Raw genomic sequence first — 230,000 nt, forward strand, 5'->3', positions numbered from 1 at the left:
CATTGCATATTCTTGCTTCCTTTGTCAAAGATTAATTGACCATATAATTGTAAGTTTGCTTCTGGGCTTCCTATTCTGTTCCATTGATCTATGTGTCTGTTTTTGTGCCAGTACCATACTGTTTTGATTACTACAGCTATGTAATATAACTTGAATTGTGGAATTGTGACATCTCCAGTTTTGTTTTTCTTTTTCAAGATTGCTTTGGTTATTCAGGGTCTTTTGTGGTTCATACAAATTTTATGATGGTTTGTTCTAGTTCTGTGAAAAATGCTATTGGAATTTTGATAGGGATTGTATTAAATCTGTAGATTGCTTTGGGTAGTACTCATAGATCTGCTTTCTGTTACAAAAAATTAGTTTGCATTTTCTAGAATGTTATATAAATGGAATCATGTGGTAAGTACTCTTTTCTAACTGGCTTCTTTCATTCATCATAATTATTTTGATTCATCCATGTTGTTATGTATATCAATAATTCATTTTTATTGCTGAATAGTATTCCATTATATGGATATGCCACAATTTATCTGCTCACCATTGATGAACATTTGATTTGTTCCAATTTTCGGCTATTAAAAATAAAGCTTCTGTGTGTGTACGTACATGTCTTTGTATGGATACATACTTCCATTTCTCTTGGGGTAAATACCTGGAAGTGGATGGCTGGTTCATATGGTAAGTGTGTGTTTAAGTTTTTAAAAAATTATTTTCCACAGTGGTTGTACCATTTTACATTCCCACCAGCAATGTATGAGGTTTCCATTTTCTTCACATTTTTGCTAATACTTGCTATAGTAAGTGTTTTTAATTTTAGACAGTTTAATAGGTGTATAGTGGCATCTCTGTGGCTTTTATTTGCATTTCCTTTATAATTAATGATGTCAGATATCTTTTCATATGCTTATTTGTCTTTCGGCTATATTATTATTGAATTTTGAGAGTTCTTTATATATTCTGGAAACAAGTCCTCTATCAACTATGTAATTTACTAAGTATTTTCTCCCATTTTGTAGCTCGTATTTTCATTCTCTTAAGAGTGTCTTTTGCAAGATAGAAATTCTTAATTTTGATGGTGTCCAATTTATCCATTTTTTTTTTGTAGGCTATCCTTATGGTGTCATATCTTAAGAAATCTTGCCCAACACAAGGTCTCCTGTGTTTTCTTTGAGACATTTATAGTTTTAGGTTTTATATTTGGATCTTTGAACCAATTTGAGTTCATTTCTGCATATGGTTTGGATCGATGTTTGCTTTTTTGCATATGGATATCCAGTTGTTCCAGCACCATTTGTTGGAAAGACTATCCTTTCTCCACTCAACTGCCTTGGAACCTGAAAATAAGTTGTTCATATCTCTTTCCTTCTGGACTTTCTATTCTGTTTCTTTGATCTGTTTGTCTAAATTTATACTAATATCACAAAGTCTTGAAAGTGTAGCTTCATAAGTCTTGTAATCTGGTAGTGTTAGTCCTCCAATTTTGTCTTCTTTTTCAAAGCTGTTTGGCTATTCTAGGAGCTTTACATTTCCATATGAATTTTAGCATTAGCTTGCCAATTTCTACAGACAAGTCTGGTGGGATTTTTATCTGTAAATCAATTTGGGGAGAATTGACATCTTAACAATATTGAATCTTCTGATCCATGAACACTTTATGTCTCTTCATTTATTTAGGTGTTCTTTAATTTTTCCCAGGAATATTTTATAGTTTTCAGTGTGTAAGCCTTTTACATCTCTTCAGACTTTTCTAAGTATTTTACACTTTTGATGCTATTATAAGTAATATTTTTTTAAAATTTCAATTTCTAATTGTTTATTGCTAGGTATTAGAGATAAATTAATTTTTTGTATATTGATCTTTTTCCTGCAAACTTGATAAACTCATTTATTAGTTCTAGTAACCTTTTTATAGATTCCATCAGGTTTTCTGCATAGATAATCATTTTATCTGCAAATAAAGATAGTTTGGCTTCTTCCTTTCCATTTTGAATACCTTTTATTTCTTTTTCTTGCTGTATTGCACTGACTGGAACCTTCAGTGCACTATCAAATAAAAGTAATGAGAGAAGACTTCCTTTCCTTTGTCCTGATCTTGGAGAGAAAGCATTTGTCTTTCACTATTAAATATGATGTTCGGGTTTTTTATGTAGAAGTCTCTTATCAAGATGAAGTTTCCTTCCATCCCAGTTTGCCAAGGGCTTCTTTTTTTTTTTAATTTGTAATCAGGAATGGATGTTAGATTTGTCAGATACTTTTTCTCCATCTATTACAATGATTGTGTAATTTTTTTAGTTTATTAGCTTGGGTAAATTACATTGATTTTCAAATATTAAACCAATCTTGCAATCCTGAGATAAACCCCACTTCATAATGTAGCTAGCATCTTTTTATATATTGTTGGATTTGATATAGTAAAATTTTGTTTAGAATTCTGCATCTGTGCTCATGAGAGATACTGGTCTGTTGTTTTCTTTTCTTGTAATGTCTTTGTCTAGTTTTGATAAAGCAAAAGTTGGCCTTAAAAATGAGTTGGGAAGTTTTCCCTTCTCTTCAATTCTCTGGTAGAGTTTGTGTAGAATTGGCATTATTTCTTCCTTAAATGTTTGGTAGAATTCACCAGTGAAGCATGTGGGTTTGAAGCTTTCTATGTGGGAAGGTTGTAAACTACACACTCTATTTCTTTAATAGTGCTATTTAAGTTACATATTTATTTTTGAGTAGTTTATGTCTTTAAGGACTCTGTCCATTTCATTTTGAATTGATTGACATGAATTAGTTTATAATATTCCCTTATTATCCTTTTAATATGTGTAGAATTTGTATTGATGTCACCCCTCTCGTTTCTGTTATTGATAATTTGTGTCTTCTCTTGTCTTTTCTTGATCAATATGGCTAGAGGTATATCAATTTTATTTACCTTCTCTAAAAACTGTCTTTTCATTTCACTGACCTCTCTGTTTTTCTGTTTTCCATTTTATTTCTGCCTTGATCTTTATTATGCTATTTCTTCTCCTTACTCAGTGATTAATTTTCTTTTTCTAGTTTCTTAAAAGTGGACGCCGGGGAAGCTGAACACTATGTTAGCAACATCCCACATGTTGACATGTTTTCAATTTCAGTCAGTAAAAAAAATAGTTCTTAATTTCCCTTTTGCTTTATTTTACCCACAGGGTTACTTAGAAATGTATTGTTTAGTTTCCAAATATTTGGGGATTTTTCAAATCTTTTAATTTCTAATTGAATTCCATTGTGGTCACAGAACATCTGTTGAATAACTGAAATCCTCTTAAATGTATTGAGTCTTGTTTTATATCCATGTATTCTGGTAATAGATGAGAATATGGTCTATTTTGGTAAATATTATGTGTCTACTTGAAAAAAACGTGTATTCTGATTTTGGGTGGAGTGATCTATAAATATCAATTAGATCAAGTAGGTTGATAGTGTTCAAGTCTGCTATATCTTTACTGATTTTTTATATTTTTTTTCTGTCAATTATTGAGAGAGGGGTATTGAAATCTCCAACTACAATTGTGTATGTATTTGTTTCTCTTTGCCATTCTCCTTAATATATTTTGAAGTTCTTTTATCAGATGCATAAATATTTAGGTTATGTCTTTTTTATTAGTTGACATTTCTATCATGATGGAATAACCTCCTTTATCCTTGGTAATATTCTTTGCTGAAATTGACTTTGTCTTATAGTAATATAACCACTCAAGGTCTATTTTGATTAGTGTTAGCATAGCATAATTTTTTCCATATTTTTCACCTACTTGTATCTTTCTGTTGAAGATCATTCTTGTAGACAGCATGTAGTTTTGGCTTGTGCTTTTTTATCTGGTGTGACAACTCTATCTTTTAATTAGGGTGATTATACCATTTATATTTAATGTAATTATTTATATGATTACATTTAAAGCTACTGTCTAATATTTTCTATGTGTCCCATCTGTTCTTTGTTTCGTTTTTTTTCTTCTTTTTCTTCCTGCTTTTGGATTGACTGAGTACATTTTATTATTTTATTTGTTGACTAGTTACAACTCAGGTTTTGTTATTTTAGTAGTTGCTTAATGGTTTGTAGTGTTCATCTTTAACTTATCACAGTCTATCTTCAAATTATATTATATGATTTCGTGATTGGTATAAGAACCTTACAATACATAGTATACTTCCATTTTTCCCCTCCTGGCCTTTGTGCTATTGTTTTCATACATTTTACTTTTTTTTTTTTTAAATAAAGATTTCATTTATTTATTTGATAGAGAGAGACAGCCAGAGAGGGAACACAAGCAGGGGGAGTGGGAGAGGGAGAAGCAGGCTTCCCGCTGAGCAGGGAGCCCGATGCGGGGCTTGATCCCAGGTCCCTGGGATCATGACCTGAGCCGAAGGCAGACGCTTAACGACTGAGCCACCCAGGCGCCCCTACTTTTACTTATAAACATCACACCATATTATGTTTTTTGTTTAACCAATAAGTTAACTCTCTTATTGAAGTATAGTTGATGTAATATTAAATTAGTTTCAGATGTACAACATAGTGATTCAACAATTATATACATTTTGAAATGCTCACCACAATAAGTGTATTACAGTATTATTGACTGTATTCCCTACATTATACTTTTCATCCGGTGACTGATTTATTTTATAACTGGAAGTTTGTACCTCTTAATCCTTTTCACCTATTTTGACCATATCCCCACCCTCTCTGCTTTAGCAACCACCAGTTTGTTCTCCATATTTATGAGTGTGTTTCTCTCTTTTTTGTTGTTGTTGTTCGTCATTTGTCTTTCTTTAAAGATTCTATGTATAAGTGAAATCACATTGTATTTGGATATTTAAATAGTAAGAAAAATCTTATATATTTACCATGATCCCAGGACCCTGGGATCATGACCTGAGCCGAAGGCAGACGCTTAACGACTGAGCCACCTAGGCGCCCCCATTGTCTATGTTTCTTGTGCTTAGAGTTTATTGACCTTCTCAGATTTGTGGGTTTATTGGGTTTGCCTGTTTGGAAAATTTTAGGCTATTATTTTTTCAAAATTTCTTATGTAGTTACCAGTTCTACTGTTCCTCATTCTTTTATGTGGATCCACATTTCCATCTGGTATCATTTTCCTTCCGCTTAAAAATATTTCCTTTAGCATTTCTACGGTGTAAGTCTACTAGTGATGAATTCTTTCAGCTTTTGCATGTCTCAGATAGTCTTTGTTTTGCTTTTGTTTTTGAAAGATCTGAATATAGAATATTAGCTTGATAGTTGTTGGGTCCCCTCTCCTCTTCACTGCTTTAAAGACTGAGTTCCATTATTACCAACAAGAAATATGTTGTCATTATTATCTTTGTTTCTCTATATGTTGTGTGTGTTTTTTTTTCCTTTGGCTGCTTTTAAGATGTTCTCTTTATTGATGGTTTTGAGCAGTTTGATTATGATGTGCCTTCATGTAGTTTTGTCCATGTTTCTTTTTTTTTTTTTTTAAGATTTTTATTTATTTATTTGACAGAGAGAGACACAGCGAGAGAGGGAACACAAGCAGGGGGAGTGGGAAAGGGAGAAGCAGGCTTCCCGCCAAACAGGGAGCCCGATGCGGGGCTCGATCCCAGGACCCTGGGATCATGACCTGAGCCGAAGGCAGACGCTTAACGACTGAGCCACCTAGGCGCCCCCATTGTCTATGTTTCTTGTGCTTAGAGTTTATTGACCTTCTCAGATTTGTGGGTTTATTGGGTTTGCCTGTTTGGAAAATTTTAGGCTATTATTTTTTCAAAATTTCTTATATTTCCTCTCCTTCATTCACTCTAAGTACACATGTATGAGGCCACTTGAAGTTGTTGTACAACTCACTGAGTTAAGTAGAGGCATGGGTTTTTTAGTCTGGGTTTTTTTAACATATGAAATACAGTTATAACTTTTTTTAAAAGATTTATTTATTTGAGAGAGAGAGAGCATGAGCGGGTGGGGCAGAGGGAGAGGGAGAGAGGATCTCAAGCAGACTCCACGCTGAGCTAGGAGCCCAGTGTGGGGCTTGATCTCATGACCCTGAGATCATGACCTGAGCTGAAACCAAGAGTCAGATGTTTAAATGATTGCGCCACCCAGGCACCCCAGTTACAACAACTTTTTAAATGTCCTTGTCTGCTAATTGTAATATCTGTGTAGATTATGGGTCAGTTTTGATTGATTGCTTTCTATCTTCAGTATGGGTCATATTTCAGACTTATTCAGACTCTTCTTAGAAATCTACCCTCTTCCTGTGTGCTCTCAACCCAAAGTGAGACTTTTGGGTTGGAAGGAGATACTTCTGAACTAAACTACAGATCAGTGTCACCCAGTTCTCATCTTTATCTTATTCTAGGCATACCATACCCCCTACCATCCTTACCTTTCTGTTGGACACCTCTGTCCTTGTATTTATTTACAATATTCAAGAGCAGCAATTGGCCAACTGGTCCCTGCCCAAACATCCAGGCCATATGCCTCAAGAATTCCTTTTTGCACAGCCCTGTGATGCCCTTGGCATGCCTACTCAAGTAACTCCTTTAGCACTAATTTAATTCTCTGTGTTTCCATTTATAGGATTTTACCTAGCCATATGGCCTGTTGTCTCTGCCAATTCAAAAATAATATTGAGGTTGTCTGCAAGACAGTCAAGCTGCATTGTGACAGTGAATGTCTGACAAATGCCACACATTGTGGTGAGTCTGAATTGCCTCATGATAAATTTTTTAATTTTTATTTTATTTTTTTTATTTTTAATCAACAATGATAAAATTTTTAACTGATATCATTGCATTATTTTTATTCATTCAGAGTCAAATCCCTAAATCTCTCTTTTATAAAAAAAGATTTATTTATTTATTTGAGAGAGAGAGAGCACGTGAGTCGAGGGAGGGGCAGAGGGAGAGAATCTCAAGCAGACTCCCCACTGAGTGTGGAGCCCAACGCGGGGCTCGATCCCATGACCTTGAGATCATGACTTGAGCCAAAACCAAGAGTTGTATGCTTGAGCCACCCAAACACTCCTCAAATCTCTAAATTTCTAAAAACTATTCCTTTGTTAAAAGTCAGATTCTCATTAAATTAAATTAATTACCCCCAAATGAAAACTTGTTCATATAGTGCATCAGAGTTTGTAAACTGATTTTTTAAAATATTTTATTTATTTATTTAATTGACAGAGAGAGAGAGAGAGAGACAGCGTGAGGGGGAACACAGGGGGAGTGGGAGAAGGAGAAGCAGGCTTCCAGCTGAGCAGGGAGCCTGATGTGGGGCTTGATCCCAGGACCCCAGGATCATGACCTGAGCCGAAGGCAGTCGCTTAACCAACCGAGCCACCCAGACGCCCCTGTAAACTGATTTTATATGCATTAGATCTCAGGTGCCCTTTGTCTTATAGGACAGGTAAAGGTACATTTTTGTTTATTTTGTTTATTTTTACAAGTAATATATTATAAGAGTAAAAGTAATGCTGATTTATCAAAAAGTTTTATTCAGAGGCTGAGACTTTCTGTTCCCTAACCAGAAGCTGCTACCTTCTAATGGATAGAGAGGGCTCTTCTATTCTTGGATTGTCCAACTCTGAACTCGTTCTGAATCTTAAGCTTTTCTGTCCAAAAACACTCAGGTGCTTTTAAGTATTTTTCTGTATACTATGTTTTATTGGCACTAAATTGATGACTTCCAAAATGTGCTTTTGCACTTGGATAGATGGAATACGGGTCCTTATCAATGATCTAGGGTACATCAGAAATAATACTTTGCTACTTCTATAAGTACAGTGTTGCTTATTTTTCAAAACAATTTTTTACCAGTTATATTACTCCCTTCTACCTTAGAGGTGGACAGGAGAGGCATGTTGAATCTCCTTTTACAGGTGAGGAAAACTGTGATCAGAGGTGTTAAGTGCTGTAGCCTAGCACTCAAGTGTCTCATTTTGCACTCTCTGCAAGCCTGTTGCTCCTCCTTTCTCGTGACCTCCTCTGACCCTCACCACCACCACTAAAGATACTTCCAATTCTTCTGGAAAAGAAACCCAGCAGCACAATGCTGTGCAGTCTACACAAGCTGTACACTTGACCTTCAGGTAGTTGGAAGCTCTGGACAGTTCCCTAAATAAAGCTGGAAATACTAGAAATGAAAGTGACGTAGGCATCTGGCAAAAGATTCTTTATCCCTTGTGCATTTTAAAACCTCAAGTATCATTCCATTGATTTATTGAACATTCCACATTGACATATCTCTCACACCTGGGACATCTCTTAACCTAGACCCCAGATCCCTGCCCAAATTTAAGCAAAGAGCCAGGGTGGACATAGTGGGTTTTTTTCTGTTTAGAGCTTATTTTATGTGAGCTGCAATATATGGGAGCAGGGACCAAGCAAAGGAATGGGTGGGTGGGTAGAGAGGGCATGTCCAGATGAGGACCTGCTAACAGTGGGTGTTGTCATGGGCATCTGTGATGGCAGCAAGAACACAAGCATGCTGAAGAGTGGAAGGAGGAAGCATCTGAAGCAGGACAGGGTGGGGTATATGAATGCCAGGAGTCACATTAGATCTGCACACAGTTTAGCTGAGTGTCTTCCAGCCTTGACTTTTTTTGAGTACTGCACAATCGAGCCTTGGGGACCCATGGAATAATCCCAAATACAGTTATTCACACTATGGAAGGTTCTGAGTAAATAGCTGCTTTTTCAAAAAATACCCTTTTCTCCTTTTGTTGTTGCCAATCATAGATTCAAGTTTGAGTTTGTCTCCTCTCTAAATGGTACTCAAATATTTGTTGATTCTTAATTTATTTGGGATGTATGACTGTGGACTGACAAAAAGCTGTACTATCAGTCTTTCATTATCAAAACTAGTCTCTTTTTTGTTGACAGATGAAGAAGTATCTATAAGGAATGCAGAAGGATCATTCATGAAGGTATTGAAATCCCGGAAGAAGAGCACCAGTACTGAGCTGATAATTGAGCCAGAGAAGCCATCCTCAGACAAAAATCGCTTCAGTTTAGCCTTTATGAATGAGCAGCTAGACTTTAATGATGAAAGTGATGTTATTAGTGCGCTGAATTACATATTGCCTTATTTCTCAGAGGGAAATCTGGAAGATGTAGAATCAACGTTATTACCATTCATTAAACTTCTGTTTTCAAATGTGCAAGACGGAGACAAGCCCATGGGTCCCTTGACAAACAACACAGGGAACCCTTTTCTTAAACCTGGACCCAACAATTCAACTTACAAAAATAAACTGAGGAAACTCCATTTTCTAGAAAATTTGTTAGATGCAGAAATTCAAGAAAAATTGATGAGGTGAAAAAGAAAGAAAAAACTGCCATGCTTATACATTCCAGCCTTTTCGGTCCCAAATTCAAACGCCAAATCTTTCCAAAGAAATTGGAAACTGCCCAAGCACAGGAAAAGAGCCTCACCAAGGCTGAGAGTGTAGGGAAGAAGTTTCTGAGAGTAAAGAAGGTTGTCACGGGCCCAAAGGGCCTACGGAAAAGGTACCTCAAAAAAATGCGCCATCAGAGAAACCGGGGGAAACAGAATGCCCAGCCATTTGTGGAGAATATGGCCAAAGAAAGAAGGCTCAGCAGACCTTCCCCAAGGGAGCTGGAGCAGCTTCACATGGCGCAGAGGCCCAGGAAATTAGTGGGAGACTCCTTCAGTAGAGCCTTCATTCATAAAGGAGCACAATTCTTTCCTGAAACAATACATCTTGGGCAGGCCTTCTGCCTCCACTGCTCCAAAATCCCTACCTGAGGTGAAAAACAAATCAAAAGACTTAACCGACACCATTTTTGTTTTAGAGGATGCAAATGCTAGAGTTAGGAATATGAAGGCTTCTAAACCAGTCTCACATTCCAGAAAAAAGTACCTTTTTCATATAACTCGCTCGCGTGTGGTCCACACAGCACCCAAGGCCAAGCTGAGTCGAAAATCCAGAAAGGAAAGTCCTATCAGTAATAGGCTGATGCTTGCAAAGAGGCCTCCGTTCTCCGCCATCAGGAGCCTCATAAATTCCCCTTCACGGGAGGCTTTTTCATCTTCAGGAGAACTGAGTTCTCAGGAAAATCCTTTTCCAGAATTATTTACTCTTTCAGAACCTTTTAGAGAAAACACTACTGTAGAAAACACTACTGCACAGAATGTTTTTGAGAAACCTATCTCTACAAGAAACATGACTGTGCCAGAACAAACCCTCCCTGCATTCAGGAACCATAAGGTATTTCCAGTGATTATTCTGTGGGCACCACAGACAACTTTATGCCAACTGTTAAACAAACCAATGAACCACGATGGATAAACCACAGCGTGGGCACTGAATTGCCCCCGAAGCCCACAGGCTTCACTGTGTCGAAGCTCTCAGCCCCAGGTGACCTATTTGAAATTCAGCTAGGTGACCTATTTGAAATTCAGCTAAACCAGCAGCTACGGTCCCTCATCCCGAACAACGACGTGAGAAGGCTCATTTCTCACGTTATCCGGACTTTGAAAATGGACTGCTCTGAGACCCACGTGCAACTGGCCTGTGCCAAGCTCATCTTCAGAACAAGCCTCCTGATGAAGCTTCTCAGTGAGCAGCAAGAAGTAAAGGTGTCCAAGGCAGAGTGGGATACGGACCAGTGGAAGACTGAGAACTACATCAATGAGAGCACAGAAGTCCAGAGTGAACAGAAAGGGCAGGAGTCCAGCGAGGTGAGGAAAACTCCTAAAACATGGGATCTGGACTTTGAGTCAGTTGAGGACATGCCATGAAAGCACCCAAGCACATAGGCCGGGGGGCTCCTAGTCTGGGTCGGCCAGCAGAGCACCCCGAGGAGGCTGGTCTTTGCTGCTTCGGGCCCTCTTGCTCCTGAGCTCAGGGGGCTCTGAACTCAACCTATGATTCCTTCCAACTTATTTAAGGTTTTCCAGTGTTACACATAAATCTGCGGATGTGGAACTTACTGTAACTCCAGAGCCGGCTAAGGAGGTTGAATCTTCTACAGCCCAGCAGGAGGCTCCACCTCAGCCTCTTGAGCATACTGAGGAAGCAGAACCTTCTCCAACCCAGCAAGAGACCTCAGCTAAGCCTCCAGAGGCGGTTGAGCCTTCAAGTGAGCAGCAACCAGCTCAGCCTTCTGAGTCTCCTGAGGGGTTTGAACCTTTTCTAACTCAACAGGAGACCCCAGCTCAGCCTTCAGAGCCTCCTAAGGAAGCTAAGCCTCCAAGCGTACAAGAACCACCAGCTCTGCTTTCTGAGCCTAGTGAGGAATTTGAACTTTCTCTGACTCAGCAGGAGATCCCAGCTCAGCCCCCAGAGAATCCTGAAGAGGCAGAACATTCTCCAGCTCAGCAGGAGCCCCCAGCTCCGCTTCCAGAGCCTTTTGGAGAAGCTGAACCTTCCTCAACCCAGGAGGAGACCTCAGCTCAGCCTGCAGAGCTCCCTAATGAGGCAGAATCTTCAACCCAGCAGGAGACCCCAGCTCAGTCTCCGGCAGAGATAGAATCTTCAGCAACCCTGCAAGAACAACCAGCTCAGCCTCCAGAGCTGCCTTCTGGGGAGGTGGAACCTTCTCCAACCCAGCAGGAGCACCCAGCTCAACCTCTAGGGCATCATGAGGTGACCGTTTCGCCTCCAGGTCACCATCATGTTCAACATTTAAACCTGCCCAATGTCAGTGTTAAACCTGCAGATGTGCAATACTATAACACCAGAACCCATTACAGAAGTGGGTGAACATTTGCCAGTTCAGCAGGAGGCTGCAGCTCAGCCCTCTGTGCCCCTTAATGTGGAACCATTTGCAACCCAGCATGAAGCCCCAACTCTGCCTCCACAGTCCCCTGAGGAAGCTGAACCTTTGCCAGTTCAACAGGAGACTCCGACTGAATCCCCAGAATCTACCACACAGGAGAAACCTCCAACACAGCAGGAAACCTCAGTTCAGCATCCCGAGTATCCTGGAGAAGTTAAACCTCCCACAACCCAACAGGAGGCCCTGGCTCAGCAATCACAGGGCCCCGAAGGTGAACCATCTTCAACCCAGGAGGAGGCCCTGGCCAAACCTCCAGAGACCCAGGAAGACGGTGAACATCTTCCAGCCCAGCAGGAGGCCCCAGCTCAGCTTCCACAGACCCCTGTAGAAGCTGAACCTTCCTCAATACAGGAGGAGAGCCAGGGTCATCATCCACAGACTCCTGAGAAAGTTAAACCTTCAACCCAGCAGGAGGCCCCAGTCCAGCATCCACAAGCCCCTGAGGAAGGAAAACCATCTCCATCCCAGGAGGAGGCTCCAGCTCAATTTCCACACACCCCTGAGAAGGGTGAATCTTCAACCCAGGAGGAGAGCCAGGGTGAGGATCCACAGACATCTGAGCAGGTTGCACCTTCTCCAACCCAACAAGAAGCCCCAGCTCAGCACCTACAGACCTCTGAGGGGATCAAACCTACAACCCAGGAGGAGTCCCCAGCTCAGCACCCTCAGGTCCCAGAGGAGGGTGAGCCTTTTCCAACCCAACCAGAGACCCCAACTCAGTATCCAGAGTCTCTTGAGGGGATTGAGCCTTCTCCAGCCCAGTCAGAGGCCACAGTTCAGCATCCAAATCCCCTTGGGGAGGTTAAACCTGCAAGCCATCAGGAGGCCCCAAGTCAGCAACTACAGACCTCTGAGGAAGTTAACCCTTCTGCCACCCAGCAGGAAGCCACAGCTCAGCATCCAGAGCCTTCTGGTGAGGTTGAACCTTCTCCAACCCAACAGGAGGAGGTCCCAGCTTCCTCTCCAGAGCATCATATGGTAACAGTTTCTCCTCTAGGTCAGAGTCAAACTCAGCTTCTGCTGTTGCCCAGTGTCACTGTTAAACCTGTGGATCTGGCACTTACCATAACTCCAGAGTCCACTAATGAGGTTGAAACTTTTCTACCCCAACAAGAGGCCTCAGCTCAGTCTGCAGTGTTCCCTGAGCGGTTGGAACCTTCTCCAATGCAGCAGGAGGTCCCAGGTCAGCATCCAGCACCCCCTGAAAATTTTGAACCTTTTCCAGTCCAGCAGGGAGTCCCAATTCAGCCTGAAGATCTTCCTGAGGAAATTGAGCTTCCTCCAAGCCAGCAGTGGAGCCCAGCTCTGTCTCAAGTGCCTGTTGTGGGTGTAGAACCTTCTCTAGTCCAGCATGCGGTCCCAGCTCAACATCCAAAGCCCAATGAGGGGATCGGGCCTTCTCCAGTTCAGTATGAGCACCCAGCTCAGCCTCCAGAGTCCTCTACAGATATTGTATCTCAGGCTCCAGTACATCATGAGGTGACATTCTCACCTCTAGGTCCCGGTCAAGCTCAGCATCCAATGTTGCCCAGTATCACAGTTAAACCTGTAGATCTGGAGGCTTCCATAACTGCAGTGCCAACTAAAGTTGAACATTCTCCAGTGCAACAGAAGGTCCCTGCTCAGGCTCCAGTTCCCCCTGAGCAGATTGAATTTTCTCCAATCCAGTTCAAGCCTCTTTCCCAGTCTCCAAAGATCCCCAAAGATGAATCTCTTCCAGGCCAACAGGAGCTCATAGCTCAGACTCCAGACCCTCCTAATGAGGTAGAACCTGCTTCAAGCCAACAGGAGGTCCTAGCTGAGCCATCAGAGCCCCCTAAGGAGATTGAACCATCTGCAAATGAACATGCAGTCTCAGCTCATCCTCCAAAGCCGACTGAGGAGGTCAAGCCTCCAACTCAGTAGGAGGCTCCAGCTCAGTCTCCTGCCCCCAGCAGGCCCCAGCTATATCTCCTGAGCCCCCTAAGGAGGTGGAATCTTCTCCCACACAGCCAGAGGCCCCAGCTCAGCCTTCAGAGCCCCCTCAGAAGGTAGAACCATCTCCAGCCCAGCAGGAAACCCCAGCTCAGCCTCTAGAACTCCCTGACGAAGTAGAACCTTTTCCAGTCTCTCAAGAGACTCATTCTCAGCTTCCACAGTCTCCTGAGAAGGTAGAATCCTCTCCAGTCCTGCAAGAAGCCCCATCTCTACCTCTAGAGCCCCTTAAGGAGGTAGAACCTTCTCCAACCCAGCAGGAGGCTCCAGCTCAGCCTCCAGAACCACCTAAGGAGGTTGTAGCACAACCTCCAGTCCATAATGAGGTGACAGTTCCAGCTCTAGGACAAGAGCAAGCTCAGCATTCAAACTTGCCCAGTGCCACTGTTAAACCTGTTGACCTGGAGCTTACTGTAACTCCAGAACGTACTACAGAGGCTGAGCATTCCACGGCCCTGCAGCAGACTCTATCTCTTCCAGAGGACCCCGAGCTGACACTTCCACATCCAGAGCACATTCAGGCTCAGCAACCAAATTTGACTGAAGTCACAGTTCAACCTTTAGACCTGGAGCTTACCGTAACTCCAGAACCCACTACAGAGGTCGAACATTCTACAGCCCTGAAGAAAACTATAGCTCCTCCAAAGGACCTCGAAGTGACATTTGCACACCTAGAGCAGGTTCAGACTCAGCATCCAACTTTGGCTGAAGTCACAGTTCAACCTTTGGACCTGGGGCTTACCATGACTCCAGAATTTACTAAGGAGACTGAACTTTCTCTACCTACGCAGGGGACCCCAATTCAGCCTCCAGAGCCACCTAAGGAGGTTGTTGTAGCTCAATCTCCAGTATATCAGGAGGAGATTGTTCAGACACCAGGTCAAGATCAAGCTCAGCATCCATCATCACCCAATGTAACAGTTCAACCTTTGGACCTGGAGCTTACTGTAAGTCCAGAACCCACTACAGAAGTTGAACATTTTACACCCCTGAAAAAGACTGCATCTCCTCCAAAAGACCTTGAGGTGACACTTGCACATTCAGAGCAGGTTCAGTCTCACTGTCCAACCTTAAATAAAGTCACAGTTAAACCTTTGGACCTGGAACTTACCATAACTCCAGAATCTACTACCGAGGTGGAACCTTCTCCAGCCATGCATGAGACCCCACATCAGCATCCAGAGCCGCCTAAGGAACTTGTATCTCAACCTCCCGTATATCAAGAGGCAGCAGTTCCAACACCACGTCAGGATCAAGCTCAGCATTGGTGGTCACCAGATGTGACAGTTCAACCTTTGGACCTGGAGCTTACCATAACTCCAGAATCTACTACAGAGGTTAAACAGTCTACAACCCTGCAGCAGACTACAACTCCTCCAAAGGGCCTTGAGATGACATTTCCACAGTCAGAGCAGGTTCGGGTTCAGCATCCAACCTTAAATAAAGTCACGGTTAAACCTTTGGACCTGGGGCTTATCATAACTCCAGAACCTACTACAGAGACCAAAACTTCTCCAACCGTGCAAGAGACCCCAACTCAGCCTCCAGAGCCACCTAAGGAGGTTGTAGTTCAATATCCATTCCATCAGGAGGTGACAGCTCCAACTCCAAGTAAGGATCAAGGTCAGCATCCAGCGTCACCCAGCACCACATTTCATCATGTGGACTTGGGGCTTACCATTACTCCAGAACCTATTATGGAGGCTGCACATTCTACAACCACAAAGAAGACTACAGCTCCTCCTCCAAAGGACCTTGAGGTGACACTTGCCCATCCAGAACAGGTTCAGAGTCAACATCCAAACCTGACTGAAGTCACGGTTCCACCTATGGACCTGGAAATTACTGTAATTGCAGGATCCAATATGGAGGTTGAACCTTCTCCAACCATGCAAGAGATCCCAACTCAGCCTCCAGAGCCACCTAAGGAAGTTGTAGTTCAATATCCATTCCATCAGGAGGTGACAGCTCCAACTCCAAGTAAGGATCAAGGTCAGCATCCAGCATCACCCTGTACCACATTTCATCATGTGGGCTTGGGGCTTACCATTACTCCAGAACCTATTACAGAGCCTACACATTCTACAACCATGAAGAAGACTATAGCTCCTCCTCCAAAGGACCTTGAGGTGACACTTGCCCATCCAGAACAGGTTCAGAGTCAACATCCAAACCTGACTAGAGTCACTGTTCCACCCATGGACCTGAAAATTACTGTACGTCCGCAACCAGAGTCATCTGAGACAGTTTCTCCCCCAACGACCCAGAATCGTCTGAGACAGTTTTTCCCCCAACGACCCACTGTGCATTCAGGGCTGCCTCTTGTAAAATATACCCCAGAAAAGGCCTACGCAACTTTAACTGAGCAACCAGAAGAGAACGCTACCGCGAACATCAACATACGTGAGCTCTGTATCTGCAAAGATGAGACGCTGTCGTGTACTGGTTTCAGCGCAAAGCAGAGGCTCCGCAGAGTGCCGCTGCCAGAGCCCAGCCCCTACAACGGCACCTTTGCCATCTTGTAAGAATTGCCTTTCCTCATTTGTTCTCTGCCTCCTCCTTGCCACGGCAGCCTTTTCTTCCAGGTCTTCCTGGGCCTTCCTCATCTCCCCAACCCATGTTGACTTTCTGTTTTTACCTTTTCTTTGTCAACTGTCCCTTATCTTTGTTTTGCTCTTTGCTATTGTTCCCCCTTCTCCAATCTTTTACTTGCAATTGTCCTTATTCCTTTTTCTTATCCAGTTTTTTATCCCCATCATTTCATTCCTTAACCTCTACTCTCCCACTTTTGCTCCATCCACTTTATAGCAACATGTCCTTCTCTCCATCTCGTTGGTGGTGATACAACAAAGGGGTTAAGAGTAGAGATTCTGGAACTAGACCGCCTGGGTTTGAACCGAGGTCTGTCACTTACTAGCTTTTGATTCCTTTTCCTTTTCCGTAAAACGGGGATTATGATAGTTACCATCTCGTGGGCTTATTGTGAGATTTAGATGAGTTAATACATATAAAGCACTTACACTGGTGCCTAGCATATATATGAGTGTTATGTATTATTATTTGACTCCTCAGTTATGTTCAGAACTCATCTTTGTTCCCTGGCCTTCTATATATAGCACGTATTTTGTGCCCAGCCCAGGACTCAGTACTGTGGGATCCATGAGAGTATGACATTGTCTTTAGAACATGAAATGGTAGGTGGGAAGAAAGGAAACAGGCAGAGAAAGGGAGGTGACCTATGATTAAGTACAGACCATAGGTGCTGTAATTCACCAGAATCTGTAATCAATAGAGTGTGGAGGTGAGGGAGAGCTGCCTGGATAAGCTAAAACTTTAGCTGAGACTTAAAGAGTGGCTATGATTTGTTAAATAGAGCAAAACTAGGGAGTATAGTCTAGGCAAAGTCACTGCTGCAAGACTGATGAGGAATTAAGAATTAGGTTAGGACGCTGTGAAAGATATGATTATGAAAACCCTTAACTATCAGCTAGAGGGCTTTGAAAGTTACACTCTGAGATACAGAGAGTCACTGAAAGTTTTCCCGCAAGAGATAAATATCATTAAAACAAGAGGATTGTTTTTGATTCCCTATGTAGAGCGATCTAGAGAGGAAAGCTTGATCTAGGGAGACCAGATAGAACGCTCTAGCAAAAGCTGGGAGTAAAATGACAAGGGGCCGGATCAGAGTGGCTGTGATAGGAGTAGAAAGAAAATCCTGAGAGCACCACAAAGGAAGAAGCGGCAAGACTGAGTAACTGATGAGAGTAGCGGGTAGGGTGTGTCCAGGAAAGAGAAAGATGAAACCTGACTCTTGAAGTTTCTGTCCTGTATGAGCAGTACAATGGCGGAAGAACAGGTGGAAACACAGCAGTTGGGAAGGAGAGCCAGTTTGAGGGAGATAAGTTCAGTTTTAGGCATCTTTTCTCAGGGAACATAAAGCAACCAGAAGGCTTCTGGTTCCTGGAAATGGCCACTAGGCAGATGGGCAGATGGGTACCTGTTTTGCCTTGTTTCTGACTCCCCTAGAAAAAATGTGTATATAAACTGAATAGGTAAGTTGTTGCTGAGGAAAGCTAAAGGTAAAAATACATAGAGTTAGTGGATGAAACGGAGTCTCAGGCATTTTGTGGCTTCTTTTAAACACATGCAATTCGTGGATACATTCTCACTGGGGTTTTTGTTTGTTTGTTTTGTTTGTTTTTAAATGGCACAAGCATATAGGATAAAATGTAAAAATCCCACCCCACCCTCCCTACCACCTGTAAGATAACTCCTGTTACCATTTCAGTGTGTGTCCTTCCTTCCCATCGCTTTCCTTTGCAATTTTTCCCCTAATGAGGTAATACTTTCTATTCCTTGCTCAGTGATTTGTTGCTTTTCCTTGTGCAGTACGTCTAAGAAATCTCTCCATGTTAGTTCCTCTAATTTCTAGCTTCCTTTATCCGAACAGCTGAAGAGGTTTCAACAGAGGGCACTGAGCCAAAGCTTTGTGTTGCCTGGCTTAGGATTTCTTTACCTTTGTTTGCTGATAAGTGATACATTTTGGCCATGTTTCTGTTGAATTATTATTTTCTCACTGATTTACGAAGGAGCCATTTTGGACACATAAGTGATTTTGGAGAAAACACTCATAGTCAAAGTAATTAACTGGCAGTATTTGTCCAAGATAGGAAGTTCAGGTTCTAGGGAGATGCCTCGTTTCCGCACCGCAGCCCCACATCATCTCTTCATTGATTGCGCAAACTGGGATGCTGATAGCTGGGGAAATTAGAACGCTGGTATTTTCTGCATTGGAATATTCCCCACAAGGTTGCCAATGCTTCTTTTACTTATTCTGTTCATTCTTTTCCTACCTATTCAAGGATCTGAACTGTGTTTCTTCACAGAAATTTCGAAGGAAATTCTATTTCTTACATTGATGAAAATACATGGAAGCCATACCGTTGGGTTGAGAAACTGTGAGTATATTCTCTCCAAATACAAATACAAAAAACTGAACTGCATTCTAAGATCCTTCTTGGTCCAGAATTTTGAAGTCAGTAGCTCTGAGGAAAGGTATTTCCCCCTCCATATCCCAATTCAACCTCTATTGATTGCAATTCAGTGTTTATTTTAAAAATTAAATTTGGCAGGCTCTCTTTAAAATGAGAGTCAATCTAAACTTATATTCTATTATACAAGGAATACATGATTATGTTCTCAATATATAAAAATGAAAGAATATAGTGATATAGTGAACATCCTCCTTGTGTTCTGATCCCCCACCGCTGAGATAGCCACTACTCTGGATTTCATATATATCCTTCCAGACCTTTATCCATGCATTTGTCTACATACATATTTATAGACAACAAAATAGGTTTGTTGTGTGATTTTCTTTCTTTCTTTTTTTCTTTTACATAAATGGTAACATCCTACAACTCGATTCTTTTGCTTCATGGTAGGTCTTAGATTTCTTTTCTTCTAGTACATAGGGGGTTACCCCATTCCCGTAAACTCCTGCGTAAAATTCCGTAGTATGAATGTATTATAATTTAATAATTCCCCTATTGATGGATGTTTAGACTGTGTCCGGTTTTCTTGTCACATGCATTGCTGCAGTGAACCAACTCATGCATGCATCTTTGTGTACACGGGCAGGGATTTCTGTAGAATAGAGATCTAGAAATGGAATTGTTGGGATGAAGACTATGTAGATGTACAGTTTTAATTGCCCTCAAAAAAGTTGTGCCGACTTACACCCCAACCCATAGACCATGACAGCATTCACCTCCTCACACCCCTCCACCACTGGATATTCTCCATTTCTTGGCTGATCTGATGGGTGAATAAAAGGGGTCTCATCTGAATTTGAAGTTTTCTGATGACTTGTAAATTTAAATGTCTCTCTTTGTTTACTGAACATTTGTATTTCTTATCTGAATTTTCTGTCCTTGCCAACTTTTTGTTATCTTTTTTTTAATTGATTTGTAGAAAAAGTCAATGTAGATACAAATGATTTTGGAAAAAATATTACACTCAAAGCAATTAACTGGCATTTTTCATGACAGCTTGTGTATCGTATCATTAGTTCAACTTGAGTAGATAAGTCATAAATGACTTCTGAATTAGTAATAGAAGACATAGTAGTCATAGTAATCTAAAAATAGGGGTTATGATCCCACTAAAGTAGATCCCCCACCCTTAGTCTGTTATCTTATTGGAGAAATGCTAGAACCAAGCAAAATTTTTTTTATTTTATGAATTTCTTAAATACTATTTATAGTTTGTATTTCCCCATGATAGTGTCTGACTTGGAGATTTTATTTCCCACACTTGTAAGAAAACTGAAAGTCATTTGGCACGTTACTTTTCTTTAGGGAGTGGAGGGGGATGGGTAGGCTAAGGGACAGGAATAGCAGAAAAACTTTGAATTGTGTACTATATACCTTTGGAATTTTGAGCCATGTGAATACATATATATAAAACATATTTTTAGAAAATAAATAGAAATTTAAAAATTAATTTTTAAAAAGCATGTGTTTGGGAGTTTATATACTAGAACATGAATCTAGTAAGATTTGCAGATTTCTAATTCAGCTTGAGGCAGAGGTTCCTAACTATGGATCACTGGTCCCCTGGGGCAGGATTTTTAACCTTTTTTCTATATATCTATTTGATGATCTGCAGAAGACTGTGTTCTTGGGATAATGTTTATAAATGTATAATAATTTAAAATATATAGTAAAAGGAAATTATATTGAAATACAGTTTTCAAAATATTTTTTAAAAAAGATTAGTGATATAGCAATAAACCTGCTTCTGTTCACACATTAAATAACAAGATATAGTGGTAGGTATAATAACAATTCAAGGGAGTGATGAGAATAAATGATATTTTGAGATATCTACAACAAATATGTGATATATCATTTTATTATCCACCCAAGTTTGGCCCTCCTCCGAATTCAATCCATTCTCGTCACAGACCTGTGCCCCAAAGGGATGATTCATAAATTGAAATCACGTGCACACCTTTGCACATATTCAAGAAAGTGCAGTTTTCTAGGGAAAAGGTCCATAGCTTTTATCAGAAATTCTCAAAAGGTTCTTGTCTCAAAAGATTGAGATTGAGTCACAAATTAAGGGGTGGGGGTGGAGAAAGACATTTATTATTATTTATTTATTATGATTATAACTTACTATAATTTATCATTATTATTATAAAGACATTATTATTATTGATTATTAAGTTGTACTTATCCTCACCAGTGATAATAAATGGATAATTTGTTTTAAATAAAAGCAGTATGTTTGCATATTGATACCTGTCACTTTGAGAATTCATTCAACAAATATTTATGGAGCATCTACTATATACCAGGAACTGTTTTTACATGCCTGGGATAGAGGCTCAAGAATAAAATTGACCAAATATCCCAGTTCTCGAGGGGTTTACAAATATATAATATAAAAACAAATATGTAAATATAATAAATAGATATAATTTCAAGTACTGAGAAGAAATCGTTAGCCAGAGCTCTGTTTAGAGTTCAAGAAGAGGCAAAACTAACTTATGTTTTTTACAGCTGCCATATGATAGGTAAAACTACATTTAAAAAGAGAGGAAATTAGGGGTGCCTGGGTGGCTCAGTTGGTTAAGCATCCAACTCTTGACTTGGGCTCAGGGTCGTGGGACAGGGCTCTTTGTAATTGAACTCAAACAAATGCGCCATCAGAGAAACCGGGGGAAACAGAATGCCCAGCCATTTGTGGAGAATATGGCCAAAGAAAGAAGGCTCAGTAGACCGTCCCCAAGGGAGCTGGAGCAGCTTCACATGGCGCAGAGGCCCAGGAAATTAGTGGGAGTAGAGCCTTCATTCATAAAGGAGCACAAGGCAGCAGTCTCTTCTTTCCTGAAACAATACATCTTGGACAGGCCTTCTGCCTCCACTGCTCCAAAACATAGAGCATATGTTATGTGAGCTGCAATATATGGGAGCAGGGACCAAGCAAAGGAATGGGTGGGTGGGTAGAGAGGGCATGTCCAGATGAGGACCTGCTAACAGTGGGTGTTGTCATGGGCATCTGTGATGGCAGCAAGAACACAAGCATGCTGAAGAGTGGAAGGAGGAAGCATCTGAAGCAGGACAGGGTGGGGTATATGAATGCCAGGAGTCACATTAGATCTGCACACAGTTTAGCTGAGTGTCTTCCAGCCTTGACTTTTTTTGAGTACTGCACAATCGAGCCTTGGGGACCCATGGAATAATCCCAAATACAGTTATTCACACTGTGGAAGGTTCTGAGTAAATAGCTGCTTTTTCAAAAAATACCCTTTTCTCCTTTTGTTGTTGCCAATCATAGATTCAAGTTTGAGTTTGTCTCCTCTCTAAATGGTACTCAAATATTTGTTGATTCTTAATTTATTTGGCATGTATGACTGTGGACTGACAAAAAGCTGTACTATCAGTCTTTCATTATCAAAACTAGTCTCTTTTTTGTTGACAGATGAAGAAGTATCTATAAGGAATGCAGAAGGATCATTCATGAAGGTATTGAAATCCCGGAAGAAGAGCACCAGTACTGAGCTGATAATTGAGCCAGAGAAGCCATCCTCAGACAAAAATCGCTTCAGTTTAGCCTTTATGAATGAGCAGCTAGACTTTAATGATGAAAGTGATGTTATTAGTGCGCTGAATTACATATTGCCTTATTTCTCAGAGGGAAATCTAGAAGATGTAGAATCAACGTTATTACCATTCATTAAACTTCTGTTTTCAAATGTGCAAGACGGAGACAAGCCCATGGGTCCCTTGACAAACAACACAGGGAACCCTTTTCTTAAACCTGGACCCAACAATTCAACTTACAAAAATAAACTGAGGAAACTCCATTTTCTAGAAAATTTGTTAGATGCAGAAATTCAAGAAAAAATTGATGAGGGGGAAAAGAAAGAAAAAACTGCCATGCTTATACATTCCGGCCTTTTTGGTCCCAAATTCAAACGCCAAATCTTTCCAAAGAAATTGGAAACTGCCCAAGCACAGGAAAAGAGCCTCACCAAGGCTGAGAGTGTAGGGAAAAAGTTTCTGAGAGTAAAGAAGGTTATCAAGGGCCCAAAGGGCCTACGGAAAAGGTACCTCAAAAAAATGCGCCATCAGAGAAACCGGGGGAAACAGAATGCCCAGCCATTTGTGGAGAATATGGCCAAAGAAAGAAGGCTCAGCAGACCGTCCCCAAGGGAGCTGGAGCAGCTTCACATGGCGCAGAGGCCCAGGAAATTAGTGGGAGACTCCTTCAGTAGAGCCTTCATTCACAAAGGAGCACAAGGCAGCAGTCTCTTCTTTCGTGAAACAATACATCTTGGGCAGGCCTTCTGCCTCCACTGCTCCAAAATCCCTACCTGAGGTGAAAAACAAACCAAAAGACTTAACCGACACCATTTTTGTTTTTAGAGGATGCAAATGCTAGAGTTAGGAATATGAAGGCTTCTAAACCAGTCTCACATTCCAGAAAAAAGTACCTCTTTCATAAAACTCGCTCGCCTGTGGTCCACAGAGCACCCAAGGCCAAGCTGAGTCGAAAATCCAGAAAGGAAAGTCCTATCAGTAATAGGCTGATGATTGCAAAGAGGCCTCCATTCTCCGCCATCAGGAGCCTCATAAATTCCCCTTCACGGGAGGCTTTTTCATCTTCAGGAGAACTGAGTTCTCAGGAAAATCCTTTTCCAGAATTATTTACTCTTTCAGAACCTTTTAAAGAAAACACTACTGGAGAAAACACTACTGCACAGAATGTTTTTGAGAAACCTATTTCTACAAGAAACATGACTGTGCCAGAACAAACCCTCCCTGCATTCAGGAACCATAAGAATCTTTCCAGTGCATATTCTGTGGCCACCACAGACAACTTTATGCCAACTGTTAAACAAACCAATGAACCACGATGGATAAACCACAGCGTGGGCACTGAATTGCCCCCGAAGCCCACAGGCTTCACTGTGTCGAAGCTCTCAGCCCCAGGTGACCTATTTGAAATCCAGCTAAACCAGCAGCTACGGTCCCTCATCCCGAACGACGACGTGAGAAGGCTCATTTCTCACGTTATCCGGACTTTGAAAATGGACTGCTCCGAGACCCACGTGCAACTGGCCTGTGCCAAGCTCATCTCCAGAACAGGCCTCCTGATGAAGCTTCTCAGTGAGCAGCAAGAAGTAAAGGTGTCCAAGGCAGAGTGGGATATGGACCAATGGAAGACTGAGAACTACATCAATGAGAGCACAGAAGTCCAGAGTGAACAGAAAGAGCAGGAGTCCAGCGAGGTGAGGAAAACTCCTAAAACATGGGATCTGGACTTTGAGTCAGTTGAGGACGTGCCATGAAAGCACCCAAGCACATAGGCCAGGGGGCTCCTAGTCTGGGTCTTGTCTTGGCCAGGTAACGTTGGCTAAGACAGTGATCTGCCACTTTGCTCATTTAGAGAACAGTGCCACTATCCCCAGGGTAGATGAGAACTAATTCACGTGTGTGTGCCTCCTGGGAAGCTCTTACATTTCTCATTTTAGAGACAAAGAAACTGACACACACACACACACACACACACACACACACACACACACACACACACACACACAGGAGAGATTGGGGGAAGAAGACCTGACTCACCCTCCCGGGTCCTGGGAGAGCCGCCTGGCACAAGGGTGTCCCTGCCCTGACCACCCCTGAGAGCCGGGATAGAACAGGGAGACAACAGGTTTCTGGCCAGATATTTTGTCCTCTGCTTTTGACCAGTGGATTTCTTTAGAGAAGTGCTTGGTTATGTCCTTTGCCCAGCGTTCTCCCGAGACCAGCCCCTGAGCTTTGATATGCCCTGGGCATGGAGTCTGTGCTCTTGACTCAATGTCGCTCAGGGCGGGCTGCCTGCTGTACAGAAAGCAGGGGTGGGAGGAGGAACGGTGGGGACCAGAGAGCCCCACATCGGGCTCCATCCCAGGACCCCAGGATCATGACCCGAGCCGAAGGCAGCCGCTTAACCGACTGAGCCACCCAGGTGCCCCTGTACCTCACTAAATTCTTACACCAGCCCTTGGGTTCCACTGGATTGTCCTCTTGAGATGAAGAAACTCAGAGTTGTTAATTGGCTCACTCAAGATCACACAGCTAGTTAAGTATCAGAACCAGAATTTGAGCCCAGATCTGTCTTGCTCCAAAGCTATGTTCTTAAGTCTTCCTACCCTCCCCCTTCCATCATCCCTGAGCTGGTTTCTGTAGCTACCTGGGGGAAGAGGAAGATGTTGTCTTTGACCTGGGGCCGGGAAGGCAGAGAGAGAACATGGGCTTGTGGAAATAAACAAAGACCACCCAAATGAGAAGACGCAAAGGCTGTTTTCCGAGCCCCCTACCCCAAGGGAGTCAGCTACCAATCACTTGAGTTCGGCAGAGAATTGAAGGCCGGCAGAAGACTAGGAAAGCTTCATAGTGGGACAAAGGGAAGGCTTCAGGTTCTGATCAGAGGCTCTCTCGGCGTGGGGAAGCTGTAGGTGTGCTAACTAGAAGGGGGGTACCCTATGTGATTGGTTAGGGGAGCATATTGGACTTTTCCCAGTTTGTCCTACATTGGACACGGGGGCAAAATTAGGGAGGCTGTCAGCTAGTGGTCCAGTCTTGGCTGTGTTTGGGCCGAGGGCTACAAGGGTTGCCTCGTGGCTGCCCCGAGAGGGGGTCGCCTCCTTAGCTGTTGCTGCAGGGAGCGGGTCAGGTGGTGCAGCCATTGTCTGTGGGTATATTGAGTCTCTCAGACTGCTCGCCAGAGTTCTGGAAGAGGGGCCTTCCTGGCTCGGACCTGGACCGAGGCTTCTTATCTCGTGCTCCTTCCTGCTGCTTCTCCCTTCTGCCCTTTCTGGAGCCACCGGTCCCAGTACGTCTGGTTGCTATTTGATGTGCATTAACTCTTAATTCTTTTTTTTTTGTTTGACAGAGAGAGACACAGCGAGAGAGGGAACACAAGCAGGGGGAGTGGGGGAGGGAGAAGCAGACTCCCCGCTGAGCAGGGACCCCGATGCAGGGCTTGATCCCAGGACCCCGAGATCATGACCTGAGCCAAAGGCAGCTGTTTAACTGACTGAGCCACCCAGGTGCCCCATCTCTTAATTCTTATAACAGCCCCGAAAGGTAAGCATCTTAGTTATTACTGCTGCATCAGAGCTTATCCCCAAATGTAGCAAACATCTATGACTTCACACAGCTTTCGGGGGGCCAGGAAGCCGGACGCAGCTTAGCTGGGAACTTCCAGCTCAGAGTGTCTCATGAGGTTGCAGCCAGGGTGGTGGCCGGCGCCACGGTCGCCTGAGAGCTTGCCTGGGGGTAGAGGATTGGCTCCCGAGAAGGCTCCTGACACGGCTCTTGTCTCATGGCCTCAGTTCCCGTCCATGTAGACCTTTCCACGGGGCTGACATGCAGTTGGCTTGCCTCGGAGCCACTCTTGAAGAATGCGCCGCGATGGTGAGCAACTGGTAGGAGGGAGAGGGGCAGAAGAGTGAGGCTGCAGTGTAAAATGTGTTGGTTCTCTTTGTTATTTAAGTTTCACAGCCACCTTAGGGAGAGAAACCATTAGCCCCATTTGACGGATGAGAAAATGGAGGCTCAGGAAGGAGAGAGATTTTGCCGGAGGGCACAGAGCTGGCTGGTGACTGACACAACCAGAACGTAAGCCCTTTGCTACCTTAAAACCTGACCCCGGCTTTTTCCAGCACTTGGTGTGTGGACGGGTCTGGGGGGGCTTCATTGTTAGGGAAAGACCCCCCAGCCCCCAGAGCTTGGGGGAGGCCTCGGGAGCCTAAGAAGTTGTCTGTCAACTGAGCTGCCTTCTCTGCTCCAGAGACAAGGAAGCCAGGGCCTCTGGGCCCAGCTGCCACCCACACAGGACTATTTTTACCCTCCACCTCAGTGACAAGTCTGCATCTTCCAGCTCTGGAAAGGCCATCTGGGCAGTCTGGCTGTCCCAGGAAGAGCCTCTACCCTGAGGCCACCGTTTATGCCCTGCTGTCCCCTGCAGCTGTTTCTAGATGAACCTTTAGCTTTCTGGCACGTCATGGCTGCCCAGGGTCAGTCAGGTGCCTCCCTCGCCTGGATTCAAGGGTTAATAAAACCTCCTTAATTAGTATCACTTACTAGATGGACCTTTCTGAACTAAAATGTTTAAATCTGCAGATATTTTAAATTGTTCACATTTCAAACAATGTTTAAAAGTGTCCTGTGCAAAACAATGAATCATGGAACACTACATCTAAAACTAATGATGTAATGTATGGGGATTAACATAACATAATAATAAAAATAAAGAAGTTCATTATCACAGAAAAAAAAAAAAGTGTCCTGTGCATGAGCCATTTTTTTAAAGGATTTTGTTTATTTATTTGAGAGAGACAGTATGGGGGGGGAGGGGAGGAGAGGGAGAAGCAGACTCCCCACTGAGCAGGGAGCCTGACGTGGGGCTTGATCCCAGGGCCCCCGAGATCATGACCTGAGCCGAAGGCAGACAGACGCTTAACCTACTGAGCCACCCAGGTGCCCCCTGCATGAGCCATTTTAATGATGAGATAAGAATGATTGTATTTTGCATCTTCAAACTACACACACACACACACACACACACACACACACACACACACACATGAAAAATGTAAATGGATGGCCATTGTATAACATACTTCAGGGGGAAGTCTAAGAACCTTTGGACGTAATTTATTTCCTGAAGTGGTCTCAAACAACCCCCTAGGATCCTGTTTACACTATTCATTTGTTTGGCAAACTCTCCCTGGAGCGGGCAAAGGTTGCCTTCTGCCAGGTTCCTATCCGAATGATCTCATGTTTCACACTGGCAGAGGGGAAGTTAATAATGATTTACTGCATCTCTCACAGAATTAAAATAAACACGGTTGCCCGGTTCAGCCTTTGTCCCGCACACCAAGTGGAGAGCAGTGGAGGGCCCCCAGGCAGCTCAGGCCGTGGGAGCTTGACCCACAGCAGCAGGAGAGACTCCGCAGAGGTGTCTGCGCAGGAGTCGAAAGGGGCAGTTCCTGTGTACGCACCTCGAAACAGGTAACCGAGACAGGTATCACAGGGATCATGGAGCTTCATGGCCCGCCTCCCGCCACCTCACCTCCCACCACCTGTCTGATTTGTGTTTTAGAGAAAACCTGGATTTTGGAGATCTAGGATCTGTTTCTGCCTCTGCCCCTAATTGGCTACTGTGACCGTGAGCAAGTCGCCATCCTCCCTAGGCCTTGACTGGCTCATCTATAAATCAAGGGACCTGGATCAGATCATCTTCAATAAATCTACATTTACAAAAACAGGTGGTGGACCAGATGGGCCATAGTCTACCTTTGCTTTACATTTCCTGTGGGGTTCAGAGAGCCTGGGGCCCAAGATCTGTGCCTGGTCTGCACCTAAAGCCCTGTCTGGGCCTCCATGATCCCATCCATAAAATAAGGAGCACATTAATACCTGCATTCTGCAAACCGCTCAGCAGAGGTGACACTGAGCTAAAGAGGTCTGATCAATACAGGACTTCTCGGGGCCTTTCATACGTTGGTGTGCATTGTGCATTTCCTAGGGGCGGATGCAGGATGCAGGGTTTACCCAACACAAAGTAATATTTTTTGCACTATGTACCACTCAGCACGGCTTGGGAAATGCCCTGTGAGCTCCCTGAAGTCTCATTTCCTTCCCTGTAAAAGAGGGGTGACCATAGCACCTGCCCCCTGAACTGTCGGGAAGGCTGAATGGGGTAATGCATGGAAACGGGCCTGGCACAAAGTAGATGTTCAATAAATGCTGGCAGCTATTATTTATAATAAGATTCTCCCTTTCCAGTGCTGACATTCTGGGTTTCCAACTGCAGCATGTAATTAAACTCCAAAGCATCTGGCTTCCCGAGTTGAAAGAACAAGCCTGCAGGAAGGAAAAAGGAAGAGAAAGATCCTTCTGGATCGTCCATTTGGGCACCAGCCTCACTGCCAGTTGTCACAACAGGGGAACATAGTGAGATGCCAACCCCTAACAACAAGGCTTGGGGGAGTCTGGGGTTCTCTGCTGAGCTCAGATGCTGTGGAGCATATTTCAGAGGCAGACTGGGGAGAGGTGGGATCAGTGCCCCTTTAGACTCAAACAGGAGGACCCAACAGCATCCCCCGCATGGATCAGCTTCCCTTTCCCACTGTCCTGGGCACAGTGATCCTGACCACTTTCCGGTATGTGTCACATGCTGGGGGAGCAGTGAAAGGGAGAGCTGAGTCAGAAAAGGTAAATAGGAGAATTCAGGCAAGGAAAGGCAATCCGCAGAGAAAGAGCATCTGCTATGGCTCAGAAGCCCGCAGGAGCGCAGGGCTGTGGTGGCGGGGACCCAGGGGTGGGGTGGTAGTATAGAGGGCCGTCGGGAGAGAAGGCTAAAGGGGGGGCGGGCACCTGGACCCCAGAGACTTTATTAAAGTCAGCCATACACGTCAATTACACTCCCCTGTATTACACACACACACACTCACTCTCACTGTTTTCTGTAGTTTTCAAAATTTGACCGTGAACATGTATACCTTTGATATGAAGCATGTTCACGTATACGAAGGAAAATAATGCTTTTGAAAAAGAAAAGAAAATGATCACCCTTACGACCATGTGGAGGCCAGTTTGGAGGCCTGCAACTGACCAGGTAAATGGTAATGATGAGCCACTCCACTCACAGACATCTCCCCAAAAGGATGGAAAACGGATGCAAATACATGTATGCGCATGCTAATAGCAGCACCGTCTACAATGGCCACAAGGAGGAAACAGCCCAAAGATCCACCAACAGTTGGATGGGCAAGCAGAATGTGGTCTCTCCATACAGTCGTGTCTTACTCATACAGAGGAATGAGGTACTGGTGCCCGCTACGACATGGATGAACCTCGAAAATGTTACGCTACGTGCAAGAAGCCAGACACAAAAAGTCACACCTTGTACGATTCCGTTTACATGAAATACCCGGAATAGGTAAGCCCACCGAGACAGAATGTGAGACTGATGGTTGCCAGGGGCTCGCAGAAGGAAAACAGGGAGCAGCTGCTTCCCGGGTATGAGAGAAAGTCCCAGCAGCTCGGACCCTGAGCTCTCCCCACAGTTTGGTAATAGAAGCCATTAAATCCTTACCTATGAGTTAAGCTCCCTCGAGCTGACTTTTGGTCGCTTGCACCAGGAATTTATCTTATTGCAGTGGTTTTCAAATTGTGTCCGTTGTGGAACACCAGGGTTCCATAGAGATGTTATGTTGGTTCTGCAAAACTTTGAACGCCACAGGTGCTGAGGCTGATTAGAAAAAAAGAATTTGTAACCATCATCTACGACCCCCAATTGACTTCCTAAACGTGCAATGTACATTTGCATTTGTAAAATATGTTTGGCTAACAAAATGCTTCTCTGACCTGTTATATGTATGAGTTCTAGTTAAAGTTTCATTTGAAAAAGGGTCCAACTTCTGAAAATAAACAGTATAAAATCACTGTCCCAAGAAAATGATCATTTCATACTGGAAGGGTTAGCTTCAAGGAGACTCACTGCAGCTCTGTTTGTACCAGGGCTCAGCCATCTATGGCCCATGTGCTACATTTGGCCGGCCCCTGTTTTTGTAATAAAGTTTTATTTAAACAAACAAACAAACAAAAAATAAATTCTTTTATGCATCCTGGCTGCTTTTGCACTACAATGGAAGGATTAAATCATTGCAACAGAGACCTCAGGTGCCACAAAAACTAGAACATGCATTATCTGGCCCTTAACAGGAAACGCTTGCGACCTCCTGGTTCTTAATGATGACAAATTGGAAGCAACCTAAAGGTCCAAGAAAAGGGGATTGGTCAAATTACTAGAGTGTATCCCTTCAGCAAAGAGAATGCCAGGCCCCTGTTGAAAAATGATGCTGTGGCACAGTGACTCTCAAACTTGGCCGCACACTGGAACCCCCGGGGAGTCTACAAGTCCCCTCCCTAGTCCAGCCGCATCCCTGATGTCTGGGCAGAGTGCAGACATCAGTATTTGTTAAGCTTTTCCAGGGGGTTCTAACGCGGAGCCACTGTTGTAGAGGAATATTCACCGACATGGAAATATGACCACTCTGTATCGTTGAGGGAAGAAAAGCACATAATCTAACAGTCTACCCTATGACCCCTTTTTGGTCATTTTTATTGGTCATTTCTCCACGCGCTCACATCCCGGCCTCGCCTAGAGGAACAAGAGATGCCGAAACATCGACAGTGCTCGTCTCAGGATGATGTGGCTCTGCGACATTTTAATTTTTTTTCTTTTTGGTTATCTGTATTTTCTATGTGTTTTACAATGAACATTGTATCTTGTACCAAGTATGAAAAAAGATAATCAGCTTAAAAAGTATACCTCTTGGGTTTTTTTTTTAATTTTATTATGTTATGTTAGTCACCATACAATACGAAAACAATGGATCGTGGATCACCACATCAAAAACCAATCATATATTGTATGGTGACTAATTTTTTTTTTTAAAGATCTTATTTATTTATTTGACAGATCTTATTTATTTATTACACTCACTGGGAAGAGAGGTGTGTGTGTGTGTGTGTGTGTGTGTGTGTGTGTGAGACCAAAAATGAGGCTACCTGACCCCTGTCCCTCTTATGACTTTGAAACACCCTGAGGGATAGTTCTCCATGGTGATTCTCTTTATAAAACTCCAGGGTCATGATCCTGCATTTATTTATTTTTTTTTTTTTAATTTAAATTTTTTATTATTATGTTAATCCCCATACATTACATCATTAGTTTTAGATATAGTGTTCCATGATTCATTGTTTGTGCATAACACCCAGTGCTCCATGCAGAACGTGCCCTCCTCAATACCCATCACCAGGCTAACCCATCCTCCCACCCCCCTCCCCTCTAGAACCCTCAGTTTGTTTTTCAGAGTCCATCGTCTCTCATGGTTCTTCTCCCCCTCCGATTTCCCCCCCTTCATTCTTCCCCTCCTGCTACATTCTTCTTCTTTTTTTCTTTCTTAACATATATCGCATTATTTGTTTCAGAGGTACAGATCTGAGATTCAACAGTCTTGCACAATTCACAGCGTTTACCAGAACACATACCCTCCCCAGTGACCATCACCCAGTCACCCCATCCCTCCCACCCCACCCCCCACTCCAGCAACCCTCAGTTTGTTTCCTGAGATTAAGAATTCCTCATATCAGTGAGGTCATATGATACATGTCTTTCTCTGTTTGACTTATTTCGCTCAGCATAATACCCTCCAGTTCCATCCACGTCGTTGCAAATGGCAAGATCTCATTCCTTTTGATGGCTGCATAATATTCCATTGTATATATATACCACATCTTCATTATCCATTCATCTGTTGATGGACATCTTGGCTCTTTCCACAGTTTGGCTATTGTGGACATTGCTGCTATAAACATCGGGGTGCACGTAGCCTTTCGGGTCCCTACTTTTGTATCTTTGGGGTAAATACCCAGTAGTGCAATTGCTGGATTGTATGGTAGCTCTATTTTCAACTTTTTGAGGAACCTCCATACTGTTTTCCAGAGTGGCTGCACCAGCTTGCATTCCCACCAACAGTGTAGGAGGGTTCCCCTTTCTCCGCATCCCCGCCAACATCTGTCATTTCCTGACTTGTTAATTTTAGCCATTCTGACTGGTGTGAGGTGGTATCTCATTGAGGTTTTGATTTGGATTTCCCTGATGCTGAGCGATATTGAACACTTTTTCATGTGTCTGTTGGCCATTTGGATGTCTTCTTTGGAAAAATGTCTGTTCATGTCTTCTGCCCATTTCTTGATTGGATTCTTTGTTCTTTTGGTGTTGAGTTTGATGAGTTCTTTATAGATTTTGGATACTAGCCCTTTATCTGATATGTCATTTGCAAATATCTTCTCCCATTCTGTCAGTTGTCTTTTGGTTTTGTTGACTGTTTCCTTTGCTTTGCAAAAGCTTTTTATCTTGATGAAGTCCCAATAGTTCATTTTTGCTCTTGCTTCCCTTGCCTTTGGTGATGTTTCTAGGAAGAAGTTGCTGCGGCTGAGGTCGAAGAGGTTGCTGCCTGTGTTCTCCTTTAGGATTTTGATGGACTCCTGTCTCACATTGAGGTCTTTCAACCATTTGGAGTCTATTTTTGTGTGTGGTGTAAGGAAATGGTCCAGTTTCATTCTTCTGCATGTGGCTGTCCAATTTTCCCAACACCATTTGTTGAAGAGACTGTCTTTTTTCCATTGGACATTCTTTCCTGCTTTGTCAAAGATTAGTTGACCATAGAGTTGAGGGTCCATTTCTGGGCTCTCTATTCTGTTCCATTGATCTATGTGTCTGTTTTTGTGCCAGTACCATACTGTCTTGATGATGACAGCTTTGTAGTAGAGCTGGAAGTCCGGGATTGTGATGCCGCCAGCTTTGCTTTTCTTTTTCAACATTCCTCTGGCTATGCGGGGTCTTTTCTGGTTCCATACAAATTTTAGGATTATTTGTTCCATTTCTTTGAAGAAAGTGGATGGTATTTTGATGGGGATTGCATTGAATGTGTAGATTGCTCTAGGTAGGATTGACATCTTCACAATATTTGTTCTTCCAATCCATGAGCATGGAACGTTTTTCCATTTCTTTGTGTCTTCCTCAATTTCTTTCATGAGTATTTTATAGTTTTCTGAGTACAGATCCTTTGCCTCTTTGGTTAGATTTATGCCTAGGTATCTTATGGTTTTGGGTGCAATTGTAAATGGGATCGACTCCTTAATTTCTCTTTCTTCTGACTTGTTGTTGGTGTATAGGAATGCCACTGACTTCTGTGCATTGATTTTATATCCTGCCACTTGACTGAATTCCTGTATGAGTTCTAGCAGTTTTGGGGTGGAGTCTTTGGGATTTTCCACATAAAGTATCATATCATCTGCAAAGAGTGAGAGTTTGACTTCTTCTTTGCCAATTTGGATGCCTTTGATTTCTTTTTGTTGTCTGATTGCTGTGGCTAGGACTTCCAATACTATGTTGAATAGCAGTGGCGATAGTGGACATCCCTGCCGCGTTCCTGACCTTAGGGGGAAAGCTCTCAGTTTTTCCCCATTGAGAATGATATTCGCTGTAGGTTTTTCATAGATGGCTTTTATGATATTGAGGTATGTACCCTCTATCCCTATACTCTGAAGAGTTTTGATCAAGAAAGGATGCTGTACTTTGTCAAATGCTTTTTCTGCATCTATTGAGAGGATCATATGATTCTTGTTCTTTCTTTTGTTAATGTATTGTATCACGTTGATTGATTTGCGGATGTTGAACCAACCTTGCAGCCCAGGGATAAATCCGACTTGGTCGTGGTGAATAATCCTTTTAATGTACTGTTGGATCCTATTGGCTAGTATTTTGGTGAGAATTTTTGCATCCATGTTCATCAGGGATATTGGTCTGTAATTCTCCTTTTTGATGGGGTCTTTGTCTGGTTTTGGGATCAAGGTAATGCTGGCCTCATAAAATGAGTTTGGAAGTTTTCCTTCCATTTCTATTTTTTGGAACAGTTTCAGAAGGATAGGTATTAATTCTTCTTGAAATGTTTGGTAGAATTCCCCTGGGAAGCCATCTGGCCCTGGGCTTTTGTGTTTTGGGAGATTTTTGATGACTGCTTCTATTTCCTGAGTGGTTATAGGTCTGTTCAGGTTTTCTATTTCTTCCTGGTTCAGTTTTGGTAGTTGATACATCTCTAGGAATGCATCCATTACTTCCAGGTTATCTAATTTGCTGGCATATAGTTGCTCATAATATGTTCTTATAATTGTTTGTATTTCTTTGGTGTTGGTTGTGATTTCTCCTCTTTCATTCATGATTTTGTTGATTTGGGTCATTTCTCTTTTCTTTTTGATAAGTCTGGCCAGGGGCTTATCAATCTTGTTAATTCTTTCAAAGAACCAGCTCCTAGTTTCGTTGATCTGTTCTACTGTTCTTTTGGTTTCTATTTCATTGATTTCTGCTCTGATCTTTATTATTTCTCTTCTCCTGCTGGGTTTAGGCTTTATTTGCTGTTCTTTCTCCAGCTCCTTTAGGTGTAGGGTTAGGTTGTGTACTTGAGACCTTTCTTGTTTCTTGAGAAAGGCTTGTATTGCTATATACTTTCCTCTTAGGACTGCCTTTGCTGTATCCCAAAGATTTTGAATAGTTGTGTTTTCATTTTCATTGGTTTCCATGAATTTTTTTAATTCTTCTTTAATTTCCTGGTTGACCCATTCATTCTTCAGTAGGATGCTCTTTAGCCTCCATGTATTTGAGTTCTTTCCGACTTTCCTCTTGTGATTGAGTTCTAGTTTCAAAGCATTGTGGTCTGAAAATAGGCAGGGGATGATCCCAATCTTCTGGTACCGGTTGAGACCTGATTTATGACCTAGGATGTGATCTATTCTGGAGAATGTTCCATGGGCACTAGAGAAGAATGTGTATTCTGTTGCTTTGGGATGGAATGTTCTGAATATGTCTGTGAAGTCCATTTGGTCCAGTGTGTCATTTAAAGTCTTTATTTCCTTGTTGATCTTTTGCTTAGACGATCTGTCCATTTCAGTGAGGGGCGTGTTAAAGTCCCCCACTATTATTGTATTGTTGTCGATGTGTTTCTTTGCTTTTGTTATTAATTGCCTTATATAATTGGCTGCTCCCATGTTAGGGGCATAGATATTTACAATTGTTAGATCTTCTTGTTGGATAGACCCTTTAAGTAGGATATAATGTCCTTCCTCATCTCTTATTACAGTCTTTGGTTTAAAATCTAATTTGTCTGATATAAGGATTGCCACCCCAGCTTTCTTTTGGTATCCATTAGCATGGTAAATGGTTTTCCACCCCCTCACTTTCAATCTGGGGGTGTCTTTGGGTCTAAAATGAGTCTCTTGCAGACAGCATATCGATGGGTCTTGTTTTTTAATCCAATCTGATAGCCTGTGTCTTTTGATTGGGGCATTTAGCCCATTTACATTCAGGGTAACTATTGAAAGATAGGAATTCAGTGCCATTGTATTGCCTGTAAAGTGACTGTTACTGTATATTGTTTGTGTTCCTTTCTGGTCTATGTTGCTTTTAGGCTCTCTCTTTGCTTAGAGGACCCCTTTCAATATTTGTTGTAGGGCTGGTTTCGTGTTTGCAAATTCCTTTAGTTTTTGTTTGTCCTGGAAGCTTTTTATCTCTCCTTCAATTTTCAATGACAGCCTAGCTGGATATAGTATTCTTGGCTGCATATTTTTCTCATTTAGTGCTCTGAATATGTCCTGCCAGTCCTTTCTGGCCTGCCAGGTCTCTGTGGATAAGTCTGTTGCCAATCTAATGTTTCTACCATTGTAGGTTACATATCTCTTCTCCCGAGCTGCTTTCAGGATTTTCTCTTTGTCTCTGAGAATCGTAAGTTTTACTATTAGATGTCGGGGTGTTGACCTATTTTTATTGATTTTGAGAGGGGTTCTCTGTGCTTCCTGGATTTTGATGCCTGTTTCCTTCCCCAAATTAGGGAAGTTCTCTGCTATAATTTGCTCCATTATACGTTCTGCCCCTCTCTCTCTTTCTTCTTCTTCTGGGATCCCAATTATTCTAATGTTGTTTCGTCTTATGGTATCGTTTATCTCTCGAATTCTGCCCTCGTGATCCAGTAGTTGTTTATCTCTCTTGTTCTCAGCTTCTTTATTTTCCATCATTTGGTCTTCTATCTCACTGATTCTTTCTTCTGCCTCATTTATCCTAGCAGTTAGCGCCCCCATATTTGATTGCACCTCATTGATAGCCTTTTTGATTTCTACTTGGTTCGATTTTAGTTCTTTTACTTCTCCAGAAAGGGTTTCTCTAATAACTTCCATGTTTTTTTCAAGCCCAGCTAGTATCTTTAAAGTGATGATTCTGAACTCTAGATCTGACATCGTACTAATGTCCGTATTGAGTAGGTCCCTGGCAGTCGGTACTACCTCTTGTTCTTTTTGTTGAGGTGATTTTTTCCGTCTTGTCATTTTGTGCAGAGGAGAATAGATTAATGAGAGAACAAAATGCTAGCAGGGTAACAACGTCCCCAGAAAATATACTCTAAACAAATCAGAAAAGACCTGAAGCAGTGGGAAAAGAAAGGGAAAGAGAGAAAAAAGAAAAAGAAAGAAAAAAAGAAAAAAGAAAAAGATAAAGATAAAAATAAAAGCAGGACAAAACAAAACAAAACAAAAACAGAATGTGATCAAATATGATCAGGCTGGATTATAGATCAGTGCCACACACTAGATTTTGGGTGTATTTTGGTCTGTTAAAAGAAAGTCCCTCCCAAAATTTTAAAGAAAGAAAAACATATATGTACAAAAATAAGGGTTGATATGATGAAGGGATGGAATATGACTGTAAAGATGGAAATTATAAAAAATTTTTAAAAGGGATTTGATAAGTTGTTTGAAAAAAGAAAGAATAGGATTAAGAAAAAAAAGAAAGAAAGAAAGAAAAAAGGGAGAGAATGTGATCAGGCAGGGGAGTAGAAAAAAACCATACACTAGAGATTTAGAGTATATTTTGATCTGTTAGAAGAAACTATCTCAAGATTTTAAAGAGAGAACAACTTATATATATATGCCAAAAATACGGGTAACTACTATGAAGGGATAGAATATGACTTTAAAAATGAAAAATAAAAATGTTTTTTTTTTTAAAAAGGGATTGATAAGATGTTGGTTGAAAAAGGGAAAAAGAAAAATTCAAAAAAAAAGAAAAAAGGAAAAAAGAAAAAAAGACAGTTAAAAAAATAATTAACTTTGAAAGACTAAAGAATCATGGTAAAAAAGCCATGAATTCTATGTGCAGTATTCCCCTAGCGCTGGAGTTCTGCCGTTCTCATTGATCGGTAAACTTGGTCTTGGCTGGCTGTTCTCGCTGATCTTCTGGGGGAGGGGCCTGTTGCCGTGGTTCCCAAATGTCTTTGCCGGAGGCAGAATTGCCCCGCCCTTGCCGGTCCGGGCTAAGTAATCTGCTCGGGTTTGCTCTCCGGAGCTTTTGTTCCCTGCAAGCTTTCCGTACAGCTTTGGAGGCGGAGAGTGAAAATGGCAGCCTCCCAGTCTCCGCCCCGGCGGAGCCAAGAACTCGGGGTCCCGCTCCTCAGCGAGCCCCCAGAGAAAAGCCGTCAGTCACTCCCGTCTCCCCGGTCTCCGGCCGCACTCCGCGCTCACCCGGGCTGTGACCGCGCCTTTCTATCCGGCATCCGACCCCGGGTGGAGTCTCCAAACCCAGCAGATCCCCGCGGTGCGCTCCCGCACCTCTCCTCCCGGGGGAGGAAGGTGAGTCTCCCCGGATCTGCCACTTGTTGGGTCCCTGCTGGAGGAGCAGTGTCCCGACTGTGCCGCGGATCACGGTTTATGGCAGCCCCGAGCTGAGAGCCCGCGCCTGGGCTCCGTCTCTGCAGCCGGCTTCCCTGCTCCGATACCTGGGAGCTCTGCCGCACTCAGGCACCCCCGGTCTTTCTGTGACCCCGAGGGTCCTGGGACCACACTGTCCCGCGAGGGTTCCACCCCCCACTTCGCCACCAGAGTGAGGTCCCTCAGCGGAGCAGACTTCTAAAAGTTCCGATTTTGTGCTCCGTGGCTCTATCACTTGCCAGAAGCGGCCGACGGAGGCCCCTCCCCCGCCGTCTATCCTCCCGAATAACGCCTCGGATTCACTTCTCCGCACGTCCTACCTTCCAGAAAGTGGTCGCTTTTCTGTTCAGAGAGTTGTTGCTATTCTTTTCTTCGATCTCCTGTTGAGTTTGTAGGTGTTCAGAATGGTTTGATCCCTATCCAGCTGAATTCCTGAGAAGAGACGAAATCCAGGTCTCCTACTCCTCCGCCATCTTGCTCCGCCCTGATCCTGCATTTAGAGGTATGGATCCCACATATTTTTACTGGAAAAGGACTTATTTAGGCCAGGAGGGCTCATGTGAGAGCAAACCTGTTAATAATTCACTGAATTGGGAGTCCAGGTCTTGTTGAGTGACAAGAAATCTGTCAATTTTTTATCTCTGCAGACACAAGACCTACAGCTGTGGGGTTTTCAGGTGTCTGGAAGCACAGGGTGGGGGGGAGTATGCAGCCCCCTCCTTCCTGCCCCACATCCCAGCCAGACCCACAGTCCCCCGTGTCCCCAGATGTCTACCAGGGAGTGAGAACAATATATTGCTGATGGTTTTCTGTGTGTGTGAAAAATCACTACAGCTTGGGACTTTATGAATCATGCAAAAATATTTCTGTGCTCGAATTACTATCCAGAGAATTCTTAGGAATGAGAATCTGGAGCATAAGATACATAATGACATATCTTAAAATATGCAGGCGATCCTGTGTCTGTGGATTCCTCCGAGACTCCCCATGGGGGGGGCATCAGTTCATTCTGAAGCAGGTAAAACTCAGCAGATCCCATGTGCAAATACATACAGGTATATGAATACATTCTTTTCATGAAATGTAATAACTTTATTTTCATATTAAAGAGACTTACTGGGGGGCTCCAGAGAGGCACAGTAGGTTGAGCTTGCGACCCTAGGTTTATCTCAGGTCGTGCTCCCAGTGTCCTGAGCTCCAGCCCCTCAAAGGCCTCTGCCCTGAGCATGGATCTGCCTAAGACATTCTCTCCCTCTCGCATTGCATTCTCTCTCTAAAATAAATAAATAAGTCTCTAAAAAAAATAAAGAGATTGACTGGGAGTGTTGGCAACACAAAATGAAGCCTGGGGAGAGAGCAGGAAGGAGAATGGGGGGGGGGGTTGCAAGCAGCTGAATTTTCTGGTCATTCTTCTCTTTAGAGATAGACCCTGGAGACTGGGAAACACATCAAGATCATTTCCAGTTTTCTCGGAAATCCTGACATGGAGACATAGGTGAGACTGAAGACCCAGAGCGGGTCCTAAAGCCTGAGGGATGCAGGAGCCAAGAGGAGAAGAGGAGGAGGGTGTGGGGAGTGTTGTCAGGGAGAGTCTGTAGGATCCGGTCCAAGTTCCCGTGGAGCTGGTTCAGAGAGAGGAGACTGTGTCTGTGACCAGGGTTATTGTCAATGTATCAGCTGTGGATACATCAGTCGTGACACAAGGTCACACTTTATGGAATAAGATGATAGAACGGAGTGTGGAGGAATGTTCGCTGGGCAGTATGTTCAGCCGTAGACACAGAATTCATTGCTGTCCATCTTCTCCAGATTGAGTGGGGATGTGCGGTTGGGCTCGGATATCTCATGTGTCTGTGTCTTCCTCGGATGCCCCCATTTTCTGTCACTTTGCGTGCATTACATGACTCTTCCTCTTTCCCTGTTGAAGGATAGATCGTCGTGCAGAAGAGACCACCCCGCTATGTCTCTCCAGCTAAGTTGCTTACTGAAAAGCGGCTCAGAAACAAGATCCGTGGGTCCAGAGGTTTTAGACCCACTTCCTCCTTATCTGAGATGCTGTGAGGAGCGGTAGCTGCTCCCACCGCCGGGAGCTGTAGCCCAGTGATAGTCCGCCTCGGCCTCAGCCTGCAGCCCCGAGATGCGCAGAAGCCCTGCATTGGCCGAGGCGTCTTTGGAGCCCGAGAAGCGTCTGGGGACCCCGGACCCTGGTGCTTATCGGAGTCTGAGGAGTAGTACAGCAGACCCCGGGGAGGGCTCCCTGGCTGCTGCTGGATCCAGTAGATGTTCGAGCCGCCAACACTGATGTCTCTGCTCAGGGTGCAGGTGAGTCTGTCTATCGTTCCCGGAAATGCAGAGACGGAGGGCAGCTGCTCAGCACGGGCTGGGACAGGGAGCCTGCAAACACAGACGTTAATGGGACAAGAAACAGGGAGATATTTATCAAGATGCTGACTTCAGGAAGAGTGACTTTGAGGGCTGCCCAGGTTCCCTGAGGCCTGGACCTACCTGTACAATAGAAGAGGAGGGTGAGGAGGACAGAGTCCAGGCCATGGTGACACAGACACTGGTCCCAACAGTGGGCCGGGCTGCCCCAGGCCTCCTTTTCTCCTGCAGCTTCTGCCACAGGAGGGGCTGTCCATGCAAACGGGGTCCACCCAGTGACTGCCTCCCTGAGCCCTGGTGTTGGGGCTCAGCTCACAGACAGAGGGAGGAGGATGGGGGTGGCTTCAGTCCTGGGAGAGCCCTGGGAGGATGCACCTGCTGAGACCACACACGGGTCCCTGCTCAGGGGACTCTGCCAGGCAAGAGGGGACACAGCTGCTGAGTCCCCATCAGGGAGCACAGGGCCAGTACCCACTTCATTTCTCTTTGAGTGAATGCTCCTCACTGAGCTGCTATGTAGAGACCCCAGGGCAGTCCCACCGTGCCCCCTGCGGGTCACAGCGCAGCCGTCACTGTGTCCCAAAGCCCTGAGAGCCCCGCTGATTTCTGCAGCTCCCCACATCCCTGTGGATACACATATCCATGGACCAAGTCTCAGTACAGGTTTCCCCTGCTGTCTGAAACTCCATCATCCCTAAGAAACCTTAGTAAGCCACGATGGCATAAGGCGAGAAGCAATTAACATTAATTTATATGCACAATTTTTTTTTTGCATGTTTCCAGGCTCAAAAAGAAATCAGTCCTAGGCTTCTCTGATACCCAAGGACACACTTTGCCGTCAGATGTAGAACACGAATGGCGATAAAGTGCATGTGATAACACACACCGTTCACAGCCGCGGTGGCCTGTGGCTGAGCTGCTGGCTGTGACTCCCGGGGAAGCAGCTGGAAGGCGCCCGTCATGCTGGTTGGGTTGTGCACCGTCTCTGGAGAGACTCCTGCAAACCTCACGCTGGATGCTAAGTTGGCGCTTATTTTTTTGTGAAACTGAAAATCCTCTTCAGATTGCTTTGAGCAGTAAAAGCAGCTATTAATGTAAATATTTCATAAAAGCAAAGAGGTGTAAAGAGAACTTTCAAAGTTGGGGGTACCTATACTATGTTTCTGATCTGTGTGCCTGTTTAGTGTAATTTCTCACTCCAGGGGGAGCTGTGGTCCATGCGAGGTGAAAATCTGTGCATATACAATTACAGGACTTTCTAGACAAAGCTGAATGACCCAGGTGCGCAGGGGGCAGGTGTGTCACCGAGGAGGGGACAGTGGAGCTGCTTTGCAGAAGTTGTAGGGGCTGTTTCTGGGAAAGGCATAGAAACAGAATTTTGGGGACGCCTGGGTGGCTCAGTCGGTTGAGCGTCTGCCTTCGGCTCAGGTCATGAACTCAGGTCCGGGGATCGAGTCCCACATTGGCCTCCCTGTTCAACAAGGAGCCTGCTTCTCCCTCTGTCTGCTCCTTCCCTGCTTGTTCTCTCTCTCTCTCTCTGACAAAAAAAAAATAAATAAAATCTTTTAAAGAAATCCCCTACCTGCATTTTTTACACTTTTTCTAGTGTAGTAGAAGTTAAATGTGAAATTGTAATGTTTCCAGAGGTGTTCAATGTCTGAGCAATGACTTCCAGAAGCCTTCCCTTCCTCGCTACACCATGGGTCCAACTCACCTTTCACTCCACACATTATTCCCCCAGTTCTAGACTCAAAGGCCTTTTGACTCAACTTCTGTGACTCCGATCAGCCACTTCCCTGAGACCCTGTGCTCAAGGCAGCGGGAGGGATCTTCCCCACTGAGCTCAGGAATGTCCTCAGGGCTGCTAGCACAGACCCCAAAGTCCTCCCTCCCCTAAGTGTCCATCCTGACCTGGCCCCGCCCACCTTCCTGCTCCCAATGCAGCCCTTCCCCTTGCTCTCTGAACTCCAGCTCCTCTCTTTCCTATAACTCAAAATCCTGAATTCCCACCCCTTCCACGGTTTCCAAGCTGCCTCCTCCTCAGCTTAAAGGGGGAAATGTGCTACAACGTGAGTCATGCAGAAAACACATATTTTGGCAACTCTTGAGTAGCTCCTTAGAGCAGGACACAGGCATATCATCACAGATGGGAAAAGACAATATATAGGCTCATTTGCAAGGTAAGCAAACTATAGACAATAGTGCAAACAACAGCCCGCATCCATATCCAAACACAAGGTCATGAACATGACTCTTCTTGTGGACTCTCCCACTCCTCTTTGTCCCTCATCCTGCTCCCTTCCTGAATATGAAGCCGATCCAACCCCTCCATCATCAGTACATGGTCTTCAGTGGTACAAGGACTTCATGAGCATTAGCACATTACTTTCATGTTCAATGTTCCAAAAGTCTTGTGCATAAAAGCAATGGATTCCAACTACTCTCGCATAAATGTATTAGTGTTGTCATTTCCGATATTTCCAGAGAAAGAGAGAAACTGAGTATCTCTAAGATTTCTGACCTCATGAAATTCTCAGTAAGCCCGGGATGGCACCAGGGGGTAGGTAGGGAATGGGCAGAGGGCCACCTGCTTCTCCCAGGTCACACATCCTGATCCATTGCCCTTCTTGTCATTGCCCCCCAGCAAGAGTGGGGACCACTTTGCTTCTGGAAACAAAGTAATTCTCTTGCACTTAGAGACCAATAACTACAGAGGATATAATTTTTATTGAACTCATAAATATCCACTAAATCTAGAGCATGAAGTCTTCTGATCTCAGTCAGACGTGTAACTATAGAAACCATAATCTGAGCTGTGTTTGGTCCCAGACAGGAACATGGCAGTGATGAAGAAGACTGGAGCAGGGGTGGAGGGTGTAAGTTACCACCTTTGCCCATGGACCAGGAGCTCTTTGTGATGTTTGATTGTATTTAGCTCTAGAACGATGAGAATCAGCCTGTCCTTGGGGTGAAGCACAGAGGTGGTAAAGACGTCAGGGCAGTTGGCCTGTCCCAGGCTTGTCTTATCCTCCCTACTGCTGCCAGGGAAATGAAAATGCTCCTTATGCAAATTTGCGCCCCCTTCCAGACTCTCTCAGCCCTCACTTGATTAGTGACTCAGGAGCAGAGGTAGGACATGAGGACAAAAGAGTCTAAGGGCAGATCCTTCTCTGAGTGGGACCCCGGAGGGAGTGGATGGAGCAGCCATGGGGACACGCACAGGACCCTGCCCAGGAGACTCTGCCAGGCCCTGAGGGACCAGGCTGCTGGGTCTCACCAGGGAGCACAGGGGGCAGCTCAGCCTCTGCCCAGCCCTGAGCCCAGGGGGCTCCCCAAGCTGGGAGGGTCCCCCTGAAGGGCCCAGGGAGATGCACAGTGCCCCCTGCTGGTCACACAGCCCTCTCTGTGTCCTCAGTGTCCTGAGGTTAACATCCAGAGCTGTGTCACCAGCCTTCAACGGTGACTTGAACACCTAACTGTGTGAAGCACACATTTGGGTCTGATTGAAAGAACCTGATTACAGTGTCTATGATTGAGAAGCTTCCAACATGAGGGAAAGGTCATCAAGAAATAAACACTGCTGTGAGTATGGGAATGTATAGAAGCAGAAGTCATACAAAAGTGTGAGATTATCCCACCCCCTGGACATTGAGGGAGCTCCTCCGAGGAAGGCCGAGACCTGCACAAAGCATGAACCTCCGTCCCTGAAGGGAGAACGCTGGCTCCCACCGTCTGCTGATTATTGACTTCATTGTTCAATTCCAGGCACGACTCAGAAACATCACAATTACGGAGCCCCTCATCTGACGGGACACAGCTCTGTCCACTGGACTAAGGGGCTCATGTGCAGTGTCTTTTTCCTTTTTCAAACCACCTGTTCGACCGGCCTCAGGTCCACACCTTGCTGCCCTCCCCCTTCAGGGCGGCAGGTTCATGCCTTCGTAGGGCAGCGCATGGGATGACGTCCCACCGGGCCCTCCATCATGGACCCCAGACGCCTAGGTGACTCTCTGTGCCCGCACTAGGATGCTGTCGCTGTGCTTAGAGTTTAGTGAGCTGTGACCACACAGCCCCACAGTGTGGCCGCCCTCACAGTGTCCTGTACGGGAGTGACTCCAGCATAAACACAGTCACTGGGCTTCACACACTCTCCCCCCGCCTTCCCCCTCCCCCTCCTGTCCATCCCTGGCCTCCTCACCACCTCTAGATTCCTGCCTCCCCCAAAATGTGCCACAGCGACCAGTACAGAGAACGCGACCTTTTAGATGCTCTTCGTTCCGAAGAAATGTGCATTTAAAATCCAGGTATGTTTTTGGACTTGAGAGCCTATTTCCTTTAAATTTTGACTAAGAGCCTACTCTTCGAATACACATCCTAATGGAGGACATCTTTGTGACCTCAAGCCTTGGTCATTTTATGAGAAGCTGGTAAAAAATCGGTGTGCAGAGTTTTAATTGCTCTCACGTGTGATTATGAATAAACTTTCCATAAACATTCACATGCGGGTTTTCCTCTAGAAGGCCTTTCTTTTTTTTTTTTGGCTTTTTTAGTTCTGAGTTCGGCATTGTTTTATATATTCTACACAAACATCCAACACTCACCGGAACTGCCATCTGGTTAAGGCTAAGCCAGTAATGAGGGCAGGTGACAGGGAGCTGCCCTGTCCCTCTGCAGAGCAGGGGCGGTGCTGAGGGCCCATGCTAGCTTCGTGACCCGACAGAGCTTCGGGTACTGAAAACTCAGACGATGATAAAGGAATGCACACTAGCCTAGAAGTACATTGTCCCAGCTCGTGAGGACAAGACTTTCTATTTCCTTCGAGGCCCTTCATGTACAAAACGGCTGCTCTGAGGGACTCGGAGGACAGAAAGGAGAGAAGGAGCCACCGGTCCCAGGCGGTGCCCCAGGACGGACCTGGGCCCAGGGCGTCAGCACAAGAATGAGGAGAAATACAGGGGGAGCCTAAGAGGCAGCTGGGGTGCTCATTTACTTTGCAGGGGGTAAGTAGGTTTTTGTCTCACTTCCCCACAGGCCGGGAGCACTGTGTGACCTTTGAGACTGCTGTCCAATGCTGAGCAGTAATACTCAGCCTCGTCCTCAGCCTGGAGCCCAGTGATGGTCAGGGTGCCTGAGCTGCCAGACCTGGAGCCAGAGAATCGATCGGAGACCCCTGAGGGTCGGTTGCTATTATTATAGATGACGGTTCTGGGGGCTTTTCCTGGGAGCTGTTGGTACCAGCTCACATAATACCTCCCGATGTTGGAGCTGCTTCCAGTGCAGGAGATGGTGACCGTCTGGCCCAGAGCCCCAGACACGGAGGGCGGCTGAGTCAGCACAGACTGGGCCCAGGACCCTGCAAGGGGGAGAGACACAGACAGGGTGATGCTGGGGTCGAGAGACAAACAGAGGAAGGAGGGCCCCACAAGTCCTCCCAGGGCCCCTTCCCCTGTCCCTGCATCCAGTCACCTGTGCAGTGAGCGAGGAGGCTGAGGAGGAGAGGGGACCAGGCCATGGTGGAGGTCATCACCGATCCTGCCTTCTGTGGCCCCACAGCTGAGCAGAGCCTCCCATAATCTCTCCCTCTGCCTCTTCATCCTCTGAGAGAGGGAGGGCCTATCCATGCAAATGAGACCCCCAGCTCTCTGACCCCTCCCTGGCCCACTTTCAGTTCCCTGTGCCTGAGGATGTCAGGGGGGGTGGGCAGGGTAGGGGCTGTGTGGAGGCAGGGGTGGAGACGTCAGAGCTGTGAGCCCTGAGCAGAGGGCACAGGCAGGGCCAGGTGGCAGGTCCCAGCACTGATCACCCCTGGTTCCTCAGAAATAGGACCAGAGTGCCCCCTGGTGTCCAGACCCAGACACATCATTGTGTGACTGGTGACCATGACCCATCAGATCTATTTCCACCCCCACCCCACTGCTTTGTCCACTGTTCCCTGTAGTAGGGCCTGACCAGCTGTCCCTCTATGTCACCTCCCATTACTTAAGGACTCAGTATATGCTCATCTAACAGTCTTCAGAGTAACTCTATACATGGCTCCCTTCTCTGTTCCTGGGTCAGGACTGGGGTGGTGTCTCTATACAAACTCTTCTTGGAGATCAGGATCCAGAGCAGTGATGGGTCCCCGTGGACACAGGTTTGCCTCTCTGTTCAGGATAGAGCAATTGCTAGTTCAGACCCCCATGGAGCAGAAGTATAAATTTCTATCAGCAAAAGCCACCTGGACCCAGAAGTTTCTGTCCAAAGTCACATGGGACTGGTGAAGAGGTGCAGATAAGGAGGACCGTGTCCCTGAGCTCACAGACCCTGTGCTTCTGAGTTGTGACAGAAGACTGACCAGAGGTCCAGCCTGGCTGGAGGTGTCACTGGGCTGACTGAGGGAGCGACAGCCCAGCCCTGAGAGCGCAGGGGGTTTGTGTCTCACGTCCCCCATGGGCCACGTGCTCCGTGGGAGCCGCACTGAGGCTGGGGTCCCAGATTCAATGTACTGATCAGCCTCCCACATGGACTGGAGCCCAGAGGTGGTGGGGGCTGAGCTGCCCATGGGGACAGAGACTGCGCCTGGGATTCCTGACATCAGCCTGGTCCCAGGAGAGCAGGTGTTCAGGGCACGTCCTGGCTGCCCTGGTGACATGACCTTAGTCACACTGGTTGTCCCTGGGGTTTCCTCAGATGGGGATTCTGCCTCTTGGACATTGTGACTCTGAGGATGACTGGGTGAGCACGGGTTGAGCCTGACTTCTGGATGGATGGAAAAGCCCAGAAACAGCAGAATGGCGCACAGTACACCCTCAGAGAGAGGAGACAGCTGTGTGTGTGTGTGTGTGTGTGTGACCAAAAATGAGGCAATGACCCCCTGTGTCTCTTACGTCTTCTCCTGAGGGATGGTTCTCCATGAAGCTGAATGTGGATTTAAAGGGCGAGTGTCTCAAAGACCTTTTCCTGGGAGACAATTTATTTTAGGCAGTGAGGACTCAGTTGAAGACAGACCTGTTAACAACTTGCGGAATCAGAAGGCCCGGGCTTGTCGAGGGACAGCAATCTGTCCATTTTATCTCCTCAGGGCTCCATCCACGGAGTGGCATAAGAGGGATTTAAAAAAAGGCTTCCTCATAGTGGAGAATCAGTTATTTGACCCAGTGGAAATAAGACTGGGGTAGTTTTGCCCCAGGAGTATTTGGAAATCCCCTGTGCAGTGAGTGAGGCGGGTGAGGAGCAGAGAAGCAAACCCCATGGTAGAGACACCCCAGTCTCCTGCTGACCCTACAGCAAGGCCCTGAACCCACACACTGTTCCTATGTGTCTCCCTGATCCTCAGGGTAAGGGGTCTCCTTGCGGTTCTGCCCCTTTCTGGGGGCCATGCGAGCACCCCCTCAACCTATGCCTCCGCTCCAGCTGAGCCAAAGAGAATGTAGAAGTGGGGAGGGCTTCACCCCCGGGATGACACCAGAGCACCTGCAGGAGGCAGGGAGACATATCTCCGCTGAGGAACGGGGAGCACGGGCGCCCTCTGGTGGACGCCAGAGACATGTCCACCCAGGGCTGGAGCTGGTGCCCAGGGCTCCTGTCCCCTCATCCCCCACTGGTCACTGTTTCAGCCTCTTCAGATGGGCTTCTTCCACTTAGAAATGTCACTTAGAGATATGCACGGGGGCATCTGGGTGGCTCAATCAGTTAAGCATCCAACTCTTCATTTCAGTGCAGGTCATGAGCTCAGGTTCCTGAGATCCAGCCATGCTTCAAGCTCAGCACACAGCTCAGAGTCCGCTGGAGAATCTCTCTCTCCCTCCCTCTGCCCCTCCCCCTGCCCCAGCTCTATAAATAAGTAAGTAAGTAAGTAAGTAAATAAATAAATAAATAAATAAAATCTTTTAAAAAAGGAAATATGCATGGATGTTTCCTCAATCTTTTTCTGTGGCCTATTCACTTCTTTCTTTTTATTGCTGAATCATATTCGATGTAAAAACCTACCAGAATATTTTCACCAATTCGACTTTTAAAGGATATACATTTTCTTCAAATCTTGGCCATCATAAATAAATGAACAATAAACATATTCTTGTGTGGACATAAGTAACTTATATAGAAAAATACCGAGGAGCATGATGTCAGTATTGTATTATATAAAATTATACTTAAGTTTGTGAGAACCTGCCAAGGCATCTTCCAAAGTGGCTGGGGCATTGGCATTCCCACCAGCAACGACTGAGAGTTCCTGCTGCCCCACATCCTGGGCAGAGTCTGAGCTGTCATTGTATTGAATTTTAGCCATGCTGATGGGAGTCTAGTGCACCTCACTATTTCAATTTGTAATCCCCCAATGACATATTACAAGTGTAATTGTCATTCGTGTACCTTCCTTGGTAAGGGGTCTGTTCAGATCTGCTCACTGGGAGGCCCTGCCCAGTCTCCTGGGTCACACATCCTCCACTACGACAGTCCTTGTCATTCCAACCCAGGAACTGTGCAGGACATTTTGCTTCTGCAAAGACACTTTTGCACTGGGAGACCAATACCTCTGAAAGGAGCTATTTTCATTGACTTTATAAATGTACATTTACGTGAGTCCAGATATTAAAACCCTCTGGTTCTAGTAGGATATGTAAAGTTAGAAGCCATAGTCTGAGCTGTTGTTGGTCCCCGGAAAGAACAGAGGACTGATGAATAAGATCGGGGCAGGGGGGGAAGGTGTATTTTTCACAAGTCCTGATGAATCCGGAGCTCCTGTGACGTTTGGTTGTGAGGAGCTCTACAGCAATGATGACCAGCCTCCCTTTGGGCTGGAGTCCAGAGGAGATTAAAGAGGTTTTCTTAACACACCTGGATCTGGACCATGAGGCTGGAACATCCTGGGTGGTCCCTCACTGCTCTCCTAGGTCACAATACAGGGGCTCTGCCTGGGAACCCTTGTACCATTGCTATGGGAACACCCAGTGTTTCTGCTGCTTCTGAGTAAGCAGAGGTGACCCGGTATCTGGGGTCATCAAAGCTTCCCCAGGTGACTGATACATGACCATGTGGGGGAGTTCCTATTCTGGATGTTTCACAGGCCCCCTGGATTATGGGAAAGTTCCAATGGGGTCTGAGGGGACATGGGAACAGAGTCAGTCCCTGTGGGCTCAGGAAACCCACTCACAGGAGTCTCCATGGGCCCTGGTGGCCGCTGTGCTGGAGCCTGATCCATGGACCTATGGGATCAGCCACTTCCGTTGGGGAGGCTCAGCATCTTCCCAGCAACAGTGGGGCCTATACGCGTTTTGTTAAATATGCACCTGAATATTTCATTTTCGAGTGGCATAATGATATTTTAATTCTGCTTTCACGTGCTGATTGCTATCTATACCTATATATCTGCATCTGTCTATCTATGATCTTTCTGTGTTGATCTTGTATCAAATCACCTTCTTCGTATTACTTATTATTCTTTGAATTTATGTATTTATATACATGTTTGTAGTTTCTTTGTATTTTTCATGGGGACCATTCTCTACCCTGAAACTAGGGAATTTTCTCTTGTTCTTTTTAGTCTGTGTGCTTTGAATTATTTTTCCTGCCTTATGGTTCTATCTGGAGCATCTAGTACTATGTTGAACAGCCATGGTGAGATTGGATATGACTATCTTGGTCTCTACTCCAAGTGGAAGCTTTCAGGGATTCACCTTCATGTGTGTTAGCTGTAGGTGTTTCCTAGATTTATTTATCAAGCTTATGATGTTCTCCCCTATGTTTTACTCTCTGAGAATTTTTTTGTAAAATTCTCCTTCATAAATTCTTGTTCATTATCATGAATGGGTTTTGAATTGTGTCAGATAATTTTTCCATATTGGTTGATAAGATTATGTTTTTTCTTCTTTAGCTGGTTACATGACATTATATTGATTGATTTTTGAATATAGAACTGTCTTTGCATCCCTGCAATAAAACCCCTTTTGGTCCTGGAATATACTTCTTGATAAATATATATACATATATCAAGTAGAAATGTATATAATTGGAATAATTCAATGTATATATTTAGAAAATATAATATAAACATTAGAAAACAGATAACAGTTATATATAGTATAATATATACATATATATACACATATATATTCTGTTTTCTAATATTTTCTTAAGAATTTTTGTGTCCCCCATTCAATGCAATCCCCATCAAAATACCATCCACCTTTTTCAAAGAAATGGAACAAAAAATCCTAAAATTTGTATGGAACCAGAAAAGACCCCGCATAGCCAGAGGAATGTTGAAAAAGAAAAGCAAAGCTGGCGGCATCACACTTCCGGACTTCCAGCTCTATTACAAAGCTGTCATCATCAAGACAGTATGGTACTGACACAAAAACAGACACATAAATCAATGGAACAGAATAGAGAGCCCAGAAATGGACCCTCAAGTCTATGGTCAACTAATCTTTGACAAAGCAGGAAAGAATGTCCAATGGAAAAAAGACAGTCTCTTCAACAAATGGTGTTGGGAAAATTGGACAGCCACATGCAGAAGAATGAAACTGGACCATTTCCTTACCACACACAAAAATAGACTCCAAATGGTTGAAAGACCTCAATGTGAGACAGGAGTTCATCCAAATCCTAAAGGAGAACACAGGCAGCAACCTCTTCGACCTCAGCCGCAGCAACTTCTTCCTAGAAACATCGCCAAAGGCAAGGGAAGCAAGGACAAAAATGGACTCTTGGGACTTCATCAAGATAAAAAGCTTTTGCAAAGCAAAGGAAACAGTCAACAAAACCAAAAGACAACCGACAGAATGGGAGAAGATATTTGCAAATGACATATCAGATAAAGGGCTAGTATCCAAAATCTATAAAAGAACTTATCAAACTCAACACCCAAAGAACAAAGAATCCAATCAAGAAATGGGCAGAAGACATGAACAGACATTTTTCCAAAGAAGACATCCAAATGGCCAACAGACACATGAAAAGGTGTTCAACATTGCTCGGCATCAGGGAAATCCAAATCAAAACCTCAATAAGATACCACCTCACACCAGTCAGAATGGCTAAAATTAACAAGTCAGGAAATGACAGATGTTGGCGGGGATGCGGAGAAAGGGGAACCCTCCTACACTGTTGGTGGGAATGCAAGCTGGTGCAGCCACTCTGGAAAACAGTATGGAGGTTCCTCAAAAAGTTGAAAATAGAGCTACCATACGATCCAGCAATTGCACTACTGGGTATTTACCCCAAAGATACAAAAGAAGGGATCCGAAAGGGTACGTGCACCCCGATGTTTATAGCAGCAATGTCCACAATAGCCAAACTGTGGAAAGAGCCAAGATGTCCATCGACAGATGAATGGATAAAGAAGAGGTGGTATATATATACAATGGAATATTATGCAGCCATCAAAAGGAATGAGATCTTGCCATTTGCAACGACATGGATGGAACTGGAGGGTATTATGCTGAGCGAAATAAGTCAATCAGAGAAAGACATGTATCATATGACCTCACTGATATGAGGAATTCTTAATCTCAGGAAACAAACTGAGGGTTGCTGGAGTGGGGGGTGGGGTGGGAGGGATGGGGTGACTGGGTGATAGACACTGGGGAGGGTATGTGCTCTGGTAAGTGCTGTGAATTGTGCAAGACTGTTGAATCTCAGATCTGTACCTCTGAAACAAATAATGCAATATATGTTAAGAAAAAAAAAAAGAAGAGGATAGCAGGAGGGGAAGAATGAAGGGGGGGAAATCGGAGGGGTAGATGAACCATGAGAGACGATGGACTCTGAAAAAGAAACTGAGGGTTCTGGGGAGGGAGGATGGGTTAGCCTGGTGATGGGTATTGAGGAGGGCACATTCTGCATGGAGGACTGGGTGTTATGCACAAACAATGAATCATGGAACACTACATCTAAAACTAATGATGTAATGTATGGGGATTAACATAACAATAAAAAAATTAAAAAAAAAAAGAATTTTTGTGTCCCTATTTGTGAGGGATATTCCTTTTTTTTTTTTTTTCCTGCCAGGAACTGTTGGCACCAGCTACTGACTGAACAATTTAGGAAGACTTCTTACCTTTGCCTATTTAAACATTGTGATCAACAAGCAAGGAATATCTATTCATTTAATCAAGTTTTCATTAATTTCTCTTACAATGCTTTGCAGTTTTCCATGGCAAGTCTTTCAATTTTTCTAAAATTTATCCTTGATAATTTTATAATTATGTCATTATAAACAGTATTGTGTCTGTTTTTATGTTTTAAAGTTTTTATTTATTTATTTATTTATTTATTTATTTATTTATTTATTTGAGTGAGAGAGTGAGCAAGAGAGAGACAGAGACAGAGCACAAGTGGGGGTAGGCGCAGAGGGAGAAGGAGAAGCAGACTGTCCCACTGAGCGGGGAGCCTGAAACAGGGCTGGATTCCAGGACCCTGGGATCATGACCGGAGGCGAATGCAGACGCTTAACTGACTGAGCCACCCAGGCGCCCCTGGTTTTATTTTTAATTGTTAATGACCTGTTGCTTCTATATAGAATAGCATTTACTTCTGCATGTCGGTTTTGTAACCGGAAGCCCACGAAGAAGCACTTAGACAAAAGCAGGGCTGAGCCAGCGCTGCGGCCAGAGCTGAAGTCAGCACATCTGGGCCTCTGACATCTCCAGCGAATATTGTTTTAAATTTTTAACCTTTTATTTTTAAGTAATTTCTACACCTAAAGTGGAGCTTGAACTCACGTCCTGAGAGCAAGAGTTCCATCCTCTACTCACTGAGCCAGCCAGGCGCCCCTCCACTGAGTAACTTTGAACTCTGAGCAAGCCAGTTTTGCCTTTGGAAACAGGAGCACAGTGAGAATAGGTTATCAATCTGATCATATACTGGAAGGAAAATCATCTCATTCCAGGACAACTAAGGGTCTGTTGAAGATCTGACGACAGAAGTCACCCCTCCTGGGCCACCTGACAGGGTATGTCCCCAGGCCTGGAGACCGGAGGGGGTTTTGTCTCCCTTCCCTATGGATCTGGAGCACTGTGTATGGATTGATACTATCTTAGCATGTGTGACAGTGACTGTCCCCTTGTCCTCACACTGGAGTCCAGACATATCAGAACGCATGAACACACTGGAGTTCAGAGATGTCAGAGCACATGAACGGGTCAAGACATCTTTGGATCCAGGAAATGATGGGGGCCAAGGATCCCTAGCTGAATCTCAGGAGATACCAGGGAGGGCTCCCCGGCGTCTCCTGGTGCCAGTATGTGTATATATATATATATACACACACATACATTTTTTTTAAACAACAATGATGTCACTTCTCAGGGTGCATATAAGTCTGACAGATTCCCCCAGGGATGCAGAGAATGAGGGTCATTGGGTCAGCACAGGCTGGGAGAAGGAACCTGCAAACACAGACATGCATGGGTGATGGGGCAGGCATGGAGGTGAAGCTTCTTGGGGCATCTGGATCCAAAGGGGTTGACATCGTCTTGGGGGCTGCATCAGATCATGGAGGATAGTTCTCACCTGTGCAGGAAGAGGGGAACACAAGAAGGAGAAGTCTACACCATGGTGGACACAGTCCTGCTGAGACCCCACGGGTGGAGCTGGGCTGCCCCAGGTATCTCTTATTCCCTTCAGTGGCCCCTAGGAGGAGGGACTATTCCAGTACGTTTGGGTTCCATTTTCTCATTCTTGATGTATCTTTTGGTGTACAAAAATAGTAGTTTTGGAGAAGTCCAATTGAACATTTTCCCCCTATTTTAGCTGGACCTTTTTTTTTTTATGTTTTATTTAATTATTACACACACACACACACACACATACACAGACAATGAGAGAGAGAGAGAGAGAGAGCACGGACAGGGAGGGCAGCAGACAGAGGGAGAGGGAGGACCAGGCTCCCCACTGAGCAAGGAGCCCAATGTGGGGCTCAAACCAGGACCCTGGGATCATGACCTCAGCCAAAGGCCGACGTTTAACCTACTGAGCCACCCAGGTGCCCCTGCTGGTGCTTTTGATGTCATATGTAAAGAATCCACTGCCAAGTAAAAACTCACAGATATTTCCTTCTCTGTTTGCTTCTAAGACTTTAATACTTTTGGCCCTTAAATATAGATCTTTGTTCCATTTTACATTCATTTTTATAGATGCTATGCGGTAAGGGTCTAATCGCATTCTTTGCCAGTGGACATCTAGTTGCACCAGCACCATTGTTGGAGAGACCATTTTATCCACATTAAATTCTCTTAGCACCCTTTTGAAAATCTATCGACCACAGATGAGTGACTTATTTTTTTTTTAAGATTTTAATTATTTGACAGAGAGAGACACAGCGAGAGAGGGAACACAAGCAGGGGGAGTGGGAGAGGGAGAAGCGGGCTTCCCACGGAGCAGGGAGCCCGATGCGGGGCTCGATCCCAGGAGCCTGGGACCATGACGCGAGACAGAGGCATACGCTTAATAACTGAGCCACCCAGGCGTCCCAGATAAGTGATTTATTTCTGGACTCTCAAATATGTTTAATATATCCTTATGTCTATCGTTAGACCAGTACCACACTCTTGATTACTGTAGCTTTGTAAGTAAGTTTTGGAGAGTTTTGAAATCTGGAATTGTGAGTTCTTACAAATTTGTTCATCTTCAGGATTGTTCAGATGTTCTGAGTCCCTGTAATTGCACAGAAAATTTAAGATCCTCTTTTTGGAGTGTGCAAACACGCATTCAGGGGTTCGATAGGAATTGCATTGAATCTATCCATTGCTAGGGAGAGTATTCCCTTTTTTTTTTTTTTGCAAGTAGGCTCCATGCCCAGCATGGAGCACAAACTCACAACCCTGAAATCCAGAGTTGTGTGCTTCACCTACCGAGCCATCAAGGTGCTCCACGTATTGGCTTCTTAACAATTTACTTAGCTCTTCATTTTTTTGCTAAACTAAATACAATAAAAAAATAAAACACTAGGTACTCACCATAGGTTTATCTTCTTTTGTCTAATTACAGGAAAACTATAAAGATAACCATGGGTCCATTAGTAAACCTGGTGTGTACGTTTGTGAAATATGGTACTATGTTTCTAGAAATTGTGAAATGTATTCCTAAATTTGCTAATCTAAAGAATACTGGCATAACAAACAGGTCACAATCGTTTACTATATAGCTTTCCCTAGAAAGTAAGGTTTCTAAGACTTAAGAATTCTAATAAATATAATTTAGACTACTAGAAATGATAAAGAAAAAAGCTCTGTGTGCCAGGAGAGTAAGACATGTGTTTTTGGTGAAAAAAGGTATGTGGAATGGGAACACATTTTTTGTTGAGGGAAAAGAAAAATGATTTTGTCCTAAAATAAGGCTGGTTAGTTGAAGAAAGAAAATTTAAGTCTAAATTTCAATGTATAAAAGAAAGTTGTAGTAGGTTTTTGGAAAAGGACGCTGGAAAGGAATTTTATGTGTTGTCAATACTGGTTAAAATTAAGATAAATTTAAATACCAAACTGTGTGGATGCAAAATTGAAATTCTGTTTTAACTTGGTTAAAAAGTAAACATTTTTCTTGAACTATTGGTCCGCTCTTAAAAAAAATGGTAAACAAGTTTTTATTCATTTTTAAAATTATGTGCCTAGAACACATGAGTTCTGTATTTTGCCAAGATATTTCCTATGTTTATCTGAACTTTGATGCATTAAAAGTATGTTTTAATATTTTTAAAAAATCCTACGTATTGCTTACAACTCTGTAACTTTCTGTATTTACCTTTGATTTATGTTTGCGTTGTGTGTCACGGGAATAACCACATTTCCTTGTCAATTGCATCGTAATGACCTCTAACCCATCCGTAGCCATGGCCACTGTCATGTCTTGTCACATACAGTTACCATCGTACTCTGATGTTACTGCAAATTCTTACATCTTCAAGGATATTCATGGGCAGGACTTCCAAAAATGTAGGTATCTGATACCTTTGAGATAGCAAAACTAAAGTAAAAATTACCAGAACTAAGAGAAAAACTGGATTCAAACAGATCAGAAATTAATAACATGAAACTGAATGGACAGAGGAAGATAATTGTACTTTTTATGAACTCTTGTTTGAAACATTGTTGACTTTTAAAAATGTTTTCTTCCTTCAGATTTAAGGAAGCTTCTCTTAAGCGAACTGATCTATAATGAATTGATGAAATATACCTTTGTGAACAAATGAAACTATTTATCTTTTCTCCATACCCGAGAAAAGCAGGGATTCTACTTCTTCCTCTCCGTGGGGATTTACTTTAAGCGACATTTCTCCTGCCTTTGTTTCCCTCATCAGCTGACTCTGTTACCCGGGCACCTGCCCCTGGCACCCAAGAGTTTCTCCTCAATAGGAGAAAACCAAACAGTGTCTTCCTGCTTAGGAGAGGCTGAAGGGGCTGAATTTAAGAGAATTTGGAATATTTTGTAGCCAATGTTCCTTGAGAGTAGTTCAGACTACAGTTTAGACCAAACAAAGGAAGGACGTGACTTGGCCAAGGAGGGGGAGCTGCACAGGGACACCCGTTGCTGAGGGACAGCAGGTTTTTGTCTCACTTCCCCACAGGCCGGGAGCACTGTGTTACCACTGAGACTGTTGTCATAGGACTGGCAGTAATACTCAGCCTCGTCCTCAGCCTGGAGCCCAGTGATGGTCAGGGTGCCCGAGCTGCCAGAACTGGAGCCAGAGAATCGATCCGGGACCCCTGAGGGTCGGTTGCTATCACCATAGATGATGGTTCTGGGGGCCTTTCCTGGGAGCTGTTGGAGCCAGGTAACACCATAACTCCCAATGTTGGAGCTGCTTCCAGTGCAGGAGATGGTGACCCTCTGGCCCAGAGCCCCAGACACGGAGGGCGGCTGAGTCAGCACAGACTGGGCCCAGGACCCTGCAAGGGGGAGAGACACAGAGAGGGTGATGCTGGGGCCTAGAGACAAGAGGAGGAAGCAGGATCCACATGGCCTCCCAGGACGCCTTCCCCGTCCCTGCATCCAGTCACCTGTGCAGTGAGCGAGGAGGCTGAGGAGGAGAGGGGACCAGGCCATGGTGGAGGTCATCACCGATCCTGCCTTCTGTGACCCCACAGCTGAGCAGAGCCTCCCCTCATCTCTCCCTTCCCCTCTTCATCCTCTGAGAGAGGGAAGGCCCGGCCATGCAAATGAGACCCCCAGCTCTCTGACCCCTCCCTGCCCCTGGGTCATGTCCCTCTGTCGGTGGATGTCAAGGACATGGGCAGGGGAGGAGCTGTGTGGGGCCAGGGGGTGGAAAAGTCCCAGCTGTGAGCCCTGAGCAGAGGGCACAGGCAGGGCCAGGTGTCAGGTCTCAGCTCTGATCACCCCTGACTCCTCAGAAATGGGACCAGAGTGCCCCCTGGTGTCCGGACCCAGACACATCATTGTGTGACATGGTGGCCAGGGCCCGTCAGACCCACCTCTGCACTGTCCCTTCAATTGCTTTGTCCACTGCTCCTTGCATTAGGGCCTTACCAGGTGTTCCTATCTATCACTTCCCTTAAGTCAGGACTCCTATATGCTCTGCTAAGAGTCTTCAGAATGAGTCTGATCATGGCTCCCTTCTCTGCTCCTGGGTCAGGACTGGGGTGGTGTTTATACACAAACTCCTCTTAGAGATCAGCGTCCAGAGTAGTGACGGGTCCCCATGGACACATGGTGGCTTCTCTGCAGGATGCTGGGACTTTCCTCATATGTGCTTTCTCCCTGATTTCCAGAGCTCTCTTTCCTCTGAGGTCCCCACAGCACTGAGGAGACAGGGAATGATTCTCTCCAGATCGTGGGTAGAAGCCGTCCCGTGCATTCCTAGAGGGTTACGCACTGCACATCTTTGTCTCCTGTCACTGTGTCAAACTACGTGAAACCACAGTTGTCCACACACTGGGCAGGGATTCCCTCCTTGGCTCTGTCCTCCCAGCACAGACACGAGTCTGCAGGAGCCCTGCCACGTGAGTGTGTGTGGCCCTGAGCTCAGAGCACAAAGGACAAACGTGCTGGAAGTTCTAGGAAGAAAGGAGTGACAGCTGTAGGTGCTCTGACAGGGACCTAGTGACAGAGATTATGTGTCAGTCACCACGGAGCCAACGTCATATTTAAGAAGAATGTGTGTTATTTTATACATAATTCCATTCGGTAAGATTGAATTAATGGAACAGGAATGCCTTCTTTTCTCAGGAGAATAGGGTTTTATATACTTTTTCTAAAATCACTTATTTGTACCGTGTGTCTGGTCTCCCACGTAGGAAAGGTCAACGTGGTGCCCAGTGAAACCCCTTGAGGGGCCTATTCTTATGAACTCAGAACCATCCTGCTGGCAAAATTGCCAAACACAGACAGAGCTCCTAGGACAAAGGATTTGGGGTCAGATCACTCTCTGGGTTGGACACAGCTCTAGTCCCTGCAACTGTGTCCAGCACGTTCAGGATGGAAGCCTTATTCATTCAGTGCCCAATGACTACAGGAATGGATTTTACTACCCAAAGCCTACTGGACACAGAAGTTTCTGTCAAATATCCCAAAGCTGAGGGGGGGAGAAGTGGAGATAAGGGGGAGTGTGTCCCTGAGGTCACAGGCCCTGTGGCCCTGGGTTGGGACAGAAGACTTTCCATCAGAGTGCAGCCTGGCTGGAAGTGTCACTGGGGAGTGACTAAAGAGTGACAGCCCAACCCTGAGAACACAGGGAACATGTGTCACTTGTCCTCAAGGGTTTTCTGTTCTGAGGCTGGGGTCCCAGAATCAATCTACTGATCAGCCTCAGCCACTGACTGGATCCCACATGGTCGGGGGCTGAGCTGCCCGTGGGGACAGGGACTCCCTCCTGGGATTCCTGCGCTTCAGCCTCATCCCAGGACAGCAGGTGTTCAGAGCCCATCCTGGCTGCCCTGGTGACAGGACCCCAGTCACACTAGATGTCTCCAGTTCCTATTGAGGAGGATTCTGCCTTCTGGAAATTGTGACATTGAGGATGGCTGGGTGATCACATGTTGACCCTGACTTCTGGAAGGACAGAGAAGCCTGGAATCCGTAGAGTCCCAGACACACTATTCACTCAGAGGAGGAGAGGGGTGTGTGTGTGTGTGTGTGTGTGTGTGTGTGTCCAAAACTGAGGCTACCTCACCTTGTCCTTCTTATGACTTTGAAACACCCTGAGGGATGTTTCTCCATGGGGATTCTCTTTATACACTTCCAGCATCCTGACCCTGCATTTAGAGGTAAGGATCTCAAAGATTTTTACTGGAAAAGGACTTATTTAGGCCAGGAGGGCTCATGTGAGAGCAAATCTGTTCACCATTCACTGAATCGGGAGTTCAGGTCCTGTTGAATGACAAGAAATCTGTCAATTTTTTACCTCTGCAGACACAAGACCTACAACTGTGCGGTTTTCAGGTGTCTGGAAGCACAGGGTGGGGGGGAGCATGCAGCCCCCTCTTTCTTGCCCTGACATCCCAGCCAGAGCCACAGTCCCCCGTGTCCCCAGGGGTCTACCAGGGAGTGAGAACAAGATATTGCTGATGGTTTTGTGCATGTGTGAATAAACACTACAGCCCTGGGCTTTAAGTAGCATAGAAAAATGGTTCTATGGTGAGTCCTCTGTCCAGGGCATTGGAGCATAAGAAAAATAATGACATATCTTAAAATATGCAAGCCTTTGTCTGTGGATTCCTCTAAGACTCCCCATGACATCAGTTAATTCTGAAGGGTGTAAAAATCAAAAGACCCATGTGCAAATACCTCAAGGTAGATAAATACATCCTTTTCAGGAAATGTAATAACTTTATTTTCATATTAAAGAGAAGGACTAGGGGATGCCCGGGGGACTCAGTTCATTGAGTGTCTGACTCTGGAGCCCTGGTGCTTATCGGAGTCTGAGGAGTAGTACAGCAGACCCCGGGGAGGGCTCCCTGGCTGCTGCTGGATCCAGTAGATGTTCCAGCCGCCAACACTGATGTCCCTGCTCAGGTGCAGGTGAGTCTGTCTGTCGTTCCCGGAGATGCAGAGACGGAGGGCAGCTGCTCAGCACGGGCTGGGACAGGGAGCCTGCAAACACACACGCTCATAGCATATTGGATAGGTTCAAAGTAAATTTTCTCTAGACTCGGAAGCAGAGGGGTGATGCAGGCTGTTCCCCGAGGCCTGTCTCTACCTGTGCAGTAAAAGAGCATCCCCAGGAAGACAGGAGTCCAGGCCATGGTGACACAGACCCAGGTTCCCTAGTGGGCCGGGCTGCCCTAGGCCTCCTTTTCTCCTCCAGCCTCTGCCACATGAGGGGCTCTATATGCAAATACGGTCCATCCAGTGAGTCCCTGCCCCTCAATTTCCCTGAGCCTGGTGCTGGAACTCAATTCACATCACATGCTGAGGAGGGCTGAGGTTGCCTTCAGCCCTGGGTCCCGCCCTGGGAGGAAGCACCTGCTGAGACCACACACAGGCCCCTGGGGACACTCTCCCAGACCAGAGGGGACACAGTTGCTGAGTCCCATCAGGGAGCACAGGGCCCAGCCCTCAGGCCCAGACTTCTTTGAATGCTTCTCACTAAAGAGCTGCTTTTTTGGTACAAGGCAGTCCCACAGCGCCACCTGCTGGTCCAGGGCACACATGTCGCCATGCTCCAAAGCCCTGAGAGCCTGCTGGGGTCTGCATATCACTGGGTCTGATTTCCAGATACGATGGTCCTTCAGGCCTGCTGATGATATTGTTGAGTCTCACTCTCAGAAAGAGTCCTGGTCTATGGGAATGTAAACCCATACATATATTATGTGATATTTAATTAAAGGAACATCTCTTTTGCATGGAGGTCAGAGACCAGTAGGGGGAGCTCTCGTGCCCACCGCTCCTCCGTTGCAGACCCAGCAGGAGGACAGACTCTGCAAGTCTGCAGGCCTGTAGCTAGTCCCTTCCTACCTCAGGAAGAGGAAGACTTCTTCCTGCCCTGGCAACAGCCCAGCCAATGAGAAATTGTCACAGCGCCACCAATGAGAAGCCCTGTAATTAGAATTCCCTTTTACTCCCATGGACTTTTTGTCCCTCCCACACTCACCCTTTGCTCCATAAAAGAGCTTCCTTATCCTTTGTTCCCTGCACTTGCCTGTGGTTTTGCCATACCTTACCTGTCCTGGATTTCAAGTTTTTGCTTTTCTTCAATACACCCATTATCACTGTGGAAAATAAATGGCACTTTTGTATTTAACATACAGAAAACAACTGAAGTGGCCAGTGACCCCCGCAGAAGATTCTAGAAAAAGCTGAAGGACCCGTATGTGCAACACCTGATGTCCCACAACAGGGGACAGTGGATCTGGTTTTGTTTGTTTGCTTGTTTGAATGTCCTGCAAGGGTTCTTCAGGGCATCAGTATAGAATGGACTTATTCTAGGATATAAAAATGTTCAGTGATATGTTCAAAAGATTACAGTTTGGTAAAATTCACTAGATATGTAATTGTCATAACATCTGTAGATTCAGTTCATTTGGTAATAAAGGAAAATTAATAAATTTTATAGACTTAACACTAGTGAATAACATGAGATTTTTCTCTAAAAATTTAGGTATATCTAAGTAAAGTGGTTGTTTTGTGCATATCTGTGTCATATATTTCTTGTTGGGATTTTCCCCCAGACTTTACCAATTGCAAATAAGCAAATACTATAATAACATCATAAATATGATCAACTTAAATATGATAAAATAATAAAATAACATAAGATCATTTTCCCACTGTAAATTCCTGTTGATTATGTCCTGCTTCCTAGCAAGATCAGTATTTTAAAGTCCTACTGCAGATATTTTGACTGCCTCTTTAGACCAGAGTAGAAATTCACATTTGGTCAAACTCCCCTTCATATACACTTGTATCAACTCAGCAAATGTCCCCAGACTTGTGGCTGGATCTGTTGGAAATGATCCAGGATCTTCAGTAAAGAATGCAAGGTCTTTAGGAAAGAATGCAGTAAATAAACCCCTGTTGCCCTCAGGTCCTCTCTCCTCATAGCATTCACACAGAACTTTCACACAGTCAACCAATGGCTTAAATCCTTCAGGTGTTCCTAACTTCTTTTGCATAAACTATATCACATTAGCCCCACTGAGATGCCCTTTCGTGAGGTGGTCACGCCTAGCTGCACACCCACCTGCGGCCCCTGTCCTGGTCCTCAGTGCCCTGGCCTCATCACTCTTCTGTCCTTGGACCCCCCTGAGCTCCTGCCCCTCCCATGGCCCCCACACCAGCTTCTCTGTCTGTTGGCAGTAGCTGGGCTTCATCCCCTGGTCAGAGTGAGGACACACATGTTGGCACATTGGACTATCACGTAATAGCAGGACTCACACACATCATGCCTGGTAGGAACAGACACATATGTAGTGTGGACGTATCTGATGTTGCACAAAATCCTACAGAATGGACACTGCACCCATCCCCCACCACAGCCATCATCAATAAGGGTGAGATATTTGATTAGAACAATTCCCAAGCAGCACATAGGTAATCAGTCGTATATTGCCTCCCTTCATCTGCTTCTCCCTGGCAGAACCATCTCTCCTGTGAACACGGAGCCCACACACCCGTCATTCCTGCATCATGAGGTTTTCTGCCAGGACCTTTGTGGGATTTGGGGCTGAGGAGTTGAGACTGGACTTCCACGGACCACAGAGTTGATTTTGAGCTCTGTATTTAACACATTTGGACAACTGATCATCTCACAGTCCCTTAGTCAAGTGAGCTGTTAGCAGGAATTCATCCAACTAAATCATATTCTTCAGTTTCTTTGAAATTTCACGTGTCTCCTCTCCTTAGCATTTACTCCACCATCTACCTGCTCCTTGTGATTTCTTTACCCAAGACTAGAGGCCACCATGTCCTTCTTCTCTGTATATACATACAATTATTCACCCTTATAAAAGGAGGAAGTTATATCTAGAGGACACTATGCGAAGTGGGATAAGCCAGGCCCTGAGGGCAAATCCTACCTGATTACCCTCACAGTGAAACTCCCAGAAGCAGAGAAGAGAAGGGTGGTTGCCAGGACTAGGGTAGGGGAAATGGGAAATATTTGTTCAGTGAGTATAAAATTTTAGTTTTGCAGCATAAATAAGCCTCAGAGAATTGTGATACAACATAGCCTCTCTAGCTTATAATATAATATTGTGTGCTTTAAAATATGTTAAGGAAATATATCCCATGTCATGTGGTGAGGGAGAGAGGAGCCCTAGTCCTGATGCAGGGAGTCTATTTTGGGTGCTGAGGTGAATACAATCATTGCTTTCATAACAAATTAGATAATTGATTTGACTCTTTTCAAAAAGTGTCAAGCATATCCAGAATTGTTTGGAGATAGAAAAGTTGGGGTCACTACTTGGCAAAAGAAGGTGAGGGACATCCATGAGTCCTTGTTGTCATTCAACAAATGGGGTGGAGGGGGCGTCAAGAGGGAAGCAGAGTCACTGGGGGAGAACGTGTGGAGTGAGAAGACTGGGGAAGCCACATCACTGAGGGGCACGTGGAAGAGACTCAAACGTAGCTGAGAGGGTGAGAGCGCCCCGCTTTTATCTGTCGCATTAATTGTTCACCTATGATCACAAGTGATTTCTTTCTACATCTGCTTTGGTGTCAAGGGGACAAGGCAGGAGGCTGGGTGGGAGGACTAGCACCTCCTCTATTCAAGTGAGGACGGGCAGGAGAATATTGGTGAACATGAAAGAAAGTACATTTTTCTCTCTCCCTTTCCCTGATGATTTCTTCATTTCTTTAAATCCCTGTTCCTCCTCACTTATTACAGTCATGGATCCCATTATCATCATTGTAATCCATCCTTTATAACTGCACCATGGTTAGTCCCACTCACCTCACTAACCCACCCACCCATCCAATCCGCCATGTTGCTTTCTCTCCACTTGAACCTCCAGCTGAGTGTGGCTGCAGGTGCACGTGGCCATGCTGACTGCTCCCCTGTGGATGCGTGAGACCCCCTCTAGGGTGTCCCTAGTTCAGACACTGTGTGAACCTTCATTTCTCACATCCTTCTGTGTAAAACATGGTTATGTCCTTTCTTTTCTGCAATATGTGGCCAAGCTTCCCTCGATTTCCTTGAAGTTACAGAGTATCTTCCATCCAGACTCCAAACAGGAAAATAGAAGCTGGAAGATGAGCTGCATGAAATCACCTACTACCTGTTGACATATTTGTAGTTAGTTCCTTATTCAAGACACAAATCAGATGTTCACCATGTTTTCAAATGTGCTTTCATGGGGCACCTGGGTGGCTCAGATGCTTAAGCATCTGCCTTTGGCTCAGGTCATGATCCCGGGGTCCTGGGATGGAGCCCCACATCAGGCTCCCAGCTTGGCAGAGAGTCTGCTTCTCTTTCTCCTTCTGCCTCTCCACCAGCTGTGCTCTCTCTCTTTCTCACTCAAGTGATTAAATAAAATCTTTAAAAAAAACAAAACAGGGGCGCCTGGGTGGCTCAGTCGTTAAGCGTCTGCCTTCGGCTCAGGTCATGCTCCCAGGGTCCTGGGATCGAGCCCCGCATCGGGTTCCCTGCTCGGCGGGAAGCCTGCTTCTCCCTCTCCCACTCCCCTTGCTTGTGTTCCCTCTCTCGCTGTCTCTCTCTCTGTCAAATAAATAAATAAAATCTTTAAAAAAAATAAAAATAAAAAATAAAATAAAATAAACAAAACAAAAAAATAAAACAAATGTGCTTTCATATTCTTCAGGGAATATTATGATTTCCTATAACATACAGATTGCACACATCTCAGGATGCTTCCTCTCAGTGTAACAGCACTCCCACTGGTCTTTAGGGTGAGCTTGTTTCAAGCTTATGCACTCCGGGTTTGCTGACCTAAGTCCCTTGGTCCGGAGCAGATCTATCCAACTTTCCTTGACATTTGTAGACTGCGGGCTTGAAGGGGTTAACGCCTGACCACATTGGAAGCCGCTGTCAAGGGTGCCAGCAAGTCTGTTCGGGGTCATGTCCACACAGGACTGACAGCCTGAGCACCTGCTTCTCCTGCACAGAGCCCCCAGCCTCGCCTGCACCTCCCCCTGGAACACCCTCGGGCGGCACCTGGACGGGGAAGGTGGGCTTTGAGGTGTTTGTCCACCATCTTCGCAGGGTGCTGGCTTCCTGAATAAAGCACCTTTTTTTGCCACCATTTGCCTCTTGAGTATTGATTTTCCAGTGGTGAACAACCCAGCATGAGTTCAGAACCGGTCGTCTGTCCAGTAACATGAGCATTTTTATTGGTTGGCAATATTACTAGTGTCATTTTCATTAAGTTTAACTTACGAAAATAATTATTATTATAATTACTACTGAAATACTGGAAACTTTATTTTAGATATTTCTAAAGGTTTTACTATTTATCTTATCATTGCAATATTTTTAAACTAAATGCCCTGACCTTTCTGTAAGCAGAAAAATTAGGGATCCCTGTAAAAAGAAAAAAAAAGTGAGAGACAAGTTTCCTGACCCAAAAGCAGTCATCTTAAGCCCCCAGGTTTTTTCCATTATCTGTGCCCTGCAGGATCTACTTGCCCAACACACATCTTCCCAAACCACCTAGGAAGTGTTTGAACAAAGAAATGCAGCAACCACAGTAGGTAAGGATTTTAAGGGAACAAAGGGAATGCAAAATCTGCAGTCTCTACCAGACCAGGACATAGTGTAACCACATCAGAGACAATAACTCGGTGGTAAACTCCCAGGGCTGTGTCAAAAGTGAAGACTAACCGAACGCAATTCTTGAGTTCTTTTTGCAGGATGAAACCATTCCCCGCAGGGTTACTGAGGTTAAAATTGTCACCAGCAAGACCCCCACGGACACTGCTTCTTCTTCACAGGAATGTTAACCTTACATTTCAGAGGCAAACAGCACGAATGGTCCCGCAGCCGAGATGGATTTCAGCTCCTGCACCAACTCGTCCTGCGCAGAAGGACCATGGCGTGTCCTCCGGTGACTCTGCCTCTTATAATGTTAACTCTCAGCCCTGGGAGGAGCACAAGCTTGAGGAACCCACCACAGGACACAGCACAGCTGGTGTTCTCAGTCCCCCTGCACGACCTTGTGCCCACCTTTACCTGGGATGACAGAACTCCCCTTTGTGACCGGTCATCCTAACCCTGAATAATGGCACCCGCTCACCCCCCTCAGGGAGGCACAGCTTGGGAAATTCTTCCCCTGATCCCCTTGTTTGCTGCAGATCAAGTTTCCTCTGTGTGATGTCACCTGGGGTAGCCTCTCCCTGTACCTCCCCAAGCACACCCCTCAGGGTCGTTCCGGGACCCCTGTACCTAATGTATTTCATCCCGTCACCGGAAAACCTGCCTCCTTCTCCCTACTGTCTTCCTGTGATTTTAGCCCCATTTATTGAATGTATTTGTAAGAAATTGCAGAGAAATATTGATTGATAACTGTCATAGCAATTATCTATGTCCAATCATTTTCCCATTTATATCTATGTTAGATGTAAGTAAAAAAGGAAATAAAGTAATTAATTTTATAAGTATCTGTATTTAACAGTGGTCTTCATTATGATTCTTTTTTTCCCTTAAACAAATTTTTCATGAAAAAATCTGAGTAGCTGAGGTGATATTCATCAAGAAAATTTGAAAAACCCATTATGTCTCTTAAAAACACCTGCACAACTAAGAAGACAGAGGAAAGTATGCAAGACTCACACCCTATTAACACGTGAGACAGATTATGTACCAACTTCACACAACCCGTATGAAAGTAAATTAACAAATAAGTAGAACACTAATGACTGAATCCAGACTCCCTGGCTCCCAGGCTCAGACCACAAGCCATGAGCTTCAGTGGAAAGAAAAGTCAGTTCCAGAGAAGTCTGTGGGAGACAGTAGGGGAAGGAGCAGCGGCCTGAACCACCATCCGAGGAGAGAGTCCCTGAGTGTGAAGCCACAGGACAGCAGGGGGAGACCCGAGCCCTGACCACAGGACGGGCATCCAGGGCGAGCAGGACGGACACAGGGGGACTCAGAGGCTGTGCTGTGGGCAGATGGGGCGAGAATGTGAGGAGGGGAGCCCTGGGAACACCTCAGCGATGGGGAAAGAGGGGGAAGGAGACATTTAGCGTCTGCCAGGCACAGGGGACTAGGGAAAAGGGAAAGGAAGCACAGCCGACCTCCCACCACAAGTAAAGCAAAAATGCATGAGACAAAAACTTGAAAAATGGTCTAATTAACACATAATATAATTTTCATAACACAATAAACAACCACTGGCTAATGCATTGAACAAAATGGGAGCACGCACAAATGTACAGATTACAAAGTGACAAGAAGACCAATATGGCAAAATAAATTAGGCTCATTTCGACGTCCTATGTATTAAAATTAGAACCTTACGGATGGATTAGCAAGGCCTCCGCGCAAGGGTGTCGTGTACATACCTGAAGCGATCCGCATATTTCCCGATGGCGGAGCTGACGTCCCCACAGCAATGCACACGCTCCTCAGGCCGGTGAATGGAGCGCTGACAAGGGCACCTGTTCTGGGGTTCAGTCCCTGTGAAATGTGCACAGTAGGGAATCAATGCAGACAGGAGGGAATTGGGGGCCACAGAGGGCTGAGTGCAGGGGGACCCTGGCCTGACTGCTGGTGGGAAGGGGGATTTCTCTGCGGGTGATGGAAATGTTGTCATTTCGATCATGGGGGTGGTGGCCAAACCCCCTAAGCATATTAAAAGTTACTGCATGTTTATTTATTTTACTTTACCCCAGACCCTGGGGCATGTGCAGGTGGGCTCTACCCGTCACCCAGGTGTTCTCCTGGGACACCTGTGCCGGCTCAGGCCACAGCATAGGCTGTGTGTCTGTCCTTCCTCCTCAAGGACAGGTCTCCCCACAGAGGACTCAGTGACTGAGCCACCCAGGCGCCCAGATAAGTGATTTATTTCTGGACTCTCAAATATGTTTAATATACCCTTACGTCTATCTTTAGGCCAGTACCACACTCTTGATTATTGTAGTTTTGTAAGTAAGTTTTAGAGAGTTTTGAAATCTGGAATTGTGAGTTCTTACAGATTTGTTCATCTTCAGGATTCTTCGGATGTTCTGAGTCCCTGTAATTGCACAGAAAATTTAAGATCCTCTTTTTGGAGTGTGCAAACAGGCATTCAGGGTTTCGAAAGGGATTGCATTGAATCTGTCCATTGCTAGGGAGAGTATTGCCTTTTTTTTTTTTTTTCAAGTAGGCTCCACACCCAACATGGAGCACAAACCCACAGCCCTGAAATCCAGAGTTGTGTGCTTCACCTACCGAGCCATCAAGGTGCTCCACGTATTGGCTTCTTAACAATTTACTTAGTTCTTCATTTTTTGCCAAACTAAATACAATAAAATAATAAAACATTAAGTACTAAGCATAGGTTTATCTTCTTTTGTCTTATTACAGGAAAACTATAAAGATAACCATGGGTCCATTAGTAAACCTGGTGGGTACGTTATTGAAATATGGTACTATGTTTCTAGAAATTGTGAAATGTATTCCTAAATTTGCTAATCTAAAGAATACTGGCATAACAAACAGGTCACAATCGTTTACTATATAGCTTTCCCTAGAAAGTAAGGTTTCTAAGACTTAAGAATTCTAATAAATATAATTTAGATTACTAGAAATGATAAAGAAAAAAGCTCCGTGTGCCAGGAAAGTAAGACATGTGTTTTGGTGAAAAAAGGTATGTGGAATGGGAACACATTTTTTGTTGAGGGAAAAGAAAAATGATTTTGTCCTAAGATAAGGCTGGTTATTTGAAGAAAGAAAATTTAAGTCTAAATTTCAATGTATAAAAGAAAGTTGTAGTAGGTTTTTGGAAAAGGAAGTTGGAAAGGAATTTTATGTGTTGTCAATACTGGTTAAAATTAAGATAAATTTAAATACCAAACTATGTGGATGCAAAATTGAAATTCTGTTTTAACTTGGTTAAAAAGTAAACATTTTTCTTGAATTATTGGTCCGCTCTTACAAAAAAAATGGTAAACAAGTTTTTATTCATTTTTAAAATTATGTGCCTAGAAAACATGCGTTCTGTATTTTGCCAAAATATTTCCTATGTTTCTCTGGACTTTGATGCATTAAAAATATTTTTTTAATATTTTAAAAAATCCTACATTTTGTTTACAACTCTGTAACTTTCTGTATTTGCCTTTGATTTATGTTTGCGTGGTGTGTCACGGGAATAACCACATTTCATTGTCAACTGCATCGTAATGAACTCTAACTCATCCGTAGCCATGGCCACTGTCATGTCTTGTCACGTACAGTTCCCACCTTACTCCGATGTTACTGCAAATGTGTTACATCTTCAAGGATATTCATGGGCAGGACTTCCAAAAATGTAGGTATCCGATACCTTTGAGATAGCAAAACTAAAGAAAAAATTACCAGAACTAAGAGAAAAACTGGATTCAAACAGATCAGAAATTAATACCATGAAACTGAATGGACAGAGGAAGATAATTGTACTTTTTATGAACTCTTGTTTGAAACATTGTTGACTTTTAAAAATGTTTTCTTCCTTCAGATTTAAGGAAGCTTCTCTTAAGCAAACTGATCTATAATGAATTGATGAAATATACCTTTGTGAACAAATGAAACTATTTATCTTTTCTCCATACCTGAGAAAAGCAGGGATTCTACCTCTTCCTCTCCGTGGGGATTTACTTTAAGCGACATTTCTCCTGCCTTTGTTTCCCTCATCAGCAGACTCTGTTACCCGGGCAGCCTGCCCCTGGCACCCAGGAGTTTCTCCTCAATAGGAGAAAACCAAACAGTGTCTTCCTGCTTAGGAGAGGCTGAAGGGGCTAAATTTAAGAGAATTTGGAATATTTTGTAGCCAATGTTCCTTGAGATTAGTTCAGACTACAGTGTAGACCAAACAAAGGAAGGAGCTGACTTGGCCAAGGAGGGGAAGCTGCACAGGGAGACCCGTTGCTGAGGGACAGCAGGTTTTTGTCTCACTTCCCCACAGGCCGGGAGCACTGTGTGAGCACTGAGACTATCATCCCATGATGCACAGTAATACTCAGCCTCGTCCTCAGCCTGGAGCCCAGTGATGGTCAGGGTGCCTGAGCTGCCAGAACTGGAGCCAGAGAATCGATCTGGGACCCCTGAGGGTCGGTTGTTATTACTATAGATGACGATTCTGGGGGCCTTTCCTGGGAGCTGTTGGAGCCAGCTCACACCATAGCTCCCGATGTTGGAGCTGCTTCCAGTGCAGGAGATGGTGACCCTCTGGCCCAGAGCCCCAGACACGGAGGGCGGCTGAGTCAGCACAGACTGGGCCCAGGACCCTGCAAGGGGGAGAGACACAGAGAGGGTGATGCTGGGGTCTAGAGACAAACAGAGGGAGGAGGGCCCCACATGTCCTCCCAGGGCCCCTTCCCCTGTCCCTGCATCCAGTCACCTGTGCAGTGAGCGAGGAGGCTGAGGAGGAGAGGGGACCAGGCCATGGTGGAGGTCATCACCGATCCTGCCTTCTGTGGCCCCACAGATGTGCAGAGCCTCCCCTCATCTCTCCCTCCCCTCTTCATCCTCTGAGAGAGGGAGGGCCCGGCCATGCAAATGAGACCCCCAGCTCTCTGACCCCTCCCTGGTCCTGGGTCAGGTCCCTCTGCCTGTGGATGTCAAGGACATGGGCAGGGGAAGGGCTGTGTGGGGCCAGGGGTGGGGAGGTCCCAGCTGTGAGCCCTGAGCAGAGGGCACAGGCAGGGCCAGGTGGCAGGGCCCAGCTCTGATCACCCCTGACTCCTCAGAAATGGGACCAGAGTGCCCCCTGGTGTCTAGACCCAGACACACCATTGCGTGACATTGTGACCAGGGCCCATCAGACCCATCTCTGCATCGCCCCCCAACTGCTTTGTCCACTGCTCCTTGCATTAGGGCCTGACCAGGTGTTCCTATTTATCACTTCCCTTAAGTCAGGACTCATTATATGCCCTGCTAAGAGTCTTCAGAATGAGTCTGATCATGGCTCCCTTCTCTGCTCCTGCGTCAGGACTGGGTGGTGTCTACACAAACTCCTCTTAGAGATCAGGGTCCAGAGTAGTGACAGGTCCCCATAGACACAGGGTCGCTTCTGTGCAGGATGCTGGGACTTTCCTTGTATGTGCTTTCTCCCTGATTTCCAGAGCTCTCCTTCCTCTGAGGTCCCCACAGCACTGAGGAGACAGGGAATGATTCTCTCCAGATTGTGGGTAGAAACCATCTCCTGCATTCCTAGAGGGTTACACACTGAACATCTTTGTCACCTGTCACTGTTTCAAACTGCTTGAAACAACAGTTGTCCACACACTGGCCAGGGATTCCCTCCCCGACTCTGTCCTCCCAGCACAGACACGAGTCTGCAGGAGCCCTGCCACGTGAGTGTGTGTGGCCCTGATCTCAGAGCACAAAGGGCAAATGTGCTGGAAGTTCTAGGAAGAAAGGAGTGACAGTTGTAGATGCTCTGACAGGGACCTAGTGACAGAGTTTATGTGTCAGTCACCACGGAGCCAACATCATATTTAAGAAGAATATGTGTTATTTTATACATAATTCCACTCAGTAACATTGAATTAATGGAACAGGAATGCCTTCTTTTCTCAGGAGAATAGGTTTTTATATACTTTTTCTAAAATCACTTATTTGTACCATGTGTCTTGTCTCCCACGTAGGAAAGGTCAACATGGTGCCCAGTTAAACCCCTTGAGGGGCCTGTTCGTATGAACTCAGAACCATCCTGCTGACAAAACTGCCAAACACAGACAGAGCTTCTAGGACAAAGGATTTGGGGTCAGACCACTCTCTGGGTTGGACACAGCTCTAGTCCCTGCAACTGTGTCCAGCACGTTCAGGATGGAAGCCTTATTCATTCAGTGCCCAATGACTGCAGGAATGGATTTTACTACCCATAGCCTACTGGACACAGAAATTTCTGTCAAATATCCCAAAGGTGAGGGGGGGAGAAGTGGAGATAAGGGGGAGTGTGTCCCTGAGGTCACATGCCCTGTTGCCCTGAGTTGGGACAGAAGACTTTCCATCAGAGTGCAGCCTGGCTGGAAGTGTTACTGGGGAGTGACTAAAGAGTGACAGCCCAGCCCTGAGAACACAGGGAACATGTGTCACTTGTCCACAAGGGTTTTGAGTTCTGAGGCTGGGTTCCCAGAATCAACATACTGATCAGCCTCAGCCACTGACTGGATCCCACAAATGGACAGGGGTTGAGCTGCCCATGGGGACAAGGACTCCCCCCTGAGATTCCTGAGATTCAGCCTCATCCCAGGACAGCAGGTGTTCAGAGCCCATCCTGGCTGCCCTAGGGAAAGGATCCCAGTCACACTAGATGTCTCCAGTTTTCCTATTGAGGAGGATTTTGCCTTCTGGAAATTGTGACACTGAGGATGGCTGGGTGATCTCAAGATGACCCTGACTTCTGGAAGGACAGAGAAGCCTGGAATCTGCAGAGTCCCAGGCACACTATTCACTCAGAGGGAGGAGAGGGGTGTGTATGTGTTTGTGTGTGTGTGTGTTTGTCTGTGTGTATGTGTCCAAAACTGAGGCTACCTGAGCCCTGTCCCTCTTATGACTTTGAAATACCCTGAGAGATGTTTCTCCATGGGGATTCTCTATATATACTTCCAACATTCTGTCCGTGCATTTAGAGGTAATGATCTCAAAGATTTTTACTTGAAAAGGACTTATTTTTTTTTTTTAATTTTTTTTATTGTTATGTTAATCCCCATACATTACATCATTAGTTTTAGATATAGTGTTCCATGATTCATTGTTTGTGCCTAGCACCCAGTGCTCCATGCAGAACGTGCCCTCCTCAATACCCATCACCAGGCTAACCCATCCTCCCAACCCCCTCCCCTCTAGAACCCTCAGTTTGTTTTTCAGAGTCCATCGTCTCTCATGGTTCTTCTCCCCCTCCGATTTCCCCCCCTTCATTCTTCCCCTCCTGCTACATTCTTCTTCTTTTTTTCTTTCTTAACATATATTGCATTATTTGTTTCAGAGGTACAGATCTGAGATTCAACAGTCCTGCACAATTCACAGCGCTTACCAGAGCACATACCCTCCCCAGTGTCCATCACCCAGTCACCCCATCCCTCCCACCCCACCCCCCACTCCAGCAACCCTCAGTTTGTTTCCTGAGATTAAGAATTCCTCATATCAGTGAGGTCATATGATACATGTCTTTCTCTGTTTGACTTATTTCGCTCAGCATAATACCCTCCAGTTCCATCCACGTCGTTGCAAATGGCAAGATCTTATTCCTTTTGATGGCTGCATAATATTCCATTGTATATATATATACCACATCTTCTTTATCCATTCATCTGTTGATGGACATCTTGGCTCTTTCCACAGTTTGGCTATTGTGGACATTGCTGCTATAAACATCGGGGTGCACGTAGCCTTTCGGGTCCCTACATTTGTATCTTTGGGGTAAATACCCAGTAGTGCAATTGCTGGATCATATGGTAGCTCTATTTTCAACTTTTTGAGGAACCTCCATACTGTTTTCCAGAGTGGCTGCACCAGCTTGCATTCCCACCAACAGTGTAGGAGGGTTCCCCTTTCTCCGCATCCCCGCCAACATCTGTCATTTCCTGACTTGTTAATTTTAGCCATTCTGACTGGTGTGAGGTGGTATCTCATTGAGGTTTTGATTTGGATTTCCCTGATGCCGAGCGATATTGAACACTTTTTCATGTGTCTGTTGGCCATTTGGATGTCTTCTTTGGAGAAATGTCTGTTCATGTCTTCTGCCCATTTCTTGATTGGATTCTTTGTTCTTTTGGTGTTGAGTTTGATGAGTTCTTTATAGATTTTGGATACTAGCCCTTTATCTGATATGTCATTTGCAAATATCTTCTCCCATTCTGTCAGTTGTCTTTTGGTTTTGTTGACTGTTTCCTTTGCTTTGCAAAAGCTTTTTATCTTGATGAAGTCCCAATAGTTCATTTTTGCCCTTGCTTCCCTTGCCTTTGGCGATGTTTCTAGGAAGAAGTTGCTGCGGCTGAGGTCGAAGAGGTTGCTGCCTGTGTTCTCCTTTAGGATTTTGATGGACTCCTGTCTCACATTGAGGTCTTTCAACCATTTGGAGTCTATTTTTGTGTGTGGTGTGAGGAAATGGTCCAGTTTCATTCTTCTGCATGTGGCTGTCCAATTTTCCCAACACCATTTGTTGAAGAGACTGTCTTTTTTCCATTGGACATTCTTTCCTGCTTTGTCGAAGATTAGTTGACCATAGAGTTGAGGGTCCATTTCTGGGCTCTCTATTCTGTTCCATTGATCTATGTGTCTGTTTTTTTGCCAGTACCATACTGTCTTGATGATGACAGCTTTGTAATAGAGCTGGAAGTCTGGAATTGTGATGCCGCCAGCTTTGCTTTTCTTTTTCAACATTCCTCTGGCTATGCGGGGTCTTTTCTGGTTCCATACAAATTTTAGGATTATTTGTTCCATTTCTTTGAAGAAAGTGGATGGTATTTTGATGGGGATTGCATTGAATGTGTAGATTGCTCTAGGTAGGATTGACATCTTCACAATATTGGTTCTTCCAATCCATGAGCATGGAACGTTTTTCCATTTCTTTGTGTCTTCCTCAATTTCTTTCATGAGTATTTTATAGTTTTCTGAGTACAGATCCTTTGCCTCTTTGGTTAGATTTATTCCTAGGTATCTTATGGTTTTGGGTGCAATTGTAAATGGGATCGACTCCTTAATTTCTCTTTCTTCTGACTTGTTGTTGGTGTATAGGAATGCCACTGACTTCTGTGCATTGATTTTATATCCTGCCACTTGACTGAATTCCTGTATGAGTTCTAGCAGTTTTGGGGTGGAGTCTTTGGGATGGAAAAGGACTTATTTAGGCCAGGAGGGCTCATGTGAGAGCGAACCTGTTCATCATTCACTGAATGAGGAGTCCAGGTCCTGTTGAGTGACAAGAAATCTGTCAATTTTTTACCTCTGCAGACAGAAGACCTACAACTGTGCGGTTTTCAGGTGTCTGGAAGCACAGGGTGGGGGGGAGCATGCAGAGTGGCACACTGAGCGCAGAGTCTGCTTAAGACTCTCCCTCTCCCTCTGCTACTCCCTGCTGTGCCCTCTCTCTCTCTCTCTCAAAAAAAAAATAAAGAAACCTCTAAAATAAATAAAGAGACTTACTGGGAGTGTTGAGAACAGAAAAATGGGGCCTGGGGTGAGGGCAGGAAGGAGAATGTGGGGAGTTGCATGCAGCTGTATTTTCTGGTCTCTCTCCTGCCTGGAAATGGACACTGGAGACTGGAAACTACAGCAAGGTCATTTCCAGTTTTCTCTGAAACCCTGATGTGGAGACAGAGCTCAGACTGAAGAGCCAGAGGGAGAGACTGACGCCTGAGGGACGCGGGAGTGAGAGGAGAAGAGGAGGAGGATATGGGGAGTGTTGTAAGGGAGAGTCTGTAGGATCCGGTCCAAGTTCACGTGGAGCTGGTTCAGAGAGAGGAGACTGTGTCTGTGACCAGGGTTATTGTCAGTGTATCAGCTGTGGATACATCAGTCATGACACAAGGTCACACTTTATGGAATAAGATGATAGAACGGATTGTGGAGGAATGTTCGCTGGGCAGTATGTTGAGCCGTAGACACAGAATTCATTCCTGTCCATCTTCTCCAGATTGAGTGGGGATGTGCGGTTGGGCTCGGATATCTCATGTGTCTGTGTCTTCCTCGGATGCCCCCATTTTATGTCACTTTCTGTGCATTACATGACTCTTCCCCTTTCCCTGTTGAAGGATAGATCGTCGTGCAGAAGAGACCACCCAGCTATGTCTCTCCAGGTAAGTTTCTTCCTGAAAAGCGGCTCAGAAACAAGATCCGTGGGTCCAGGGGCTTTAGACCCACTTCCTCCTTATCTGAGACGCTGTGAGGAGCGGTAGTTGCTCCCACCACCGTGAGCTGTAGCCCAGTGATAGTCCGCCTCGGCCTCAGCCTGCAGCCCCGAGATGCGCAGAAGCCCTGCATTGGCCGAGGCGTCTTTGGAGCCCGAGAAGCGTCTGGGGACCCCGGAACCCTGGTGCTTATCGGAGTCTGAGGAGTAGTACAGCAGACCCCGGGGAGGGCTCCCTGGCTGCTGCTGGATCCAGTAGATGTTCCAGCCGCCAACACTGATGTCCCTGCTCAGGTGCAGGTGAGTCTGTCTGTCGTTCCCGGAGATGCCGAGAGGGAGGGCGGCCGGGTCAGCACGGGCTGGGACAGGGAGCCTGCAAACACACACACTCATAGGATATTGGATAGGTTCGATGTAAATTTTCTCTAGACTCGGAAGCAGAGGGGTGAAGCAGGCTGTTTCCCGAGGCCTGTCCCTACCTGTGCAGTAAAAGAGCATCCCCAGGAAGACAGGAGTCCAGGCCATGGTGACACAGACCCAGGTTCCCCAGTGGGCTGGGCTGCCCTAGGCATCCTTTTCTCCTCCAGCCTCTGCCACGTGAGGGGCTCTATATGCAAATACGGTCCATCCAGTGAGTCCCTGCCCCTCAGTTTCCCTGAGCCCTGGTGCTGAGCTCAGTTCACATCACACACTGAGGAGGATGGGGGTTGGCTTCAGCCCTGGGGCCAGCCCTGGGAGGAAACACCTGCTGAGACCACACACAGGTCCCTTCGGGACACTCTGCCAGACCAGAGGGGACACAGCTGCTAAGTCCCATCAGTGAGCACAGGACACAGCCCTCAGGACCAGACTTCTTTGTTTTTTGTTTTTTTGGTGTTTTTATATGTTTTGTTAGTCACCATACACTTCTTAGAATGGTTCTCACTAGTGAGCTGCTTTTTTAGCACAAGGTAGTCCCACAGGTCACCTTTTGGTCCTGGGCACATGTCACCACAGTCCAAAGCCCTGAGAGTCCAGCTGGGGTCTGCATATCACTGGGTCTGATTTCTAGATACGATGGTCCTACAGGCCTGCCGATGATATTGTTGAGTCTCACTCTCAGAAAGAGTCCTGGGCTATGGGAATGTAAACACATGCATATATTATGTGAAATTTATTTAAAGGAACATCTCTTTTGCATGGAGGTCAGAGGCCACTAGGGGGAGCTCTCGTGCCCACCACTCCTCAATTGCAGACCCAGCAGGAGGACAGACTTTGCAAATCCACAGGCCTGTAGCTAGTGCCTTCCTACCTCAGGAAGAGGAAGACTTCTTCCTGCCCTGGCAACAGCCCAGCCAATGAGAAATTGTCACAACGTAACCAATGACAAGCCCTGTAATTAGAATCTGCTTTTCCTCCCCTGGACTTTTTGTCCCTCCCACACTCACCCTTTGCTCCATAAAAGAGCTTCCTTATCCTTTGTTCCCTGCTCTTGCCTGTGGTTTTGCCATACCTTACCTGTCCTGGATTTCAAGTTTTTGCTTTTCTTCTATAAACCCATTATCACTGGGGAAAATAAATGGCACATTTGTATTAAACGTTCAGAAAAACAACTGAAGTGGTCAGTGACCCCCACAGGAGATTCTAGAAAAAACTGAAGGACCCGTATGTGCCACACCTGATGTCACACACCAGGGGACAGTGGATCTGGTTTTGTTTGTTTCCTCGTTTGAATGTCCTGCAAGGGTTCCTCACTTACTTACAATCACGGATCATCATTATCATCATCATCATCCATTCTTTATAACTGCATGGTTAGTCCCACTCACCTCACTAACCCACCCACCCATCATATCCCCCATGTTGCTTCCTCTCCACTTGAACCCCCGGCTGCCTGTGGCTGCAGGTGCACGTGACCATGCTGACTGCTCCCCTGTGAATGTGTGAGACCCCCTCTGGGGTGTCCCTAGTTCAGACACTCTGTGATCCTTCACTTCTCACATCCCTCTCTGTAATGCATGGGTATGTCTTTCTGTTTCTGCAATATATGGTCAAGCTTCCCTCAATTTCCTCGAAGTTAGGAAATATCTTCCATCCAGACCCCAAACAGGAAAATAAAAGCTAAAACATGAGCTACATGAAATCATCTACGATCTGTTGACATATTTATACTGTGTTTTCTTATTCAAGACAAAACTCAGATGTTCACCATGTTTCAGATGTGCTTTCATATTCTTCAGGGAACTTTAGGATTTCCTTTAACATACAGATTACACACATCTCAGGATGTTTCCTCTCAGTGTAACAGCAGTCGACTGGTCTTTAGAGTGAGCTTGTTTCAAGCTTATGCACTCTGGGTTTGCTGACCTAAGTCCCTTGGTCCATAGCAGATCTACCCGACTTTCCTTGACATTTGTAGACTGCTGGCTTGAAGGGGTAACGCCTGACCACATTGCCCGATGTCAAGGATGCCAGCAAGTCTGTTCGGGGTCATGTCCACACAGGACTGACAGCCTGAGCACCTGCTTCTCCTGCACAGAGCCCCCACCCTCGCCTCCACCTCCCCCTGGAACACCCTTGGGCGGCACCTGGACGGGGAAGGTGGGCTTTGAGGTGTTTGTCCACCATCGTCGCGGGTCCTAGGCGAGAGGTGTCTTTGGGCTGTGCTTTTCATCTCTGAAGGACCCTGCTGATGCACACTGTCCACCAGGGGCTACAATACCAAAGAGTCCCATCAATGGGTCCACATGTGAGCAGAAAAACCTAGGGGTCCCCAGGAGAAAAAAACAAAAACAAAAACAGATGGGCTACAGCTTTCCTGACACAAGAGAAGTCATTTTGGGCCCCCAGCTATTTCCTGTGATCTCTGCCCTTGTGTCTCTACTTTCCCAGCACACATGTTGCAGAACTTCCTAAGAGGTGTCAGAATTAAGAAGAAATGAAAACTAACAAACAAAGCAGAACAGAAAAACTCCAGTAGTTAAAGATTTAAGGGAACAAAGGGAATGCAAAAATGGACAGGCTCTACCAGGCCAGGAAACGGTCTATCTAACCACATCAGAGACAATGAATCAATCAGTGGTGAACCCCCCAGTGCTGTTTTCAAGGAAACCAGGCCCTGCATTCCTTGCCCCAGATAAGGAGCTCAAACCCTTTCCAGTTTATCCTGGCTCTGGGAGCAGGTCCCTAGGCCCATCCCCTTGTGGGGCAGCCACCTCGGCTTCACTATACTGTTCAAGTCTCTGCACTAGGAGGAGCAGGGAGAAAGGGAAACAAGGAAGAGTAGGAGAAGTGAAGAGCATCTAAAGCAGACAGAAAGGACCCCCTCTGTCGAATTCATTGCCAGTTCCCAGCACAGAGCCCCTGCCCCTCCAGAGGGGAGCTGTCTGAGGAAACTGCAGAATGTGGTGGAATGACTGACTGAGGGCATGAGGAAGCTGGACAAGCACAGAGAACCTGCAAGATTGATCCAGTTACTGGGACACCTGGGTGGTTCAGTTGGTTAAGCGTCTGCTTTCTCTTCATGTCCTGATCCCAGGGTCCTGGGATCGAGCCCCTCTGCCCCTGCCACCGCTCATGCTTGCTCTCTCTCTCACACTCTTTCTCTCTCTCTTTCAAATAAATAAATAAAATCTCTTTTAGAAAAAGAAAAAATAGAGAATATTATAAGGAACTATTCCACAAAAAGGCATGAGATGAGATTAGCTTCACAAGAAAAAATAACAAACTTTCAGAGAGCAGAAAATTTTATTTGTTTGTTTCATATATATGTTATTGAAAAGCATTGAAAAACAATGGAAAATTTAAATTCATTTTTTTTTTTTACACTTTTAAGTAGGATCCATGCCCAATGTGGGGCTTGAACTTACGACACTGAGATCTAGAGCTGCATGCTCACCTGACTAAGCCAGCCAGGTGCCCCCAGAAAAGTTAAATTCTTATAGAAACAAAATGTAATACTGATACAGACATCTGAAATATATTATAAGGGAAAAGGAAATTTGCAGATCAGTATTAAGACATATTTTACGAATGATCTAAATACCATATCAACAGTGTGACTCCGATCTCACATCCATATGTTCATACACCATGACCGTATGTGATTTACTGCAGGCATACAAGTTGAATTCCACAGTAAAAAATTATTTCATATAAGATATCCTATTAATAAAGCAATAGATGAAAATCACATTATCTCACTAGACCTTGACAGACTCTTTGAGCAAATGGAAAGCAAAGCCCTAACAAAAACTACATAAAATAGAAACAGACAGACACATTTGACCCATGGTAACACACTCTCTCCCACACACCTAGAACTCAGTCCCCCAGACAGGAAGTTAGCTACTGTGGTGAGGGGGGAGGACCTTTCTACAAGATCAGGAACAGGCAGAAGTGGCCTTAACTCCATGATTATTCAACGTGTTTCTGCAAGTAATAGACAATGAAAGTGAACAAGAAAAATCACTGGTTCGCTCTCAGCATTGATGGGAATAAAAAGGGAGTCATCCTAAAAGACCCAAATATATGATTCCTCAATACTCCCCTGTTGGTGCAGCAGGGACAGAAGAAATCAGCCCACTGAGCAGAAAGAACAGACATTCCTATGGAAGACTAAGGATTACATGGGTCTGGAAACTTGTAGAAATAGGTAAATGATCAAGAATGCAGACCCCAGATTCCTCACAGTTCAGGGGGGAGATGAGCACCCTGGACCTGCCACCCCCAGTCATGAACCTCAGTGTAGAGACCCTGTGTCTCAACCTGATGGGGGAGATGTCCTTTCTGTGTCCTTGGGAGACCCTTTGTCTAGGGAGAGGCTGCTGTGAGTGAAGGTGGGGACAGGAGGAAAGGAGGAGCGCTCACCCCCAGCACACGCCCTTGCATGGACTTGGCCCCATGATGGCGGCAGCAGGAGCACCAGAAGCGGAAGGCATGGGAAGAGCCTGAGCAGTAGCTGGGCCTCCCCCTCCTGGTTGATGAGAAAGGGGCTCTGGTCCCAATTTCCACAGGCCTGGAGTCTGTGTGAGCCCTGAGATGTTGTCCCAGGAGGGTCACTGAGGAGCAGACTGTCCTCAGACCTCAGCCCAGTGATGGTCAGGGAGCCAAAGCTGTAAGACATGGAAGCAAAGAAAGGATCAGGGTCCCCAGAGGGACTCACATCATAATGGTTGCGGATTTGGGACCCCATACATGGGATCTGTTGGTATAGGACACATATAGGACACTCCCGACGTGTCGGGACTTGCACGTAGCTAGACTGTGTTTTGCTGGTTCTTCCCCAACTCATGATGGACTCTGTCCACCGGCCATCCTGCCATGGTACCCAGAAATTTTTGCTCAATTTGAGAAAATGACAAAATCTGTGGATGCCAAGGACGGGGCTCAGGGACAAATTTAAAAGAATGTGAAATGAATTCGCGGACAAATTCCCTCAGGTGGATCTCAGGCCCCAGGTTGTACCAAAGAAAGAAAGCAAGCAGTTGGCTTGGCCAGGAAATAGGGTTGCACGGGGAGCCCCGTTGCTGTGGGGACAGCACGTCTGTGTTGCTTCCCCACAGCCCGGGAACACGGTGTGAGCATGGAGTCCACTGTCATAGGGCGGGCAGGAGTAATCAGCCTCGTCCTCAGCCTCAAGCCCAGCAATGCTCAGGGAGCCTGAGTTGCAAGACCTGGAGCCAGAGAACTGATCAGGGACCCCCAAAGATTGATTATTGTGAGCATAGATGAGGAGTTTGAGGGGCTGCTCCTCAGAGCTGTTGGCACTAAAGTGGTACTAAAGAGCATAACCCCTGGGGTTGGAGCTGCTTCCAGTGCAGGAGATGGTGACCCAGGGCCCCAGACACGGAGGGCGGCTGAGTCAGCACAGACTGGGCCCAGGACCCTGCAAGGGGGAGAAACACAGACAGGGTGATGCTGGGGTCTAGAGACAAGAGGAGAAAGTTGTAGCAGGTTTTGGGAAAGGAACCTAGAAAGGAATTCTATGTGTGGCTAATACTCATTAAAATTAAGATAAATTTAAATAAATAAGTGGGCTTTAATGTCAAACTATGTGGATGCAAAATTAGAATTCTGTTTTAACTTGGTTAAAAAGTCAAATTTTTCTTGAAATACTGGTCCGCTTTTCCAAAAAGAAAAAATGGTAAACAAAAGTTTTTATTCACTTTTAAAATTATCTGCTTGGAAAACATGCACTCCTTTTTACCAAAATATTTCCTATGTTTATCAGGACTTTGTTGCATTGAAAAACATATATTTTTAATATTTTTCAAAATCCTACATTTTGCTTACAACTATATAACTTTCTGTACTTGCGTTTGATAGTATTGTGTTCGGTGTCACGGGAATAACACATTTCCTTGTCAATTGCGTCGTAATGACCTCTAACCCATCCGTAGCCATGGCCACTGTCATGTCTTGTCATGTACGGTTCCCATCTTACTCGGATGCTGCTGCAAATGTGTTACATCTTCAAGGATATTCATGGGCAGAACTTTGAAAATCTGTAGGTTTCTGATATGTTTAAGAGAGTAAAACTAAAGTAAAAATTGCCAGAACTAATAGAAGAACTGGATTCAAACAGAACAAAAAATGAATAACATGAAACTAAATGTCCAGAGGAAAATCATTATAATTTTGATGACTTTCTGTTTGAAACACTGTTGACTTTTAAAAATGTTTTGTTCCTTCAGATTTAAGGAAACTTCTCTTAAGCTAACTGATCTATAAGAACTTACCCAAATATACCTTGGTGAACAAATGAAACTATCTATTTTTTCTCCATACCTGATCCCATCAAAACTCAGAAACCATCAGGGAGCATTGTTATACATTGATGGCAATGTCTTTATTAGCATAAGTTTCCTAAGATTCTGTTTTCCTTGTAACAAGATATAACTGGAAACATTGGTTAGATTACTAAGACTCTGACTACAAGGTCATATTTCAAAGAGATACGTATCTGTGTATACTCAGATCTGACCAGGCAGCTCTAAGGAACTGACATTGACTTTATGGAGACAATAAAGCCGCTTGGAAGTATCAGCCGGCCACCTGCTTACAGAGTTTCCAGCAGCTTTACCAGGTGACTCAAGAAGGTCATGTCCTGGCAGGTGCAGGAACCGTGGGATATTTGGGTCCCTGAAAAACAGAGAATTTCCCCAAGTCTATAGGTGTTGCAGGTTAAGTCTGATGACAAGTATCTGGCACAAGTTTTGGCTTGGCTTCTGGCCTGGACGGGCTGTTAAATGTTCAATCTAGAGGTTTCTTATAAAAGTTCCAGCAAAGCAGGTTTTAAAGAGCCTCTATGGTTGATTGCCATTCTTGCTGCACTTATGTAAATAATCAGACCAAGTTCTTTTTGAAAACACAATTACGTGGTGAACAAATTAATGTTAATTTGGCTATACTTAGTAGAAATGAGGGTGATTGTAGAGAAAAAATGTTGCAATAACACACCAGAGTGATTACTTGATTCCAATCCTGTTCATTAAAACCTGGACTAGATCCTGATGTTCTCTAGCTTCCTACAATGTCTGGCTACAAGTCTCAAAACTAACATTACGATTTTTCTCCCACCTTTCTGAGTTGGACTCAAACTGCCTTTTTCCCTGAAGTCCTGAAAAGTAAATGCAAACAACACAATGTAAACTTCAGAAAAACCGCCAGAGCAGCTCACATCGAGATGGTCTTCGTCCGTGTTGCTCTGTGGGCCACTCACGGATCACCAGACACATTGAACTACAAACCAGGAAAATCTGTCAGATTGTCACAGCTTGCCGTCACTCTGTCTGAAGATGATCTGAGCTTGACATCTAGAAGTCTTCTCCCCTGGCTACCCTCAGAACTCGGGAACTGCTTTATACTTTGATACAATCATTAACCATCATTTTGTTTGTTTCCACAGAAATGCCTCTTGTTTAATACCTGATTTCTAGAACCACAAGCCTTACTTTGAGAACACACCTGCATTCCCCCCTCCTGAAATAAGTTCAACTAAACTGGCTTATTGTCAGGAGAGTGTCAGCCAAACCGAACAATCGTGTAGCCCAACTTTGGACATGTGTAACTTTGGGAAGTTTCAGAGGAGGGAGGGAACTGGCCGAGACTAGGCTGCCCCAAGTTGAGCCACTTTGGTGTGACCATTATTTTCTTAAAAGGAAATGAAACTCACCAGATTTAGGAAAAGCTCTATACCTCCCACAAAACTGCCTGCTTGTACCAGGAAGAGACCTATTAGTAGGGTGTCCTCTTACCTAAGACATGTATCTACATAGCAGGACAACCTTTGTTTTGCAAACATGTCCTCTCACCTTCCTGCTAATGCTCTTTCTCCTCTTTGATCCTCAGATCCCTATCCCTCTACTTCACTCATATAAGCGTCATGTTGCCTGACTGTCTTTGGAATTCTGCATGTCTGTGTGGATTCACGTTATGCAGGCTATTAATTTTGATTTTGACCTGCATATCCGACAATGTCAATTTGATTCTGATTCAGCCAAATGGACCTTGAAGAGCACAGGAAATACTTCCTCCCCAACAACAGGCACAGGTGAAGTTTCATCAAGGTTCCCGACAAGAGTAAGTAGACACGTGCGTCCCTCGGACTCCTGACGAACAGTCCCCTGGGTCAGGGGCTGATCCTATCTCCTGGAAACATGAGATATAAGTCATCCTGCATCAGAGATGGGCACTCATACTGTCCCAGCTTGTGGAACCCCCTCCACCCACTGTTCCCAAGCCCCCCCACCTCTAACCTGTCCTTCCCACTCCTATTCTCAGTCCCTGCTTCCCCCAGGTCCTGAGGACTCTTACTTTCCTCCCTATCAACCACTTGCCCAGAACTCCTTGTCTGACTGGGACAGAGTCCACAGCCCCTGCCGCATCCCACCTACATGGTCCCTCCTGTTCCTTCATTGTCTGTGCAGAACGGGGATGCCACTATGACACATGAGATTCTGGAGTTCCCTGTGAACCCCTCCAATGCTCCCACTCCACCCCACCAACCTCTCCCCTCCTCATGATCCTGAGACACAACTTTCCATGACAACATGTTTAGCTTCTGTGTCCTCTCTCTTCCCCCACACACTGTCAGCTCCCCGAGCCTGCAGACCCTTCCTGTCATGTCCCCATATGTCCCACATCCCTAGACTAACCTGGTAGGTGCTCAGTAAGTGGTGTGAACACACACTCACTGGACAGTGCTCTATCCTCCGTCAGACACAGGTGGACTCCCTGTCTCTGGTTCTGTCCTGACCTGTCACCGTGATATGGGATTGTCAAGCCCAGTGGTCAAGAAAGAATTCTTGAGACATTTAATGTTGAAAAAAGATGATTTTACCATAGCCCGGGGACAGGACCCATGGGCAGAAAGCTCACTGGCATTGTGAGGAGTGACTGATTATATACTTTATAATTATTGGAGGTGAGGGATAGTGTAAGTCTCTAAGGAATTTGGAAGCCAGGCTTTCAGGAATCAAGGGGCTAGCTGCTATGAAGACGAGGTTACTTCAGTCTTTAATAAAACACACACAGGAAGGCGCTAAGGCAGCCATGAGGTCCTTGAGGAAGGTCACACTCTGCATGGGTCAGGTATCTATCAGGGGCTGCAGCTGTAGGAGATTTACTTTAAGGGACATTTCTCCTGCCTTTGTTTCCCTCATCAGCTGACTCTGTTACCCGGGCAGCCGGCCCCTGGCACCCAGGAGTTTCTCCTCAATAGGAGAAAACCAAACAATGTCTTCCTGCTTAGGAGAGGCTGAAGGGGCTGAATTTAAGAGAATTTGGAATATTTTGTAGCCAATGTACCTTGAGATTAGTTCAGACTACAGAGTAGACCAAACAAAGGAAGGAGCTGACTTGGCCAAGGAGGGGGAGCTGCACAGGGACACCCGGTGCTGAGAGACAACAGGTTTTTGTCTCACTTCCCCACAGGCCGGGAGCACTGTGTTACCACTGAGACTGCTGTCCACCGATGAGCAGTAATACTCAGCCTCGTCCTCAGCCTGGAGCCCAGTGATAGTCAGGGTGCCTGAGCTGCCAGACTTGGAGCCAGAGAATCGATCCGGGACCCCTGAGGGTCGGTTGCTATTATAATAGATGACGGTTCTGGGGGCTTTTCCTGGGAGCTGTTGGTGCCAGCTCACACCATATCCCCCAATGTTGGAGCTGCTTCCAGTGCAGGAGATGGTGACCGTCTGGCCCAGAGCCCCAGACACGGATGGCGGCTGAGTCAGCACAGACTGGGCCCAGGACCCTGCAAGGGGGAGAGACACAGAGAGGGTGATGCTGGGGTCGAGAGACAAAAAGAGGAAGGAGGGCCCCACCTGTCCTCCCAGGGCCCCTTCCCATGTCCCTGCATCCAGTCACCTGTGCAGTGAGCGAGGAGGCTGAGGAGGAGAGGGGACCAGGCCATGGTGGAGGTCATCACCGATCCTGCCTTCTGTGGCCCCACAGCTGAGCAGAGCCTCCCCTCATCTCTCCCTTCCCCTCTTCATCCTCTGAGAGAGGGAGGGCCCATCCATGCAAATGAGACCCCCAGACCCCTGACCCCTCCCTGGTCCTGGTCAGGTCTTCTGCTTCAGCATGTCAGGGGGTTGGGCAGGGGAGGGGCTGTGTGGGGCCAGGGGTGGGGAGGTCCCAGCTGTGAGCCCTGAGCAGAGGGCACAGGCAGGGCCAGGTGGCAGGGCCCAGCTCTGATCACCCCTGACTCCTCAGAAATGGAACCAGAGTGCCCCCTGGTGTCCAGACCCAGACACACCATGATGTGACATGGTGACCAGCCCATCAGACACATGCCCACACACCTCTCAACTGTTTTGACCACTGTTCCCTGCATTTGGGCCTGACCAGGTGTCCTTATATGTCACCTCCCACTAAGTCAGGACTCACTATATGCCCTGCTAAGAGTCTTCAGAATGAGTCTGTCCATGGTTCCCTTCTCTGCTCCTGCGTCACGACTGAGGTGGTGTCTCTACACAAACTCTTCTAGATCAGGATCCAGTCCTGAGCAGTGACAGGTCGCCATGGACAAAGGGTCGCTTCTGTGCAGGATGCTGGGACTTTCCTCTTATGTGCCTTCTTCCTGATTTCCAGAGCTCTCATCTTCTGAGAACCCCACAGCACTGAGGACATGGGGAGCTCTTCTCTCCAGGTTGTGGGTAGAGGCCATCACGTGCATTCCTAGAGGGTTACACACGGAGCATCTTTGTCATCCGTCACTCTTTCTCCCTGCTTGAAACAACAGGCCTCCACACACTGGCCAGGGATTCCCTCCTTGGCTCTGTCCTCCCAGCACAGACACGAGTCTGCAGGAGCCCTGCCACGTGAGTGTGTGCGGCCCTGACCTCGGAGCACAAAGGGTAAATCTGCTGGAAATTCTGGGAAGAAAGGAGTGACAGCTCTAGGTGCTCTGACAGGGACCTAGTGACAGAGTTTATGTGTCAGTCCCCACGGAGCCAACCTCGTACTTAGGATGAACGTGTGTTATTTTATACGTAATTCTATTCAGTAAGATTGATTTAAACTCAACGACAATGTCAGTGTGAAGATGCAGGTACAATCAGGAGTGTACTTTCCCCAGATCTGTGCTTAGTGCAGAGAGAATCTGGGTGGAAAACAGTGGTACAGAAATGCCTTCTGTTCTCAGGAGAATACGGCTTTATAGTCTTTGTACTTATTTGTACCATGTGTCTGGTCTCCCAGGTAGGAAAGGTCAACGTGGTGCCAGTGAAACCCCTTGAGGGGCCTGTTCCTATGAACTCAGAACCATCCTCCTGACAAAAGTACCAAACACAGACAGAGCTTCCAGGACAGAGGGATTTGGGGTCAGACCACTCTCTGGGGTGAGCACAGCTCTAGTCCCTGCAACTATGTCCAGATGTTCAGGATGGAACCTTTATTCATTCAGCCACCCATGACTACAGGAATGGATATCTCCTACCCAAGGCCAACTGGACCCAGAAGTTTCTGTCAAAGGTCCCACATGTGAGTGGTGGCAAGGTGGAGATAAGGGGGAAGGTGTCGCTGAGGTCACAGGCCCTGTGGCCCTGGGTTGGGACAGAAGACTTTCCATCAGAGTGCAGCCTGGCTGGAGTTGTCAATGGGGTGACTGAGGGAGGGACAGCCCAGGACTGAGAGCACAGGGAATGTGTGTCTCATGTGCCCCATGGGCCTTGAGCTCCAATGAGCAGCACTGAGCCTGGGGTCCCAGAATCAAGGTACCGATCAGCCTCAGACCCTCCAGGGAACCGAGAGGTGATGGGGGGCTGAGTTGCCCATGGGGACAGAGACTCCCCCTGGGATTCCTGAGCATCAGCCTCATCCCAGGACCAAAATGAAGCTATGTGACTCCTGTCCCTCACCCCCGAGGAATGTTTCTCCATGGTGATTCTCTTTATAAATCCCCAGGGTCCTGATCCTACCTTTAGATGTAAGGATCTAAAAGATTTTATTGGAAAAGGATTTATTTTGGCCAGGAAGACTCATGTGAGAGCAAAACTTAATAATTTACTGAATCAGAAGTCCAGGTCCTGGGGAGTAACAAGAAATCTGTCCGGGTGACTGGGTAGCTCAGTCATTAAGCAACTGCCTTCAGCTCAGGTCATGGTCCCAGGGTCCTGGAATTGAGCCCCACATTGGGCTCCCTGCTCCTTGGGAAGACTGCTTCTCCCTCTCCCACACACCCTGCTTGTGTCCCCTCTCTCACTGTGTCTTTCTCTGTCAAATAAATAAAATCTAAGAAAAAAAAATCTCTCAATTTTTTTTTATCTCTGCAGATACAATACCTACAGCTGTGAGTTTTTCAGGTGTCTGGAGGGACAGGGAAGGGGGAAGCACACAGCCCCCTCCTTCCTGCCCCGCATCCCAGCCAGACCCAAAGGCCCCCGTGTCCCCAGGGGTCTACCAGGGAGTGAGAAAAAGATATTGCTGATGGTTTTGTGTGTGTGAGAAAACACTACAGCCTGGTACTTTAGGAATTATACAAAAGTATTTCTGTGGTGGAATTCCTGTCAAGAGAATTCTTAGGAATGAGAATCTGGAGCATAAGAAAAATAACAACATATCTTAAGATACTCAGGCGATCCATTGTCTGTGGATTCCTCCAAGACTCCCCATGGGTGGGGGCATCAGTTAATTCTGAAGTGGGTCAAAATCAGCAGATCCCATGTGCAAATACATACAGGTAGATGAATACATCCTTTTCATGAAATGTAATAACTTTAATTTCATATTAACGAGACTGACTGGGGGGTGTCTGAGGGGCACAGTAGGTTTAGCTTCCGACTCTAGGTTTGTCTCAGTTCGTGATGCCAGTGTCCTGAGCTCCAGCCCCGCAAAGGTCTCCGCACTGAGAGCTGAGTCTGCTTAAGACAATCTCTCCCTCTCCATCTGCCTTTCCCAATTGTTCTCTCTCTAAAATAAATACATAATTCTCAAAAAAAAATAAAGAGATTGACTGGGAGTGTTGGGCACACAAAATGGAGCCTGGGGTGAGAGCAGGAAGGAGAATGTGGGGGGTTGTATGCAGCTGTATTTTCTGGTCTCTCTCCTGCCTGGAGATGGACACTGGAGACTGGAAACTACAGCAAGGTCATTTCCAGTTTTCTCTGAAACCCTGATGTGGAGACAGAGCTCAGACTGAAGAGCCAGAGGGAGAGACTGACGCCTGAGGGACACAGGAGCCAAGAGGAGAAGAGGAGGAGGGTGTGGTGGGTGTTGTCAGGGAGAGTCTGTAGGATCCGGTCCAAGTTCACGTGTAGCTGGTTCAGAGAGAGGAGACTGTGTCTGTGACCAGGGTTATTGTCAATGTATCAGCTGTGGATACATCAGTCGTGACACAAGGTCACACTTTATGGAATAAGATGATAGAACGGATTGTGGAGGAATGTTCGTGGGCAGTATGCTCAGCCGTAGACACAGAATTCATTCCTGTGCATCTTCTCCAGATTGAGTGGGGATGTGCGGTTGGGCTCGGATATCTCATATGTCTGCGTCTTCCTCGGATGCCCCCATTTTATGTCACTTTCGGAGCATTACATGACTCTTCCCCTTTCCCTGTTGAAGGATAAATCGTGCAGAAGAGACCACCCCGCTATGTCTCTCCAGGTAAGTTTCTTACTGAAAAGAGGCTCAGAAACAAGATCTGTGGGTCCGGAGGTTTATGACCCAATTCCTATAATCTGAGACGCTGTGAGGAGCGGTAGGTGCTCCCACTGCCTTTTCTCCTCCAACCTCTGCCACAGGAGGGGCTGTCCATGCAAACGGGGTCCACCCAGTGACTGCCTAGCCCTTCCCTGAGCCCTGGTGCTTGGGCTCAGCTCACAGACAGAGGGAGGAGGATGGGGGTGGCTTCAGCACTGGGGAGAACCCTGGGAGGATGCACCTGCTGAGACCACACATGGGTCCCTGCTCAGGGGATTCTGCCAGGCAAGAGGGGACACAGCTGCTGAGTCCCCATCAGAGAGCACAGGGCCAGTCCCCACTTCATTTCTCTTTGAGGGAATGCTCCTCACTGAGCTGCTATGTAGAGACCACAGGGCAGTCCCACCTCGTCCCCTGCTGGTCACGGGTGCAGTCGTCACTGTGTCCCAAAGCCCTGAGAGCCCCGCTGATTTCTACAGCTCCCCACATCCCTGTGGATACACACATCCGTGGACCAAGTCTCAGTAGAGGTTTCCCCTGCTGTCTGAAACTCCATCATCCCTAAGAAATCTTAGTAAGCCACAGTGGCATAAGGCAAGAAGCAATTAATATTAATTTGTATGCATAATTTTTTGCATATTTCCAGACTGAAAAAGAAATCAGTCCTAGGCTTCTCTGATACCCAAGGACACACTTTGCCGTCAGATGTAGAACACGAATGGCGATAAAGCGCATGTGATAACATACACCGTTCACAGCCGCGGTGGCCTGTGGCTGAGCTGCTGGCTGTGACTCCCGGGGAAGCAGCTGGAAGGCGCCCGTCAGGCTGGTTGGGTTGTGCACCGTCTCTGGAGAGACTCCTGCAAACCTCATGCTGGATGCTAAGTTGGCGCTTATTTTTTTGTGAAACTGAAATTCCTCTTCAGATTGCTTTGAGCAGTAAAAGCAGCTATTAATGTAAATATTTCATAAAAGCAAAGAGGTGTAAAGAGAACTTTCAAAAGTTGGGGGTACCTGTACTATGTTTCTGATCTGTGTGCCTGTTTACTGTAATTTCTCACTCCAGGCGGAGCCGTGGTCCATGCGAGGTGAAAATATGTGCATATACAATTACAGGACTTTCTAGACAAAGCTGAATGACCCAGGTGCGCAGGGGGGCACGTGTGTCACTGAGGAGGGGACAGTGGAGCTGCTTTGCAGAAGTGGTAGGGGCTGTTTCTGGGAAAGGCATAGAAACAGAATTTTGGGGACACCTGGGTGGCTCAGTCGGTTGAGTGTCTGCCTTCGGCTCAGGTCATGAGCCCAGGTCCCGGGATCGAGTCCCGCATCAGGCTCCCTGCTCAGCGAGGAGCCTGCTTCTCCCTCTGCCTGCCACTCCCCCTGCTTGTGCTTTCTCTCTCTCTCCCTTAGAAATAAATACAATCTTAAAAAAAAAAAAAAAAAAGAAAGAAAGAATTTTGTAAGGATACACTCACTCAGTGGCCTAATGTTTCCCAGCGTTCACTGTTGATTCACACCTGGTACATCCTTACAGTGAGACTGAAGTCGGTGGTGCTGCATTAGGAGAGTCTCCGGGAACATCCCATAACCCCCAGTCACAGCCCTGGCATTGGACGTCTGCATTTGTCAGGAGACTAAAATAATTTAAACAAAATGTGTCTACTGTTCATGCTTCCCACTCTAGGTTTTCATTTTCCCTTTTTGGTTAACCTGGGAATTCATTATTTCCTGTGTCTCTCTGATATACTTACGATGAATTTTCCTTTACATTAGTCCAGTTTTGTAACTGTTCTCAGTATGAGCATTAATATAAACCCTTACACTGTACAACTGACGTCCCTCTTCTTAGAATTTCTCTCTCCACTCCTGCATCACGGGGCCCCCAGGACAAGGTATCCCACCCACATTTTTTTTTTATTTTTTTTATTTTTTTTATTGTTATGTTAATCCCCATACATTACATCATTAGTTTTAGATATAGTGTTCCATGATTCATTGTTTGTGCGTAACACCCAGTGCTCCATGCAGAACGTGCCCTCCTCAATACCCATCACCAGGCTAACCCATCCTCCCAACCCCCTCCGCTCTAGAACCCTCAGTTTGTTTTCAGAGTCCATCGTCTCTCATGGTTCTTCTCCCCCTCCGATTTCCCCCCCTTCATTCTTCCCCTCCTGCTACATTCTTCTTCTTCTTTTTTTCTTTCTTAACATATATTGCATTATTTGTTTCAGAGGTACAGATCTGAGATTCAACAGTCTTGCACAGTTCACAGCGCTTACCAGAACACATACCCTCCCCAGTGTCCATCACCCAGTCACCCCATCCCTCCCACCCCACCCCCCACTCCAGCAACCCTCAGTTTGTTTCCTGAGATTAAGAATTCCTCATATCAGTGAGGTCATATGATACATGTCTTTCTCTGTTTGACTTATTTCGCTCAGCATAATACCCTCCAGTTCCATCCACGTCGTTGCAAATGGCAAGATCTTATTCCTTTTGATGGCTGCATAATATTCCATTGTATATATATACCACCTCTTCTTTATCCATTCATCTGTTGATGGACATCTTGGCTCTTTCCACAGTTTGGCTATTGTGGACATTGCTGCTATAAACATCGGGGTGCACGTAGCCTTTCGGGTCCCTACTTTTGTATCTTTGGGGTAAATACCCAGTAGTGCAATTGCTGGATCATATGGTAGCTCTATTTTCAACTTTTTGAGGAACCTCCATACTGTTTTCCAGAGTGGCTGCACCAGCTTGCATTCCCACCAACAGTGGAGGAGGGTTCCCCTTTCTCCGCATCCCCGCCAACATCTGTCATTTCCTGACTTGTTAATTTTAGCCATTCTGACTGGTGTGAGGTGGTATCTCATTGAGGTTTTGATTTGGATTTCCCTGATGCCGAGCGATATTGAACACTTTTTCATGTGTCTGTTGGCCATTTGGATGTCTTCTTTGGAAAAATGCCTGTTCATGTCTTCTGCCCATTTCTTGATTGGATTCTGTGTTCTTTGGGTGTTGAGTTTGATAAGTTCTTTATAGATTTTGGATACTAGCCCTTTATCTGATATGTCATTTGCAAATATCTTCTCCCATTCTGTCAGCTGTCTTTTGGTTTTGTTGACTGTTTCCTTTGCTTTGCAAAAGCTTTTTATCTTGATGAAGTCCCAATAGTTCATTTTTGCCCTTGCTTCCCTTGCCTTTGGCGATGTTTCTAGGAAGAAGTTGCTGCGGCTGAGGTCGAAGAGGTTGCTGCCTGTGTTCTCCTTTAGGATTTTGATGGACTCCTGTCTCACATTGAGGTCTTTCAACCATTTGGAGTCTATTTTTGTGTGTGGTGTAAGGAAATGGTCCAGTTTCATTCTTCTGCATGTGGCTGTCCAATTTTCCCAACACCATTTGTTGAAGAGACTGTCTTTTTTCCATTGGACATTCTTTCCTGCTTTGTCAAAGATTAGTTGACCATAGAGTTGAGGGTCCATTTCTGGGCTCTCTATTCTGTTCCATTGATCTATGTGTCTGTTTTTGTGCCAGTACCATACTGTCTTGATGATGACAGCTTTGTAGTAGAGCTGGAAGTCTGGAATTGTGATGCCGCCAGCTTTGCTTTTCTTTTCAACATTCCTCTGGCTATGCGGGGTCTTTTCTGGTTCCATACAAATTTTAGGATTATTTGTTCCATTTCTTTGAAGAAAGTGGATGGTATTTTGATGGGGATTGCATTGAATGTGTAGATTGCTCTAGGTAGGATTGACATCTTCACAATATTTGTTCTTCCAATCCATGAGCATGGAACGTTTTTCCATTTCTTTGTGTCTTCCTCAATTTCTTTCATGAGTATTTTATAGTTTTCTGAGTACAGATCCTTTGCCTCTTTGGTTAGATTTATGCCTAGGTATCTTATGGTTTTGGGTGCAATTGTAAATGGGATCGACTCCTTAATTTCTCTTTCTTCTGACTTGTTGTTGGTGTATAGGAATGCCACTGACTTCTGTGCATTGATTTTATATCCTGCCACTTGACTGAATTCCTGTATGAGTTCTAGCAGTTTTGGGGTGGAGTCTTTGGGATTTTCCACATAAAGTATCATATCATCTGCAAAGAGTGAGAGTTTGACTTCTTCTTTGCCAATTTGGATGCCTTTGATTTCTTTTTGTTGTCTGATTGCTGTGGCTAGGACTTCCAATACTATGTTGAATAGCAGTGGTGATAGTGGACATCCCTGCCGCGTTCCTGACCTTAGGGGGAAAGCTCTCAGTTTTTCCCCATTGAGAATGATATTCGCTGTAGGTTTTTCATAGATGGCTTTTATGATATTGAGGTATGTACCCTCTATCCCTACACTCTGAAGAGTTTTGATCAAGAAAGGATGCTGTACTTTGTCAAATGCTTTTTCTGCATCTATTGAGAGGATCATGTGATTCTTGTTTTTTCTTTTGTTAATGTATTGTATCACGTTGATTGATTTGCGGATGTTGAACCAACCTTGCAGCCCAGTGATAAATCCCACTTGGTCGTGGTGAATAATCCTTTTAATGTACTGTTGGATCCTATTGGCTAGTATTTTGGTGAGAATTTTTGCATCCATGTTCATCAGGGATATTGGTCTGTAATTCTTTTTGATGGGGTCTTTGTCTGGTTTTGGGATCAAGGTAATGCTGGCCTCATAAAATGAGTTTGGAAGTTTTCCTTCCATTTCTATTTTTTGGAACAGTTTCAGAAGGATAGGTATTAATTCTTCTTGAAATGTTTGGTAGAATTCCCCTGGGAAGCCATCTGGCCCTGGGCTTTTGTTTTTTGGGAGATTTTTGATGACTGCTTCTATTTCCTTAGTGGTTATAGGTCTGTTCAGGTGTTCTATTTCTTCCTGGTTCAGTTTTGGTAGTTGATACATCTCTAGGAATGCATCCATTACTTCCAGGTTATCTAATTTGTTGGCATAGAGTTGCTCATAATATGTTCTTATAATTGTTTGTATTTCTTTGGTGTTGGTTGTGATCTCTCCTCTTTCATTCATGATTTTGTTGATTTGGGTCATTTCTCTTTTCTTTTTGATAAGTCTGGCCAGGGGCTTATCAATCTTGTTAATTCTTTCAAAGAACCAGCTCCTAGTTTCGTTGATCTGTTCTACTGTTCTTTTGGTTTCTATTTCATTGATTTCTGCTCTGATCTTTATTATTTCTCTTCTCCTGCTGGGTTTAGGCTTTATTTGCTGTTCTTTCTCCAGCTCCTTTAGGTGTAGGGTTAGGTTGTGTACTTGAGACCTTTCTTGTTTCTTGAGAAAGGCTTGTATTGCTATATACTTTCCTCTTAGGACTGCCTTTGCTGTATCCCAAAGATTTTGAATAGTTGTGTTTTCATTTTCATTGGTTTCCATGAATTTTTTTAATTCTTCTTTAATTTCCTGGTTGACCCATTCATTCTTCAGTAGGATGCTCTTTAGCCTCCATGTAGTTGAGTTCTTTCTGACTTTCCTCTTGTGATTGAGTTCTAGTTTCAAAGCATTGTGGTCTGAAAATAGGCAGGGGATGATCCCAATCTTCTGGTACCGGTTGAGACCTGATTTATGACCTAGGATGTGATCTATTCTGGAGAGTGTTCCATGGGCACTAGAGAAGAATGTGTATTCCGTTGCTTTGGGATGGAATGTTCTGAATATGTCTGTGAAGTCCATTTGGTCCAGTGTGTCATTTAAAGTCTTTATTTCCTTGTTGATCTTTTGCTTAGACGATCTGTCCATTTCAGTGAGGGGGGTGTTAAAGTCCCCCACTATTATTGTATTGTTGTCGATGTGTTTCTTTCCTTTTGTTATTAATTGCCTTATATAATTGGCTGCTCCCATGTTAGGGGCATAGATATTTACAATTGTTAGATCTTCTTGTTGGATAGACCCTTTAAGTATGATATAGTGTCCTTCCTCATCTCTTATTACAGTCTTTGGTTTAAAATCTAATTTGTCTGATATAAGGATTGCCACCCCAGCTTTCTTTTGGTGTCCATTAGCATGGTAAATAGTTTTCCACCCCCTCACTTTCAATCTGGGGGTGTCTTTGGGTCTAAAATGAGTCTCTTGCAGACAGCATATCGATGGGTCTTGTTTTTTAATCCAATCTGATAGCCTGTGTCTTTTGATTGGGGCATTTAGCCCATTTACATTCAGGGTAACTATTGAAAGATAGGAATTCAGTGCCATTGTATTGCCTGTAAAGTGACTGTTACTGTATATTGTTTGTGTTCCTTTCTGGTCTATGTTGCTTTTAGGCTCTCTCTTTGCTTAGAGGACCCCTTTCAATATTTGTTGTAGGGCTGGTTTCGTGTTTGCAAATTCCTTTAGTTTTTGTTTGTCCTGGAAGCTTTTTATCTCTCCTTCAATTTTCAATGACAGCCTAGCTGGATATAGTATTCTTGGCTGCATATTTTTCTCATTTAGTGCTCTGAATATGTCCTGCCAGTCCTTTCTGGCCTGCCAGGTCTCTGTGGATAAGTCTGTTGCCAATCTAATGTTTCTACCATTGTAGGTTACATATCTCTTCTCCCGAGCTGCTTTCAGGATTTTCTCTTTGTCTCTGAGACTCGTAAGTTTTACTATTAGAGGTCGGGGTGTTGACCTATTTTTATTGATTTTGAGAGGGGTTCTCTGTGCCTCCTGGATTTTGATGCCTGTTTCCTTCCCCAAATTAGGGAAGTTCTCTGCTATAATTTGCTCCATTATACCTTCTGCACCTCTCTCTCTTTCTTCTTCTTCTGGGATCCCAATTATTCTAATGTTGTTTCGTCTTATGGTATCGTTTATCTCTCGAATTCTGCCCTCGTGATCCAGTAGTTGTTTATCTCTCTTTTTCTCAGCTTCTTTATTTTCCATCATTTGGTCTTCTATCTCACTGATTCTTTCTTCTGCCTCATTTATCCTAGCAGTTAGTGCCCCCATATTTGATTGCACCTCATTAATAGCCTTTTTGATTTCTACTTGGTTCGATTTTAGTTCTTTTACTTCTCCAGAAAGGGTTTCTCTAATAACTTCCATGTTTTTTTCAAGCCCAGCTAGTATCTTTAAAGTGATGATTCTGAACTCTAGATCTGACATCGTACTAATGTCCGTATTGAGTAGGTCCCTGGCAGTCGGTACTACCTCTTGTTCTTTTTGTTGAGGTGATTTTTTCCGTCTTGTCATTTTGTGCAGAGGAGAATAGATTAATGAGAGAACAAAATGCTAGCAGGGTAACAACGTCCCCAGAAAATATACTCTAAACAAATCAGAAAAGACCTGAAGCAGTGGGAAAAGAAAGGGAAAGAGAGAAAAAAGAAAAGGAAAGAAAAAAAGAAAAAAGAAAAAGATAAAGATAAAAACAAACAAAAGCAGAACAAAACAAAACAAAACAAAAACAGAATGTGATCAAATATGATCAGGCTGGATTATAGATCAGTGCCACACACTAGATTTTGGGTGTATTTTGGTCTGTTAAAAGAAAGTCCCTCCCAAAATTTTAAAGAAAAAAAACTTATATATGTACAAAAATAAGGGTTGATATGATGAAGGGATGGAATATGACTGTAAAGATGGAAGTTATAAAAAATTTTTAAAAAGGATTTGATAAGTTGTTTGAAAAAAGAAAGAAGAGGATTAAAAAAAAAAGAAAGAAAAAAGGGAGAGAATGTGATCAGGCAGGGGAGTAGAAAAAAACCATACACTAGAGATTTAGAGTATATTTTGATCTGTTAGAAGAAACTATCTCAAGATTTTAAAGAGAGAACAACTTATATATATATGCCAAAAATACGGGTAACTACTATGAAGGGATAGAATATGACTTTAAAAATGAAAAATAAAAATGTTTTTTTTTTAAAAAGGGATTGATAAGATGTTGGTTGAAAAAGGGAAAAAGAAAAATTCAAAAAAAAAAGAAAAAAGGAAAAAAGAAAAAAAGACAGTTAAAAAAAATAATTAACTTTGAAAGACTAAAGAATCATGGTAAAAAAGCCATGAATTCTATGTGCAGTGTTCCCCTAGCGCTGGAGTTCTGCCGTTCTCATTGATCGGTAAACTTGGTCTTGGCTGGCTGTTCTCGCTGATCTTCTGGGGGAGGGGCCTGTTGCCGTGGTTCCCAAATGTCTTTGCCGGAGGCAAAATTGCCCCGCCCTTGCCGGTCCGGGCTAAGTAATCTGCTCGGGTTTGCTCTCCGGAGCTTTTGTTCCCTGCAAGCTCTCCGTACAGCTTTGGAGGCGGAGAGTGAAAATGGTGGCCTCCCAGTCTCCGCCCCGGCGGAGCCGAGAACTCGGGGTCCGCTCCTCAGCGAGCCCCCAGAGAAAAGCCGTCAGTCACTCCCGTCTCCCCGGTCTCCGGCCGCACTCCGCGCTCACCCGGCCTGTGACCGCGCCTTTCTATCTGGCACCCGACCCCGGGTGGAGTCTCCAAGCCCAGCAGATCCCCGCGGTGCGCTCCCGCACCTCTCCTCCCGGGGGAAGAAGATGAGTCTCCCCGGATCTGCCGCTTGTTGGGTCCCTGCTGGAGGAGCAGTGGCCCGACTGTGCCGCGGATCACGGTTTATGGCAGCCCCGAGCTGAGAGCCCGCGCCTGGGCTCCGTCTCTGCAGCCGGCTTCCCTGCTCCGATACCTGGGAGCTCTGCCGCACTCAGGCACCCCCGGTCTTTCTGTGACCCCGAGGGTCCTGGGACCACACTGTCCCGCGAGGGTTCCACCCCCCACTTCGCCACCAGAGTGAGGTCCCTCAGCGGAGCAGACTTCTAAAAGTTCCGATTTTGTGCTCCGTGGCTCTATCACTTGCCAGAAGCGGCCGTCGGAGGCCCCTCCCCCGCCATCTATCCTTCCGAATATCGCCTCGGATTCACTTCTCCGCACGTCCTACCTTCCAGAAAGTGGTCGCTTTTCTGTTCAGAGAGTTGTTGCTCTTCTTTCTTTGATCTCCTGTTGAGTTTGTAGGTGTTCAGAATGGTTTGATCCCTATCCAGCTGAATTCTTGAGAGGAGACGAAATCCAGGTCTCCTACTCCTCCGCCATCTTGCTCCGCCTATCCCACCCACATTTAAGCTTCATCATGTTTACCTGGTAAATGTCCCATGGATTGGCGGGAACCAAAAAACAGAGTTTTCTAGATTTTTGTCTGTAATATGAGGGCTTTCTATGACAATGAAGGTGGAATTCCTAGGCTCTGTTCTTCTAAATACTGCGATGCATCTCAGCATCACTCCAACTGAAAAGGCAGAGGAAAACCAATGAGAGAAAAAGACTATGAAACATGAGATGAAACATACTGGTCTCACCACAGCTGATTACGTCTGCAACAACCCCATTTCCCAATACAGTCACATCCTGAAATACAAGATTTTTGTAGAACTTTTGTCACATGGATTGATAAAGATACAGTTCAACCCATAACGATTCACAACCATGGTTTATTCAGATTTTCTCAATTTTTACCTAATGTCCCTTTGCTGTTCTAATATCCAGTTCAGGATCTTTATGGCATTTAGTTGTGATGCCTCCTTAAGCTTCTCTCACTGTGACACTTTCTCAGATTCTCCTTGTTTTGATGACTTCGTCCACACTTACCGAGTGGGAATCATGCCTGACATGCTTCGGGCTAAGTGTTTGCACCTGTTACTTGAAATCTCTGTACTGGAACGTGTCTCTTCCTCCATTTATTCTTTTATTCAACCATTTCACAATAGGGACTGTGGACAATTATTTTAAATTTTGAGTTAGAAGTTATTACTGTCACATTTATTCGGTTGCTCAAATCTTTCCAGTTTTGCCCAATGAGGGCATTTTAAGTGTCTCACGAGCTCCTGGACACACCCCGTCACTGTGTGTGTGGACTGGGCCTGCGCTGATGTGCTTGTGTTTGTTCTGAAGGATTCTACGCTTTCTGACACTAGAAGTCGCCCCAAGCTCGTCCGTGTAATTCCTGATCTGGGGACTAAGCATCTCTCCAAAGCAGCCTGCATCTCTTCCCCGGAGAACGGTACTAGGAAGCACTATTTGGGGGAATGCACTCAGGGCTGTGGGCATCCCAGCGTGTACTTCCGCCCCGCTGACAGACCGAGGGCTTCTGTATGACAGTCACTCACCCAGGACCCTGCACACAGCACTGACTGTCTCCACAGGCAATTATCTGTCCCCATCAAACTACACACGATTCCAAACCACCCTCCCCAGCTCGAACCCATGAGCTCACGCTTCACCCAGGCCTCCTCCCTGGGTTGTATCTGCGACTTTCCAGTCCTACCGGGAGAAATCTGGCTCCCCCAGGGCCCACCCACTGACTTGATTGCTCAATTCCAGGACACAGTGCAGCCCCCTCAAAATAACCCACCTGTTCCCGTGGGACACAACCCTGTCTACTGGAGCACAGAGCCCACGGGCGGTCGCTTCTGACTTTGCCACTGACGGGCTCCGCTCCTTTGCACGGTCACTCGGCCCAGCGGCTCTGCCCCGAGCCCGGCCCTGAGCTGGGCTCACACGTCTGTCCGGCAGGTACGGGGGTTTGTCACAGTCCGCATTCCACCCCGGCCCCGAACCTCCCTAATGAGTTTTATCTGCACACCGTCGCTTCTGTCATGTGGCTGCACGGTGTTCAGTGAACTCTGACAGTCATCATGTCATTTCACTGCCGTTACAGCATCACAGAGAATCCTTCTCTTGCTCAGAAACGTTTTCCTCCATTCACATGATCAACTCTTTTATCTCTTTCCTCCTTCCAGAAACTGCAGATGTTTGCACTCTCTCCAGAGTGTTGCTCTTCCCATATGTGATACAACTTTAACCGTACTACGTATTATTTCCCATTTTAGAAATGTGCTGCCTATTTGGTGGCATCTCAGTTCGGGTCCATGTTTGGGTGATTAGATACAAACCTGGACTAAATCTCTATGGACAGACTTCCGGTCACTTTCAGTTTTAGTGATTATGAATGAAAGTGGTACAAACATTCATGTGCAGGTTTTTCCTATGGAGAAAAGTTTTGGGATTCCTTTATAGTTTTATAATTCTAAGTGAGTGTCTATTTCTCAAAAAAATCAGGAAATAAGACAAAACTAGGCAGCAGCACCATTTATAGCCATGCAGATAATAATTTCTGATGCAACAGGACTGAATTATTCTTCAAGCACCACATGGGGAGTGCTGAGATCCCATGATATGTTCAGAGACAAAATAAAATGTTGGATTTGTTTTAAAATCAGAAGGAAAGAGTTAATATGATGTAGCCTAGAAGTTAAATACCCCCAGTTGATGAAAAAGAAAAAAGAACTTTCTGTTTACATGAAGATTCCTTGTCTGGGAATGGGCTGTTCCAAGTGACTGTGACGACAGAAGGGACAGGAGGGACCTCGTCCTAAATGGTGCCCCTGGATGGACCTGGTCCCAGGGCATCAGCAAAAGAATAAGCAGAATCACAGGCTAAGCTGGTGTGTGTCCTCCTCTTTACACATGAGTTAGAGGGTTTTTGTCTCACTTCCCCACAGGCCGGGAGCACTGTGTGAGCACTGAGACTATCATCCCACACTGAGCAGTAATACTCAGCCTCGTCCTCAGCCTGGAGCCCAGTGATGGTCAGGGTGCCAGAGTTGCCAGACGTGGAGCCAGAGAATCGTTCGGGGGCCCCCGTGGGTCCTCCACTACAACCAGAGATCATGGTTTTAGGGGACTTTCCTGGGAGCTGTTGGTACCAGGTAACACAATTACCACTCCCAATGATGGAGCTGCTTCCAGTGCAGGAGATGGTGACCGTCTGGCCCAGGGCCCCAGACACGGAGGGCGGCTGAGTCAGCACAGACTGGGCCCAGGACCCTGCAAGGGGGAGAGACACAGAGAGGGTGATGCTGGGGTCTAGAGACAAGAGGAGAAACAAGGCCCCACATATCCTCCCAGGGCCCTTTCCCCTGTCCCTGCATCCAGTCACCTGTGCAGTGAGCGAGGAGGCTGAGGAGGAGAGGGGACCAGGCCATGGTGGAGGTCATCACCGATCCTGCCTTCTGTGACCCCACAGCTGAGCAGAGCCTCCCCTAATCTCTCCCTTCCCCTCTTCATCCTCTGAGAGAGGGAGGGCCTGTCCATGCAAATGAGACCCCCAGCTCTCTGACCCCTCATTGGCCCTGGGTCAGGTCCCTCTGCCTGAGAATGTGAGGGGGGGTGGGCAGGGGAGGGACTGTGTGTGCCCACGGGTGGGGAGGTCCCAGCTGTGAGCCCTGAGCAGAGGGCACAGGCAGGGCCAGGTGGCAGGGCCCAGCTCTGATCACCCCTGACTCCTCAGAAATGGGACCAGAGTGCCCTCTGGTGTCCAGACCCAGACACATCATTGTGTGACATGGTGACCAGGGCCCATCAGACCCATCTCTGCATCGCCCCTTCAACTGCTTTGTCCACTGCTCCTTGCATTAGGGCCTGACCAGGTGTTCCTATATATCACTTCCCCTTAAGTCAGGACTCCTATATGCCCTGCTAAGAGTCTTCAGAATGAGTCTGTTCATGGCTCCCTTCTCTGTTCCTGGGTCAGGACTGGGGTGGTGTCTCTACACAAACTCCTCTTAGAGATCAGGGTCCAGAGTAGTGATGGGTCCCCATGGACACAGGGTGGCTTCTGTGCAGGATACTGGGACTTTCCTCGTATGTGCTTTCTCCCTGATTTCCAGAGCTCTCCTTCCTCTGAGGTCCCCACAGCACTGAGGAGACAGGGAATGATTCTCTCCAGATTGTGGGTAGAAGCCGTCCCCTGCATTCCTAGAGGGTTACACACCGCACATCTTTGTCTCCTGTCACTGTGTCAAACTACTTGAAACCACAGTTGTCCACACAGTGGGCAGGGATTCCCTCCTCAGCTCTGTCCTCCCAGCACAGACACGAGTCTGCAGGAGCCGTGCCACGTGAGTGTGTGTGACCCTGACCTCAGAACACAGAGGACAAACATGCTGGAAGTTCTAGGAAGAAAGGAGTGACAGCTGTAGATGCTCTGACAGGGACCTAGTGACAGAGATTATGTGTCAGTCACCACGGAGCCAATGTCATATTTAAGAAGAATGTGTGTTATTTTCACAAAAATAGACTCCAAATGGTTGAAAGACATCAATGTGAGACAGGAGTCCATCAAAATCCTAAAGGAGAACACAGGCAGCAACCTCTTCGACCTCAGCCGCAGCAACTTCTTCCTAGAAACATCGCCAAAGGCAAGGGAAGCAAGGGCAAAAATGAACTATTGGGACTTCATCAAGATAAAAAGCTTTTGCAAAGCAAAGGAAACAGTCAACAAAACCAAAAGACAACTGACAGAATGGGAGAAGATATTTGCAAATGACATATCAGATAAAGGGCTAGTATCCAAAATCTATAAAGAACTCATCAAACTCAACACCAAAAGAACAAAGAATCCAATCAAGAAATGGGCAGAAGACATGAACAGACATTTTTCCAAAGAAGACATCCAAATGGCCAACAGACACATGAAAAAGTGTTCAACATCGCTCGGCATCAGGGAAATCCAAATCAAAACCTCAATGAGATACCACCTCACACCAGTCAGAATGGCTAAAATTAACAAGTCAGGAAAGGACAGATGTTGGCGGGGATGCGGAGAAAGGGGAACCCTCCTACACTGTTGGTGGGAATGCAAGCTGGTGCAGCCACTCTGGGAAACAGTATGGAGGTTCCTCAAAAAGTTGAAAATAGAGCTACCATACGATCCAGCAATTGCACTCCTGGGTATTTACCCCAAAGATATAAAAGTAGGGATCCGAAAGGGTACGTGCACCCCAATGTTTATAGCAGCAATGTCCACAATAGCCAAACTGTGGAAAGAGCCAAGATGTCCATCAACAGATGAATGGATAAAGAAGAGGTGGTATATATATACAATGGAATATTATGCAGCCATCAAAAGGAATGAGATCTTGCCATTTGCAACGACGTGGATGGAACTGGAGGGTATTAGGCTGAGCGAAATAAGTCAATCAGAGAAAGACATGTATCATATGACCTCACTGATATGAGGAATTCTTAATCTCAGGAAACAAACTGAGGGTTGCTGGAGTGGGGGGTGGGGTGGGAGGGATGGGGTGACTGGGTGATGGACACTGGGGAGGGTATGTGCTCTGGTAAGCGCTGTGAATTGTGCAAGACTGTTGAATCTCAGATCTGTACCTCTGAAACAAATAATGCAATATATGTTAAGAAAGAAGAAAAGAAGAAGAAGAATGTAGCAGGAGGGGAAGAATGAAGGGGGGGAAATCGGAGGGGGAGAAGAACCATGAGAGACGATGGACTCTGAAAAACAAACTGAGGGTTCTAGAGGGGATGGGGTTGGGAGGATGGGTTAGCCTGGTGATGGGTATTGAGGAGGGCACGTTCTGCATGGAGCACTGGGTGTTATGCACAAACAATGAATCATGGAACACTATATCTAAAACTAATGATGTAATGTATGGGGATTAACATAACAATAAAAAAATTTAAAAAAAAAGAAGAATGTGTGTTATTTTATACATAATTCCATTCGGTAAGTTGAATTAATGGAACAGGAATGCCTTCTTTCCTCAGGAGAATAGGGTTTTATATACTTTTTCTAAAATCACTTATTTGTACCATGTGTCTGGTCTCCCAGGTAGGAAAGGTCAACGTGGTGCCCAGTGAAACCCCTTGAGGGGCCTGTTCCTATGAACTCAGAACCATTCTGCTGACAAATTTGCAAACACAGACAGAGCTCCTAGGACAAAGGATTTGGGGTCAGACCACTCTCTGGGTTGGACACAGCTGTAGTCCCTACAACTGGGTCCAGCACGTTCACGATGAAAGCGTTATTCATTCAGTGCCCAATGACTACAGGAATGGATTTTACTACCCAAAGCCTACGGGACACTGAAGTTTCTGTCAAATATCCCAAAGCTGAGGGGGGAAGAAGTGGAGATAAGGGGGAGTGTGTCCCTGAAGTCACAGGCCCTGTGGCCCTGCGTTGGGACAGAAGACTTTCCATCAGAGTGCAGCCTGGCTGGAAGTGTCACTGGGCAGTGACTAAAGAGTGACAGCCCAGCCCTGAGAACACAGGGAACATGTGTCACTTGTCCGCAAGGGTTTTGAATTCTGAGGCTGGGGTCCCAGAATCAACATACTGATCAGCCTCAGCCACTGACTGGATCCCACAAATGGACGGGGGCTGAGCTGCCCGTGGGGACAGGGATTCCCCCCTGGGATTCCTGCGCTTCAGCCTCGTCCCAGGACAGCAGGTGTTCAGAGCCCATCCTGGCTGCCCTGGTGACAGGACCCCAGTCACACTAGATGTCTCCAGTTTTCCTATTGAGGAGGATTCTGCCTTCGGGAAATTGTGACCCTGAGGATGGCTGGGTGAGCACATGTTGACCCTGACTTCTGGAAGGACAGAGAAGCCTGGAATCTGCAGAGTCCTAGACACACTATTCACTCAGAGGGAGGAGAGGGGTGTGTGTGTGTGTGTGTGTGTGTGTGTGTGTGTGTGTGTGTGTCTAAAACTGAGGTTACCTGAGCCCTGTCCCTCTTATGACTTTGAAACACCCTGAGGGATGCTTCTCCATGGGGATTCTCTTTATATACTTCCAGGGTTGACCCTGCATTAGAGGTAAGGATCTCATAAATTTTTACTGGAAAAGGACTTATTTAGGCCAGGAGGGCTCATGTGAGAACAAATCTGTTCACCATTCACTGAATCAGGAGTCCAGGTCCTGTTGAATGACAAGAAATCTGTCAATTTTTTACCTCTGCAGACAGAAGACCTACAACTGTGCGGTTTTCAGGTGTCTGGAAGCACAGGGCGTGGCGGGAGCATGCAGCCCCCTCCTTCTTGCCCTGACATCCCAGCCAGAGCCACAGTCCCCCGTGTCCCCAGGGGTCTACCAAGGAGTGAGAACAAGATATTGCTGATGGTTTTGTGCGTGTGTGAATAAACACTACAGCCCTGGGCTTTAAGTAGCATAGAAAAATGGTTCTATGGTGAGTCTTCTGTCCAGGGAATTGGAGCATAAGAAAAATAATGACATATCTTAAAATATGCAGGCCATCCTTTGTCTGTGGATTCCTCTAAGACTCCCCATGGCATCAGTTAATTCTGAAGGGGGGAAAAATCAATAGACCCATGTGCAAATACCTCAAGGTAGTTAAATACATCCTTTTCAGGAAATGTAATAACTTTATTTTCATATTAAAGAGAATGACTGTGGGATGCGTGGGGGGAACAGTTGGTTGAGTGTCTGACTATTGGTTTGGCTCTGCTCCTAATCTCAGGGTCCTGAGGGGCATCCGGGTGTCTCAGGCAGTTAAACCTCTGCCTTCGGCTCAGGTCATGATCTCAGGGTCCTGAGCTCTAGACCCGCATAAAGTTCCACACTGAGCGCAGAGTCTGCTTAAGACTCTCTCTCTCCCTCTGCTTCTCCCTGCTGTGCCCTCTCTCTATCCCTCTCTCTCAAATAAATAAAGAAACTTCTAAAATAAAAAAAAAGAGACTGACTGGGAATGTAGAGAACAGAAAAATGGGGCCTGGGTCTGAGAGCAGGAAGGAGAATGTGAAAGGTTGCATGCACCTATATTTTCTGGTCATTCTCCTGCCCAGAAATGGGCCCTGGAGACGGGAAACTACAGCAAGGTAATTTCCAGTTTTCTCTGAAATCCTGATGTGGAGACAGAGCTCAGACTGAAGAGTCAGAGGGAGAGACTGAAACCTGAGGGACGCGGGAGCGAGAGGAGAAGAGGAGGAGGGTGTGGGGGTGTTGTCAGGGAGAGTGTGTAGGATCCGATCCAAGTTCAAGTGTAGCTGGTTCAGAGAGAGGAGACTGTGTCTGTGACCAGGGTTATTGTCAACGTATCAGCTGTGGATACATCAGTCGTGACACAAGGTCACACTTTATGGAACAAGATGATAGAACGGATTGTGGAGGAATGTTCGCTGGGCAGTATGTTCAGCCGTAGACACAGAATTCATTCCTGTCCATCTTCTCCAGATTGAGTGGGGATGTGCGGTTGGGCTCGGATATCTCATGTGTCTGTGTCTTCCTCGGATGCCCCCATTTTATGTCACTTTCTGTGCATTACATGACTCTTCCTCTTTCCCTGTTGAAGGATAGATTGTCGTGCAGAAGAGACCACCCAGCTATGTCTCTCCAGGTAAGTTTCTTTTTTCTTTTTTTTTTTCCAAATTTTTTTATTGTTATGTTAATCCCCATACATTACATCATTAGTTTTAGATATAGTGTTCCATGATTCATTGTTTGTGCATAACACCCAGTGCTCCATGCAGAACGTGCCCTCCTCAATACCCATCACCAGGCTAACCCATCCTCCCACCCCCCTCCCGTCTAGAACCCTCAGTTTGTTCTTCAGAGTCCATCGTCTCTCATGGTTCTTCTCCCCCTCCAATTTCCCCCCCTTCATTCTTCCCCTCCTGCTACATTCTTCTTCTTTTTTTTCTCCAGGTAAGTTTCTCACTGAAAAGCGGCTCAGAAACAAGATCCGTGGGTCCAGAGGTTTTAGACCCACTTCCTCCTTATCTGAGACTCTGTGAGGAGCAGTAGCTGCTCCCACCGCCGTGAGCTGCAGCCCAGTGATAGTCCGCCTCGGCCTCAGCCTGCAGCCCCGAGATGCGCAGAAGCCCTGCATTGGCCGAGGCGTCTTTGGACCCCGAAAAGCGGCTGGGGATCCCGGAGCCCTGGTGCTTATCGGAGTAGTACAGCAGACCCTGGGGAGGGCTCCCTGGCTGCTGCTGGATCCAGTAGATGTTCGAGACGCCAGCACTGATGTCCCTGCTCAGGGTGCAGGTGAGTCTGGCCGTTGTTCCCAGAGATGCAGAGAGGGAGGGCGGCTGGGTCCGCACGGGCTGGGACAGGGAGCCTGCAAACACACACACTCATAGGATATTGGATAGGTTCAATGTAAATTTTCTCTAGACTCAGAAGCAGAGGGGTGATGCAGGCTGTTCCCTGAGGCCTGTCCCTACCTGTGCAGTAAAAGAGCATCCCCAGGAAGACAGGAGTCCAGGCCATGGTGACACAGACCCAGGTGCCCCAGTGGGCCGGGCTGCCCTAGGCCTCCTTTTCTAGTCCAGCCTCTCCTACATGAGGGGCTCTATATGCAAAAACGGTCCATCCAGTGAGTCCCTGCCCCTCACTTTCCCTGAGCCTGGTGCTGGAACTCAGTTCACATCACACACTGAGGAGGATGGAGGTTGTCTTCAGCTCTGGGGCCAGCCCTGGGAGGAAGCACCTGCTGAGACCAAACACAGGCCCCTCAGGACACTTTGCCAGACTAGAAGGGACACAGCTGCTGAGTCCCATCACTGAGCACAGGACCCAGCCATCAGGACCAGACTTCTTTGTTTTTTGTTTTATTATGTTATGTTAGTCACCATACACTTCTTAGAATGGTTCTCACTAATGAGCTGACTTTTTAGCACAAGGCAGTCCCACAGCGCCACCTGCTGGTCCAGCAACACATGTCACCACGGTCCGAAGCCCTGAGAATCCAGCTGGGGTCTGCACCTCACTTGGCCTAATTTCTAGATACGATGGTCTTTCAGGCCTGCTGATGATATTGTTGAGTCTCACTGTCACATAGAGTCCTGGTCTATGGGAATGTAAACACATACATATATTATGTGATATTTAATTAAAGGAACATCTCTTTTGAATGGAGATCAGAGACCAGTAGGGGGAGCTCTCGTGCCCACCACTCCTCAATTGCAGACCCAGCAGGAGGACAGACTTTGCAAGTCTGCAGGCCTGTAGCTAGTCCCTTCCTACCTCAGGAAGAGGAAGACTTCTTCCTGCCCTGGCACCAGCCCAGCCAATGAGAAATTGTCACAACGCAACCAGTGACAAGCCATGTAATTAGAATTCCTTTTTATTCCCATGGACTTTTTGTCCCTGCCACACTCACCCTTTGCTCCATAAAAGAGCTTCCCTATCCTTTGTTTTCTGGACTTGCCTGTGGTTTTGCCCTACCTTCCCTGTCCTGGATTTCAAATTTTTGCTTTTCTTCTATAAACCCATTATCACTGGAGGGAATAAATGGCACATTTGTATTAAACGTTCAGAAAAACAACTGAAGTGGTCAGTGACCCCCACAGGAGATTCTAGAAAAAGCTGAAGGACCCGTATGTGCCACACCTGATGTCACACACCAGGGGACAGTGGATCTGGTTTTGTTTGCTTCCTCGTTTGAATGTCCTGCAAGGGTTCCTCACTTACTTACAATCACGGATCATCATTATCATCATCATCATCCATTCTTTATAACTGCATGGTTAGTCCCACTCACCTCACTAACCCACCCACCCATCATATCCCCCATGGTGCTTCCTCTCCACTTGAACCCCCGGCTGCCTGTGGCTGCAGGTGCACGTGGCCATGCTGACTGCTCCCCTGTGAATGTGTGAGACCCCCTCTGGGGTGTCCCTAGTTCAGACACTCTGTGATCCCTCACTTCTCACATCCCTCTCTGTAATGCATGGGTATGTCTTTCTGTTTCTGCAATATATGGTCAAGCTTCCCTCAATTTCCTCGAAGTTAGGAAATATCTTCCATCCAGACCCCAAACAGGAAAATAGAAGCTAAAACATGAGCTACATGAAATCACCTACGATCTGTTGACGTATTTATACTGTGTTTTCTTATTCAAGACAAAACTCAGATATTCACCATGTTTCAGATGTGCTTTCATATTCTTCAGGGAACTTTAGGATTTCCTATAACATACAGATTGCACACATCTCAGGATGTTTCCTCTCAGTGTAACAGCACTCCCACTGGTCTTTAGGGTGAGCTTGTTTCAAGCTTATGCACTCCGGGTTTGCTGACCTAAGTCCCTTGGTCCATAGCAGATCTACCCGACTTTCCTTGACATTTGTAGACTGCGGGCTTGAAGGGGTTAACGCCTGACCACATTGGAAGCCGCTGTCAAGGGTGCCAGCAAGTCTGTTCGGGGTCATGTCCACATAGGACTGACCGGACTGACAGCCTGAGCACCTGCTTCTCCTGCACAGAGCCCCCAGCCTCGCCGGCACCTCCCCCTGGAACACCCTCGGGCGGCACCTGGACGGGGAAGGTGGGCTTTGAGGTGTTTGTCCACCATCTCTGCAGGGTCCTAGGTGAGAGGTGTCTTTGGGCTGTGCTTTTCATCTCTGAAGGACCCTGCTGATGCACACTGTCCACCAGGGGCTACAATACCAAAGAGTCCCATCAATGGGTCCACATGTGAGCAGAAAAAGCTAGGGGTCCCCAGGAGAAAAAAACAAAAACAAAAACAGATGGGCTACAGCTTTCCTGACACAAGAGAAGTCATTTTGGGCCCCCAGCTATTTCCTGTGATCTCTGCCCTTGTGTCTCTACTTTCCCAGCACACATCTTGCAGATCTTCCTAAGAGGTGTCAGAATTAAGAAGAAATGAAAACTAACAAACAAAGCAGAACAGAAAAACTCCAGTAGTTAAAGATTTAAGGGAACAAAGGGAATGCAAAAATGGACAGGCTCTACCAGGCCAGGAAACGGTCTATCTAACCACATCAGAGACAATGAATCAATCAGTGGTGAAGCCCCCAGTGCTGTTTTCCAGGAAACCAGGCCCTGCATTCCTTGCCCCAGATAAGGAGCTCCAACCCTTTCCAGTTTATCCTGGCTCTGGGAGCAGGTCCCTAGGCCCATCCCCTTGTGGGGCAGCCACCTCGGCTTCACTATACTGTTCAAGTCTCTGCACTAGGAGGAACAGGGAGAAAGGGAAACAAGGAAGAGTAGGAGAAGTGAAGAGCATCTAAAGCAGACAGAAAGGACCCCCTCTGTCGAATTCATTGCCGGTTCCCAGCACAGAGCCCCTGCCCCTCCAGAGGGGAGCTGTCTGAGTAACCTGCAGGATGTGCCAGAATGACTGACTGAGGGCATGAGGAAGCTGGACAGGCACAGAGAACCTGCAAGACTGATGCACTCACTGGGACACCTGGGTGGTTCAGTCAGTTAAGCGTCTGTTTTCTCTTCAGGTTCTGATCCCAGGGTCCTGGGATCGAGCCCCTCTGCCCCTGCCGCCGCTCATGCTTGCTCTCTCTCTCACACTCTTTCTCTCTCTCTTTCAAATAAATAAATAAAATCTCTTTTAGAAAAAGAAAAAATAGAGAATATTATAAGGAACTATTTCACAAAAAGGCATGAGATGAGATTAGCTTCACAAGAAAAAATAACAAACTTTCAGAGAGTAGAAAATAGTTTTTGTTTGCTTCATATATCTGTTAATGAAAAGCATTGAAAAACAATGGAAAATTTAAATTCATTTTTTTGACACTTTTAAGTAGGATCCATGCCTAATGTGGGGCTTGAACTCACGACTCTGAGATCTAGAGTTGCATGCTCAACTGACTAAGACAGCCAGGTGCCCCCAGAAAAGTTAAATTCTTATAGAAAGAAAATGTAATACTGATACAGACATCTGAAATATAAGGGAAAAGGAAATTTGCAGGTCAGTATTAAGACATATTTTACGAATGATCTAAATACCATATCAACAGTGTGACTCTAATCTCACATCCATATGTTCATACACCATGACCGTCTGTGATTTACTGCAGGCATACAAGTTGAATTCCACAGTAAAAAATTATTTTATAGGGGCGGAGCAAGATGGCGGAGGAGTAGGAGACCTGGATTTGGTCTCCTCTCAGGAATTCAGCTGGATAGGGATCAAACCATTCTGAACACCTACAAACTCAACAGGAGATCGAAGAAAAGAATAGCAACAACTCTCTGAACAGAAAAGCGACCACTTTCTGGAAGGTAGGATGTGCGGAGAAGTGAATCCGAGGCGATATTCGGGAGGATAGATGGCGGGGGAGGGGCCTCCATCGGCCGCTTCTGGCAAGTGAAAGAGCCACGGAGCACAAAATCGGAACTTTTAGAAGTCTGCTCCGCTGAGGGACGTCGCTCCGGTGGCTAAGTGGGGGGTGGAACCCTTGCAGGACAGTGTGGTCTCAGGACCCTCGGGGTCACAGGAAGACCGGGGGTGCCTGAGTGCGGCAGAGCTCCCAGGGATCGGAGCAGGGAAGCCGGCTGCAGAGACGGAGCCCAGGCGCGGGCTCTCAGCTCGGGGTTGTCATAAACCGTGATCCGCGGCACAGTCGGGCCACTGCTCCTCCAGCAGGGACCCAACAAGCGGCAGATCCGGGGAGACTCACCTTCTTCCCCCGGGAGGAGAGGTGCGGGAGCGCACCGCGGGGATCTGCTGGGTTTGGAGACTCCACCCGGGGTCCGGTGCCAGAGATAGAAACGCGCAGTCACAGGCCGGGTGAGCGCGGAGTGTGGCCGGAGACCGGGGAGACGGGAGTGACTGACGGCTTTTCTCTGGGGGCGCACTGAGGAGCGGGACCCCGAGTTCTTGGCTCCTCTGGGGCGGAGACTGGGAGGCTGCCATTTTCACTCTCCTCCTCCAAAGCTGTACGGAAAGCTTGCAGGGAACAAAAGCTCCCGAGAGCAAACCCGAGCAGATTACTTAGCCCGGACCGGCAAGGGCGGGGCAATTCCGCCTCCGGCAAAGACATTTGGGAACCACGGCAACAGGCCCCTCCCCCAGAAGATCAGCGAGAACAGCCAGCCAAGACCAAGTTTACTGATCAGTGAGAACGGCAGAACTCCAGCGCTAGGGGAATACTGCACATAGAATCCATGGCTTTTTTACCATGATTCTTTAGTCTTTCAAAGTTAATTATTTTTTTAACTGTCTTTTTTTCTTTTTTCTTTCTTTTTTTTGAATTTTTCTTTTTCCCTTTTTCAACCAACATCTTATCAATCCCTTTTTTAAAAAAAAACATTTTTATTTTTCATTTTTAGAGTCATATTCTATCCCTTCATAGTAATTACCCGTATTTTTGGCATATATATATAAGTTGTTCTCTCTTTAAAATTTTGAGATAGTTTCTTCTAACAGATAAAAATATACTCTAAATCTCTAGTGTATGGTTTTTTTCTACTCCCCTGCCTGATCACATTCTCTCCCTTTTTTCTTTTTTCTTTTTTTTTAAATCCTCTTCTTTCTTTTTTCAAACAACTTATCAAATCCTTTTATAAAATTTTTTATAATTTCCATCTTTACAGTCATATTCCATCCCTTCATCATATCAACCCTTATTTTTGTACATATATAAGTTTTTCTTTCTTTAAAATTTTGGGAGGGACTTTCTTTTAACAGACCAAAATACACCCAAAATCTAGTGTGTGGCACTGATCTATAAACCAGCCTGATCATATTTGATCACATTCTGTTTTTGTTTTGTTTTGTTTTGTTTTGTTCTGCTTTTGTTTGTTTTTATCTTTATCTTTATCTTTTTCTTTTTTCTTTTTTTCTTTCTTTTTCTTTTTTCTCTCTTTCCCTTTCTTTTCCCACTGCTTCAGGTCTTTTCTGATTTGTTTAGAGTATATTTTCTGGGGACGTTGTTACCCTGCTAGCATTTTGTTCTCTCATTAATCTATTCTCCTCTGCACAAAATGACAAGACGGAAAAAATCACCTCAACAAAAAGAACAAGAGGTAGTACCGACTGCCAGGGACCTACTCAATACGGACATCAGTACGATGTCAGATCTAGAGTTCAGAATCATCACTTTAAAGATACTAGCTGGGCTTGAAAAAAGCATGGAAGTTATTAGAGAAACCCTTTCTGGAGAAGTAAAAGAACTAAAATCTAACCAAGTAGAAATCAAAAAGGCTATTAATGAGGTGCAATCAAATATGGGGGTGCTAACTGCTAGGATAAATGAGGCAGAAGAAAGAATCAGTGAGATAGAAGACGAAATGATAGAAAATAAAGAAGCTGAGAAAAAGAGAGATAAACAACTACTGGATCACGAGGGCAGAATTCGAGAGATAAACGATACCATAAGATGAAATAACATTAGAATAATTGGGATCCCAGAAGAAGAAGAAAGAGAGGGGCAGAAGGTATAATGGAGCAAATTATAGCAGAGAACTTCCCTAATTTGGGGAAGGAAACAGGCATCAAAATCCAGGAAGCACAGAGAACCCCTCTCAAAATCAATAAAAATAGGTCAACACCCCAACATCTAATAGTAAAACTTACGAGTCTCAGAGACAAAGAGAAAATCCTGAAAGCAGCTCGGGAGAAGAGATATGTAACCTACAATGGTAGAAACATTAGATTGGCAACAGACTTATCCACGGAGACCTGGCAGGCCAGAAAGGACTGGCAGGACATATTCAGAGCACTAAATGAGAAAAATATGCAGCCAAGAATACTATATCCAGCTAGGCTGTCATTGAAAATAGAAGGAGAGATAAAAAGCTTCCAGGACAAACAAAAACTAAAGGAATTTGCAAACACGAAACCAGCCCTACAAGAAATATTAAAAGGGGTCCTCTAAGCAAAGAGAGAGCCTAAAAGCAACATAGACCAGAAAGGAACACAAACAATATACAGTAACAATCACTTTACAGGCAATACAATGGCACTAAATTCCTATCTATCAATAGTTACCCTGAATGTAAATGGGCTAAATGCCCCAATCGAAAGACACAGGCTATCAGACTGGATTAAAAAACAAGACCCATCGATATGCTGTCTGCAAGAGACTCATTTTAGACCCAAAGACACCCCCAGATTGAAAGTGAGGGGGTGGAAAACCATTTACCATGCTAATGGACACCAAAAGAAAGCTGGGGTGGCAATCCTTATATCAGACAAATTAGATTTTAAACCAAAGACTGTAATAAGAGATGAGGAAGGACACTATATCCTACTTAAAGTGTCTATCCAACAAGAAGACCTAACAATTGTGAATATCTATGCCCCTAACATGGGAGCAGCCAATTATATAAGGCAATTAATAACAAAAGCAAAGAAACACATCGACAACAATACAATAATAGTGGGGGACTTTAACACCCCCCTCACTGAAATGGACAGATCGTCTAAGCAAAAGATCAACAAGGAAATAAAGACTTTAAATGACACACTGGACCAAATGGACTTCACAGACATATTCAGAACATTCCATCCCAAAGCAACGGAATACACATTCTTCTCTAGTGCCCATGGAACATTCTCCAGAATAGATCACATCCTAGGTCATAAATCAGGTCTCAACCGGTACCAGAAGATTGGGATCATCCCCTGCCTATTTTCAGACCACAATGCTTTGAAACTAGAACTCAATCACAAGAGGAAAGTCAGAAAGAACTCAACTACATGGAGGCTAAAGAGCATCCTACTGAAGAATGAATGGGTCAACCAGGAAATTAAAGAAGAATTAAAAAAATTCATGGAAACCAATGAAAATGAAAACACAACTATTCAAAATCTTTGGGATACAGCAAAGGCAGTCCTAAGAGGAAAGTATATAGCAATACAAGCCTTTCTCAAGAAACAAGAAAGGTCTCAAGTACACAACCTAACCCTACACCTAAAGGAGCTGGAGAAAGAACAGCAAATAAAGCCTAAACCCAGCAGGAGAAGAGAAATAATAAAGATCAGAGCAGAAATCAATGAAATAGAAACCAAAAGAACAGTAGAACAGATCAACGAAACTAGGAGCTGGTTCTTTGAAAGAATTAACAAGATTGATAAGCCCCTGGCCAGACTTATCAAAAAGAAAAGAGAAATGACCCAAATCAACAAAATCATGAATGAAAGAGGAGAGATCACAACCAACACCAAAGAAATACAAACAATTATAAGAACATATTATGAGCAACTCTATGCCAGCAAATTAGATAACCTGGAAGTAATGGATGCATTCCTAGAGATGTATCAACTACCAAAACTGAACCAGGAAGAAATAGAACACCTGAACAGACCTATAACCACTAAGGAAATTGAAGCAGTCATCAAAAATCTCCCAAAACACAAAAGCCCAGGGCCAGATGGCTTCCCAGGGGAATTCTACCAAACATTTCAAGAAGAATTAATACCTATCCTGAAACTGTTCCAAAAAATAGAAATGGAAGGAAAACTTCCAAACTCATTTTATGAGGCCAGCATTACCTTGATCCCAAAACCAGACAAAGACCCCATCAAAAAGGAGAACTACAGACCAATATCCCTGATAAACATGGATGCAAAAATTCTCACCAAAATACTAGCCAATAGGATCCAACAGTACATTAAAAGGATTATTCACCACGACCAAGTGGGATTTATCACTGGGCTGCAAGGTTGGTTCAACATCCGCAAATCAATCAACGTGATACAATACATTAACAAAAGAAAGAACAAGAATCATATGATCCTCTCAATAGATGCAGAAAAAGCATTTGACAAAGTACAGCATCCTTTCTTGATCAAAACTCTTCAGAGTATAGGGATAGAGGGTACATACCTCAATATCATAAAAGCCATCTATGAAAAACCTACAGCGAATATCATTCTCAATGGGGAAAAACTGAGAGCTTTCCCCCTAAGGTCAGGAATGCGGCAGGGATGAACACTCTCACCACTGCTATTCAACATAGTATTGAAAGTCCTAGCCACAGCAATCAGACAACAAAAAGATATCAAAGGCATCCAAATTGGCAAAGAAGAAGTCAAACTCTCACTTTTTGCAGATGATATGATACTTTATGTGGAAAATCCCAAAGACTCCACCCCAAAACTGCTAGAACTCATACAGGAATTCAGTCAAGTGGCAGGATATAAAATCAATGCACAGAAGTCAGTGGCATTCCTATACACCAACAACAAGTCAGAAGAAAGAGAAATTAAGGAGTGGATCCCATTTACAATTACACCTAAAACCATAAGATACCTAGGAATAAATCTAACCAAAGAGGCAAAGGATCTGTACTCAGAAAACTATAAAATACTCATGAAAGAAATTGAGGAAGACACAAAGAAATGGAAAAACGTTCCATGCTCATGGAGTAGAAGAACAAATATTGTGAAGATGTCAATCCTACCAAGAGCAATCTACACATTCAATGCAATCCCCATCAAAATACCATCCACTTTCTTCAAAGAAATGGAACAAATAATCCTCAAATTTGTATGGAACCAGAAAAGACCCCGCATAGCCAGAGGAATGTTGAAAAAGAAAAGCAAAGCTGGCAGCATCACAATTCCGGACTTCCAGCTCTACTACAAAGCTGTCATCATCAAGACAGTATGGTACTGACACAAAAACAGACACATAGATCAATGGAACAGAATTCAGAGCCCAGAAATGGACCCTCAACTCTATGGTCAACTAATCTTTGACAAAGCAGGAAAGAATGTCCAATGGAAAAAAGACAGTCTCTTCAACAAATGGTGTTGGGAAAATTGGACAGCCACATGCAGAAGAATGAAACTGGACCATTTCCTTACACCACACACAAAAATAGACTCCAAATGGTTGAAAGACATCAATGTGAGACAGGAGTCCATCAAAATCCTAAAGGAGAACACAGGCAGCAACCTCTTCGACCTCAGCCGCAGCAACTTCTTCCTAGAAACATCGCCAAAGGCAAGGGAAGCAAGGGCAAAAATGAACTATTGGGACTTAATCAAGATAAAAAGCTTTTGCAAAGCAAAGGAAACAGTCAACAAAACCAAAAGACAACTGACAGAATGGGAGAAGATATTTGCAAATGACATATCAGATAAAGGGCTAGTATCCAAAATCTATAAAGAACTCATCAAACTCAACACCCAAAGAACAAAGAATCCAATCAAGAAATGGGCAGAAGACATGAACAGACATTTTTCCAAAGAAGACATCCAAATGGCCAACAGACACATGAAAAAGTGTTCAATATCGCTCAGCATCAGGGAAATCCAAATCAAAACCTCAATGAGATACCACCTCACACCAGTCAGAATGGCTAAAATTAACAAGTCAGGAAAGGACAGATGTTGGCGGGGATGCAGAGAAAGGGGAACCCTCCTACACTGTTGGTGGGAATGCAAGCTGGTGCAGCCACTCTGGAAAACAGTATGGAGGTTCCTCAAAAAGTTGAAAATAGAGCTACCATATGATCCAGCAATTGCACTACTGGGTATTTACCCCAAAGATACAAAAGTAGGGACCCAAAAGAGTACGTGCACCCCGATGTTTATAGCAGCAATGTCCACAATAGCCAAACTGTGGAAAGAGCCAAGATGTCCATCGACAGATGAATGGATAAAGAAGAGGTGGTATATATATACAATGGAATATTATGCAGCCATCAAAAGGAATGAGAGCTTGCCATTTGCAACAACATGGATGGAACTGGAGGTTGTTATGCTGAGCGAAATAAGTCAAACAGAGAAAGACATGTATCATATGACCTCACTGATAGGAGGAATTCTTAATCTCAGGAAACAAACTGAGGGTTGCTGGAGTGGGGGGTGGGGTGGGAGGGATGGGGTGACTGGGTGATGGACACTGGGGAGGGTATGTGCTCTGGTAAGCGCTGTGAATTGTGCAAGACTGTTGAATCTCAGATCTGTACCTCTGAAACAAATAATGCAATATATGTTAAGAAAGAAAAAAAGAAGAAGAAGAATGTAGCAGGAGGGGAAGAATGAAGGGGGGGAAATCGGAGGGGTAGATGAACCATGAGAGACGATGGACTCTGAAAAACAAACTGAGGGTTCTAGAGGGGAGGGGGGTGGGAGGATGGGTTAGCCTGGTGATGGGTATTGAGGAGGGCACGTTCTGCATGGAGCACTGGGTTTTATGCACAAACAATGAATCATGGAACACTATATCTAAAACTAATGATGTAATGTATAGGGATTAACATAACAATTAAAAAATTTAAAAAAAAAAGTAAATACAAACAACACAATGTAAAGTTCAGAAAAAACGCCAGAGCAGCTCACATCGAGACGGTCTTCATCCCTGAGCTCTGTGGGCCACTCAGGGATCAGCAGACACATTTGAACTACAAACCAGGAAAATCTGTCAGATTGTCACAGCTTGCCGTCACTCTGTCTGAAGATGATCTGAGCTTGACATCTAGAAGTCTTCTCCCCTGGCTACCCTCAGAACTCGGGAACTGCTTTATACTTTGATACAATCATTAACCATCATTTTGTTTGTTTCCACAGAAATGCCTCTTGTTTAATACCTGATTTCTAGAACCCCAGGCCTTACTTTGAGAACACACCTGCATCCCCCCTCCTGAAATAAGTTCAACTAAACTGGCTTATTGTCAGGAGAGTGTCAACCAAACTGAACAATCGTCTAGCCCAACTTTGGACATGTGTAACTTTGGGAAGTTTCAGAGGAAGGAGGGAACTGGCCAAGACTAGGCTGCCCCAAGTTGAGCCACTTTGGTGTGACCATTATTTTCTTAAAAGGAAATGAAACTCACCAGATTTAGGAAAAGCTCTATACCTCCCCCCCAAAACTGCCTGCTTGTACCAGGAAGAGACCTATTAGTAGGGTGTCCTCTTACCTAAGACATGGATCTACATAGCAGGACAACCTTTGTTTTGCAAACATGTCCTCTCACCTTCCTGCTAATGCTCTTTCTCCACTTTGATCCTCAGATCCCTATCCCTCTACTTCACTCATATAAGCGTCATGTTGCCTGACTGTCTTTGGAATTCTGCATGTCTGTGTGGATTCACGTTATGCAGTCTATTAATTTTGATTTTGACCTGCATATCCGCCAAAGTCAATTTGATTCTGACTCAGCCAAATGGACCTTGAAGAGCACAGGAAATACTTCCTCCCCAACAACAGGCACAGGTGAAGTTTCATCAAGGGTCCGACAAGAGTAAGTAGATATCTGCGTCCCTCGGACTCCTGACGAACAGTCCCCTGGGTCAGGGGCTGATCCTATCTCCTGGAAACATGAGATATAAGTCATCCTGCATCAGAGATGGGCACTCATACTGTCCCAGCTTGTGGAACCCCCTCCACCCACTGTTCCCAAGCCACCCCCACCTCTAACCTCTCCTTCCCACTCCCATTCTCAGTCCCTGCTTCCCCCAGGTCATGAGGACTCTTACTTTCCTCCCTATCAACCCCTTGCCCAGAACTCCTTGTCTGACTTGGACAGAGTCCACGGACCCTGCTACATCCCACCTACATGGTTCGTCCTGTTCCTTCATTGTCTGTGCAGAACGGGGATGCCACTATGACACATGAGATTCTGGAGTTCCCTGTGCACCCCTCCAATGCTCCCACTCCACCCCACCAACCTCACCCCTCCTCATGATCCTGAGACACAGCTTTCCATGACAACATGTTTAGCTTGTGTCCTCTCTCTTCCCCCACACACTGTCAGCTCCCTGAGCCTGCAGACCCTTCCTGTCATGTCCACATATGTCCCACATCCCTAGACTAACGTGGTAGGTGCTCAGTAAGTGGTGTGAACGCACACTCACTGGACAGTGCTCTATCCTCCGTCAGACACAGGTGGACTCCCTGTGTCTGGTTCTGTCCTGACCTGTCACAGTGATATGGGATTGTCAAGCCCAGTGGTCAATAAAGAATTCTTGAGACACTTAATGTTGAAAAAAGATGATTTTACCATAGCCCGGGGACAGGACCCATGGGCAGAAAGCTCACTGGGATTGTGAGGAGTGACTGATTATACACTTTATAATTATTGGAGGTGAGGGATAGTGTAAGTCTCTAAGGAATTTGGAAGCCAGGCTTTCAGGAATCAAGGGGCTAGCTGCTGTGAAGACGAGGTTACTTCAGTCTTTAATAAAACACACACAGGAAGGCGCTAAGGCAGCCATGAGGTCCTTGAGGAAGGTCACACTCTGCATGGGTCAGGTATCTACCAGGGGCTGCACCTGTAGGAGATTTACTTTAAGGGACATTTCTCCTGCCTTTGTTTCCCTCATCAGCTGACTCTGTTACCCGGGCAGCCTGCCCCAGGCACCCAGGAGTTTCTCCTCAATAGGAGAAAACCAAACAATGTCTTCCTGCTTAGGAGAGGCTGGAGGGGCTGAATTTAAGAGAATTTGGAATATTTTGTAGCCAATGTACCTTGAGATTAGTTCAGACTACAGAGTAGACCAAACAAAGGAAGGAGCTGACTTGGCCAAGGAGAGGGAGCTGCACAGGGACAGCCATTTCTGAGAGACAACAGGTTTTTGTCTCACTTCCCCACAGGCCGGGAGCACTGTGTTACCACTGAGACTGCTGTCCCCCGATGAGCAGTAATACTCAGCCTCGTCCTCAGCCTGGAGACCAGTGATGGTCAGGGTGCCTGAGCTGCCAGACTTGGAGCCAGAGAATCGTTCAGGGACCCCTGAGGGTCGGTTGCTATTATAATAGATGATGGTTCTGGGGGCTTTTCCTGGGAGCTGCTGGTGCCAGCTCACAGCATATCTCCCGATGTTGGAGCTGCTTCCAGTGCAGGAGATGGTGACCGTCTGGCCCAGAGCCCCAGACACGGAGGGCGGCTGAGTCAGCACAGACTGGGCCCAGGACCCTGCAAGGGGGAGAGACACAGAGAGGGTGATGCTGGGGTCGAGAGACAAAAAGAGGAAGGAGGGCCCCACCTGTCCTCCCAGGGCCCCTTCCCATGTCCCTGCATCCAGTCACCTGTGCAGTGAGCGAGGAGGCTGAGGAGGAGAGGGGACCAGGCCATGGTGGAGGTCATCACCGATCCTGCCTTCTGTGGCCCCACAGCTGAGCAGAGCCTCCCCTCATCTCTCCGTTCCCCTCTTCATCCTCTGAGAGAGGGAGGGCCTGGCCATGCAAATGAGACCCCCAGATCCCTGACCCCTCCCTGGTCCTGGTCAGGTCCTCTGCTTCAGCATGTTAGGGGGTTGGGCAGGGGAGGGGCCGTGTGGGGCCAGGGGTGGGGAGGTCACAGCTGTGAGCCCTGAGCAGAGGGCACAGGCAGGGCCAGGTGGCAGGGCCCAGCTCTGATCACCCTGACTCCTCAGAAATGGAACCAGAGTGCCCCCTGGTGTCCAGACCCAGACACACCATGATGTGACATGGTGACCAGCCCATCAGACACATGCCCACACACCTCTCAACTGTTTTGACCACTGTTCCCTGCATTTGGGCCTGACCAGGTGTCCCTATATGTCACCTCCCACTAAGTCAGGACTCACTCTATGCCCTGCTAAGAGTCTTCAGAATGAGTCTGTCCATGGTTCCCTTCTCTGCTCCTGGGTCAGGACTGAGGTGGTGTCTCTACACAAACTCTTCTAGATCAGGATCCAGTCCTGAGCAGTGACAGGTCGCCATGGACAAAGGGTCGCTTCTGTGCAGGATGCTGGGACTTTCCTCTTATGTGCCTTCTCCCAGATTTCCAGAGCTCTCCTTCCTCTGAGAACCCCACAGCACTGAGGACATGGGGAGCTCTTCTCTCCAGGTTGTGGGTAGAAGCCGTCACGTGTATTCCTAGAGGTTTACACACGGAGCATCTTTGTCACCCGTCACTCTTTCTCCCTGCTTGAAACAACAGGCCTCCACACACTGGCCAGGGATTCCCTCCTCGGCTCTGTCCTCCCAGCACAGACACGAGTCTGCAGGAGCCCTGCCACGTGAGTGTGTGTGGCCCTGACCTCAGAGCACAAAGGGCAAATCTACTGGAAATTCTAGGAAGAAAGGAGTGACAGCTGTAGATGCTCTGACAGGGACCTAGTGACAGAGTTTATGTGTCAGTCCCCACGGAGCCAACCTCGTACTTAAGATGAACGTGTTTTATTTTATACGTAATTCTATTCAGTAAGATTGATTTAAACTCAACGACAATGTCAGTGTGAAGATGCAGGTACAATCAGGAGTGTACTTTCCCCAGATCTGTGCTTAGTGCAGAGAGAATCTGGGTGGAAAACAGTGGTCCAGAAATGCCTTCTGTTCTCAGGAGAATATGGCTTTATAGTCTTTGCTTAAATCACTTATTTGTACCATGAGTCTGGTCTCCCAGGTAGGAAAGGTCAACGTGGTGCCCAGTGAAACCCCTTGAGGGGCCTGTTCCTATGAACTCAGAACCATTCTACTGACAAATGTACCAAACACAGACAGAGCTTCCAGGACAGAGGGATTTGGGGTCAGACCACTCTTTGGGGTGAGCACAGCTCTAGTCCCTGCAACTGTGTCCAGCATGTTCAGGATGGAACCTTTATTCATTCAGCCACCCATGACTACAGGAATGGATATCTCCTACCCAAGGCCAACTGGACCCAGAAGTTTCTGTCAAAGGTCCCACATGTGAGTGTTGGCAAGGTAGAGATAAGGGGGAAGGTGTCCCTGAGGTCACAGGCCCTGTGTCCCTGGGTTGGGACAGAAGACCTTCCATCAGAGTGCAGCCTGGCTGGAGGTGTTAATGGGGTGAGTCAAGGAGGGACAGCCCAGGACTGAGAGCACAGGGAGGGTGTGTCTCATGTCCCCCATGGACCTTGAGCTCTAAGGGAGCAGCACTGAGGCTGGGGTCCCAGAATCAAGGTACCGATCAACCTCAGGCCCTCCAGGGAACCCAGAGATGATGGGGGGCTGAGCTGCCCATGGGGACAGAGACTCCCCCTGGGATTCCTGAGCATCAGCTTCATCCCAGGACCCAAAATGAAGCTATGTGACCCCTGTCCCTCACTCCCGAGGGATGTTTCTCCATGGTGATTCTCTTTATAAACTCCCAGGGTCCTGATCCTATCTTTAGATGTAATGATCTCAAAGATTTTTATTGGAAAGGGATTTATTTTGGCCAGAAAGACTCATGTGAGAGCAAAACTATTAACAATTTACTGAATCAGAGCTCTAGGTCCTTTTGAGTAACAAGAAGTCTGTTGGGGTACCTGGGTGGCTCAGTCATTAAGCGTCTGCCTTCAGCTCATGTCATGGTCCCCGAGTCCTGGGATCGAGCCCCGCATAGGACTCCCTGCTCGGCGGGAAGTCTCCTTTCCCTCTCCCACTCCCCCTGCTTGTGTTCCATCTCTCCTTGTGTTCCTCTCTGTCAAATAAATAAAATCTAAGGAAAAAAAAATCTCTCAAATTTTTTTATCTCTGCAGACACAAAACCTACAGCTGTGGGGTTTTCAGGTGTCTGGAAGCACAGGGCGGTGGGGAGCACACAGCCCGCTCCTTCCTGCCCCGCATCCCAGCCAGACCCAAAGGCCCCCATGTACCCAGGGATCTACCAGGGAGTGAGAAAAAGATATTGCTGATGGTTTTGTGTGTGTGAGAAAACACTACAGCCTGGTACTTTAGGAATTATAGAAAAATATTTCTGTGGTGGAATTCCTGTCGAGAGAATTCTTAGGAATGAGAATCTGGAGCATAAGAAAAATAACGACATATCTTAAGATATGCAGGCGATCCTTTGTCTGTGGATTCTTCCAAGACTCCCCATGGGTGGGGGCATCAGTTAATTCTGAAGTGGGTCAAAATCAGCAGATCCCATGAGTAAATACATACAGGTAGATGAATACGTCCTTTTCACGAAATGTAATAACTTCACTTTCATATTAACGAGACTGACTGGGGGGTGTCTGAGGGGCACAGTAGGTTTAGCTTCCGACTCTAGGTTTGTCTCAGTTCGTGATGCCAGTGTCCAGAGCTCCAGCCCCGCAAAGGGCTCCGCACTGAGAGCAGAGCCTGCTTAAGATGATCTCTCCCTTTCCTTCTGCCTCTCCCAATTATTCTCTCCCTAAAATAAATAAATAAATCTCTAAAAAAATAAAGAGACTGACTGGGAGTGTTGGGCACAGAGAAAGGAGGCTGGGGTGAAAGCAGGAAGGAGAAAGTGGGGGGTTGCATGCAGCTGTATTTTCTGGTCTCTCTCCTGCCTGGAGATGGACACTGGAGACGGGAAACTACAGCAAGGTCATTTCCAGTTTTCTCTGAAACCCTGATGTGGAGACAGAGCTCAGCCTGAAGAGCCAGAGGGAGAGACTGATGCCTGAGGGACGCGGGAGCCGAGAGGAGAAGAGGAGGAGGGTGTGGTGGGTGTTGTCAGGGAGAGTCTGTAGGATCTGGTCCAAGTTCAGGTGTAGCTGGTTCAGAGAGAGGAGACTGTGTCTGTGACCAGGGTTATTGTCAATGTATCAGCTGTGGATACATCAGTCGTGACACAAGGTCACACTTTATGGAATAAGAATATAGAACGGATTGTGGAGGAATGTTCGTGGGCAGTATGTTCAGCCGTAGACACAGAATTCATTCCTGTCCATCTTCTCCAGATTGAGTGGGGATGTGCGGTTGGGCTCGGATATCGCATGTGTCTGTCTTCCTCGGATGCCCCCATTTTCTGTCACTTTGCGTGCATTACATGACTCTTCCTCTTTCCCTGTTGAAGGATAGATCGTCCTGCAGAAGACACCACCCCGTTATGTCTCTCCAGCTAAGTTTCTTACTGAAAAGCGGCTCAGAAACAAGATCCGTGGGTCCAGAGGTTTTAGACCCACTTCCTCCTTATCTGAGACGCTGTGAGGAGCGGTAGGTGCTCCCACCGCCGGGAGCTGTAGCCCAGTGATAGTCCGCCTCGGCCTCAGCCTGCAGCCCCGAGATGCGCAGAAGCCCCGCATTGGCCGAGGCGTCTTTGGAGTCCGAGAAGCGTCTGGGGACCCCGGAGCCCTGGTGCTTATCGGAGTCTGAGGAGTAGTACAGCAGACCCCGGGGAGGGCTCCCTGGCTGCTGCTGGATCCAGTAGATGTTCGAGCCACCAACACTGATGTCCCTGCTCAGGGTGGCATCACGAAGAAGTGGGGACGGACAAGAACCCAAACATCTCACCCCACCCGCACATCCCCAGGACCTCCAGGCACAGGCAGGCGGAGCTGCAGGCTCTCTCTCATCCCCTTCAGCCCCCAGGGCGAGGAGCACTGCATTCTGGTCACAGGTCCCCACCCCCACTTGCTCTTCCTGGTGTCTGTCATGGGGAGGGGGCTGGGAAGACCCACCTGAGCTCTGGGGGCCCGGGGTTGGAAGCGGGTGGACACCGGACCCAGATTCAGGTAGGGGCTGCTTTACCAATTGCCCTCACCCCATGGACCTCTGGGACAGGCTCACAGTGCCCCTGCTGCCCCAGGCCCGGTCCCCCCTGATGGAGATGAGGGGACAGGAGCCCAGAGCAGAGCTCCCCCGCCTCCAGTGCTCTGGGGCCGCTGCCCACTCCCCATGGAGGACAGACCACACCCAGGCCCCACTCCGCCTTCCTTAGGCTGCAGCTCCGTGGCCTCACTTGGCTCAGAATCCCCTGCTGTGGCTCCTCCCCGAGGACCGTCTCCAGCTGTCTCCCCTGCTCCATGCTTCTCCACTAAGCATGTGAGGCCCCATGTCAGCACTGTCCCCAGGGCAGGGAGCAAAAGAACGAGGACATCAGCGAGCCTGCCCCCCATGGCCTACGGTGTGGGTCCCTAGAAGACTGGTCTCTCTGTCTCTCTGTGCCTCTATCTCTGTCTCTCACCCCAAGTCCTTCCTCTGTCAGCTGAGTCTCTGTCCACACTCCTGGAGAGGAAGGCACGCGCTCGCTCTTTCCTTCTCTATCCATGACCTCGGGCTGTTGATCCAAGTGAACTGTGTAATCTCTAGGTCTTGAAAGTAATAAACCTTTATTTTACAAAGTTTCCTGTGTTGTTCCTGAAGTGTGTCTTGCAGTCATAATAAGAACCACAAGGGGGACACCTGGGTGGCTCAGTCGTTAAGCGTCTGCCTTCGGCTCAGGTCATGATCCCAGGATCCTGGGATAGAGTCCCACATCGGGCTCCTTGCTCAGCGGGGAGCCTCCTTCTCCCTCTGCTTGCCACTACCCTTGCTTGTGCTCTCTCTCTCTCTCTGAGAAATAAATAAAATCTTAAAAAAAAAAAATTAAGAACCACAAGGGCAGGTCTCAGCACAACATTCGTTATGGGGAGGCTGAGACCTGCACAAAACATGAACTTCCGTCCCTGAAGGGAGAACGCTGGCTCCCACCGTCTGCTGATTATTGACTTCATTGTTCAATTCCAGCCACGACTCAGAAACATCACAATTACGGACGCCCTCATCTGACGGGACACAGCTCTGTCAACTGGACTAAGGGGCTCATGTGCAGTGTCCTTTTCCTTTTTCAAACCACCTGTTCGACCGGCCTCAGGTCCACACCTTGCTGCCCTCCCCCTTCAGGGCGGCAGGTTCATGCCTTCGTAGGGCAGCGCATGGGATGACGTCCCACCGCGCCCTCCATCATGGACCCCAGACGCCTAGGTGACCCTCTGTGCCCGCACTAGGATGCTGTCGCTGTGCTTAGAGTTTAGTGAGCTGTGACCACACAGCCCCACAGTGTGGCCGCCCTCACAGTGTCCTGTACGGGAGTGACTCCAGCACAAACACAGTCACTGGGCTTCACACACTCTCCCCCCTCCTCCCCCCTCCCCCTCCTGTCCATCCCTGGCCTCTTCACCACCTCTAGATTCCTGCCTCCCCCAAAATGTGCCACAGCGACCAGTACAGAGAACGCGGCCTTGTAGATGCTCTTCGTTCCGAAGAAATGTGCATTTAAAATCCATAAAAAATCCATTTTTGGACTTGAGAGCCTATTTCCTTTAAATTTTGACTAATAGCCTACTGTTCGAATACACATCTTAATGGAGGACATCTTTGTGACCTCAAGCCTTGGTCATTTTATGAGAAGCTAGTAAAAAATCGGTGTGCAGAGTTTTAATTGCTCTCACGTGTGATTATGAATAAAGTTTCCATAAACATTCACATGCGGGTTTTCCTCTAGATGGCTTTTTTTTTTTTTTTTTTTGGCTTTTTTAGTTCTGAGTTCGGCATCGTTTTATATATTCCACACAAACATCCAACACTCACCGGAACTGCCATCTGGTTAAGGCTAAGCCAGTAATGAGGGCAGGTGACAGGGAGCTGCCCTGTCCCTCTGCAGAGCAGGGGCGGTGCTGAGGGCCCATGCTAGCTTCGTGACACGACAGAGCTTCGGGTACTGAAAACTCAGACGATGATAAAGGAATGCACACTAGCCTCGAAGTACATTGTCCCAGCTCGTGAGGACAAGACTTTCTATTTCCTTCGAGGCCCTTCATGTACAAAACGGCTGCTCTGAGGGACTCGGAGGACAGAAAGGAGAGAAGGAGCCACCGGTCCCAGGCGGTGCCCCAGGACGGACCTGGGCCCAGGGCGTCAGCACAAGAATGAGGAGAAATACAGGGGGAGCCTAAGCAGGCAGCTGGGGTGCTCATTTACTTTGCAGGGGGTAAGTAGGTTTTTGTCTCACTTCCCCACAGGCCGGGAGCACTGTGTTACCACTGAGACTGCTGTCCAATGCTGAGCAGTAATACTCAGCCTCGTCCTCAGCCTGGAGCCCAGTGATGGTCAGGGTGCCTGAGCTGCCAGACCTGGAGCCAGAGAATCGATCCGGGACCCCTGAGGGTCGGTTGCTATTATTATAGATGACGGTTCTGGGGGCTTTTCCTGGGAGCTGTTGGTACCAGCTCACACCATATCCCCCAATGTTGGAGCTGCTTCCAGTGCAGGAGATGGTGACCGTCTGGCCCAGGGCCCCAGACACGGAGGGCGGCTGAGTCAGCACAGACTGGGCCCAGGACCCTGCAAGGGGGAGAGACACAGAGAGGGTGATGCTGGGGTCGAGAGACAAACAGAGGAAGGAGGGCCCTTCATGTCCTCCCAGGGCCCCTTCCCCTGTCCCTGCATCCAGTCACCTGTGCAGTGAGCGAGGAGGCTGAGGAGGAGAGGGGACCAGGCCATGGTGGAGGTCATCACTGATCCTGCCTTCTGTGGCCCCACAGCTGAGCAGAGCCTCCCATAATCTCTCCCTCTGCCTCTTCATCCTCTGAGAGAGGGAGGGCCTATCCATGCAAATGAGACCCTCAGGTCTCTGACCCCTCCCTGGCCCACTTTCAGTTCCCTGTGCCTGAGGATGTCAGTGGGGGTGGGCAGGGTAGGGGCTGTGTGGAGGCAGGGGTGGAGACGTCAGAGCTGTGAGCCCTGAGCAGAGGGCACAGGCAGGGCCATGTGGCAGGTCCCAGCACTGATCACCCCTGGTTCCTCAGAAATGGGACCAGAGTGCCCCCTGGTGTCCAGACCCAGACACATCATTGTGTGACTGGTGACCAGGACCCATCAGATCTATTTCCACCCCCACCCCACTGCTTTGTCCACTGTTCCCTGTAGTAGGGCCTGACCAGCTGTCCCTCTATGTCACCTCCCATTACTTAAGGACTCAGTATATGCTCATCTAACAGTCTTCAGAGTGACTCTGTACATGGCTCCCTTCTCTGTTCCTGGGTCAGGACTGGGGTGGTGTCTCTATACAAACTCTTCTTAGAGATCAGGATGCAGAGCTTGACGGGTACCCGTGGACACAGGGTCCCTCTCTGCAGGATGCTGGGACTTTCCTCTTATGTACTTTCTCCCTGATTTCCAGAGCTCTCCTTCCTCTGAGGTCCCCACAGCACTGAGGAGACGGGGAACACTTCTGCCCAGATTGCGTGTAGAAGCCGTCACGTGCATTCCTAGAGGGTTACACACTGATCATCTTTGTCACCGGTCACTGCTTGAAACAACAGTTGTCCACACACTGGGCAGGGATTCCCTCCCCGGCTCCATCGTCCCAGCACAGACACGAGTCTGCAGGAGCCCTGCCACGTGAGTGTGTGTGGCCCTGACCTCAGAGCACAAAGGACAAACGTGCTGGAAGTTCTAGCAGGGAAGGAGTGACAGCTGCATGACAAGAATCCAGAGGAAGAGGTTATGTACTGGTCACCACTTGGCCAACCGGGCACTTAAAATGCATGAATATTCTTTTCAAGAAACTCTTCTCAATAATACTGATTCAAGCTCAATGGCAGCGCCGTGGTGAAGACGCAGGTGCAATCACGAGTATGTCGTTCCCAGATCCGTGCTTGTTGCAGGGACAATGTGGATGGAAACTGTGGTTACATACATCACTGCAGGACAGAGAAGAAGTATGACTTTGGCTTTCCTTTGAATAGACTTCTATAAACATTTTCTGAAAGCATTTGTCTTATTTTTTCCCCTAAGATTGCATCGTGGCTCTGGTCGTGCAGGTGGGAAAGCTGGAAGTGGTGCCCATGACCCCCCAGGAGGGACCTGCTTCTACGAACTTCCGAGCCCTCTGGTGATGGAATCCCCAAACACAGACAGAGCTTCCAGGACGGAGCCAGCGAGCGCCACACTCACATCCGGGGTGGGCTCAGCTGTGGTCTCAGCCGCCTGTGTCCAGCATGTTCAGGAGAGAGCAGGTGCTCGTTCAGACCCCCAGGAGCAGAAGTATGAATTTCTATCAGCAAAAGCCACCTGGACCCAGAAGTTTCTGTCCAAGGTCACATGGGACTGGTGAAGAGGTGCAGATAAGGAGGACCGTGTCCCTGAGCTCACAGAGGTGCAGATAAGGAGGACCGTGTCCCTGAGCTCACAGACCCTGTGCTTCTGAGTTGTGACAGAAGACTGAGCAGAGGTCCAGCCTGTCTGGAGGTGTCACTGGGGTGACTGAGGGAGCGACAGCCCAGCCCTGAGAGCGCAGGGGGTTTGTGTCTCACATCCCCATGGGCCACGTGCTCCGTGGGAGCCGCACTGACGCTGGGGTCCCAGATTCAATGTACTGACCCGCCTCCCACACGGACTGGGGCCCAGAGGTGGTGGGGGCTGAGCTGCCCATGGGGACAGAGACTGCGCCTGGGATTCCTGACATCAGCCTGGTCCCAGGAGAGCAGGTGTTCAGGGCACGTCCTGGCTGCCCTGGTGACATGACGCTAGTCACACTGGTTGTCCCTGGGGTTTCCTCGGATGGGGATTCTGCCTCTGGGACATTGTGACTCTGAGGATGACGGGTGAGCACGGGTTGAGCATGACTTCTGGATGGATGGAAAAGCCCAGAAACAGCAGAATGTCACACAGTACACCCTCAGAGAGAGGAGAGAGACAGCTGTGTGTGTGTGTGTGTGTGTGTGTGTGTGTGTGTGTGTGTGACCAAAAATGAGGCAATGACCCCCTGTGTCTCTTAAGTCTTCTCCTGAGGGATGGTTCTCCATGAAGCTGAATGTGGATTTAAAGGGCAAGTGTCTCAAAGACGTTTTCCTGGGAGGGGATTTATTTTAGGCAGTGAGGACTCAGTTGAAAACAGATCTGTTAACAACTTGCGGAATCAGAAGGCCCAGACTTGTCGAGGGACAGCAATCTGTCCATTTTATCTCCTCAGGGCTCCATCCATGGAGTGGCATAAGAGGGATTTAAAGAAAGGCTTCCTCATAGTGGAGAATAAGTTATTTGACCCAGTGGAAATAACACTGGGGTAGTTTTGCCCCAGGAGTATTTGCAAATCCCCTGTGCAGTGAGTGAGGAAGGTGAGGAGCAGAGAAGCAAACCCCATGGTAGAGACACCCCAGTCTCCTGATGACCCTATGCTGAGGCCCTGAACCCACACACTATTCCCATGTGTCTCCTGGATCCTCAGGGTAAGGGGTCTCCTTGCGATTCTGCCCCTTTCTGGGGGCCATGCGAGCACCCCCTCAACCTATGCCTGGGCTCCAGCTGAGCCAAAGAGAAGCAGACTGTCCCACTGAGCGGGGAGCCTGACACAGGGCTGGATCCCAGGACCCCGGGATCATGACTGGAGGCGAATGCAGACGCTTGACTGACTGAGCCACCCAGGTGCCCCTGGTTTTATTTTTAATTGTTAATGACCTGTTGCTTCTATATAGAATAGCATTTACTTCTGCATGTCGGTTTTGTAACCGGAAGCCCACGAAGAAGCACTTAGACAGAAGCAGGGCTGAGCCAGCGCTGCGGCCAGAGCTGAAGTCAGCACATCTGGGCCTCTGACATCTCCAGCGAATGTTTTTTTAAATTTTTAACCTTTTATTTTTAAGTAATTTCTACACCTAAAGTGGAGCTTGAACTCACGTCCTGAGAGCAAGAGTTCCATCCTCTACTCACTGAGCCAGCCAGGCGCCCCTCCACTGAGTAACTTTGAACTCTGAGCAAGCCAGTTTTGCCTTTGGAAACAGGGAGCACAGTGAGAATAGGTTATCAATCTGATCATATACTGGAAGGAAAATCATCTCATTCCAGGACAACTAAGGGTCTGTTGAAGATCTGACAACAGAAGTCACCCCTCCTGGGCCACCTGACAGGGTATGTCACCAGGCCTGGAGACCGGAGGGGGTTTTGTCTCCCTTCCCTATGGATCTGGAGCACTGTGTACGGATTGATACTATCTTAGCATGTGTGACAGTGACTGTCCCCTTGTCCTCACACTGGAGTCCAGACATATCAGAACGCATGAACACACTGGACTTCAGAGATGTCAGAGCACATGAACTGGTCAAGACATCTTTGGATCCAGGAAATGATGGGGGCCAAGGATCCCTAGCTGAATCTCAGGAGATACCAGGGAGGGCTCCCCAGCGTCTCCTGGTGCCAGTATGTGTATATATATATATACACACACATACATTTTTTTTAACAACAATGATGTCACTTCTCAGGGTGCATATAAGTCTGACAGATTCCCCCAGGGATGCAGAGAATGAGGGTCACTGGGTCAGCACAGGCTGGGAGAAGGAACCTGCAAACACAGACATGCATGGGTGATGGGGCAGGCATGGAGGTGAAGCTTCTTGGGGGATCTGGATCCAAAGGGGTTGACATCGTCTTGGGGGCTGCATCAGATCATGGAGGATAGTTCTCACCTGTGCAGTAAGAGGGGAACACAAGAAGGAGAAGTCTACACCATGGTGGACACAGTCCTGCTGAGACCCCACGGGTGGAGCTGGGCTGCCCCAGGTATCTCTTATTCCCTTCAGTGGCCCCTAGGAGGAGGGACTATTCCAGTACATTTGGGTTCCATTTTCTCATTCTCGATGTATCTTTTGGTGTACAAAAATAGTAGTTTTGGAGAAGTCCAATTGAACATTTTCCCCTTATTTTAGCTGGACCTTTTTTTTTTTAAGATTTTATTTACTTATTTCACACACACACACATACACAGACAATGAGAGAGAGAGAGAGAGAGAGCACGGGCAGGGAGAGCAGCAGACAGAGGGAGAGGGAGGACCAGGCTCCCCACAGAACAAGCAGTCCAATGTGGGGCTCAAACATGGACCCTGGGATCATGACCTCAGCCAAAGGCAGACGCTTAACCTACTGAGCCACCCAGGCGCCCCTGCTGGAGCTTTTGAGGTCATATGTGAAGAATCCATTGCCAAGTCAAAGCTTACAGATATTTCCTTCTCTGTTTGTTTCTAAGACTTTAATACTTTTAGCCCTTAAATATAGATCTTTGTTCCATTTTACATTCATTTTTATATATGCTATGCGGTAAGGCTCTAACCACATTCTTTGCCAGTGGACCTCTAGGTGCACCAGCACCATTGTTGGAGAGACCATTTTATCCACATTAAATTCTCTTAGCAGCCTTTTGAAAATCTATGGACCACAGATGAGTGATTTATTTTTTTTAAAGATTTTATTTATTTGACGGAAAGAGACACAGCGAGAGAGGGAACATAAGCAGGGGGAGGGGGAGAAGGAGAAGCAGGCTTCCCACGGAGCAGGGAGCCCGATGTGGGGCTCAATCCCAGGACCCTGGGACCATGACCTGAGCCTAAGGCAGACGCTTAACGACTGAGCCACCAAGGCGCCCCAGAGAAGTGATTTATTTCTGGACTCTCAAATATGTTTAATATATCCTTACATCTATCTTTAGGCCAATAACACACTCTTGATTATTGTAGCTTTGTAAGTAAGTTTTAGAGAGTTTTGAAATCTGGAATTGTGAGTTCTTACAAATTTGTTCATCTTCAGGATTCTTCGGATGTTCTCAGTCCCTGTAATTGCACAGAAAATTTAAGATCCTCTTTTCGGAGTGTGCAAACAGGCATTCAGGGGTTCAATAGGGATTGCATGGAATCTGTCCATTGCTAGGGAGAGTATTGCCTTTTTTTTTTTTCATGTAGGCACCACGCCCAACATGGAGCACAAACTCACAACCCTGAAATCCAGAGTTGTGTGCTTCACCTACTGAGCCATCAAGGTGCTCCACGTATTGGCTTCTTAACAATTTACTTAGTTCTTCATTTTTTGCCAAACTAAGTACAATAAAATAATAAAACATTAAGTACTAAGCATAGGTTTATCTTCTTTTGTCTTATTACAGGAAAACTATAAAGATAACCATGGGTCCATTAGTAAACCTGGTGGGTACGTTATTGAAATATGGTACTATGTTTCTAGAAATTGTGAAATGTATTCCTAAATTTGCGAATCTAAAGAATACTGGCATAACAAACAGGTCACAATCGTTTACTATATAGCTTTCCCTAGAAAGTAAGGTTTCTAAGACTTAAGAATTCTAATAAATATAATTTAGACTACTAGAAATGATAAAGAAAAAAGCGCTGTGTGTCAGGAAAGCAAGACATGTGTTTTGGTGAAAAAAGGTATGTGGAATGGGAACACATTTTTTGTTGAGGGAAAAGAAAAATAATTTTGTTCTAAGATAAGGCTGGTTATTTGAAGAAAGAAAACTTAAGTCTAAATTTCAATGTATAAAAGAAAGTTGTAGTTGGTTTTTGGATAGCAACCTGGAAAGGAATTTTATGTGTTGTTAATAGTGGTTAAAATTAAGATAAATTTAAATACCAAACTATGTGGATGCAAAATTAAAATTCTGTTTTAACTTGGTTAAAAAGTAAACATTTTTCTTGAATTATTGGTCCGCTCTTACAAAAAAAATGGTAAACAAGTTTTTATTCATTTTTAAAATTATGTGCCTAGAAAACATGTGTTCTGTATTTTGCCAAAATACTTCCTATGTTTACCTGGACTTTGATGAATTAAAAATATATTTTTACTAGTTTTGCTTACAACTCTGTAACTTTCTGTATTTGCCTTTGATTTATGTTTGCGTGGTGCGTCACGGGAATAACCGCATTTCCTTATCAATTGTATTGTAATGAACTCTAACCCATCTGTAGCCATGGCCACTGTCATGTCTTGTCACGTACGCTTCCCACCTTACTCCGATGTTGCTGCAAATGTGTTACATCTTCAAGGATATTCATGGGCAGGACTTCCAAAAATGTAGGTATCTGATACCTTTGAGATAGCAAAACTAAAGTAAAAATTACCAGAACTAATAGAAAAACTGGATTCAGACAGATCAGAAATTAATAACATGAAACTAAATGGACAGAGGAAGATAATGGTACCTTTTATGAATTGTTTGAAACATTGTTGACTTTTAAAAATGTTTTCTTCCTTCAGATTTAAGGAAGCTTCTCTTAAGCGAACTGATCTATAATGAATTGATGAAATATACCTTTGTGAACAAATGAAACTATTTATCTTTTCTCCATACCCGAGAAAAGCAGGGATTCTACTTCTTCCTCTCCGTGGGGATTTACTTTAAGCGACATTTCTCCTGCCTTTGTTTCCCTCATCAGCAGACTCTGTTACCCGGGCAGCCTGCCCCTGGCACCCAGGAGTTTCTCCTCAATAGGAGAAAACCAAACAGTGTCTTCCTGCTTAGGAGAGGCTGGAGGGGCTGAATTTAAGAGAATTTGGAATATTTTGTTGCCAATGTTCTTTGAGATTAGTTCAGACTACAGTTTAGACCAAACAAAGGAAAGAGCTGACTTGGCCAAGGAGGGGGAGCTGCACAGGGAGACCCGTTGCTGAGGGACAGCAGGTTTTTGTCTCACTTCCCCACAGGCCGGGAGCACTGTGTGACCACTGAGACTATCATCCCACGATGCACAGTAATACTCAGCCTCATCCTCAGCCTGGAGCCCAGTGATGGTCAGGGTGCCTGAGCTGCCAGACTTGGAGCCAGAGAATCGCTCAGGGACCCCTGAGGGTCGGTTGTTATTACCATAGATGATGATTCTGGGGGCCTTTCCTGGGAGTTGTTGGAGCCAGGTAACACCATTACCACCCCCAATGTTGGAGCTGCTTCCAGTGCAGGAGATGGTGACCGTCTGGCGCAGGGCCTGAGAAACGGAGGACGGCTGAGTCAGCACAGACTGGGCCCAGGACCCTGCAAGGGGGAGAGACACAGACAGGGTGATGCTGGGGCCTAGAGACAAGAAGAGGAAGCAGGATCCACATGGCCTCCCAGGACCTCTTCCCCTGTCCTTGCATCCAGTCACCTGTGCAGTGAGCGAGGAGGCTGAGGAGGAGAGGGGACCAGGCCATGGTGGAGGTCATCACCGATCCTGCCTTCTGTGGCCCCACAGCTGAGCAGAGCCTCCCCTCATCTCTCCCTCCCCCTCTTCATCCTCTGAGAGAGGGAGGGCCCGGCCATGCAAATGAGACCCCAGTTCTCTGACCCCTCCCTGCCCCTGGGTCATGTCCCTCTGCCTGTGGGTGTCAAGGACATGGGCAGGGGAGGGGCTGTGTGTGCCCAGGGGTGGGGAGGTCCCAGCTGTGAGCCCTGAGCAGAGGGCACAGGCAGGGCCAGGTGGCAGGTCCCAGCTCTGATCACCGCTGACTCCTCAGAAATGGGACCAGAGTGCCCCCTGGTGTCCAGACCCAGACACATCATTGTGTGACATGGTGACCAGGGCCCATCAGACCCACCTCTGCACTGTCCCTTCAACTGCTTTGTCCACTGCTCCTTGCATTAGGGCCTGACCAGGTGTTCCTATATATCACTTCCCCTTAAGTCAGGACTCCTGGATGCCCTGCTAAGAGTCTTCAGAATGACTCTGTTCATGGCTCCCTTCTCTGTTCCTGGGTCAGGACTGGGTGGTGTCTCTACACAAACTCCTCTTAGAGATCAGGGTCCAGAGTAGTGACGTGTCCCCATGGACACAGGGTGGCTTCTGTGCAGGATGCTGGGACTTTCCTCGTATGTGCTTTCTCCCTGATTTCCAGAGTTCTCCTTCCTCTGAGGTCCTCACAGCACTGAGGAGACAGGGAATGATTCTCTCCAGATTGTGGGTAGACGCCGTCCCGTGCATTCCTAGAGGGTTACACACTGCACATCTTTGTCTCCTGTCACTGTGTCAAACTACTTGAAACAACATTTGTCCACACACTGGCCAGGGATTCCCTCCTCGGCTCTGACCTCCCAGCACAGACACGAGTCTGCAGGAGCCCTGCCACGTGAGTGTGTGTGGCCCTGATCTCAGGGCACAAAGGACAAATGTGCTGGAGGTTCTAGGAAGAAAGGAGTGACAGCTGTAGATGCTCTGACAGGGACCTAGTGACAGAGATTATGTGTCAGTCACCACGGAGCCAACATCATATTTAAGAAGAATGTGTGTTATTTTATACATAATTCCATTCGGTAAGATTGAATTAATGGAACAGGAATGCCTTCTTTTCTCAGGAGAATAGGGTTTTATATACTTTTTCTAAAATCACTTATCTGTACCATGTGACTGGTCTCCCAGGTAGGAAAGGTCAACGTGGTGCCCAGTGAAACCCCTTGAGGGGCCTGTTCTTATGAACTCAGAACCATCCTGCTGAGAAAATTACCAAACACAGACAGAACTCCTAGGACAAAGGATTTGGGGTCAGACCACTCTCTGGGATGGACACAGCTCTAGTCCCTGCAACTGTGTCCAGCACATTCAGGATGGAAGCGTTATTCGTTCAGTGCCCAATGACTACAGGAATGGATTTTACTACCCCAAACCTACTGGACACTGAAGTTTCTGTCAAATATCCCAAAGCTGAGGGGGAGAGAAGTGGAGATAAGGGGGAGTGTGTCCCTGAGGTCACATGTCCTGTGGCCCTGGGATGGGACAGAAGACTGCCCATCAGAGTGCAGCCAGGCTGGAAGTGTCACTGGGCAGTGACTAAAGAGTGACAGCCCAACCCTGAGAACACAGGGAACATGTGTCACTTGTCCTCAAGGGTTTTGAGTTCTGAGGCTGAGGTCCCAGAATCAACGTACTGATCAGCCTCAGCCACTGACTGGATCCCACATTTTCGGGGGCTGAGCTGCCCGTGGGGACAGGGACTCCCCCCTGAGATTCCTGAGCTTCAGCCTCATCCCAGGACAACAGGTGTTCAGAGCCCATCCTGGCTGCCCTGGGGACAGGACCCCAGTCACACTAGATGTCTCCAGTTCCTATTGAGGAGGATTCTGCCTTCTGGAAATTGTGACATTGAGGATGGCTGGGTGAGCACATGTTGACCCTGACTTCTAGAAGGACAGAGAAGCCTGGAATCCGTAGAGTCCCAGACACACTATTCACTCAGAGGGAGGAGAGGGGTGTGTGTGTGTGTGTGTGTGTCCAAAACTGACGCTACCTGACCCTTGTCCTTCTTATGACTTTGAAACACCCTGAGGGATGTTTTTCCATGGGGATTCTCTTTATATCCTTCCAGGGTCCTGATCCTGCATTTAGAAGTAAGGATGTCAAAGATTTTTACTGGAAAAGCACTTATTTGGGCCAGGAGGGCTCATGTGAGAGCAAATCTGTTCACCATTCACCGAATCAGGAGTCCAGGTCCTGTTGAGGGACAAGAAATCTGTCAACTTTTTATCTCTGCAGATACAAGACCTACAACTGTGTGGTTTTCAGGTGCCTGGAAGCACAGGGTGGGGGGGAGCATGCAGCCCCCTCTTTCTTGCCCTGACATCCCAGCCAGAGCCACAGTCCCCCGTGTCCCCAGGGGTCTACCAGGGAGTGAGAACAAGATATTGCTGATGGTTTTGTGCATGTGTGAATAAACACTACAGCCTTGGGCTTTAAGTAGCATAGAAAAATGGTTCTATGGTGAGTCCTCTGTCCAGGGCATTGGAGCATAAGAAAAATAAAGACATATCTTAAAATATGCAGGCCATCCTTTGTCTGTGGATTCCTCTAAGACTCCCCATGGCATCAGTTAATTCTGAAGGGTGTAAAAATCAAAAGGCCCATGTGCAAATACCTAAAGGTAGATAAATACATCCTTTTCAGGAAATGTAATAACTTTATTTTCATATTAAAGAGAAGGACTGGGGGATGCCCGGGGGACTCAGTTCATTGAGTGTCTGACTCCGGAGCCCTGGTGCTTATCGGAGTCTGAGGAGTAGTACAGCAGACCCCGGGGAGGGCTCCCTGGCTGCTGCTGGATCCAGTAGATGTTCGAGCCGCCAACACTGATGTCCCTGCTCAGGTGAAGGTGAGTCTGTCTGTCGTTCCCAGAGATGCAGAGAGGGAGGGCGGCTGGGTCAGCACGGGCTGGGACAGGGAGCCTGCAAACACACACACTCATAGGATATTGGATAGGTTCAATGTAAATTTTCTCTAGACTTGGAAGCAGAGGGGTGATGCAGGCTGTTCCCCGAGGCCTGTCCATACCTGTGCAGTAAAAGAGCATCCCCAGGAAGACAGGAGTCCAGGCCACGGTGACACAGACCCAGGTTCCCCAGTGGGCTGGGCTGCCCTAGGCCTCCTTTTCTCCTCCAGTCTCTGCCACATGAGGGGCTCTATATGCAAATATGGTCCATCCAGTGAGTCCCTGCCCCTCAATTTCCCTGAGCCTGGTGCTGAGCTCAGTCCCCATCACACCCTGAGGAGGATGGAGGTTAGCTTCAGGCCTGGGGCCAGCCCTGGGAGGAAGCACCTGCTGAGACCACACACAGGTCCCCTCGGGACACTCTGCCAGACCAGAGGGGACACAGATGCTGAGTCCCATCAGGGAGCACAGGGCCCAGCCCTCAGGCCCAGACTTCTTGGAATGGTTCTCACTAATGAGCTGCTTTTTTAGGACAAGGCAGTCCCACAGCGCCACCTGCTGGTCCAGGGCACACATGTCACCAGGGTCCGAAGCCCTGAGAGTCCAGCTGGGGTCTGCATCTCACTGGGTCTGATTTCTAGATACCCTGGTCCTTCAGGCCTGCTGATGATATTGTTGAGTCTCACTCTCAGAAAGAGTCCTGGTCTATGGGAATGTAAACCCATACATATATTATGTGATATTTAATTAATGGAACATCTCTTTTGAATGGAGATCAGCGACCACTAGGGGGAGCTCTAGTGCCCACCACTCCTCAATTGCAGACCCAGCAGGAGGACAGACTTTGCAAGTCTGCAAGCCTTTAACTAGTCCCTTACTATCTCAGGAAGAGGAAGACTTCCTCCTGCCCTGGCAACAGCCCAGCCAATGAGAAATTGTCACAACGTAACCAATGACAAGCCCTGTAATTACAATTCTCTTTTAGTCCCATGGACTTTTTGTCCCTTCCACACCACGCTTTGCTCCATAAAAGAGCTTCCTTATCCTTTGTTCCCCGCACTTTCCTGTGGTTTTGCCATACCTTACCTTTCCTGGATTTCACGTTTTTGCTTTTCTTCAATAGACCCATTATCACTGGGGAAAATAAATGGCACATTTGTATTTAACGTACAGAAAACAACTGAAGTGGCCAGTGACCCCTGCAGGAGATTCTAGAAAAAGCTGAAGGACCCGTATGTGCAACACCTGATGTCCCACATCAGGGGACAGTGGATCTGGTTTTGTTTGTTTGCTTCTTTGAATGTCCTGCAAGGGTTCTTCAGGGCATCAGTATAAAATGCACATATTCTAGGATATAAAAATGCTCAGTGATATGTGCAGAAGATTACAGTTTGGTAAAATTCACTAGATACGTAATTGTCATAACATCTGTAGATTCAGTTGATTTGATAATATAGGAAAATTAATAAATTTTATAGACTTAACACTAGTGAATAACATGAGATTTTTCTCTAAAAATTTAGATATATCTAAGTAAAGTGGGTGTTTTGTGCATATCTGTGTCATATACTTCTTGTTGGGATTTTTCCCCATGTTTTACCAATTGCAAATAAGCAAATAATATAATAACATCATAAATATGATCAACTTAAATATGATAAAATAATAAAATAAAATAAGACCATTTTCCCACCGTAAATTCCTGTTGATTATGTCCTGCTTCCTAGCAAGATCAGTATTTTAAAGTCCTACTGCAGATATTTTGACTGCCACTTTAGACCAGAGTAGAAACTCATTTCTCAAACTCCCCTTCATATACACTTGTATCAACTCAGCAAATATCAGATGTTGCACAAAATCCTACAGAATGGACACTGCACCCATCCCCCACCACAGCCATCATCAATACGAGTGAGGTATTTGATTAGAACAATTCCCAAGCAGCACATAGGTAATCAGTAGTATATTGCCTCCCTTCATCTGCTTCTCCCTGGCAGAACCATCTCTCCTGTGAACACGGAGCCCACACACCCGTCATTCCTGCATCATGAGGTTTTCTGCCAGGACCTTTGTGGGATTTGGGGCTGAGGAGTTGAGACTGGACTTCCACGGACCACAGAGTTGATTTTGAGCTCGGTATTTAACACATTTGGACAAGTGATCATCTCACAGTCCCTTAGTCAAGTGAGCTGTTAGCAGGAATTCATCCAACTAAATCCTATTCTTCAGTTTCTTTGAAATTTCATGTGTCTCCTCTCCTTAGCATTTACTCCACCATCTCCCTGCTCCCTGTGATTTCTTTACGCAAGACTGAATGTGCATGACAAAAGTTCAGGGATGCTTGCCAGAAGGTAACTCATGTTGATGGGATGGGGACTGCTGAAGTGAATCCCTAGGTGAGGAGGTTGCCAAAGCCCACCACTCCTCCCCCAGATGTGTGGGTCTGGCCCACCTCTCAGCTCCCCATGTGAGGAAGGAACTGAGTGAAGACACTCAGGAAGACACATGGATCTTCAACTAGAACAATGGTTCCCTTGGGATGAAGCATCATCACCATATGGGGTAGTCGTCTATAACCATACATCTATTCCACATATATGTCCCATCTCTGCTTCTGGTCAAGGACAAAGATAGGTATGAGAAGGGGAAGGTGGAAACAGAAATAAGGAACAGACTCTCAGAAGGGATATAGAGGAATGTGGTCCAGGGAAGGGCTGTGCCTTGTGCAGTTGACAAATGGGGAGAGAGGTCCCTCAAGGAATTCTAGGTGAAGGTAGGATTCTCCCCCCCTCCTCTGGGAAGGACAGGTATAATACAGTGGGGGAGGAAACGGTTAATTACTCTTTGGGGCAGGATATCAGAGTTTTAGGAATGCCTTGGAGCAGGGAGAAAGTGAAACAAGGAAGAGTAGGAGAAGTGAAGAGCATCTAAAGCAGACAGAAAGGACCCCCTCTGTCGAATTCATTGCCGGTTCCCAGCACAGAACCCCTGCCCCTCCAGAGGGGAGCTGTCTGAGGAAACTGCAAGATGTGCCAGAATGACTGACTGAGGGCATGAGGAAGCTGGACAGGCACAGAGAACCTGCAAGATTGATCGGGTCACTGGGACACCTGGGTGGCTCAGTCGGCTTTCTCCTCAGGTCATAATCCCAGGGTCCTGGGATCGAGCCCTCTGCCCCTGCCGCCGATCATGCTTGCTCTCTCTCTCACACTCTTTCTCTCTCTCTTTCAAATAAATAAATAAAATCTCTTTTAGAAAAAGAAAAAATAGAGAATATTATAGGGAACTATTCCACGAAAAGGCATGAGATGAGATTAGCTTCACAAGAAAAAATAACAAACTTTCAGATAGCAGAAAATTTTATTTGTTTGCTTCATATATATGTTATTGAAAAGCATTGAAAAACAATGGAAAATTTAAATTCATTTCTTTTTGACACTTTAAGTAGGATCCATGCGCAATGTGGGGCTTGAACTCACGACTCTGAGACCTAGAGTTGCATGCTCAACTGACTAAGCCAGCCAGGTGCCCCCAGAAAAGTTAAATTCTTAGAGAAACAAAATGTAATACTGATACAGACATCTGAAAAATATTATAAGGGAAAAGGAAATTTGCAGATCAGTATTAAGACATATTTTACAAATGATTTAAATACAACATCAACAGTGTGACTCCGATCTCACATCCATATGTTCATACACCATGACCGTATGTGATTTACTGCAGGCATACAAGTTGAATTCCACAGTAAAAAATTATTTTATATAAGATATCCTATTAATAAAGCAATAGGTGAAAATCACATTATCTCACTAGATCTTGACAGACTCTTTGAGCAAATGGAAAGCAAAGTCCTAACAAAAGCTACATAAAATAGAAACAGACAGACACATTTGACCCATGGTAACACACTCTCTCCCACACACCTAGAGCTCAGTCCCCCAGACAGAAAGTTAGCTACTGTGGTGAGGGGGCAGGACCTTTCGACAAGATCAAGAACAGGCATAAGTGGCCTTAACTCCATGATTATTCAACGTCTTTGTGCAAGTAATAGACAATAAAAGTGAACAAGAAAAATCACTGGTTCACTCTCAGCATTGATGGGAATAAAAAGGGAGTCATCCTAAAAGACCCAAATATATGATTCCTCAATACTCCCCTGTTGGTGCAGCAGGGACAGAAGAAATCAGCCCACTGAGCAGAAAGAACAGACATTCCTATGGAAGACTAATAGGATTACATGGGTCTGGAAACTTGTAGAAATAGGTAAATGATCAAGAATGGAGACCCCAGATTCCTCACAGTTCAGGGGGAAGATGAGCACCCTGGACCTGCCACCCCCAGTCCATGAATCTCAGTGTAGAGACCCTGTGTCTCAACCTGATGGGGGAGATCACCTTTCTGTGTCCTTGGGAGACCCTTTGTCTAGGGAGAGGCTGCTGTGAGTGAAGGTGGGGCAGGAGAAATGGAGGAGCCCTCACCCCCAGGAGATGCCCTTGCATGGACTTGGCCCCATGATGGTGGCAGCAGGAGCACCAGAAGCAGAAGCCACGGGAAGAGCCTGAGCAGTAGCTGGGCCTCCCCTTCCTGGCCGATGAGAAAGGGGCTCTGGTTCCAATTTCCACAGGCCTGGAGTCTGTGTTAGCCCTGAGATATTGTCCCAGGAGGGTCACTGAGGAGCAGACTGTCCTCAGACCTCAGCCCAGTGATGGTCAGGGAGCCAGAGCTGTAAGTCATGGAAGCAAAGAAAGGATCAGGGTCCCCAGAGGGACTCACATCATAATAGTTGTGGATTTGGGACCCCATACATGGGAGCTGTTGGTACTGGACACATACAGGACACTCCCGACGTGTCAGGACTCGCATGTAGGTAGACTGTGTTTTGCTGGTTCTTCCCCAGCTCATGATGGACTCTGTCCACCGGCCATCGTGCCATGGTACCCAGAAATTTTTGCTCATTTTGGAAAATGACAAAATCTGTGGATGCCAAGGACAGGGTTCAGGGACAAATATAAAAGAATGTGAAATGAATTCGCGGACAAATTCCCTCATATGGATCTCAGGCCCCAGGTTGTACCAAAGAAAGCAAGCAAGCAGTTGGCTTGGCCAGGAAATAGGGCTGCACGGGGAGCCCCGTTGCTGTGGGGACAGCACGTCTGTGTTGCTTCCCCACAGCCCGGGAACACGGTGTGAGCATGGAGTCCACTGTCATAGGGCAGGCAGGAGTAATCAGCCTCGTCCTCAGCCTCAAGCCCAGCGATGGTCACGGAGCCTGAGTTGCCAGACCTGGAGCCAGAGAACTGATCGGGGACCCCCAAAGATTGATTATTGTGAGCATAGAAGAGGAGTTTGAGGGGCTGCTCCTCAGAGCTGTTGGCACTAAAGTGGTACTAAAGAGCATAACCCCTGGGGTTGGAGCTGCTTCCAGTGCAGGAGATGGTGACCGTCTGGCCCAGGGCCCCAGACACGGAGGGCGGCTGAGTCAGCACAGACTGGGCCCAGGACCCTGCAAGGGAGAGAGACACAGACAGGGTGATGCTGGGGTCTAGAGACAATAGGAGAAAGTTGTAGTAGGTTGTTGGGAAAGGAAGCTAGAAAGGAATTGTATGTGTGGTCAACACTCGTTAAAATTAAGATAAATTTAAATAAATAAGTGAGCTTTAATGTCAAACTATGTGGATGCAAAATTAGAATTCTGTTTTAACTTGGTTAAAAAGTCAAATTTTTCTTAAATACTGGTCCGCTTTTCCAAAAAGAAAAAATGGTAAACAAAAGTTTTTATTCACTTTTAAGATTATCTGCTTGGAAAACATGCACTCCTTTTTACCAAAATATTTCCTATGTTTATCAGGACTTTGATGCATTGAAAAACATATATTTTTAATATTTTTCAAAATCCTACATTTTGCTTACAACTATATAACTTTCTGTATTTGCGTTTGATAGATTTTGTGTTCAGTGTCACGGGAATAACACATTTCCTTGTCAATTGCGTCGTAATGACCTCTAACCCATCCATAGCCATGGCCACTGTCATGTCTTGTCATGTATGGTTCCCATCTTACTCGATGCTGCTGCAAATGTGTTACATCTTCAAGGATATTCATGGGCAGAACTTTGAAAATCTGTAGGATTCTGATACGTTTAAGAGAGTAAAACTAAAGTAAAAATTGCCAGAACTAATAGAAGAACTGGATTCAAACAGAACAAAAAATGAATAACATGAAACTAAATGTCCAGAGGAAAATCATTATAATTTTGATGACTTTCTGTTTGAAACACTGTTGACTTTTAAAAATGTTTTGTTCCTTCAGATTTAAGGAAACTTCTCTTAAGCTAACTGATCTGTAAGAACTTACCCAAATATACCTTGGTGAACAAATGAAACTATTTATTTTTTCTCCATACCTGATCCCATCAAAACTCAGAAACCATCAGGGAGCATTCTTATACATTGATGGCAATGTCTTTATTAGCATAAGTTTCCTAAGATTCTGTTTACCTTGTAACAAGATATAACTGGAAACATTGGTTAGATTACTAAGACTCTGACTACAAGGTCATATTTGAAAGAGACACGTATCTGAATATACTCAGATCTGACCAGGCAGCTCTAAGGAACTGACATTGACTTTATGGAGACAATAAAGCCACTTGGAAGTATCCCCCGGCCACCTGCTTACAGAGTTTCCAGCAGCTTTACCAGGTGACTCAAGAAGGTCATGTCCTGGCAGGTGCAGAAACGGTGGGGTATTGGGTCCCTGAAAAACAGAGAATTTCCCCAAGTCTATAGGTGTTGCAGGTTAAGTCTGATGACAAATATACTGCACAAGTTTTGACTTGGCTTCTGGCCTGGACGGGCTGTTAAATGTTCCAATCTAGAGGTTTCTTATAAAAGTTCCAGCAAAGTAGGTTTTAAAGAGCCTCTATGGTTGATTGCCTTTCTTGCTGCACTTATGTAAATAATCAGACCAAGTTCTTTTTGAAACTACAATTACTTGGTGAGTAAATTAATGTTAATTTGGTTATACTTCGTAGAAATGAGGGTGATTGTAGAGAAAAAATGTTTCAGTAACACACCAGAGTGATTACTTGATTCCAATCCTGTTCATTAAAACCTGGACTAGATCCTGATGTTCTCTAGCTTCCTACAATGTCTGGCTACAAGTCTCAAAACTAACATTACGATTTTTCTCCCACCTTTCTGAGTTGGACTCAAACTGCCTTTTTCCCTGAAGTCCTGAAAAGTAAATACAAACAACACAATGTAAAGTTCAGAAAAACCGCCAGAGCAGCTCACATCGAGATGGTCTTCGTCCCTGTTGCTCTGTGGGCCACTCACGGATCAGCAGACACACTTGAACTACAAACCAGGAAAATCTGTCAGATTGTCACAGCTTGCCGTCACTCTGTCTGAAGATGATCTGAGCTGGACATCTAGAAGTCTTCTCCCCTGGCTACCCTCAGAACTCGGGAACTGCTTTATACTTTGATACAATCGTTAACCATCATTTTGTGTGTTTCCACAGAAATGCCTCTTGTTTAATACCTGATTTCTAGAACCCCAGGCCTTACTTTGAGAACACACCTGCATTCCCCCCTCCTGAAATAAAGTTGAACTAAACTGGCTTATTGTCAGGAGAGTGTCGACCACACTGAACAATCGTCTAGCCCAACTTTGGACATGTGTAACTTTGGGAAGTTTCAGAGGAGGGAGGGAACTGGCCAAGACTAGGCTGCCCCAAGTTGAGCCACTTTGGTGTGACCATTATTTTCTTAAAAGGAAATGAAACTCACCAGATTTAGGAAAAGCTCTATACCTCCCCCAAAACTGCCTGCTTGTACCAGGAAGAGACCTATTAGTAGGGTGTCCTCTTTACCTAAGACATGGATCTACATAGCAGGACAACCTTTCTTTTGCAAACATGTCCTCTCACCTTCCTGCTAATGCTCTTTCTCCTCTTTGATCCTCATATCCCTATCCCTCTACTTCACTCATATAAGCGTCATGTTGCCTGACTGTCTTTGGAATTCTACATGTCTGTGGATTCACGTTATGCAGTCTATTAATTTTGATTTTGACCTGCTAATCCGCCAATTGTCAATTTGATTCTGATTCAGCCAAATGGACCTTGAAGAGCACAGGAAATACTTCCTCCCCAACAACAGGCACAGGTGAAGTTTCATCAAGGGTCCGACAAGAGTAAGTAGATACCTGCGTCCCTCGGACTCCTGACAAACAGTTCCCTAAGTCAGGGCCTGATCCTATCTCCTGGAAACATGAGATATAAGTCATCCTGCATCAGAGATGGGCACTCATACTGTCCCAGCTGGTGGACCCCCCACCACCCACTGTTCCCAAGCCCCCCCACCTCTAACCTCTCCTTCCCACTCCCATTCTCAGTCCCTGCTTCCCCCAGGTCATGAGGACTCTTACTTTCCTCCCTATCAACCCCTTGTCCAGAACTCCTCGTCTGACTGGGACACAGTCCACAGCCCCTGCCGCATCCCACCTACATGGTCCCTCCTGTTCCTTCATTGTCTGTGCAGAATGGGGATGCCACTATGACACATGAGATTCTGGACTTCCCTGTGAACCCCTCCAATGCTCACACTCCACCCCACCAACCTCACCCCTCCTCATGATCCTGAGACACAGCTTTCCATGACAACATGTTTAGCTTGTGTCCTCTCTCTTCCCCCACACACTGTCAGCTCCCTGAGCCTGCAGACCCTTCCTGTCATGTCCACATATGTCCTACATCCCTAGACTAACATGGTAGGTGCTCAGTAAGTGGTGTGAACGCACACTCACTGGACAGTGCTCTATCCTCCGTCAGACACAGGTGGACTCCCTGTCTCTGGTTCTGTCCTGACCTGTCACAGTGATATGGGATTGTCAAGCCTAATGGTCAAGAAAGAATTCTTGAGACATTTCATGTTGAAAAAAGATGATTTTACTATAGCCCGGGGACAGGACCCATGGGCAGAAAGCTCACTGGGATTGTGAGGAGTGACTGATTATACACTTTTTAATTAGTAGAGGTGAGGGATAGTGTAAATCTCTAAGGAATTTGGAAGCCAGGCTTTCAGGAATCGAGGGGCTAGCTGCTGTGAAGACGAGGTTACTTCAGTCTTTAATAAAACACACACATGAAGGCGCTAAGGCAGCCATGAGGTCCTTGAGGAAGGTCACACTCCGCATGGGTCAGGGATCTACCAGGGGCTGCAGCTGTAGGAGATTTACTTTAAGCGACATTTCTCCTGCCTTTGTTTCCCTCATCAGCTGACTCTGTTACCCGGGCAGCCTGCCCCTGGCACCCAGGAGTTTCTCCTCAATAGGAGAAAACCAAACAATGTCTTCCTGCTTAGGAGAGCCTGGAGGGACTGAATTTAAGAGAATTTGGAATATTTTGTAGCCAATGTTCCTTGAGATTAGTTCAGACTACAGTTTAGACCAAACAAAGGAATGAGCTGACTTGGCCAAGGAGGGGGAGCTGCACAGGGAGACCCGTTGCTGAGAGACAACAGGTTTTTGTCTCACTTCCCCACAGGTCGGGAGCAGTGTGTGACCACTGAAACTGCTGTCATAGGACTGGCAGTAATACTCAGCCTCGTCCTCAGCCTGGAGCCCAGTGATGGTCAGGGTGCCTGAGCTGCCAGACTTGGAGCCAGAGAATCGATCCGGGACCCCTGAGGGTCGGTTGCTATTACCATAGATGATGTTTCTGGGGGCTTTTCCTGGGAGTTGTTGGTACCAGCTCACATAATTACTACCGATGGAGCTGCTTCCAGTGCAGGAGATGGTGACCGTCTGGCCCAGAGCCCCAGACACGGAGGGCGGCTGAGTCAGCACAGACTGGGCCCAGGACCCTGCAAGGGGGAGAGACACAGACAGGGTGATGCTGGGGTCGAGAGACAAAAAGAGGAAGGAGGGCCCCACAAGTCCTCCCAGGGCCCCTTCCCATGTCCCTGCATCCAGTCACCTGTGCAGTGAGCGAGGAGGCTGAGGAGGAGAGGGGACCAGGCCATGGTGGAGGTCATCACCGATCCTGCCTTCTGTGGCCCCACAGCTGAGCAGAGCCTCCCCTCATCTCTCCCTTCCCCTCTTCATCCTCTGAGAGAGGGAGGGCCCATCCATGCAAATGAGACCCCCAGACCCCTGACCCCTCCCTGGTCCTGGTCAGGTCCTCTGCTTCAGCATGTTAGGGGGTTGGGCAGGGGAGGGGCTGTGTGGGGCCAGGGGTGGGGAGGTCCCAGCTGTGAGCCCTGAGCAGAGGGCACAGGCAGGGCCAGGTGGCAGGGCCCAGCTCTGATCACCCCTGACTCCTCAGAAATGGAATCAGAGTGCCCCCTGGTGTCCAGACCCAGACACACCATGGTGTGACTTGGTGACCAGGGCCCATCAGACACATGTCCACACACCTCTCAACTGTTTTGACCACTGTTCCCTGCATTTGGGCCTGACCAGGTGTCCCTATATGTCACCTCCCACTAAGTCAGGACTCACTCTATGCCCTGCTAAGAGTCGTCAGAATGAGTCTGTCCATGGTTCCCTTCTCTGCTCCTGCGTCACGACTGAGGTGGTGTCTCTACACAAACTCTTCTAGATCAGGATCCAGTCCTGAGCAGTGACGGTCCCCATGGACAAAGGGTCGCTTCTGTGCAGGATGCTGGGACTTTGCTCTTATGTGCCTTCTCTCTGATTTCCAGAGCTCTCCTTATTCTGAGAACCCCACAGCACTGAAGACATGGGGAGCTCTTCTCTCCAGGTTGTGGGTAGAGGCCGTCACGTGTATTCCTAGAGGGTTACACACGGAGCATCTTTGTCACCCGTCACTCTTTCTCCCTGCTTGAAACAACAGGCCTCCACACACTGGCCAGGGATTCCCTCCTCGGCTCTGTCCTCCCAGCACAGACACGAGTCTGCAGGAGCCCTGCCACATGAGTGTGTGCGGCCCTGACCTCAGAGCTCAAAGGGCAAATCTGCTGGAAATTCTGGGAAGAAAGTAGTGACAGCTCTAGGTGCTCTGACAGGGACCTAGTGACACAGTTTATGTGTCAGTCCCCACGGAGCCAACCTCGTACTTAGGATGAACGTGTGTTATTTTATACGTAATTCTATTCAGTAAGATCAATTTAAACTCAACGACAATGTCAGTGTGAAGATGCAGGTACAATCAGGAGTATACTTTCCTCAGATCTGTGCTTAGTGCAGAGAGAATCTGGGTGGAAAACAGTGGTCCAGAAATGCCTTCTGTTCTCAGGAGAATTCGGGTTTATAGTCTTTGTCTAAAATCACTTATTTGTACCATGTGTCTGGTTTCCCAGGTAGGAAAGGTCAACGTGGTGCCCAGTGAAACCCCTTGAGGGGCCTGTTCCTATGAACTCAGAACCATCCTGCTGACAAAATTATCAAACACAGAGCATCCAGGACAGAGGGATTTGGGGTCAGACCACTTTCTGGGGCGAGCACAGCTCTAGTCCCTGCAACTGTGTCCAGCATGTTCAGGATGGAACCTTTATTCATTCAGCCACCCATGACTACAGGAATGGATATCTACCACCCAAGGCCAACTGGACCCAGAAGTTTTTGTGAAAGGTCCCACATGTGATTGGTGGCAAGGTGGAGATAAGGGGGAAGGTGTCCCTGAAATCATAGGCCCTGTGCCCCTGGGTTGGGACAGAAGACTTTCCATCAGTGTGCAGCCTGGCTGGAGGTGTTAATGGGGTGACTTAGGGAGGGACAGCCCAGGACTAAGAGGACAGGGAGGGTGTGTCTCATGTCCCCCATGGGCCTTGAGCTCCAAGGGAGCAGCACTGAGCCTGGGGTCCCAGAATCAAGGTACTGATCAGCCTCAGGCCCTCCAGGGAACCCAGAGATGATGGGGGGCTGAGCTGCCCATGGGGACAGGGACTCCCCCTGGGATTCCTGAGCATCAGCTTCATCCCAGGACCAAAAATGAAGCTATGTGACCCCTGTCCCTCACTCCCGAGGAATGTTTCTCCATGGTGATTCTCTTTATAAACCCCCAGGGTCCTGATCCTGCCTTTAGAGGTAAGGATCTCAAAGATTTTTACTGGAAAAGGATTTATTTTGGCCAGGAAGACTCATGTGAGAGCAAAACTATTAACAATTTACTGAATCAGAAGTCCAGGTCCTGATGAGTAACAAGAAGTCTGTTGGGGTACCTGGGTGGCTCAGTAATTAAGCGACTGCCTTCAGCTCAGGTCATAGTCCCCGGGTCCCGGGATCGAGCCCCGCATTGGGCTCCCTGCTCAGCAGGAAGCCTGCTTCTCCCTCTCCCACTCCCCCTGCTTGTGTTCCATCTCTCGTTGTGTCCCTCTCTGTCAAATAAATAAAATCTAAGGAAAAAAAACCCTCAATTTTTATCTCTACAGACCCAAGACCTACAGCTATGGGGTTTTCAGGTGTCTGGAAGCCCAGGGTAGGGGGGAGCACACAGCCCCCTGCTTCCTGCCCCGCATCCCAGCCAGACCCAAAGGCCCCCGTGTCCTCAGGGGTCTACCAGGGAGTGAGAAAAAGATATTGCTGATGGTTTTGTGTGTGTGAGAAAACACTACAGCCTGATACTTTAGGAATTATAGAAAAATATTTCTGTGGTCAAATTCCTGTCGAGAGAATTCTAGGAATGAGAATCTGGAGCATAAGAAAAATAACGACATATCTTAAGATATGCAGGCGATCCTTTGTCTGTGGATTCTTCCAAGACTCCCCATGGGTGGGGGCATCAGTTAATTCTGAAGTGGGTCAAAATCAGCAGATCCCATGTGCAAATACATAAAGGTAGATGAATACATCCTTTTCACGAAATGTAATAACTTTACTTTCATATTAATGAGACTGACTGAGGGGTGTCTAAGGGGCACAGTAGGTTTAGCTTCCGACTCTAGGTTTGTCTCAGTTCCTGATCCCAGTGTCCTGAGCTCCAGCCCCGCAAAGGGCTCCGCACTGAGAGCAGAGCCTGCTTAAGACGATCTCTCCCTCTCTGTCTGCCTTTCCCAAATGTTCACTCTCTAAAATAAATAAATAATTCTCTAAAAAAATAAAGAGACTGACTGGGAGTGTTGGGCACACAAAATGGAGCCTGGGGTGAGAGCAGGAAGGAGAATGTGGGGGCTTGCATGCAGCTGTATTTTCTGGTCTCTCTCCTGCCTGGAGATGGACACTGGAGACTGGAAACTACAGCAAGGTCATTTCCAGTTTTCTCTGAAACCCTGATGTGGAGACAGAGCTCAGCCTGAAGAGCCAGAGGGAGAGACTGACGCCTGAGGGACGCGGGAGCCTAGAGGAGAAGAGGAGGAGGGTCTGGGGGGTGTTGTCAGGGAGAGTCTGGAGGATCCGGTCCAAGTTCACGTGCAGCTGGTTCAGAGAGAGGAGACTGTGTCTGTGACCAGGGTCATTGTCAATGTATCAGCTGTGGATACATCAGTCGTGACACAAGGTCACACTTCATGGAATAAGATGATAGAACGGATTGTGGAGGAATGTTCGTGGGCAGTATGTTCAGCCGTAGACACAGAATTCATTCCTGTCCATCTTCTCCAGGTTGAGTGGGGATGTGCGGTTGGGCTCGGATATCTCATGTGTCTGTGTCTTCCTCGGATGCCCCCATTTTATGTCACTTTCCGTGCATTACATGACTCTTCCTCTTTCCCTGTTGAAGGATAGATCGTCGTGCAGAAGAGACCACCCTGCTATGTCTCTCCAGGTAAGTTTCTTATTGAAAAGCGGCTCAGAAACAAGATCCGTGGGTCCAGAGGTTTTAGACCCACTTCCTCCTTATCTGAGACGCTGTGAGGAGCGGTAGCTGCTCCCACCGCCGGGAGCTGTAGCCCAGTGATAGTCCGCCTCGGCCTCAGCCTGCAGCCCCGAGATGCGCAGAAGCCCCGCATTGGCCGAGGCGTCTTTAGAGCCCGAGAAGTGGCTGGGGACCCCGGAGCCCTGGTGCTTATCGGAGTCTGAGGAGTAGAAAGCAGACCCCGGGGAGGGCTCCCTGGCTGCTGCTGGATCTAGTAGATGTTCGAGCCACCAACACTGATGTCCCTGCTCAGGGTGCAGGTGAGTCTGTCTGTCGTTCCCAGAGATGCAGAGAGGGAGGGCAGCTGCTCAGCACGGGCTGGGACAGGGAGCCTGCAAACACAGACGTTAATGGGACAAGAAACAGGGAGATATTTATCAAGATGCTGACTTCAGGAAGAGTGACTTTGAGGGCTGCCCAGGTTCCCTGAGGCCTGGACCTACCTGTACAATAGGAGAGGAGGGTGAGGAGGACAGGACTCCAGGCCCTGGTGACACAGACTCTGGTCCCAACAGTGGGCCGGGCTGCCCCAGGCCTCCTTTCCTCCTGCAGCTTCTGCCACAGGTGGGGCTGTCCATGCAAACGGGGTCCACCCAGTGACTGCCCAGCCCCTCCCTGAGCCCTGGTGTTGGGGCTCAGCTCACACACAGAGGGAGGAGGATGGGGGTGGCTTCAGCCCTGGGGAGAGCCCTGGGAGGATGCACCTGCTGAGACCACACATAGGTCCCTGCTCAGGGGACTCTGCCAAGCAAGAGGGGACACAGCTGCTGAGTCCCCATCAGGGAGCACAGGGCCAGTCCCCACTTCATTTCTCTTTGAGGGAATGCTCCTCACTGAGCTGCTATGTAGAGACCCCAGGGCAGTCCCACCGCGCCCCCTGCTGGTCACGGGTGCAGCCGTCACTGTGTCCCAAAGCCCTGAGAGCCCCGCTGATTTCTGCAGCTCCCCACATCCCTGTGGATCCACACATCCGTGGACCAAGTCTCACTACAGGTTTCCCCTGCTGTCTGAAACTCCATCATCCCTAAGAAACCTTAGTAAGCCACGATGGCATAAGGCGAGAAGCAATTAACATTAATTTGTATGCACAATTTTTTGCATGTTTCCAGGCTCAAAAAGAAATCAGTCCTAGGCTCCTCTGATACCCAAGGACACATTTTGCTGTCAGATGTAGAACACGAATGGCGATAACGCGCATGTGATAACACACACCGTTCACAGCCGCGGTGGCCTGTGGCTGAGCTGCTGGCTGTGACTCCCGGGGAAGCAGCTGGAAGGCGCCCGTCATGCTGGTTGGGTTGTGCACCGTCTCTGGAGAGGCTCCTGCAAACCTCACACTGGATGCTAAGTTGGCGCTTCTTTTTTTGTGAAACTGAAAATCCTCTTCAGATTGCTTTGAGCAGTAAAAGCAGCTATTAATGTAAATATTTCATAAAAGCAAAGAGGTGTAAAGAGAACTTTCCAAGTTGGGGGTACCTATACTATGTTTCTGATCTGTGTGCCTGTTTACTGTAATTTCTCACTCCAGGGGGAGCCGTGGTCCATGCGAGGTGAAAATATGTGCATATACAATTACAGGACTTTCTAGACAAAGCTGAATGACCCAGGTGCGCAGGGGGGCACGTGTGTCACCGAGGAGGGGACAGTGGAGCTGCTTTGCAGAAGTTGTAGGGGCTGTTTCTGGGAAAGGCATAGAAACAGAATTTTGGGGACGCCTGGGTGGCACAGTCGGTGGAGCGTCTGCCTTCGACTCAGGTCATGAACCCAGGTCCCGGGATCGAGTCCCGCATCGGCCTCCCTGTTCAACAAGGAGCCTACTTCTCCCTCTGTCTGCGGCATCCCCTGCTTGTTCTCTCTCTCTCTCTCTCTCTGACAAAAAATAAATAAATAAAATCTTTAAAAAAAATCCCTACCTGCATTTTTTACACTTTTTCTAGTGTAGTAGAAGTTAAATGTGAAATTGTAATGTTTCCAGAGGTGTTCAATGTCTGAGTAATGACTTCCAGAAGCCTTCCCTTCCTCACTGCACCATGGGTCCAACTCACCTTTCACTCCGCACATGATTCCCACACTTCTAGACTCAAAGGCCCTTTGACTCAACTTCTGTGACTGTGATCAGCCACTTCCCTGAGATGGTGTGCTCAAGGCAGTGGGAGGGATCTTCCCCACTGAGCTCAGGAATGTCCTCAGGGCTGCTAGCACAGACCCCAAAGTCCTCCCTCCCCTAAGTGTCCATCCTGACCTGGCCCCGCCCACCTTCCTGCCCCCAATGCAGCCCTTCCCCTTGCTCTCTGAACTCCAGCTTCTCTCTTTCCTATTACTCAAAACCCTGAATTCCCACCCCTTCCATAGTTTCCAAGCTGCCTCCTCCTCAGCTTAAAGGGGGAAATACGCTACAACGTGAGTCATGCAGAAAACACATATTTTGGCAACTCTGAGTAGCTCCTTAGAGCTGGATACGGGCATATCATCACAGATGGGAAAAGACAATATATAGGCTCATTTGCAAGGTAAGCAAACTATAGACAATAGTGCAAACAACAGCCCGCATCCATATCCAAACACAAGGTCATGAACATGACTCTTCTTGTGGACTCTCCCACTCCTCTTTGTCCCTCATCCTGCTCCCTTCCTGAATATGAAGCCGATCCAACCCCTCCATCATCAGTGCATGGTCTTCACTGGTACAAGGACTTCATGAGCATTAGCACACTACTTTCATGTTCAATGTTCCAAAAGTCTTGTGCATAAAAGCAATGGATTCCAACTACTCTCGCATAAATGTATTAGTGTTGTCTTTTCCGATATTTCCAGAGAAAGAGAGAAACTGAGTATCTCTAAGATTTCTGATCTCATGAAATTCTCAGTAAGCCCGGGATGGCACCAGGGGGTAGGTAGGGAATGGGCAGAGGGCCACCTGCTTCTCCCAGGTCATACATCCTGACCCATTGCACTTCTTGTCATTGCCCCCCAGCAAGAGTGGGGACCACTTTGCTTCTGGAAACAAAGTAATTCTCTTGCACTTAGAGACCAATAACTACAGAGGATATAATTTTTATTGAACTCATACATATCCACAAAATCTAGAGCATGAAGTCTTCTGATCTCAATCGGACATGTAACTATAGAAACCATGATCTGAGCTGTGTTTGGTCCCAGACAGGAACATGGCAGTGATGAAGAAGACTGGAACAGGGGTGGAGGGTGTAAGTTACCACTTTACCCATGGACCAGGAGCTCTTTGTGATGTTTGATTGTATTTAGCTCTGGAACAATGAGAATCAGCCTGTCCTTGGGGTGAAGCGCAGAGGTGGTAAAGAAGTCAGGGCAGTTGGCCTGTCCCAGGCTTGTCTTATCCTCCCTGCTGCTGCCAGGGAAATGAAAATGCTCTTTATGCCAATTTGCGCCCCCTTCCAGACTCTCTCAGCCCTCACTTCATTAGTGACTCAGGAGCAGCGGTAGGACGTGAGGACAAAAGAGTCTAAGGGCAGATCCTTCTCTGAGTGGGACCCCGGAGGGAGTGGATGGAACAGCCATGGGGACACGCACAGGACCCTGCCCAGGAGCCTCTGCCGGGCCCTGAGGGACCAGGCTGCTGGGTCTCACCAGGGATCACAGGGGGCAGCTCAGCCTCTGCCCAGCCCTGAGCCCAGGGGGCTCCCCCAGTTGGGAGGGTCCTCCTGAAGGGCCCAGGGAGATGCACAGTGCCCCCTGCTGGTCACACAGCCCTCTCTGTGTCCTCAGTGTCCTGAGGTTAACATCCAGAGCTGTGTCACCAGCCTTCAACGATGACTTGAACACCTAACTGTGTGAAGCACACTTTTGGGTCTGATTGAAAGAACCTGATTACAGTGTCTATGATTTGAGAAGCTTCCAACATGAGGGAAAGGTCATCAAGAAATAAACACTGCTGTGAGTATGGAAATGTCTAGAAACAGAAGTCATACAAAAGAGTGAGATTATCCCACCCCCTGGACATTGAGGGAGCTCCTCTGAAGAAGGCTGAGACCTGCACAAAGCATGAACCTCCGTCCCTGAAGGGAGAACGCTGGCTCCCACCGTCTGCTGATTATTGACTTCATTGTTCAAATCCAGGCACGACTCAGAAACATCACAATTACGGAGCCCCTCATCTGACGGGACACAGCTCTGTCCACTGGACTAAGGGGCTCATGTGCAGTGTCCTTTTCCTTTTTCAAACCACCTGTTCGACCGGCCTCAGCTCCTCACCTTGCTGCCCTCCTCCTTCAGGGCGGCAGGTTCATGCCTTCGTAGGGCAGCGCATGGGATGACGTCCCACCGGGCCCTCCATCATGGACCCCAGACGCCTAGGTGACTCTCTGTGCCCACACTAGGATGCTGTCGCTGTGCTTAGAGTTTAGTGAGCTGTGACCACACAGCCCCACAGTGTGGCCGCCCTCACAGTGTCCTGTACGGGAGTGACTCCAGCACAAACACAGTCACTGGGCTTCACACACTCTCCCCCCTCCTCCCCCCTCCCCCTCCTGTCCATCCCTGGCCTCTTCACCACCTCTAGATTCCTGCCTCCCCCAAAATGTGCCACAGCGACCAGTACAGAGAACGCGGCCTTGTAGATGCTCTTCGTTCCGAAGAAATGTGCATTTAAAATCCATAAAAATTCTATTTTTGGACTTGAGAGCTTATTTCCTTTAAATTTTGATTAATAGCCTACTCTTCGAATACACATCTTAATGGAGGACATCTTTGTGACCTCAAGCCTTGGTCATTTTATGAGAAGCTGGTAAAAAATCGGTGTGCAGAGTTTTAATTGCTCTCACGTGTGATTATGAATAAAGTTTCCATAAACATTCACATGCGGGTTTTCCTCTAGAAGGCTTTTCTTTTTTTTTTTTTGGCTTTCCTAGTTCTGAGTTCAGCAGTTTTATATATTCCACACGAACATCCAACACTCACTGGAACTGCCATCTGGTTAAGGCTAAGCCAGTAATGAGGGCAGGTGACAGGGAGCTGCCCTGTCCCTCTGCAGAGCAGGGGCGGTGCTGAGGGCCGATGCTAGCTTCGTGACCCGACAGAGCTTCGGGTACTGAAAACTCAGACGATGATAAAGGAATGCACACTAGCCTAGAAGTACATTGTCCCAGCTCGTGAGGACAAGACTTTCTCTTTCCTTCGAGGCCCTTCGTGTACAAATGGGCCTCTCGAGGGACTCGGAGGACAGAAAGGAGAGAAGGAGCCACCGGTCCCAGGCGGTGCCCCAGGACGGACCTGGGCCCAGGGCGTCAGCACAAGAATGAGGAGAATTACAGGGGGAGCCTAAGCAGGCAGCTGGGGTGCTCATTCACTTTGCAGGGGGGTAAGTAGGTTTTTGTCTCACTTCCCCACAGGCCGGGAGCACTGTGTTCCCACTGAGACTGCTGTCCCCTGCTGAGCAGTAATACTCAGCCTCGTCCTCAGCCTGGAGCCCAGTGATGGTCAGGGTGCCTGAGCTGCCAGACTTGGAGCCAGAGAATCGATCCGGGACCCCTGAGGGTCGGTTGCTATTATTATAGATGATGGTTCTGGGGGCTTTTCCTGGGAGCTGTTGGTACCAGCTCACACCATATCTCCCGATGTTGGAGCTGCTTCCAGTGCAGGAGATGGTGACCCTCTGGCCCAGAGCCCCAGACACGGAGGGCGGCTGAGTCAGCACAGACTGGGCCCAGGACCCTGCAAGGGGGACAGACACAGACAGGGTGATGCTGGGGTCGAGAGACAAAAAGAGGAAGGAGGACCCTTCATTTCCTCCGAGGGCCCCTTCCCCTGTCCCTGCATCCAGTCACCTGTGCAGTGAGCGAGGAGGCTGAGGAGGAGAGGGGACCAGGCCATGGTGGAGGTCATCACCGATCCTGCCTTCTGTGGCCCCACAGCTGAGCAGAGCCTCCCCTCATCTCTCCCTTCCCCTCTTCATCCTCTGAGAGAGGGAGGGCCCGGCCATGCAAATGAGACCCCCAGCTCTCTGACCCCTCCCTGGCCCTGGGTCATGTCCCTCTGCCTGTGGATGTCAAGGACATGGGCAGAGGAGGAGCTGTGTGGGGCCAGGGGGTGGGGAGGTCCCAGCTGTGAGCCCTGAGCAGAGGGCACAGGCAGGGCCAGGTGGCAGGGCCCAGCTCTGATCACCCCTGACTCCTCAGAAATGGGACTAGAGTGACCCCTGCTGTCTAGACCCAAACACACATTGTGTGACATGGTGCCCCGGGCCCATCAGACCCATCTCTGCATCGCCCCCCAACTGCTTTGTCCACTGCTCCTTGCATTAGGGCCTGACCAAGTGTTCCTATGTATCACTTCCCCTTAAGTCAGGACTCCTGGATGCCCTGCTAAGAGTCTTCAGAATGAGTGTTCATGGCTCCCTTCTCTGCTCCTGTGTCAGGACTGGGTGGTGTCTACACAAACTCTTCTTAGAGATCAGGGTCCAGAGTAGTGACAGCTCCCCATGGACACAGGGTCGCTTCTGGGCAGGAAGCTGGGACTTTCCTCGTATGTGCTTTCTCCCTGATTTCCAGAGCTCTCCTTCCTCTGAGGTCCCCACAGCACTGAGGAGACAAGGAATGAGATTGTGGGTAGAATCCGTCCCCTGCATTTCTAGAGGTTTACACACTGAACATCTTTGTCACCTGTCACTGTTTCAAACTGCTTGAAACAACACTTGTCCACACACTGGCCAGGGATTCCCTCCTCGGCTCTGACCTCCCAGCACAGACACGAGTCTGCAGGAGCCCTGCCACGTGAGTGTGTGTGGCCCTGACCTCAGAGCACAGAGGACAAACATGCTGGAGGTTCTAGGAAGAAAGGAGTGACAGATGTAGATGCTCTGACAGGGACCTAGTGACAGAGTTTATGTGTCAGTCACCACGGAGCCAACATCATATTTAAGAAGAATGTGTGTTATTTTATACATCATTCCATTCAGTAACATTGAATTAATGGAACAGGAATGCCTTCTTTTCGCAGGAGAATAGGCTTTTATATACTTTTTCTAAAATCACTTATTTGTACCGTGTGTCTGGTCGCCCACGTAGGAAAGGTCAATGTGGTGCCCAGTGAATTCTCTTGAGGGGCCTGTTCGGATGAACTCAGAACCATCCTGCTGACAAAATTACCAAACACAGACAGAACTTCTAGGACAAAGGATTTGGGGTCAGACCACTCTCTGGGTTGGACACAGCTCTAGTCCCTGCAACTGTGTCCAGCACGTTCAGGATGGAAGCCTTATTCATGCAGTGCCCAATGACCACAGGAATGGATTTTACCACCCGAAGCCAACTGGACACAGAAATTTCTGTCAAATATCCCAAAGGTGAGGGGGAGAGAAGTGGAGATAAGTGGGAGTGTGTCCCTGAGGTCACAGGCCCTGTGGCCCTGGGTTGGGACAGAAGACTTTCCATCAGAGTGCAGCCTGGCTGGAAGTATCACTGGGGAGTGACTAAAGAGTGACAGCCCAGCCCTGAGAACACAGGGAACATGTGTCACTTGTCCACAAGGGTTTTGAGTTCTGAGGCTGGGGTCCCAGAATCAACGTACTGATCAGCCTCAGCCACTGACTGGATCCCACAGATGGACGGGGTTTGAGCTGCCCGTGGGGACAGGGACTCCCCCCTGAGATTCCCGAGCTTCAAACTCATCCCAGGACAGCAGGTGTTCAGAGCCCATCCTGGCTGCCCTGGGGACAGGACCCCATTCACACTAGATGTCCCCAGTTTTCCTATTGAGGAGGATTCTGCCTTCTGGAAATTGTGACCCTGAGGATGGCTGGGTGAGCACAGGTTGACCCTGACTGCTGGAAGGACAGAGAAGCCTGGATTCCGCAGAGGCCCAGGCACACTATTCACTCGGAGGGAGGAGAGGGGTGTGTGTGTGTGTGTGTGTGTGTCCAAAACTGAGGCTACCTCACACCTGTCCCTCTTTTGACTTTGAAATACCCTGAGGGATGTTTCTCCTTGGGGGTTCTCTTTGTATACTTCCAGCATCCTGACCCTGCATTTAGAGGTAAGGAACTCAAAGATTTTTACTGGAAAAGCACTTATTTAGGCTAGGAGGGCTCATGTGAGAGCAAATCTGTTCACCATTCACTGAATCGGGAGTTCAGGTCCTGTTGAATGACAAGAAATCTGTCAATTTTTTACCTCTGCAGACAGAAGACCTACAACAGTGCAGTTTTCAGGTGTCTGGAAGCACAGGTTGGGGGGGGAGCATGCAGAGTTCCACACTGAGCGCAGAGTCTGCTTAAGACTCTCCCTCTCCCTCTGCTACTCCCTGCTGTGCCCTCTCTCTCTCTCTCTCTCTCAAAAAAATAAAGAAACCTCTAAAATAAACAAAGAGACTGACTAGGAGTTGTGAACAGAAAAATGGGGCCTGGGTCTAAGAGCAGGAAGGAGAATGTGGGGGGTTGCATGCACCTATATTTTCTGGTCTCTCTCTTGCCTCGAAATGGGTCCTGGAGACTGGAAACTACAGCAAGGTCATTTCCAGTTTTCTCTGAAACCCTGATGTGGAGACAGAGCTCAGACTGAAGAGCCAGACGGAGAGACTGACGCCTGAGGGACGCGGGAGCCGAGAGGAGAAGAGGAGGAGGGTGTGGTGGGTGTTGTCAGGGAGAGTCTGTAGGATCCAGTCCAAATTCACATGTGGATGGTTCAGAGAGAGGAGACTGTCTGTGACCAGGGTCATTGTCAATGTATCAGCTGTGGATACATCAGTCGTGACACAAGGTCACACTTTATGGAATAAGATGATAGAACGGATTGTGGAGGAATGTTCGCTGGGCAGTATGTTCAGCCGTAGACACAGAATTCATTCCTGTCCATCTTCTCCAGATTGAGTGGGGATGTGCGGTTGGGCTCGGATATCTCATGTGTCTGTGTCTTCCTCGGATGCCCCCATTTTATGTCACTTTCCGTGCATTACATGACTCTTCCTCTTTCCCTGTTGAAGGATAGATCGTCGTGCAGAAGAGACCACCCCGCTATGTCTCTCCAGCTAAGTTTCTTACTGAAAGTGGCTCAGAAACAAGATCCATGGGTCCAGAGGTTTTAGACCCACTTCCCCCTTATCTGAGACGCTGTGAGGATCGGTAGCTGCTCCCACTGCTGTGAGCTGTAGCCCAGTGATAGTCCGCCTCGGCCTCAGCCTGCAGCCCTGAGATGCGCAGAAGCCCTGCATTGGCCGAGGCGTCTTTGGAGCCCGAGAGGCGGCTGGGGACCCCGGAGCCCTGGTGCTTATCGGAGTCTGAGGAGTAGTACAGCAGACCCCGGGGAGGGCTCCCTGGCTGCTACTGGATCCCTTAGATGTTAGATCCGCCAACGTGATGTTCCTGCTCAGGGTGCAGGTGAGTCTGTCTGTGGTTCCCAGAGATGCAGAGAGGGAGGGCGGCTAGGTCAGCACGGGCTGGGACAGGGAGCCTGCAAACACACACACTCATAGGATATTGGATAGGTTCAATGTAAATTTCCTCTAGACTCGGAAGCAGAGGCGTGATGCAGGCTGTTCCCCGAGGCCTGTCCCTACCTGTGCAGTAAAAGAGCATCCCCAGGAAGACAGGAGTCCAGTCCATGGTGACACAGACCCACGTTCCCTAGTGGGCTGGGCTGCCCAAGCCTCCCTTTCTCCTCCAGCCTCTGCCAAATGTGGGCTCTATATGCAAATACAGTCCATCCAGTGAGTCCCTGCCCCTCACTTTCCCTGAGCCCTGGTGCTGAGCTCAGTTCACATCACACACTGAGGAGGATGGAGGTTGGCTTCAGGCCTGGGGCCAGCCCTGGGAGGAAGCACCTGCTGAGACCACACACAGGTCCCCTCGGGACACTCTGCCAGACCAGAGGGGACACAGCTGCTGAGTCCCATCAGGGAGCACAGGGCCCAGCCCTCAGGCCCAGACTTCTTTGAATGATTCTCACTAATGAGGTGCTTTTTTAGGACAAGGTAGTCCCACAGCGCCACCTAGTGGTCCAGGGCACACATGTCACCAGGGTCCGAAGCCCTGAGAGTCTCGCTGGGGTCTGCATATCACTGGGTCTGATTTCTAGATACCCTGGTCCTTCAGACCTGCTGATGATATTGTTGAATCTCACTGTCAGAAAGAGTCCTGGTCTATGGGAATGTAAACACATACATATATTATGTGATATTTAATTAATGGAACATCTCTTTTGAATGGAGATCAGAGACCAGTAGGGGGAGCTCTCGTGCCCACCACTCCTCAATTGCAGACCCAGCAGGAGGACAGACTTTGCAAGTCTGCAGGCCTGTAGCTAGTCCCTTCCTACCTCAGGAAGAGGAAGACTTCTTCCTGCCCTGGCAAAAGCCCAGCAATGAGAAATTGTCACAACGCCACCAATGACAAGCCCTGTAATTAGAATTCCCTTTTACTCCCATGGACTTTTTGTCCCTCCCACACTCACCCTTTGCTCCATAAAAGAGCTTCCTTATCCTTTGTTCTCCACACTTGCTTGTGGTTTTGCCATACTTTACCTGTCCGGGATTTCAAGTTTTTGCTTTCCTTCAATAAACCCATTATCACTGTGGAAAATAAATGGCACATTTGTATTTAACGTACAGAAAACAACTGAAGTGGTCAGTGACCCCTGCAGGAGATTCTAGAAAAAGCTGAAGGACCCTTATGTGCAACACCTGATGTCCCACATCAGGGGACAGTGGATCTGGTTTTGTTTGTTTGCTTGTTTGAATGTCCTGCAAGGGTTCTTCAGGGCATCAGTATAAAATGGACATATTCTAGGGTATAAAAATGCTCAGTGATATGTTCAAAAGATTACAGTTTGGTAAAATTCACTAGATATGTAATTGTCATAACATCTGTAGATTCAGTTGATTTGGTAATATAGGAAAATTAATAAATTTTATAGGCTTAACACTGGTGAATAACCTGAGATTTTTCTCAAAAATTTAGGTATATCTAAGTAAAGTGGGTGTTTTGTGCATATCTGTGTCATATATTTTTTGTTGGGATTTTTCCCCAGGTTTGACCAATTGCAAATAAGCAAATAATATAATAACATCATCAATATGATCAACTTAAATATGATAAAACAATAAAATAAAATAAGATCATTTTCCCACCGTAAATTCTTGTTGATTATCATGTCCTGCTTCCTAGCAAGATCAGTATTTTAAAGTCCTACTGCAGATATTTTGACTGCCTCTTTAGACCAGAGTAGAAACTCACATTTGCTCAAACTCCCGTTCATATAGACTTGTATCAACTCAGCAAATGTCCCCAGACTTGTTGCTGGATCTTTTGGAAATGATCCAGGATCTTCAGTAAAGAATGCAAGGTCTTTAGGAAAGAATGCAGTAAATAAACCCCTGTTGCCCTCAGGTCCTCTCTCCTCATAGCATTCACACAGAACTTTCACACAGTCAACCAATGGCTTAAATCCTTCAGGGGTTCCTAACTTCTTTTGCAGAAACTATATCACATTAGCCCCACTGAGATGCCCTTTCGTGTGGTGGTCACGCCTAGCTGCACACCCACCTGCGGCCCCTGTCCTGGTCCTCAGTGCCCTGGCCTCATCACTCTTCTGTCCTTGGACCCCCCTGAGCTCCTGCCCCTCCCATGGCCCCCACACCAGCTTCTCTGTCTGTTGGCAGTAGCTGGGCTTCATTCCCTGGTCCGAGTGAGGACACACATGTTGTCACATTGGACTATCACGTAATAGCAGGACTCACATACATCATGCCTGGTAGGAACAGACACATATGTACTGTGGACGTATCTGATGTTGCACAAAATCCTACAGAATGGACACTGCACCCATCCCCCACCACCCCCATCATCAATACGAGTGAGGTATTTGATTAGAACAATTCCTAAGCAGCACAGAAGTAATCAGTCGTATATTGCCTGCCTTCATCTACTTCTCCCTGGCAGAACCATCTCTCCTGTGAACACGGAGCCCACACACCCGTCATTCCTGCATCATGAGATTTTCTGCCAGGACCTTTGTGGGATTTGGGGCTGAGGAGTTGAGACTGGACTTCCACGGACCACAGAGCTGATTTTGAGCTCGGTATTTAACACATTTGGACAAGTGATCATCTCACAGTCCCTTAGTCAAGTGAGCTGTTAGCAGGAATTCATCCAACTAAATCATATTCTTCAGTTTCTTTGAAATTTAATGTGTCTCCTCTCCTTAGCATTTACTCCACCATCTACCTGCTCCCTGTTGTTTCTTACCCAAGACTAGAGGCCATCATGTCCTATGTATATACATACAATTATTCACCCTTATAAAAGGAGGAAGTTAAATCTAGAGGACATTATGGGAAGTGGGATAAGCCAGGCCCTGAGGGCAAATCCTACCTGATTACCCTCACAGTGAAACTCCCAGAAGCAGAGAAGAGAAGGGTGCTTGCCAGGGCTAGGGTAGGGGAAATGGGAAATATTTGTTCAGTGAGTATAAAATTTTAGTTTTGCAGGATAAATAAGCCTCAGAGAATTGTGATACAACATAGCCTCTCTAGCTTATAATACAATATTGTGTGCTTTAAAATATGTTAAGGAAAAGGATCCCATGTCATGTGGTGATGGAGTGAGGAGCCCTAATAATGATGCAGGGAGTGTATTTTGGGTGCTGAGGTGAATACAATCGTTGCTTTCATAACAAATTAGATAATTGATTTGACTCTTTTCAAAAAGTATCAAGCATATACAAAATTGTTTGGAGATAGAAAAGTTGGGGTTACTACTTGGCAAAAGAAAGTGAGGGCCATCCATGAGTCCTTGTTGTCAATCAACAAATGGGGTGGATAGGGCGTCAAGAGGGAAGCCGAGTCCCCGGGGGAGAACGTGTGGAGTGAGAAGACTGGGGAAGCCACATCACTGAGGGGCACGTGGAAGAGACTCAAACCTAGCTGAGAGGGTGAGAGCGCCCCACTGTTATTTGTCACTTTAATTGTTCACCTATGATCACAAGTGATTTCTTTCTACATCTGCTTTGGTGTCAAGGTGACAAGGCAGGAGGCTGGGTGGGAGGACTAGCACCTCCTCTATTTAAGTGAGGTTGGGCAGGAGAATATTGGTGAACGTGAAAGAAAGTACATTTTTCTCTCTCCCTTTCCCTGCTGATTTCCTCAATTCTTTAAATCCCTGTTCCTCCTCACTTATTACAATCACGGATCCCGTTATCATCATTGTAATCCATCCTTTATAACTGCACCATGGTTAGTCCCACTCACCTCACTAACCCACCCACCTATCCAATCCGCCATGATGCTTTCTCTCCACTTGAACCTCCAGCTGAGTGTGGCTGCAGGTGCACGTGGCCATGCTGACTGCTCCCCTGTGAATGCGTGAGACCCCCTCTAGGGTGTCCCTAGTTCAGACACTGTGTGAGCCTGCATTTCTCACATCCTTCTCCGTAAAGCATGGTTATGTCCTTTCTTTTCTGCAATATGTGGCCAAGCTTCCCTCGATTTCCTTGAAGTTACGAAGTATCTTCCATCCAGACTCCAAATAGGAAAATAGAAGCTGGAAGATGAGCTGCATGAAATCACCTACTACCTGCTGACATATTTGTAGTTTGTTTCCTTATTCAAGACACAAATCAGATGTTCACCATGTTTTCAAATGTGCTTTCATGGGGCACCTGGGTGGCTCAGATGCTTAAGCATCTGCCTTTGGCTCAGGTCATGATCCCGGGGTCCTGGGATGGAGCCCCACGACAAGGTCCCAGCTTGGCAGAGAGTCTGCTTCTCCTTCTCCTCTGCCTCTCCACCAGCTGTGCTCTCTCTCTTTCTCACTCAAGTGATTAAATAAAATCTTAAAAAAAAACAAAAAAAAAAAAATAAAACAAATGTGCTTTCATATTCTTCAGGGAATATTATGATTTCCTATAACATACAGATTGCACACATCTCAGGATGCTTCCTCTCAGTATAACAGCACTCCCACTGGTCGTAAGGGTGAGCTTGTTTCAAGCTTATGCACTCCGGGTTTGCTGACCTAAGTCCCTTGGTCCGGAGCAGATCTACCTGAATTTCCTTGACATTTGTAGACCCCTTGAAGGGGTTAACGCCTGACCACATTGGAAGCCGCTGTCAAGTGTGCCAGCAAGTCTGTTCATGGTCATGTCCACACAGAACTGACAGCCTGAGCACCTGCTTCTCCTGCACAGAGCCCCCAGCCTCGCCTGCACCTCCCCCTGGAACACCCTCGGGCGGCACCTGGACGGGGAAGGTGGGCTTTGAGGTGTTTGTCCGCCATCTTCGCAGGGTGCTGGCTTCCTGAATAAAGCACCTTCTTTTGCCACCATTTGCCTCTTGAGTATTGATTTTCCAGTGGTGAACAACCCAGCATGAGTTCAGAACCGGTCGTCTGTCCAGTAACATGAGCATTTTTATTTGTTGGTAATTATACTACTATCATTTTCATTAATTTTAACTAGTGAAAATAATTATTATTGTAATTATTACTGAAATAATGGAAACTATATGTTAGATATTTCTAAAAATTTTACTATTTATCTTATCATTGCAATATTTTTAAACTAAATGCCCTGACCTCTCTGTAAGCAGAAAAATTAGGGATCCCTGTAAAAAAAAAAAAAAAAAGGGAGAGACAACTTTCCTGACCCAAAAGCAGTCATCTTAGGCCCCCAGGTTTTTTCCAATATCTGTGCCCTCAGGATCTACTTGCCCAACACACATCTTCCAGAACCTCTTAGGAAGTGTTTGAACAAAGAAATGCAACAACCACAGTAGGTAAGGATTTTAAGAGAACAAAGGGAATGCAAAATCTGCAGTCTCTACCAGACCAGGACATAGTGTAACCACATCAGAGACAATAACTCGGTGGTAAACTCCCAGGGCTGTGTCAAAAGTGAAGACTAACCGAACGCACATTCTTGAGTTCTTTTTGCAGCACGAAACCATTCCCCAGAGGGTTAGTGATGTTAAAACTGTCACCAGCAAGACCCCCAGGGAAACCCCTTCTTCTTCACAGGAATGTTAACCTTACATTTCAGAGGCAAACAGCACGAATGGTCCCACAGCCGTGATGGGTTTGAGCTCCTGCACCAACTCGTCCTGCGCAGAAGGACCATGGCGTGTCCTCCGGTGACTCTGCCTCTTATAATGTTAACTCTCGGCCCTGGGAGGAGCACAAGCTTCAGGAACCCACCACAGGACACAGCACAGCTGGTGTTCTCAGTCCCCCTGCACGACCTTGTGCCCACCTTTACCTGGGATGGCAGAACTCCCCTTTGTGACCGGTCATCCTAACCCTGAATAATGGCACCCGCTCACCCGCACTCAGGGAGCCACAACTTGGGAAATTCTTCCCCTGATCCCCTTGTTTGCTCAGATCAAGTTTCCTCTGTGTGATGTCACCTGGGGTAGCCTCTCCCTGTACCTCCCCAAGCACACCCCTCAGGGTCGTTCCGGGACCCCTGTACCTAATGTATTTCATCCCGTCACCAGAAAACCTGGCTCCTTCTCCCTACTGTCTTCCTGTGATTTTAGCCCCATTTATTGAATGTATTTGTAAGAAATTGCAGAGAAATATTAATTGATAACTGTCATAGCAATTATCTATGTCCAATCATTTTCCCATTTATATCTATGTTAGATGCAAGTAAAAAAGGAAATAAAGTAATTAATTTTATAAGTATCTGTATTTAACAGTGGTCTTTATTATGATTTTTTTTTCCCTTAAACAAATTTTTCATGAAAAAATCTGGGTAGCTGAGGTGATATTCATCAAGAAAATTTGAAAAACCCATTATGTCTCTTAAAAAGACCTGCACAATTAAGAAGACAGAGGAACGTATGCAAGACTCACACCCTATTAACACGTGAGACAGATTATGTACCAACTTCACACAACCCGTATGAAAGTAAATCAACAAATAAATAGAACACTAATGACTGAATCCAGACTCCCTGGCTCCCAGGCTCAGACCACAAGCCATGAGCTTCAGTGGAAAGAAAAGTCAGTTCCAGAGAAGTCTGTGGGAGACAGTAGGGGAAGGAGCAGCGGCCTGAACCACCATCCGAGGAGAGAGTCCCTGAGTGTGAAGCCACAGGACAGCAGGGGGAGACCCGAGCCCTGACCACAGGACGGGCATCCAGGGCGAGCAGGAGGGACACAGGGGGACTCAGAGGCTGTGCTGTGGGCAGATGGGGTGAGAACGTGAGGAGGGGAGCCCTGGGAACACCTCAGCGATGGGGCTAGAGGGGGAAGGAGACATTTAGCGTCTGCCAGGCACAGGGGACTAGGGAAAAGGGAAAGGAAGCACAGCCGACCTCCCACCACAAGTAAAGCAAAAATGCATGAGACAAAAACTTGAAAAATGGTCTAATTAACACATAATATAATTTTCATAACACAATAAACAACCACTGGCTAATGCATTGAACAAAATGGGAGCACGCACAAATGTACAGATTACAACGTGACAAGAAGACCAATATGGAAAAATAAATTAGGCTCATTTCAACGTCCTATGCATTAAAATTAGAACCTTACGGATGGATTAGCAAGGCCTCCGCGCAAGGGTGACGTGTACATACCTGAAGCGATCCGCATATTTCCCGATGGCGGAGCTGACGTCCCCACAGCAATGCACACGCTCCTCAGGCCGGTGAATGGAGCGCTGACAAGGGCACCTGTTCTGGGGTTCAGTCCCTGTGAAATGTGCACAGTAGGGAACTCACTGCAGACAGGAGGGAATTGGGGGCCACAGAGGGCTGAGTGCAGGGGGACCCTGGCCTGACTGCTGGTGGGAAGGGGGTTTTCTCTGCAGGTGATGGAAATGTTGTCATTTCGATCATGGGGGTGGTGGCCAAACCCCTAAGCATATTAAAAGTTACTGCATGTTTTATGATCCAGCAATTGCACTACTGGGTATTTACCCCAAAGATACAAAAGTAGGGACCCGAAAGGCTATGTGCACCCCGATGTTTATAGCAGCAATGTCCACAATAGCCAAACTGTGGAAAGAGCCAAGATGTCCATCAACAGATGAATGGATAAAGAAGATGTGGTATATATATACAATGGAATATTATGCAGCCATCAAAAGGAATAAGATCTTGCCATTTGCAACGACGTGGATGGAACTGGAGGGTATTATGCTGAGCGAAATAAGTCAAACAGAGAAAGACATGTATCATATGACCTCACTGATATGAGGAATTCTTAATCTCAGGAAACAAACTGAGGGTTGCTGGAGTGGGGGGTGGGGTGGGAGGGATGGGGTGACTGGGTGATGGACACTGGGGAGGGTATGTGTTCTGGTAGGCGCTGTGAATTGTGCAAGACTGTTGAATCTCAGATCTGTACCTCTGAAACAAATAATGCAATATATGTTAAGAAAGAAAAAAAGAAGAAGAATGTAGCAGGAGGGGAGGAAGGAAGGGGGGGGAATTGGAGGGGGAGAAGAACCATGAGAGACAATGGACTCTGAAAAACAAACTGAGGGTTCTAGAGGGGATGGGGGTGGGAGGATGGGTTAGCCTGGTGATGGGTATTGAGGAGGGCACGTTCTGCATGGAGCACTGGGTGTTATGCATAAACAATGAATCATGGAACACTATATCTAAAACTAATGATGTAATGTATGGGGATTAACATAACAATAAAAAAATTAAAAAAAAAAAAAGTTACTGCATGTTTATTTTTTTTACTTTACCCCAGACCCTGGGGCATGTGCAGGTGGGCTCTACCCGTCACCCAGGTGTTCTCCTGGGACACCTGTGCCGGCTCAGGCCACAGCATGGTCTGTGTGTCTGTCCTTCCTCCTCAAGGACAGGTCTCCCCACAGAGGACTCAGTGACTGAGCCACCCAGGCGCCCCAGATAAGTGATTTATTTCTGGACTCTCAAATATGTTTAAAATATCCTTATGTCTATCTTTAGGCCAGTACCACACTGTTCATTATTGTAGTTTTGTAAGTAAGTTTTAGAGAGTTTTGAAATCTGGAATTGTGAGTTCTTACATATTTGTTCATCTTCAGGATTCTTCGGATGTTCTGAGTCCCTGTAATTGCACAGAAAATTTAAGATCCTCTTTTCAGAGTGTGCAAACAGGCATTCAGGGGTTCGAAAGGGATTGCATTTAATCCGTCCATTGCTAGGAAGAGTATTGCCTTTTTTTTTTTCAACTAGGCTGCACGCCCAACATGGAGCACAAACCCACAACCCTGAAATCCAGAGTTGTGTGCTTCACCTACCGAGCCATCAAGGTGCTCCACGTATTGGCTTCTTAACAATTTACTTAGTTCTTCATTTTTTTTGCTAAACTAAATACAATAAAAAATAAAACATTAGGTACTAACCATAGGTTTATCTTCTTTTGTCTTATTATAGGAAAGCTATAAAGATAACCATGGGTCCATTAGTAAACCTGGTGTATACGTTATTGAGCTATGGCACTATGTTTCTAGAAATTGTGAAATGTATTCCTAAATTTGCTAATCTAAAGAATACTGGCATAACAAACAGTTCACAATCGTTTACTATATAGCTTTCCCTAGAAACTAAGGTTTCTAAGACTTAGGAATTCTAATAAATATAATTTAGACTACTAGAAATGATAAAGAAAAAAGCTCTGTGTGCCAGGAAAGTAAGACATGTGTTTTGGTGAAAAAGGGTATTTGGAATGGGAACACATTTTTTGTTGAGGGAAAAGAAAAATGATTTTCTCCTAAGATAAGGCTGGTTATTTGAAGAACGAAAACTTAAGTCTAAATTTCAATGTATAAAAGAAAGTTGTAGTAGGTTTTTGGAAAAGGAAACTGGAAAGGAATTTTATGTGTTGTCAATACTGGTTAAAATTAAGATAAATTTAAATACCAAACTATGTGGATGCAAAATTAAAATTCTGTTTTAACTTGGTTAAAAAGTAAACATTTTTCTTGAATTATTGGTCCGCTCTTACAAAAAAAATGGTAAACAAGTTTTTATTCATTTTTTAAATTATGTGCCTAGAAAACATGCGTTCTGTATTTTGCCAAAATATTTCCTATGTTTTTCTGGACTTTGATGAATTAAAAAAAAATATATATTTTTAAAGCTTTTAAAAATATATTTTTAATATTTAAAAAAATCCTACGTTTTGCTTACAACTCTGTAACTTTCTGTATTTGCCTTTGATTTATGTTTGCGTGGTGTGTCATGGGAATAACCACATTTCCTTGTCAATTGCATCGTAATGAACTCTAAACCCATCCGTAGCCATGGTCACTATCATGTCTTGTCATGTACGGTTCCCACCTTACTCCGATGTTACTGCAAATGTGTTACATCTTCAAGGATATTCATGGGCAGGACTTCCAAAAAGTAGGTATCTGATATCTTTGAGATAGCAAAAGTAAAGTAAAAATTACCAAAACTAATAGAAAAACTGGATTCAAACAGACCAAAAATTAATAACATGAAACTGAATGGACAGAGGAAGATAATTGTACTTTTTATGAACTCTTGTTTGAAACATTGTTGACTTTTAAAAATGTTTTCTTCCTTCAGATTTAAGGAAGCTTCTCTTAAGCGAACTGATCTATAATGAATTGATGAAATATATCTTTGTAAACAAATGAAATTATTTCTCTTTTCTCCATACCCGAGAAAAGCAGGGATTCTACTTCTCCCTCTCCGTGTGCCCCTTCTCCCGCTGGTGCACTCTCCCTCTCTCAAAAAAGAAAAAAGAAAAAAAAAGAAGGTCTTGTCCTAGCAGGTGCAGGAACCTCAGGATATTTTCGGTTTCTCAAGAACAGAGAATTTACCCAAGTCTATAGGTGCTGCAGGTTAAGTCTGATGGCAAGTATTTGGCACAAATTTTGGCTTGCTTCCTGGCCTGGAGGTGCTGTTAAATGTTCATTCTAGAGGTTTCTTACAAAAGCTTCAGTGACACAGGTTTTAAAGACCCTTTATGATCAATGGCTAGTCTTGCTGAACTTATGTAAATAATCAGACCAAGTTCTTTTTGAAACTACAATTACTTGGTGAGCAATGAATGTTAATTTGGCTATAATTAGTAGAAATGAGGGTGACTGTAGAGAAAAAACATGTTTCAATAACACACCTGAGTGATTACTTGATTCCAATCCTGTTCAGTATAACCTGGACTAGATCCTAATGTTGTCTAGCTTCCTACAATGTCTGCCTACAAGTCTCAAAACTAACATTATGATTTTTCTCCCACCTTTCTCAGTTGGACTCAAACTGCCTTTTTCCCTGAAGTCCTGAAAGGTAAATACAATTGTACAACATGATGCAAACTTCAGAAAAACCGCCAGAGCAGCTCACATACAGACGGTCTTCGTCCCTGTTGCTCTTTGGGCCACTCAGGGATCAGCAGACACATTTGAACTACAAACCAGGAAAATCTGTCAGATTGTCACAGCTTGCCGTCACTCTGTCTGAAGATGATCTGAGCTGGACATCTAGAAGTCTTCTCCCCTGGCTACCCTCAGAACTCGGAACTGCTTTATACTTTGATACAATCATTAACCATCATTTTGTGTGTTTCCATAGAAATGCCTCTTGTTTAATACCTGATTTCTAGAACCCCAGGCCTTACTTTGAGAACACACCTGCATCCCCCCTCCTGAAATAAGTTCAACTAAACTGGCTTATTGTCAGGAGAGTGTCGACCAAACTGAACAATCGTCTAGCCCAACTTTGGACATGTGTAACTTTGGGAAGTTTCAGAGGAAGGAGGGAACTGGCCAAGACTAGGCTGCCCCAAGATGAGCCACTTTGGTGTGACCATTATTTTCTTAAAAGGAAATGAAACTCACCAGATTGAGGAAAAGCTCTATACCTCCCCTAAAACTGCCTGCTTGTACCAGGAAGAGACCTATTAGTAGGGTGTCCTTTTTACCTAAGACATGGATCTACATAGCAGGACAACCTTTGTTTCCAAACGTCTCTCACCTTCTTGCTAATGCTCTTTCTTCTCTTTGATCCTCAGACCCCTACCCCTCTCTTTCACTCATATAAGTGTCATGTTGCCTGACTGTCTTTGGAATTCTCCATGTCTGTGTGGATTCACATTATGTAGGCTATTAAATTTGATTTTCTCCTGTTAATCTGCCAAATGTCAATTTGATTCCGATTCAGCCAGAGGGACCTTGAAGAGCACAGGAAATACTTCCTCCCCAACAACAGGCACAGGTGAAGTTTCATCAAGGGTCCGATAAGAGTAAGTAGATATGTGCATCCCTAGAACTCCTGATGAACAGTCCCCTGGTTCAGGGGCTGATCCTATCTCCTGGAAACATGAGGTGTAAGTCATCCTGCATGAGAGATAGGTCCTCACACTGTCCCAGCTGGTGGAACCTTCTCCATACATTGTGTCCAAGCCCCCCACCTCCTTCTTCTCCTTCCCATTCCCATCCTCAGTCCCTGCCTCCTCCACATCCTGAGGACTCTTACTTTCTTCCCAATCAATCACTTGCCCAGAACTCCTAGTCTGACTGGGACAGGTTCCACGGCCCCTGCCAAGTCCCTCCTATATGCTCCTCTCCTGCTCCATCATTGTCTGTGCAGAACGGGGATGTCATGATGACACATCCGATTCCAGGGTTCCCTGTGCACCCCTCCAATGCTTCCGCTCCAACCCACCAACCTCACCCTCCTCATGCTCCTGGGACACAGCTTCTCTTTACAACGTGTTTATCTTCTGTGTCCTGTCTCTTCCCCTAGACACTGTCAACTCCCTGAGCATGGGGACCCTTCCTGTCATGTCCACGTGTCCCACATCCCTAGACTTACATGTGGCACATGCTAGGTGTTCAAGAGGTGGTGTGAACGCACACTCACTGGACAGTGCTCTATCCTCCATCAGACACAGCTGGACTCCCCGTCTCTGGTTCTGTCCTGACCTGTCACAGTGATACGGGATTGTGGAACCCAAAGGTCAAGAGAGAATGCTTGAGACATTGAATGTTGCAAAAAAAAAAAAAAGATGATTTTACTACAGCCCGGGGACAGGACCCATGGGCAGAAAGCTCACTGGGATTGTGAGGAGTGACTGATTATATACTTTTTAATTAGTGGAGGTGAGGGATAGGGTAAATCTCTAAGGAATTATGGAAGCCAGGCTTTCAGGAATCGAGGGGCTAGCTGCTATGAAGACGAGGTTACTTCAGTCTTTAATCAAACACACACATGAAGGCGCTAAGGCAGCCATGAGGTCCTTGAGGAAGGTCACACTCCGCATGCGTCAGGGATCTACCAGGGGCTGCAGCTGTAGGAGATTTACTTTAAGCAACATTTCTCCTGCCTTTGTTTCCCTCATCAGCAGACTCTGTTACCCGGGCAGCCTGCCCCTGGCACCCAGGTTGTCTCCTCAATATGAGAAAACCAAACAATGTCTTCCTGCTTAGGAGAGGCTGGAGGGACTGAATTTAAGAGAATTTGGAATATTTTGTAGCCAATGTTCCTTGAGATTAATTCAGACTACAGAGTAGACCAAACAAAGGAAGGAGCTGACTTGGCCAAGGAGGGGGAGCTGCACAGGGAGACCCGTTGCTGAGAGACAACAGGTTTTTGTCGCACTTCCCCACAGGCTGGGAGCACTGTGTTACCACTGAGACTGTTGTCATAGGACTGGCAGTAATACTCAGCCTCGTCCTCAGCCTGGAGCCCAGTGATGGTCAGGGTGCCTGAGCTGCCAGACTTGGAGCCAGAGAATCGATCCGGGACCCCTGAGGGTCGGTTGCTGTTACCATAGATGATCATTCTGGGGGACTTTCCTGGGAGCTGTTGGTACCAGCTCACATAATAACCACCCCCGATGTTGGAGCTGCTTCCAGTGCAGGAGATGGTGACCCTCTGGCCCAGGGCCCCAGACACGGAGGGCGGCTGAGTCAGCACAGACTGGGCCCAGGACCCTGCAAGGGGGAGAGACACAGAGAGGGTGATGCTGGGGTCTTGAGACATGAGGAGAAACAGGGCCCCACAAGTCCTCCCAGGGCCCCTTCCCCTGTCCCTCCATCCAGTCACCTGTGCAGTGAGCGAGGAGGCTGAGGAGGAGAGGGGACCAGGCCATGGTGGAGGTCATCACCGATCCTGCCTTCTGTGGCCCCACAGCTGAGCAGAGCCTCCCCTCATCTCTCCCTTCCCCTCTTCATCCTCTGAGAGAGGGAGGGCCCGGCCATGCAAATGAGACCCCCAGCCCGCTGACCCCTCCCGGGGCCTGGGTCAGGTCCTCTGCTTCAGCATGTTAGGGGTTGGCCAAGGGAGGGGCTGTGTGGGGCCAGGGGTGGGGAAGTCCCAGCTGTGAGCCCTGAGCAGAGGGCACAGGCGGGGCCAGGTGGCAGGTCCCAGCTCAGATCACCCCTGACTCCTCAGAAATGGAACCAGAGTGCCCCCTGGTGTCCAGACCCAGACACACCATGATGTGACATGGTGACCAGCCCATCAGACACATGTCCACACACCTCTCAACTGTTTTGACCACTGTTCCCTGCATTTGGGCCTGACCAGGTGTCCCTATATGTCACCTCCCACTAAGTCACGACTCACTATATGCCCTGCTAAGAGTCTTCAGAATGAGTCTGTCCATGGTTCCCTTTTCTGCTCCTGGGTCAGGACTGGGTGGTGTCTCTACACAAACTCTTCTAGATCAGGATCCAGTCCCGAGCAGTGATGGGTCCACATGGACAAAGGGTCGCTTCTGTGCAGGATGCTGGGACTCTCCTCTCATGTGCCTTCTCCCTGATTTCCAGAGTTCTCCTTCTTCTGAGGCCACCACAGCACTGAGGAGATGGGGAGCTCTTCTCTCCAGGTTGTGGGTAGAGGCCATCACGTGTATTCCTAGAGGGTTACACACGGAGCATCTTTGTCACCTGTCACTCTTTCCCCCTGCTTGAAACAACAGGCCTCCACACACTGGCCAGGGATTCCCTCCTCGGCTCTGTCCTCCCAGCACAGACACGAGTCTGCAGGAGCCCTGCCACGTGAGTGTGTGTGGCCCTGACCTCAGAGCACAAAGGGAAAGTCTGCTGGAAATTCTGGGAAGAAAGGAGTGACAGCTGTAGATGCTCTGACAGGGATGTAGTGACAGAGTTTATGTGTCAGTCACCACAGAGCCAACCTCGTACTTAGGATGAACGTGTGTTATTTTATATGTAATTCTATTCAGTAAGATTGATTGAAACTCAATGACAATGTCAGTGTGAAGATACAGGCACAATCAGGAATGTACTTTCCCCAGATCTGTGCTTAGTGCAGAGAGAATCTGGGTGGAAAACAGTAGTACAGAAATGCCTTCTGTTCTCAGGAGAATTCGGGTTTATAGTCTTTTTCTCAAATCACTTATTTGTACCATGTGTCAGGTCTCCCAGGTAGGAAAGGTCAACGTGGTGCCCAGGGAAACCCCTTGAGGGGCCTGTTCCTATGAACTCAGAACCATCCTGCTGACAAAATTAAACACAGACAGAGCATCCAGGACAGAGGGATTTGGGGTCAGACCACTCTCTAGGGTGAGCACAGCTCTAGTCCCTGCAACTGTGTCCAGCATGTTCAGGATGGAACCTTTATTCATTCAGCCACCCATGACTACTACCCAAGGTCAACAGGATCCAGAAGTTTTTGTGAAAGGTCCCACATGTGAGTGGTGGCAAGGTAGAGATAAGGGGGAAGGTGTCCCTGAGGTCACAGGCCCTGTGACCCCAGGTTGGGACAGAAGACTTTCCATCAGAGTGCAGCCTGGCTGGAGGTGTTAATGGGGTGACTCAAGGAGGGACAGCCCAGGACTGAGAGCACAGGGAGGGTGTGTCTCATGTCCCCCATGGGCCTTGAGCTCCAAGGGAGCAGCACTGAGGCTGGGGTCCCAGAATCAAGGTACTGATCAGCCTCAGGCCCTCCAGGGAACCCCGAGATGATGGGGGGTGAGCTGCCCATGGGGACAGAGACTCCCCCTGGGATTCCTGAGCATCAGCTTCATCCCAGGACCAAAAATGAAGCTATGTGACCCCTGTCCGTCACTCCCGAGGGATGTTTCTCCATTGTGATTCTCTTTATAACCCCCCAGAGTTCTGATCCTGCCTTTAGAGGTAAGGATCTCAAAGATTTTTATTGGAAAAGGATTTATTTTGGCCAGAAAGACTCATGTGAGAGCAAAACTATTAACAATTTACTGAATCAGAGGTCCAGATCCTTATGAGTAACAAGAAGTCTGTTGGGGTACCTGGGTGGCTCAGTCATTAAGCGTCTGCCTTCAGCTCAGGTCATGGTCCCCGGGTCCTGGGATCGAGCCCCGCAATGGACTCCCTGCTCGGCAGGAAGCCTCCTTCTCCCTCTCCCACTCCCCCTGCTTGTGTTCCATCTCTCCTTGTGTCCCTCTCTGTCAAATAAATAAAATCTAAGGGGAAAAAAAAAATCTCTCAAATTTTTTTATCTCTGCAGACACAAAACCTACAGCTGTGGGGTTTTCAGGTGTCTGGAAGCACGGGCGGTGGGGAGCACACAGCCCCCTCCTTCCTTGCCGCATCCCAGCCACACCCAAAGGCCCCCGTGTCCCCAGGGGTCTACCAGGGAGTGAGAAAAAGATATTGCTGATGGTTTTGTGTGTGTGAGAAAACACTACAGCCTGGTACTTTAGGAATTATAGAAAAATATTTCTGTGGTAGAATTCCTCTCGAGAGAATTCTTAGGAATGAGATTCTGGAGCATTAGAAAAATAACGACATATCTTAAGATATGCAGGCAATCCTTTGTCTGTGGATTCCTCCAAGACTCCCCATGGGTGGGGGCATCAGTTAATTCTGAAGTGGGTCAAAATCAGCAGATCCCATGTGCAAATACATACAGGTAGATGAATACATCCTTTTCACGAAATGTAATAACTTCACTTTCATATTAACGAGACTGACTGGGGGGTGTCTGAGGGGCACAGTAGGTTTAGCTTCCGACTCTAGCTTTGTCTCAGTTCGTGATCCCAGTGTCCTGAGCTCCAGCCCCGCAAAGGTCTCCGCACTGAGAGCTGAGCCTGCTTAAGACGATCTCTCCCTCTCTGCCTGCCTTTCCCAATTGTTCTCTCTCTAAAATAAATAAATAAATCTCTAAAAAAATAAAGAGACTGACTGGGAGTGTTGGGCACACAAAATGGAGCCTGGCGTGAGAGCAGGAAGGAGAATGTGGGGGGTTGCATGCAGCTGTATGTTCTGGTCTCTCTCCTGCCTGGAGATGGACACTGGAGACTGGAAACTACAGCAAGGTCATTTCCAGTTTTCTCTGAAACCCTGATGTGGAGACAGAGCTCAGACTGAAGAGCCAGACGGAGAGACTGACGCCTGAGGGACGCGGGAGCCGAGAGGAGAAGAGGAGGAGGGTGTGGGGGGTGTTGTCAGGGAGAGTCTGTAGGATCCGGTCCAAGTTCACGTGTAGCTGGTTCAGAGAGAGGAGACTGTGTCTGTGACCAGGGTCATTGTCAATGTATCAGCTGTGGATACATCAGTCGTGACACAAGGTCACACTTTATGGAATAAGATGATAGAACGGATTGTGGAGGAATGTTCGCTGGAGAGTATGTTCAGCTGTAGACACAGAATTCATTCCTGTCCATCTTCTCCAGATTGAGTGGGGATGTGCGGTTGGGCTCGGATATCTCATGTGTCTGTGTCTTCCTCGGATGCCCCCATTTTATGTCACTTTCCATGCATTACATGACTCTTCCTCTTTCCCTGTTGAAGGATAGATCGTCGTGCAGAAGACACCACCCCGCTATGTCTCTCCAGGTAAGTTTCTTACTGAAAAGAGGCTCAGAAACAAAATCTGTGGGTCCAGAGGTTTTAGACCCAATTCCTCCTTATCTGAGATGCTGTGAGGAATGGTAGGTGCTCCCACTGCCTTTTCTCCTCCACCCTCTGCCACAGGAGGGGCTGTCCATGCAAACGGGCTCCACCCAGTGACTGCCCAGCCCCTCCCTGAGCCCTGGTGCTGGGGCTCAGCTCACAGACAGAGGGAGGAGGATGGGGTGGCTTCAGCCCTTGGGAGAACCCTGGGAGGATGCACCTGCTGAGACCACACACGGGTCCCTGCTCAGGGGACTCTGCCAAGCAAGAGGAGACACAGCTGCTCAGTCCCCATCAGAGAGCAGAGGGCCAGTCCCCAGTTCATTTCTCTTTGAGTGAATGCTCCTCACCGAGCTGCTATGTAGAGACACCAGGGCAGTCCCACCGCGCCCCCTGCTGGTCACGGGCGCAGCCGTCACTGTGTCCCAAAGCCCTGAGAGCCCCGCTGATTTCTGCAGCTCCCCACATCCCTGTGGATACACACATCCGTGGACCAAGTCTCAGTACAGGTTTCCCCTGCTGTCTGAACTCCATCATCCCTAAGAAACCTTAGTAAGCCACGATGCATAAGGTAAGAAGCAATTAACATTAATTTATATGGACTTTTTTTCATATTTCCAGACTCAAAAAGAAATCAGTCCTAGGCTTCTCTAATACCCAAGGACACACTTTGCCGTCAGATGTAGAACACGAATGGCGATAAAGCTCATGTGATAACACCCACTGTCACAGCCGCGGTGGCCTGTGGCTGAGCTGCTGGCTGTGACTCCCGGGGAAGCAGCTGGAAGGCGCCCGTCATGCTGGTTGGGTTGTGCACCGTCTCTGGAGAGACTCCTGCAAACCTCACGCTGGATGCTAAGTTGGCGCTTATTTTTTTGTGAAACTGAAAATCCTCTTCAGATTGCTTTGAGCAGTAAAAGCAGCTATTAATGTAAATATTTCGTAAAAGCAAAGAGGTGTAAAGAGAACTTTCAAAAGTTGGGGGTACCTATACTATGTTTCTGATCTGTGTGCCTGTTTGCTGTAATTTCTCACTCCAGGCAGAGTCGTGGTCCATGCGAGGTGAAAATATGTGCATATACAATTACAGGACTTTCTAGACAAAGCTGAATGACCCAGGTGCACAGGGGGGCACGTGTGTCACCGAGGAGGGGACGGTGGAGCTGCTTTGCAGAAGTTGTAGGGGCTGCTTCTGGGAAAGGCATAGAAACAGAATTTTGGGGACGCCTGGGTGGCTCAGTCGGTTGAGCATCTGCCTTCAGCTCAGGTCACGAGCCCAGGTCCCGGGATCGAGTCCCGCATCAGGCTCCCTGCTCAGCGAGGAGCCTGCTTCTCCCTCTGCTTGCCACTCCCCCTGCTTGTGCTTTCTCTCTCTCTCCCTAAGAAATAAATAAAATCTAAAAGAAAGAAAGAATTTTGTAAGGATACACTCACTCAGTGGCCTAAAGTTTCCCAGCGGTCACTGTTGATTCACACCTGCTACATCCTTACAGTGAGACTGACGTCGGTGTTGCTGCATTAGGAGAGTCTCCGGGAACATCCCATAACCCCCAGTCACAGCCCTGGCATTGGACGTCTGCATTTGTCATGAGACTAAAATAATTTCAACAAAAATGTGTCCACTGTTCATGCTTCCTACTCTAGGTTTTCGTTTTCCCTTTTTGGTTAACCTGGGAATTCATTATTTCTTGTGTCTCTCTGATATACTTACGATGAATTTTCCTTTACATTAGTCCAGTTTTGTAACTGTTCTCAGTATGAGCATTAATATAAACCCTTACACTGTACAACTGACGTCCCTCTTCTTAGAATTTCTTTCTCCACTCCTGCAACAAGGGGCCCCCAGGACAAGGTATCCCACCCACATTTAAGCTTCATCATGTTTACCTGGTAAATGTCCCATGGATTGGCGGGAACCAAAAAACAGAATTTTCTCGATTTTTATCTGTAATATGAGGGCTTTCTATGACAATGAAGGTGGAATTCCTAGGCTCTGTTCTCCTAAATACTGCGATGCATCTCAGCATCACTCCAACTGAAAAGGCAGAGGAAAACCAATGAGAGAAAAAGACTATGAAACATGAGATGAAACATACTGGTCTCACCACAGCTGATTACATCTGCAACAACCCCATTTCCCAATACAGTCACATCCTGAAATACAAGATTTTTGTAGAACTTTTATCACATGGATTGATAAAGATACAGTTCAACCCATAACGATTCACAACCATGGTTTATTCAGATTTTCTCAATTTTTACCCAATATCCCTTTGCTGTTCTAAGATCCAGTTCAGGATCTTTATGGCATTTAGTTGTGATGCCTCCTTAAGCTTCTCTCACTGTGACACTTTCTCAGGTTCTCCTTGTTTTGGTGACTTCGTCCACACTTACCGAGCGGGAATCATGCCTGACATGCTTCGGGCTAAGTGTTTGCACCTGTTACTTGAAATCTCTGTACTGGAACGTGTCTCTTCCTCCATTTATTCATTCATTCAACCATTTCACAATAGGGACTATGGACAATTATTTTAAATTTTGAGTTAGAAGCTATTACTGTCACATTTATTTGGTTGCTCAAATCTTTCCAGTTTTCCACAATGGGGGCATTTTAAGTGTCTCACGAGCTCCTGGACACACCCCGTCACTGTGTGTGGGGGCTGGGCCTGCGCTGATGTGCTTGTGTTTGTTCTGAAGGATTCTACGCTTTCTGACACTAGAAGTCGCCCCAACCTCGTCCGTGTAATTCCTGATCTGGGGACTAAGCATCTCTCCAAAGCAGCCTGCATCTCTTCCCCAGAGAACGGTACTAGGAAGCACTATTTGGGGGAATGCACTCAGGGCTGTGGGCATCCCAGTGTGTACTTCCGCCCCGCTGACAGACCGAGGGTTTCTGTATGACAGTCACTCACCCAGGACCCTGCACACAGCGCTGACTGTCTCCACAGGCAATTATCTGTCCCCATCAAACTACACACGATTCCCAAATTTATATCTCCTTCTCACCCTGCCTGCCAAACTCCCACACCCTCTCATCCCAACAAGCACACTTAAACAATTCACCAAAATTACGTAGGAAAATCAAGGAACACTTTTTCAGGATTTTGAAACTGGCTGCTATAAAGATATCCGTACCCTAGGATCCTGTAAGCTCACCCTTTGGACTCTACCCTAAAAATACACTTGAATAGAAGCACTAAACACGACTTCGATGTGGTGGGGCTGCTGGAGGGGAAGTAGTCAGAGACCCGCCCAGACTGGGAGGGGCCAGGGAGAGGACTGGGAACAGCCCTCGCCCCACCCGCGCTGGGCTGGCCCCGCCCCTCGTACGAGACCTTTTTTTAAAAAGCGCGGGCGCGCCTTGCGCAGGCGCACTGCCGCTTGAAGCTTAGCCGCGCATGCGCAGTGGTGGTAGGATGGCGGAGGTGGTCTCCTTTGCAGTGCCCACCGAAAGCGACAAAACCTTGCTGGTGTGGGAGCTGAGTTCTGGGCCCACGGCCGAGGCTTTGCATGTGAGCCCAGTCAGGAGGGAGGGAGGGAGGGATGGAGAACGCCGTGTGTCCTCCCCCCGCCGTGACTGGGAGCCCTGGAGTCTGGCCTTAGCACCTCACGCGCCTCGTAGTCTCCGCCGTGAGGAATCTTAGTTCTAGAGGGGACCTCAGCAGTCTATCAGCCCCAACGGATTTCTGAGAGGTAACTCTCAACAGCCAGCACATGTTGCCTTCTAATGCTTCTCGAATCTTAAGATTTCAGAGGGAGACCTGTTCATGAAATGAGAGGAGCTTGGGGTTGTATGTGCAGAAGGGTTTAGGGAATATAAGGGAACGGGCAGTTTTGGTTTGTGGGCGTGAAATTTCATGCACTTACTTGGCGTGGGACCACCCCACAGCATTCTCTGTTCACGGTATTCTCCCAGTTTGGCCTTGTGTATTCGATCCGAGTCTTCCCAAACGCTGCAGTGGCCCGTCCTGGTTTCTATGCCATCATCAAGTTTTATTCAGCAAGGGATGCTCACAGAGCTCAAATGGCATGCCACGAGAAGCATCTTTTTCAGAATTCTCCAGTGAAGGTGGGTCCAAATAGGAAATTCCTAACTCCACTGGGACGGAGTGCTGAATTCCGTTCTAATAGACTAGCATTTGTGCAGCACTCTGCTTTACAGAATGCTTTCAGATGCATTGCTACATCGATCCTCCGGTTTCCCTGGGTTTTTGTTTGTTTTCTTCTTTTTAGACGAAGAAACTCGAACTGAAGATAGTTAAGTGACTTACTTACGGTTCATGATAGTAACTGGAAGCTGGAGATCAAACCCCAACTTACTGATATTAAACCCCGTGGCATTTTATCCTGCCCCTTAATTTAAGAAATCTTAACAGGAAGAGTCTTGCTTATATTTACTATTATGTGGATTTACAATGACAAACTCTAGGGGTGCCTGGGTGGCTCAGTCGGTTGAGTATCTGCCTTCAGCTCAGGTCATGATCCCGGTCCGGCTCCCTGCTCAGCGGGGAGTCCGCTTCTTCCTCTTCCTCTTCGCTCTTGTGCTCTCTCTCTCACTCTCTCTCTCAAATAAATAAATAAAATCTTAAAAAAAATGACAGATTCTTTCATCTGTTGTATTTATAAAGGATGCTTCATCGTCATTATCATCATCATCAGTCTCAAACTGCCTATTCAGGACTCCCTTCAATTCCCAGAAAATGGTTAAAACATTCTTTAATGCACTACAGGAACTTTATTCCATACTAACCATGCTGTCCATTTTACTTTCCCAGAGCCCCAGAATTATATTTCAGTATGTGCCTCAATTCAATCACCATTTCTTTATCAAGGACCATGTCATTTCCTCTGAATAAGTGAGTGAGACTTAGATTTCCAAACCTTTCACTTTGTAATTGTATGTCTTTATCAGCCTTCTCTAACTGGCTTCTTAATCTGGCTACTTCATAGTGATGTGCTGCCTATTCTTTTTTTTTTTTTTTTTTTAAGATTTTATTTATTTATTTGACAGAGAGAGAGAGAGTGTGTACAAGTAGGCAGAGTGGCAGGCAAAGGGAAACGGAGAAGCAGACTCCCCGCCGAGCAGAGAGCCCGACGTGGGGCTCCATCCCAGGACCCTGGGATCATGACCCGAGCCGAAGGCAGATGCTTAACCAACTGAGCCACCCAGGCGCCCCACGTGGCTGCCTATTCTTATCATTTGCCTTTCCTTATTGATTTAAGCTTGATTGAATCTGAGAACTCTGCTCACATGTGACTCTAGGTGTACTGCCTACTTGTTCAACACCCTCTTCAATCTTGGCTTCACTCCCTGTGATTGAAATGATGACCTGTCAGACCTTCTTTAGTTTGCAAACTGTGCTCTGCCTGTTTCTAGCCTGTGCAAAGTTCACATAGCCACTCACATATTATAGATTATGAAACAATTACTTTGTATCAGTTGTAAGAAATGAGGTTTTTGTCTCTCATTGGACATTAAGATCATTTCATAAATTTAGGTTTTGAGATTTAACAGCATAAAGCCCATCACTGAGAGTGATGAAGGTAATGTTCTACAAGTCAATATATAGTTGACAGGAGAGCGTATTCATATTCGATCTCTTTTTTTAATTTAACACAGAACCTTGGGTTACTACCCCTGCTTTCCAAAATTGTTATCCAATTTACTTATGTGTTCTTTTCTACTTTGGCAACTACATATAGTTCCTGGTTGGGTTTGTTGTTGTTGTTTTTTGCCTTTTATAAATACAGGAAAAAGAATAATGTCTTAAATAAAATAAATCAAGGAAAGGCCTAAGGCATTTGAGAGAGTTTTTTTCAGTAGCATGAAGGAAAATGGTTGGCAGCAGGAACTATTTCTCCGACAGAGAGGCTCGGGGCCCTTCTAAAGCTTCCTTCTTATCCAGAACAGCTCCACTATGCCTCGCCATTAGCCTCCCCTGCAGCACTCAACATTTAAAAGTTCATCTTCATTTCTTCTTTCCAGCATGCAGCTTCAGCTGGAGAAAGTAATTTGATTTTCTTATCACCCATTCTTTCATTCGTTCACTCAATCAACAACAGAATGTGCTCGGTTTTAGGAATGAGAAAAGAGTAAGAGATGGTTCCTTCAAGCACTTAAGGAGCTTATAAACTAGTGATAGAGGAAGATGCACGAACAAATCAATAAAGAATTAATAGTGCTGTGACTTCATTTGCATTATTTGAATCTTTATGAATATATTACTATACTACACCCTGCTTAAAGTTGAAATAGACATTTAAGACAGAACATTTAATAAATTCACCATAGAGCGTAAGTTAGACTGGAAGTATTTGCATTCTCAAAGAAGCTTATTAATGCAAATGAACCTCTAGTTGTTTAGTTGCTTATAAAATTTTTAGAGGTATGTATATTCCTTGTTCTAACAGGTTAGTAACTTGGGGAGGAGGGTGCTGCAGGTTAAGGTCCTACCTCCATGTCAGGTCCATCTTGTCGGCTCTTCAGGTCATATTCTCAAACGAGCTACAGGATGGGACAACAAAAACAATTTCTTTCCTTTGCTCACCTACATAATTTGCTCCGGGACGGCTTCCTTAGTGGCTTTCATCATCACTCTCACCACCAGAGGTCAGGGAAATCTTCCAATTCAATCAGGAGCCCTGGAAATGGTGCAGAAAAGTACTGTAGCTTAAAAATAATGAACACCATTTATTCAGGGCTTACTATGAGCTCATTGCTTACAATCCTTTTTAATCTTTTAAATCTTCACAGCCAGTCTCTGAAATAGGTATTGATCAATCTCAGGTGTATCCAAAATAAGCCTCTGTGGCAGGTTGTGATATTTTTCAGTCTCTCTCTTATGTCTTTCGGTTCGTCTTGGCACCAAACATAAAGCAGTTCAACATCAGGCCCTTGCCCTAAATAGCTCCCAGTGCCAAGAATTGGCAAATTATTACTTTGGTTTCAATGGATGGTCAAAAAGGATCATCAAGGTAAACTTTATAGATTTTCTTTGGCTAATCAGACTCATTTCAACATTGAAATCCTGGACTTCAGAGAGGAGAGAACTGGGTGTGGGGAGAAGATGTGAGAGGCTTCTAAGTGGAAGGACCTGAGCATCGGCCTGCCACCTAGAATTAATAATACTTTCAATGACTTGGGTAGTGATGTCCATAATTTTCGCCAGTATTTGTAGGGTATAGAGTAAAAAAAACTAGTTGTCTGTATTTAATAATTCATTTGCAAGTCTTACTTGATTTTGAAGCTATAGGACCTCAACTGTTCGCTGGGTTTACTGGAGTTTAGTTTTTATTTCTAATAACAAAACATCTTGAAGTCTATGTTGAGATCCTAGGAAGGACCTTTAATTTAAAATCCTAACAGCTTCAGGATCTTTCTGACCTCGAAGAAAGAGAAAATGAAGATGCTCCGGTACCACTTCAGAAGCAGAGCCTGAAATTCTTCTGTGCTTTAGAGGTGGTGTTGCCATCCTATGAGTGCAGGAGTCCTGGAGTTGGCATGGCCGAGGAGCCTTTGGAGAAGCTGGAAGAAGGTCTGTTTATGGTGGGGGTGGGGCTGGAGTGGAGTGGAGGTAGAATCTCTCTTTCTTTCTGAAACTCATCTTTTCAGATATATCATCAAGCCCTCCCCTTGCTAAGCTACTAAAACCCTGGGCAGAGCTTTTCTACCGTACACTACAGGTTTTTATCATACACAATACCTAAAAGAACTTAGCTTTACAATTCTAAAACTGACTTTCTGCCAAGAAGTTTAGGAAGAGGGAAGTAATGTTTTTCCCATTTTTGGTTAAGAATCTGCCTTGTGCTAAAAAAAAAAGAAGAAGAAGAAGAAGAAGAAGAAGAATTTGCCTTGTGCTAAAATAGTCCTTTAAATACAGATCTCTTGTAGCCTTCAGTGATCCCAGCAAAATCATCATCTAAAGATTTAAATAAACTCTTGTGTAAATGTTCAGTCCTTTGCCTCCTATAAAAGGGCTGGTGTGTAAAGAATCAAATACAGATCCTAGAAAAGGTATTCCAATTGGTACTGATTTTTCCCAGAGTCCGTAGCACTTAGGCTTAGGGTTTTAAGGCAGAGGCAGGGCTGTTAGCAAATGGAGGGAAGTAGGTTCCCACGGGTGATGCTCAGGAAAAGACCAGGTCATGTGTGCTACCACCAAATCTTTCTCACTCTGTGATTCCAGCCCTTGATGCCCAGGAGAGTAGGTAGGGTCTGTAGGATTATAGTTTCAACTTGTCCATTTGAAATCTGTGAGTGATGTGAGATTTGTGCCACCTTCTTGGCTTGCATCTCCCTTCTGGTACTTCAGGAACTTCTGGGGTAGATCAGGGCAGTAAAAATGTGCCCGGCCAGGATATACCTACAGCAGAGCCATTCCACCAAGTGCTTGTGTTGTGCCTGCTCTTAGTTGCTAAGATAATGATCTACGAATCATGGATGCACTTTCATATATAAACATATAACATAAAAATCGGTTATCATTCAGCTAGGTATTTTAAATCCATTTGTTTTGGTTGAATTTAGGGCCATTATCAGTTCTGATGAAAAGGAAAACAACCCAGAAGCTTGCTATTCAGAAGGCTGTGTCAGATGCATTCCAGAAACTGTTGATTGTGGTTTTAGGTAAGACTTTCTTGATTGTCCTTTACTTCTTTATTTTCTTTTCTTTTCTTTTCTTTTGATTGTCCTTAAACAACTTCAGTTTCCATGAACAAATAAACTCATTTTGAGAAGTTAGTTGGATGAAAACACTTCACATTCTTTTATTCACCAAATGCTTTCAAAGCAGCAGTCTCAAATTTGTTCTTTGTAGCATTTGTGAGGAAAAATGACAGTAAATATTATTGTCCCCAGGGTATAGATATACAGTGACTTGCCTCCACATAGAAAGTGCTTGATCCAGTGTTTCTTGATTGATTGCCCATAACACAAAGTAGTATAGTGATTGTAAGCTTTGGACATCTGTTGTTGAATCCTAACTCTGTCTCTTAGATTTCTGATGCAATTTTAGGTTTTATACTCAAATTTGAAGGTATTTAGTCTCTCTAAGCTGCAATTTCTTTATCTGCAAAATAAGGTTAATAATTCAGCTTACCTCATGGAGATATAGTAAGAATAAATGAGATGATGAATATAAAAAGCTTAGAACTATCTCTGGAACGTGGTAAGCAGACAAAATATGTTAACTTCTTATCATGATTATTTTCCTGTTGGAGAATTTATTAGATTATGCTTTTGGAATCAATTCAGTTTCAGTTTTTGTTTCTGGCACTGACATATTGGGTGACCATGATTCTTATGTAATGATCAGCTACATTTTTGTGAACCTTGAAAGTGGCCATCCTATTGAATAATGTTGATTGTATTCCCTATTGAGTTCGACAGTAGTATGAATGTTATAGGCTGTGCTCAAAGGAAATTTTATTTTTTTTAAAATATTCTTTTATTTTAAATAAAATAAAAGAGGGAGGCAGGGGAGGCGTAGAGGGAGAGGGAGAGAGAGAATCAATCCAGGCTCAAAGGAAACTTATTTTATTCATTTTATTTTATTTTATTTTATTTTATTTTATTTTATTAGTTTAAATAAAAGAGGGAGACAGGGGAGGAGTAGAGGGAGAGAGAGGGAGAGAGAGAGAGAGAGAGAGAGAGAGAATATCTTAAGTAGGCTCCACACGCAGCATGGTGCCCCATGCAGGGCTTGATCTCACAATCCTGACATCCTGACCTGAGCCGAAATCAAGAGTGGGACACTCAACCGACTGAGCTACCCAGGTGCCTTTTTTTCTGGAAATTTTATAATTAGTAGAGAGTCCCCAAACAGTTGCTCCCCTGCTTCAGAGCCTTGAGTCTTAAAGACTAAGAAATCCTAGCTAAGTTTCAGAGACCTTATTTGCTTGTAAGAGTTGACCGTGGATTGGTCTCAGGTTTCCAGCCTGGGCAAGTCTTCCCGTGAAGACTGACTTCCCTGGTCATCAGGTAGACTCTCCATTAGCTGTCAATTCTGAATGACAACCTTGAAGAACCAAACTAAGCGTTTGGGTTGTTGACCTCTCCATAATATGCTATGGTGTCTCTTGTACACATTCAAAATTCCTTAGACTAAAAAGTCTTGTAGCTCTAGTTTGCCCTAAGGTAAATTGTATTGTCTATAAGTTACACGGGCCTGTTTCTGCCAATAAAGTGTTCAAATACATGCCCTGCCCACCCCCCTCCAAAGCATTGTTCATTGTATCTGGTGGGATTTTGGTTCTCAGGGAGTAGACACTTGCCTTGTTTCTGATATAAAGTATCAGCCATAGTCCAGTGGTCTCCATTCCAGGTTTGAACTTACATTGACCCCTACCTAACGTCTTACTGTTTAATCATACTATGATTGAACATTTTTGCTTCCACAGTTTTAACTTCCTATGTCATTATTCCTTAGTTCCTATCTCTGAGATCATAAAGTTTTTTTAAGCACATGGTTGATAACTTCATATATATTTTTTCACAGATAGTTATGATAGTGGTGCCTGAGTGGCTTAGTCGGTTAAGCGTCTGCCTTCAGCTCAGGTCATGATCCCAGGGTCCTGGGATGAAGCCCTATGTCGGACTGCCTTGCTCAGTGGGGAGTCTGCTTCTCCCTCTCCCTCTGCCCCTCCCCCCTGCTCGTGTTCTCTCTCTCAAATAAATATTTAAAATCTTAAAAAAAACTAGTTATGATAAAAACTGAAGTGTGAGATGAGAAAACTTCTGAGAAAATGCTTTTATTTTCTGCTTTTAGAAATCAAAAGAATGTCTATGGGGCACCTGAGTGGCTCAGTTGGTTAAGGTCTGCCTTCGGCTCAGGTCATGATCCCAGGGTCGTGGGATTGAGCCCCTCATCAGGCTCCCTACTCAGCAGGTTGCTTGCTTCTCCCTCACCCTCTCCGGTTCCCCCTGCTTGTGCACTCTCTCTCTCAGATAAATAAATAAAATATTTTTTAAAAATCAAAAGAATGTCTAATTACTAGGTGCTATCCCAGTTATATACAGCAAGTTTTAGAACAAGAAAAATTTTGATATGCTACTTGTTAACTTTATTTCAGAAAGTGGTAAAATAGCTGTGGAATATAGACCCTGTGAAGAGATTACCGATGCCAGAACCGAAGAGGAGCTACAGGATTTAATTCAAGTATGTGGAGATTAGAGCTCGAGGATTCCACAGCCAGTGTAGCCATAATTTAAAGCAACCGGCAGGATTTGGAAGACTTGGGCACGTACAGTTAGCTCTGTCATCCTTTGGGAAATGTAAAACTCTGAAACGGCTTTTGAGTGCAGAGAATTTCTGGGGCTTTTCCTGAAGTCCTGGCCCTTGGCTCTGACCCCTTATTTAAAATTTGGAGAGCAAATTGCATCAGAATACTCCTACTGTTGTGGCCATAGGAGAGGACACAGCCTTTTAGAGCTCCCCTCAAACAGAATCTCAAGGATTTGGGAACAGAGTAACTCTGGCCTTCAGTGAGATTATGCTACAGTGCTTGAAAACCATTATGCCTTTCAAATAAGGTGTATTACCCAGATGTCAGCATCTCATACATATCTTGTATGAAATATTTTGCTGAAGAACTTTTCTGTAAATCACTTATATCAATGCCCTGAATTAGGGATTAAGTTGCCGAAGTAATTTCTAAAAGAAGATATTAAAATACTGCATATAGAATGTTTAAAAAAAAAAGGAGAAAAGGATGTGTTTCATGTCATTGAAAACTTAATTTGGGGCTAGATTTCTGATTATTTAACTCACTCCAAAGTTGCAAAGTTTGTTTGTTTTGAAGGGAAGAGTGGAGAAAGGAAAGATGGTTACTTTCTGAAAAAGTATTTGAAGGTTTTTTTTTTGTGCAAAATAATTATTTTAATTCAATTTAAATCAAGCCAGTCAAGGAAACTTCAGACTTATCCAAGTTTACACTTTAAGAAGTCTAGCTTCCTGTGAAATGTGAAAGAGATTCCGTATTGATGCTAAAGATTTCAGAAACCTGATTGTAACAACAGATCCATTCCTAAATAAGGCCAGTCTTGGAATCCGTTCCATTTAAAAACCATTGCTATGTGCTACACGCTGGGAATAAGATAAAACCCTTCTGTCTTACGGTTTGCGTGCTAGAGCTTGTGCCAGACCATAAACAAGGACTCAAATAAAACAGATTGTAAAAAGGGCTGTGAAGGATGTAAACTGGGTGCTAGTTACAGTATTTCAAGAAAATTGTTTAACATGCTAACTTGAACATCCTAAGTGCCTTCTCCATGTGCACACACAGGGTCAGACCTCTCAAAAGTGGTGGTGTTACTTTTTCTAGACTGACGGCTGTGTTGAATCCAGGTGGGATGGGGGAAGTTTTCCCATGCCAGTGTAAATAGAGGGCTATTCTCTTGGTTTCAGACCCTCATTCCCAGAATGAAATGCTCACCTGCCCCCTCAAGCTCCACCCCAAAACCCCTCCTACAGAAATTTTGGAGCCATCACTGATTCAGTGGTAGGTAGCCTCCTAACAGAGTGGCGACTTAATACTCAGACATGCGTATTGAGAATTGAGAGGAAATGGCAACATTTTAGAATAACTAACTGTAAAATGTGTTCCCTTCCCCACTGCCCTGACGGGTGCTTATTCTGCAGGTCAGCTACTTTTCTTGGAAGCAGGATGGCCGAGGGGAGGAAGAATGTCTCTCGGATTTAAGCTTTGAAGAGGCCGAGTTCAAACCGCCAGAATCGGACTAGCATTTTTTAATTTCCCGGGATGCCGGGTCCTGTGGCGTCCTTGGGAAACTGCACCCTGCCCCCTTCCACCCCAGAGCTGCTGGAGTCCGGGGCCATCCTGCCTCGCTGTGAGCCCCAGGAGGTGGTTGTGCCCTTTGTAGGGGGAAGGGAGGCTTGGGCCCCGGTGATTCTGGAAAAAGGGCTCGCTCCGAGGGGCGCGGTGCCCGTCCTCGCTGAGCTAATAAAGGAGCGTAAACAAAGGCGTAGTAAATAAAGGGTGGGATGTAGGCGGGGGAGGGGCAGGCAGTGATGAACGGTGCGCGCGTCACGGGGCTGCCATAACGGTTCGGCTCCGGTTGGGGCGCGTGCTGATCCACTAGCGTGGGTCGCTGCGCCCCAGAGCCTCCGCGTGTCATGTCCCGGCTGCGCCTCTGGGCCCCACTGCTCCTCCGCACGTGGCAATCATTGTGGCTGCTGGTCCAGGCAGCTCAGCCTCCGGAGTGGGCCCTGGACCCTGCCCAGCTGACCTCCGACCTCCTGGGGCCCACCGAGCCCTGGTCTTCACACTCCTCTGAATTCCCGCCCGAATCGCCCCAGGCCCTTACACCGCCAGCAGAGGGGTCCTCTGCTCCAGCCCAGATGTTGGCCCTGCCTAAGGATTGACTGAGACTTTGGTTCCGTTCCCGGACACGGATTCAGTTGGCAAGCTGCCCCCAGAGGCAGATCAGGATCTGAATGACAGGCTAACCCAGCTTGAAAGGCTCCCAGAGGTGGTTCCAAGGCTAGGTTGGGATCAGAATCCGACCATAGCTCCGCCTCCTCGACTCAAATTAAGATTAAAACTGTAGGTCTAGATCAGGCTAAAGATCACCAATCATTTGAAATACTTGTTCCACCTCTGGATAGTCACAGTTCAAAGCCAACGTTTATTGTTTCACCCCCAAACCTGGAGAAAGATCTAGCTCAGCATCAAAGGCTTGCCAAAGTTGTTGGAACTCCAAAACAATTTGCAAATAAAGACCACCCTCAACAACAGTTGCAGGATGGTTATTCAGATTCCAGTATGGATATCCTATATCCTGAGGTGAACTTACCAATGGATTTCCCAGGGGGATCGGATCAACCTCCAAAGCTCCCTGAGGAGGTTGAAATTCCTCCACTCCTGCAGGAGACCCCAAATCATCCAGAGTTGCCTGAGCAAGCTGAATCTTTTTTGCCTCAGATGGAGGCCCAGGCCCCACATTCAGAGCCCCCTGAAGATAATAGAAACATCTCCAATTCAGCAGGGGGCTCCATCTCCGCCTCCAGAGATCCTTAAGGAAGCTGTAAACCCACAGGAGGCTCTAGCTGAGCCTTCAAGTACCCCTGAAGAAATCAAACTTTCTTCAGTCCAGCAGAAAGCCTCAGCTCAACCGACAGAGGCCCCTGAGGAAGTAGAACCTTCGACCCCTCAGGAGGCCTCCGCTCAACCTCCAGAGCCATCTAAGGAGATGGTACCTCAGCCAATAGCACATGAGGTGAATGTGCCATCTCTAAGTAAGAACGAAGCTCAGTGGCCAAACTTCTCCAATGTCACTGTTAACCTGTGGATCTGGTACTTACTGTAACTCTAACTCAGCCTCCAGAGCGCACCGAGGAGGCTCAGGCTTCTCCAATCCAGCTGGAGGCCCCAGCTCGGCCAGCAGAGCGCCCCGAGGAGGCTGGGCCCACCCCAGTCCAGCTGGAGGCGCCAGCTAGGCCAGCAGAGCACCCCGAGGAGGCTGGGCCCACTCCAGTCCAGCTAGAGGCCCCGGTTCAGCCACTAGAGCTCCCCGAGGAGGCTGGGCCCACCCCAGCCCAGCCGGAGCCCCCGGCTCAGCCAGCAGAGCGCCCCGAGGAGGCTGGGCCCACCCCAGCCCAGCCGGAGGCCCCGGCTCGGCCAGCAGAGCGCCCCGAGGAGGCTGGGCCCACCCGAGCCCAGCTGGAGGCCCCGGCTCGGCCTGCAGAGCGCCCCGAGGAGGCTGGACCTAGTCCAGTCCAACAGGAGGCCCCAACTCTAGTTCCAGAGTTTCCTATGGAGTATCTATTTCAAACTTCAGTAAGTGATGAGGTGATAAGTCAACCTATAAGCCACTATCCAACTTAGAGTTCAAGAAGAGGCAAAACTAACTTATGTTGTTTACAGCTGCCATATGATAGGTAAAACTACATTTAAAAAGAGAGGAAATTAGGGGTGCCTGGGTGGCTCAGTTGGTTAAGCATCCAACCTTGACTTGGGCTCAGGTCATGATCTCAGGGTTGTGGGACAGGGCTCTTTGTAATTGAACTCTAACTCTATATAAATGGAATCATATTATATGTATTATTTTCTGCGTTGCTTCTTTCATTCAACATTATCTTGTAAATTCATTATATTGTTGCATGTAGCTGAGGTTGGTTCATTTCAATGCCTAGTATTGCATGTCTTGCTACATGTGGCTACTGAATACTTGGGAGTAGCTAGTGTGACTGAGGAGCTGAATGTTTAATTTAGTTAATTTCAATTATTTTAAAATTTAAATTAAAAAACTGATACTCAACAGTTATTAGAAAATGTTTAAATATGTTTGCAACAATGTGGGTATGTGATGTTAGCTTTTCAACTGTAAATTTTATGAAATCTAAATAGAGTCAAGTATTTCTGATAAAAAAAATTAGTAACCAAATTGAGATTTCAACTCCCCACTCTGTGGGGAGTCTGCTAGAGATTCTCTCTCTCCCTCTCCCTCTGCCCCTCCCTCTGTCTTTCAAATTAATAAATCTTTAAAAAAATAAAAAAAACCAAAAAGCAAGGAAATTGTTATTAAAGTCAGCATAGTGGTTACTTCTGGGGAATCAGAGAGAGGGTTGTGATTGGAAGGGGCACACTGGGGGCTTCTGGGATGCAGGCAGGGCTTTTTCTTGACATGAATGGTGTTACATGGGTATTTGCTTGATAATTATTAAACTGAACATTTATTAATGAACATTGTTTTAGTTCTCAAAAATAGTTTTTAGTCGGGGAGAAAAAAAACGAACGGCTTTCTCTGCCACACTGCTATAGTTGTGTATGGGGCTTCCGAATAGAATTTGGGAAAAGAGAGGAGGAAATGGCAGTTCTGCCAGGGTTGTTGGCACCCAGAGCTGGGTTCTAGCAGAGACTTTGTGATCCAGAGAGTAGGCATTAAATATGCATTTTGGTGCAAAGAGTAGATAGGGGTGTGTGTGTGTGTATGACAGAGAGAGAGAGAGAGAGGGAGAGAGAGATGGAGAGAGATGGACACAAAGGAGTACATGAAAAGAAGGATTTGAATGGAAACAGAGCAGAGATCAGTACTCCTAAATTAAATAAGAATTAGTGTATTTACGGGGCACCATTACCCAAGTTTCCCCTCCCATATGGAAGTTAATCCTAGGTAGTAAATAGTTGTAGTTATTTTGCATTTTGATGCAAAAATAACCTTTTCATTTTTCAGAATTCTCAGTGAAAATTATTTGACCGAATTACATAAGGACTCATTTGAAGGCCTACTATCCCTCCAGTATTTGTAAGTTAATTAATCATTTATTATGACTTTTTAGTTATCTATAAAATAAATATGGGGTTCAAATTAGATAATCGCGACAATTTCTTCTAACAATAAAATTCTACAGTTCTGTAAGTCTGTAGGGCCCCAACCCATCTCTAGCATTAAATGTCTTCTATGCGTTTTCAGTTTTTTTAACTTTATATACAAGATATAGACAGAAAAAGACCCTACAGTTATAGAGCAAAAGGGGTAATGAGGTCTGAGCAATTATGGACACCCATATGCACCTTGTTTCCTACGTGTTCATATACCATCTGCTTACATTTATATTTAGTTTATGGCTCATGGATCAAATCCCGCCCATGGTCTGTCTTTATACAGCCTATGAGTTAAGAATGATTTTTACATTCTTAAAGGGCTATAAAAGAGAAAAGAAGAGAAAGAGAAGAATATGCAACAGAAACGGCATGTGGCCTGCAAAGCCCAACATATTTACTATCTGGCTTTTACAGAAAAGGTTTTAAAAGTTGGTTTAATAAAATGAGAGGAATTAAAGTTAACCTCAAATTATCACCTACAGGACAAGAAAATATAGAACACTTAGATTAATTTGAATGCCATTAACCCAGAATTTTTTTAAAATTTAAGCTCAATTAAATATTTAAATATTAAATATTTAACTAAGCAGGTAAATTATGTAAGCAGTATTATCAAGTACATATTAAGTTACCAAGAGAACAGATTAAGGATTTCAGTGTGGGAATTCTTAGACCAATATTAAAAATAGATGTTTAAAATGATGGTTAAGGGGTGCCTGGCTGGCTCAGTTGGTAGAGCAAGCGACTCTGGATCTCGGGGTTGTAGGTTCAAAACCCACATTGGGTATAGAGATTACTTGAGAAAAATAAACTCTTCTTAAAAAAAAGTAAAATAAGGGGCTCCTGGGTGGCTCAGTCGGTTAAGCATCTGCCTTCGGCTCAGGTCATGATCCCAGGACCCTGAGATCGAGTCCCTATCGAGCTCCTTGCTCAGCGGGGAGCCTGCTTCTCCCTCTGCCTGCCGCTACCTCAGCTTGTGCGTTCATACATTCTCTCTCTCACAAATAAATAAATAAAATCTTTAAAAAATAAAATAAAATGATGGTTAAGTGGTATAGTTAGAAATGTTTACGCTAAAGAAACATATCAGAAATGCCCTAACTTCACAAATTACAAAATAAAATCTCTCCAGCCTCATTGTAAAGAAGGAAATGCTTGCATGGTATTTCTATGGATTTAGACATACAGGGATACTATATTCTTTGTTATGAAGGTTCAATTTTTATTCTTTTTTTAATTTTTTAAAAAGATTTTATTTATTTGTTTGACAGTGAGAGAGAGAGCATGAGCAGGGGGGAGGAGCAAGGAGAGAGGACTCCCCACTGAGCAGGGAGCCTGATGCGGGACCACGCAATCCCAGGACCCCGGGATCATGACCTGAGCCGTAGTCAGACGCTTAACCAACTGAGCCACCCATATGCCTGGTTCAATTTTTCTTCTTTGTCCATGGCATCCAGAGCTGTGTATGTCATTAATCCTTATTAATGATGCTCTTTAGCAAATAGATTCTTCTTGTAAATGTAGAAGGTTTAAGGGTAGTGGGTAAAAAGAGCCTGATATGATATTAAGAATAGTCTTTTAAATGATCAAACCTTCCAAGTCTTAGGAAACAGCCACCCTTGTATTGGTCTTCTTGGATACCTCTGCCATCTGGACTCCAAACCTTACAAACACAGGTTGGAAAAAAACAAATGAGATAAACTGCTCAATGGATTAGGTCCTTCATTACTTCTACTGTGAAATACTTTGTAAACCAATTACTTCATGTTAGCTGAAGTATTCTCATTCATTTAAAAAAATGTCAATGGAAAGCTAATATGACATGTACTGTGCCCAGTATCATAGGCTCACAGATGGTTAAGACAGGCTTCTGACCCTTGTAGGAACTCATGATCTCACAAGGAAAATAAACAGAATCTCAAGCCATAATGTGTAAAGCACTAAGCGGACAAGGTGCCGGAGAGGTGCAGAAGAGGGAGCCATAAAGTCATAAAACTACATTTCTTTTAAAACAGTCATTTTGCTTCTGCTACTCATTACCCAGCTATTTGTTTATTTTATAAATATTTGAGTTTATGTCCCTGTGTCAGTTTTAAACATGGTAGGCAATGCAGATGAACACAACTAGTCCATAGTTTCAAGGAGTTTATGCTCAGTGGACATGGGATGCCAAAATAAGTATATTAAAAAGAAATTGGGGTGCCTGCCTGGCTGAGTCGGTAGAGCATGTGACTCTTGATCTTGGGATCATGAGTTCAAGCCCCAGGTTGGGCATGGAGCCTACTTAAAATTTTTTTTAAAAAGAAGAAGGAGGAGGAGGAGGAGGAGAAGGAGAAGGAGAAATGGATATGGGCAATGAGAGATAGAAGTTGTTTTTGGAACACAGATGAGGGAAAAAAGACTTCACGTTGGATCAGGGAAGCTACTAGAGCAATGCTGTTTGAACAGGACCTTGAAGAGCTATTGGGTATCATCAGACGGACATCTTGGGAAGAATAAGCTTGCAAAGGAGAATGGGAGAAAGGCCAAATGCAGGAATATCTTGTACCTGTAGAGTAGGAGGTTGGAGCCAGATCTTCTAGGATTTTGAAGGCCATGGATAACATGCCAAGCTACTGGGTTATCACTGCAGTGCTCCAGGACGGACTTTAGCCTACAGCAGAGTCACCTGGAGGGCTTGTCGGAACACAGTTACTGATTACAGACTGCTCAGTCCACAGTAGGGCTGAGAATTTGCATCTTGATTAAGTTCCCAAGTGATGCTGGTATTCGAGAACCACTTCGGGAGAATGAATCTGGTAACTGTGTGTAGGATGGATCAGAAAGGGAGAGACTGGATATGGCAATGCCCATCAGAAGACTAGGTGGAAAGTGAGGAACTAAGCTGGGATGGAGTGGAAGTAAGAGGGTCAGCTATAATCAAGAATGGGTGTTTTCAAATAAAAATCCAGTACCATGTGGTTTTTATTGTTGTCTCACTACCTGTAACTGAAGCAGTTAATAAATTCATGGACTATTAAGGCAGTGTGTGACCAAAAATGAATTTCTATTAATATGACAATATAATTCTGAGTTAGTTCAAAGTTATGTATTGATTAGAGGAGTGATTTCCTTTCAAGTTAAATGAAAGGATATCTTTTATTTCTTCTGCTATTGAATTGGCCTAGAAAAATAGAACTAAACCAAGAAGTTGTGCTAATAAAATGAGAATATCCCTTTTAATATTAGAAATTATAATTATAGGGGCGCCTGGGTGGCACAATTGGTTGAGCATCTGACTCTTGGTTTCAGCTCAGGTCATGATCTCAGGGTCCCGAAATGGAGCCCCGCACTGGGCTCTGTGCTCAGTGCGGGGTCTGCTTGGGATTCTCTCTCCCTCTCCCTCTGCCCCTCCTACTTGTGCTCTCGCTCGCTCGCTCGCTCACTCTCTTTCTCTGAAATAAATAAATAAATAAATCTTTTGAAAAAAGAAATTATTGTATGTGGAGATAAAAGCTTTGACCTCATAATCTAGAAATTGATGAGACCACAAAAGATCCTCTAATCAATTCTTCTGCTCTCAGGAGAGATTCCTTCCAAGATCTATCAAGATCTATAGTTGTGGATTTTATTTATGAAGATCTTGAAGGTGAGACTCTTTTAAGAGAGGTGAGGACAGAGTAAGTAGAGTTAGGGGCTCTGGAAGGTTCAAAAAACAATTCCTGAGATTCAGAGTTTAGGCAAAAGCTACTTATTCAATACTATCATCCTACTCATTAGATATCTAATAGATAATTGAGGCAATATTTTCCTTTTACTTTTCCTAGAGAGTTATCCTGCAATAAAATACAATCTATTGAAAGACGTACATTTGAACCACTACCTTTCTTGCAGTTTATGTAAGTTACAAATATAATTTCATTATACTTGGAATTTTTGTTAAACTTAATTGTAAGCCTCTTTGTTATAATCATTTTGAAATATGATTGAAATTTTATTAGTAGAAAGCTACTAAAATTATGTAGCAAATCTTTTCTGTCTGTAGCAAAGATTAGTGTGAGAATTTTATATAGATCAGACTGAATCATTCTAGAGCAGTGGTTCTCAACCGGGGTCATTTTGCACCCGGGTGACATTTGGCACTGTCTGGAAACGTTTATGGTTGTCAGACTGTAGATGAACTACTGGCATCTCGTGGGCAGAGGCTGCTAAACACCCCACAATGCGCAGGACCGCCCCTCCTAACAAAGACGATCCAACCATAGATGTCAATAATGCTGATGTTGTGAAACATTTTCCTAGAGAAATAAAGATTACTTGACACAAGTATTTATAGAACACTGACTGATTTGTATCTAATGCACCACATGTATAAACATGAAAGTATAAATCTTTCGTGCAAGTTTTTTTCAAAAAGTAAGTATCTTCCATAGTGAGATTTCTTCAGTGTATGGAGAGAGTATTGAGATTATGTTTCATCATATATAAATTGGAATCACTGCCAAAGGATAAATGTTCTGAAAGAATATCTTTTGTTCTTCTTTTGCTTGTGTCTTTTTTTTTTTTTTTTTTTTTTTTTTTTTTTAGAAATCTTGGTTGCAATTTACTCACAGAACTGAGCTTTGGAACATTTCAGGCCTGGCATGGAATGCAGTTTTTACACAAAGTGTAAGTGAAATAGAAAATGAATACATGTAAAAAAAAATAACTATGTGTAAAAACATCATACAGTTAATGGTTCGGTGGGTATAATAAGCCTAGTATGAACTCTGAAAAGTATGTCTTAAAATCTATTCATTTTTTCAAATGAGGAAACTAAGGTACAAAGAGGCCAAGAGACTTGTCTGTCTCATAAATGGCACACTCTGCTTTCTCTAGTACTCAGCTTTGGTGTGGGCAATAAAAGACCCCAAGCAAATAACACCCAAATCAGCATTATCCTGGGACTCCATGACAATGATGCTTCTCCAATAGGTGCGTGGTCCTTGAAATTCCACTTTTGAATTTAACTTTGATTCCTGCTCATGTGCAAAGTTCCTAACTGCTTCAATACATGCAAAATAAAGCTTCAAAGAACTAAGTTTAGCACAGAGTTCTCCGGGGAGCAAAAGTGTGTGTCCTTCCTCAGCCATCAGCTTCTTTTAAATGGTAAAGCAGAAAGAACTCCTGAAAACTTACCACAGGACACTTCTCTCCCCAGTCACCCAGAGCAAAAAGTATATACCTCTGAAGTAAATGATCTGGGGGCAATAGCAAGGTATGGAAAGGTATGGAGGTATGGAAAAAGATGTGTTTCTGTTAAGTTGGAGTGTGAAAAACGTTCATGAAGAGAATACATTGCTGTAGCCTAATTTCATATGCTTTCTTTCCTGGCTGTTCTTCAGTAAGAAGCGTGTTATTCCCTTTCAGCTGGAAAATTCCGTGATTTCTCTGTGACATAGCAAGTCATAAGTGGGTATGTTCAATGGCCTGAGTGGGATTTTAGACACAAGGTGAAGATCCTCCTCTAAACCTGACTTTGGAAAAGACTATCTTACCTGTCTCGTGGTTCAGAAATACAATTTCACACAGTTTATTTTAGAATAGATGAAGGTGTTGAGGGTGTGTCTGGAGCTGAGTAACTGTTGCCACCGACGTCCATCTGCAGTGGCCTCCTCTCTCCTCTCATTAATTTGCTGATGCCTCACTTGGGGAAGGAGTCCTCAGGGTCAGTTTTTTGTTTTGCCAGCACACCAGAGAACAGGCTCATTGGGTTTCTCCACCAAGAGGTATACCGTCTCAGACTGACCACCTTTACTAAGCACTCTCTAACACCAGGAGTCTCTTACGAGAGTCTGAATTTCATTATAGTTAGGTGGGCAACATAGGAAGAAATCGGGTGGAATCAGTTGATAAAAATTAATGGATTCACTGAAAAACATTCACTGAGTGCCATGCCCACCATATGTTGACACTGTACTAAGTACTGGGGGTGCAAAGAAGAACGGGACAGGGACTGCCCCCAAGAAACTTTCATACCAGAAGGAGGAAGATGGGTGTTGAGGGGAAGGCACACGGGAGTCCTCGGGCATCTGTACAGCAGGGTCCCAAGGTGGGGGGGTGACAAAGTAGGCAATGGGTTGCGGGATAGGAAAGATTCGTAACGGATGAGGCAACAACTTGTTTGTGTTGAGTTTCTGCGTGCATCTTAAATGACAGAAAAAGGTAATTAAAGAACCAGAGCTAGCTGGCGTTGAAAATCAATTCATACACATGTCACATGATTTGAATAGAGCTGCACTACTGAAACTAATTCACGGTTCCTTCCGAAAGAAATCACAGTATAGTAAGTGTGTACTGGGGGCGAGGCTCCTTCTTTGTTTGGAGCCACATTTTTCTAATAGACAAAGCTAGTCTGCTTCGGGAAATGTTTGCCATAGTGAGATAATAGACTTTACTGCATCTCTTTTCAAAGGCAAGTTGCCAAGGGAAGGAGCTACCTATAGTCATGTTATTACCTATGTGACATATTACCGGGGTGTTTATAAGTTGAAACGATACTTTCTCTGGCATTAACTTAGTTTGTAAAACTTAGAGGCCCCAGCTGAGGTGGATTTATCTTGAACTTACGCTTCAGGGCTCCTTGCTTACACAGGCCCCTTCCAAGGTCTTGGGAGAGGGTCCTAGCAATTTTTTGTATTCATAATTTTGCATGTTTTATTAGACAGGATTTCCCAAAGTAGATGAGGTTCAGGCCCCACAAGATCCTTGATTTACCCCTGGGTTTCAGATAACTATAACTCAGTAAGTTTCTTGAATGAAGCCTCTAAGTTATTGATAAACACAGAGTGAACTAGTTAGCAGTGTGGTAAAGTCTATTTTGAGTGGGCATGGCACTCGGTGAATGTTTTTCAGTGAATCCATTAATTTTTATCAACTGATTCCACCCGATTTCTTCCTACGTTGCCCACCTAACTATAATGAAATTCAGACTCTCGTAAGAGACTCTTGGTGTTAGAGAGTGCTTAGTAAAGGTGGTGAGTTTGAGACGTTATACCTCTTGGTGGAGAAACCCAATGAGCCTGTTCTCTGGTGTGCTGGCAAAACAAAAAACTGAAATCCACCTCAAAGACATTCCAAGAGCTTATTAATAAGGTACCACTTTCAGGGTTTTTTGTTACATTTTGTTTTAATAAGGTACCGCTTTTTGAATGGTAGTAATAATCATATCTCTTTCAGATGAAATCAGGAATGAAATATATTATGGAAAACCAGCAGTGGTTGATAATCCTAAATGTTAAGTATACTTTTTTTTCTGACTTGAAAGTGCTTCTCCTTCATTCACCTACAGAGGTCCAGACTGATGGCTTATTTTTTAAAATTCTTTTAGTCACTTCATTGGTTCTAACAATACAAGCTCCATGATTTTAGAAACTGAAGGACTCTGCAATGTAGAAGGGCTCTACCTGATCCACGTAGAGCACATCCACATGCTGGCTTGTCTGTGGTGCATCAGTGTTGTGCCAAGAACATAAGCACTAAGAGAGAATGAGGAAAATCTAAGCCTTATCCCTACTGAATTATTTATCCCACTATTGAGAATACCATTGAGGTAGTTGTGGCCACAATGTGAAGGCAAATCGAGCTGCAGTCACAGAGACACCCTAATGCTCCCCCGTCATCCAGCGTCGGTTTCCTTTAGATGGCTGTGTGCACACACAAGTTTATACACTGCAGGGTATCATCATCACTTTTTGCTATGTACTGGAAATCCTGGCAGCTTCTTCTCCGATTCAGAAAGGCAGAAACATTCAGGATGAAAATAATAACTCGGGTCTGTCCTTTGAGGGAACTTCGGGTGGCTGTTTTATTATTTTCTATTTGTAATAGTTCAAAAGGTTTGAGATAGTCCTACCCAGCAACTACCATACTTTTCTTCTCCCAGCCGCATCCCTTCTTCCCACATATCTTACAACATATCTTCTTTCTCTTGGAAGCAGAGTAGTTCTTCCTCTGCGCCTTAACATTTCTTTATGACCTATCTCTAGTAGGCACTTACTGTGTTTCAGGCACTAGGCTAGGGACCTTTACGTATTGTACAAGCAAGAGAGTGTGCCCAACACTCTCAGATAGTGCCTGGCACATAGAAAATGCTCAATACATGCTCTCTCACACTGTATCTCATTTTCATGTTTCCAACAGCTCTTGCAATGTAGATATCGTTATCCCCACTTTGGGGATGAGGAAATTGAAACTCGGAGACGTTGGGTCACTTGCCTAGATTCACACTGTTAACAAGTGGCAGAACCGCCTAGGAGCTTTGCAAGTAAGGCAACTCCACATTCCCTTGGACTAGGAGCTGAATGATGACTATTTGGCATTTTGTGCATTGTCTCTTGGAGTTGGTTTCTAACTGGAATAGGACTTTTTGGGGAAGAGAGCTCCTTTTCCCCATGACAGTCGCATGCTTCTGGAGCTCCTGGCCATGCCACCTCTGGGCATCCCCAGATTTTCTGCTCACTGCCCAGTGCAAATGTAACATCATTATTACTAGGCACCTACTCTGTGCCCAGCCTTATGTGAGGTGCTTTGCACGTGCTCTTTCATTTAATCCTCAAATTGCCTTATGAAGTAAATGGTGCAAAGTGAGACTCAGAGATGTTTGTTACTCCAGTCACTTCACCAGGATGTGACAGCCAGAATTCAAACCTAGGTCTTCCTGATTCCAGAGGCCCTTGCTTCTTCTGCTGTTCCTCACTGCCAGGAACTCTTCTTCAAAGCTATTCTCAGAACTTTGATTAAAATATAGGCCCACAATTTCAGATCCTTTAGACTTCGCCCTCCCCTCCCACCCGAGAAAGGATTTACGTCATGAAATTAGATGTCTTGTATTGAGGAGCTTCACATGGGGAGTCATGTTCTCGTGGCTCATGGACCTATGTAGATGAATAGAGGAAAGGGGTTACTCCATCCCCAAGTACTTCAAACATACTGGAACAGGTTCTAGGTCACTCTGCTTACTTCTTGGACTGCCTTCCTCCAAAGAGCCAGTTTTCCCTGCCTGCCTTGGGATTCTAGCATAGATAGTTTGGAGTTGGTCCTATTTTAAATTTATTTTCACTGCGTGCTTTGGACATTTTTTCAGCTAAACCTGTTAGGATTTCAGTACATTCAGGACAGTGATGACATGCTTCAGTCCTCAATTCTTCTCTGTCTCCTCAGTTAATAGAAAAGAAACGTAGCCCATCTGTCTGGACCTGTATAGAAGAATTTGGAGAAAAAAAAATAACAGGTAAGAAATGTTCCCTTATTTTGTGAGCTACCTTTAATCTGTCCCGTTGTTCTACAGCAAAAGGCTTTTGCAAAAATACTTGAGTTTTCCTCTTCAAGTAAGGTATATTTTTAAAAATCATTTAGAAGCCCGTGAATATCAAAAAGCTGATGGACTAGGAGTCAGCACACCTTTTATCGGTAAAATGAGGGAATTGAACTGAAAGGGAAATGGTCTCTAGTGTGATGTCCTCAGTGCATCTAAAACCATTCGTTTTGTGATCTGTAGAAAAAGGTTACTGTGGAGTCCCCCACATGTAAACTGTTGGATCAGTTCTCATTCTGTCCTCCCCCCAGGCACAGCTTTCATGAAGAAAAGACAGCACAAAAGACAGGAGGAGGAAATAGGATAACTTAGAGTGGCCCTATATTTTGGTTTCACTAGGGATAAACGCAGGATGTTAATCTCAGTAGGACAAGGGCTGTCTGGTTAAGAGGAAACACTGAGCTGATGGATACAAGGCCATGGGTGAGCACCCAGGAAAGAGTGGAGGGTTAGAGAACTGAGATAATTTGGGGGGAAGGATAACTAATTGCTAAATTGTTTTGGCTACATAATGCCTTATAGTCATTTTTAAAACAGAGAAAGATACACAAGTGGAGGAACTCACTTGCACAGAGCCCACCAATGAGCTTATAGATTTTAATGCCAATTTTTTTTTCAGAGCAAAGGACATTCAAAGCCTCAAAGTTGAGGAACTGTGCTTAACCAGACATGTGACACTCACATTCTTCCTCTTTATAACTAGTGTTACAAATCCAACATGTTAATGGTACTGAAAAAAATCTAGGAGAATGGGCTAGAATAAGAAGACTAGGGGAGTTTCCAAGGCAAGAACAAAAATGCATGGTTCTTCCCACCCCCCAGCCCCCACCCCCACCCCCCCCGCTGCCCCCTCAACCCCCACCCCCACCCAGAAAAAGCATGGCTCCCAGCCTCACCATTGGCACCCTCTGACCTCCGTTGTGGAAGAGTCTGAGTCTTTACTCCTCTTTTCTCCACCTACCAACATATTTGGTCTTCTGACAACTGGTGCTCTATTTATCACAATATGGTTCTTTTTTTTAATGGAGATATAATCCACATAATATAATATACAACATTATAAAGTATACAGTCCAATAGTATACTTTGACAGACAATAGTCAGCATTAATGCCAGGGTATTTCCATCAGCCCCGAAAAGAAATACCATACCCATCACCTGTGACTCCCCATTCTCCCTTCCTCCCAGGCCCTGGCAACAACTAATTTACCTTCTGTCCCTGTAGATTTGGACATTTCATAGAAATGTGTGTCTAGCTTCTTTCACACAGCATGTTAGCTTCGAGGTTTATCCATGTTGTAGCATGTCTCAGTACTTCATTCGTTTTTAAGGCTGGATAATATTCCCTTGTATACATACATCACATTTTGTTCATTCCTCAGTTATGAGACATTTGGATTGTTTCCACTTTTTGGCTATTATCAATAATGCTGCTATGAGTATTCACATACAAGTTTTTGTGTGGACACATGTTTTTAATTCTCTCGGGTACATACCTAGAAGTGGAATTGCTGGGTGATGTGGTAACTGTATGTTTAACCCTTTTGAGGAACTGCCAAACTGTTTTCCACAGGTGACTACACCATTTTATGTTTCCACCAATGTATGAAGGTTCCAGTTTCTCCATAATCTTGCTACCACTTATCGTTGTCTGTTTGTTTGGTTATAGCCATCTTAGTGAGTGTAAAGTAATATCTCATTATAGCCTTGATTTGTACTTGCCTAATGACTTAAGACATCAAACATCTTTTCATGTGCTTATTGGCCATTTGTGTATTTTCTTTGGAGAAACATCTCTTCAAATCCTTTGCCCATTTAAAAATTTGATTATTTGTCTTTTTATTGAGTTGTAAGAGTTCTTTATATTCTGGATATTCTGCATACTAGACTTTTATCAGACATATGATTTGTAAATGTTCTCTCCCATTCTGTGAGTTGTCTTTCACTTTTGTGATAATGTCCTTTGAAGCACAAAAGTCTGTTTTTTTATAAAGTCCAATTTATTTATTTTTCCTTTGGTTATTTGTGCTTTTGGTGTCATGTCGAAGAAGCTGTTGCTTGATCCAAGGTCAGAAAGATTCCTAGTTTTATAACTTGAGCTCTTGCATTTAGGTAGTTGGTCCATTTCGAGTTAATTTTTATATATGGTATGAAGTGTAAGAATCCAACTACATTATTCTGTATGTGGGTATACAGTTGTCCCAGCACCACTTGAAGAGACCAGTCTTCCCACAATGAATTGTTTTGGCATCCTTGTTGAAAATTAATAGACCATAAATGTGAGTATTTATTCCTGGACAGTCAGTTCTGTTCCATCGATTTATATGTCTATTCTTTTTTTTTTAAAGATTTTATTTATTTATTTGACAGAGAGACACAGCGAGAGAGGGAACACAAGCAGGGGGAGTGGGAGAGGGAGAAGCAGGCTTCCCGCTGAGCAGGGAGCCCGATGCGGGGCTCGATCCCAGGACCCTGGGACCATGACCTGAGCCGAAGGCAGACGCTTAACGACTGAGCCACCCAGGCGCCCCTGTATGTCTATTCTTATGCCAGTATCCCACTATGATTACTGTAGCTTTGAATTGGGTTTTGAAACCAGGGCACATGAGTCTTTCCACTTTGTTCTTCCTTATCAAGATCGTTTTGGCTATTCTGGGTCCCTTGATTTGACGTATGAATTTTAGAATTAACTTGTCAATTTCTGGAAAGAAGTCAGCTGCGATTTGGATAGGGAATGTGCTGAAACCATAGTTCAGTTTGGGGCATAGTGCCATTTTAACAATATTTTCTTCTAATCCATGAACGTGGCGTATCTTTCCATTTATTTTGATGTTCTTTAATTTCTTTCAACAATGTTTTATAGTTTTCAGTGTAGTCTTGTACTTCTTTGGTTAATTTTTTCCTAAGTATTTTATTCTTTTTAATATTGTTATACATGGAATTGTTTTCTTAATTTCATTTTGGACTACTCATTGCTAGTGTATAGAAATACAGCTAATTTTTACACATTGATCTTGTATCCTGCAACCTTGCTGACCCCATGTATTAGTGCTAAGTTTTTTCCTATATTCCTAGGAATATGTCTTGTGGTCTTCTGGTTTCCCAGGAATATGTTGAAGCATTTCAAAGTCTCTGTGGACATCTTATTTCTCAGTTTTTTCCTTTTAAGATTTTTGGTTAGGCTATTTTTTTGTCCCGCCTGTTAATCCATTGCCTCACACGACCACCAGGATAAAACATTTACCTGTAATTGTTTTTGAAAAATGCCCCTTGAGAAGAAGAGGCTTTTAGCATTGTGCAGCTCTCAGTGAGGTCAAAGACAAGCTTTTCAAGCGAGGTTTTCCAGGGAACCCACTATACAGGTAAAACAATGACAGTTCTTTGAAAATGAGGCTTTAAAAGAGCCAAACTGTGGAAAGAGCCGAGATGCCCTTCAACAGATGAATGGATAAAGAAGATGTGGTCCACATATACAATGGAATATTACTCAGCCATCAGAAAAGATGAATACCCAACTTTTACATCAACATGGATGGGACTGGAGGAGATTATGCTAAGTGAAATAAGTCAAGCAGAGAAAGTCAATTATCATATGGTTTCACTTATTTGTGGAACATAAGGAATAACATGGAGGACATTAGGAGAAGGAAGGGAAAAATGGGGGCGGGGGGGAATTGGAGGGAGAGATGAACCATGAGAGACTATGGACTCTGAGAAACAAACAGGGTTTTAGAGGGGAGGGGGGAGGGGGGATTGGTTAGCCCGGTGATGGGTATTAAGGAGGGCACGTACTGCATGGAGCACTGGGTGTTATACGAAAACGATGGATCGTGGATCACCACATCAAAAACCAATAATGTATTGTATGGTGACTAACATAACATAATAAAATTAAAAAAAAGAAAATGAGGCTTTAAGGAACTCCAGCTCCATTTTGCTCCCCTGGGATGTGGGCTATTTTTCAAGGCGACCATCAGGATAGAGAGCAGAGGTCTAGGACAAGTTAAAACAACAGAGCTCACTGTTCTTAGAGAAATTAGTTTTTATTTAATAAATGCTCTCTGGGTTGCTGCAAGCCCATTGGTTAAATTTTCCAAACTTCTAACAAGGTTAATTCTGACCATTTTTGCCAGTTTTTGTCATTGTTGTTGTTGCTTTTATGAGAGATGAATTTTCAGATGTCCTCACTTTCCCATTTTAGCTGATTTGCCTATAACATGGTTTTTTAAATCTCTAAAGTCTCAATGACCATTGGCTAATTAAACACTTAATCATGTGAGATGATTGGAGAAAAGGAATAAAAATAGAAAATGTATTTCTCAGAGAAGCTCTCCCAGATGGAGAGATGAAGTTCAACAAAGTATTTCTATATTTAGTGCTCTCAAAGTTAAGTTTAAGGTAACAGCTATTTTGAAATCCCCTTTTCTTCATACGAGTTAAACACAGGCTTTGAAGTCAAAACTGATTTCAAATTCCAGCTCTGCTTCTGACTCTCTTGACAATCTAGGACAAATTACATAACCTCTCTGTACCTCAGTTTCCTCATTTGTAAAACGGGGTAATGATCATATCTATCACATAAGGTTATTGTGAGGATTAAATGTGAAATGCTGATCACAGATGCCTTACAGTCCAATAGTATTGGTTGTGATGATTATCTTTCTAATATTTGGCAAAAGTACAGTAATGATTCTTGAGTATAGTCAGCCTCAAGGAAGATTTTCTTTTCTTTCTTCCTATTTCTTTTACCTTTTTTGTTTTTAAAGCATTGAGAAGAAAATGTATTCAACATTTTGGAATAAAAACTTGTGTCAAAGAATGAAAAAATGTTATTTATTTATTCGACAAACATTCATTAAATAACTAGTAAATAACAAGCACTATGTCAGGCACAGGGACAATGACAATCAAGTATGGTCCCTGCCCTCAAGGAGCCGACAGTCCAGGAGACTGACAAGGAAACAGGTGATTACATGCCATGACAAAGGCTGTGATACAAGGATACACGGAACATGTGGCGGGAGTATAGCTTTCACCAGTTCCTCCTACATTTAGCCCCTATTGTTTGGCTCCAAAACTGAGGAATTGGTCCTCTTTTTGTCTTTCACTGCGTGGTTTAAACTGTGGAATTTTTTTAATTTCTAGAGATAAGAGAAAAACACCTTAAATCATGGAGGACACTAGAAATGGTATTTCCTACAGAGCCAGGGCTTCCTACTAGTGTAGTCACTTCTGGGGTTTTCAACCTGAAAAGTTCTTTGGCATAGTTTTTCTTTGCCGTCCACTTAAAAAAAATGTTTTTTCTCTTTCCCGCTTTATCATTCAGAGACCTGGGTAGTTCCCAAAGGAAGACTGCTTTACAGATTTATAGGCAAAGGCAGAAAATGATTACTTTTAACCTTCCAGTCCCATCCCAAAAAAATGAACATAAACTTTCATGGTAGTTATTGAAAATGCAGATAATTTTAATTCCATTGCATTTTTCAGAATTCTCGATCGTAACCCTCTGACAACTGTTGAAAATTCATATCTTTTTAAATTGCCGGCATTAAAATATTTGTAAGTATTACAACAATCTCATGGCTCATGAGATGATTTCTGCTGTTTTTGAAAGATTAAGTATTTTGCATTTTGGTTAAAAAGTCATAATTTAAATTTTAACTGGGTTATTGAAATAAGAATTATTGGCAAAGAAACAATGTATATGGGCAAGACAGCCTGCAGAGGAAGAAAGCAGTATTGAAGAACACATACAGATATGGAACATGCAGATGTATGCAGAAATATCATTTATCATGTATGTAGAAATATCATTTGTCTCAAAAAGCAAAGTGGAATAAGATGTACATTATTTTTAAAAAAAGATTAATCAAGAGAGGTGGATGCAATTGAGAATGAGAAGTAGGATAATGGTAAAAAGAGATTGTCCTGTTCATCACCAAGGTGATAAATTTGATGATGCACATAAATTTAAATTTCTTCAATAAAAGTTCTCTGAAATTATTGTCCATAGCAAGTTAACTCTTGAGCTGGCTTGTCGGAATTTAACTGATCACATGTTGTTAAGTCTCTTTTTAAGTATAGAATTTTTGTCTTTGGTATCATTCATGTTTGGACTTTCTCCTTCAGAGACATGGGAACAACACAGGTGTCACTTCCAACAATTGAGAGCGTCCTCATGATGACCCTTGAATTGGAAAAACTGTAAGTTGATTTTTCTTATGTTTATTTTCACTTAGTTGTTTATGTGTGTTTGATTCTTTTCTTAAGTCAGATTTATTGAGGTATAATTTTCATTTAATAAAATTTACTCTTTTTAAGTATACAGTTTGATGAGTTTTGGCAAACATATAGCTACGTAACCACCACCACATTTGAAATCTAGAACATTTTTGTTTGCAGTCAATCCCCTTTTCCCACCATCAGCCCCTGGCAGCCACCAGCCTCATTTTTGTCCCTATAGTTTTGCCTTTTCCACCATGTCTTATAAATGAAATCATACAGTATGTAGTCTTTTGTGATTGGCTCCTCTCACTCAGCATAATCCTTTTGAGATTCATCAAGGTTGTTGCATCTATCTGCAATTCATTCCTTTTTATTGCTGAGTAGTATTCCAGTTGTATGGATACACCAGTCTGTTTATGCATTCATCAGTTAATGGACATTTGAGTTGTTCTTAGTTTTTTGTCTATTACGAATAAATCTGCTAAAAGCAGTCACATGCAGGTCTTTGCATGAGCATATGTTTTCATTTTGGGGGAGGTAAAATACTTAATGGTAAGATTCCTACATCATATGCTAAGTGTATATTTAACTTTTTAAGAAACCGCTTACCTGGGGGCACCTGGGTGGGTCAGTTGGTTAAGTGTTTGACTCTTGATATTGGCTTAGATCATGATCTCAGGGTCGTGAGATCAATCTCCCAGTTGGGCTCCACGCTGAATGTGGAGCCTGCTTAAGATCCTCTCTCTCCCTATTCCTCTCCCTGCACCTCCCCACCCCCGGCTCATATGCACCCACGTGTGTGCTCTCTCTAAAAAAAGAAACAAACAAACAAACAAAAAACACACAAAAAAACTGCTTAGCTGTTTTTAAAATGGATGTACCTGTTTGCATTCCAACCAGCAGTGTATGAGATCTTCACCTTGTATTTCAGTTAAAAAAATTTTTTTAGACTTTCTTATAGGTATGTATGTAGGCTGTATCTCATTGTGGCTTTAATTTGCATTTCTCTAATAGCTCATGATGTTGAGTGTCTATTCATGTACAGATACCTTTTTTTTTTAATTGCAGGAGAACCAGTTTATTTTTTTTTTTAAGATTTTTATTTATATATTTGACAGAGAGAGAGACAGCGAGAGAGGGAACACAAGCAAGGGGAGTGTGAGAGGGGAAGCAGGCTTCCCGCTGACCAGGGAGCGCAATGCGGAGCTCGATCCCAGGATCCTGGGATCATGACCTGAGTCAAAGGCAGCTGCCTTAACCACTGAGCCGCCCAGGCACCCCATGTACAGATACCTTTTTAAATGATGTGTCCTTCAAATCCATTTTTTCTTTTCCTTTTCTTTTTTTTTTTAAGATTTATTTATTTATCTTAGACAAAGAGAGAGAGAGTGAGTGAGTGTGGTGGGGGGAGAGGCTGAAGGAGATAGAGAGAGAGAATCTCAAGCAGACTCCCCGCCAAGCATGGAGCCTGACTCAGGGCTCAATCCCACAAGCCTGAAACCATAACCTGAGCCAAAATCAAGAGTTGGACACTCAACAGACTGAGCCACCCTGGCACCCCCAAATCCCTTTTTTAATTGGATACATACTATTGAGTTTTAAGAGTATGTTCTATATTCTGGAAAAAGTCCTTTCTCTCAGATAGGTGTTCAGCAAATTTCTCCCAGGTTGTGGTTTGTCTTCATTCTGTTCTATCTCTGAAGACCAGAAGTTTCTAATTTTTAAATTTTGATGCACTCACCTATTTCACCTATCCTCCCAGCCCCTGTCCTCTCTGGTATCCATCAGTTTGTTCCCTATAATTAAGAGTCTGTTCCTTGATTTGTCTCTCTCTTTCTCGATTCGTCTCTCTCTTTCTTGCTCTTTTTTTCCCTTTGCTCATTTTTTTTGTGTCTTAAATTTCACATATGAGTGAAATCATATGGTATTTGACTTTCTCTGACTGACTTACTTCACTTACATTGTACTCTCTAGCTCCATCCATGTTGTTGCAGATGGCAAGAGTTCATTCTTTTTTATGGCTGAATAATATTCCATAATTTATATATATGAATCTCTTCTTTATCCATTTATCTATCAATGGACACTTAGGTTACTTCCATAATTTGGCTATTATAAATAATGCTGCAATAAACAGAGAGGTGCGTGTATCCCTTTGAATTAGTGTTTTTGTATTCTTTGGTTAAATACCCAGAAGTACAATTACTGGATCATAGAGTAGTTCTATTTTTAATTTTGTGAGGAACCTCCATACTGTCTTCCTCAGTGGCTGCATCAGTTTGCGTTCCCACCAACAGTGCATAAGGTTCCTATTTCTCCATATCCTCACTAGAATTTGTTGTGTTTTTTATTTTAGCCATTCTGACAGATGTGAGGTTGATATCTCATTGTGGTTTTGATTTGCATTTTCCTGATGATGAGTGATGTTGAGCATCTTTTCATGTGTCTGTTGGCCCCATCTGTAGGTCTTCTTTAAAAAAAAAAAAGATTTTATTTGTTTATTTGGGAGAGAGCACAAGCGGGGGGAGAGGCAGAGGGAGAGCGAGAAGCAGACTCCCCACTGAGCAGGGAGCACTATGTGGGGCTCGATTCCAGGACCCTGAGATCATGACCTGAGCTGAAGGCGGACGTTTAATCGACTGAACCACCCAGGTGCCTCTGTGTGTCCTCTTTGGAGAAATGTCTGTTCATGTCTTCTGCCCATTTTAAATTGGATTATTTGGGGGGTTTTTTGGTGTTGAGTTGTATAAATTCTTTATACATTTTGGATACTAAACCTTTATTGAATATGTCACTTGCAAATATCTTCTCCCATTCAGTAGGTTGTCTTTTAGTTTTGTTGATTGTTTCCTTTACTATGCAGAAGCTTTTTATTTTGATGTAGTCCCAATAGTTTACTTTTGCTTTTGTTCCCCTTGCCTCAGGAGACATATTTAGAAAGATGTTGTTAAAGCCAATCTCAGAGAAATTACTGCCTGTGCTCTCTTCTAGGATTTTTATGGTTTTCGGTCTCACATTTATTTAGGTCCTTAATCCATTTTGAGTTTACTTTTGGATATGGTGTAAGAAAGTGGTCCAGTTTCATTCTCTTGCACATAGTTGTCCAGTTTTCCCAACAACATTTTTTGAAGAGACTGTCTTTCTCATTGCATATTCTTGCTTCCTTTGTCGAAGATTAATTGATCATATAATTGTAAGTTTGCTTCTGGGCTTCCTATTCTGTTCCATTGATCTATGTGTCTGTTTTTGTGCCAGTACCATACTGTTTTGATTACTACAGCTATGTAATATAACTTGAATTGTGGAATTGTGACATCTCCAGTTTTGTCTTTCTTTTTCAAGATTGCTTTGGTTATTCAGGGTCTTTTGTGGTTCATACAAATTTTATGATGGTTTGTTCTAGTTCTGTGAAAAATGCTGTTGGAATTTTGATAGGGATTGTATTAAATCTGTAGATTGCTTTGGGTAGTACTCATAGATCTGCTTTCTGTTACTAAAAATTAGTTTGCATTTTCTAGAATGTTATATAAATGGAATCATGTGGTAAGTACTCTTTTCTAACTGGCTTCTTTCATTCATCATAATTATTTTGATTCATCCATGTTGTTATGTATATCAATAATTCATTTTTATTGCTGAATAGTATTCCATTATATGGATATGCCACAATTTATCTGCTCACCATTGATGAACATTTGATTTGTTCTAATTTTCGGCTATTAAAAATAAAGCTTCTGTGTGTGTACGTACACGTCTTTGTATGGATACATATTTCCATTTCTCTTGGGGTAAATACCTGGAAGTGGATGGCTGGTTCATATGGTAAGTGAGTGTTTAAGTTTTTAAAAAATTATTTTCCACAGTGGTTGTACCATTTTACATTCCCACCAGCAATGTATGAGGTTTCCATTTTCTTCCCATTTTTGCTAATACTTGCTATAGTAAGTGTTTTTAATTTTAGACAGTTTAATAGGTGTATAGTGGCATCTCTGTGGCTTTTATTTGCATTTCCTTTATAATTAATGATGTCAGATATCTTTTCATATGCTTATTTGTCTTTCGGCTACATTATTATTGAATTTTGAGAGTTCTTTATATATTCTGGAAACAAGTCCTCTGTCAACTATGTAATTTACTAAGTATTTTCTCCCATTTTGTAGCTCGTATTTTCATTCTCTTAAGAGTGTCTTTTGCAAGATAGAAATTCTTAATTTTGATGGTGTTCAATTTATCCATTTTTTTTTTGTAGGCTATCCTTATGGTGTCATATCTTAAGAAATCTTGCCCAACACAAGGTCTCCTGTGTTTTCTTTGAGACGTTTATAGTTTTAGGTTTTATATTTGGATCTTTGAACCAATTTGAGTTCATTTCTGTATATGGTTTGGATTGATGTTTGCTTTTTTGCATATGGATATCCAGTTGTTCCAGCACCATTTGTTGGAAAGACTATCCTTTCTCCACTCAACTGCCTTGGAACCTGAAAATAAGTTGTTCATATCTCTTTCCTTCTGGACTTTCTATTCTGTTTCTTTGATCTGTTTGTCTAAATTTATACTAATATCACAAAGTCTTGAAAGTGTAGCTTCATAAGTCTTGTAATCTGGTAGTGTTAGTCCTCCAATTTTGTCTTCTTTTTCAAAGCTGTTTGGCTATTCTAGGAGCTTTACATTTCCATATGAATTTTAGCATTAGCTTGCCAATTTCTACAGACAAGTCTGGTGGGATTTTTATCTGTAAATCAATTTGGGGAGAATTGACATCTTAACAATATTGAATCTTCTGATCCATGAACACTTTATGTCTCTTCATTTATTTAGGTGTTCTTTAATTTTTCCCAGGAATATTTTCTAGTTTTCAGTGTGTAAGCCTTTTACATCTTTTCAGACTTTTCTAAGTATTTTACACTTTTGATGCTATTATAAGTAATATTTTTAAAATTTCAATTTCTAATTGTTTATTGCTAGGTATTAGAGATAAATTAATTTTTTGTATATTGATCTTTTTCCTGCAAACTTGATAAACTCATTTATTAGTTCTAGTAACCTTTTTATAGATTCCATCAGGTTTTCTCCATAGGTAATCATTTTATCTGCAAATAAAGATAGTTTGGCTTCTTCCTTTCCATTTTGAATACCTTTTATTTCTTTTTCTTGCTGTATTGCACTGACTGGAACCTTCAGTGCACTATCAAATAAAAGTAATGAGAGAAGACTTCCTTTCCTTTGTCCTGATCTTGGAGAGAAAGCATTTGTCTTTCACTATTAAATATGATGTTCGGGTTTTTTCTGTAGAAGTCTCTTATCAAGATGAAGTTTCCTTCCATCCCAGTTTGCCAAGGGCTTCTTTTTTTTTTTAATTTGTAATCAGGAATGGATGTTAGATTTGTCAGATACTTTTTCTCCATCTATTACAATGATTGTATAATTTTTTTAGTTTATTAGCTTGGGTAAATTGCATTGATTTTCAAATATTAAACCAATCTTGCAGTCCTGAGATAAACCCCACTTCATAATGTAGCTAGCATCTTTTTATATATTGTTGGATTTGATATAGTAAAATTTTGTTTAGAATTTTGCATCTTGCTCATGAGAGATATTGGTCTGTTGCTTTCTTTTCTTGTAATGTCTTTGTCTAGTTTTGATAAAGCAAAAGTTGGCCTTAAAAATGAGTTGGGAAGTGTTCCCTTCTCTTCAATTCTCTGGTAGAGTTTGTGTAGAATTGGCATTATTTCTTCCTTAAATGTTTGGTAGAATTCACCAGTGAAGCATGTGGGTTTGAAGCTTTCTATGTGACAAGGTTGTAAACTACACACTCTATTTCTTTAATAGTGCTATTTAAGTTACATATTTATTTTTGAGTAGTTTATGTCTTTAAGGACTCTGTCCATTTCATTTTGAATTGATTGACATGAATTAGTTTATAATATGCCCTTATTATCCTTTTAATATATGTAGAATTTGTATTGATGTCACCCCTCTCATTTCTGTTATTGATAATTTGTGTCTTCTCTTGTCTTTTCTTGATCAATATGGCTAGAGGTATATCAATTTTATTTACCTTCTCTAAAAACTGTCTTTTCATTTCACTGACCTCTCTATTTTTCTGTTTTCCATTTTATTTCTGCCTTGATCTTTATTATGCTATTTCTTCTCCTTACTCAGTGATTAATTTTCTTTTTCTAGTTTCTTAAAAGTGGACGCTGGGGAAGCTGAACAGTGTGTTAGCAGCATCCCACATGTTGACATGTTTTCAATTTCAGTCAGTAAAAAAAATAGTTCTTAATTTCCCTTTTGCTTTATTTTACCCACAGGGTTCCTTAGAAATGTATTGTTTAGTTTCCAAATATTTGGAGATTTTTCAAATCTGTTAATTTCTAATTGAATTCCATTGTGGTCACAGAACATCTGTTGAATAACTGAAATCCTTTGAAATGTATTGAGTCTTGTTTTATATCCATGTATTCTGGTAATAGATGAGAATATGGTCTATTTTGGTAAATATTATGTGTCTACTTGAAAAAAACGTGTATTCTGATTTTGGGTGGAGTGATCTATAAATATCAATTAGATCAAGTAGGTTGATAGTGTTCAAGTCTGCTATATCTTTACTGATTTTTTATATTTTTTTTTCTGTCAATTATTGAGACAGGGGTATTGAAATCTCCAACTATAATTGTGTATGTATTTGTTTCTCTTTGCCATTCTCCTTAATATATTTTGAAGTTCTTTTATCAGATGCATAAATATTTAGGTTATGTCTTTTTTATTAGTTGACATTTCTATCATGATGGAATAACCTCCTTTATCCTTGGTAATATTCTTTGCTGAAATTGACTTTGTCTTATAGTAATATAACCACTCAAGGTCTATTTTGATTAGTGTTAGCATAGCATAAATTTTCCATTCTTTTCACCTACTTGTATATTTGTGTTGAAGATCATTCTTTTAGACAGCATGTAGTTTTGGCTTGTGCTTTTTTATCTGGTGTGACAACTCTATCTTTTAATTAGGGTGATTATACCATTTATATTTAATGTAATTATTTATATGATTACATTTAAAGCTACTGTCTAATATTTTCTATGTGTCCCATCTGTTCTTTGTTTCGTTTTTTTTTTTCTTTTTCTTCCTGCTTTTGGATTGACTGAGTACATTTTATTATTTTATTTGTTGACTAGTTACAACTCAGGTTTTGTTATTTTAGTAGTTGCTTAATGGTTTGTAGTGTTCATCTTTAACTTATCACAGTCTATCTTCAAATTATATTATATGATTTCGTGATTGGTATAAGAACCTTACAATACATAGTATACTTCCATTTTTCCCCTCCTGGCCTTTGTGCTATTGTTTTCATACATTTTACTTTTTTTTTTTTTAAATAAAGATTTCATTTATTTATTTGATAGAGAGAGACAGCCAGAGAGGGAACACAAGCAGGGGGAGTGGGAGAGGGAGAAGCAGGCTTCCCGCTGAGCAGGGAGCCCGACGCGGGGCTTGATCCCAGGTCCCTGGGATCATGACCTGAGCCGAAGGCAGACGCTTAATGACTGAGCCACCCAGGCGCCCCTACTTTTACTTATAAACATCACACCATATTATGTTTTTTGTTTAACCAATAAGTTAACTCTCTTACTGAAGTATAGTTGATGTAATATTAAATTAGTTTCAGATGTACAACATAGTGATTCAACAATTATATACATTTTGAAATGCTCACCACAATAAGTGTATTACAGTATTATTGACTGTATTCCCTACATTATACTTTTCATCTGGTGACTGATTTATTTTATAACTGGAAGTTTGTACCTCTTAATCCTTTTCACCTATTTTGACCATATCCCCACCCTCTCTGCTTTAGCAACCACCAGTTTGTTCTCCATATGTATGAGTGTGTTTCTCTCTTTTTTGTTGTTGTTGTTTGTTCATTTGTCTTTTTTTAAAGATTCTACGTATAAGTGAAATCACATTGTATTTGGATATTTAAATAGTAAGAAAAATCTTATATATTTACCTATGTAGTTACCAGTTCTACTGTTCCTCATTCTTTTATGTGGATCCACATTTCCATCTGGTATCATTTTCCTTCCGCTTAAAAATATTTCCTTTAGCATTTCTACAGTGTAAGTCTACTAGTGATGAATTCTTTCAGCTTTTGCATGCCTCAGATAGTCTTTGTTTTGCTTTTGTTTTTGAAAGATCTGAATATAGAATATTAGCTTGATAGTTGTTGGGTCCCCTCTCCTCTTCACTGCTTTAAAGACTGAGTTCCATTATTTCCAACAAGAAATATGTTGTCATTATTATCTTTGTTTCTCTATATGTTGTGTGTGTGTTTTTTTCCTTTGGCTGCTTTTAAGATGTTCTCTTTATTGATGGTTTTGAGCAGTTTGATTATGATGTGCCTTCATGTAGTTTTGTCCATGTTTCTTTTTTTTTTTTTAAGATTTTTATTTATTTATTTGACAGAGAGAGACACAGCGAGAGAGGGAACACAAGCAGGGGGAGTGGGAAAGGGAGAAGCAGGCTTCCCGCCAAACAGGGAGCCCGATGCGGGGCTCGATCCCAGGACCCTGGGATCATGACCTGAGCCGAAGGCAGACGCTTAACGACTGAGCCACCTAGGCGCCCCCATTGTCCATGTTTCTTGTGCTTAGAGTTTATTGACCTTCTCGGATTTGTGGGTTTATTGGGTTTGCCTGTTTGGAAAATTTTAGGCTATTATTTTTTCAAAATTTCTTATATTTCCTCTCCTTCATTCACTCTAAGTACACATATATGAGGCCACTTGAAGTTGTTGTACAACTCACTGAGTTAAGTAGAGGCATGGGTTTTTTAGTCTGGGTTTTTTTAACATATGAAATACAGTTATAACTTTTTTTAAAAGATTTATTTATTTGAGAGAGAGAGAGCATGAGCGGGTGGGGCAGAGGGAGAGGGAGAGAGGATCTCAAGCAGACTCCACGCTGAGCTAGGAGCCCAGTGTGGGGCTTGATCTCATGACCCTGAGATCATGACCTGAGCTGAAACCAAGAGTCAGATGTTTAAATGATTGCGCCACCCAGGCACCCCAGTTACAACAACTTTTTAAATGTCCTTGTCTGCTAATTGTAATATCTGTGTAGATTATGGGTCAGTTTTGATTGATTGCTTCCTATCTTCAGTATGGGTCATATTTCAGACTTATTCAGACTCTTCTTAGAAATCTACCCTCTTCCTGTGTGCTCTCAACCCAAAGTGAGACTTTTGGGTTGGAAGGAGATACTTCTGAACTAAACTACAGATCAGTGTCACCCAGTTCTCATCTTTATCTTATTCTAGGCATACCATACCCCCTACCATCCTTACCTTTCTGTTGGACACCTCTGTCCTTCTATTTATTTACAATATTCAAGAGCAGCAGTTGGCCAACTGGTCCCTGCCCAAACATCCAGGCCATATGCCTCAAGAATTCCTTTTTGCACAGCCCTGTGATGCCCTTGGCATGCCTACTCAAGTAACTCCTTTACCACTAATTTAATTCTCTGTGTTTCCATTTATAGGATTTTACCTAGCCATATGGCCTGCTGTCTCTGCCAATTCAAAAATAATATTGAGGTTGTCTGCAAGACAGTCAAGCTGCATTGTGACAGTGAATGTCTGACAAATGCCACACATTGTGGTGAGTCGGAATTGCCTCATGATAATTTTTTTAATTTTTATTTTATTTATGTTTTTTTATTTTTAATCAACAATGATAAATTTTGTTTTTAATTTAATTTAATTTAATTTAATTTAATTTTGTTTTTGTTTTATTTTATTTATTTGACAGAGAGAGCGAGAGACAGCTAGAGAGGGAACACAAGCAGGCGGAGTCGAGAGGGAGAAGCAGGCTCCTGGCAGAGCAGGGAGCCCGATGGGGGGCTCGATCCCAGGACCCTGGGATCATGACCTGAGCCAAAGGCAGACGATTAACGACTGAGCCACCCAGGTGCCCCGCAATGATAAAATTTTTAACTAATGATGTCATTGCATTATTTTTATTCATTCGGAGTCAAATCCCTAAATCTCTCTTTTTTAAAAAAAGATTTATTTATTTATTTGAGAGAGAGAGAGCACGTGAGTCGAGGGAAGGGCAGAGGGAGAGAATCTCCAGCAGACTCCCCGCTGAGTGTGGAGCCCAGCGCGGGGCTCGATCCCATGACCTTGAGATCATGACCTGAGCCAAAACCAAGAGTTGTATGCTTGAGCCACCCAAACACTCCTCAAATCTCTAAATTTCTAAGAACTATTCCTTTGTTAAAAGTCAGATTCTCAGTCATGTTATTAAATTAATTACCCCCAAATGAAAACTTGTTCATATAGTGCATCACAGTTTGTAAACTGATTTTTTAAAATATTTTATTTATTTATTTAATTGGCAGAGAGAGAGAGAGACAGCATGAGGTGGAACACAAGTAGGGGGAGTGGGAGAGGGAGAAGCAGGCTTCCGGCTGAGCAGGGAGCCTGATGCGGGGCTCGATCCCAGGACCCCAGGATCATGACCTGAGCCGAAGGCAGTCGCTTAACCAACCGAGCCACCCAGGCGCCCCTGTAAACTGATTTTATATGCATTAGATCTCAGGTGCCCTTTGTCTTATAGGACAGGTAAAGGTACATTTTTGTTTATTTTGTTTATTTTTACAAGTAATATATTATAAGAGTAAAAGTAATGCTGATTTATAAAAAAGTTTTATTCAGAGGCTGAGACTTTCTGTTCCCTAACCAGAAGCTGCTACCTTCTAATGGATAGAGAGGGCTATTCTATTCTTGGATTGTCCAACTCTGAACTCATTCTGAATCTTAAGCTTTTCTGTCCAAAAACACTCAGGTGCTTTTAAGTATTTTTCTGTATACTATGTTTTATTGGCACTAACTTGATGACTTCCAAAATGTGCTTTTGCACTTGGATAGATGGAATACGGGTCCTTATCAATGATCTAGGGTACATCAGAAATAATACTTTGCTACTTCTGTAAGTACAGTGTTACTTATTTTTCAAAACAATTTTTTACCAATTATATTACTCCCTTCTCCCTTAGAGGTGGACAGAAGAGGCATGTTGAATCTCCTTTTACAGGTGAGGAAAACTGTGATCAGAGGTGTTAAGTGCTGTAGCCTAGCACTCAAGTGTCTCATTTTGCACTCTCTGCAAGCCTGTTGCTCCTCCTTTCTCGTGACCTCCTCTGACCCTCACCACCACCACTAAAGATACTTCCAATTCTTCTGGAAAAGAAGCCCAGCAGCACAATGCTGTGCAGTCTACACAAGCTGTACACTTGACCTTCAGGTAGTTGGAAGCTCTGGACAGTTCCCTAAATAAAGCTGGAAATACTAGAAATGAAAGTGAAGTAGGCATCTGGCAAAAGATTCTTTATCCCTTGTGCATTTTAAAACCTCAAGTATCATTCCATTGATTTATTGAACATTCCACATTGACATGTCTCTCACACCTGGGACATCTGTTAACCTAGACCCCAGATCCCTGCCCAAATTTAAGCAAAGAGCCAGGGTGGACATAGTGGGTTTTTTTCTGTTTAGAGCTTATGTTATGTGAGCTGCAATATATGGGAGCAGGGACCAAGCAAAGGAATGGGTGGGTGGGTAGAGAGGGCATGTCCAGATGAGGACCTGCTAACAGTGGGTGTTGTCATGGGCATCTGTGATGGCAGCAAGAACACTAGCATGCTGAAGAGTGGAAGGAGGAAGCATCTGAAGCAGGACAGGGTGGGGTATATGAATGCCAGGAGTCACATTAGAACTGCACACAGTTTAGCTGAGTGTCTTCCAGCCTTGACTTTTTTTGAGTACTGCACAATCGAGCCTTGGGGAACCCATGGAATAATCCCAAATACAGTTATTCACACTGTGGAAGGTTCTGAGTAAATAGCTGCTTTTTCAAAAAATACCCTTTTCTCCTTTTGTTGTTGTCAGTCATAGATTCAAGTTTGAGTTTGTCTCCTCTCTAAATGGTACTCAAATATTGGTTGATTCTTAATTTATTTGGGATGTTGACTGTGGACTGACAAAAAGCTGTACTATCAGTCTTTCATTATCAAAACTAGTCTCTTTTTTGTTGACAGATGAAGAAGTATCTATAAGGAATGCAGAAGGATCATTCATGAAGGTATTGAAATCCCGGAAGAAGAGCACCAGTACTGAGCTGATAATTGAGCCAGAGAAGCCATCCTCAGACAAAAATCGCTTCAGTTTAGCCTTTATGAAAGAGCAGCTAGACTTTAATGATGAAAGTGATGTTATTAGTGCGCTGAATTACATATTGCCTTATTTCTCAGAGGGAAATCTAGAAGATGTAGAATCAACGTTATTACCATTCATTAAACTTCAGTTTTCAAATGTGCAAGACGGAGACAAGCCCATGGGTCCCTTGACAAACAACACAGGGAACCCTTTTCTTAAACCTGGACCCAACAATTCAACTTACAAAAATAAACTGAGGAAACTCCATTTTCTAGAAAATTTGTTAGATGCAGAAATTCAAGAAAAAATTGATGAGGTGAAAAAGAAAGAAAAAACTGCCATGCTTATACATTCCGGCCTTTTCGGTCCCAAATTCAAACGCCAAATCTTTCCAAAGAAATTGGAAACTGCCCAAGCACAGGAAAAGAGCCTCACCAAGGCGGAGAGTGTAGGGAAGAGGTTTCTGAGAGTAAGAAGGTTGTCAAGGGCCCAAAGGGCCTACGGAAAAGGTACCTCAAAAGAATGCGCCATCAGAGAAACCGGGGGAAACAGAATGCCCAGCCATTTGTGGAGAATATGGCCAAAGAAAGAAGGCTCAGCTACCATATGATCCAGCAATTGCACTACTGGGTATTTACCCCAAAGATACAAAAGTAGGGACCCGAAAGGCTACGTGCACCCCGATGTTTATAGCAGCAGTGTCCACAATAGCCAAACTGTGGAAAGAGCCAAGATGTCCATCAACAGATGAATGGATAAAGAAGATGTGGTATATATATACAATGGAATATTATGCAGCCATCAAAAGGAATAAGATCTTGCCATTTGCAACGACGTGGATGGAACTGGAGGGTATTATGCTGAGCGAAATAAGTCAAACAGAGAAAGACATGTATCATATGACCTCACTGATATGAGGAATTCTTAATCTCAGGAAACAAACTGAGGGTTGCTGGAGTGGGGGGTGGGGTGGGAGGGATGGGGTGACTGGGTGATGGACACCGGGGAGGGTATGTGTTCTGGTAAGCGCTGTGAATTGTGCAAGACTGTTGAATCTCAGATCTGTACCTCTGAAACAAATAATGCAATATATGTTAAGAAAGAAAAAAAGAAGAAGAAGAATGTAGCAGGAGGGGAAGAATGAAGGGGGGGAAATCGGAGGGGGAGAAGAACCATGAGAGACAATGGACTCTGAAAAACAAACTGAGGGTTCTAGAGGGGAGGGGGTTGGGAGGATGGGTTAGCCTGGTGATGGGTATTGAGGAGGGCACGTTCTGCATGGAGCACTGGGTGTTATGCACAAACAATGAATCATGGAACACTATATCTAAAACTAATGATGTAATGTATGGGGATTAACATAACAAAAAAAAAATTTAAAAAAAAAAAAAAAAAGAAAGAAGGCTCAGTAGACCTTCCCCAAGGGAGCTGGAGCAGCTTCACATGGCACAGAGGCCCAGGAAATTAGTGGGAGACTCCTTCAGTAGAGCCTTCATTCACAAAGGAGCACAAGGCAGCAGTCTCTTCTTTCCTGAAACAATACATCTTGGGCAGGCCTTCTGCCTCCACTGCTTCAAAATCCCTACCTGAGGTGAAAAACAAACCAAAAGACTTAACCGACACCATTTTTGTTTTAGAGGATGCAAATGCTAGAGTTAGGAATATGAAGGCTTCTAAACCAGTCTCACATTCCAGAAAAAAGTACCTCTTTCATAAAACTCGCTCGCGTGTGGTCCACAGAGCACCCAAGGCCAAGCTGAGTCGAAAATCCAGAAAGGAAAGTCCTATCAGTAATAGGCTGATGCTTGCAAAGAGGCCTCCATTCTCTGCCATCAGGAGCCTCATAAATTCCCCTTCACGGGAGGTTTTTTCATCTTCAGGAGAACTGAGTTCTCAGGAAAATCCTTTTCCAGAATTATTTACTCTTTCAGAACCTTTTAGAGAAAACACTACTGGAGAAAACACTACTGCACAGAATGTTTTTGAGAAACCTATCTCTACAAGAAATATGACTGTGCCAGAACAAACCCTCCCTGCATTCAGGAACCATAAGGTATTTCCAGTGATTATTCTGTGGCCACCACAGACAACTTTATGCCAACTGTTAAACAAACCAATGAATCACGATGGATAAACCACAGCGTGGGCACTGAATTGCCCCCGAAGCCCACAGGCTTCACTGTGTCGAAGCTCTCAGCCCCAGGTGACCTATTTGAAATTCAGCTAGGTGACCTATTTGAAATTCAGCTAAACCAGCAGCTACGGTCCCTCATCCCGAACAACGATGTGAGAAGGCTCATTTCTCACGTTATCCGGACTTTGAAAATGGACTGCTCTGAGATCCACGTGCAATTGGCCTGTGCCAAGCTCATCTCCAGAACAGGCCTCCTGATGAAGCTTCTCAGTGAGCAGCAAGAAGTAAAGGTGTCCAAGGCAGAGTGGGATACGGACCAACGGAAGACTGAGAACTACATCAATGAGAGCACAGAAGTCCAGAGTGAACAGAAAGGGCAGGAGTCCAGCGAGGTGAGGAAAACTCCTAAAACATGGGATCTGGACTTTGAGTCAGTTGAGGACGTGCCATGAAAGCACCCAAGCACATAGGCCGGGGGGCTCCTAGTCTGGGTCGGCCAGCAGAGCACCCGAGGAGGCTGGTCTTTGCTGCTTCGGGCCCTCTTGCTCCTGAGCTCAGGGGGCTCTGAACTCAACCTATAAGCCACTATCCAACTTACTTAAGGTTTTCCAGTGTTACACATAAATCTGCGGATGTGGAACTTTCTGTAACTCTAGAGCCGGCTAAGGAGGTTGAATCTTCTACAGCCCAGCAGGAGGCTCCACCTCAGCCTCTTGAGCACACTGAGGAAGCAGAACCTTCTCCAACCCAGCAAGAGACCTCAGCCAAGCCTCCAGAGGCGGTTGAGCCTTCAAGTGAGCAGCAACCAACTCAGCCTTCTGAGTCTCCTGAGGGGTTTGAACCTTTTCTAACTCAGCACGAGACCCCAGCTCAGCCTTCAGAGCCTCCTGAGGAAGCTAAGCCTCCAAGCGTACAGGAAACACCAGCTCTGCTTTCTGAGCCTAGTGAGGAATTTGAACTTTCTCTGACTCAGCAGGAGATCCCAGCTCAGCCCCCAGAGAATTCTGAAGAGGCAGAACATTCTCCAGCTCAGCAGGAGCCCCCAGCTCCGCTTCCAGAGCCTTTTGGAGAAGCTGAACCTTCCTCAACCCAGGAGGAGACCTCAGCTCAGCCTGCAGAGCTCCCTAATGAGGCAGAATCTTCAACCCAGCAGGAGACCCCAGCTCAGTCTCTGGGAGAGATAGAATCTTCAGCAACCCTGCAAGAACAACCAGCTCAGCCTCCAGAGCTGCCTTCTGGGGAGGTGGAACCTTCTCCAACCCAGCAGGAGCACCCAGCTCAACCTTTAGGGCATCATGAGGTGACCGTTTCGCCTCCAGGTCACCATCATGTTCAACATTTAAACCTGCCCAATGTCAGTGTTAAACCTGCAGATGTGCAGGTTACTATAACACCAGAACCCATTACAGAGGTGGGTGAACCTTTGCCAGTTCAGCAGGAGGCTGCAGCTCAGCCCTCTGTGCCCCTTAATGTGGAACCATTTGCAACCCAGCATGAAGCCCCAACTCTGCCTCCACAGTCCCCTGAGGAAGCTGAACCTTTGCCAGTTCAACAGGAGACTCCGACTGAATCCCCAGAATCTACCACACAGGAGAAACCTCCAACACAGCAGGAAACCTCAGTTCAGCATCCTGAGTATCCTGGAGAAGTTAAACCTCCCACAACCCAACAGGAGGCCCTGGCTCAGCAATCACAGGGCCCCGAGGGTGAACCATCTTCAACCCAGGAGGAGGCCCTGGCCAAACCTCCAGAGACCCAGGAAGAGGGTGAACATCTTGCAGCCCAACAGGAGGCCCCAGCTCAGCTTCCACAGACCCCTGTAGAGGCTGAACCTTCCTCAATACAGGAGGAGAGCCAGGGTCATCATCCACAGAAAGTTAAACCTGAGAAAGTTAAACCTTCAATGCAGCAGGAGGCCCCAGTCCAGCATCCACAAGCCCCTGAGGAAGGAAAACCATCTCCATCCCAGGAGGAAGCTCCAGCTCAATTTCCACACACCCCTGAGAAGGGTGAATCTTCAACCCAGGAGGAGAGCCAGGGTGAGGATCCACAGACATCTGAGCAGGTTGCACCTTCTCCAACCCAAAAAGAAGCCCCAGCTCAGCACCTACAGACCTCTGAGGGGATCAAACCTACAACCCAGGAGGAGTCCCCAGCTCAGCACCCTCAGGTCCCAGAGGAGGGTGAGCCTTTTCCAACCCAACCAGAGACCCCAACTCAGTATCCAGAGTCTCTTGAGGGGATTGAGCCTTCTCCAGCCCAGTCAGAGGCCACAGTTCAGCATCCAAATCCCCTTGGGGAGGTTAAACCTGCAAGCCATCAGGAGGCCCCAAGTCAGCAACTACAGACCTCTGAGGAAGTTAACCCTTCTGCCACCCAGCAGGAAGCCACAGCTCAGCATCCAGAGCCTTCTGGTGAGGTTGAACCTTCTCCAACCCAACAGGAGGAGGTCCCAGCTTCCTCTCCAGAGCATCATATGGTAACAGTTTCTCCTCTAGGTCAGAGTCAAACTCAGCTTCTGCTGTTGCCCAGTGTCACTGTTAAACCTGTGGATCTGGCACTTACCATAACTCCAGAGTCCACTAATGAGGTTGAAACTTTTCTACCCCAAGAAGAGGCCTCAGCTCAGTCTGCAGTGTTCCCTGAGCAGTTGGAACCTTCTCCAATCCAGCAGGAGGTCCCAGGTCAGCATCCAGCACCCCCTGAAAATTTTGAACCTTTTCCAGTCCAGCAGGGAGTCCCAATTCAGCCTGAAGATCTTCCTGAGGAAATTGAGCTTCCTCCAAGCCAGCAGTGGAGCCCAGCTCTGTCTCAAGTGCCTGTTGTGGGTGTAGAACCTTCTCTAGTCCAGCATGCGGTCCCAGCTCAACATCCAAAGCCCAATGAGGGGATCAGGCCTTCTCCAGTTCAGTATGAGCACCCAGCTCAGCCTCCAGAGTCCTCTACAGATATTGTATCTCAGGCTCCAGTACATCATGAGGTGACATTCTCACCTCTAGGTCCCGGTCAAGCTCAGCATCCAATGTTGCCCAGTATCACAGTTAAACCTGTAGATCTGGAGGCTTCCATAACTGCAGTGCCAACTAAGGTTGAACATTCTCCAGTGCAGCAGAAGGTCCCTGCTCAGGCTCCAGTTCCCCCTGAGCAGATTGAATTTTCTCCAGTCCAGTTCAAGCCTCTTTCCCAGTCTCCAGAGATCTCCAAAGATGAATCTCTTCCAGGCCAACAGGAGCTCATAGCTCAGACTCCAGACCCTCCTAACGAGGTAGAACCTGCTTCAAGCCAACAGGAGGTCCTAGCTGAGCCATCAGAGCCTCCTAAGGAGATTGAACCATCTGCAAATGAACATGCAGTCTCAGCTCATCCTCCAAAGCCCACTGAGGAGGTCAAACCTCCAACTCAGCAGGAGGCTCCACCTCAGTCTCCTGTCCCCCAGCAGGCCCTAGCTATATCTTCTGAGCCCCCTAAGGAGGTAGAACCTTTTCCCACACAGCCGGAGTCCCCATCTCAGCTTCCAGAGCCCCCTGAGAAGGTAGAACCATCCCCAGTCCAGC

The 230,000-nt window shown here is 45.4% G+C and overlaps 2 protein-coding genes, 2 non-coding genes and 2 pseudogenes across 5 annotated transcripts; all 6 read left to right on the forward strand.

The window, feature by feature from the left end:
• The first annotated feature begins 10,504 nt into the window (after positions 1-10,504).
• LOC144379749 (leucine-rich repeat-containing protein 37B-like) lies at positions 10,505-226,936 on the forward strand. Its single transcript, XM_078060106.1, has 14 exons — positions 10,505-10,705; positions 14,187-14,381; positions 15,651-15,697; positions 15,815-16,025; positions 16,146-16,300; positions 18,666-18,737; positions 196,383-196,454; positions 200,341-200,412; positions 201,101-201,181; positions 211,356-211,427; positions 211,998-212,072; positions 221,636-221,754; positions 224,195-224,424; positions 226,536-226,936. The coding sequence occupies exons 1-14, from the start codon at positions 10,505-10,507 to the stop codon at positions 226,896-226,898; spliced, it is 1,965 nt and encodes a 654-aa protein (XP_077916232.1). The 3' UTR covers positions 226,899-226,936.
• Positions 22,696-24,351, forward strand: LOC144379917 (leucine-rich repeat-containing protein 37A3 pseudogene; annotated as a pseudogene).
• Positions 67,861-67,966, forward strand: LOC144379964 (U6 spliceosomal RNA). Its single transcript, XR_013443584.1, has one exon. It is a non-coding gene; the product is annotated as a U6 spliceosomal RNA (small nuclear RNA).
• Positions 169,873-169,978, forward strand: LOC144379965 (U6 spliceosomal RNA). The gene has a single exon (XR_013443585.1). It is a non-coding gene; the product is annotated as a U6 spliceosomal RNA (small nuclear RNA).
• On the forward strand, positions 183,593-193,169 carry LOC144379918 (RAD52 motif-containing protein 1-like). 2 transcript variants are annotated; one of them, XM_078060725.1, is made up of 7 exons: positions 183,593-183,702; positions 184,080-184,259; positions 187,557-187,725; positions 188,718-188,816; positions 191,261-191,346; positions 192,595-192,688; positions 192,829-192,906. In XM_078060725.1, the coding sequence occupies exons 1-6, from the start codon at positions 183,607-183,609 to the stop codon at positions 192,679-192,681; spliced, it is 717 nt and encodes a 238-aa protein (XP_077916851.1). In that variant the 5' UTR covers positions 183,593-183,606; the 3' UTR covers positions 192,682-192,688; positions 192,829-192,906. The 2 variants fall into 2 exon arrangements, with proteins under 2 accessions (XP_077916851.1, XP_077916850.1); XM_078060724.1 differs by lacking the exon at positions 192,595-192,688 and having other exon boundaries at positions 192,829-193,169.
• LOC144379870 (leucine-rich repeat-containing protein 37B pseudogene) lies at positions 193,313-194,227 on the forward strand (annotated as a pseudogene).
• Positions 226,937-230,000: the final 3,064 nt, after the last annotated feature.

The sequence above is a fragment of the Halichoerus grypus genome, chromosome 13 (genome assembly GCF_964656455.1).
Source record: "Halichoerus grypus chromosome 13, mHalGry1.hap1.1, whole genome shotgun sequence".
NCBI lineage: Eukaryota > Metazoa > Chordata > Mammalia > Carnivora > Phocidae > Halichoerus > Halichoerus grypus.

Bases quoted from the DNA above. Each gene is read 5' to 3' on its own strand.
- LOC144379918 (XM_078060724.1), top strand. From the start codon at position 183,607: ATGGCGGAGGTGGTCTCCTTTGCAGTGCCCACCGAAAGCGACAAAACC. The intron at 183,703-184,079 runs GTGAGCCCAGTC...ACCACCCCACAG, and splicing joins CCACGGCCGAGGCTTTGCAT to CATTCTCTGTTCACGGTATT. The intron at 187,726-188,717 runs GTCTGTTTATGG...GGTTGAATTTAG, and splicing joins TTTGGAGAAGCTGGAAGAAG to GGCCATTATCAGTTCTGATG.
- LOC144379749 (XM_078060106.1), top strand. From the start codon at position 10,505: ATGGACTGCTCTGAGACCCACGTGCAACTGGCCTGTGCCAAGCTCATC. The intron at 16,026-16,145 runs GTTTCTCCCCCA...ACTTTAACTGAG, and splicing joins AACCAGAGTCATCTGAGACA to CAACCAGAAGAGAACGCTAC. The intron at 18,738-196,382 runs GTGAGTATATTC...TTCATTTTTCAG, and splicing joins TACCGTTGGGTTGAGAAACT to AATTCTCAGTGAAAATTATT.